General features: G+C 39.5%; 2 protein-coding genes across 7 annotated transcripts; one reads left to right on the forward strand and one right to left on the reverse strand.

Annotated features, from left to right (window-relative positions):
* Nucleotides 1-2,155: 2,155 nt before the first annotated feature.
* Nucleotides 2,156-136,559, reverse strand: gpc5c (glypican 5c). 3 transcript variants are annotated; one of them, XM_078934951.1, is made up of 9 exons: nt 108,389-108,835; nt 81,422-81,583; nt 65,510-66,213; nt 51,533-51,690; nt 50,563-50,619; nt 49,895-50,017; nt 31,132-31,252; nt 21,467-21,605; nt 2,156-4,577 (listed from the first exon to the last, which is right to left on the reverse strand). In XM_078934951.1, exons 1-9 carry the CDS (start codon nt 108,564-108,566, stop codon nt 4,390-4,392), a joined length of 1,830 nt encoding a protein of 609 aa, XP_078791077.1. In that variant the 5' UTR covers nt 108,567-108,835; the 3' UTR covers nt 2,156-4,389. The 3 variants fall into 3 exon arrangements, with proteins under 3 accessions (XP_078791077.1, XP_078791078.1, XP_078791080.1); XM_078934954.1 differs by lacking the exon at nt 108,389-108,835 and adding an exon at nt 136,455-136,559 and having other exon boundaries at nt 2,829-4,577; XM_078934952.1 differs by lacking the exon at nt 50,563-50,619 and having other exon boundaries at nt 108,389-108,846.
* nyap2b (neuronal tyrosine-phosphorylated phosphoinositide-3-kinase adaptor 2b) lies at nt 114,304-132,255 on the forward strand. 4 transcript variants are annotated; one of them, XM_078934948.1, is made up of 8 exons: nt 114,327-115,243; nt 117,560-117,762; nt 121,173-121,489; nt 123,856-124,752; nt 124,876-124,932; nt 126,784-127,995; nt 128,102-128,196; nt 130,033-132,255. In XM_078934948.1, exons 1-8 carry the CDS (start codon nt 115,109-115,111, stop codon nt 130,318-130,320), a joined length of 3,204 nt encoding a protein of 1,067 aa, XP_078791074.1. In that variant the 5' UTR covers nt 114,327-115,108; the 3' UTR covers nt 130,321-132,255. The 4 variants fall into 4 exon arrangements, with proteins under 4 accessions (XP_078791073.1, XP_078791074.1, XP_078791076.1 ...); XM_078934947.1 differs by having other exon boundaries at nt 114,304-115,243; nt 123,856-124,932; XM_078934950.1 differs by lacking the exon at nt 117,560-117,762 and having other exon boundaries at nt 114,568-115,243.
* Nucleotides 136,560-204,503: the final 67,944 nt, after the last annotated feature.

Here is a 204,503-nt window from a genome sequence, read left to right on the forward strand (position 1 = left end):
TTCCTCCAGAGCCACAATGTGTGATGTAAAATCTTCCTCAGCTGCTTGTTTATTACTATCTTTGGAACATTTTGGTGGAGCCGTTAAAGATTCAGCATGACACACCTTTACTATGAAGTGACTAAATATTTTATATTTTTTAGCTGATGTGGTAAATTAAAACATGCAAACATGTAAGTGTTAAGTCATTGTGAATATGACAAAAAAAACAACAACACTGAAAACAATATCTGGAGGATTTAGAAAAACAAAGAAGTTAATTACATTTCAAATGATGAAAATAAGCAGGATGTAAAATTCTTCATAAACCAGCATAAAATGGTTAGCCTAACATTGTTTCCTACAGGGTAACCTTCTTAATTACACAGCCTTCTTAATTATAGAAACAGTTCATTTGCAATGTCTTGTTAAAACATGCAAAACTGACCTTTGAATTTCTCTTCTTGCTTTGAATGCATCTTTTTACAAAAAAAAATAAAAACAGAAAAATGGTGGTGCTTTTTTTTAAACTCTTTTAAACTGAAATCACATTAGCTAGCAGTGTTGAAACAAACTAAACTGTACCCAGGCTTTTGAAAACAGGCTCTGTGAAAGCAGCTGTGGCTAAGAAGTCAGTGTGGCTTGTAGATAACTATCTTTATGTCTGCACAGTAATTTTTAAATACCATTAAAAACTGTTGCTTTATGTCAGAGAACTGTGTATATTCTTATAACTGTCCTGAGTATTTTACACTACCCTAAAGGATTCACAAAAAAAGTTGCAAATCTGTGGAATCAGAATTGGTCCTAAGCGATTCATCAAGCGATTCAAAATAAATATTTTGCTACACTGCTTGACCTTGTATTTAGATTGAAAAACATTTTTTAATAAAGCCATCATTGTAAGAAATGACATTGTGGAGGAAAATGTTGTACCCCAAATTTAACCTCTAAGACTTATGATATGACTGTCATCATATTTCAGCTTGAATAAACATTAAACAACAGCAGAATTATTTAAATCACCTCCTCCACACTCCACACTTCAGAACAGTGTCACATTTCTACAAAGCACAGGCCAATTCAATTATTGATAAACATCTGCATAATTTAACAAGGGGGGCAAAATTAGCACCACCATTGGCTGTAATGAAGTATTCTTCCCCCATTTGGCCAAAAATGTATCTGTTGTCTCTCCTTCCAAACTTGATAGCAAAAATTTAAATCATTAAGGACTCAAGGCGGGGAAAAGACAGTCCTGGAGAAAGTGAATGCACTTCGATATTTACAGAAGCCGTCAATTTTAAACAAATACATTTTGCACACAAATTTTTGGGTAAATGATTTACTTAGAAAATGAGGAACTTTTCACACTTGATGCAAATGAAAGATTTGCCTTTAGCACTTAGGTCGACAGGTCGTATTTTTCAATCATAACTGCTTCTTGTCATGTGTGTCAATAGTGAGTTATGTTTTTATGCCAGCCCTATTGAAGTTTTGCACACACCTATGGTTTTTCTTTGCCGTTGCCAAAGCAATGACAGATGGATACATTTAGCAAAATGCTCCCGAGAGCAGGTCAGCCGGAGACAGTTTGTCTCATTTGTGACTGCGTAAAGTAAGATCAGTATTACATGAAAAAGTTTTAGCCTAAATATTACAATCTTATCAATTTGAAACGTTTTACTATTATTTAGAGACTCACTTATACGAAAATGATGTTTTGGGTGTTCTACATGTGTTCTAGTGGCAAATGTCCAATGATGGAGGACAAGTATTAAGAAAATTAAGCTCAAAATTGTATTTCTAAGTATTTATTTATTTATTTAATCACGCTCTCAAAAGCTGGTTGTTGTGATGTTGAAGCTACAACAGCAAGCCACAAGCTCCCTGCTTTGCTCCATTCTGATGCATCCACTTGCAGACAAATGTACATCTCTGCTTTCCCTATCTGAGCTGCACTCTGGCTTAAAACTGTACTGGTGGATAGCTCAAATATTGCTCGCCATTTTTTGTTACACTGCTAATGGTAGGTTGGGGGTGTGAGGGGCTGTAAGCTAGCAGGAGAATGTGTAAACAGATGGATGCTGGGAAGTGAAAATCACAGTCCTGGTCACAACTCAGAGGCAAATCTCCAATCTGTCACAATGTCACTCTTGTTTTTTAGAAAAGACAGTTTTTGTTTTGTTTTTTTAATGTTGGCTAAAATTGCACAATCATAATTAAAAGACCACTGGAAACACTTTTAAAATAGCGTACATCAAAAGACGACCATAATGGGATTTTTAAAAAGCAGATTTTGAAATATGAGAGGTTGGACACAGAAAAGTGAATAATGACAGCTTGGACAAAATGAAAACTTTGACATGCTGTTTGTGTTTTCAGTTTTTAGCAGATGATTTGGGAAATGACTGCAGCTAAAAAAAAAAAAGAAGACATAAAGTGACAAAACTGACAAACACGCCCTAACAAACATGTCAACCACAATGCAATCTTGTACAGCAGTCCCTTAAATGTACAAATCACCTACATGTGACACATGAGAGTGAACCTGCTATTTACCCTCATTGGATTTACAGAGATGCTGTTGAGACACAAAATTAAAGTGCAGAGCACTTTTACTGGCGTTTAACTATAATGAAACAAAATGCTCAAAATCAGAACCAAAATTCACTGACAAATAACCTAAATTAAGTGCATTTTTACAAATGATAGTGATGAGGGCTCAATAATTCAATCATTTTGGGAGAAATTGTTTGCAGAGCATAACCGTATAGTGATGTATTTCAAACACAGAACTAGCCTAGCAGATCATTTTAATTTTAAGTTCTATATTTCAGGCAGTTACATTTTTGAGTGTTTGTTGTTTTCTACTGTCCATCATGCATTTATTGTTCCGTTCAGGTCAGAAGATTATCTAATGCACAGGATTAAAAAAAAGAAAAAAAGGAAACATCGCGGAAACAAATTGTTTCTTTAAATAGAAGACTCATTTTCATGTAAAATTGTTTGACAGATGGAAACAAATTGAATTTCCCAGAAAAAGTTATACAATAAATGATGAAATAAAGGACTAAGACTGAAAAACTGGCAGCAACTACAACAGTTCAGCAAAACTTTTTAAACGACAGTTTATTAGCATTTGCTACTCTTTCTCGTCTTGTGAAATTCCAAACCATTGACAAGGTAAATAGAATATCATGCCAGAAAGTTAGGAACTATGGGAAAAGTATTTCTTTCCTTTTTTTTTTGCAGTAAATGTATTCCTTTGAGGACCCGAATTTTTAATTTGGCACCTTTTATGTTATAAGTGAAGCCATGTGCAATTCAACAAACAAACACTTAACAGGGAGCACGACAAACATATAACACAACAATGTGCAAACTCTTCTCCAAATTTTTTCCCAAAAATTTAACAACCATACATCTCATGACGTTGGGTGGAAAACTTTGCATATCCTTGCTTTATTTCTGACAACCATTCAATTTGAACAGATTGATGAACAGTTTGAAACCAGCAAGTTGAGCCTGCTTATAGCTATGTAAAACAAAAATCAAATGACACATTTAGCTTAACCACTTAAGAGCTGTTTTTTTCCTGATCAGAACCTCATACATTCCATTAAATCTTTCCACATATAAACATGACTTTCACACAGTAACACACAACCAATTTATCTGCACAGTATTTTTAGACCCACAGTCAAGCCTGTGCCGAATCTGTGAACTCATTACATTCTAATCCTTGTGACGGCACACAGCCATTAGAGCATTTCAAATCTGCTGTTCTGGGACAGGCACCTGGGATTGATCGACCAGTCTATCATGGATTCCTTAATCCCTAAAAAAGGAATGAGTTTAGCGTTAAAATGATCTGAATTCTAATACCTGGCTGGCAAATGGTGTAATGCTGTGATGAGGTTTGTAGCTTAAAACGTACATAAAATCAGCAGTAAAAAAAAAAGAAGACAATTGTTCTGTTATTTGTGGCATGTTTGTGTGTAAATTTTGCAAAAGTTCTTAATAATTTTGCATCCTTAATCACAAAGAGTATGTGGGTGACTTGAACAAAGAGCTCAGGAGCTTCTTTGCATACAAGTCTAGCTCCAAACAGCGTTTTGGAAGCAGTAAGTATAATTCTTTGTAGATGAGCAAGCATGCAATCAGCTTGTGCAAACAGCCACGTTGATGATGCTGTCGATGTAGGCCACCTATCTGCAGGTTCCTAATGCTGTCCACATGGTGCCTCATATGACATTTCTCTCTCTTGCCTTCTTTAGCATTTATCTACATTGGCTGATGACAGAAGTGAGAAATAAAATAGTGACATGTTTATGACTTGAGTTCCGTGCACGTGTTGGTTCCGCAGGGAGCGTGGATGAAAAGGTGGAGACACAGACAGGGCTGTCTTCACAAGAGCATCCACTGCAAGCCAAGTCCAGCAAAAAGCAGTGCAAGGCTGCAAGGCTGAAGCCAGGAGGCAGATGGCGAGCCCCCTATCACCCTCACTGGCGGGGGCTTTGAGGGGTTTTCTTTTGAGCTGTCGCCTTCTGGCTGTCTCCCCGTTGACTTTGAGTCAATAGAGACGCCTCCGTGTGCTGGAAAAGACGAAAACAAAAATCAAAAGACAGAAACAAAGATAAATACTCTATAAAATGTAACTGAGTTAATACTTGTCTTAGTCATTTGGCCTCATAAAAATGCAAATCAGGGAATCATCACCATGTAATCACCATTGATGTTTGCAAGGGTTTTCACACATCAAAATGCTGATGTATGGTTATGTCTGTTCCAGTCAGAATGAGTTCATATGCACATCAGTTGAAGCATAAGAATAGCTCTTTGAGTTGAAAGTGTTCATATTTTGCTTTCAAGTGAGATTTCTAATATATTTAAATGTAGCTATGTGAGCTACTATTCAACATACAAATAGATCCACATAGACAAGTACCTCTTCTATTGTGTTCTTCTATACCTCCAGTATACCTGAGGATCCAGCAGCCTCAGCTGGGGCATGTAAGAGAAAGAGATGCCGGTCTGGCTTGCCAAAGAAGGACTGCAAAACACATACTGTGTGCTGCAGGTGTAAGAAATATATCTACAAAGGCAGATTTACATGCTACCCTACAAGTGCTAATTAGTTGACTGAATTTTGGTGTTTGGTTCACATGTTCACATTTTGGATTGTATTCTTTCTTACTTTGTTCACTGACCAAAAACCACCACCAATGCAGTAAACAATAATACAATTGACAGTATCACAGCAACGAGTGGTGCCTTGAATAAATAATAATCATAATAATAAAGGTTTGGATTTATCTGCGCTTTTCCAGACGCTCAAAGCACTTAAAATGTTTCCATTATTCATTCATATTTGGTGATGGTGAGATAGTGACGTAGCCACAGCTGCCCTGGAGCAAACTGACAGAGGCGTGGCTGCCAGTATGCGCCTATAGCCCCTCTGACCATCACTGAGACATCCATACGCATTCACATAGGCAGGGGATGGTGAAGTGTCTTGCCCAAGGACACAACAACGGTTGACAGGGGTGGCAGGGATCAAGCCACCGACCCTTTGATCATTGGCCGACCTGCTCAACCGCCTGAGCCACTGCCGCCCAAATGCAGTCTTTCTGCCAGGTGAAGAGGAAAAACTTATCACACAATTGATAGTAAATGACAAGTTGATTCTTCAAGCAAAATCAGATTTGGTTTTTGAAAATTTAAATGAGCCGCTTACATCAGGGGTTTATTGAAGACGGGTCATTTTGATCAGGACGACACGGTGTGTAAACAGAATATGAGGACAACAGGAGGGTTAAAGACGGAAATTATCATCTTAAATGTTCAATGTTTTCAAGGCAAATTTCAGTTGTCTCACAGTATTTTACTCTAAATTGTATGGTGTCAATTCGGCGCCTAATGTATTGCGCATCAAAACTGTAAAACCGCGAATCAAAACCCCTAAACCGCCAATTAAAAATGCATAAATTGAGAACCAAAACCCACAATTTGCAACCAAAAGATATGACCCAAAGCACAATTGTATTCCTCAGCTGCTAATTTGTTTTCTCACGATTCTCAAATTGCCGTTTTGAGTTGCGCTTTTATTCTGAAATTGTCTTTTTGAGTCACTTTTATTTTTTGAGTTGCCATTTTATTCTGAAATTGTCTTTTGAGTTCCGCTTTTATTTTTTGCAGTTTTGATTCTAAAACCTGTCGACACGTAAGATCAGCGACACGTCAGTCAAGGGGAGGGGAGGCGGGACATCTCCGACATCCAGTAGCTCATTGGCTACCGAATAACTATGTCTTATGTCAACATATCAGTTTAGAAGGTGAGTTTTTCATGTTTTTCAAATCTTTTACTATATTAAACGATCCAACATGTCAGTTTTGGTTCTCAATTTATACATTTTGATTCACAGATTTGGAGTTTTGATTCGCGGTTTTACGGACACAATAAAATTAAGCCGCCCCCACATAATGACCTGGCTGTAAATTATTATAGCAGTTGTGATCAGTTTTATGACTCAATTTACATCGACTGCAAAGTTTTGCTGCACTGAAGGGACATATTAAATAAAACTATCTTCAATAATTACTTCAAATAAGAAATATTTTTGTAGATTTTCTAACAAAAATGTTTAGCGTGCTTCTCATACCAACAAGAATTTAAAAATGTCTTTAATAAAATTCAGAACAAATGTTAACCCACCCCTCATTGCACTGTTGGGTTTATAAGCATTATGGTGCTTTGTTTTGTGCCAGCGTTTTTTGTTGTTGTAGGAGACAATGGACAAAGACCTTACTCATCCCAATTTAGACTGCTGTTTTTGTTTAAATGGAAATGGCCTGCATCTCATCATGAAGATGTCAGAAAAAAAGGATATGAATTTGCCAATTCAACACTAATGGAGTTTTTCCACAGAAAAACCTACAGGCTCAACCAACCAATTAAAACAAATGAAATTACTGCCATTTTTTGTCATTTTTATTAAAAACATCCATTAAGAAATATACAGATACTTTGAAAAACAAGTTATAACAATTATTGGCTGTGCCTTGTCTTTTGTCAAATAGGTATGGTTGTATTTTTTTATTCAGATTTCATTTTTATTTGTAAGAATGTTTAATTCACTGAAACAGCTGTTTTACAGCTAAAAGAAAAAGTGGTTATTTGACTCAGATTGTATGTCTTCCAATAGAAAAGACATCAGATTTCAGAAAATTTGGAAGAAACATTTGCCATAAAACTACAGTTAGATGCCCAGGTCTGAGGCCCAAGGTCAAACAAGGAAGCCCCTCCTAGGTGGTGGAAAATAACCCCTCCAAGATCCTGCGGGACTTTAGGATTCAGAATGTTGATGAATCAGCAGGCCATTTGGACAGGAAGGTTTTAGTGCTAAAAGAAAGTAAGTATATGAGTGGCTGAAAGAAACATCATGATTTGAAGGAAGAAGATGAAAAAAATGCAGAAGGTAAAGGCAAAAGTGGTCCCAGCAGGAACCAGAGTAACTTAGGGATGTAGAACTGTGAACCCCAACCTGCAAAAGTGGTTCCACTTCCAAAAACAACATTTGTGAACTTTGTCTTGAAGACAGCAAATATAAGAAATATTTGATATACGGTTCAGGAGCTCAAAGCTCAGTAGAGATAAGTAGCTCCCATTAGGTAAATACTTACTTGTTGTTGCATCTTTTTAAAACATCAGAACAGCAATGACATTTTAGTATTATAATGATTTTCGAGATTACTTTTTTAAATTTTAAAACAGTTTAAAATATGTCTGTAATAACTGATGCCAACATTTGATACAAGTGTGATTTGACAGACTATTTTAAAAAAATTGAACCAGAGGTTAATTAAAGGAGTTTTGTTTTCTTCAATAAGATGTGAGGAAATAAGCTGTGCTTTATTATGTGTAAGTCCATAAAACTAAGCGGGAAGAAGTAGGGAAAATCAACTAAGGCAGAAAAACAGGATTAGAGGTTGTAAGACATGGCTGGAAGAAGAAAACAGTTTGGCTTAAAGCACGAGGAGGAAGAGTATCCTTCATCGTTCATATCAGGACAGATGGAATCAATCACTTGAGACAACTTCAAGGCCAGCAGTGGCACATTGAGATTCCTCTCCCATTGCGACAATGTTTAGTGACACATGTTCTCCATCAGGAAAGTTCAACTCTGATCCCATTTGTAAAGTGTTTTTAAAATAGGAAACAAACAGTGACACCAAAAAAAGAGAAACAGAAGCTCCAAACTGGATGTTAGTGAGATATGTCAGCATGTATAAAAGTGCGTTTGCCGTCTGGGCTGGTATAAAAGCGGTTACGCTAGATTCTATTTCCTATTCAAACGTGCTGTAAACTGGGTCACTGAGGAAAAGGAAATGGCTCTTGTGAATCTTTGTACATCTGATTATACAAGATGGAATATGAAATGAACAGTTTGAAAACCTTGTTGACATCTGTGTTGGCTAAGTGTGTGAGAATTGGTGCACAAGTGATCTTTGCCACTAATGCCTCTCCAGATGGGTAGTTTGAGTGTGTGGAGAAACTTTCACTTTCCGCTGGCCAAGAAGCAACAACAGCTGCCTCTAACAAGCCTGGCCAGAATGAAGAAGAGGTGGATCCAAGTTTTTAGCCAAGATGATGAATGATAGAAAACAACGAGAATACACATAGAGAATGATGGAAAGTGTAAATTACAATAATAATTACTGCATTAAAGACAATTAACACAAATAATTAAATAAAACAAGTGAGAGAAATGACTTTCCGTTTTCATCTCATCAGATTTTCTTTTGGTTTGCTTGCTTAGCTCACTGCCAGGGTTGGCTCACAGATGAAATCCTCATGCCTATGCAAAGGAAAGACACACACTGCTTTCCCAAAGTCTTCTATGTTTTCAACTGATGAGATTTTCTCCTTTCAGTGGCACATCACACGGCAGAATGACTAAGCAGACACTTCTTATCACAGAGCCATGCACAGAAATGTATTGTCAGTTAAAAAAAAGGGAAAAAGACAAAAAGCTTACAGAAGAAAAAATAAAATGCAATAATTGCAGAACATATATATTAAATCATTTTTAATCATATTTAGCTAATCTTGTATGCCCCCTATTAATCTTCCTTTCCTGCTTTGTCCTGTGCAGGGTCATGTGGGTTGCTGGAGCCTATCACAGCTACCTTAGTACAAAGGCAGGACACATTCTGGACAGTTTACCAGTTCCTCACAGAGCACATACACACAGAGAGCTCACCAATCAACCAATGAAGCATGTTTTTGGACAGAAAAGCCCAGGGAAAACATAAGTAACAGAGTTTGGTCCATATTGACATGAAAGCATCACGCAGTTGCTGCAGATTTGTCGGCTGCACATCATGATGGCAATCTCCTGTTCCACCAAAAGTGCTCTATTGGTTGACATCTGGTGACTTTGGAGGCCATTTCAGTCAAGTGAACTTAATGTCATGTTCAAGAAACCAGTACGAGATGATTCAAAGTTTTATGACATGGCACGCTATCCTGCTGTAAGTAACCATCATAAGATGGTACACTGTGATCATAAAGGGATGGACATGGTCATCAACAATACTCAGGTAGGCTGTGGCATTGTAAAAATGCTTATTTAGTACTAAGGGACCCAAGGTGTGCCAAGAAAATATCCCACACACTACTACACCACCAGCAGCAGCTTGAACTATTGATACAAGGCAGGATGGATCCATGCTTATAAGTTGTAGACGCCAAATTTTGACCCTACCATCCTAATGTCGCAGCAGAAATGAATACTCATCAGACAATGTTTTTCCAATCTTCTATTTTCCAATTTTGGTGAGTCTGTGTGAATTGTAGCCTTAGATTATTGTTCTTAGCTGACAGGAGTGGCGCCTGGTGTGGTCTTCTGCTGCTGTAGCACATCTGCCTTAAGGTTGGATGTGTTGTGCCTTCAGAGATGCTCTTCTGCAGACTTCAGTTGTAACCAGTGATAATTTGAGTTACTGTTGCATTTCTATCAGCTGGAACCAGTCTGGTTGGTGTCCTCTGACCTCCTGCATCAACAAGGCATTCCTGTCAACAGAACTGCTGCTCACTGGATATTTTCTCTTTTTTTTTTGGGACCATTCTGTGTAAACCCTAGAGATGGTTGTGGGTGAAAATCACAGCAGATCAGCAGTTTCTGAAATACTTAGTCCAGCCCATCTGGTAACAAAAGCCATGCCACGTTCAAAGTCACTAAAGACACCTTTCTTCCCCATTCTGATACTCAGTATAAACTGCAGCAGATTGTCTTGACCATGTCTACATGCCTAAATGCATTGAGTTGCTGCCATGTGATTGACTGATTAGAAATTCAGGACAGCTGTACCTAACAAAGTAGGTTGTGAGTTTTAGTTTGATTGTGTATGTCATTTTGTATTTTTACATGTCTTCTGGATGCTTCTATAATTCCTTTTTGCTGTCAATACAACAGTGAAAAAAGTTTCTCTGTGAACTTGGCTGCAGCAAGTCATCACACTACTATGAGTAACAAAAAATAATATACGATCATTTTTGATGGCTTCATGAATTTTCAAGGCAACTATTAGGCTCTTTACAGAAACGTGTACAAATGTGCTACCGTTAGCTTTAAACCCCCTATTTCAGTGTGGCTCTGCACTGCCTGTTGTTCACAGAACAACACATGATAAAGGCTTAATTTTGGAAATACAAAGCTCTGCTGTAGATGGTTGTTGAAGGTCAGTCTCTTGATTCTTTTCTCACTCATTCTATCTGTTTCCTTCTCTTTGAACTCACACGGCTACCTTGACCTTGTGGCAACACTCCCCGCTAAGCGGTTGATGGCAGGCGGATGGAGGGGGTGGGGGTAGTAAAGGAGCTCATGGGTCTGGATTTTCACGAGGCCGCTGGCTCTGCCTCGTGGCGATCTTCCATTAACAGAAGTGACCTCTGACACAGTTTTCACCATCCACACAGGCAGACACATAAATGTGAGCATGCACACAACAAAAGATTCATGCAGCTCATGATGCACACATGAACATTGAAACATGCCTTCCTAATTAGTGATGAAAATGTGAAACGTTGACCTCTTTCCATATCTTTTGTTCATTTTCTGCAAAAGCAATACATTTGTGATTATTCAAAGATGGCAGAGGTGGCATTTATTCACACAGCTGTCTGTTTTTTTTTTTCCTCAAACAGAGCTGTCAATCAGCATAATTATTAAACAGGTGACAGTTTTTATGAGGGTGACATTATAGTCCCTCACTTAAAAAATAAAGGACAAAAAATATAAAAAAGGAAAAATAAAACAACAACATTATTATGTCAATACCAGCTCTGCTCTCTTGAGTCCGATTGATACAACACAACCCAATAGGCAGGCTCACAGCAAGTCCATTGTATTGCAACAAAGGTTGTTGGTATCAACACTGAGCTGTTTGAACCGTTTGAACATTCTGAAGGACTTTCACATCAAGTTCCACTTTGAAGTCATAATTAATTAGGCAGCTTCAAACATGGGGTGATGAGAAAATGGTGTCAGACATTAGAGTAACTGAACAAAATTAGTCCTGAAGATAAACTCTAGAGAGTTAGTTTTTCTTAAAGGTCAGTAATGAAACTGAAAAATGTCAGTCAACATCTAAACATAAACAGAAGCAGCTCAGCCTTCCAACATCATTAAACATCCATGTTTTTTTTTTTGTGCTAATAGAAACGCTGTTGTACTGGTTGCTGTTTTTTTCAAGTTTATATTTTTTTATTTTAGTAAAATAACCTTGATTAAATTTATGTAATGTAGTGTTAAATTATTATGGCTACTGCTTTGTTTGCATTCTCTTGATCTATGAATAATATAAAAAAATGATAACGAGCATTTCACACTACCCTTGTTTTGTAGTCATAAATTCAATTACTGAGTCAATTTAAGCTACTATAGTGCGCTAGATGTTTGTTATTTCACCTTGTAACAAGAAGATTTCTTTAATTTAATCTCCTTTAATCTTGGCAAAGATTTTCCTTGAATACATTTGTTATACTCTTCCTGAGTTTTTGTGTTTTTTGTTGTTGTCCTTTTTATATTGAACTTGTACCTAACAATGCTCAAAATCACAGAGCTGTGATTGTGTCAAGACTTCGTGTGACAAATGATGACAGTATGTTGCTCAAGTTTTTAGCCGTTTTAGACTGCTTCCATTAATTTGTAAATTAATCTTGCATTGCTCTGCATCATTTCAAATCTAGATTGGCCAGGCCAAAGGGGGAAGAAAAACAGCCCTAAATCTAACTTTTTGGCTTGAAAAGTGTAGTTGCTCAACTAGTTTTTAACCAACTTAAAAGAAACAAATGTCTTTCCACTTATTCAGATCTCTCAGAGCCATAACACTTGCCAACTCAGCACTATCTTACAACCAATACACCTTTATACAGGTGTTCTGCCAAACACTGGTAACTGGTGACTTCTTCACCAAGCAGCAAAAGGTCAAAAGTTAAACTCCTCCACTCTGTGATAAAATGAGCTATTCACCTCAAATTGCACAACTGCCTCACTCCCGATAATCAAAAATAAAAAAAAATTCAGATACTTTCTGTAGCTAAGAAAAGTAGAGAAAGGAAACTAATCTTTGACATTTCCTACAGCTTTCAGCCTTTTTTACATGTGATAAATTTACCTCACTATGGTCAGAAGTCAAATAAATAACTCTTTAAGCCATTTGTTTTTAAAAATTCCTGGGTAAACTCAGTTTTATTTAGTGCCACCAATCCTCTTTCAGACTTTTGGACAGAAATAAGATTGATGGTCTCATTGGTGTCTATGGAGCATTGGCATCCTGACACTGCTTTAAGAAGGACAGGAGAAGAATGCTAAAATTTATGGGTCACTGTTGTTTCCTAAGGCCCTCATGTCACTGTTTTATTCAAACATTTGCTCTACCAAGTAGTCAAACAATGTTCCTTTATGCTTTACGGCATAAGGGATGCTTTACAGTCTACCTTTTATTGATGGCCAGCGATATTAGTTTAGAAGGAGTGGAGAAAAATGTATAGATCCTTGCAGAATCTGGGTTAAACTTGTGCTGTTTTTATTATGTCGGCAATACTAATCTACTAATAAAATAACTTTACAGAGCTATTGGGAGGGTTTTTCTTTATATACAAAATGTCTTTGTCAGCCCATATGCCAAGGAATCTCCTAAATTAATAGCAGTGCCATAATTTTGAGTGTAACCTTTACTTAAAACCAAAATCCTGACTCTACCCAATACATTGATGCTAAAGGTTAAGCAAATCTAATTAAAGAACTCCAACTGCCCCAAAAATATAGGACAACTATTAAGGCTTCATCCTCAAAGCCTTAAAAAAAAGTACACTCACAAACATCCGATAGATGTGGGTGCTAGTGGGTCTACATGTTGCCTATGGGAACTATCCTTCTTCTTCTTAGGAAACTTTTGTAGTGAAAGTGGGCCTGTTGCAGGGTTCCAAATACAGGGAGACCAGGGATACACATCTGAGCTTACAGCTAACCTAGCAACTAGCATTGCAGCATGGCAACCCTTGAGCAAAGATCAATGCAGTGGAATCCCCCTAGACTTTTAAGCGCATTGGCCATCTTAAGATTTACACCCTTTACATACACACATAAAAAACAAACTGGTAAATGGACCCTGGGAGGACAGTGACCTCCACCAGCCGATGGGACAACTTCTAAAGATGTGGTGTGAACACTAGAAGAAAGCTGCCTTTATCTGCAAGGGATGGCTCACATGAGTCCTGCAGGCAAACACATCACAACCCACATCAGAAGACACGGAACTCACACTACACCTGTGGGCAGTCAAGCACCATATGCCTCATTTCACTGGCAGGTGTCAGGATGTCCTTGTGGACAGACAAGCATGAAGGATAAAAACATAATGCAACATGCACTTTTTTTTGCACTCCCTCTCACCAACACAATACACTTTAATTATGATTCACGCAGTCACAGAGGAGAAAAATAACATGTCATGTCATCTCATGTTACTCCATGTGGCATCCATCCTTTGAATAAAACTGATTTAAATGATGCTTTTTTTCTTAGCTTCAAAGTGTTCTCTGACTGACACCCACGTGGGAAAGACAAAAAAGGCTTTGACGTCATAAATCTTTGATTTGGAGGAGAAGAAGATGAATACTTTGATATAGAAGTCAGTTGCATTTCTTTCTACAGTTCATGAATTAAAACTACTTATAAATATGCAACAAGGGAAAATGTCAGTGGTCCTTTCTATCTAACAGGCTGTGAGGTGAATCAAACAGATGCCAGCCCCCTCCACTGGCTACTCCTGGGTTTAGCTCCCATTGCAACACACTTGTGGATAAAAAACAAGGGCTTTGTCACTCCCATCAAGGGTCAAAGAGATGTTCTTAAGTGTACATAAGTGCACTGCCTAACATGCTTATTTTAGATGTGTAAAGCCTGCACAGAAACTCACCCTGCAGGCAGTCAATTAAGAAATCTGCTGATTCTTGTAAGCCCTCATTACCTGATTACTCATAGTGTGGTAATGCACCGCTGCTATGTACAACAGATAATCTCATTATGGTCTCATTATAAAGCAAAGGTTTGCATCTGTCTCGTCTAAGCTATAATTACATTCCCACCTCCTCAATGAGAAAGTCTAATCCAAGTTTTACTTTGCTTCCTTTCACTTTATATGTCTCCCTGCGAACTGGCTCGACTTGAGACAAATAGGATCATACTTGTTCTTGCTTATCCTAAAACTTTATTTTTCAATATTATTGGAATGTCTGCCTTTATTTTGTCAGATCAGGGCTGCAGAAAGAGTTTCAGCTTTTACTAGTGGTTAAAATATGATCTTAAGATGTGAGCCAAGATGGTGAAGGAGGTATTTATTTCACACACCCTACCATCAAGTCCACATTGCAAGTCTTTGTATAGAAACTAAAATTATAATGGAAATAAAAGATGAATTAAACAGGTCAATCACAAAGTTTTCCCAGCTAAATGTCTAAATGTACTTTTCTTGTATGAATAAAAGAGATTTTAAAAGTAGGACATATATTCACTTATCATTTCTGCAATATTTGCATCAAGGATGGATTTCGTTTGTCTAATCCAGTGTTTTTCAACCTTTTCTGAGCCACGGCACACTTTAACCTTAAAAAAAATCCCGCGGCACACCAGCATCCAAAAATTAAAAAAAAGGAGAAACTCAGTCTGTATTGATCTACAGCCCCTCCCTCCACAATCTCACATGCATTTTTGAGATAATTGTTACAGAAAAAGCTGGAAGCTGCAGCTATTTTTTTCTAAAAGATGCAATAAAAGTTAAGTTAGAAGATTTAAAAACAGTTTGTGTGTTCGTTGGTTTCAAGACGTTTAACAACAGATCTCCTTGTGCGCTGTCACTCTCACAACCCAATGCATCATGGGAGATGTAGTGCATAAAACGGCCGAAGATCGCTTTTCGGAGCTTCATTGTTTTGTTCACTTGTTCCACGGTCTGATACTGGATTCTGTGGAAAGCTACACCGCTAAAGACGAGCTTTAGCTGGTATTTTTGTTAGAACTGAACGACTTTACGAGCTAAATCGGGACAAGGAAGTGAAGACTTTAACCACTTCTGATTGGTCAGACTGATGACATGTGATTAAGCTCCCCAAGAATGATTGGTGGAGACAGTTAAAGCAACGGGACTTTTCCAAAATACAGCCCGAGCTGCAGCTGAATAGTGGTACAGTCATTCTTATCAAATGTCTTTAATAAAATAAAATAAACGCAAAGAAAAAGTATTTTATGATCTTTTATATTCCTAACTCCTCAGTGTTTTATCATGGCCTGTTTGGATGAACAAAGAGCTGAAATCCTGGAGATGGGAAATGTTGTTAAATCAGTTAATGAGGGCAATTTCCCACGGCAGACTTGACCATCTCCCACGGCACACTAGTGTGCCGCGGCACACTGGTTGAAAAACACTGGTCTAATCTATGTCAGACTCTAGAGTTAAAGAAAGAAAAAATAAGCATTCTGGAGAGTTATGCACACAGAAAACTTCAAATTTAATTCACAAAATTTACAGCTTTAAATAAAAAATATTTAATGAGTCTGGTCATCAGTTTTGGTCATCTTTAATCTGCCTTTTACTGCTACAGTTTCAATTCTAGTACTGCTGTGAAAGGTTTTCATGTGGCAGACATATCAGGCTACTGACTCTGGCACACTGTGTTCTTCTGCCGGTTAACTTCACAGCTATCACACAAAATGCTGAAATGTGTCTTATTTGTTTATTTCCACTAGTAACAACTCAAACCACATCCTTTGATTTTTATAACCTGTTGCTAAACCAGCGGTTCTTGGTGTCTCCTAACCAACCTCCCAGAAGTGTGCTGGAGAAGCTCAGCCATAAAGAGCTTACAGATACTGCTTAGAAAGGAAATGATGATGCTGGCTAATGGGAACCATTCTCCTCTGATGACCATGCACCTCAGGAGCTTTCTGGCTTAATATGCTCTAAAAAGTGCTGTAAAAATCACAGGGCACGATATAGGTAGCCAGGGAAAAAGTGAGTAGAGTAGAAGAGAGAAAAAAAGGAACAGTCATTAAAAAATGTTATAAAACACCAAATGACATGTAAAGTGCATTATGTGAAAACAACTTAAAAGTGTAGTCTTTCTTCATCAGTGAAACAGGATAAACATGGTAGTCTTCTTATGTGCCTGAAGAAGTAATTCACTTCTCCCCCATCTTCCCCTAGATCATCATGATGTCTGGCCAAAGTCAGCCTTGATCCTCTTGTTCCTCCTGCAACCCCTTTTTGCCCTAGGGAATCTTATTTTAGTCCCTTGAGTTGAAGATGAAAAGCCAAGGGAAATGGCAGTCATACTGGTAATATCCGTACTTGGGACACAGCATCTGCTGGCCAGCCAGTTTCTACTCACGCCAGTCTCAAAGGGCCCTATTTAGTCCAGAAAACCTTCAATAGTAAGATTTAGCCTGGCAGAGCAAACAAACCTCAAATCCCACCTACATCCTCCTAAACCTCTTCTCTCACGGTAGATTGAATTATTGGTTTGTGTGCATCTTGTTTATATCTTTTTGGAACCTAAGCAATTTTATTCCCCATTTGCTCTAAATCTATAATACATTTCCTCTCTATGGCTTTTACTTTTATACTTTTTTTTTATTTTAATTTCACTCAACTTTAATGACTTAGAATCCTATTGCTGGGCAAGTGACCACATAAAATCCACACAATATCCTCCTTAAAGATCGTATGAAATGAAAACAGGTTAGTGTTGAGTATAAAAATTGCATGTCACATCAGGACTACAGTCATTTCAGTTTAATCCCAGTAACACTGGTAAAAGTAAACCTAAGACATCCTTCATGGCAGAAATGTGGCTCCGTACCAGAGCAAACTAATGCCTCACACCTTTAGGCTTTAGGGCTTTGGAGGTTATTTTACTGAATGCAGACAATTAAAAACACAACTGAAAACAATGGCAGTTTGCCCACAGTTAATTATATGTCTACCATCATAATTACTTTACTATTTTCAGTATTTGGCAACGTTTAAAAAGAATGAATTTGTGCATATTCATGAGGCAATGAGCACGGACTGATGAGGAACAGCGACTCCCCTGTGGTGCCCTTCAGACTTTACACCTACAGTAAATGTGTGTTTCTCTTAAAAAAGAAAGAAAAAAATTACCGTACACAATATTTAGAGTACAGTCTCTTGAGCTGAAGTTTTGATTTCCACACAGCTTTCTCTGCTTCTAATAGAGTTTGGAAGGATAAGACACTTAAAGTGAAGTTTGAACTATTTGTACTTAGATTTAGAAAATTAAATGGGGAAAAAATCCCACAATAATTGTCAGACAGCCTAATAGTATGCAGGTTTAACAAGTGATCTGAGGAGTGTTTGAACAAAATGGCAAGCTAGGGCAGGAGGCTCGGGAAGGGAGTGAAGCTTTGGGAGTGTCTTCATTTTTTTGATGAGTTTAAAAGTAATCCTGACAGATGGTGTTTTTTCACCAGGGTGAAATTGTACTTTCATGGTGTACAGTTCACTTTTCTGTGCTCTACGCCCTCCAGCTTAATCCCAAGAAATGTTTAACCATGCATTTACCTGTCCTATCCAAAAAGGATCACTTCAACATGATGAGTTCCTTACTGTTTATATCTTGCCACATGGAAACGCCAAAAAAGAAGCTTTAATCAATATTTGAAGCAACTAGTTTCCTTTTTGTTTGACAGTTTAAGATGTTCTTATATACCTTGACATGTTTCGTTAGCTGGCCTGCAGTTTTCTTTAGAAGGATTTTGCCCCCGCTGTGAAACAAACAGCTGAAGGCGATGCGCCACAGCAGGCACCAGTAGATTACAATTTTTAAAACAGGTAAGAACATCTTAAGCCTATATAAAAAAACAGATTAATTTAAAATGGAATACAGAAAAGACAGCCCCTTTACTGGTTTAGGTATATAAACCCTAAACGAGGACAAGGAAAAGAAGAGATCATCCTGATTTATAAAATTGAAGAAAAATATTTATTTAATCTTGTTTCTGTCCTTTTATACATCATTTTTAAACTTTATTAAAGAACTAAAATTTATTTTGCATTTAGAAATCACATTGAAATTTTAAATTAGAGTTTGAATCACTTAACTGCAAAAACAGGCCCCTAAGAAATAAGTCAAAAATTCTTAAAATTTGAAAAGAAATATCTTAAAATTAGCACAAAAAAATCTTTCAGTGGGGTAAGGAAAATGGTCTTACCAAAAATTCATATTTTATGAAATTCTAGTTACTAAGACTTATTTTAATAAACTAAGATTATTTTACAGATTAAAAGATAATTCTACTTGTAAGACAGAACAGAAAATCTTTTTTTTAAACAAGCGTCTACTTTTTTGCAGGGTAGGTCTTTATTTACAAAATTTGTATGTCTTTTTTTTCTTTTTATTAACATTTATTTATAAGTATGGTGTTGTAATCCATCTAAAACAATGATTCCAGATTAGTGGTTGGGAGTGTTCACAATCGCCGGCTTTTAGTCAACACTGTTATTTTTGACAGCACTTTTTTCGTCATGGAAAATCTCTTCTGCACTTTTACTTGGCCCTGCTTCATAACAGCATTAGCTATTCTGAGTTGTTTTTGTATAGACAGTTTCATTTTACCTGCCTAATGTGTTAGCAGCCAAATTCCCAGTACTGCATGAAACTAATTGTTTTTTGTGCATGGATTTGAAAGATTCAGTTTTCCAGCTATTTTTCTGCCAAAAACAAACAAAAAACCTTTTAGCCCCAGAGAAAACCTTTTTATTTATTGAAGAGGCATGGGAGAATAGTTTCTATTTTTCTAATATGTGGACATTTGAAAGCTCTCTTTTTTAAATGGTAGAAGAAAATAGGTCTGATGTGGTGGGAGTATTTTTAAAGACTGGTGCGTTAATGATTCATCCAGAAAAAACTGTCTTCTTTGATTGGAACAGTATTAACATTGTCAGACCAATGCAGTTATTAAGCCGTGGTCATGTTTTTAAAAAAACGTACCAGAGAGGAGTCTCCCATAGCCTCAAGGGAGAGCAATACTTTGCTTTGATAAAAAATTCACAGATTACTTCTCCAGTTTGTGGGGGTACAGAACATCACCAAGCCCTGTTTGGTTGGCATACAAAAACACTTGCATGTCTCCAGGCTCAAGGAGCCAGATCAGAACCAAGATCAAACAGGCTTTGCATCATCCAAACAGAGGGGATTTTCTTTCACTTGTGGAGTACACAGAGTTTTTCTGTTCTCTGAAATAATTTAATAAAATCCTATTTACGGTCTTGTTATGCAGGTGGGCAGCAGAAGTTTTAAGCTCTTGGTAACTGTCAAAAACCTTCGCTACTTATCAAGGTGGATTACCATCTTGTAGCTTTGCCAATACACGTCTATAGTCAAAACTGAGCGCACATGTTCACATTCAAAGAAGTAATCAAAAGTACCAAAAAAATTATATATATATATTTTTTAAATTATTAGACTTGCAGCATGCTCAAGCATTTATATACTTAGCGAATACTTTAGTTTTCAATCAGGAGTTCTGTCTTCTCTGTTAGATTTGCGGCACTACCATCATATAGTGACAAATGTGGTGATAGTGAGTCTGTTTTCTGCCAATTACTGCTATTGATTGGCTTGGTAATGAGGTTTACTTTAGCATACAAAACACAACCATGCACGTTTTCTTGTGGATCTTGGGAGCTTGCCATAGTTCACAAGGAGCAAACAGGTACACTCACTGATGGGAGATAAAATTGCCTACTGCATGCCCCTGCAGTATGAAACCAGTTTTATTAACCAAGAGCCAAATGATGCGATGCTAATTTTTACATTTCTTTATGATTTATGTTAGACAGTCTTTAGACTTAGGAATGGACGATTCATAGGTCTCAAATCAGAACTATTTTGAGTTTCTAAACTTCATTATCGTGGAGGCATAAGCTCTTTCATGCTTTGTTTTATAAACCTGATTGTTATAAGTTAATGAGTTCAGAATGTAGGGCTTAATTTTGATAATTTTACTTTGAAAGGCAGTGTTGAAAAAAACAGCAAAAGGAGAGAACGAACACAAAGAACCAATTTAAAGCATGCAACAGCATTGTCTTCTGTTTTCTGCCAATTGCTTCATTCTTGTTACCTTTGCAAACTCTGCTTTTCTTTATTTAGTGTTCAGACAGTAAACATGTTACATTTGAGTAAATTGCTGAATCATCAGCTGGCATTTCAGCAATCTTGCTCCAAGAAAAACTAATGCAGCTCAGCTCACTCAGCTGGGATCTTATCACTTGGGGGGATTCATGTCCTGTCTGCTTCATGTCTCTGTAAATAGTTGCTCCAGTAGATTTACTTGCAAATAATAAATGAATGTATAGTTACAACTGCAGTTTTGTTTATTAATAGAGACTTTACTCCTCCTTCAGATTTCTCTTCACTCTTTCTGTCTGTGGAACACAAGTCTTTTTTTACACCTGACAATGGTGCATTTCAGCAACCAGGTAATAGATGGTTTTCCCGACTATCAATGTTTTTCAATGTGATACAAACCGGAAAAACGACTTGTATAAGCTGTATGAGGGGTTACCAAAAACATGTTTCCAAAAAGCAGATTTGTCCTCCAAAATGATTCCTGTTCAAAGGCACTTCTGCATGAATAGGGGTTGCTCACGTTTAGTACTTATCTCTTCAAAAATAGAGCAGCAGCTGGAGGAAATACATCTGAGATCATGGGTAAGCGGAAACTCTGGCACTTTTTTCTGCATGCAAACCTGTAGGCTGAATTGTTGACCAGGTTTCCCTCAGAAGCAGTGAATATAAGCTTGTGCAATCGCACCCATTGGGTTTGGGTTGATATGGCTGCAAGTGGACAGCTATTTTATGTGTCTGAAATAAAATTGGTGGTAATATTGTACTTACACTTTCTTTCTTGACCATCTCCAGAGCTTTGGCAACCATCTTCATCATCACAGTCCATGGTGCTGCCTTCCTCTTTCCCACTGCCAAATCCTTCCCAATCTTCTATTTCCTCCAGTTGTGGAAACCTTTCCAGAGTCTCCTGTGTAAACATGTAAGAACATTATCTATAATGTAGGTTTAAACACACATAAATGGAAAAACTGGCTCAGAGGGAGTAAAATAAAATACTTGAAACCACATAAATTCTAGTAAAGTCCTGATAGTGTCCAGAAGCAAAGTAGAACAAACACAAGTGCCTCATTATTGTCTTCACAGTACTTGAGAAAATACGTGGCAGCTACTGTGGATGGTGCTAGCAAAAAGAGGGTCAATGCATCATCTGCAGGCATCAGTTAGCATGCCAGATGTTGAATGATCGAGGCAGCGTTAACATGTGTTTCCAAAATACATTAGAATCAACAAATGATGTTTTTTGGACTGACAAATCTGGAGAGCAGATGTTTGACAATAATGCTTTGTGTCATTGTTTTGCCGGGGCTATTTTTCAGTTTTCATAGTTGCAGGATGATAACAAGGCCATTATTTGATTATTTATATTATGGTATAACCCAGTTGTATACTGTTAAAGCACATCTTCCCTCTAAGGCTTATATATTACAAGAACAAGCCAACTTGAGTTATATGGTGTTACAGCACATCTATAAATGCATGACAAAAAGGCATGCTTCGTAAAATTCAAATGGGCTCTTTAAAGGATAGCAGGTAAAAAACACTGCTTATGGCTTGTGAAAAAAGACATAAAAATGAGTCTATAGTTTTAGTTTCGAAAGAATTACAGAAAAAAAAGTTACAATAACTCACAGGAGGTAGTTTCAATCAAATAATTAAATATTTCATTGTAAGCACCTCTCAGGGCTTTCAAGGACACTAAAAAGAATAAAATGTTTATCCCTGTAAATTAATACTGTATAATCAATGAAACAATGAAATTACACCAACAGCACTGGATTTGATTTGGGGAAGTGTCATCATTTGTGATTTTTTGAAAAGGAATTTGGGAGTGTTGCATTTCTCATGGTGGAAAGGTGTGTAGACAGCACAATTAGCTGATAGAAGAATGAGGATCTGGGAGAGCAGGAGGAGGTGGTGATATGGGAGATATTTCCTGTAGGGAGGGGCTGGCCGGCCTTGAAGGTGTGTAGGAAGAATTTGAATTTTCTCAGGAGCCGTTGAGCCACTGCGGGATGGGGGTGGTGAGGTGGAGCGAGAGGTTTTGTGGATAGAAGCAACTCTGGCCTGGATCGGCTCAAGTTTAGGGGGGAGGGGGATTTGTGGGCAAAACCAAAGTGAGTTACAGTTGTTGATGCGGGAAGATGATATGTTTTGTACATGAATTGTGAAAATCACTTGATTTGACTTATGTGGAAATAAAAGTCCCTTTTTCTCTTCATTCACAAATGAAATACTGCAATTAAATATTTTTCATAGACTAACAAAGTACACAATGTGTGAGCAAACAAATCTTCAGATAGCATAGAAATTTAGGAACCAGTAAAAGAAACCAAAATAACCTTTGCCTAACAATTTAATCAGAAAGTGCACAAAACTATTTCTAGTTAAGTAAAAGTGATAAATTCAACAATGTATTCATCATTTAAAGTAGATTACAGGCATACGTTTTCATTGAGCAGCAGAATCATCATGATAATAGCTGTGGCTGCACAGATATTCACAATGCTTTTTTAGCACTTTTAGCACTATGCTAAATGCAACAGTAATGCACGATGCTTCACATAGTTATATCTAATCTTACATAGAATCAAAATAGTTCTCCTCTGTGTGGATATTGGATTAGATTTTGCACCATGATCTCACCCTAAAAAAAACAAAAATAAGTCGTAAAAGAACTCCTCTGTTTTTTTTGGGTTAGATATTTAAAAAGGATTGTCGCTGATATAGGTTGAGAGAAGAAAATTTAGTTGATGAACACTAATCTCCATTTCTAGCATTGTGCAACATTAAAAAAAAAACTGAAATAATTATTCTGTTCAATTGTCATGTTTATGATTTTAAAGTTACATCAGAAAATACTAAATAGTACAAAAAGTAATGTAGGTGGAAAGCGTAAAAACAGGGTAGAATATGTCTCTGTAGTTATGTGAGCTGATGTGGTGGCAAGAAGGAAAGAAAAATCCAGATACAAACTATTCCCTGTAAATTTAGCCTTGAAATTACACTGGCATCCAAAGACAAATCAGGTATTCCCAAAAAGCTTTGAGTAAAATCCTTAATCGCTAAATATTTTCTCGCTCTCTTCACACCGTGCCAACTAATTCCCAATCTCTTTCTTCTCAAAAGCATTCTTTAGTCTGAGTATGATGGAGCAGGTTGGAGAGTATAAAAGACCAAATTCCTGCATGTATTTGACTTCACCCCAGTCACGCTAAAACCTCTGCTGCTAGTCTCCTTCTGAGGGAATCCGTGAAAAAGACCAGTTCTTTAGGGATTTGCATGCTTGTGGAGTTCAATATTGACTGAAAAAGGCCATTTACATTTTCCAGTTTAAAATGAAGACAAAAACAAGTTTTATGCGTTGTGGATAAGCACCCAATACTGTAGGTATAGCAACTTTTTAAAAGTCCCACTCCGATCATCCTTTGATGTAAAAGCATTCCCAGTGGTCTTTTAGTTATGATAATGCCAGTTTTAGCCAAAATCAGAAAACCTGTATCATTTTTTAGGACATAGTTTCTGCAGAGCGGCAGTAATTCAATAGTAATTATTCTGTCAGTTGTGGGCAGCATGTTATCCATTGTCCCACCCACAAACATTCATCCTCCATTTGGTTACACTCTCCCATTGGCTTACAGTCCCTCACAACTACCACCTAACATTACCATCAAAAATGGTGATCAATGTTTGTCTGCAAGTGGATGCTTCAGAATGGAGCTGAGCAGGGAGTTCGTGGCCTGCCGATTGTGCCTACAAGCTTTTTTCAACAGCACGTTTTTGCCTGCTCCTGGTTCACCACAATTTGAATAAAATATAATTAGAAACACAGTTTTTATCCTTATTTTCTTTATAAATGCCCTCCATCATGAGAAAAATGCAACAAGAACACGTAAAAACAAAACTATTTCATTGGAGAGGGTCTTTAAGGGTGGTTCAGGTAAAATGGAAAGTAAAAAGAGCAAGAAAAAAGAACTAAAGGAAAATAACAGCAGAGGCAAGTAAAAGTAAAACTTTTTAATCACTTCCACACAGTTGAAGGAGAACTTTTTAAAAAGTAAAAAAAAAAGTGGAATTGAAAAGAAAACAGAGTGGGATAAATGAAAAAGTACAATGAAAGCTAAAACAAACTAAATGATTCCAATCCATTTTGAACCAAATGCATTTATTCTCTCTCGATATTTTTTCCCCATTTATTTTAAAATTCCGATTAGAAATTAATATAATTCAATTTCTGCAGCAGCCCTAAAGATTTTTGTTTCTTTCTTTCTCAATGTGAATGTGCACTAAATCTGTGAATCTCCGGAGTTTGGTATTTTTCTCTTAGCTGTTGTTTTTGAGTGGGTGGGATGTCCCTAAATGAAACAAAGCCCAGTGCTATCCAGGGTTCTTTCTCTCCAAATTACACGATTATTCCTTTTTTCTTGTTTTGTTTATTTCCCTCCAGAATATTGCATACTTGGAAAAATCTTTGACACCCACTGTCTGACAGAAAAGGAAAAAAGCAACAGATGCTCATCTAGTGATCTTTGAACTTTAAACAATTCTTGGAAAAGTAGACTGCATTAAAATTCTGGGAAAAAGATCGGGTTGGATAAAACTGTTGTCAAGAGCAGCAAGGGACCTTGAGCATGATCTAAAACAGACTGATCAAAATATAATCACAAATCAGCTGTATCTTTTGAGAAATATTCAAGATGACATTGTTAAACCCTGGAATGATGTATTCTCTTCATTGTCAAATATCCAGAAAACAACAGAGCCATGAATGAAAAAAAAATGTTTTTTAAGATCAAAGACTTCTTATTAAAAAAAAAAACTGTAAGAAACTTAAAAATAAGCACTTTTAATTAAAATAGTATAAAAGTTTATTCTTATACATTTTGATGCAGCGCATGCATATTCTTTTTGTCATACTGTTGCAAAACGATGCAAAATGACATAAACTGCTTCACTGCTGAGCAGCAAACAAAAAGGTGACAATACATGCAGGCAGTTTTTTCAAAATAAAACCCACCAACTTCTGCAAACAAATACCAGCACTGCCTTTTATACAACATGCAAAATAAAACCACAAAAGTACAACTGATACTTCTCTGAGCACTGCTGAGATCTTTTTTAAATCAAAAACTAGTCCTCCGAGCTGACATCTACATTTGTTGGCCTTTTAGTTTCTTTGTTGAGAATGTCTTTTTTGCATTTGAATCTAACCACGGAGCATTTCACTAAAAAGAAATGCATGAGAACTTTCAGGGGAAGACATGAGTAATGGAATAGTTGAGCCGTAAATGAATTTTCTGTCAAAAAGTCTGACACAACAGCTGTTGAATACTGGCATTGGCCTGCCAATTTCATTAATATAATAATCAAAGTAACATTTGTATCTGTGTTATCTGTGTGTTTCTAAAATCATTAGAACACCACATAGGAGCAGGTTTCTGACAATTCTTGTTTTTGCTTGTTTACCGAAAGTAACTTTGATTCCTTTGAGATAAAAGTGACGTCTATTTTTAAAGACAAATTTTCCACTAGATACTTTGTGCGACACTTTCTGACTTCTAAATTTCAGCGACACAAGAGCAAGATGCTGCAGCTTACATGAGGTATTTGAACCTTCCTCAACAAAATGTTTTGAAGCATTATGAAGACTTCTTTGTGAATTCTGTTTGCAGTTTCTCACTAACTGTTGTAGGTAAATAAAATAAAAAAAATTAAACTTAAAATTAAAATAAAAAAACTACAACAAGTAAAACCCAAACAATGAGAGCAAAAGTTTGTCTCTTTTGTGAGCAGTTATTGTCTAAGATGACCATCCCCTGATACTATTTTGGGAAAATGTGGAAAGTTTGTCAAAAAGCCTTTTGCTTTGGCCTGACTCATCAACACACAAAGCATATTAAGACATATTTTAAAACATATACTTTAAAAGGGTAGAGTGTAGCGTAATGTCACAAAACATTTAAATTCAGGGAATTTTTTTTCAGGAATATATGATAAACTTTGACAAAGTCTGATATAATTATTTTTTTCTTTCAACTACATTTTACCATAGATTTTTCACTTTGTACAACACAGTTAATGCCTACAATGCCTATATATATACTTGATCTAGTAATGTATAGTTACCTGTAAAAAAAAAATATCTATATAGCTATAAATACTTTTAGTAATTTTACAACAAATTTAAACAATTTAAGAAATATTAACAATTTATGTTAATAGAAAACATTTTTTTAGCCAACTGACTCACTAAAACCCTACGAGCAGGTTTAGCTCGTGCTGGTTTGCGGCGCCTTTCATCCGTGAAACCAGTGTTCGAATCCGGGCTGCTCCCTATTCCCTTCTCTACTTTTGTGCTGGTCCCAAGCCCGATCCCTTTGAGAGGGTTGTGTTAGGAAGGGCATCCAGTGTAAAACATTGCCAGGTTTACCATGTGACTTGTTTGCTGTGGCGACCCCTGATGGGACAAGCCAAAAGAGAAAGAAGAACTAACTAAAACCCTACACCTAATAAGACACTTTAAACTTAAGACTTGAACACATTAGACAAGATCATATTTCTGATTCATCCTTAACAGTTTAAGGTCATATTAAGGTCATAAGTTGCTCACTGTTCTATTAGTTTTTTTCTGGCAGGTAAAAGCTGCTGGTGCACAAAACCGGCCTATAATTGAATGATTTCTCTGCTAAACTTGTTTTTTCATTGCCAATTATTCACATTTATTAGTGGTAACATTTTAGGTCTCTTTCCCCCATTTTCAATACAACTTCTCAACATCTAAAGATTAGACAGTTTTTCTAATCTAGTTTATTTAAGCTATGCTCCACATAGCATGGACTGATGGTCCGAGCAGAGTCACAGAACAGAGCAAAACGCCTTTTCACTACAGGCTACAACAAGCTGGTTGCGAACTATTGTTGACGCCTTCTCCGCCATGACCTCATGTTCCACTTATGACTCAATCAAAGTAATGCGCTGCTGTGTTGATGGTTACACCCTGCTCTTTTCAGGTTCTGTTTGGAGCACATTGTGCGTGTTTGCATGAATAAAGTCTGACTTCCTTCTGGTGAGTGATGGAGATCTTATTGAAAAATGTAAGACAGTTTGAGTAAGATCAGCATTTTTTCTGAGCGTGTTCCAACAACTCCTTGAGACACTGGAGGCTGTGTCTTGTTGCTTGGAAGCAGACACATTTTGCACATCAAATTGGGGTTCTTATATAACATCAGCACAAAAGGTTTGAAAATTAGAGGGATTACTCGAGGTCACTCTTTGAAAAAAAGAATTCATTATTATGGTAATAATCAGCCCTCATTAATCAATGCACCTTTTACAGCACATGTTGCCCTAATATTTCAAATGTCACAGAATAAAAAAAAAAAAAAGTGTGCTACATTATGAATTGGCAAAACCCCATGCACTGTATTTGCCTTTTTTATTATTCGGAGAGGAATATCATTTTTGGCTAATGAAAGATAATAAAAAACCTGTTAAAAAGTATTATAGCCTTTTGATTTGAAATAGACGATAACATGATTTTTGGAACTATGTGTCATACAAACATTTTATATGAAACTGAGAGGGAACAATAGTACAAATATGATAATTTTGCAGAAAATCAGCCTTGGCAATCTGAACACAGCAAGCTGGACATTTAAGCACCTAATTATGATGGCTAAAAAATAAAATAAAAAAGTCCTGAACTCAAATTACTGTCTGGGTTCCTGAGGTTGGGTTGCCAAGTGAACAGAAAGCCCTGGGCAGTGAGACTTGTTGCTGTATTGTTGCCACAGCAGCAGCAAAGAGAGGCAGGGCTCCTGTGAAGACTAGCTCCATCATCCTCTTCAAGTGGAAAGAATCTGTCCCCTTCCTGTGACAGGCTGCCAACTCAGCCCAGGCTCTTTCTTCATCCCTGGACTCTACTAACTCTTAAAGCTCAAATCCCTTCACACTGCTGAAGCTACGGCCAAACCATAAGTCTCAGCCTATGTTCTTAATAAGCCTATTGTTTTTTTTGTTTTTGTTTTTTTGCTAAAATACCGTAATGGTAACAAAACTCCTCAGTATTTCTGAGCCTGTGCAGAGGCCGATAGGGTGGAGGATTGACTGGATCCGCAGCAGGGATCTGCTGAGTGTTTATTAAACCCAAAAAAGGCATCTTGGACATGGACTCTGGCCAGGCTGTTGGTCAAAGGAGACAGTTAAGCAGTGGTCAGCCTCATCAATCAAAAATGTAACCGGCCTCCCTGCACCAGATTTCTAAAGCTGTAAACCCACCCATACAACACCATTTCTAAAACTCTGTTAATGCGCACAAGTGTCGCATAGACAATCATAAAGACAAAAATACACCCACAGAATAAGTATACTGGGGTTTATTCACAGCGCTACATGTTCCAGCTGACTTTACATTTTAGGAGCACACTGAAAAATGAGCTGGACTAGATAATCACACGAAAACAAATAGAGGATTGTAAAAAGGAGCCACACCCAAAAACAGCTGGACACATGGCTTGAACTCAAAAATCCACTTTGAAACATTTATGGCTCACATTTGCACTATTTACAGCCGGAGAGAAGCAGAGAAGTAAAAAGGATAGTTAAAGGAGTTACACGGGGGTGTATCGTAACTTGGCCGAGTCACTTAACAAGACCATTTTATCAGAGGCCAAGACATTTAGGCTTGTCTTGCGCATACGTGTCTCCTTCATTGATACACCTTATAAATTTTTTTCAAGGACTTTATAGCTTTGTAAGTCTATCTTCACTATGGAAAAATATCTGTGATGGAGGAAATCAAACTTTCCCTGCATAAATCAAACAGGGTTGTTAGAACTAGTGGTTTAAAGAGAAAAAAAGGGAATCATGGACTCCCAGCTTAAAGAGTTTTACACTCTTGGGAGCTCCTAGTTTCTAACTGTGGAGCAAAATGTAAACTGAACTGAACAATCTTTCTTATCTTTGAAGCGGACTACTTTCATTTGACAGAAAATAAATATGCAGACTACAAGGGAACAAAGGATTTCAGGAAAATATCCAAAAAAGACCAAAATGTGCTCAAATAAATTTACTTCATGAACAGACTGTACCAACCTGAACAAATATATTTTTTTTCCTTCTTTTCTAAACATTTATTTCTAATGCAATACTGACCACAAATCTAGATAAAATAAGTTTGCTTTGAACCAGATGTTAGGGTATTTTTCACTCAGGCTTGGTAACAATATTATCTTGCCTCAGATAACTAGTTAATACCTCAAAAGGCTCATCTTTAGAAAAGAACCGTCAGCACACCTCCTCCCTTAAAAGTGAAAATTTAAGAAGACATGAAAAGAATAGCAAGGTAGAGAAATGTAGGTGTGCTACATTGAAAATAGGAAGAGTGCCTTAAAGCCTGTCAAATGCCTTTTGAGCATGAAATGGTATTAACCTATTTAAAGAGCTGAAAGAGGATCTACTTCTGAACAACACCCCTTTGATCTTTATGAATTCATATGAAAAGGGATCGGGGTTTGCAACAGTCGGGTTAGAAGAGTTCTCCTTCAACTGTGTGGAAGTGATTATTGACATCCCTGTTCTTGTGAAAAACCAGCATTGCGGCACTCTCATTCTTTGCTGTTTTCCTGCACTTGGTCCTATTTCAATATAGACCTTTAAGAACCTGTAAATCTCAACAGGGTATCAGCTCAACTTTGCATAGTTTCCATGGCAACGGGGGACTTGACAGTTACCATGCACAATGGGATGTCAAGCTCTGAGTAAAATTATCTTTACCTGTCTGGGTGGATGAGTTGCTGGACTGGCTGAGTAACACATAAAGGGTAAACTTTGTTTGATGAGTTTGTTAACTGAACAGGTAGAGACGTGGAAAACCAACCAGATATAGAGCTAAAAGTAAAAGCTGGCTGATGTACTTTCTATAGGCATAATTCTCAGGGCAATAAAAGGGCAGCCAGGCAAAGGGAACCAAATCCTGCTTCGTTTGTCTCTTCAAATGGCCTCTAGGGACAGTCTGAAAGGGCCCTTTTCTCCTCGGTTCCTTTCAGGTTTAAACCCCTATCTACATGACAAATAGTGTCACTTTGAAGCTGCTTGTGTCATCTATGCCTATGTGTCAGTCATTCTTGACCTTTTGCTCCTGCTTCTCATCTTTCTTTTTCCTTTTTTTTTTTTTGGGGGGGGGGGGGGGGTCCCACATCAATTCACTTTTTTTTTCTTAGTGTCACTCACCATCTTTTTTATTTATCTTTGATATCTGCCTTTACACTCAACACAAAAAAGAGAAAAGCAAGGATGCCAATGTGGGAGATATTTGCAGAGATTTTTAAACCAACTAAAAACAGAACTGCAAAAATCCCCAAAAACTTGGTTGAGGTACTTTTGGATAAAGTGTAAAAAGGCTGTGTAAAATGTCAATAATGTTGAGGACCCCTTACCTGGTTGAAAAGATCCAACCTTTTCTTGACCTCTTCCAATCTGGGGGCCATACTACGAACTTTAAACTCTGGGTTTTGCCTTTGGGCATTAAGGCCAGTTCCGACGACTCTGCTCTCATAACTAGGAGGAAGAAGAAAAAAAACAACATGACAGTATTTAAATTTTTTAACATATTTTCCCATCTCCATATTACAAGATTATTTCACAGCAAAAATCATTATTGATTGTCACTGCTGTTTTCCAAATTGTTAAATAATACCCAGTTTCTTCAATGTAAATATAAATGAAATATTACAGACTTAGGATAGAAAAAGTAAAGTAAGTGTTTTTATTTAGTTTTTATTCCAATAACACAGATATGGTATATTATTATACTTGTATAAATTCATTCTGATTCTTGATCAGTTTTGTTCTTGTCCTTGAAAGACAAATGCATAGATTTGGTTTTTGGTCTGGTAAGTACACCTTGCCTCATCTTAAGTAAAAAAATTAAAATAAAAACTTACACTGTAGACTTTCTTTTGCAATTTAATTTAAAAATGTGAGCTGAGAATGAAAAATAAACTAGAAGTTATGAGATGTCCAACAAAGGTTGACTGTAAAAATGTTTCTATCTTAGGTGTAACAAGGAATTTAATAGCTAAAGCAGCCTAGCATGTTGCCAAAGTGTCTGGGGTTATTCTGGATTCTTCTCCAGGAAGAAGGAGGTGAACATCACTTATTAAACATGCATAGTTTCAAACTTCAAAGTCAAGTAAATACCACCTACATCTTGAATCGCATTAACAGCAGTGCAAAAAATGTCAAACTCCCAGGAAGTTTGAAATAGAAAAAAAAAATTAAAAACCAAAACAATACCCAAAGAAATCTTGATATAAATAAATAAATAAATAAATAAAAGCATACAAAGAAAATAATGAAACCAGTTTCATTTCAACACCAACAAGTACTGACAGTGTCTTATTTTTCATTAAATGTTAGTTCTAATCTAAATGAAGGATTGTTTTAAACTAAAAAATCTCCTAGGTTTTTAGTTCTCACAATAGAGAATAGTGTAAATCTGCAAGTTAATGATAGTCATCAAAGTTTGGGAAATCAAAAATAAATCATTGCTAAAATTAAATAAATAAAAACAACAACAACAGAAACAAATAACATTAATTTAGAAGTATCCATGAATCATCCTAACATTCAGACTCTAGGCTAAATCTTGGTACCTTTTCCCCATAATCTTTTAAGAATAGGATATTGATTGCTGGTCAGTTTCATTACCTTTTGACAATACAGAGGGAAGCTATGTACTCACACAGTCTTTTGTCATACCTTGCATATTATTTATTTATCTTTCCCACTGTCAGTATTTTATCAATATCATTTTGAAGTGTATGTACCGATGCTGATGTTTTATTCATGGAGGGTTGGACTTATACCATAAGAACGACATGCACTAATCGAAAATCAATGGCTGCTCCTGGTGGTAATGTAAGACTGACAAAATGATGACGGATTGTATAAGTGAGCATGTCCCATATGCGTGTCCCCACGGTCATGTTTGTGCACTTGTGGTCGTACATACATGTTTATGTATTTATGCAAATCTGACAGGGGCCATTAAAAAAGTGCTGAAGCTGAGAATCTGTGATGTGGTTGTGAGTTCGGTGAACTGTCATCATGCTGAAACAGCACTGATCAGACCTTTGGGAGGAATTCTTGTTCATGATGCACATGGACTTCACATGATTATCTTCTTCTTGATGTTTATTTACCTGGTTTTGTTCTCATTTGCTAGTTTACTTTCAGAGTCCACTCCCACACCCTTCCTCTGGGGCACAAATAATTTGACACAAAAAAAACAGCTTTGAAAACTTCTAAACCTCTTATTTGCTTCCAACTCCGACTGGAAGCAATCAATAGACTTTAAACTTGTCCCCCTGACATAAATTATTTAGTGTCAAATCAAAGGCCTGTGTATTTGGAGGGGGGCAGATGCTTGTCTGTCTCCGGGGTTGGCTTGTGGCTTATGGCTTTGGCGTGGAAGTGAGCTCATCAAGCTGGACGCTAATGAAAGAAAAGTGTCATGATGAGTCATGGACCATTTCACTGAAGGGAATTTTTGATACTGCAAAGTGGATATGACAACTGACATAGCAGGGCAGCCAGTGGCAGGTTACCTGAGGAACAATTCAGGTCCAGGTTCACTGCAACATTTAACTTGTAAACAGAAAACAAGGCATAGAGAAAAATCACGGTGGCAGCCACACAACAGCTCTTTTCCCTAGATGAGTAACAATACAAACAACAGTCTTCTCTCTCATCTGCTGGTATCAAAAGTTCACTCAGAATTTCACATGACTACCTACGCATGTTTAGCTGCTGACTCACACTCCATGAGTCTTTTCTGTCAAAAAAGAAGAAAACTTCTAGGAATTCATGATTAAAACACTTTCCTATAGCAGCTTTGTCAATTGTTTCCTCTGCCTGGAGCACAAACTGTGAGTGACCTCCTCTCCCCATTGCTGACCCTGAACTCGACCATCACAGTTTGAAGGTTTAATTTATTTATTTTCTGATTTTTCTGATTGTAAAAGAAAAAAATTAAATCTCCAAGGTACACAATGAGACAAGGATGCACTTTTGACCTTGGTTGTTTTTGAACACTTCATAAGTAGATTTGAGTGTTTAAGGTAAATAGCATAATGGATCTGTTATAGCAGTGACTGAGTATTAAATTGCCTGGCTCCAAGTTCATATTCAATTTTTGTCGTTTTACCTGAACTCAGTTCACACAATTTCAACATGCACTATGGCTGACGGCTTAAATAAGCAGACAAGACTCCCAAAGGACCCATTGAGTTTGATGTTTATATGGTGGGTAAAGCCCTTTAACCATTGGGAAAAGTCACTGCTGCATTTCTGCATTGAGCGTGTCTCACCCACAGCTGGTTCAAGTTCCCAATAAATTATGATCAAAGAGTGAAAAAAAAAAATCATAATACCATAACCTAAAATAAGTAACAAAAACACAAGGATTATGAGTGGTTTAATATGAGATTATTATCAATATTTCTACCTCAGGGAAGTTAAACATTTGTTTTTTCAGGGGGAAAAAACTTTTTCTAATTTTCGTAGACCTGCTAATATTTTTGTCCTTATCAAATATTCACTGCAAAGTGCAAACCAAGGCTCCCTGATGTACTCAGAGCTTGACATTTTGCCAACTGAATTTTGATTTATGTATCTGGATGTTTGCCCCTGTAATTAGACTCTGTAATCATCCTGAACACAGGGATCCTCACATCAATGACCTGATGCAGTGTGTTACAGATTCCTAGATGGTAAACATAGGTGTTCATTGTTAAATTTTATATAAACTGGCAAAAAAGTCTAATTATTTGGACTCAAATATTGTTTTCTATCAGAATGTAAAAAACAATCAAGGGTGGACCATAGGCAGAAAACTAAAGAAACCTTGATGTATGTTCTTCCACAGGGAACAGTGTTGTGTTCTGTTTGTCAGCCTTGATGAAATAGCTGGAGATTCAGTACAAATAATTGAAGCCAAATTTTGTTGGAAAGCCAAGTATAACTAATAAATAATACGGATATTTTTGCAACAGCAGACAAGAACATTTTCAAGAGTTTCTGAGTTTAAATTAAAAAATATTTTTTAAAATATCTTTGGTGAGTTTTTCAAACAGAAAATAAAAGAGGAAAAAAATGAAACATTTGGTGAACAAAATGTGAGTCAGAAAAAGGCTTTTTAAACAAGACTGAGAGCTTTTTATTTTTGAACCTTTCAGAAAAATGCTTTTTTTTTATCAAAGATGAGAGTACAAAAATATTACATTTTTTATTTAGTTTAAATGAATTTACCTTAAAATGAAAACAAACAGGTTTTACCACATAGAAATTCCTACTTTGCAGGTTTCTTGTGTGAAATATATAGCTATTTTCTGCTAACCATAAATAAAATGCACTCAACTATTTGGGGCATTGATATATGTAAATGTTCATAGTGTAACACTTTACAAAACATGAGAAAAAACACTTACGAGTTTAAAAGTGAACCATACATTGAATTCTAGAGTTGGTTCCTTCTTTTTTAGGCACTTAACTGAATTTATGGTTCTGCACTGAGCTACTGTGGAGCCCTTGAGGATGTCCTCCAGCAATGGTTTTTAAACCTCTGCATAATCCCTGCATGGCTCTGTAATAACCCCACCAAACACTAGATGGCAATAAGGTTTTCTCTTGCCGTGGCTGATAGAATTTATTTATCTACAGTGGTTTTTTGATCAAATTTATCAGTGGAATTGTTTTGCTATTTAACACACCAAACTCAATTATCCCTAGAAAAATTCCGGCTTGCCTTTTTCTCTTCCGGCCCCATGAAAAGAAAGCGCCTGCAGTCACATGTGAGGCCAGCAGTGAAAGTAGGGGAGGGGTCAAGTGGATCTCTGGAGCCAGCTAACTTTACAAGCATTTCTTGAAAATGTTGAAATCCTCTAAACGATCGCTTTTTGTTCAAAAAGGCCAGACCGTTCTCACACGCTGCAAGCTCTGCAGACATTTGCTGTACTACAAATATTAGTGACATGAAGAGGCAACTGGTCAAAAGCTACTTTGCAAACATTTAATCAGCTTGACCTATGAGCACATGCTTCTTTGTAGACAGGCGATATAAATACATGTAAACATGAACAAAAGCACTGCCGCTTTATATCATGTGGAACTGTGTACACAGAACTGCAATTAAGCAGAACCTTTTAAACTCTCCATTTGTTTGGAAAGTCATTGGGTAAAAAATAAATATCTAACATTGAGAAATTCAAAATGTTTTAATATGTCTGCAAAACTGGCCACGAAAAAACTTTCTGCACTTCAAAGATAATTTCGTTTGAGAAGAAATCCTTGGATCATAAAACGTACAAGACGCAGCAAAGTAATTAAGGAGGGTCATTTGTAGGGCAGACAAGCTCAAACAGGGTCCTTTTCATTCTTTCTCCCATCCACTTCACAACTCTGCTTTTGATTTTGTCTTTTTCAATGATCTAACTGAGTCCACCGAGAGCACACAGTTCAAGTCATCTTTCTTTTTTTCTCCTGCTTTCCTTGCTCACCATGCAGCACAAACTCCGTCTTTGTTCTCAGTGCTGTCTTTTGTAACCCAGCTGGTGACCACTTGAACATACTAAATGCTACCAGTAGCTGAAGTCACATGGAGGACTTTGCAGTACCTGGGCATGCAGTTCTTGTTTTAATTCAATCCCCGTTCTAATCCATTCTGCTCCAGCTTTTATTCTTCCTGTCTTTGCCTGACTTTTGACCTCAATTCTTCCTTTTCCGAGCTGCAAGATTAGGAATTTGGAGGTAAAACTGTCCTGGTTAATCTGCTTCTAGCGTGATAAAGACTCATTAAATCTTTTTTTTTTTTAAATACTGCCTTATTGTCTGCAGTTATCTAACAATCTTATATAAAAAATCTTAAGCCAAAAAAAAAAAGGAGTTTTTTTTTCGTTGCAGATTTGCTTATCTAATAAAGAAAGGGGTATGGGTCCTGCGTGCTCTTGTAGACATAGCAAAACAACCGTACAGCATTCCGGTTTGCTTTTTTGAAGAATGGAAATTGTGCCGACAACGTTCAGGCTCACATCTCTAGACTAAGTCAGGCATGGTCCGAAATATAAAGAGCAGCACGGTAAAAGCAAATCGAGTCCTTTCAGCAAGTGCACATAATTGTTTTGGTCAGTCCCAAAGCCCAACGATATCATCTGTCTTGTTTTGTAGTTAGCTGGAAATAGTTTGGATGCTTTTATTGTGAAATACTTTTCTCTCTAATTGGAAGTGTCTTGATCATTTTTTTATGGAAGCTTGTAGAAAACTCCCAACTCTTTAAACTTGTTTTGGCCTAGTAATCCTTCACACTAAACTTTGTTGTTAAGTGGAAAAAAACAGTTTAAAAAGCTGTCTTACTTTAATAGAATGTGCCATAAAGAGACAGGTCCACATATAAACCAGCTAATGAACCTGAAAGAGTAAACAACAGAATTTTGACTCTAGTTTTTAAATAGATCTGTTTTTAGCTCGACACTTGACGCTATGCTTCTACTAAAAAATAAAAAATGCTGTTGCTTAGCTCCATTACAGCTAAGATGACACTTTTTGTGGTAGGTTTGCAGCTCTGAAGTTATATTTCTTTACCTTAGGCAGCACAGCTGTGAAGCGCAGGACACATGTTCACATGTGTGGTACTTTGTCTTTGTAATATAAGGTTGCTTGAGGTTATTAGACACCTTTGTGTTGGTCTAAAATATTGTCACTTCTTAAGAGGTTTTAAGATAATTAACCAAATGATAACACCTTTTTTAAACTAGTAGCATAGTATCTGCACTAAAGATTTGAAATATTCAAAGTTATTATACAATACTTGGCCTTACAGTGCTAAAAACACTTTTTTTAAGGGTAAAAAGTTGGCTTTATTGGGTAAAAAGAAGTTGATTGATACATTTTAAGGTATTGTTCTCTTGTTTTCTCCATTCTAAACTGTATTTTCAAATTCTAAGGGTGGTGTAACTTGTTTTCTTCACATTCCCTTTCATCTGTATTACATGTACAATATTTTTGTTTCCACTGTGATTGGAGCTCCATATGGTGAAACAAGGCAGCCTTCATGTTTGCTTGCCTTTTGTATTTGCTTGTTTAATCAGCCTTGCACTTTGGTAGCTGTTGACTGTGCGTGTTTACTCAGATTGTTGGGTTGATGAAGATGAAAGCCGACCCCAGTCCCTTCTAATCCGGTCGACCATGGTCGTGGAGATGTGGCCCACTGGTAATGGCAGGAAGGGAATGATCTTTGCAATTGGGTTTCCCAGCATGTTTAGTGCCAAATCCAAATATTTGGATCATAAAAAATAAAATAAAAAACTACAACCTACCACTGCTATATTTTTGGAAACAGGTTTGATTGAACATTGGTGGCCAACCTTTTGAGCAAATTAGGCCCCAGAAATTTCCATGGTCATTTTTTTTTTTTTGTGAGAGCACAAAAGCCCAGCTGTAGTTTGCCTCCAGAAAGATTTTATTTTGGAAGGAGTGTCCTTTCCTGGTATGCTTTGCAGGCCACTGTGACCTGGGCAAAACGCAGGACAGTTAGAGCCTGAAACATGAAAGGGAGGACAGAAACAAAAAGAACAAAGAGAAAATAAAGTACAACAAGGTCTTTTCATTCACATACAAGAGCATTATTTTCTGATAATTTCACATCCCGATCACTTGTGCTCAGGAGGGCTTTGATTTTATTGAAGCCATTGAACTTCTTCCCCCCCTATCAATAGGACAATATCTCGTCAAGCTCATTATTAGCCTATCACTACTCTGCATGGAGCAAAGCTTTTTTTTCATGTCAGCACTGCTTCAGGCTAATGAACAAGTATTGATCTGTGTAACAATCCTAAGAACTGCAAAGTGCTCACTTCATTTGGAGTAAGTGAGTTCCTCTTGGCAACAGACTGCCGACACCTCCTGCTCCCCGACAAACTATCTGTCTTGCTCACTTCTATGCTATGTTTAAGCTAATTTTGAGGAAAAAAGGGGAGGAAGCATAGCCTCAAAATTTGCCCCCAAAATGCAAATGTTATCAGTGCACCCACTCAGCTACCTCACTCAAAAAACATGTTTATAACTTTATTCCCAGATCCAAAAAGATAATTAGAGAAATACCTTTTTTTCATCAAATAATCATAGCCTATATCATTTTACTAAATATTACTAACTAAAAAGCCTTGAACTGATTAGTTCTTATGGAACACTGATAGAATAATATATATATATATATATATATATTTTGATAAACTAGATTTCCCTTGTAGTCTAAATTCCATTTGTATTTAGCCCCATTACTCTTTAACCTCCAATGTTTCAGCAATGGTTACTCATAAAACACTAAACTTCATATTCTAATAAAACTAAACTTAAAATGGTCACAAGTTCATAACTCTTAACTAAGGAGACTGGTCTGACTGTGTGTTCCCACACTGCACCCATGTGGTCAACATGGTGTACTGATACACACAGTAACTCAGTAACTAAGTTTAAAGAAAATGTTCCATTATTTTAACTGGATTCTTCTATATGAAAAACAAAAACACATATTTCAATAGTCTTTTGGAGATTTGATATTGTAGATTAATTTTTAAACAGTTGATACTTATGTGTTTTGTACAGAGCACTAAGTGGTCGCTTTAATGTGCGTTTCTGAGTCTGGTGTGTACGTAGCAGAAGTGTGTACGTGGTTGTATGTCTCTGTGTGGCCCTGCAGTGGACTGGCAATATGTCCTGGGTGTACCCAGCCTCTTCCCAGCAGTCACTGGATAGGCTCCAGCAACCCTTTGACCCTGGCAAATACTAAAATAAATGTATGGATAATCAAACTCAAACTAGCTATATTTGTCTTTTTAAATCACAAATCTATTTTTTTTTCTTTTTCTCTTTTTTTTCTTCTTTTTATTTTTTCTTCTTCCTCTTCTCTTTTTTTTCTCTGTTTTCTTCTTTCTATTCTCTTCTTCTCCATCTCCTTCTCTTTTTTTCTTCCTTTTCTCTTTTCTAGTAAGCATTTCAACTGCCCTTGACTTTAGTTTTTTCTAATACTTTATCATCAGTAGTTTTCTTCACAAATAAACTTTGTTTAATTCTTTTTTTATTTTTAAATTTCAAATTCATGGGTTCTTTCCCTTAACCCTTTGACACCAGATATGTCACTGGTGACAACTAAATAACACACACTCTTTGACATACCGTAACTCTTTGACCGTTTACCCGATCAACGTGAATCGACTGATTCTGACGTGGAGAAAAGCTCTAGGGGTAATTTGCTGCCAAGGCAGCACGAAACCATCATTTGTTTTAAGGATTTACTTTACTTGATTCATTATTATGAAAATTTATTTAATGTTTTAGATTAATCCCCTTGATTTGTGTCTTTTAGTTTTTCTGACTTGACTTATTAATAGTTTACATTATTCAGCTCTTCCATGACTACAAGCACTGGGCTGCACTAACTCATCTTAAAGCTATCTCACATTTGCAGTGATCAAATCAACAGTATTGGAAGGTGTGTGCCATATCTGTGTAAGTGAATTATGTATTGTTTTTTTTTTTAGTTTCTTTTGGTTTCTCTTTGTCTTATCTAAGACCAGTTTATCCTCACATCTTACTTAATCTGTCCGTTTGTTTCTTCTTTTTTTATTTTATTTTATTTTTTTTACTTGTCCTGTCCAACAGCTAGGCAGGCAGATGAGAGCTGAGGGCCTTTTGTGTTGGACATATTTTACTTTAACAAGAGGGGTTATTAATCTTTAGACAAACCAAAGGTGTGACTGAACAAACCCCTTTTGTAATTGAGGCAAACTTTATTCATTTCAACCATGTTTGAAAATCTTTGGTGTTGGACCGGACGGAAAAGGAAAGAATGGAAGAAGAAGGAGGGATGTCAGGGGGGGGGGGGGGGGGGGTGATAGTGAGAGGGGGGGTAAGACCATGAAGCAGCATAGAGCAGACAGGTTTACTGGTTGTTTATCATTACGGTACAGTTCAAATGTAGTACAAGAAGGGCGGGGCCTGTTCACACACACTCAAATATTATCAACACACCTGCTAGCTGCAAAAAAATGTTCACATGTCAACATGTACATAAAACAGATAGTGTTCACGAACGCATACCTATGCCTTTAAACCAACTAGTGTGAAATCTTTCATTCATTCAATCATGCAAACTATAAGTGCAAAGGTGAGCTAACACCTGTGCTCAGGTGAGTGTTTATGTTCTTCTAAAATAGATGGTGGAATGTGAAAAGAAGGAGGAGGAGCGCCCAGCCACCCCCACACCCAGACCCCCGCCGCAGCAGCAGCGGCAGCCGGAATTCCCCCAACGCCACACGGGAACAGGCAGGGAACAACCGCCCCCCGGGCGACCAAGACCGCCACCCAGGCCAGGGCCAGCAGGACCGCCGTGAGGCCCCCAGAGCCAGAGAGCAGGGAGGCGCGGAGGGAAAGAGAGCGCCGCCCCAGCCCAGCCAGGAAAGCAGCCCCCCCGCCGCGCCGGAAGAGCCCAACGCAGGGCCCCACCGGAGAAGGACGCCCACAGCCCCAGACGAGCACCCCACCACCACCCAGGAGTTCCGGGCATCCCCCCGCCCCAACCCCAGGTACGAGCCAGGACCCCCCAAGGGAGACCCGCTCCGCACTCCAGGCAGCCACCCACCCGGCCCACGGTTGGTCCAGGGAGGAGCAAGGCAGGGGCCCGCCGCCCCCGCTCAGGAGGGGGGAACCCGGGGAAAAAAGGGTGGCCCACAAGGGGTGTTATAAATATGGCCCGACCAGGCTCGGTCATGTTGGAAGTTTGGCGGGGCCCAGCGCTCAGGGGCAAGGACCAGGACCCACCCCCCAGGGACACGAACACCCCCGGCTCAGGTGTAATATGAACCCCCCCACCGCGCGGAGAGAGCACCGCCGGGCCCAGGGAGCCGGCACCCAAGGGACACGGCCGCCATCGCCAAGGGGCCCGCACCCCCCACCAGGGAAGGGGTAGGGGACAGATGGACCCAGGTCCCACCTTCCTTGCAAAATGTGTGTGCGTGTATGTGTGTTTGAGAGGGTGTGTGTGCATGTGTGTGTGTTTATGTTGGAATGTATATATTGAAGGGGGAGGGGTGTGTGTACTAAGGGGGGTGCAGTTAAAATTGGCGAGTAGGGCACTAAGGGTTAGTTGGCCCCACAGTTTGCTTTAAGGACTTTCCCCAAGCTTCACTTTTATGACAGTGTTTGTCCCTGGGTGTAACTGCTCTCCACCTTAAACTGACACTTGTCTCAGTGTATCAGCAGACATGCCCACACAGAAACATTACATGCGGTCAGACACCATTTGCCCACAAAGACTTCAATTTCTTTAGCATGAGCTTTGAAAGCACAAATTGCAAATTACATAAATAAATTGCTCACAAGCAGGCATCACCAGTCCCATCTGTGTCTGAACTCATAACTACACTGAGATTTACAAAATTTTAAAAAATCACAAAGTAAAATCAAAATGTTTTAGCCAATAATGTTGTGTTCATTCTAAATAAGCTAAATATTCATGAAGTTAGATTTCATGGCAGTACTATTAGTTCAATTATTTTATTAGTTCGCTAAACTTCCATGCAGTCATTTTTTGAATGCACACTGAATGTGTGTGTACACCACCTGACAATAAATTACGCAATAGCATATTTTGACCAGTAGGTGGCAGCAAAATGCCACTTTACCTGGTTTTACTCTGACTGTAGATTTTGAGTTTATTTGAGTAAAATATTGTTTTCATAAGTTGAAGAAATACAGTATGTTACATGGTGTTGTTGTATGATGTTCCTGAATGTGGACAGTAAGAATGTTAACATTACAGACAAATGGAAGATTTGAAGAAAGCAAAGAAGGAAAAAGAAAAAGAAAAGCTGAACGCATGCCGAGGAGGGCATGGATAACTGAGGTTAGAGGTCTGGGGGGAGCTGGAGGGACAGTTGGTGTTTGGCCGGCAGATGAGGGCAGGCAGGGGCAGAATTCATAGGGTAAACAATGCCTCAGAGCACAGATGGGTGGAGCTGACCATCAGCCTTTGGTGTGGTACGAACACCTGTTCGTCTGTCTGTACTGCTGGCCTGCATGGTTTCACAATGTTTTAGTTTGTTAGCCTCAGTACAGACTAAAAAACAGTCAAGAGTTCACGTACAATAAGCTGACTGTACAGTTTTTCAAGATTCATGTGTTTGCTGAGCATATGTGTGTCTGAAAGGTATTCCTGCAATGGCAGAATGGTTCCATGTGTTCAGACACATTCAAAGAACAGGGATTTGTCAATGTGTTGACTTAGGGGGGTCAGAGTTCAGGCTGCTGCTGCAGGGGGCACGTGGGAGCACTTCCCACTCCCATCCTTCCCTGTGAACTTATACACACACACCCACAGGCACACACACACACACACACACACACACACACATGACTGCAAAGTACATTCCCTATGCCTGTCTAGTCAGTTTAGAGACAGGGCCCACACACACTTGAGCAGGAATGGCCCACAGATAGTCAACACGATAGAAATTAGAGATGACAATGTGGACAAAGAGATGAGGAGTCTGCTCCGAAGACAGCTACGCTACGTCACAGTCACACATTGGAAATATCGAATGTTCAGTTAAGGTGAAGAGTAAAAGAACGTGACTGTAAAGAGAGAAAGGGCAAAGGTTAGGGATCTGTTTTCCAAGTGAAGTCAGACAGATGATAGCATTGACAAACACATGGACAAAATGGCTTTCTTGGCGGAAATCCCAGCCATAACTATCATGTTTGCCATGAGCAGGTTTATCTGTCAATCAGCCACAGAGTGGAAGCTGGACATCCTGACACAGTTAGTAAGATTTATTTGAGTCCAGGTTTTGCACGAGAGGTTTGGATTATCGTAATAGAAAATTACAATCAGAGCACAAGTTATCAACATGGTAGGAATTTAAAAAAACTGGAAGATGTAGATTTGTAAAATCATAACCAATTCCAGCTTTCAATGTAAGGTTTTGTAGTTTAATGCAATATTAACAAAACTTTGAAACTTCCGAAAGCATTTCAATACATTTTTTTTAAATATAGTAACTGAGTTTAACTTTTCCAGAAATATATAGCAAAAGAACTGAAAACAAGAAAAAGACAGATATGTAATAATAAATTTCTTGGTAAAAAAGCAACTTTAATCTCAAAATGTGTTCTGCACTCAGATATTTCACATTTTGATGATCATCAATTGAAAAACGATTTAAGTTGCACTTAAAAAAGTTACAAATTCCTATTGCTTGTACTAATTTCCTTCCTTTTGAACTAGAAAGCCTTGATAGCTTCTTTATATTTGTGTTTTGTCAAATGATAAACAATATTTTAAATATATGCATATATATTGTTGGGTTCGTTTTCCAGGGGGGCGCAATGAGCTTTATCCACTGTGGGTCCTTGGGCAAGACCCCTTTGTGCTACTGTCTAACTATGTAGCCACAAGGGGGCACACATCTGGGTTCTCCCTGTGCCGGTCCCCAGCCCGGAAAAAACGCATGGTTGCGTCAGGAAGGGCATACGGCTTAAAAATCTCTGCCAAACCACCTGTGGGAATCAGAGGAAGCTGATTCGCTGTGGTGACCCCTAAAAGGGATATGCTGAAGGCTGAACAACAAGATCAGATATTTCTATTTAATGTTTGAAATTTTGTATTTAGATACTTTTTAAACATAGATTATATTTGCCTTATCAAGGCTCTTGTTAAAAAGTCCTTTTTTTTTCCTTAAAAGAAAAGCTTTTGTTCATTTGTGAATGGTTTCTGTAATAAATTAACAAAATAACATTAATGTCTCTATTAGAAACCAGAAATGCCAACATTTGAGCTTAAGCAGTACATTGTTCTCAGAAAATTTCGGTACAATTATCCTCTGGTAGTTGCCTTTCCATTAAAAAAGGATTTAAATTAAGTTATCCTGTTGCGTGAATTGATCAGTTGCCCTGGTTCAGATGTAAAGCAGGCCTGGAGTTATTGGAAGAAGTTTTTTTTACACACAAGTCTTAACGCTTTCCAAAGCAGTGGAAAAAAAAACGGGGCTGTGTTTCTTCAAGAATGGACTACGTCTGCCCCTTAAAAGCTTGGTAAAATCTGACAGCCAAATGAACCAGATCCAGTTTGTGTGTGATAGTTTCCCTACGAGTTTTATAATTTACCCACAATCAAACCCAGCTGGCTTGACTTTTGACAAAAGTAATTGCAATATAAGAAGCTGCCACTCAAAAACGTGTAAGTGAAAAGAGATTGAGAGTTTTTTTTATTTCTTTTTTTGTCTTACTGTAACAGTGTTTAGAAAAAGACAGCAGTCATTCCTGAACGCATCTATGGAAGGGCCCATATTCCCTCTGTATGTTTTCATTGGTTTGAATGTGTTTGTGTGTTTGTGTGTGTGTGGGTGTGTGTGGGTGTGTGGGTGTGTGTGTGTGTGTGTGTGTGTGTGGAGGTAGGATAAAGTGTATATGGATGTATGAAAATAGGGTGGGACTTTCCATTCATGCTGCACCTCTCCCCTGCAGAGGCTGCATTCCCAGCACCACTCAGGGGGCTCCAGTAAGTGATCCACGATACCAAACCGACCCGGAATTTGAGGAACGTTTTCCCTGTGGTTTCAGGTTACCACATACACACGCTAAACACAGATCACAGGCTCACACACAACGCCTCCACAGTAATGTACTGCACTTTTGTTATTGGTACAGAGCTATTTTTGTTCACTTTCCTTCTCTTCAAGTGTTTGTCATTCATTTTCATTTTAAACCTCTCCGGGAGCTGGGAGAAAAACTTGGACCAGGACTTAAACTTGCATTTGGAATCTAACCAGACATTCCTTTGAGATTCTCAGTGTAATGATGAATACCACACTCCAAAAATGTAAATACATGTATGGAGAATGTGACTTAAACCATACAAGGAATTTTCTGTAAGCTCAGCACAGGCCTCAGATTCAGAGCTGTGTGTGGACATTGCATCATGCATAATTCAGCAAATTTCAAAATTCTTAACTGACTCAAAACTTCTTTTTTTTTTTAAAGGATCATGGTGTTCCTAAAAAGATCACAACAGAGGGGCCTTTACAAAAAAGGGGGGCTTTGCACAGTCTGTGGATTGTGTGAGCATATGTCTATATCAAGTGTGCCAGTCTGCAAAATACTGATATGGTGCCATGGTCTTTATGGCTTTAATCCCCCGCCAGCACACCTATGAGCCGCATGTGAGGATCAAAGCAGGGGTCAGACCAGGGATTTGCTCCACCTTTGAGCAATTTAAAAATATAAGATAAAGTTAAAAAAAAAAGGTAAACTTGTTAAACTGAAAACCTAAAAGACTTTTTTTCTTTTTTCACCTTGGACTGATTTCTTTAAAACCTACAAATATGCATTTTTGGCACTCAGCTTAAAATTGCATGCTATCTTTAACATAAGGAGGGAGTTTTTTTTCTTTTTCTTTTTTTACTCAGATAAAACAGAAATGCTTCAGATGCTAAAACCTTTCTAAAATACACACAGAAGACAATGATATATTGACAACTCTTGGCTGCCACTCAACATTGCTAGTAGTGAAAACTTCAAACAGGCTCATTAAGGCAATTAGGTTAGAAAGACAAAGACAGCACTTCTTTCTGCCACTGACCTACTTCCCTCATCTATTCCCCAGTTCAGCTGTCCATCTAAAATATCTCCATTCATCCTTCCTTTCCTCCTGTACATATATATATATATATATTTTCCCTCCCATCCTCCTCTCCAGCTACAAGTTGAAATTCTTGCTCTGTGGGCGAGCACAGAGGTTAGTGAGTACACTGCCTGACTTGTCCAAGATTATTGCTCCAGTAAAACATCCCAATCTATTGTGACATTTTGTTATACTAGCTCACAAAACTCTACAGCTAAGATGCACAGTAAAAGAAACACAGTTAAAAAAGACTCCTCAGAATACAGGAAGTGTTGCTAGGACTGAAAATTAAGCAAAAACCGTGAGTTCATGAGAGTGAAACGAACCACCAATATAGAGCATCCTCAACGTAATGTAATATTTGAAAATTTCATATATCCATTTCGCAAAAGATTTCTACAATTTAAATTTGAAAAAGGGTGTGATATGGTTATGCATATTTCTTTATTCACTTATTTACAGAAACAACAAAAGTCAAAGGTCAAAAAGTTTCCACCTGCACATCAGCAAAACTCCAAGCTTCACTTGAGAATTCCAGTTATAAACCTCAGCCCAAATTTTTAGGCACACTATGCAAAGAACACACAGCTCGTTCAACCACCAAGAAGACTGGGGAGGGAAAAAAAGCATGACCTGATGGCACTAGAATACGAGGGGTGAATTCTTTGCCCAGTGTTGCACACTCCCGCTCGGTTTCTTCTTGCAGTAACAGAATGGATTCCAGATGTCCAGATGTCAAAATGATAAACAAACAGATTGTCATAACCTTATAAAAATGCACGGCATCCAGAAGCACTCACACTGCTCTAATGTCTGTGGACCATCTTCTGAGGCAAACCCCCAATTTTGGGATCATCCACAAATTAGGATAAAGACTTGTCAGTTCTCTGTTCTTACTGAGGAACACACACACAGTTGGGGCACGTGCAGTTAGTTCAATCCCAACACAAATGACCACCGTCATTTACTACAGGGTTAAAATTTCAAACAGCAAGGAAAGAAACACAATTAAAAATCTGTCTCTCTGTAGAAAAATAAATAATTATTTAAAAATGCAGTCTGGTTTAAGAATCACTGTCTTCATGTTTGTGTAAGAGAGCAGAAAATTAGCTTCAGACCTCAGGATGCTTATTTTTATATTTTTCACTTATTTTCTTACTTTCTAAACACAGAGTTTATACTAAAACATTTTCTTTAAAAGCCACAGATCCACTGTCATTTTTGAGGCACACGATACATAAAATTACCATCTTTTTTTTCTTGGACCTTTTTTAGTAGGTTTCATGTTTATCTAAAATGTTTTTCAATCATTTTTTTTTCTACCAAATTTTCTAGACAACATATAAAGCAGTTCCTGGAGGGTCTCGTCAAAACAAGACCTCAAATTATTGTTGCTACAGGTGGTTCTAATATGCTATAAAATCATGCCCGTAGTTTTTCCTTTACTGCTTCTGAGTTTTGGCTGTTTTTTTAAATGAACAATGACACAGTGTAGTACAGTATGAGTTGCATTCTTGTTCATTTGAGGAGAAAAAAAAATCTATAAATTATCTTAGAACGTACAATCTTTATAGCCCTGATATGTAGACAATTCGTTTTGGAATTGTGTGCGCACTTTTGGTGTCACATGACTGCAGGCTGGCATTGTCATGCAGCGTTCCCCAGCACGGTCCAGGCCAGAAGCAAAAGTTATGTCAGTGATGTCCGAGTCTTTCCCATACAGCCTCATAGGAGGGTCTTTGTTTCTCCCTCCAAGCTTTGGGGGTCCCCACAGCAGGGCTGTGCCCCACTCCACTGACTCCACAATGGGTCTTTATGCTGCCAAGGCCCCCCTCCCTATACCATCACTCAGCCAGGCTTCCCTCATCAGGGGCACAACAACACACATGGGGCACCAAAATGAGTACCCTTTTCATGCCCTGTCTTGGCCTTCCTTCTCAGTAACACAGAACGACAGAGTCCATACAGTGGAAGAGTGTAGCTGAGTCGCCATAGGCCAAGCTTGTTGGTGTTGCCAAATGTCCTAGCACAGTGCTGTTTTCTCATTCGAACATTTTAGACCAGAATAAAAAGAATCTTTGATAACACACTGTTACATCCCATTACTGCTGGTGTTAGACATACATGTTTTATTGAAGTGCTTTTCATAATATTCCTTTGTAGATACACATATTGGGCCTAATATTTATTTTTAATCATCTCCTGCCGCGCTCTTGAGGCAAACATTCACCTCCTCACTTTTAATATTGCAAGCTACTTTAATAAAATGGTGATATCAGGGTGCATCTGAAGTCTTTTAAGGGTGCATTAAATGTAAAGGAGTGTAAATGTCACAGCGGTAGACTTAGGACTTGAGAACATTCATCAAAAATGTGTCCCGTGGTGAGGGTTATCCTTTACAGATGTGAACCAGTTCACTTATCTGCATTATTTCTCACTTCTTTTAACCTAGTCTTAACAGCATCACAGCCACATGCTAAAAAAAACAGATGCATCTAAGACAGGTGTGGGCAAACTATGGCCCGGGGGGTGAAACTATTTATTCTGGCTCGCCAAACTAGAATAAATTATATTGCTAATCCTTATCAATGTTTTATTTTCCCTGTAATTTGGTTGTGTCCCCATAAATGGTGCACAAATAACAAATTGACCTATTTTTAAGTGAAGAAAGTTATTCTACATCCATGTGTTGTTGAAAGATTTGTTGTGTTCTGTGGTTCATGTGTGTTTTTCCGAGTCGGAAAGTCATTTTTCCGATCATTCCTACACCACATGAATGCACCATTTCTCTAAATTTGTGTTTTCCTTGAGGGACATCAACATATTTGGTGCAATTGGCACTAAAATGAAAACAAAAACCACTAATTTATTTTTCTTATAAGGGGGAATACCCAAACACTCTATGCATATGATCTGGGTCCAACCCTTCTGTCAAATTTCAGAACCCTTTGTGGTCCATGAGTAAAAACGTTTGCCTATCCTTGATCTAAGAGAGGCATCACAAATTATTAAACAAGTTCTAAGCTAAACATATAAATCCTCTGAACTGAGAAATTGCGTAAATTTAAAGAGAATTAGAGATGAAGTCGCAAATAAACCATTTTTCTAATACAAACGAGAGCAGACACTTTCAGGAATGTGTCATCCAGCCTTCAGTCATTGTGAAAATGGATTTAATATCTCTAAATTAAACTTGGTGCACTAACTCACGGCTGGAAGTTTTTATTTTCTAAAGCATATAAAGAAGTTCAACAGCTTTCGCTGCATTAAACTACAATCCCTACATGCATAATGATTTTATTTACTGTGAAAAGGGGAAGTGAAGTGGGTGCATCAGTATCTGTAACTGATCTTTTGAAGCCCCATGCGGTGCAAAATGGTATTAACATTTGGGAAGAGATAAATCAGCTTCTGTGTCGCTGCGTACATATCAGAGGATGATGTGGCTGTATCTGAGCTGACCTTACCTTTCCTTGACATTCTGTCCGGTCCAGCAGGTGGAGTCTTCCACTGCTGTGTCCCCTTTACACAACAAGTCTGGCAGTATCATGAAGAAAGACTTCAAGGGCTGCAAATGCAGTAAAAACTCCCTGATGAAGAAACAAGTAAAAAAGAAAAGAACTTTTTAAGAGTTAAAATATAAATCAACATGACTGCATCAAAAGTCCTGTTAGCAAAACACACAACAAAGGACTGCTGGGTGTTGTCACGTGTGACCAAGTCTTGAGGGTGGGTGGCAAACACTCATAACTGTGATAGTTTGAAACAATATCACCAACAACAAACAGCATTTCAAAGACATTTAACAAATCATGCGATAAATAAACACGATGAAAGATGATGATGGTAGAAATGACTTTGAATGTGACCACTTCCCTGCATCAGCGCATTTTTCTCACTTCTGCAGTGTGGTAAAGCTCTTGCTTCACTAGATCTGCTGACACATGTTAACGATATAAATAGTCTCATCTTCAGCAAAACAAAAGCAGAATTTTTGAACTCACGCACATTGTTGCCACCCATGATTCAGAGCTATGGCGAGGGCCATAAGGTTATGTGGGAATGATAACGGAATTAACAATACATCAACAGTTATGTGTCAATCAGCGTCACAATTACTTGGTTTAATGCTTACCTAGAGAACGTTTTCAGATTATGTTTATTGTTCTTGGAGGGTTTCAGGGGTAATGGGCTGGGAATGATGGGAGATGAAGTCCGGGGAGATTGTTGCGAGAAGGAGGATGAAAGGCAGTGCATGTGAGATTTAGAAAAAGTGAAAGAAATGAAATCACACCATGACAGGACAAAGGAGAGGGAAGGAAAAAGGACAATTAATTGACCATTAACGACAGTGGTTTTTCATGCACATGCAGTGGCTTGTCACACAGCAATTTATTCCAAAATCACTTCTCCTTACACCACTTTCAAAATGAATCCAGATAATAGAATGTGATTCATATCTTAAGTAAGTAAACACACACAAGCAAATATCTGAACACGTGCAAGCAGTTATAGCTCCACAGTGAAGCCAAAGAACATGGAGCTGAATTTTCTGATTCACTTTTTCCCCCATTAGAACTAAATGTTTCTCTACTCTATCATGTTTCGAGCTTTTCACTGGGTGCTGCTGCGGCTTTGAAGTGGTCAGCAGCTCACATGTGCTCTGGTCAGCCCTGGCAGCAGCCGGCAAGTTGGATTGTTTTGCCATGAATGGTGGTGGCACTGCCAAGCCAGACCTGTCAGGCTCGACGGCATCAGAGCAGCGATTCATGGTTTGAGAAGGAGGTCAGGGAGGCAGCGCAGCAGTCTCTCTGTGTGTGCTTTTGTGTGACACACTATTAAAACTAAGGCTGGCTGATAAACAGGAAATTCAAGTCAATTCAAGACCATTCTGGCAAGCGCTCTTTCTTTCAAACATCAGCACATTTACTGTGTGTTTGTGTGTCATGTACTGTATAAACTAAAACCTGCTTAAATTGCTATAGATGTTGGCCTTCATCCAAATCTAGGCAATGTTAAATATTGCAGCTATTCATCACCTGAACAAATATATTAAAAATGACAGAACTGATAGGGGTTTATAGTGGTTCAAAGCTTTATATTACCTTCTTAAATGAGAAAACTGTTTCAGCTCCTGTTCTGATGTAAACTGGGTGGGGGCGGCAGATGAAGCTGAGGTCACGCTTGGGGTTGTGACCTCTGGGCTGGTAGAAGGCAGCATTCCTGTGGGTTCCTCTGTGGACAGGCCACACACCTTGTCCACCTGTGGGGAGAGCAAAGCCAACACACACCTGCTAAGCAAAGAAAAACACGTGAAAGTGCGGCTGAAGCTGCCATGTGTCTTCCAAACCGAGCTGACACCTGCACTTTTAAAAGGATTTACACACAAATAATTTTTTTATTTTTTTTAGAAAAAGGCCCTTTTGAGACAGATGCAATTGGATGCCAGCGCCTACAGATGTTGGACCAAATAAATGCGGGGTGCGAAAAAAACTTGTAAGAAGGGATGTGATGAAAGAAAATCATTGACAGAAAACAGTATTTTACTATCTCATGGAGGTAAAAGAGTGCAAGTACAGCTGGCAGCAATCACAAGTACCTGAAGTGGACTAATAAAGCTTCAGACGAGACAGCCGGGTCACGAGAGTTAAGAAAAGTGCATTTCAAACCATGAAGCAAAATCAATGACATCTCATTGGTTTAAAAGCCTTTGGGCAGCATGGGTAAAAGATCCCCAATAAGTCAGAGACGACTCTTGAATGTTTGACTGTTATGGCGATCGGCACATACAGTCTGCTTTGTCTGGTGAGATGAGTCATTCTACCCATATAAAAGCATGGGGCAATATGTGTGATATTAACTTTGTGATGTATGGCTCTGAATAAGACACATTCAGCAAGAAATGGCACTTATTCAAGTTGACTTTGAAAACCACTTTGTTGGTCGTAGTCATGGGAACCCATTCCTACTCTAAGATGTGCAGAAAGTTTCACTAAAGCAAATACATGACCACACCGCATGCTTAATCAAAATTATATACCTAACTGCTATAATAATATAATTTAATGATTTTGTAGCAAAATGCAGCTCAATCAGTTTGAAAAATTTAAGCTAGTTTTTGTCTGATAAATGTCCACTTTGTGTGCTGTGCAGCCCAAAAACTTCCAAGCTAGCTTGTTTTTAAAACCAACAAAGACTGATTTTCCTAATACTGTTCGGCACAAGGCCATTGTGCTGTTAATTTCACAAAAATAATGTTAAAATAGTGGGCATTTATACCCATTGCCAGCTCGTAAACTCTACAATGTCTCTTTTGTTTAGGCAGCCGGTTTTTAAAAACATAGGAAGTGATAATAACTTTCAAGCATCATCTGGTGTGTATCTTATCTATTCATTTAGCATTTATTACTATATGAAAATGCCTTTCAAACAGAGAAACATTGTTTAGTGGCACTTTTTAATTAGGAAACAAAAACAAAATGTATTAGACATAACAGTCATTTGGGGTATTTCAGACCTTTTTGTCCTCTGCGGTTGAAAAAAGTGTCATATTAATTTATTCAGGTATTGTTTGAAGTGCTGTGAAAAGAAAAGTTTTATATTTAGTGAACACAACACACATCCCTCAATGTGGTTCACCTTTGGCTAATTGACTCGACTTGGTAGAAGGAAGCTTGTGATTGGACGTCTTTTTGTTTGCATAATAAAAAGGCAAAGACAGTAGAGCGCACAACAGAAAGCCAACTAACAACATTTGCAAGAAATCAATTATGGACTTGCCAATTGAATTTATAATTTTTTTACCAACATAATCTTGTTTGTATCTGTTACGTCCCTCTTCAGGGGGGAGGGAGAAATGTGCAACATAAAGGAAATTATGATAAACGAGCGGGGTTAAGGTTGGTCACACATTATTACATTATTTGGTGACAAACATAAAAATCAAAGGGAACTAAAGAAAAATAACCAATAAGACACCAAAGGGGGAATAAATAATGGTATTACTTAAATTCTCAGGCTTTATAGCAAGACACCAAATTACTCAAAATGCAAACAAAAGACCACAAGAGTAAATGTAACAAAAGGATAAAACCAGAATCAAACTAAGGGGGAAAGCAGAGGCTTTCTCGAGCTAAGGCCAGGCAGACAGCAGGGACAGGCTGAAGAAACAAATTCCCACTCAGGAATGCAGCCGCCCCTGGAGCAGAGGATCCTGGGAGCTTTTAAAGCTTCCCTCCAAGCCCGGCGATTGGAAGCAGCCTCAATCAGTTCTGCAAAGGGGGCGGAGTCAGCAGCTGTGCAGGAGCTGGACTTCTGCAGGAGCTAGAACACATACACACACACCCAAAACAAGCGACACTACCAGGGGCCGTAACAGTATCCCAGTACTATTCTGATTTTTCAATATGCATCTGTTATTCATTACATCCCTACCGAATATAATTGAAGAGATGGAATAGAGATGAGCAGCTAAATTAAACTCTCTTTGAAACTCAAAGAATAAAACGATCCATCATCTGTAGACATTTGACCAGTGATCCCATGGACACTTAAAAATGTTAAAATAGAGGATGTCGAAGTGTGTAACGGGAGGAAAAATCAAAAAATTTACACAAAAACGAGCAGACATCTTTCACAGAGGAGAAGAAAGCATGTGCTTTTAAATTGTTGTTTGAATGGGTGTGTCTGCAGTTTAGGAAGAGTTTGGATTAGTCTGGAAGCAAATGGAATAAGTGTTAACATGCACAAAAAGTGTCTGGCCATCCCGCTAAAAATACACTTTCCCTCAACGGTTGAAGCCCAACCTTCATCTCATGGCCATGTGAATGTCAGCTGCAGGTTTACAGAGCTGACATGGATCGGGAATCACAGATGACGCCACAGCTACCTGAATCGTTGTACTTCACTGTGGCCTCACTCACTAAATCCTTTCCTAACTACATTCAGCTCTTAAATCTAGTCTTCCAGCAGACGTTGAGCACGAGGAAGGTTGTTTTACTGCATTAACCTTAACTCCCTCTGGACCTATAAAACATGCTCAAATGTGGTAGAGAGACCCGCAGCCACACATGCAAACATGACACACACACACTTGCACACACACACTCATAAACATTTCATTATGGCTGTGTGAAAAGATAGAGCATAGCAACTGTTTTGCCCAAGTGGTCTGCCAACATACAAAGCCAAATGCTCCCTACACCATCGTTAGTGTTTCCCTAAAAAGCCACCACTGTTGTTGTCTGCCTGTCAAATTGTGTTAGGACCTGCATAACAACAAACAATTTTAAAGCAGCAACTGAGCTAAACGTTGGAAGGGAATATTTCTCTTTCTATTACTCTGCTGCCAAATTCAATTTATTCATTCAATCATGCAAGTATTTTTAAATCTATTTATATAGCAAATACATAAATCTTTTGTTAGTTTTCTAAATGCCCTTAAAAGTGATGCCTAATAATTATTTATAAAAAAAAAACAACTGCAATCTATAAATCACATTCCTGGGATTCATTGCATATCTTTTAGACAACGTAAAGTCTAAGGATGACATGTCCAGACTTTGGGAGGTCTATAGTGCTGTGCATGTGGAGCGACGAGTGTTTACATGAAGTTTGTGGCTCTGGCAGGTTGTTTAAGCGGCACATGTGCTTCAAAGACCGAGCAAAACTGCTAGTAAAACAGTTGTGGATTCTTTTTATTTTTTAAAGAAATAGTGTGTTTGAAGGCAGTTTTATAAATGTTTTATCATTGCCTTTGCCATTCCAATTCTATCTTAATGAGTACTGGAGTAGTTCAGTTAAAGATTCAGAGCTTTTTTTTATTTTTTATTTTTCCTTATTTTTTTTTTACGCAGGCGTTTGCATGACACCTTTTTGTTCCAGTAAAGGACAAAAATGTAAGCATCTGTTTAAAATATGAAGACCCAGAGGAGGTCATCTTCAGTTCTGTTTGCATTTCCTCACTATTTTTGGGAGCAAACCACAGAGAAAGAACTTCTAATTGCAGGATCCTACAGGGGCCAGAAATGATTAGAAAAAGGCTGACAGTTCAAAACAATAACTCCGACACAAGTCATTCCTTTGCCTAACAAAACATGCAACAGGGTAAACAAGAAGGAAAACCATTGGTGGAAAAATAAATATTGTTCTTTTAAGGATTCTCTTGGGAAATGGAGACGTTCTCTTATAGGATGCTTTAGTCAACCACATAATCCTTACAGTCAATAAGCTGACAGGTTGAATAACGACATAAGATAAAATTGTCATGAATCAATTATCCTTTGTCTTAATAATGACAAGAGCATTAAAGCACTTTTTTAGAATTTATATTGGTGTTTACGTTTGTTTGACCTGCTTACATTTGTCATACATTTGCCATTTTTGGTATTTAACTGCATCCTTTAAATGCTTAGAGGAGAAGTGAGCATAAAGGAGGACACAGATTCATGGGTTGATTGTTATTCACATCAGAAGACTTTGGGGAAATCTAAGGCATTTCCGCACCATTTAAAACCCATAACAGGCTGGGACAGATGAAGAAGAAACAAATAAGCCGTGCGATTAGGTGTGGCTTGAATTGTATTATATTTTTCTTAAAAGCCTGCATGTGGCTTATATGCCCATCTTTCCAAGACAACACTGTGTAAAGAAAGTACAGCAAAACAATCAGATTCATGCCAAATCCGCGGCCATCCCTGCTCTGTGGGAGTATTGGCTTACAGATAGATGTGGTGGCCTTTTCTTTCCAGTTTATTTATTAAAGGATTACAAAGTAAAACCAGGGGACCTTTCTCAGCCCCGCTCTCACCCCGATGTGGGAGAGGTGGGAGATGCAAGGCCTGCTCAGTCATTGAGGATTCTTTCTTAAATTTAACTGAAAGTGTGCACAACGCCGACATAAACTTCTTGCCCTGTTGCGTAATGATGCTAATTGTTTAATCATTTTTTCCAAAAAAAAAAAAAATCTATATTAGTAGATGGAAGCAAAGTGAATGTGATTCAGTGGTCTATTTTAGTTCAAAGATCCCAAACAGCTGCAACAAGGACATACATACTTCCTTTGCGTCAGAAGTGGTTGCACTCATTGAGCTTTTTTTTTTCTTTTTTCTTTTTTAAATATACACCATGTATGTTAAAAAAAAAAAAAAAAAAAAAAAAAAAAACGAAAGCTTAAATTTCACACACTTTGTGCAGCTGTGAATTGTCCCTTGCTTTGTATGTAAGAGTGTGACGCTGCAACAGATTGGCTGACAGTCCAGGGTAAACCTCGCTTTCACCTAACAGTGGCTAGTTTAGTCTCCAGCAGCCCTGATACCCCGAAAGGGATTTAGAGGGTCTCCAGAGGGTCTCCAGACCACTGGAGAGTTGGATGACTATGTATGTGTCAAAACTAAAAATGCATGCTTTGCATTTAAGCGTGGAGATGAATTATTTGCATTAATGGGGAATTTACATGAGCTTATTGCTTACTCTCATCATAAATGATGGTCACTAAGTTATAAACTATTTTTTCCCTTAAATGTGAAAGTTGGCAGGAAAAGAAAAGAAAGTTAAAGCTAGTAGGCGTTGTCCACATTGAACTCCAAAGTAAGTTTGTGTTTATTTTTCAACACCTCACAGTTTGACACACAACTAAAGAGATATTTTAAAAAATACAAAACAGAGGCCTCACTAAATTAAATGCTATGAGAGCAGAAGTGTCTTAAAATAAAGATGTTGGCAGGTGTGATGAATAAGCCAGCAGAAAATAAAATATTTGTTAAAGCAAAAAACAAATACTTTGATGATTAATGTATGCAGCAAAAAGTAAAAAAGATGTTAAATGTATGACATAAGCACATAAATCCAAATCCAGAACGCTATTTTGTTTTGTGGTTTCATACACTTCATAATTAGTTCAAATTACCACAAAAAAAACTATCTGTTTACATTTGTTTTTATTTATGTATTGTTACATAACAAGAAGGAGGGTCTAAGGGATGCCCAGTTTAGCTTAGTGTGTTTGGAATCAGCTATTGCATTTGATTGATTTAATGTTTTTGTATAATTACTGATGTGAAGTCCATTGAGAAAAATTAGTTTTGATATAGGGTTATATAAACTGAGGAAATGAATTAAGTAGTGTTATTTTTGTATTTGTTATAAATACCGGTAAGTGTTTTACATCCCTGATCCTCAAGAAAACCTGTCCTGCATGTTTAACCTGTTTTGGCTTGTGTAACATGCCTAATCCAACATATTCAGTACAGTTTAAATTTCATCTAAATGTCATCCATCTATCCATCCATCTATCTATCCGTCTTCTGAACCCGCTAAATCCCTATGGAGTCACGGGGTTGTTGGAGCCAACCCAGTTACTGTAGGGCGGAGGCGGGGTACACCCTGAATAGGTCACAAGTGTGTGGCCACACTCACACTCACATGCACTCCTAGGGACAATTTTAGAGATACCAATTAACCTATGAAGACTGTTTTTGGATAGTAGGAGGAAGCTGGAATGCCTGGAGAAAACCCACAAATGCATAAGGAAAACATGCAAACTCAGAGAGAACCCAGCGAGATTAGGAAAAAGATAAATATGATTTATTTAATCAGCATTTATTTTCTAAATATGAACACTTTTATTATCTTGCTTTACAGAGTTAAAATATTTTTTTGTGTTGTTTTTGTTGAACTATTGATACTTACAGGCTGTCTCGCTTTTTTATTTCCATCAATGATATTTTTTATTTACAGTCATTCTATTTTTTCTCAAATAAGTCTTTGTGAATCATTCTCAGTGAATCTGTCTGTCTCTGTCAACCAGTTCCCTCCTTCCCAATTTCAAACTATTCAAATAAAGTCAGTGGTCATTAAAAAGAGACAAAGTTGCTCGTAAATCACAGAAGAAGCCCTTCAGATTCCAATCAGCAAAGAGCACACTAAGCTGCTCTCTCCATTCTAAGGCCTGTTCTTGTTTACGCTGATTAAATTACTCACAGATGATGTGAAAATAAGAAGCTCCAGTTGCCTTGCCAATATGGGTTTTACCGTAAAGTTTGAAGAATGCATTTGTTCGTCTTTGTAAATAAGAATCATCAACTAAAGTTTGCCAAGATGTCTCAGTAATCTTTAAGTCATTATGCATAGAGACAGAGTGTCAGAGGAAAAGAGAAGAAGCTGGATGGTTTTTATCTGTCTGTGACACATTGATGTGTGCAAATTGATTGTAGCAGCTCCTTATGCCTTAATCACAGCCGCCCTATGGGCTGTTTGTAGGCAAAGAACGGACAAAGCTGTACGGGGCAAATTTTAAGGTTGTTTAGCCCATTGCTGTGGGCAAACAGGTCGTGACATATCCAAGGGTAATTAAGGGTGAAGCAGGTTAGATCCAGGTACGTTGAAAGGATTTTTTCTTTTTTCAACCTCCCCAAATCTTGCGTATTGCACAAGGGGCCTGTTTGTGCTGTTCAAGTAAAAGGTGCGCACTCTTTGGGAAGAGTCTGGAAGATAAAAATGTCACCATCCTACGGGCACTTACATATCACGTGCATATGCCATGCATGCGGCATTTGCACTATCCATACAGCTAAACCCCCCCATGGGTGCAATTGACATTTGTATTTCATCAAGAGCAGCAAAGTAGTGGCAGTTGCACTTTTTCAACGTTATGTATAATACCTTGATTAGATTTTAAACTACATTTTGTTGATTATAATTATATATGTTGATATAATCTGTTGATTATAGCTGAAGGAACCAACAGGCCTAAGATGTTTTCTTTTACACAAAAGTAATCAAAAATTATGTTACAGGAAAACATGACCATGCGCAAAATGACATTCTGAGGGTTTTTGATTTAAGAGACAGAAAGTCAATACAAGCAAGATTTTGATTTATTTTTGCTGAAAAGAAAATCTTATTACCCCAGATAAAAATTTAGACTGGAGCACTTACAGGCTCTGACTAGAGCAGAATTGGCTTATTGTCCTTTCTAGTTCATGTATTACACTTTTAAAAGTCAAGGTCATCATAAATGTCACTTGATTATTTTCTTGTTTTTTTTTGTCAGAAATTATGTGAAAAATAATCCAGACCAGCAGTTTTTCCAATATACATATAATGAAGTACAGTTACAGGCTGGCAGGTAAAAAGCGCCAGCACAACTGCAAAGAGGCCTCGGTCGCCATCATTAAACTAATGGATTGCTGAGTAAGTTGGTCAGCTTGAGAGTTCGAGGCAGAGCCAAAAGTTCACACTACTCTAAAAGATGGGTTAAACATAGTGGATTTTGCCATAGGAGCACTTTCTGTCAACATCCACTCTTTTCAGAATCTAAAATAACACACGCAGGCACTTCTCTGTTTCTGAAAAATTATCCAGCGAATCCTTTAATGTATAACAAAATTCCTGTTTCACTTTTCTTGTAACGTTTAGGACAGTTTTCCTAAGTGGAAAGGAAAAAGTCCACTATTGCTGAATGAGAGATGGTGAGTGATTTGAAGGAGGGACCAATAATGAAGCCTCTGTGTATGCTCACCAGAGAAACAGAGATGGCTGAGGACTGCAGACTGCTGCATAACCACAGCATCACAGCCAGTGATAGAAAACAGATTGAATTGATTGATAAATGATTCCAGCTCTGTGAATGGCTGCAAACAGGAAATATTTGAATCTGTGATGAAGAGGACTCCGACCAAATGCTTAAGAACCGAAGTAGATTGAGCAATCTTTTTAACCACACTGGTCTGCTTAAATAGGCTGTAATTAGGAAGTGAATAACTTTGAAACTGCAAAATATCATGCAGTGTTGATTTCCCCAAAAAAGAGCTTTTGCTCTAACTCTCTTATTTTGGTTGGCAAAAATACATTCCTCTGCAGCTCCTGGTTTTAGCAGCATTTAGTTTGGCTTCTCTTCCATTTTCTGTGCTCGCTTTATCCTTCGTAGGGTTGCAACAGGGATAAATACTATATTGGGGGGTACACTCGGGACAGGTCACATGGTCCAAAAGCGAGAAAAACAGTTTAAAGAAGTTCCGTAAAAAGAAATGTTTTCTTGTGAGGCAACCACCATAACGGAGAAGGTCCAAACTTTTCTTTGTTAGCACTTTGAATAACTAATTTTAAAAATCTATTACATTGAACATTAAATTGTTTTTTTTTCTTGCCAGCTTTAGATTAAATAAATGGCAAAAAAAAAATGGCAGACCTGCATACTTGATTAAGGTCTACTTTATTTTGACATCATTAAACGATATCTAAAAACTGTGACTGACAGAAGAGAGAACAGAGGTTTATAGTCATACGCCAGATGATTATGCTATTCTCTTGTGGGTGTGGATGAAAGTGAAATCGTGTGCAAAGAAAGCTGTGTCAGTCTATTGAGGTGTTGCCATGGTATATGAAAACCTTTTTTTTCCGCAATCTGAAAGGCCAGGCTGCTATTATCATTCATTCATAAGACTCTAATGAGAAAGTGAAGTAAAACCAACAAATGGATAAGGTAGACCTGCGTAAACTGCTCTAATCTGGACCAGTTCTAGCACGTCATAGGTAAGTTATAATAGTTCAATGTTTGACTGTATGACTGCATGGAGAAATGAGAGAAAATAAGCTTTTGTGTGTTAAGGTTTATGCATGTCTTACCATCTTTACCAGGTGGACTATATAAAAACTCCCTGTAGGTCAAATGTCATATCAAATATTTTACAGCCATGTCAATAAACAACAGCCTACCAGGGCCTCCTGAGCACATGTAACTCAGGAGGGAAACGATTTAGGATAAATCCAACAAGTCGGTATTCAGACGAAGAAAACCAACCTAAACACTGGAACAACCGTTTGCACCAGGGTCCAATAAGACTGGCCACTTTTATTGGAGATTTTCCAATTTTCTCTTTATTGTGTCTGCTTAACTCGTGACCCAGACTCTCCCAATAATATCCAGTACGACTTCCCTTTGACACACTTCGAAAGAGCAGGAGTGTGTTAAAAAAAGAACCATATTTGTCTTGTAGTAAAAAAAGAAAAAACTCGACAGGCTCACGGTGAAGTGTATGTGTGGTGTGTGCATTTGTTTATTTAGCATATTAACAAAACGTCCAACTTTGTTTCCAACAAATGAAAAACAGAGTAGTACCACTAAAAAATTTTTAATGTGACTGCGCTAACTTCCAACCTTGTTAAAAATATGTAAAAAAAAGACAGTCAGGCTATGTCTGAATTCTCACCTTAATCCCTAACTACTAAAAAACCTATATAGTGTGGGACTATCTAGTGCCCTGGATTTTAAAAGCAATTCAGATACCATGCTCACTACTTTTTTTAATCAGCAAATATGACAATATTATATTTTATCAATTTCACGAAGTTAACAATCTAATTGATATGAGCGTTTGGCGATGACCAGTTATGAATCCACTGTGTTCTGAAGATAAAAACATTGATATTTTATTTAAAATCCCTTTAGTGGAATCTCAGTTCTATCTGTGCTGAACATCCCACTCTAGGCTTGCTTGCCAGCCCCATGAATACAAAGCAAGGAACTCACTGTTCAGTGTACATAAGAAGATGCAAGCTTGTTCTCTTTCAGCATGGTTGTCTTCAGGCCGGGCAGCTTGCTCTCTTCTTTCTTTCTGTGCATATTGAAATGTCAGTTGGATGTTAGTAAACGTGGAGTTGTTTTGTCTCGTTACCTGGCAACTTTAAAGGAAGATACTAATACTAATGACCTGAAATTAGGTCTACAAACGGCAATTATTTTCTTAAAAAAGATACTGGCAAGAATTACAAATTTCTATTCAGGTATGTTTTGCAAAAAAGTATGACATTTTTTTACACTCCTTACAGGTTAGATTGAGGTTGTTTCCAAAAATAAAAACAATTTAGAAAGTGCTAAGTCTCTTAATTGTTGCATCGTTGAGAAAGGTTTGAAAAATTGTAACATAACATTTAATAGTTTTTTTTTTTTTTTAGAAGAAGAATCGGATCTGCTATCTTGGGAGAATTGTGCAATATTATGTGGTATTTCAAAGGAACCTGAGCAACAAAAATTACAATATAATATTACAGAGCTACATTATGCAAAACAAGACAGTGAAGATTACACTTAACCTACAAATAACTTAGGTACATTGGTCTTGATTCTGTCCTTGTCTTTTAGTAAAAGCACAGCCGTTGCAAAAGGTTAGTTGATAGCTACCATCAATCATGTGAGAAAATAGCTGGACTCTGCATCCACTCTGCATAAACGCCGTGGAAATGTGCTGTCCAAGGCTTCAATTAGTCCAATACATTCATAACACTGAGAGCAAAACTGTGCTCATGAAAATGTATGAAATTTTGTTGAGAGGGGGGTTCATGCTAGAGCGACTTGATTTGTAAGCCTCTTGAGAAAAGACATCATTCTCTAAAAATAACATTCTCCTCCTTGATATATGACTCATGTTACCTTACACCCTTACGCATGCCCCCACTGTTTTTGTTTTAGCAGCTGAAAAGACAAGGTACTGTATATTTAATAAGTGATAAAGATGACAGTGTGTTGCATTTCATTACACACATTATGAGCAAACCAATGACACGCTGACAATCTTTTACTTTTCTTTCCAAATGTAGATTTTCTGATAGTTTAATATAAATCTGACAAAATTAATTTTCCAACAGATTCTGTCTGAAGTCGTTGGATCTCAAAAAACAAGGCAGATTATTTCTTTATTCAATACTACGGTGCCACTCAACAAACCACTCAAGACAAAAACATATTAAAGATCACAATAAGAATTTTTTAAAAAGCAAAACAAAAACAAAAAACATTACATTTTAAAAGTCAGTACGAAATTCCAGAAACCTAAACATAATTACAAATTAATGAAACAAAATGAAAATGAAATGTTTTAAAAAAACAAGAGTAACTTCTAGAAATAAAAAAGAAATGTTGAAAAAGTTAACACAGTAAGACATCGGAAAAGGTAGATACCATGGGACATTGCTGATTTGATGACATTTGGACATTTGATTTTTGCTGTTTGAGTCTTTTTAAATGCATCAATACTGACTGGTTAATTTTAAAAGTTTATAATCAGTACAGAGCATATCCAGTATCGGTTCATGCCCAATAACATTTAATAATAATGGATTGGATTTATCTGCGCTTTTCAAGACACCCAAAGCGCTTACATTGTGTCCATTATTCATTCACTCCTCATTCATACTTGGTGATGGTAAGCTACGATTGTAGCCACAGCTGCCCTGGGGCAGACTGACAGAGGCGTGGCTGCCATTTTGCGCCTACGGCCCCTCTGACCATCACCGGGATCATTCATGCGCATTCACACACCAGTGGAGCCACACTGGAGGCAAGGAGGGTGAAGTGTCTTGCCCAAGGACACAACAACATTTTGGCTGGTGGGAGCGGGGATCGAACCGCCAACCCTTTGACCATTGGACGACCCGCTCAACCACCTGAGCCACTGTCGCCCATTTGGTTGAACTGATGGAGAAATGTTATCATCCAATTAGTAATGTCCCATTGAAATCTTTTCTGGTTTCCTATTGTGTTTCCTTTTTTTACATTTTGATTTGATTTCTGAAAATTACTCGTGCTTTATATTTTTACATGTTTATGCTTTAGTTTACTTTGTTTCATTTTTTGGAATTATGTTTATGTTTCTGGAATTTTGTTTATATATATATACTTGTTTTCTTTTTTAGTGATCTCTAAAATGTTTTTTCACTGATTGATTTGTTGGTTGTAACTTGCACTTCAGGGCCACTGTACGACATTGCCTAAACTACACAGACTTCTACATGAGAAAGAACAATTTTGACATTAAATTTACCCAAATTCTAATATAAAATATGAAAGTTGATTTGTTTCCATATTTAGGTACAAAAGTAAAACTCATTCCTACAGACTGATACCCGAGTTTAATACTTTTAATTGTGAATTGAACGTGTGTAAAACTATACATGTATTAGAATATAGTGAAAAAAGCCCATGATTGGAAACTGATTGTGTAACACACTTTAAATGGTTTTTATAAGGTAAAAATGTTGAATTGCACCAGAAAACAGCAATGACAGCAGCCTTTGTTTGTTTAAGAGTGGTATCTTTTTAATTGGCCAGCTACCTCATTGGATCCACATGCTGTAAAGAATCTATGAGGCATTATAAAGAGGAAGATGCAAGACACTAAATTCAACATACCAAATGAGCCGCAAGTCACTACCACAGCAGCCTGGGCTTCCATAGCCACCTATAGAACCTTCTATAGCAGTTCTGCAGACTTGTGGTGCGAAATTTTCAGACCCACACACATGTGTCATTGTCTCTAATTTAAAAATGTTTGTGTTATAAAAAAAGATTTCATTTAATTTAAGTAAATTCCAAACTCTTAGATTTACTAAATGTTTAATTCATATTGGTTTTGGATTATGTGCTTACTAAAATGGCAGGTGGGACCTTTCTGTGTGGAGTTTGCATGTTCTCCTCATACATGTGTGGGTTTTCCCTCCAGATTCCCTCCACAGTCCAAAAACATGCTTCATAAATTGAGTGGTGACTTTAAATTCTCCCTTGGTGTGAATGAGTGTGTGTGGTTATGTGATCCCGTGACAGACTGGTAAACTGTCCCGGGTGTACCACACCTTCACTCAACAGTAGTAGGCAGTGGCTCCATGAACCCTGTGACCCTGAATTGGATTAAGCGGGTTTGGAAGATAGATGGATGGTTTTGTGGTGTGCTAGCCACAAAACTTTTTAGAACAGAATGACCTAAAAGGTTCAGAGTTTAGCATGTTATAGAATGCATAACCAACATTTGGAAATTTGACAAGGCCTGCGATGCTATGTGGAGACCTTCAATTTTTAAACAAACAAGATGATAGAAATAATCAACAATGTATTCAGTCTACAGAATGTGTTGATTGCTTTGGTACAATGATGGAAAAAATTCCTTAACCTGCATGCAACCATCAGAATCTTTTTATATTGAATATGACCAGAATGCATGAATGAGGAAAAGATGGAAATTGAAAAGATCTGTAGGGTTTTGACTCAGCCATGAAAGTATGTGATTGCTGTCTCACTATTGTGTACTCACCATGGTAGTTATGATGGGACTGTGGAGCCGTGCATAGAGCAGTGCCTCATTAATATGGCCTCTGACCCCCAGCAGGGCCAGTTCCAGGCTGTGGTGTCCAGCTACAGCAAGTGTTAGTTGCTCCAATAAGCTGATGTATCGTCTCCAAGGCTGATCCAGCTCTGATAAACTGGCCAAACACCCTCGCATTACATTCAGACAGTAGCCCATGCAGGGCTTGAACAGGGTCAAGCCCCTGCAGTGGGAGCAGTACATCATCTTCACAAGGTTCTTTTCACAGTCTTTGGTAAGGCCGGCATCCTCTGTAGCATTTATAGCCTTCAAACCTTCTTTTAAGGCTAGACTCAGTTGTCGGCCAGCCCCCAATGCCCCAGCAAGCTCTTGAGCCATAAGAGCTGGATGATACCCAAAAGGATTGACTTCCTTTCTGGTCGTGCGGAGACAGTCACTTATTACACTGCCTTCCATTAGGCTTCCCTCCATGTCTGGATTGATAAGTTTTTCATAAACAAGTGGGAAAATGCTATTAAAAAAATTGTGAACTGTGGTCTCTACAGATATATTGGCACCACTGAGATACTGGGAAAGAGAGGAGAAGAGCTGGTGCACGTGGGGCTGAGCATGGTGGAACAGGGACGAGTATGTGTCTTCCAGGAGAGAACTCAGATGGCCTTGAGAGAAGGACAGCAGGGACCGGAACATGTCTGCAATGAGTGCAAAGGAAAAACAGCAATGAGAAAGGGAAATGCACACAAATACAAAATAAGACATGATCCAATAAACAGTATCAACAAATCAACTTGGAAACAAGAAAAAGGGGAAAAAAATAACTTGTAATGTTTTCCTAACGGTCTGTGATGACTCATTCTTTCAGTATGGTTTCATAGAAGAAATTATTTTTTTTTAAAAATGACTTTTTACCTTTTTTTTTTTTTGTTGAAGATGTTTCGAAACATCTTAACATACAAAACTATGTCCAGATGAACCTTTTGAAACTTTTCTGTTGTGTGTAACAATGAACATTTTAAAATACAACAATACCTCCTAATTTTGATCCCTGCCATATAATATCAGTTTATTTGACAATAATTTAAAATTTAAAAAGTTGTGTTAGATATACAGTATATTTATTTATACAGCAGGGGTGCTCATTATATCGAAGCACATGCGGGTGGCCTGCGGGGCCATCCCAGATATATATATATATACATATATATATACATATATACATAAATATATACATATATACATATATAACGCTTTATCTGTTCTAATTATGTATTATTAGAAAACAAGTACTGCATAAGTTGTCAACTTCTGAATTATTAGTTTTTTACTTTTTAATGTACACACACGATTTGTGTTATTGCATATTGGATGCAACACTCGCCTTTGAAAGAATTACAATTTAAAAGAAAAAGTAGCAGAAGTACAAAAACTGACATCACAGAACCAGAGAGTAGGACTGAATAAAATACTTCCAATATAGTTGCACACAAACAAACATTTAAAATAATTTTATAAAGACAATGACTTTTAACATAAGATTTTATCCAAACTTTGATCTGAATAATCACCAAGACTGCTAAGTTTAGAAAAAAAATGTTTGTACAAGGCAGCAAACACAGGTGCATGCTTACACACACACACACACACAGATAAGTAGCGTAAATTAGTTCAACATGCGAGAATGAAAGCAATTTAAATGAAGTGATTGTGCTTTGTTCTTTATTCCTAACATCAAGACAACAGAAAAATGTTTCATCGAATGATAGTTTGTGTGTGTTTGTAATTATGAATCCAGCCCCTCCCAGCTCCCAGACAGAAGGATAACAACAGACTTGTCCTCTTGAACAGCTGCACTAATATGAGCACTGTCTGTGACACATGGGGACTCCCCGTTTGCTTCTAAAAGAGCATCTAACACTAAACTCCCCAGAAAATCAAGAATCTTTTTCTCACAAACAATAAAATCTGAAGCCTCCAAGTCTTAAAAAACATAGGAGGTGTGTAGACCCCAGAACAAATGGACCGGCAGGGGTTATGTTCAACAGGTTATGGTTTATTATTACCAGAGATCAATAAAAATTAAATACAAAGACCAACAAAACTAAAAATTATGTATTTAAAACATGGTTCTTTATTTTACACAATCCTCAAATCCTAAAAAAAGGAATATGTTGTTATATTTGCCAGGTGATCCATAAGAAATCAAATGAAAAAAAATGTTATAGTGTGAGAAAGGCTGCTATTAAAATGTAAACAAAAAAAAAAAAAGAAAGAAAGAAAGAAAAAGTGAATGAAACAGAAAAACAACTACTGTACAAGTTTTCTCCAGCTTTGTGACCATGCAAACATCTGGAGTCACTTGGCCCCTGGGGCCAGATCACTTCCATGTCTCTCCTTGAGTGTTACTCCAAACATGTTCTTGTGCGTTTTAGAACACGTAGACCATCCTGTGGCGGGCTCTGAGGGCCTCTGTGTTGGCCTAATGAAGTATATGAGAAGTTTATATTAATTTCATAAATATGAAACAAAATCAATTTCTATATTTTTGCCAAAGTGTTGATTGTCTATTCTCTTAATGCCATATTATGTCCACTTGGTTTAGCTGCTTAAAGGGTTACACATCATTTTAAAAGTTATTTTATTTATTTATTTATTTATTTTATAAAATCTTATTTAGAAATCTTGTTTAGTGAAATCTGGCCTTTAAAAACCACAAAACAGGTTAATCTCGAGTTGATGACACCGCAGCCAGTGAGAAAATGTTATACTTTGGGATATGTAGGCATTCTGTGAATGGAAAAGGACTCCTGATATCAGATTAATACCCCTCATGTAAGATATTCACATGGGGAGTATGGTACAGTTTTATGCTCCTGCCTGGTGGTCTGTCACTATCCCTATGCCCAGAGTCCTATTCAAGACTTTTTATTGGATTAAAATGAATGCAAAGAAATAAACAAATAGGTCTTTAATAGTATTCGCTTTCATTTACAACAGATGATGGAAGTAAAACTCACAGATAAACTGTACAGCAGAGCCATTTAACTGTTTCTGAGGAAATAAACAAGAATGGGTTGTAATGTAAATCCATGTTGGCAAATGCAAACATACAAATCAGCTTCCAATTGGAAACATTTTTAGACATGTTTTAGTTTTTACAAGTGGTTTATGAACCCAAGAAGTGCTTTTACTTCCTTGAATATACTAGGTTTTATTTTGAAAAAAATAACCTTACAAAGAAACTGCCTATCCAAGCTGTTTTGCTGGTGTTCTTGTGTCCTATACTTCCTCCTGTTCATTAATTCATTAAATCATTACTCAACATACAAATAGTAAAATATTAAAATGAATAGTTTTAAAGTTAATTAGAGTAAACTGGAAATAAATTTCAATAGGGATAAAATAAATAAATAAATAAAATACATGCAGTAAAAAAAACAGTATCACAGCTTAAACTAAGACATTTTAATAAAATCAGTTTTACTTATTTTCTCTGTTATACCATTCTATCCTTAATCTGATTTTAATTACAAACAAACCAGATATGCACTTATGGGTGGCTTTACCATTATAGTCTCATTACTTCCAATCTGCATAAGCAGAATGTGGCTATTGTGCAAGATATAATGGTCTTAAGAAATAAATGTAAACGTGCAATCATGGTAGCAATTCTGAATTACACAAAAATGCAGACTTTGCAGCCTGCATCGGGTGACAAATGAAGGACTCAGATGCCAAAAGTAGGCTAACTTTGTATTAGACCATGGTCCAGGTGAATTCACGATTCAGATTGGCTGCTGGTCATGCATTACAGAGTGATATACAGTGATAACCGCTTGCCTAAAAAAGAAGTTCCGCTCACATAGCTTAAATGTTCTATATTACCGGCTTGGCTTCTTTAAAACAAACTAGCTTCATCATCTGGACAAAAAGAAGTGGTAAGGGGTGAACTTTATATGTTTTATATAGATATTTTATAAATCTGTATAAAATATATATATATATATATATATATATCACTTTCTTTGCCCTTAACCCTTGTGCTATCTTAGATGACCCTACCCTTACTTTGACGTGTTCTCCCTACCGTGACAAAGGTGGATAAAGGTGGAAAGATTTCATGTAATCCATGGACACCAGTGAAGATCACAAATCATTGAAGAAAAAAGGTTTAACACACTGTCTAGTGGGTCTAGATGACCCAACTCCCCATGTTAAAGTGCCTAGGATAGCACAAGGGTTACATTGACAACGCCCCACACCACCTAACAAATAGTCCGCTTTTTGTGAAACAAGCGAAAAAACAAGAAACAAAACGAAAAATTAACAAGAATAAAGGACAAAAAACTGATTGAATATTTAATTCTTTTGTGAGTGACCATGGTATAAGTCGGTTTAATGGCCTTCCAAGAGTCCATTATCAGATTTAATGCACTTCCCGGAAGTAACCGTCCTCCGCTTTAACTCAGATAGTTCAGGTTTCCACAGCATGCGTTAATTTCTGTTATACCATGGTCCGGGTGAATACTCGATTCTGTTGGGTGCTGGGTGTGCGTTAAAACCTGATAACCGCACAGTAAAAAAAGAAGTTCCTGTCACCTAGCTTAAATGTTTTGTATCACTGCGCCGGCTTCTTTACAACAACCTTTTGCTTCATCATTTGGACAAAAACGCCGCATCATGTAAGAAATGGTCCGCTTTTTGTGAGAAAAGCGATCCAAATCGCATAAAAACAAGAATTAAGGACTAAAAACTGCTTAATAGATATTGCTTTTGTAAGTGACCATGGTATAAGCGGGTTAATGGCCTTCGAAGTGTGCGTTATTGCTTTTTAACGCATTTCGCATCAGACGGTTCAGACTTCCACGGCGTGCGTTAAAAAGTAATAACGCACACTTCGTCCGGCCATTAACCCTTAGATACTGGAAATGTCACAGACACTTAAATGACACAAGATCTTTTACCTATCGTAACTCTTCGACCATTTTCGTGATCAGCATGAATAAGCTGATTCGGGCGTGTAGAATAGCAGCTTTTCTTTTTGGCCTGTCACTGATACAGTGTTGCTAACCTGTTGCATCACGGCACAAAGCAGCTTTACTCCCCGACAGAATTAGCTGATTTATGTTGACTGTGTAAGCACTTCACAACTCACTACTCTAAAGTGTTCCAGATAAGAACAAGGCTCTGCTTCCAAATCTGCTGGAATAATGTTTGTTGCTTCAGGAGCAAAAGCTTTGATGTTAAAGGGTTAAAGATGAGATTGAATAGGAACCTTTAACATGAAATTGTAGAAAATCAATATGGAAGTTTGGCAGCACAGCAGACAAAACAATGTAATTAGTGTAACATAAAAGACATACAAACAGAATCAAGGAGTCAGCTAAAATAGAATATCCATAATTAGGATTTTAGTGGGATTCATTTATACAGTTGCATTATTAGTGAGTATAAAAAATCTTAATGACATTGTATTAGGCTAAATAAACAAATGTAAAATACTACACTATATTCTAAGTTTTCAGACTCTGGGTGTTAGGAGGATTACATACAAAAATTTTGAAATGGATAGAGCTAGAAACTTTGCTGAAAGAAGATAATTAATTATATTTCTTCTCCAATGTTTATCAGGATTCAGTGTTGGGTGGATACAATGAAAGAAACCCTCACCTTAGTACCAGTTCTTATTTATTTCAATTAAAAATCATGACTGAGTTCTTTTATTGTGGACGTGATTGCTTGCGTGTGTTTGGAGATGGAGTAATATTGTGATAATGAGGTAGGAGACACTGTTCTCATACCAAAGAGCTGTGGGCCATTCCTATCTTGGCAATCAGTGCAGAGCAAAACTGACCAGCCATCATCTCAGGCAAAGCATTTTAATCCCACTGCAGGCTTTGGTTTCAGACAGGTCACCACACAGATATGTGACATAGTCACACGTGTGTAGATTACATATCCTCATTTTAATTAGCAGAAAGACTGTAATTATAGCTCCATCGTCTCTCACACAGCTCTGGGCATCTTGAGTTACGGGGGAGAGCTGTAATGTTATACAATATCAGTTTAATGGTAAGAAACTATTATTAAGTCCCTGAATCAATCTGTTGATTCATCATACTTGCGTGACTTTGTGCACAGCATGGGCATGTCTAAAGGGGGGAGTATGACTCATCTGTTAGACAACACCAACAGACATGCTGTTCACACAAATTTGACCTATACTGCAAATGAGGAACTGTCATCCTGCAAAAAAATGGGGTCAAAAAGGAAAATGATCTCAAATCATTATATTAAGATATATTAGAGATATACACTATTTAAGTTAGAGATAAGCTTTAGCCTTAATTTTGGGGATTGCAGGTCACATAATTAATCAAATATTAAATAATAAACACTGTGAAACTCAAATTGAAAACTACAGAGGAAAACAAGTTACAGTATTGCTTTCCACTTCCACCAGTAGAAAAACATTCCTGAGAGCAGAGAAATTAGCAATTGACAGAGTAAAAGGAACTGGAGAGGTTAAGCTCTTAGTCAATGGTTGAAGAGCTCAGAGAGGTGCAGGGGGAGGAGGGGGTTGTAATAGCCACAGTACCATAAAGGGCAAGTGCAGAGGGGCAGCCTGGGTGCAAACTGTTGACAGGTTGATGGACGGCAAAGCTGGTCCTCAAGATTAAGAGGGCCACAGTTCACTGGTGAGCCTCTATTTCTCTTTGACAAAATAAAAAAAAAATGAATAAAAGTACTGCAAATTACTCCTTGGATTTTTTTGTTATGTATTTTTATCAAGTTTTTGAAATTAAAATATCTACAATACAGTGAAAATCAAGGCCTAAGTTTTGAGCAATAGGCTATTATTTAGTAAAAATTACTTGGAAAACCCGATTAAAAAAATAAAATAAAACTTTCAACAGAAATGTACATGTACAGTACATTAAAATAGCACTTCTTCTAGAGTTTAGGATTAAAAAACAAAGTACATTTTAAATATTATAGTTAACTGAACCTCAAGCCTTTGCCTGATTTTAAAGACTTAACCCTTTTGCTATCTTAGATGACCCCACCCTTACATTGACGTGTTCTCCCTACCATGACAAAGGTGGAAAGATTTCATGTAATCCATGGGCACCAGTGAAGATCACAAATCATTGAAGAAAAAAGGTTCAGCGCACTGTCTAGTGGGTCTAGATGACCCAACTCCCAATGTTAAAGTGCCTAGGATAGCACAAGGGTTACTTCTGCACTTGATTTAAGAACAAGTTATGCAGTTTCCTGTTAGGTTACAATAATATGCTTTGTTAAAAAAATTATCTATCATCACTCTTGCAATCAACTACTTCAATTGCAAGAGTGTTTAACATGACTAAAAAATGTAAAGAAAAACGTTAAAATCTAACATTTAAAACAAAAATATCTTTAAAAATGTGATGCACGTAATGGATGTAGCTTATAACTAATTGGCCATTTGCAGTTTATTGTAATCAAAGAAAAAATGTATGTTTCAAAAGACTCCTGGACTCCAGATTCAATCAATGAGTAAAAGAAATGTAAGCTTTGAATACAATTAACATGAACCAGATTTTTAAATGGACTAAGCTGTGGAATAAATGGGAGATGAAAGAACGGTAATGAAGATTTTGCCAGGTTTTTAGCAGGTGTAGCTCCTGTTTTCATTTATCAGCTTTCTAATGAATCGAGGGAGCATGCAGCAGGTGGGGGTCACTTATGCATTCCTTAACTAACATAGGCCAACATTGCTCTTTTATTAGGGCTAAAGACCACATACTTATATCATTAAGAGGAATTCCTTTTTTCTTTTTTTAAAAAAAAGTATATATTGACTTTCATTAAAAGCTAAATTGATGTAATAATTTATCTTTTTAGTGTATATTTATTTCTTGTAATTCTGTTTAAAAAACAAAAAACAGTTTGTATAAATGTTTGAATTGAAGTTTGAATTGAATTGAAAAAAGGGGCTTGGACTTGATAAGTTGTTAAACTTCATCCGAAACCAATTTGATGATTGTCATTTATTGCTATACTTTTGTTTATTATGTTTATTTTTTTAATTTTCAAAATAAGTAATTTGATTTAAATAAATTAATAAATCAAATTAATAGTTTAAAGAAAGCTCTTAAACGTGTTAAGAGTGGACTGGACTGTGATTGACAGAGGAGTAGAAGTAAATGTTTTCAGATTTTCACACTACAGTAAATGCAGCAGGTGAAATCTATGGAAGCGATTTTGTAACATAATTCAAAATAAAAGTCAAAACCATAAAATGATTTTTCATTTTCAAAATGAAACTGCATTTTTTGACTCAAAATTAAAATGAAAAAGCAATCCGCCAAAATGCTTTTTCATTTTCTTCTTCAACACCGCTCATTCTGTCACTTAATTAATATAATATTATTATTTTCATTAAAATAATAATGAAAATGGTACTTGACATTTCATTTTCAAAAAGTTATCTGGTAAATGTGTAGCAAAATTCATTTAGAAATGTCTAATTTGACTGTTAAATGGATTAACAGAAATGCTTTTTCATTTTCAAAATATTACTGTATCAAATGACTCAAAATTAAAATGAAAAATCAATACTTCAAAATGCTTTTTCATTTTCTACTTAAAAACCGCTTATTCTGTGTCAAAATGTAAAAGGGAAATGCAAAGAGGGGATTGCATTTTCATTTTCACATCTACCCTGCAAACAGATGTGTTTACCGAGGCTTTTGTAGAGCTTTTCAGAATAAATAAATCTGATCTTTTAACATCATTCTATGTTGTAGTTTCCCTTTCGGCTTTTCCCATCAGGGGTCGCCACAGCGAACGAGTCGCATGGTAAACTTGGCAATGTTTTACGCCGGATGCCCTTCCTGACGCAACCCTCTCAAAGCAACTGGGCTTGGGACCGGCACAGAAGTAGAGAAGGGAAAAGGGAGCAGCCCGGAGTTGAACCCTGGTTTCACGGATGGAAGGTGCCGCAAACCAGCACGAGCTAAACCGGCTCCCTTTTTTAACATCATTCTATGTGTTGCAAATAAAATATACAGTCAATGCTTCCATGTGGTGATGAGGCTAAAAAATTGACAGCAAATTCTCCCACACGTGACAGGAGCGTCCACTTAATGAACAAATGTTTGGACAAGCATCAAGTACTGGATTTGACGCATGTCCAAAAAGAGGCAGTAAAGTCAAGTTTGACGCATGTACTAAAAGAGGCTTTTGGTGTGAACACAGCAAAATGCCAGGATAGATGGATTTGTTCAAAAGCAGTGCACTTTTCTCCCAAAAGTGCGACTTTTCTTCCTCATTATGTTTTTTTCACTCCTGTAACTTATACTCAGGTGGGACTTATTCTCCAGAAAATACGGTAATCTTTTATTGTTTTTTTATTTTTAAAAGCATAAGAGAATCACTGGAAAATCAGTGCCTTATTTCCACCACAGGGGCTCCATCATGCCACAATAGAAGCTTCAGAGGCAAGTCAGGAGAAGTCAAGAGAGCAGCCATCAGAAGGTGTAAGGGAAATGAAGTTGATGTGGGAATGGGAGTAATAAAGTGAGCGATGGGAGGAACAAAGCCAATTCCAACTCACTTTGGACTGGAATATCATGTGAGTCATAACACAGGGACTTGTGCATTACAGTGGTGATTCACATATGTGTTAAAAAATGGAGAAAACCCAGATCTTGATTTTATCCAGATTTTTTTAAGCATAGCATCTTATTGAAAGTAGGAGTGGATGGAACACAAAAAAAGAGGAATTAGCTTTACTGGAATGTATGTGAGACCGTTTCTTTTCTCCAAAACTTTGTTTATAAGCAGATGTGAATATATATTTGACAAGACTGCATGTCTGTAATTAGTCATCAGAGTAGGGTCCAGTAGAATCAGGCAGATTTAATCACCCAGCCACAATATTTGTTGCAAAGACATTTGATCTGGTAAAAAGGCCCTGGAGGACATGACTTTCTCTGATAATCAGGAAAGATCTGGATGTAAAATCCTGTGCTCAAATTAGGGTGATCTTTGTTTAATTTGCCAACAATTTTTGAATTAATGCTACATAAAATGAATACATCCAAATCAAGATAGAAATAATAGTCTTGGAATTGAAATCATCAAGGAGAAAATGCATGTTTTGTCAAATTATGACAGTCTTGGTAGCATTATAATCTCCACAGGTCCCTTAATCATTGAGGGATTGGATGTAGTGTTAGAAATTATAAATTGTGGCTAACAGTAGACCTGATGATGATTAAGGGAAAGAGATCTTTGAGGTAAAGAAGATATACGACTCTCTTTAGGGTCTCATTCCCTGGAGTGGAGTGTTGGCAGCTGGATTAACTTTGAGACACAAATGTTCCCTATGGTGTGAGTGGTAATCAGCAAGTAAGTAGTTGGCATGATGCCTGCACAGGCTCACTGTGCTCTGGTACAGCAGTCGATGCTGACAAAGCATGCTCCAAAGATGGAGACAAAAGAAGGATGGGGGGCAAAGAGCAGCTGCGTGTGGCAAATGTGGCCAAACACCTGTAGATTCAACCACCTTTAAAGGAAAACCGATATGCGCACTTCACTGAAGCATATGCAAACACACTGAAGGTTTGCTTTGATTCTAATAACCCTTTTTACAGATTTTTATTTTGTAATTTTCCAGATCAAAAGCTGAACCACTCTGGGTTCCCACATATTAGTGCAAAACGAAAAAGGCAAATATAGAAGGGATTATATCATTTCAATATGCTTTGCTTCTCCTCGACTCCCACATTCTTCATTTTTATTATTTTCTTCCGACATAACATGTTTCTAAGCTCAAGCTAATGCATCCTACTCTCATATGTCATCTCAGGGGAGTAAGAAGTGGTAGTTACAAAGCAACAACTATGCTTCAGATGCATTCAGAGACAAATGTGCAGTGCGTTTGCTTCACTATTAGGTCCATAAACACATTTCACCTCCACCCAGTGTGATTAAATAAGACGTGTGGGGACAGATTCCGGATATCCTCCCTAATTTAAGAATGAGCTCATGTTGCCTTGCAATGTCATCTTGTGTCCAAGAATCAGTCTCCAGAGCAATTGCGCTGTCGGTCAAAACATCTGCAGTAAAGAAATCCACTCAGACATGAGGTGAGGGAACAAAATGATCTAAGAGGATGGGAAAAAAGTCTCAGGCAAATCAAATAGCTACTTTGAGTCTAGAATATTAAAAATAATGACAGTCCAACAACAAAATAGGCTTTTGTCCTGTCATAAGTATTCAAACGTGCATCAGTAGATGAGCCAACACCAACCAAGCACGTTAGCGATTTTCTGATTAATATTCAAAGTGAATTTCGAGCAAGTGGCTGCAAGCTTAATAATCCATAACACTTCAAACATACCGCAAGTTTGAACAACCTGGGGGCACATCAGCGTAAAGCAGGCAAAGTTCTGATTTAACGAATCCAACATAAATCCTTCACTACTTTGCCGTTAGATGAGCAAATACAGAAGCTTTTAAAACTGTGTACCAAACAAACACACTAAGAGAAGGAACATCGCTCAAACATCAAGCTGAACTTTCTGTGTGGTGTATTAATATAATTACTGGACATGCTGGAACCTCTCCTGTCAGACTAGCATATGCAAAAGCAAAGATGGAGCTAAAAAGATTAAGCCGAAGACTTTCTTGAGTTACTAAAAGTGATTGTTGTTGCAAAAAAAAGGGGGGAAAAAATCACTCTGTGACTAAGAGTTCTTTATCACCAAGAATCTGTGATAAAGCCCCTGCCTCTTTGCTCCTTTTCCTCTTGACGGATTTAATAGACTTGAAGATTCATCATGACGTGGAGGGAGAACATTGTCTGGGTCAGGGAAGAACAGATGATGTAAGGAAGCTGGTATGTCTGAAATTGGCTGTCTGGAGGAACTTTAATGTAAAAAATAGCTTGTGTCTCCATGACAGAATTGTCCCTTTAAAAGATTGATGGAGCTAAAAGAGCTTCATTCTGTTTTTTTAAGGAGCTTTAGAGGATACAAAGTAAAAAGAAGTACTCATAGTACAATTTATCTAAAAGAAAAGATAGAAAGGGTACAAATTCATCTATAGGGTAACAACGAATATTATTTTTGGCTAAACTGTGACACCTAGAGTGATTTTTTTTTTTGACCTTGCTTCTTCTTGTCATTTTTTTATTATAACATAAGATACTCACAAAGAGCAGAAGAAAAAACATGTTTAACAATACATGTTTCAAGTTTTGTCTACAGTCTATTAAACCAGGCTGTTTGCATCCCTGAGTATAAACTAGCAGCAGCAGGTCTTCGGCTTTTCTGACAGGTGTGCATTTTGTGTGATCCTAAAGGAGCTGGGTGAGAGCTTGTCTCCTGCCACCACAGCAGCTGCCGAGTGAAGATATGAGAGTGCTGCTGCCTCATCTGAAGCGCGTTGTGGTGAACAATGGCCTTCTCAGCTATCGAGTGACACTATTGTATCCCCACACGACACACTTGTAAGAGTGAACAATCTGTTCCATACGCACATTAGCAAACAAAGTATATTTTAAAGTACGACGTCTCATGATCCAATCAGTAAATTGTAAATTCAGGATGTAATTGCTGCAGTTCTAATGAACTCCTGAGGAGCCCAGTCAAAAGAAAACCACAGAGACAGAAGATGCCAGACTCAAACCCTAATGTAGAGCATATATGACAACAAAAGCAAAAAAAAGATTACCGGTATATATATTCTGTTAAACAATTATTATGATTAATGACTCACTAATCCTTTTTTGAGTTATTTTAAAAATCGTTCCAGTGTTCTTTAAACCATCCTGTTTTAAACTGAAATCAAAAAAACCTGTTTCATTTTTTAGGACATAGTATCTTCAAAGCGACAGTTGCTCCCCCACCCCGCCCCCAAGCTTGTGGCCAACCCCCCCAGCGTATTGCCCATTTACCCCAAATTATCTTTTTTAAGCTTTATTTTCTTGTCTGCTCCTCATTTACAGTGGTTTGAATAAAAAAAATTCAGAAATGCAATTTGAAGCTTACCTTTCTTTATATATTTCCTCCATCATTGGAAAAATGACAAAGGAACATGTTAAAAACACCAAAAACACTATTTTCATTGAAGTAGGTCTTTAAGTCTTTTACATTTTTTTCTCTATGACTATTTTATCTTCTTTAAACATGACCATGTGTTTCAATGTTGTGTTAGAACAGTTAGGCATCAGTGTGTTATTTGTTTGTGTCCCACAGTAAAGGTACAAGAATATTCCCTCCCACACATCAGAAAAGTACTTCTTTCCTTTTTTCTATACCTGACTCTTGCTTTTTCTAATTGGGGTAACAGGGGTTGGGAAGTCGAGCTTTATATCAGAAATGAAAGTATGTACAATCTTTTATAAACAACTTATCTGTTTCTATGATAACTGGAGGGGGGGTCTTAATTGGAAGATACACTCTTAAAACATTTGGGTTAATTAACCCAATTCTTGGGTTAGACATGCTGTGACAAATTTGGTTACTTTTTGGAACAAAACTAATTTTTTGAGTTATAATGGTTTTATTTTAACAAAAAGTATCTTAAAGACAACCCAGCTTGGGTTATTGTTTTAACTTAGGAGTTTTCAGTGTGTAGTTGGACTCAGCAAAACTCTCATTTTACTTTGTTTGGTCCAACTGTCAATTTTCAGAATGTTGAGTTGAGTGGAATAAACTTCAGTCAATATCCCTGAAGTACTGCTTTGCTCTTGCTAGACAGAATCCTATGGTTGATGTCACTAAACTCAATTTCAGTTTAGAATTTTGAGAGTAATAAAAATATGGAAAGTCAGTAATTATGGACCCCATCCATAATAGTAATGTGAGGTAATTGAGAGTTTCCTTGAACTTACAAAAGTTGACCAATCGTATTTTATGAATGAGGTAAGCAGCTAAATACCTAGCCAAAGAAAAAAAAATAGGCAAAGACTTAACCTGCTTTTGGCATGCATGACAGCAGCAGGGCAAGAATCAATTCTGCATTCTTTTGGTATTGATGCTATGTTGACACGTTAGTATAAACGCTCTAATCTATTAATTTAGTATCAAGTTCTTTCATCAAGGAAGCGTAGTATCGATGTTGTCAGTATGGGATCACACCAACGGCGTGGCAACTCCCACACATGACAAAGCACAGTAGGACCTACATAAAGCTGTCAAAATAAGGACAGTCCAACAAAAACAGTCATGCATGCAGACAGCCCCCCCCAAAACAAGCACACAAAGGAACAACTACGCACACACAAATAACCCTCATTCTTTTGGGCATGTCTCTTTGGCTAACTACCCTCACTAATTAGCCAGAGTGAACAAAGTTCAAACCAGTACAAATGACACACCCTGTTACTGGACATTTTGTTTTATAGCTGCATACATGACATAAACATGAATCAGTTAAAGAACACTGTATCAGTGGATTAAATAGAAATTAAATGTATTATATGGCAAAAGGATACCAAAGTTCCTGACAGCTGGTTGTGTGGGAAACAGCTGATGCAATAGATAGAGACAGATCAACACAGGCAAGGAATGAGATCCAGTCTTTTTTTTTCCAAGTTGTTTTGTTTGTCCTTTCATGTGTAAATAACATTACTAATGCCAAAATTCTATTCTCATTACTCCACATAATGTATGAACTACTTGTTACTTTAAATTCCTCTCTAGGTAGTCAGACACACTGAGACTGTCCTCAGAAAGCCTTAAAGCGAAGGCTGGTGACATCATCATTTTCAGCGCCATTGTGCTACAGTTTCTACTGTTGCTCCATAGCAATTTTCCATTTTGGCCTTTTCTGGACATGTGTTGTACCTGACGGTCATTGTTCCGACAGCCTCAGACATGAGGTAAGATGGGAAAGATCCTAATGATGATGAAAAGGACAAACACCAGAAACCCTGTTCAGTGTAACTTCATGCTGCTTGTTTGTAAAATAGCTGTCAGACGGACTGAACCCTTGTGTTTTTCAAACAGTTTTACTCACTTTTAACTCTTTTTTTTCTGCTTGACATTAACATACCCTTTTAATTTTATAAACAATACAGACACAACTGAAATAGTTTCCATCACAGTAATGACTCAAAAATGAGCTTTTCAGTACTTTAATTTGCTTTTTTTTCACATTTTCCATTTATTTCTCTGTTGTACAAGAAAATGCAGAATTTGTACATTACCTATTAGAAAAACCTAAACGTAAACTGTGTTTTACATTCTATCTTGTTCTAAAACTTGCAGAAGTGCTTATAAAAGCCAGAGCAGCTCCCTTTAAAAGGTGTGATTTTTTTTGTCAATAAAGTTTACATCAAAGTGTATCCAAAAGTTAAACTTAAGGCATTTTGATAAATAGGATTTCTCGATTCAGTTATAAATGATACGAGGCCTTAGAACAACAAATAAACACAAAACATTATAAATATTGACCAAACCATATAACGAACCCTCTGAACATACACAACCATAACTTTTTGCTATCTTGAATGCTAAAGAGACTTGTGTGTCCTCTTTTACCCTTCTGTCCTCTGTGACCCTTCTTCAAATGCTACTGCCAAACCCACAGAGGAAAGAAGGGCATGCTCAATTTTGAGCTGTTTTTACCTCAATGCCAGCTACCATGGTTCCATGGAACCATTTTTTAAACCAAATAATTAAAAACAATTGCAAGAATGGAAATATAGACAAAAATATAGATCTTTTTTTCATTGGTCTAGAATAAAAGCTGAGGCTGTGGGGTATTCTCTTGCTTCAGTCAGTGACAGCACCACATGTCAAAAATTACTTCATGGCAACCCATTGAACCACAGCTTGTCTCTCAACAACTCTGAGTCTCAAGGCCGTCCAAGCCTTGCTTGACCCTCACGGTCGAAAAACTTACCCTGGAAGGCATGTGCGTGTGTGGAGAAGAGGTGCTTAAGCTCAGAGCTGTAAGACTGAACGTTCTGAAGAGTTTCTCTTTTAACAGCAACTTGGTAACTCTCCTCCGTCTTTCGGGTGCAGCAGGATGGACCTTTGTGCTTACAAATCAGCAGATCCACATCTAGAAAAATAAAGCAGAAATGCAAATATTGATTACTTTTTCATATGTTTCCTATTCTGTATTTAAAATTATAATTCAAACATCAAAAAGACTAAAAACATTGGTTAGCCTCAGTTTAAAACTATCTTTCTGTCATTGATTTAGTTCAGATATTCAATGGAGTGTCTCCCCTGTGACTGGAAGGTTGTGGGTTCCAATCCAGGCTGAGTCATATCAAAGACTTTAAAAATTGGACCCAATGCCTCCCTGCTTGACACTCAGCATTAAGGGGTTGGATGGGGGGTTAAACCACCAAATGGTTACCAAACACGGGTCTGTCTGCGGGTCACCGCTCCCCCAGGGGGGTTGGGTTAAATGCGGAGAACAAATGTCATACAAATGGGACTTTAACTTTATACCGGGACTAAAATTATACTTTTATGACACAAAACTTAACTCCATCTACGCCATCCCCTACATCAGTGGTCCCCAACCTTTTTAGGCCACAGCTTTCATGTCAGACAATATTTTCACAGACCTGCCTGGAACTTATTTTTTTAGCTTCCAGCTTTCCTTAATTTTTTAGGGTAAAGTTTATTTCCAGGCTCTGTAAAATATCTGCAGATGATTTAACTTTATTTGTTTTCATGTAAAAACCATTAAAATGCAATTTAGATGTTCACTTGAGCCAAAAAATTTAGATTCCAACTTCAGCCTCGTAATAATAATAATAATATTAATAATAAAGAAACTCTCACTAAAACTAGTGTTTTCTAAATATAATGATAAATGTGAATCCCCTGTTTGAGCAACTTTATTAGCAGCATCCTCATAACACTAGGCAACCAGTTGCTGAGTATTATGCAACATTATTATTATGGTCTGCAGGAATAGCTAAAGTCATGTTTAAAGTAAAGTCTCCTGATTTTGTGTGCTTATTGCAGGTTTATTTTATTTCTTCATTCGAAAGCTCTTCTTCTGTTTCCTCACTAGATCTTTTCTGCCGAAAGAAACTTTCCAAATATGTTTGTTTTTTATGAACTTTGCCAGCTTGGGGATTTAAGTAAGTAGCGGATGTAGTTTCGACACATGACCGAGCGACTTGACATCCGTCTAGAATGAGTCAAATGTGGTAGAGAGAATCCAGTAGTTTTCCTGTGAATATATATATATATATTCCCAGGGTCATTTCTCAACCCCAACAGCCCAATGAGATAACTCATTTTACTAGAGGACGAGCTGGACGGGGGTGGCTGTGGGCAGGTGCTGTAACCAGAGCTTAATGCAGGGCTTCAGGGCAGACCACAACACCAGCGCCCCACCATCCAAATCCTTCCATGTAACACAATAGGGTTGCATTCTGGATGCATCTTTTCACTTTCTGCTCTCTCTGTGCTATTTGCCTGGCATATCCTTGTGAGGCCTGGTGTCTTTTAATTACTCAGTGAGGCTCTTTTTGTTTCCACTCCAGAGCCAGATCAATGAAGTCATAACTGGCTGTCCTGCAACTTCCACTCCACCGTCTTATCTTTTTTTTTCCTCCACTCCCTGCTTTCCTGCTGGGTCTTATGCCTATCAGCATGCCTCTGAACTTTTAAAATCATCCATGTCTTTTTTGAATTTGAACATGAAGAAATCTTATAAAATGTTTGTACATATTGTCTTTCACCAATTCAACCACTGTCTCTGTTTGCTAAGTAAACTTGAAGGACTTGTGTTTCTGTCAGTCAGTAACTGAGACCTTTCAACAACAGCCGATCATAAAACATTATGCGTAACAAGGTCTGCGTTAAAGCCTCAAGTTAACTTATGAAAGATTTTCTTCTTGTGATTAGATCTAAATATAAGATTATAATTAAAATATTTGGAAAATGTCATTTTTACCCACAGCTACTTTGGGGCAGATCATACTGTACGTCAGTCGAATTCTTGTTCTAAAACATGCTTGTACAGGGTGTCTGTCTTCTTTCTCATTAGGCCCCTGACCCCATTCTCCCAACGAGCAGACGCTTTCTCTCCTTTTTGTTTGTTGGTTATGTACAACACGAAAGCAATACCCAGGGACTCGCGGAATCTGGCCTGGCCCCTCCATCCCTTGCGAGTAGCTGCATGGAGTAAGTGATACCCAGAAAGATTTTGGTTACTAAAGCCACCACCGCAGTCAGACTGCCCATGTCCCAAATATACCAGTGCAGTCATTGGAAGCCATACCACTGCTAAAGAGTCAGCTGAGTTTGCTGACGTTCATCATTCTCTCGTCACTTGAAGGAAATAAAGGCAATGTTTATTAACCGTCTGGAATTTTCAGATCATACAAAACGAGAAATGTCTTTTGCTTATCCTGCTGATACATAAAATAAATAACAAAAAATCTCGACATACTCTTAACCTTTTTTAGTTAAAAGTGCAGTAGACACATTTGGCAGTGGTATGTGCATTGAAAAATTGCCTGCATTTGATTTGCAAAGTTAGTCAAGCTCTGTCAAACTGCTTGGGGATTAAGACTCCACACAGTTTTCAAGATATGCCTCAAGAGTTTGACTGAATGAGTTTGGAAGAGTTTCTGACTTGAATAGAACATTCCTTCACATTTTTTGGCTTCGATTTTGTTATTTTGGAAAGCGAGCTACATATCATCGGAGATCCCATGGTACACTTAACTATATGAATGTCACTTTAGACTTATTGAAAACCTGTGGCAGCAGAGGTATGCTCAAATGGACTTGTCTTCAGGCTTAACTCCTCCACTCTGAACTGGTGAAACCAGTACAGTAAATAATTAGAATATATTTTATCCTATGTTATTTCTGTTTTGCTTCCTACTTCCTTCAAATTACACTAAGGTGTATATTTTTAATACTCAAGTACTTTTAAGGAGTGTAAAACTGCCCTATACCTAGGGATAAAATTAATCTCTATTGAATATCTTCACTGGGAATAGAAAACTTATAAAATAATTTCCACCAGGAAAAGATACATTTAATTTGTACGGAAGCTCTGAGCTGCCACTGCGAAAAATATCTATTTTTCGCAGTGGCAGCTCAGAGCTTCCGTAAATTTGCATATATTGATAAAATGGGTAAAATTTTCCCAAAAAATGAAAAATGTTCAAAAAATTTACTCATTTTGTTTATAATGTATCTTCCAAATCAGTGTGAACACGTTTTTTTTAAATAATTTTTTCAACAAACTCATTTCAGCTATAAATAATTTCATAAAAACTGGTCAAAAGGCTGCTGATTATGTTTTCCAAAGAAAATATGATTAATAATAATGAGTACTCATAAATAATGAGTACTATGAGCACATCTATCAGAAGTTAACAAAGCGTATTTATTGATAAAATTTGATTCTTTATTTTTCTTTTATAGAACCATGTTCTAACAATTTTTTCTTTACAATGAGGTAAAATCTTGAAAGTCCAAAGATGTTCTTTGATACAATGTCATCATTAGGTCAAAGAAATGACAATTTGGTAAAAGTATCACTGAGAAAATTAACATTTCTAAGCATCAAAATTACAATCTGCAATTCTTAATGGTGGCTAAAATTAACTAAAAAACAAATACTTGAATGTAATAAAGTCACCCTGAATCACCTACTGCAAAAACAGGCTCCTAAGGAAGAAATAAGTCAAAATAATATTTCCCCATTGACAAGATTTTCTTAAAATAAGCAAAAGAGAAGCTGCTAATAAGGCAAGAAAAATGGTCTTACCAAGAAGGCTTATTTTAAGAAAAAAAAAGTCTAGCCACTAAGACATGCTTTCTCAAACTAACTTTATGTTTTTATTGAAAAACTTTCCTGATAAGATCATTTTTATTGTAAGACAGAAAATAATACAAGTATTTCTTGAAAGGAGGTTTACTTTCTTGAGAGTCAGTTTTTGCAGTGCAGTACAGAAAGTTAAGAACCGTTGCAAATCCATCAAATGGACAGCAAACAAAAATACATTAAAGTCTTAGGAAGTATCTTTTTACAATCAACTAAAAATTCATCACTTTGACTCAAAAGTTGCACATTTTCAGTTAAATTTGTTACCTTCCATTCCCAAAGAACAGCAGTTCTTGATCTCAGATCAGCAGCAGTTTGTGTCAGTTCATGATAAAGAAAATCTGAATTGTTGCCCGGAGAGCTTGCATGCATTAAATCTGTAATGTGCTTGCACCTCAATCTTTGCTTTTTTTATTTTGTTGTGTACAATGAAGTATTGAAAAGAATTGTAAAAACAGTGCACAAGTTGCTTAAAAACATAATTTATTCTTATGTTTTTTTGACAGACTGCAAAATAATAATAAACATCTCCACATGATAAACTCACTAACGAAAGGAATTCAGAATCTGATGCTGTCGATGCCACTAATTCTGCCCAGAAAACTTTAACGCACTCCAGATTGTAAATTAGCCTTGTGTTCTAATTCCCCAAATTGTCCTCAGGTGACAAATACCTCTCTGGCTGTTCTGAAGTTAATTTTAAGGGGCCTTAGCTTCATGGGCACATTTCCTTTGGCAACACCTCACTGCCAACCATTAAACAAGTTAAGAACATTAAAGTGGAAAACTCAGAGCCACACATACCATGAGGTACAACCTACACAGAAAACCCTGTAGTTACAAATCCAATCACAACTAGCTATCCTAAACCTTTAAAACAGATTATGGTGGTTGTGCTTTTACAGGTGAGCAATAAAGGTTTACTAATGTCGCTGTCTTAATATTTTCCAGAGAACTAGAATAACTTTGTCAGACACAAGTCATTGAATTCACCCACCCGTCAGCAGGCCGTGGAAATCAGTTTTCTTTGAAGTTCTGGGATCCTTTAAACTTACAGGATATTTACTCTCTATATATATTTGCTGTGCTTTGGACAGACCATCGTGAATAAAAACACTTCTCAAAAGGCTCTTTGCCATGTACCTGCATTTTTTGGACTACCTTGAAGCTCAAATGGAATGTTTGGCTTCCTCCCATCCCTTGCTGGAACGGTCTGCAGCCATTGGCACAGGGTCCAAAGCCACACCAGAGGGCAGGGGTTGCACGGTCAGAGTATAAAGAGAGATTTAAGGCTGGTGTGCAGATAGATGCAGCTGCTGAAGCAGCATTTTATCAGATTGGTCTAGTCAAAGACTTCAACAGTGTTTTAGTTATTATTTAATACCATCTGTTGAACATGTGCCTTAGATGTAGCTCCCACGATTCTATTCCAACAGCAACAATAATCAAGTCTCCAAAATATATTGTTTTAGAAATACAGATAATATTCGTCAGTGTCATTAAAAACTGTTGACACAAACAGAAGCAAGGAGAGCTACACAGAGCCAAGCCGACCTCAAAGTTACACTTATTTATGACAGATGCTGTGTAAAAACAACCTGCCTGCTTCCCTTTTCTCTAAACAAATACATTTCTTTAAAAGTCAATTATATAAATCACCAAATTATGTGCTTGACAAACGACCAAGAGTGTGTTTTTTAAGAGCATGTGGAGAAGGTCAGCTTTATGTATGAGGTGCCTCAGTGAGACCAGCCAAGTTAAAAAGGGAATCAAAATAATTGTAGCCAATCAAAGACGATGGTGAGCTTTAAAAGCTTGCCAAGGCCGTTGACACTAACTGGTTACGGATGTGGCAACATGTGATCACCCACTGAGCTGCCATTCCACTGCTATTAACACATGACCCTGCATGTGCTGAATAAAGATATAAAACACTTTATTTTGCTCTTAAATTGGTAATGACTCATAAAATAGCGGACTTTAAAAAAAAAAGGAAAAATCCAGCAAAGTTTTTGTAATTTATTAAACATGAGTTAGAGTTTAAATGTGAGCTAACAGACGGACTGATCCCATCTCAAACCATCATCTCCAATCACCCTTCTTTTCTTCAGTGTAATGTGTCTGTTGACATTGGTGTCTTGCTGTTCTTTCCACAAAATCTCCAGAGGGAAGATAATAGCAATCTGCTGGTTATCACAAGATGTACATTTGGCTCTGCTGCACCAGAGAGGCCATAAATCACACTAGAGTCAACTTTCTGTCATTTATTATTGAACTTATGCTGGTGATGAAACTGCAGTGGAGATAATGACAAAGTTTTTAAATAGTAGACTAAATATTTTACCTATGAATAGCACAAAGTCAAACAAGATAGTTTAGTAATGGTACAAAACATCCATATTCAGTTAAGTTGAAACTCCTCCCAGACATGGCGGGCATTCAATTCAAATTAGATTATTTATGAGGCACCAAAATGCCAAGAGGTAATCTCAAAACACTACAGATCAGAGAAGTTATTAGGTAAAAACCTTATTTGTACCACAAATAACAGCTGCTGAACTTTTAGTGTAAATGTTACCAAAAGGAGATTTTAAGAGTTGCAACAAAAACTAATATAATTAAAGCTACAAGTAGCATTTAGCGGGCCCGAGCACGTGCGACCGCATGGCACGAGCGACCGCCCCGTGAGCAACGCCCTGCTCGAGCCATTCTCGTCGTTTTTTCTTGTCCATTCTGGAGCTCCAAGCTATTGTTAATACGACAGCAGCCTGGGGGGGGGGGGGGGGGGGCTGTAATCTGTTGCCTTAAGGGACAAAGACTTTTGCATATAGCATGAAAAAAATTCAAGCATTGATGATAATTGCTATCACTGTCCCTAAGGATGAGAACAATAGAACTCATTCAATTTCCACTACAATGTCTAGATGAGTGTCAGCTATGTCTGATAACTTGGCCAATTAGGTGGACCGGGATCTTGCAAAGTGCAGGTGGTTAACGTCCAGTGTGATGAGTCTGTGGACGGCAACAGTACAGCATAGCTTTTGGTTTCCACAAGAGAAGAACTCCTGACACATCTGCCCTAACAGACAACTACAAGAGGAGTTGAAATGTATAACACGGTGAAGGAGTTTTTGTGCAGAAAAAGGTACAATTAGAAAAGCTGGTAGCCATACCTGCAGACGGGGCTCCTGCTATGATCAATAGACAAACAGGTTTCATCACTCACTGTAAAGCTGACCCAGACTTTCCAAAATGTCTGCATTACTGCTGTGTCATTCACCAGCAGGCCTTATGTGCAGAAGTGATTGGCTCTGGACATATAATGACTCTTATTCTGAAAATCGTAAACAACCTCAGCTGCAAAGCAAAACAGCACAGGATTTTTAAGGTGCTATTGGAGGAGATGTCTGTTGAATATGGTGAATATGAACATTGTGAATCTGAACTTGCATTCTTGACTGACATTACTGGAAAACTAAACCACTTGATCTGCGAGCTGCAAGACAATGGCAAAACTATTTTTTTTTGACCAGCCTGCCTGAGCCAGTGTTTTTCTTGTGGGGATCTTTTCTGCCAGGGCTTGTCAGCTTGGTCAGTGGATGTTGCTGCAGTTGTCTCCCTTGCTGGGACAGCTGGAGTTAAACACAGCAGCTCACGGCTCTGAAGTGGACCCCGTTGCTGTCCCAGTCTGGATGGGCACTGTGGCGATGTTCCAATGGCCAGGCTGGCTCCTGGTATAAAGAGATTCCCAAATACCATTTCCTAACCGCAGAGCCAAGGATGTGTTTACATGTTTAGGTCAAAAATGTGATGGACAGCTTCATGTTGTCTAAACATGCCACCCTGTTATTAATCCAGTTGATATGGTTCTCCATCTGTGTCTAGGTGATAGAAAAGCATTTTTTTTTATATTTAGAGCTCTAAGCAAACAAACAGTTGTCTATATAAAAGAGCTTTTACAATTGTGCACTTTTAGCAGGTCTCTGAGTTCATGTGACCAATGTATGGTGGATTTTCACAGACCTTGTTTAAAACTGAAGGTGAGAGAGACTTAGAGAAATGGCTTCATTGTTCTGGAGTACTTTGTTTCATCCACAGAAGAGTAGAATTGGTGATTGATTTTGAAAAGCTGCTGAAAAAAGTATCTTTTTCAAATTGCAATTTCTAACTTGGGTTTTACATTTTGTGTTCCATTTTTTGTGCTTTATTTGGGAAGCATTTGTTATTTGTTTGGTGTTTTTAAGGTTCTGCAAATATACACATCATTTTTTAGAGACATTTGTTATCAGTTGTGTTTGTTGATTTGTAGTTTAATTTCATTGGATGTATAGATGTCGTGTGGGGGGGAGGCTCGAGAGCAGGTAGGACCCAGGCGCAGAGACGGGAGGCAAACGGGTTCAGGGCAAGTGGGTTTATTTAACTAACAAAAAGCGCTGCAGAGCAGGATGACAAAACTAAAAACAAAAACTTACTGTGGCATGGCAAGGGACATGGACGCCAGACAAGAAGACGTGATCAACATGAGCAGAAGTTAATGGACCAGCACAGGAGGAAGGGAGAGACAAGACTTATATACAGACAGGGCAGACAAGACACAGGTGAACACGATTAGGGCAGATGGGGACCAAAGGAAGTAAAACTCAAAAACATGACAAGACAGGAAACCTTTCAAAATAAAACAGGAAACAGAACCAAACAAGACAGAACAAGAACTAAAGCGAAAAAAAAGACAACAAACTGAAACCATGACAATAGAAAGGAAAAGAAGTTCAAACATTGATTATAAAAAAGGATATAAGAGATAAAAAAAAAGAAAAAGGAAAAGAAAAAAGATAAAATATTGATTTAATTGCATTTTGAATGAATAAAAAACAATGATTAATAGAATCAGAAATCAGAAAAAGTTTTATTGCCAGGTTCAGTAGAGCGCACTTTACAAAACGAGGAATTTGACTTGGTGTATAGTGCAATTAAGAATAAGTTAAAAATTAAGTTAACAACAACAACACACTATATACAGTAGAGTAAGGTGAATTAAAGTGGGAGCACAGATGGGCTGGGATGGTGGGGCCTGTAAGTGGCACCGACAGTCCTTTGGTGGGCGGGGGGGGGGGAGGGGGGGTCACCTGGGGGAGTTGGGGTACTGTTCAGCAGGCTGACTGCAGTGGGGAAGAAGCTGTTCTTGTGGCGCGAGGTCCTGGTCCTGATGGACCGGAGCCTCTTGCCAGAAGGGAGGGGCCGAAAGAGATTATGTCCTGGATGAGAGGGGTTGGCTACAATCCTGGCTGCCCGCCTCCAGGTCCTGGAGATGTGCAGCTCCTGGAGAGACGGGAGGTGGCAGCCGATCACCTTCTCTGCTGAGTGGATGACGCGTTGCAGCTTGGCCTTGTCTCTGGCCGTGGCCGCAGCGAACCAGACTGTGATGGAGGACGTGAGGGTGGATTCGATGATGGCGGTGTAAAAGTCTACCAGCATCTTTTCAGGGAGGTGAAACTTCTTCAGCTGCCTCAGGAAGTACATCCTCTGCTGGACCTTCTTAGTGATGGAACTGATGTTCTGCTCCCACTTGAGGTCCTGGCTGATGATGGTTCCCAGGAAGCAGAAGGACTCCACAGAGGTCACCGGGGAGTCACAGAGGATGACAGGGGGGAGGGGGGCTGGGGCCTTCCTGAAGTCCACTGTCATCTCCACTGTCTTCAGAGCATTAAGCTCCAGGTTGTTAGCGCTGCACTATGACACCAGCCTGGCTATTTCACTCCTGTAGGCCGACTCATCTCCGTCAGAGATGAGGCCGATGAGTGTGGTGTCGTCAGCAAACTTCAGGAGTTTGACAGACAGGTGACCAGCTGTGCAGCTGTTTGTGTACAGGGAGAGTAACAGGGGTGAAAGGACACAGCCCTGGGGGGATCCGGTGCTTGTGGTCCGAGTATCTGAGACGAGCTTCCCCAGCCTCACATACTGCTGTCTGTCCGTCAGGAAGTCTGTGATCCACCTGCAGGTGGAGTCAGGCACATTCATCTTGGAGAGTTTTTAATACTAAGTCTAGACAGATTTAACACAGGTTTTTGGATGAAAAAGGATTTTTTATAAATCATCTGTTACACTTTTAAGTCTGAAAAAAATATGGAAGGCAGCAAACACAGATCCCTACCGTTTTTAATTTTTTTGTGCTGATATTTGAAAGATAAGTTATGCAAAAAAATAGGTGTTTGCAGTTTTGCCTAAAAAGACGTTTTCGGACCTTTTTGGATCAAATGTTGTCTAAAAGTTCACCTGTAACTTCAATCATTCTGAATTTTTTTAGGAAAACTAAACCACTTCAACTGTGATCTGCAAGGCAATGGTAAAACTATATTTTTTATGGAACAGCCTGCAGTGTTTCTTGTGGGGATCTTTTCTGCCAGGGCTTGCCGGCTTGGTCGGTGGTTGTTGCTGTTACCAATCCAGTTGATATGGTTCTCCATCTGTGTCTAAGTGATATAATCAGAATCAGAATCGTTTATTGTCATTGTACATGGGGATACAATGAAATTGCAGCAGCCTTGGAGTGAAGGAGTTACATAAAATAAAAATAAAAATAGAATAGAAAAAGAAATACTGTATTTACAACTCTTAACAAAAAATGAACAATATGGACAGAAACTGTTAAATATTAAATATTTGTGAATAAAATAGAATGGAATTACATGAGTTGCTGTGAGCACAGCTTAATAAATATCAAGTTATTGCACAGTGACCCGGTTAGACAGTCAGGATATTGCACGCATTGTAGTAAAATTAGAGTGAGGTGTGGTTGGTGGACGTATGTGCATTCCGTATGATAATTGCCTGTGGAAAAAAGCTGTTTCTTAGTCTGTTTGTCCTGGTTCTGATGGACCTGTACCTCCTTCCAGAGGGCAGCAGTTCAAACAGAGGGAAAGCAGAATGGGTGGAGTTAGTGGTGATGCTAGTCACTCTGCTGAGGCAGCGAGACTGGTAAATGTCCTTCAGTGAGGGGAGGGGGCAGCCGATGATCCTCTGCGCTGTCTTTACCACTCTCTGGAGACTCTGCCGTTCTGCTTCAGTGCAGTGGGAAAACCACACTTTGATGCCATAGGACAGAATGCTCTCAATGGTTGAGCGGTAGAACGTTACCAGCAGCTCCTGGCTGACGTCGTTCCTCCTAAGTTTTCTCAGGAAGTGCAGGCGTTGCTGGGCCTTCCTGATGACAGTCATGGTGTTGTTAGACCATGTGAGGTCAGCAGAGATGGTGGTGCCCAGGAGGGTGAAGCTGTGGACCCTCTCCACACAGTTTCCATCGATGTAGAGTGGGGGTGGATCTGTTCTGTTTTTTCTGAAGTCCAGGATGATCTCCTTGGTCCTGGTGGTGTTCAGGATGAGGTTATTAGCCTGACACCACCTTGAGAGTTTCAGGACTTCGTCTCTGTAGGCCGTCTCGTCGTCCCCAGAGATCAGCCCCACCACAGTAGTGTCGTCTGCAAACTTCACCACGGTGTTGCTGGTGTGGGCTGGTCTGCAGTCTGCTGTGTACAGTGTATACAGCAGAGGACTCAGCACACATCCCTGTGTGGAGCCTGTGCTCAGCGTCCGGGTGGAGGAGAGGTGGGGGTCAAGTTTGACTGTCTGTGGTCTGTTTGTCAGGAAGTCCTTGATCCACGAGCAGGTGAGTGGGTGGAGTCCTAGTTCAGACAGTTTGTTGACCAGAATGTCAGGAATGATTGTGTTAAAGGCTGAGCTATAGTCCACAAAGAGCCTCCTGGCGTAGGTGTCTCTGTGTTCCAGGTGGCTCAGCGCAGTGTGGAGGGTGATGGAAATGGCATCATCCGTTGATCTGTTTGCTTTGTAAGCAAACTGGTGGGGGACGAAGATTGGAGGGAGGGAGTCTTTGATGTGTCCCAGGAGCAGCCGCTCCAGACACTTTGTGATGACAGCAGTGAGTGCAACTGGGCGGAAGTCCGTGAGGAAGGCTGTGGATGAGGACTTTCAGGGTATCGGGATGATAGTGGATGACTTCAGGCAAGCAGGGATGAAAGCCTGAGCTAGCGACAGGTTGAAGATTTTTGTGAAGACCTGGGAGAGTTGATCGGCGCAGGCCCGCAGAACCTTTCCGGGAACTCCATCAGGTCCCGCCGCTTTCCTGGGGTTTACCCTGCTGAACATCCGTGCCATCCGTGCCACGTCCATAAAGGCATTGTTTTTATATTTAGAGCTCTAAGCAACCAAACAGTTGTCTATATAAAAGAGCTTTTACAATTGTGCACTTTTAGCAGGCTGAAAAAATTATCTTTATAAAATTGCCATTTCAAATTTGGGTTTTACATGTTGTGTTCCATTTTTCTGTGCTTGTATTGGAAGGATTTGTTATTATTTTGTTTAAAAGTGCTACATATTGTATATACACATAATTTATTTAGAGAAATTTGCTATACGTTGTGTTTTTTGGTTTTGTAGTTTAATTTCATTGGATTTATATTAAGGAAAAGAAGTTGCAGCATTGATTAAAAAAGGATAAAAGATACATTTACTGTCTAAGTCTTATGTTACATCTGTAGAACTGTACTGAGAGTTGGGTTTTGTTTTGGAGCACATTCATATGTTTTGTTTGTAAAAAAAAAAGATAAAATATTAGGTTAATTGCATTTTACATGACTAGAAAAGCAATGATTATTCATAAAAATCTATGAAAGACATACAAAACAAATGAAAAAGCAGTCTGCCCTCCCTCTTGTGTCTAAACTCTTGTCACCTCACTTCTGGGTTAGTTAGCATATGAACTGGCAGCTGGTGTGTGTGTGTGTGTGTGGGGGGGGGGTGAAATTTGACTCCAGCAACAGGGATGATTGAGGAGCAGGCTGCAGCATGAGGAAAAGACTTAAGCATGTAAGAGGAAATGACATCCTACAGTTGACCAGTTCATTTTATATCTGTAAAGAATATTCAAGAAGCATTTAGACATGTTCAGCTATATGCGTGTGAAACTTGGTGTGGATATTTGAAGCATAAGTAATTTTAAAACACACTTGTTTGGAGTCCAGACGGAAAAAGCACAGGTTTTGGGATGAATCAGGATTTTTTTAAAATCATCTGTTTCACCTGGACTTCTGAAAAAAATATGGAAGGCAGCAAACACAGATCCCTACATTTAAAAAAATAAATGGTGTTGATATATGATGATTAAGTTATGAAAAAAAATAGGTGTTTGTAGTTTTGCCTAAAAAGACGTTTTCGGACCTTTTTGGATGTAATGCTCTCTAAGATGTCACCTGTAACTTCAATCATTCTGAATTTTTTTAGGAAGCAGTAGCACATAAATGCCTATGAAAGTTGAATTCTTGGTGCTGATAACCTAAACAGAATTTATGCTAAAAATCTTTGTTCAGTCCAAAATTTCATTAAAAAAATCAAGTGATGAAGTTTCTCGTAGACCCTATAGTGTTACATATCAAAGCTGGAGGTTATTAAAGGCATCTAATTCTGAAATCTCAGCTTCCTGAGACAAACGGCTGATTTATAATAAATTTCTATTATTTGGGTGCACATAATCGACCACTTCCTGTTACGCAGGCACCGTCAGGTGTACACCCATGAAACTTTACATGATGAGAGAGGACCCTTCTGAGTATCTCCAGTTTTAATTTCATGCACATCGGACAAAGCAAAGAGAAAATACAGGGCAGAATGTGCCCAATGCAATAACTAGGTGGCGCTATAGAGCTCGTCCAAGATTGTCATATCCATGGGTTCAGAATAGAAGCTTCATCATATCCATTGAATTTCAGTGAGATTGGACAAGGAATGTGCACGTGAGAGCAACTTTTGTGTGCATAGCGAGATGCCCAACTTTGCCGCTCTGTCACGACCACACCCCCGCATTGAAAGTTATGGTTTTTTGTCAGAGTAAACTTCAATGGCTTTTCAACAGGTGGACGTCATTTTCAGGTGTGTCGGCTCATCCTACTCGGAGTAGTGATGCTCCAAGTAAAACATGTCATTTCCTCTTGCCAGCAGGTGGCGCTACACTTTTTCCAGATTTTTTCACTGCAGATGTGTTCAGAGTCAGACTACAATCATGCACATCAATTTTGGATCAGATTGGATTATGCATGGCTGAGTAATGGCCATTTTTCTTTTCATGGCGTGTTTTCGAAACGACCTCCAATTTTGACGCGCCGCCATGGTCACAAACATCCATAAAAACTTAAAAGCTTTGCAATTTAACATCGGACATGTGTCTAGTTTACAAAACCAAAGTTTGGAGTCATTACTCTCAAATCTCTAGGAGGAGTTCGTTCTAGAGCGAGGCCTGCAAATGACCAAAATACAGCAAAAATGACATATTGTCATCAAAATATCAGACTTCCTGTGCGACTGACAGCTTGGTCCCAAGAGACTTTTTTGTAGGTTTCTATCCGATGAACATGCCCTGTTAAAATCAGGTTTGTACTATAAAGCATATGGAGGTGCTCGCGAAAACAAATTTTGCAGGTGGCGCTATCGAGCCATTTTTGTTTACCTATGCCGTTCTCCTATAAAATATGAAATTTTTCGCGACTCCTGATGTGTATACAAAATTTGGTGAGTTTTGGGGTATGTTAAAGGCCTCAAAAAGGCGACGGAAAAGTCGGAAGAATAATAATAATAATAATAATAATAATAATTAAAGCTACAAGTAGCATTTAGCGGGCCCGAGCACGTGCGACCGCATGGCACGAGCGACCGCCCCGTGAGCAACGCCCTGCTCGAGCCATTCTCGTCATTTTTTCTTGTCCATTCTGGAGCTCCAAGCTATTGTTAATACGACAGCAGCCTGGGGGGGGGGGTGGGGGGGGGCCTGTAATCTGTTGCCTTAAGGGACAAAGACTTTTGCATATAGCATGAAAAAAATTCAAGCAATGATGATAATTGCTATCACTGTCCCTAAGAATGAGAACAATAGAACTCATTCAATTTCCACTACAATGTCTAGATGAGTGTCAGCTATGTCTGATAACTTGGCCAATTAGCTGGACCGGGATCTTGCAAAGTGCAGGTGGTTAACGTCCAGTGTAATGAGTCTGTGGACGGCAACAGTACAGCATAGCTTTTGGTTTCCACAAGAGAAGAACTCCTGACACATCTGCCCTAACAGACAACTACAAGAGGAGTTGAAATGTATAACACGGTGAAGGAGTTTTTGTGCAGAAAAAGGTACAATTAGAAAAGCTGGTAGCAGTGACTGCAGATGGGACTCCTGCTATGATCAATAGACAAACAGGTTTCATCACTCACTGTAAAGCTGACCCAGACTTTCCAAAATGTCTGCATTACTGCTGCGTCATTCACCAGCAGGCCTTATGTGCAGAAGTGATTGGCTCTTGACATATAATGACTCTTATTCTGAAAATCGTAAACAACCTCAGCTGCAAAGCAAAACAGCACAGGATTTTTAAGGTGCTATTGGAGGAGATGTCTGTTGAATATGGTGAATATGAACATTGTGAATCTGAACTTGCATTCTTGACTGACATTACTGGAAAACTAAACCACTTGATCTGCGAGCTGCAAGACAATGGCAAAACTATTTTTTTTTGACCAGCCTGCCTGAGCCAGTGTTTTTCTTGTGGGGATCTTTTCTGCCAGGGCTTGTCAGCTTGGTCAGTGGATGTTGCTGCAGTTGTCTCCCTTGCTGGGACAGCTGGAGTTAAACACAGCAGCTCACGGCTCTGAAGTGGACCCCGTTGCTGTCCCAGTCTGGATGGGCACTGTGGCGATGTTCCAATGGCCAGGCTGGCTCCTGGTATAAAGAGATTCCCAAATACCATTTCCTAACCGCAGAGCCAAGGATGTGTTTACATGTTTAGGTCAAAAATGTGATGGACAGCTTCATGTTGTCTAAACATGCCACCCTGTTATTAATCCAGTTGATATGGTTCTCCATCTGTGTCTAGGTGATAGAAAAGCATTTTTTTTTATATTTAGAGCTCTAAGCAAACAAACAGTTGTCTATATAAAAGAGCTTTTACAATTGTGCACTTTTAGCAGGTCTCTGAGTTCATGTGACCAATGTATGGTGGATTTTCACAGACCTTGTTTAAAACTGAAGGTGAGAGAGACTTAGAGAAATGGCTTCATTGTTCTGGAGTTCTTTGTTTCATCCACAGAAGAGTAGAATTGGTGATTGATTTTGAAAAGCTGCTGAAAAAAGTATCTTTTTCAAATTGCAATTTCTAACTTGGGTTTTACATTTTGTGTTCCATTTTTTGTGCTTTAATTGGGAAGCATTTGTTATTTGTTTGGTGTTTTTAAGGTTCTGCAAATATACACATCATTTTTTAGAGACATTTGTTATCAGTTGTGTTTGTTGATTTGTAGTTTAATTTCATTGGATGTATAGATGTCGTGTGGGGGGGAGGCTCGAGAGCAGGTAGGACCCAGGCGCAGAGACGGGAGGCAAACGGGTTCAGGGCAAGTGGGTTTATTTAACTAACAAAAAGCGCTGCAGAGCAGGATGACAAAACTAAAAACAAAAACTTACTGTGGCATGGCAAGGGACATGGACGCCAGACAAGAAGACGTGATCAACATGAGCAGAAGTTAATGGACCAGCACAGGAGGAAGGCAGAGACAAGACTTATATACAGACAGGGCAGACAAGACACAGGTGAACACGATTAGGGCAGATGGGGACCAAAGGAAGTAAAACTCAAGAAACATGACAAGACAGGAAACCTTTCAAAATAAAACAGAACCAAACAAGACAGAACAAGAACTAAAGCGAAAAAAAAGACAACAAACTGAAACCATGACAATAGAAAGGAAAAGAAGTTCAAACATTGATTATAAAAAAGGATATAAGAGATAAAAAAAAAAGAAAAAGGAAAAGAAAAAAGATAAAATATTGATTTAATTGCATTTTGAATGAATAAAAACAATGATTAATAGAATCAGAATAAGAATCAGAAATCAGAAAAAGTTTTATTGCCAGGTTCAGTAGAGCGCACTTTACAAAACGAGGAATTTGACTTGGTGTATAGTGCAATTAAGAATAAGTTAAAAATTAAGTTAACAACAACAACACACTATATACAGTAGAGTAAGGTGAATTAAAGTGGGAGCACAGATGGGCTGGGATGGTGGGGCCTGTAAGTGGCACCGACAGTCCTTTGGTGGGCGGGGGGGGGGGGGTCACCTGGGGGAGTTGGGGTACTGTTCAGCAGGCTGACTGCAGTGGGGAAGAAGCTGTTCTTGTGGCGCGAGGTCCTGATGGACCGGAGCCTCTTGCCAGAAGGGAGGGGCCGAAAGAGATTATGTCCTGGATGAGAGGGGTTGGCTACAATCCTGGCTGCCCGCCTCCAGGTCCTGGAGATGTGCAGCTCCTGGAGAGACGGGAGGTGGCAGCCGATCACCTTCTCTGCTGAGTGGATGACGCGTTGCAGCTTGGCCTTGTCTCTGGCCGTGGCCGCAGCGAACCAGACTGTGATGGAGGACGTGAGGGTGGATTCGATGATGGCGGTGTAAAAGTCTACCAGCATCTTTTCAGGGAGGTGAAACTTCTTCAGCTGCCTCAGGAAGTACATCCTCTGCTGGACCTTCTTAGTGATGGAGCTGATGTTCTGCTCCCACTTGAGGTCCTGGCTGATGATGGTTCCCAGGAAGCAGAAGGACTCCACAGAGGTCACCGGGGAGTCACAGAGGATGACAGGGGGGAGGGGGGCTGGGGCCTTCCTGAAGTCCACTGTCATCTCCACTGTCTTCAGAGCATTAAGCTCCAGGTTGTTAGCGCTGCACTATGACACCAGCCTAGCTATTTAACTCCTGTAGGCCGACTCATCTCCGTCAGAGATGAGGCCGATGAGTGTGGTGTCGTCAGCAAACTTCAGGAGTTTGACAGACAGGTGACCAGCTGTGCAGCTGTTTGTGTACAGGGAGAGTAACAGGGGTGAAAGGACACAGCCCTGGGGGGATCCGGTGCTTGTGGTCCGAGTATCTGAGACGAGCTTCCCCAGCCTCACATACTGCTGTCTGTCCATCAGGAAGTCTGTGATCCACCTGCAGGTGGAGTAAAATTAGAGTGAGGTGTGGTTGGTGGACGTATGTGCATTCCGTATGATAATTGCCTGTGGAAAAAAGCTGTTTCTTAGTCTGTTTGTCCTGGTTCTGATGGACCTGTACCTCCTTCCAGAGGGCAGCAGTTCAAACAGAGGGAAAGCAGAATGGGTGGAGTTAGTGGTGATGCTAGTCACTCTGCTGAGGCAGCGAGACTGGTAAATGTCCTTCAGTGAGGGGAGGGGGCAGCCGATGATCCTCTGCGCTGTCTTTACCACTCTCTGGAGACTCTGCCGTTCTGCTTCAGTGCAGTGGGAAAACCACACTGTGATGCCATAGGACAGAATGCTCTCAATGGTTGAGCGGTAGAACGTTACCAGCAGCTCCTGGCTGACGTCGTTCCTCCTAAGTTTTCTCAGGAAGTGCAGGCGTTGCTGGGCCTTCCTGATGACAGTCATGGTGTTGTTAGACCATGTGAGGTCAGCAGAGATGGTGGTGCCCAGGAGGGTGAAGCTGTGGACCCTCTCCACACAGTTTCCATCGATGTAGAGTGGGGGTGGATCTGTTCTGTTTTTTCTGAAGTCCAGGATGATCTCCTTGGTCTTGGTGGTGTTCAGGATGAGGTTATTAGCCTGACACCACCTTGAGAGTTTCAGGACTTCGTCTCTGTAGGCCGTCTCGTCGTCCCCAGAGATCAGCCCCACCACAGTAGTGTCGTCTGCAAACTTCACCACGGTGTTGCTGGTGTGGGCTGGTCTGCAGTCTGCTGTGTACAGTGTATACAGCAGAGGACTCAGCACACATCCCTGTGTGGAGCCTATGCTCAGCGTCCGGGTGGAGGAGAGGTGGGGGTCAAGTTTGACTGTCTGTGGTCTGTTTGTCAGGAAGTCCTTGATCCACGAGCAGGTGAGTGGGTGGAGTCCTAGTTCAGACAGTTTGTTGACCAGAATGTCAGGAATGATTGTGTTAAAGGCTGAGCTATAGTCCACAAAGAGCATCCTGGCGTAGGTGTCTCTGTGTTCCAGGTGGCTCAGCGCAGTGTGGAGGGTGATGGAAATGGCATCATCCGTTGATCTGTTTGCTTTGTAAGCAAACTGGTGGGGGACGAAGATTGGAGGGAGGGAGTCTTTGATGTGTCCCAGGAGCAGCCGCTCCAGACACTTTGTGATGACAGCAGTGAGTGCAACTGGGCGGAAGTCCGTGAGGAAGGCTGTGGATGAGGACTTTTTGGGTATCGGGATGATAGTGGATGACTTCAGGCAAGCAGGGATGAAAGCCTGAGCTAGCGACAGGTTGAAGATTTTTGTGAAGACCTGGGAGAGTTGATCGGGACCTTTCCGGGAACTCCATCAGGTCCCGCCGCTTTCCTGGGGTTTACCCTGCTGAACATCCGTGCCATCCGTGCCACGTCCATAAAGGCATTGTTTTTATATTTAGAGCTCTAAGCAACCAAACAGTTGTCTATATAAAAGAGCTTTTACAATTGTGCACTTTTAGCAGGCTGAAAAAATTATCTTTTTAAAATTGCCATTTCAAATTTGGGTTTTAAATTTTGTGTTCCATTTTTCTGTGCTTGTATTGGAAGGATTTGTTATTATTTTGTTTAAAAGTGCTACATATTGTATATACACATAATTTATTTAGAGAAATTTGCTATACGTTGTGTTTTTTGGTTTTGTAGTTTAATTTCATTGGATTTATATTAAGGAAAAGAAGTTGCAGCATTGATTAAAAAAGGATAAAAGAGACATTTACTGTCTAAGTCTTATGTTACATCTGTAGAACTGTACTGAGAGTTGGGTTTTGTTTTGGAGCACATTCATATGTTTTGTTTGTAAAAAAAAAAAGATAAAATATTAAGTTAATTGCATTTTACATGACTAGAAAAGCAATGATTATTCATAAAAATCTATGAAAGACATACAAAACAAATGAAAAAGCAGTCTGCCCTCCCTCTTGTGTCTAAACTATTGTCACCTCACTTCTGGGTTAGTTAGCATATAAACAGGCAGCTGGTGTGTGTGTGTGTGTGTGGGGGGGGGGGGGGGGGTGAAATTTGACTCCAGCAACAGGGCGGATTGAGGAGCAGGCTCCAGCATGAGGAAAAGACTGAACCATGTAAGAGGAAATGACATCCTACAGTTGACCAGTTCATTTTATATCTGTAAAGAATATTCAAGAAGCATTTAAACATGTTCAGCTATATGCGTGTGAAACTTGGTGTGGATATTTGAAGCATAAGTAATTTTAAAACACACTTGTTTGGAGTCCAGACGGAAAAAGCACAGGTTTTGGGATGAATCAGGATTTTTTAAAAATCATCTGTTTCACCTGGACTTCTGAAAAAAATATGGAAGGCAGCAAACACAGATCCCTACATTTAAAAAAATAAATGGTGTTGATATATGATGATTAAGTTATGAAAAAAAATAGGTGTTTGTAGTTTTGCCTAAAAAGACGTTTTCGGACCTTTTTGGATGTAATGCTCTCTAAGATGTCACCTGTAACTTCAATCATTCTGAATTTTTTTAGGAAGCAGTAGCACATAAATGCCTATGAAAGTTGAATTCTTGGTGCTGATAACCTAAACAGAATTTATGCTAAAAATCTTTGTTCAGTCCAAAATTTCATTAAAAAAATCAAGTGATGAAGTTTCTCGTAGACCCTATAGTGTTACATATCAAAGCTGGAGGTTATTAAAGGCATCTAATTCTGAAATCTCAGCTTCCTGAGACAAACGGCTGATTTATAATAAATTTCTATTATTTGGGTGCACATAATCGACCACTTCCTGTTACGCAGGCACCGTCAGGTGTACACCCATGAAACTTTACATGATGAGAGAGGACCCTTCTGAGTATCTCCAGTTTTAATTTCATGCACATCGGACAAAGCAAAGAGAAAATACAGGGCAGAATGTGCCCAATGCAATAACTAGGTGGCGCTATAGAGCTCGTCCAAGATTGTCATATCCATGGGTTCAGAATAGAAGCTTCATCATATCCATTGAATTTCAGTGAGATTGGACAAGGAATGTGCACGTGAGAGCAACTTTTGTGTGCATAGCGAGATGCCCAACTTTGCCGCTCTGTTACGACCACACCCCCGCATTGAAAGTTATGGTTTTTTGTCAGAGTAAACTTCAATGGCTTTTCAACAGGTGGATGTCATTTTCAGGTGTGTCGGCTCATCCTACTCAGAGCAGTGATGCTCCAAGTAAAACATGTCATTTCATCTTGCCAGCAGGTGGCGCTACACTTTTTCCGGATTCTTTCACTGCAGATGTGTTCAGAGTCAGACTACAATCATGCATATCAATTTTGGATCAGATTGGAATATGCATGGCTGAGTTATGGCCATTTTTCTTTTCATGGCGTGTTTTCAAAACAACGTCAAATTTCTATGCGCCGCCACGGCCACAAACTTCTGTAAAAACTTAAAAGCTTTGCAATTTAACATCGGACATGTGTCTAGTTTACAAAACCAAAGTTTGGAGTCATTACTCTCAAATCTCTAGGAGGAGTTCGTTCTAGAAGGAGGCCTGCAAATGTCCAAAATAGAGCAAAAATGACATATTGACCTCAATATATCAGACTTCCTGTGCGAGTGACAGGTGGGTCCTTTCAGACTTTTTTGTAGGTCTCCATCTGAAGAACATGCCCTGTAAAAATCAAGCTTGTACGTTAAAGCGTATGCGGGGCGTCGGGACAAAAGTCACTGTAGGTGGCGCTGTCGAGCCATTTTTGCGCACCCATGCCAATTTCCCATAAAATACGAAATTTTTCGCGACTCCTGATGTGTGTGCCAAATTTGGTGAGTTTTGGGGTATGTTAAAGGCCTCAAAAATGCGATTCTTCCGGCAGAAGAAAAATAATAATAATAATAATAAACCTAACAGATACAATAGGGTCCTTGCACTCCGTGCTCGGGCCCTAATAAACCTAACAGATACAATAGGGTCCTTGCACTCCGTGCTCGGGCCCTAAATATAACAGCAGGGATTAAAAAAAGTGATTCTTTCTACAATTTCTGCTTTCACAATATTAGGAGTTTAATTTTATTGTTGATTGTTCATTTTCTTTGGGAAATGTTTTTCACACATAGTTTTCTGCATTAAAAAGATAAATTAGATAAGCTACTTTTCTTTTAAAGTGGGATCATCCAGAGCCTGACTGCCACGTTCCTGTTACTCAGGGAGAATTCTGTTGGTCACACATGAAACGCAGCACTGTATCCTAATACAAACATTAGACTGTGAAAAGAGTTGAAGACTTGCCACTTCAAATTTCAAGAGTTGCTTTTGTTGGCATCTGATCTGAGAACTCAAGCAGTGTACCATAATTGTGTACACACGCATGCTCATAAACGCCAAATTTTCAACTCCAACGAGAACCTCCTCTGGTCAGCAACTATGAAGATGGCTCTGCTTTTGATCTAAAACTGGGGAAGCACAAATGAAAACCAAGACAGGTTTGACGTTTTGTGTCCTAAACAACCAAAAACAATATGTTTATGAAAGGAAACAAAAACAGAAACACACATTTTCCTGTTTGAATATGTCTCAAACCTCAACAGAACATAATTAATTCCTTTTTGGCAAAAACAAAATGTCCCAAAAACATTTTTTCCATGTATGCAGGGTTGTTCTTAAGATAAATGTTGATACTGCTACAGAATTAGATTTCAGACAGCTTTTCTTGCTGTTGGGCAAATGTGCAAAACATCTTTATCAAAATCATTAATTGTTTTAAAATGCCTAATATATCCTGCAGTGTACTGATGGTTTCTGTTGCTACTGGTTACATCGTTCTAAACAAACATATTGAGTGGATTGGATGAACGTCTAGGCATGTTTCTCACTCATATCAGTGACTCTTCTTCCAATTACAGTGGACTGACTCCAACTGGTCGACACTTAAACTGTCACCAATGTGCACGTAACTACTGTAACTAGAGTCCCACATTGAGTCATACCCAGAGGGCTCAATGCCACAGGTTGAACAGCCTATAAACTGCATAGTTTCTTTATATTTCAGAGGAAAACAGACAAAAATTAATACTGGAGTATTTCTCTATTTTAATTTGATGAAATAAATACTTATAATGATCACTGCAGTCTCCAAATTATTATTTATGTGCCTGAGCACACAATTGCAAACCATGCACAGCATATTACCGGTATGTGTGATTGAAATTATAAGTATTTATGGATAGCTCATATGCAATGCATCATGGTAAAAAATATCACAATGCAACTTTTCTTAATATTTTACAAACTACTAAATCATCCTTGCAAGATATTGATGGTATAGATGTCAAAGTAGGTCCAAACTTTAGATCTACACCTGCCAGGACTATCTTGCAATTTAAGAAGCAACTTTATTATATCTTAAGGAAGTCTGACATCTTGCAGTTAGTCATTTTTCACTTCTATGACGACTCAGTTTTATTTCTACTGGCTTCACTAATATGTTCAGCATCATTGTGACAACCAGCAATGGCAAAAATAAATGGATAAGAAAGGTATAGATAACACCGTGTCATAAAGCTGTGGCTGAAGAATGCTTTTGAGGCTGCATTGCTTCATTTAACAATGGAACTAATACAATGTTGTAAAAAAATGTTTTTTTTAATATCAGTAAGTTTAAAAAAAGTGATACTTGACAATTCAACAGGTGATGTTTTATCCCAGGTAGAACTTCAAATCTGTTAGTATTGTTTCATTTAACCCTTGTGCTATCTTAGATGACCCCACCCTTACATTGACGTGTTCTCCCTACCATGACAAAGGTGGATAAAGGTGGAAAGATTTCATGTACCGGTAATCCATGGACACCAGTGAAGATCACAAATCATTGACGAAAAAAGGTTCAGTGCACTGTCTAGTGGGTCTAGATGACCCAACTCCCAATGTTAAAGTGCCTAGGATAGCACAAGGGTTAAGGTACTAGTTTATCATGACCACATTATCATGGTCTGGTTGGATTTGAAGGGGTCACTTGCAGCACTCAAGTCCAGACTGCAGCCACGGAGGACTGGGCTAAAACTCCAGAGTAGGGTTTCCAGTAGACTTTATATTTTTTTGTTCCAAGTCAAACTTGACATAAAGATGCTTCACCACACACTAGAAAAGCCTGTTGTGATGAAAATAAGCAGTTCCTGCATTCAGAAAACTTGCATTCTTTTTTATTACTTTGGATCCACTAATTCAAGATTTCAGATTGGTGGAGTTTTTTACTATTGAAAATTGAGGGAATGTTTATAATACAAAAGAATACAATAGAATAAAACAGATTTCTTTTTAAATGTGAGTGTGTATCTGAAGTGGTGCAGCAAAATGCCTCAGCACATAAAGAATCACCTAAACATTACATGAAAAATCTGTACCAAAAGCAAGTGCAGCGAACAGGATTGTGAACGACTGCTCTTTAACGTGTCAACCACCCCTAGTTTGACTAAACCTAATTAGACAAATTGATGTAATCATAAAATGAATGTTAATTCTTAATACGATGTTAAAGATCAACAACTGGAGTCAGCCTAGAAACCACAGACATTACAGAAAAATGTGTTTCCTCATTCATGAAGGTTTTCCTGGCCTTTCCTGCATCTGTCTTCCAGCTGTTTGTTTGTGGATTTTCCATCTTGTAGGCTTCAGCAAAAGAAATTCCCCTCATTTAGATCATTTCCAGGACCCAGTTAATTAAGAGCACTCGACTTAAATACCAATATAAGCTCATGGTTTTTTTTTCTTTCTATAAGCAGGTTTTTATCAGCTGAGTTTAGAGGAGTATAGATTGTAGTTGATGGTCTATTCTTTACAATCCGACAACATCACCTCACTGACCCAAAGTCAGTGGAAGTCAGGCACATGTCATCACACTGCTTTAATGTGTTTTACAGGTGAGATTCACATCATAATCCTTCCAAAATCTTCACATCATCTGTTAAGTTTTTACTTTCTTTCACTTAAAAATATGATCACATATTTTCTTTATTATAACTTCTTGAATAGATATACTGTAGTTCAGGATCACATTAACCCTTATGCTATCCTATGACCCCACCCTTCCATTGACGTGTTCTCCCTACCATGACAAAGGTGGATAAAGGTGGAAAGATTTCATGTAATCCATGGACACCAGTGAGGTTCACAAATCAGTGAAGAAAAAAGGTTTAACGCACTGTCTAGTGGGTCTAGATGACCCAACTCCCAATGTTAAAGTGCCTAGGATAGCACAAGGGTTACAGGCCCACTCTAGTTGTGTCTTTGGTATTTTAATATGATCTTGTTGCATTGTTTCTGTTGATGAATGACATATATAAAGTAAAATTAAGCATAAGTTGTGTTTCTGGGTATTTCGTTATTCAAATCATTGTGAATCTGGAGCAGACAAAAAAATGTGGTTGGAATAAGCTTGTAGCTTTGAGGTAGATGCTACGATCAGCGGGCCAAAAGCTCCCTGCTCTGCTCCTTTATGATGCATCCACCTGCAGCTGAGACGTCTTCGTTGTCCTTGTCTGAACTGACATCTGTACGGCTGTATAGCTCCAATTTTGCATTTTTGTTGCACCTGTAATGTTAGGTTGGGGTTGTGATGGGCTGTAAGCTAGTGGGAGAGAGTGGAAACAGATGAGTTTAGGGAAATGGGGGCAAGCTTACTCATTGCCAATATTCCCGCCCACAACTCAGAGGCAAATTGCCAATGAACTCTTGCCACTCTGCAGAAACTATATTTCCAAGAAAACGATCCAGATTTTTTGTTTTTGCCAAAAAAAAAAAACCTTCATGAACATAAACATAATAAGCGCTTCGAGCTGTGCAATGTATGAGAAGCGCTATTTTATAAATAAAGTTTGATTTGATTTGATAATTAAAAGAAAACAGTGAACGCTTTTTAAAAATCTCAAACGAAGATTGGAGTGGGACTTTAAAGGTTTGGTTGGACCATTTTTGGTAAGTTCACCAGTGTCCTTTTTTTTTTAGTAAAGTAATTAGATAAATGCATTTGTGTTTTCACAGACTCAGAAAACTTGCGACTGAATGGCGTTGGTCAAAAATAAAAGCTATATGTGGCACTTGCACTTGCAGGAGAGGTTTCAGCAAGTTAAGTGCCTTTTGTTGCTCTGGTGTGGATCCAAAAACTCAAAGAACTTGCAGACTGCAGTAAAACTGAAAACACTTAACAAATGTAATGTAACTGCAGTGACTAAGTACTGAGCTATGTTTACAGAGTTACCTTTCAAGCTAATTCAGCATGGCTGAATGAGAGCCAAAATCTGCTCAAGATGAGTTTAGCCTCAAACAGTTTTACAGCCAATGTTTATCCTCATAACATAATTTGTTTTTGGTGTTCAGGATGAAAGTGAAAGCCTCAGACCTTCAAAGCATTTGAAGATGCTGCAAAGAGCCAGTTACAAAACGATGCATTAAGGATGGATCTGAGACTCATGTGAGTAGATAAATAGAGGCTGTTTACACTAAACGTATATCAATGCTTAAGCAGACATGTGAGTTTTAAAATAGTGCTCCTGTATACGTTGCTGTAAATAGATGGTCACAAGGTGTTTATTGCCCACATTAAATAACAATACCTTTTGAACAACAAAAGGACTTCTGTTTCTTAAATCTCCGTGTCAGCATCTTTTGAAAAAACGACCTGCTTGATCTTAAACTGAGCTGGAGGAGACTGCAATGTAGAATGTGTGTGCAGAAAGCTGTTCTCTAAATGAATAAACAACTAAAAAAAATCCATGTGATATAATCGACGCGATAGTATTTGTGTCCTATTTGTCAACATAGGAGGACAATTTTTAATATATTAGGATTCTATATGAAAAGATGATAGCTGCAGGAATGAGAAGACAACTGTGATGAACAGCAGCTCACTCAGACCAAACCACAAACTTTGAATGATAAAGTGCTTTACAGGGTACAAGTGGGCAAAATACAACAAATACATTAATAGTAAAAAAAATTCTGTGATGTCTGTGGTGCGCCTTAAGTGGCCAAACCCACTAACTCACCTGTGCCTGGTGTCTCCGGGACGCGGCTGAGTGGTCCGACCTGCAGCACCTGGAACGCGGTTCTCACCTCATGGCAGTTGTACGCGTCCGCGTCGATCACATTCATCAGAATAGCGACAAATGTCACGATCCAGACGGCGCTGCGAGAGTTCAAGCGAGAGCTGCCTCCGCGGGACATTGCCGCATCGCACTCAGGGTATCCTTGGAGGAGGTGACCAACTGGAACCTGACTGTCAGCTGCGGGAGGATTTGGAAACCAGGAGGCGCGAGAGGATCAACGGCGGGCGCTCTGAACATCTGACGAGACTTTTCCGACTGATTTCACATTATTGGTGAGGATGGGTGCGAGAGGCTCACTGACAGAGGAGGTTTGGGGTTTGTGTGCTCGAGCCAGTCTGTCCCGCGCGCTCTGCCGGCATGCCTATTTCAAAGTGCTGCTGCGCCCCCCCCCTCCCCCCTCTGTTTACCGCAGCTCAACGCCTTCACTGAAAGTCACTATAATCCCTTTAATGGAGCTCCTTGTGTCTGAGTCATTCCCCAGCTAAAACTCTTTGTCCCTTAAAGAAATTAAACTAGTTTTTGTCGTTTTTTTTCTTCTCACACACAGCAAAGACAAATGTACATATTAAACAAATAAACACTTTATAAAAACATTAATAAAGTCATAATTAAATAGTTTTAACATAAATTTAAAGTCAGTTCTATATGTATTACAAATTTAAAAGTAATGTTTTTGTTTTAACAGTGATTTACAAAGTTTATTTTGACGCCACCTAGTGGAAAAACAAAGAAAATACTAAACAAACTAAATGCACTGCCTGTTGTGACCACAAAGTTACACTAAAGAGGCTGCTTTATTATCTGTCATTACTGGTTCCCAGTCTGACCAGAGCTAAATTTGACTCGTTTTACTGTCTGCTGAACTAAGATGAACTGTCTCACCACACTTTCACACATTGCTTTGCTTCTGCTGTTTGTTTTTGGAACTTTCCATCTGCAGGCAGCCTCAACTTTCCTTACTCTCTTTTCCAGCTGATTCGCACCAAGACCTGTTTAGTTTTGTCACTAAAGAGAGCTGCATATAACACCACCATCACCTCAATTCACTCAGGAATAAATTAGGATGGTCGTACTAGTGTTTGTCAGATTCTTCCTCATTATCAAATAAAGATTTTCAAGGCTCAGATCACACAAAATTATTAAAATAATTACATTATTTGAACCAAACTATTTACTTTGTTCAGCACTTTTGGACTGTATTTCTTTTTACAAACATTTATTTGTCTCTATTGTGATAAATCTTTTACAAAAACACACATTGATGTATGCTTAAAACATACTTGGTTATTAAATTCTATGTTCTATTTATCCACATTTAAGTTACTATCAAAACAATATGATTTCAACAAACATTTATTTGTCTCTATTGTGATAAATCTTTTACAAAAATACGAAATCATATTCTTATGATGGTAAACAAAATGTGGAGATATAGAACATATAATTTAATAACCAAGTAAGTTTTAACCCTTGTGCTATCTTAGATGACCCCACCCTTACATTGACGTGTTCTTCCTACCGTGACAAAGGTGGATAAAGGTGGAAAGATTTCATGTAATCCATGGACACCAGTAAAGATCACAAATCCTTGAAGAAAAAAGGTTTGGCGCACTGTCTAGTGGGTCTTGATGACCCAACTCCCAATGTTAAAGTGCCAAGGATAGCCCAAGGGTTACACATAGTTTAAAACCCTCTCTTCTAAAATCAAAAGAGAACATTTGAGTCCTAAATTATAGCCTTTAGCATTGTGTGGAATCTGCTTTTTCCACTTGGTTCAACTGGTACAACTGACCTCATCTTCTGTTGCAAACACCATGGATTTGACCGAAAATCACAAAGTGTTGCCATCCATACGTCACTACTAAATCCGAATCCCTTATTTTTTAGACTTTTCCAGAAAATCTGCTGGACTATATAAGCAGCGCAAATGGGATTTTCTGTCTTCTTGAAATGTCATGAACATAAGATCATTGCAGATGTGCTTAACATGGCATTGAATGTCTGGTCCAGCAGACAATTTGCACAGTGTACTTAAAAGGAAATCCCCGCTAGGCTAAAAGATGAGATCCACAGGATAGACAGGTTTCCCTTTAGAGGCCAAGTCCTGCTGCTATGATGTTTGTAAAGCCCAATAGGAGAAGAGCACGTGGTTCTGCATCACCTATGTGGAGCTGCTTTGAGCCTGTTCTTCGTGTTTTATTCATCATGCTGTCATTCTTCTGGTTTGCTCAGGCAGATTTTGGAGAACTTAAAAGACTGCTGTGACCTGGCAAGCAATCAATAATAAAAAGCTGTACATGAAGGAAACCTGCTGTGGCTGAGATTTGTCCTGGTTGATAAAAACAGGACTTAAACGTTTCCTAAATATTGAAAAAAAAAGAAGCATATGTCAGCTCAACTCTAAAATGGTCAACAAAGTTATCTGTTTGCAGGTTCACAGGTTCAAAGATTAAAGCCTCTGACGTTTACCACCTTTTCTATGTTGTTTTTATAGAGGAATCTATTTATGGCATTGCACTGTATCTGAATACAGGTAGAATTAATAAAATTTTGCATGACTTTGTTTTATCAAAAAGCTTTTCTCAAGTGCAGCATTGTATGTATGTGATCAATGTGAACACCAGATGGCGCCAATTATCCAACTTTGCCCTTACCCTTCTCCATTAGCCTTAATGCTCATTTTAAGGTGTCCACCAGCTGAAATACTCAACATAATAGTGTCAAAAAGTTTTTAAAATTATACCATTAATAATTATGTCAAAAGGTACTGAAGCAAAGACCTTATTTCCAGTCTGCCAACTATGGTCAGTAGTGAGTCAAAGGACACCTCAGGCATTTTTACACATCACCATCAGCTGTTCAGGACAAAAGCACAATATGTTTGAGTGGTTACACCACCATCATAAATCTACGCTGGACCTTTCAGCTTATGAAGGTGGACCAGTGACATTACTGATGCTAATAAAAACCATTTCAGTGTAATCAATGGAGCTGTGGATGGGTAAACAGCTGCAGTGCAAGCAGCTGCAGTAATTAAGGCAGTTTCCCTTACTTGTCTTTTTTTTCTAATTTGAGGGACCAGTAGTTTGTTCAAAATCTGTGAGGGCTTTAGCCAATCAGTTCTGGTCCTCTAAACTGGGGATTTAAGGGTTTACATGAGTTTAAGTCCCTCAATTGCCAGTTCAAAAGACTGCCATCTCCAGTCTCCCATTTTCACCTCTCTGTCCAAGCTGAATCACAGGAAGTGTGAAGAGAATATAAGAGACATGCCTCAACTTGAGATCCCTTGAGAGAAGAAGTGCTAATACATAATTATTTTTGATTAACCGCAGCATTCTGCTGTGCAGCTGCTTTCCAAGAAAACATTTCTATTTAAAATGTATTGAAGTGTATTAAAGTATTTTATTAGTCACTAATTCAGCATTTTGCAGAACGACTGAACAAGGGACGCACACATGTGAAAACAGGCATGCATGCATGAAACATGGAGTGGTCATTGCTGGCCAGAGCAGGAACCTCATGCTCCATTTCTCCCTAGAAGAAGTAAGGAATGGAAGTGAGCCATGCATCTTTAATGAGAGCCTGACATCTACCTCACTATCTGTTCCAACGTTGCCTCCCTCATCCTCACCTGCGTGGTATTCCCAGAGAGGAAATATCCTCCTGAGCAGCATAGGTACTTTGAAAAAATCTGCATGCCATTGCACAGGGCTCTTCAGAGCACATATTAAAATTAACAATGCCAATAAACTAATAAAAAAAAAAACTTTCTGCATAACCCTTGCCATGTGTTTTACATTTTTTTCCAATAGCATTTAATTGATCGCTTTAATGTTTTTATAGACTCTTAATTAGCTTTTTAAAGAACAGGATCAATGCTGCATCACCACATGCAAAATTGAACCGTTTATCAAGCATCTGCTCAAGGGTACATCACTTTGTTTTGCACCCAGTTATTGATGTCAATGTTCCAATTTATTTAAACTACTAATCCTATTCAATGTGGCCAGTGACTCAAAATAGTAAATTGTCCCTACAATTTTTATTATCAGTTGTGTACATATACAAAGCAGTAACTACCTTTTGCATTGTTGATGTTTTTTTTCTTATTTTAAGTTTTTGTTCAAAATGTTACTTTAAGCTCCAAAAGACATATATTTGACAGAGCATACTTTATGACTCATTAACCGAACATTAGGTACTACCAACAAAGATTTTCAGATGAGTACTTTTTAAGCTATTTTATTTATTTTTTCTCAGCTATAAATATTTTAACAAACTATTTTTTGTTAAAAATCGCCTTTCATTGGGTGCATGTGCCGAAAACAGAAAACAAATAAAGGAAAAAAACATTTTGATTCACATTTTACTCCATTATACTTGACGTATCTCCCACTGGTTACAATAACTACTATTGTGCAAAAAAATAAAATGGGATGGATTTACTCCTTTATTTACGTTAAACCCTAATGAGAATTTAGCACTCAATTTTTTATTTCCTACATTAGTCGTATACAGTATGGTAGGATTGGCTTGTGTGTGTGTGTGTGTGTGCAAGCAATGTGTGTATCTGCATGTGTAAAGCTACTTGGCTTGAGAGACCTGCTTTGTGCTCAGTCAGTCAACCACATCCTGGCAATTGGCGTTAAGAGGGGTCAACTGCCTTTTGATAGGGCATTTGAAGTCAATAGGATATTTGCAAAAGCCTTTTAATGATGTGAAATATATAAAAGGGTGTTTGTTTGAGCGTCTTTGTGTGCCATTTAAAGCGCTATACAAATAAAATGTATTATTATTATTATTATTGTTTTTACTTTATATTGAGGTGGTTGTTTTATTATTATTGTTATTTCATTCTGTGGCCTCTACATTGCTTGTTTGGAATCAGATTTCTGTTTTGCAAATCAAATTCAGTTTAGCTCAGTGGTTGATGCTGAACTCACCACAGTGTTGGTTTATTGACTTTTTTTTCAGTCCCTTACCCTCTCCCCTCTTCACCATCCAGTGTTTTTGGCAACTTTAGTTGTTTTTGTTAGTTTTTTTTTTTATTATTCTGCGAAATGTTTGTCAAAAGAGGACTTAAGTCTCCCTAAAGACCTCATTTAATGTATTAAAATATAACATCGACAATGTGAGCAGCCAAAGGACAAGAGTCAAGCGAAATGGCGGGAAGGCTTGACGAAAACAACAGATCTCTGACTCCCTAATCTTTTTGTGTCCACCACGTTAATCCATCCAAGCAAGCCTAGTCACTCCACCCTCTCGCCATGACCACCCTTCCTGCGGTCGTGCTGCGGTGTGCCGAATAGATATGCACTCACACCTCAGCCGTTTGAACAGCTGCACAGCCTTCAACCAATTGCAATGACATGTACTGTATGTGACTTGGTTTGGACTCCTTCCTGCTGTTGCAGCTTTTATAACTCAGTGTTCACAGGGTTTGGTTGCTTTTTATGCTTATGCAAATATATTTTCATCGTTTTTTTGCTTTTTTTTTGCTTGTAAATAAGCTGTTGTTATCCTCATGTTGTGCATCCTCTTTGTTTTGGCAAAAGCACATGTAAGGAAGGCACCTGAAAGCAACACGGTGTGTTCCCTGCAAGTGTTTTTGTGTCATGCTCTTGTTTATGAGCTGTGAGGGTGAGAAGCAGGAGGAGGGGGCATCAGGGAGGGGAATGGCAGCGGTTGCCAGGGGAAGAGGAGGTTGTATCTAATGAGGTCACACCCTGGCAACCCAGTGACTCCTCCTACTAGACTCCCCTACTTCTTTCTACTTGGCCCCCTCTGACAATGCCCACCCACTTCCCCCCACCCCTGACAGGGAGAACTCTCCATGGTGCTGAAAGCAGAAAAACACGTTCGGGCTTAATTTACAATCACAGCGCATGTAAAGGCAGAGAGGGGGACTCACACGGCAAAACAATATAACGATTCAGTGCAGAAGAAGAATCAGATATGCGTGCTTATGGAAATTAGTTCAAAAGTGCACAGCTAGAGGAATAGAAGTGCAGAAAAAGGAAGGAGGAAGGAGATTGGCTGATGCTTTTGTTGAAGGTGTGCTACAGTAGACAGAGGGCGTGTTCTTGTTGTTGTGATCTACAGTTGGGAAGCCCAGTGTCATCTGCTTAAGCACAGACCGACTGTGCAGATCCGTGTGCCTGATCAGCGCGGAGGGAATCGGCAGGGAATGCAAATCCTGGAAACCCACGGCACTTTGCTCTACCTCAGCATCAACCTTGAGGACTCCTTCAATGTGTGTCTCACTTTGAAACATTGAAGAAAAAGAAGAAGAAGAAACAGAAGAAGAAGAAAAGACATTCTAGGAAAGAAGCATTTAATTTGAGATTTGAGTGCCTGATCTAGAGCTGCACTGGGACTTCAATGCGAGAATATGTGAGTGCAGGTAATGCACGTATTTGAGGGTAGGATCTTTTTATACACTGCGTTCTGCTGCTATCTTTAGCATGGACAGATGTGTGGAGAAGTGAAGCTGACAACTGGCGTGGAGTTTTGGCATCATCTGGACTGGAGGAGTCCTAATTTTGGCCCAGCAAGGAAGAGTTAAGCTGTGCACCAAATGGCCTATCTCTTTTTTTACCATCCTTATCCTGGGTCATAGGGGCTCCTTCTAGCAGACCTAAAAACTGGACCATACAATGGATGGGAGTTTATGTGGATTTAAGAGGAAAAGTGCACAGGTGCTCAAGAACAGCTCAGAGTTCATTGTGCAAAAGTGGACTCCAGGGAAGACAGAAGACATTCTGGTCCAAAAGCCAGCAAGCACACAGCTCTATTGTAAGTATGCAAACTTTTTAGATATTTTTATGCATTTTCTCAGAATGGATGTAACACGGTGAAATGCATGTTTTTGTGTGACAGAAGGCACATTTGTGAAAGAGCATCTGTACATGTGATCTTGAGACTGCTGGCCCTGTAATCCTTTTGACACTGTGCCTTTAGAATATCTATGCCGGTCCTCTCCTGTCACATGGTTGCCTGGAAACAGAAATGGTGTGCCACCATCGTTTAGCTTTAAAGCAAAGTGCACCTCTGTTTTCAACTGTTGCAACCCATGTCACAAAAGCAGAAAAAAGAGGGGGATAATGTGTGTGTATGTGTGTGTGTGTGGGGGGTAGATATAAAGACAAAAACCACACCAGCTGGAGAGAGATAGGGATGGGGGGGGGGGGGGGGGGTAAAAGGAGGTTTATTGAAATTATTGGTTGCTAAATTTACAGGTTTTACAGAGATGAGCAAATAATGACAGCATTTTACGTCAATGAGTTATGGGAGGACAATCCAATGTGAAAGGCTTGGTTGGTTAAAACACTGTAATAAACAAGCTGATTGCAGTGCAGAGTGCTGCTGCAGGCTTATAGGGATTAGGCGGACAAGCTTAATTCAGCTCAAACACTTTTTGAACTGTGCTTTCTCATTTCTGTACCTTTAACTGGTGCACCTTGTTCTACTAAGACGCTAATTTACACAGCATCTTCCCCTTTCATGGCTTAAGATTTTAGATGGTGCATGCATGCAGCTGGTAAGATCTAAAGGAAAATCTTGAAACCACGTTACCCCAGGCTTTTGTGCTCTAGTTTGAACTCTGCTCTGAAACAGTGACTCTGTACTTGACTCCTTTCAGATCTCCCACTGAAAAACCCTCCATATGAGTGTTAATCGTGAATCAGGGGAAGTGGAAGTCGAAGATAAACCCAATGCCCTGTACCGCATGATTGACTTATTCATAGACAGACACAGGGTAGAAGGATGCGGGGCATTGCCAGACAACGGACGGCCTCTCAGCTGGCCTTGCAACCTCCATCTGGCTGCCCTCCAAGACCCCCCCACAAACACACACACTCTGCTGCCGCTGCCTCCTTACACACACAAGCCTGAGCCCCCTCCCCCTCCCTACGCACACTCAGTCAGTGCTCTCTGCGCGTAAACAAGCATGAGTCTTAGGCTGATCTGAAAACACTGACCTACATAAACCATGTGCCGTTTCCTCATTGAGTTCTATCACCAAATTCAAATCCAGTTGTTTTACAGACAATGCTTCATGAAGGCACCAAGGTTTCCTTTTTATTTAATTATTATTTTTTGTCGAAGGCAGATGGAATGTGAATATATATATATATATATATATATATATATATATATATATATATATATATATATATATATATATATATATATATATATATATATATATATATATATATGGTGATTCCTTTTTTTTATTTGCACCAGACATCTTAATGGATAACGAAATGCAGTAAATAATCTCAAAAATAGCAATCAGCTACCAAAAAGGTTTTTTGCAAAATTAAAATGACGAAGAAAAGCACATTTGCTGATATGAAGCACAATATTTATCATGTTTGTATAACTGTGATGCAAAGCCATGCATCATAGTTGAGGAAAATGGCTTAATTTGATTTGTGTTGATCTGATTTGTCCCAGGAGAGCTATATTTCAGCATCTGAGCCTACACCATATTAAAACTGCAGAAGATAAAAGACTCTTTTCAGTTTCGCTCACACATTCACTTACTCACTTGGTGAAAGCCGGTAGTTTCAGCCAGAAAATGTGCAAACACAACTGAGAAAATGAGCACCTGCTACTGAGCCACACTCAATAGGGAGGTTATGAGCAATTGCAGATACATAGAGAGTCGCCTAGCCTGCTAAATACCAGTCACATGCATACACACACATGAATATGCATTTGTTTGTGTGTGCATGCATATATGCATGAACAGTAAAAGAATAAAGAAATATGTTGCAAACCTTGAGAGAATATGTTTTAAGGCTAAGATGATGCAACTTTGACGACTATCATAGACGTTCAAGTGGTTTTGAATTCCAGTCAGAAACTTCACAAACTGCCACAAATGAAAACTAACTTAATGTCCATAACAGGAATATGCTGGTTTGTGTGTGTGTGGCAAACGGCTGAAAGAACTGCAGAAACAAGACGATCGTTTCTTTGCATTAGGACTCTTTTTTTTTTTTTTTTTTTACTCAATGATGTTACTATTTGTCCTCATATTTTCAAAATATTTTTCGGTGAGTAATTACCACTCCCGCTTTTTCTATATCTCCTTACCAGAATGCAGCAGAAATAACTTGGGAAATGATGAGCTCCAAGGAGGAGGAAACTCTGAGTTTTTTCCAGTATGTCGAGGAGAATGGGCTGACAGCCTACAACGGCCTGGTAGCTCAGAACTTGGATCACACCAGGAATGAGAGAAATAGGACATTACTGCAGGAAAAAAACGACAAAAAAAGAAAACAAGAGGAAGCCATAAGGAGGTAGGAAGACAAAAAGCAATCTAACCAAGCAGCCCATTAGTGCAGACCACATGTCCCAGAGAATATTAAAGCTATTTTTATTCTCAGTTGTCCTAAAATGTAGAATAGGATAGGGATTCTGCTTTGTTACTGTACAGGGATCATCAGGTTCACTTCGGCAAAAAGAATTCAGTGGCTATTGGTTCTCTGGCAAACGCAGGGGCTATTTTTTGGAGTTTACAAGTCTAAACTGCTGCACTTTGATATGTGGAGAAGAAAATGCATTCCTCATTAAAAGTTATCTGGGACTCGCCCTTGCGAGGAGGTCATTATTGCTCCATTTTGAGATTCAGAGCTTTAAAAATTAGGAAGGGTACAGGAGGGGGCGGAAACATAAAAATTTCTCTCATGGCAAAAACAATTTTTATGCTTTTAGTTTCAGACTACATGAAAGTATTCATATGTATTTTAAACACTTTTGTCTAACTTCAAATAAACTAATCTAATGAGATTGTCCAAGATCAGAGATATAAAAGGATATTTCCACACTGTTAATGTGAGGCAGTGGTGCAGTGGTTAGCACTCTCACCTCACAGTTAGAAGGCTGTGGTTTAAATCCATTAGGAGCCTTTTTATTATTTTTTTAGAATTTGAATGTTTTTCTCATGCTTGCTTTGATTTTCTTTAAGCACTCGGGCCTCCTTCCACAGTCCAAAGACATGTCTAAAAGGTTAATTGTGGATTCTAAAGTTTCTCACCTTCATTCTTTAGTAGCAGTGTAGGATTCAAAAACCCCATCACTCCATGTGGAAATAAGTATAAATAGATAATGAATGCAAACAATGGAACTCCAGTGACAAGAAATGCTTTTAATTGCTGACTTTTGCAGGAACTGTCATAATTAAGTCTGCTTGAGTCTTTCTGTAATTCTTTGAACTATGTTCAAATATTAACCTAATAATTACCGAGTTTACAGCTCTCTCCGTATTTTGCCACAGATCACACAGTTGAAAAGATATTTGATGTCATTCTTAAAAGTTAATACTTTTGACCAGACAATGGAATGAATTCTGTTCACACAGATCCCAAATTTGAATTTGGTGTCATTTGTCAATTTTTCAAACCTTTAAGTTTTTTGTTTTTGTTTTTTTTTAGTCAACAGTTTTAGTCTTTTTATTAAGTTCATGATACTTGGTTATATTGCTCTTCTTATACTTTTATGTCATTGGTTTTATTTTCCTATGTCATTGATTTTTATACTTTTATGACATTGCGGCAAATGGACCTTAAGTCTGTAATAAAGCTTATTAATATTGTCAGATTTGTTTTATATCTCACGCAGATGGGTGATTGTTTAGGTTTGGGTTTCTTAGGATTCTCTTCTTTTGGGCAGGGTACTGCAATCCTGTGCAGAAAGTTGATGAATGACGCAGGGTGTTGCCAAGGAAGCAACCTCTCCTTCCTCTCAAACTGTCAAAGGTCTTGAAGCACTTGTTCAAACATTTATATGTTATCGTTTAAGGAAGAGCCTAAAAAAGCTGGATTTTTTTATGAGGGCTATATGTAGGTCAATAAGATGACCCATTTCTACAGGAGCTGAATGAGAATGGGAGAATCCAGGGTGTGGACTTGTTTTTACTGACCACATAGAGATGCCTGCCTGCTTTTGACTGAATGATGAACCTGGAGGAACATGACAGAAAGAAAAAAAGAAAGAAAGAAGACAGTAGTTTTCCAAGAAGAGTTGAACAAATTACAAGTGTGATTGTGTTAGGGGGGAAATATCTTGTTACAGCAAAAGTGTTTTTAGAGTGTCTGGAATAAGGATGAAAACCTGTTAGAGTGATAATAGAGTGGGCTCAGTTTCAGAAGATGCATTCTGCCTGGTGACAGCTGGAACAACCATGGGCCAATCAAATCAGTTTGATGGGTTTGAGAGAGACTGGCCTTTCTGTTTTCTATTGCTGCACTTTTCTTTTAACGCTATTACATCTGGAAATGAAAGTTATTCAGTCAGTCACAAAAGTAGATGCAACATCTCAACCACTCCCTTAGGCCCACCCTGACACGGCCATATTTCCATTTATTTACATATATTTACATGTCAATTCAAATTCCAGACCACTGCTTTTCTCTACCTGAGATGCATTTTTATTACCTTTTATTTCTTAGTCAATTTTTTTCATTGTTGGACTTTTTGAAAAACTGTGTTTTGGTATATTAATAGGAGCAAACCTGCCTTAAATAAAGAAAACTACTCAAAGAGCACCTGTGGTCTGTCCTCTAGCTAATCACTGGGCAAATGTCCTATAAATAACCCAGTCAACAGTGGTCCAGTCACACCCAGTCACCCACACAAATGCAGCCCATGTAAACAAGAGTGCAACAAATGCACAACTAAAACATTGTTGTTGGTTTTTTTTAATTATTTTACGCATGTGGCTGTCTTTTTTCTATTTCTGTTCAAGTTTTCTCAAGATTTTTTTTTTAAGTAAACATCTCCACTTTTACTTTTACAATGCTTGTCTTTGATGATTATCTTGAAGTATGACATCATTGCTTTGGCTCTCCTAGTCAATTACTCAAACTGTCTTTAGACTAAATCCCATGTGATAACCATGCACAACTGCCATCACTTTTTGTGTGCACATGTACTTTGTTATTGTCGAACTGATTAGTTTTGATTCTAGTTTCTATGGGTACTCTGTTGCTAGGGAAAGTGAAGCCTCCAACCAATGAACCTAAGTTACCAAGCACCTTTTTGCTCAACAGCTGGCCAGGAGGGAGCTCCAGTATGCAAAGTCACAGACAAGGAATTGCATACATGCACATTAACAGACACGCAAGTCTCTTTGTGCTAAAGCATTCTGTTTCAAGTGGATAAAACATGAAGTTAAATTGGGTCTAAAATGATGACATATTAATAAAAGAGCAGCATATCAAACAAGATCAGACACACATCTACAGCAAAATGACGGCATCTCTTGTTCTGAACATTTCCCAAAACACATTTCAAGCATCAGATTATTTACTCCACCCCAACCGCCATCCCCCCTCCCCATCCTTTCACCACACAACACCCAGATGTGTTTAACACTCCATTTCATCCAATAATCCATTTATTCGTATTGACTGAAAAACTAAATGGGACTCCATGCTTTTTCACGAGCATTAATCATGTCCGGGGTTGAACTTTGCAGGGAAAGTGTCTCTCTTCTGAGTGTTTTTGTGAACTAAGGTCCCTCATCGTGTAAGGCACTTCTGCGTGGATGGTCTCCAAAGTTTTTGGTCCATCACTTGTTCTTTCTTTCTGCTTATCAATAAAAGTTGTATTTCAGAACCTTTGCATCACTTTATTCATATTGTAGGTTTTCCAAAGGGTTTTATTTTGTCGTAAACATTTGTCTTCATTCCTTTCTCTTATGTTTCAGAACTGGTGAGAACGTAGCAGCAGAGGGCAAGCACCTACGAATGGCCTCTATAACGATGCCGGATCCCCCGGAGCGTTTGCCCATGTCGCACCTGCATGCCATTGCCTGCGGGCAGGGCTTCTCCGTGCGCTCCCAGTCCCTCCACTCTGTGGGAGGTGGGAACAATGGGGGAGGTGGAGAGGAGGAAGTCGGGAGTCCAACCTCAAGAAAGCAGCCTCCACCTAAGCCCCGGAGAGACCCAGCAACCAAGCTGAGCATGTCGTCCGACGCGGTGGACCACAGTCCCATTTACACCTGCTACGGGGAGAAATGTGATGGTAAGTGGTGGTGGCACTTCACACCAAACTGCTGCAGCTATATTTAGATGCACTCAGCAGTGCCCTTCTCATTGTTTCTCCCAGAATGACATTGACATCTCAATAACCCCACACTAACTCACACTTTGAGCAAGCAACAAAATAAATCTAAACAATGGTGGAAATTACTGCAATGACAACAAAACACTTAAAATGTGATATCAAATCATTAGAAAATGAAAGGTTTTATAAACACATTGTTTAAATTATCTACGTTATAATGACCCCCTCCCCCCTCCAGGTTTAGGATTGTTGTGTCACTGTTGTCAATTGAAAACAAAGTGCATAATTTCCTGGGTTTGTCAAGGTATCTGAGGAATTTTTGTATAAACATTTTATAAGAGAAAATATTAAAGTTTATTTTTTCATGTTTCCCTTGTGCAAGAGATGCAAATTATTGTAAAGAAACATATGAATGATTTGTGTTTTCTTCAAAAGTATTAAGTCTTCCTTGAAGCAGCTGCCATGATAATTTATTTTAAACTTGAAAGTATTTCGTTGATAGGTATGCAACAGTCACTGTTATTTGAGACTATGAAGCCATGTTTGTGGAAACAAAAGCAATTGCTCGCAAATCCATCAAAATTAGATTTATTTTGTCTTTTGCAAGCCATTACCTGACAATAAAACATTTACACAATTGTATTCTGCAAAAGAGCTGCAACCTGTTATTTGCAATGTGGAGGATGAAGTCTGTCATAGCAGGTGGCTGCAATCGCAGTAGGAAAAATTGAGCACACAAGGAGCTTTGACTTTGTTTACGTTCCTGGCTGCCACCATTCTGTTTAAAGTCATCCAGCCTGGCTCAGATTGGTTGGGATGTGTCTGTGTGCACAGATCTTCCTGGGCACCACGGCAACCATCCCACAGAAACAAGAACTCCTGCAACACAGCCAATCACAGCAGTGCTTAGTAGCCCGAGCCAATGATACAGCAGACATGTCAAAATATACGCTTTGGTAGCCAATCAGAGACCGAGTGTGGGGGTGTCCCTGGCTAAGGGGAGGGTTGCGTGCGCTGTAGCTGGCGCTTTTGCAGGAAGGGGAGGACCTTGTCAGAGTAGAATTCATTCAAGAGGAGCAATTGACCTAGATTCGTTTTCTCCAGGAGAAGAAGGAGGGGGAGAGGGTTGCTGCTATACACATCCGCTACAGGGACAGGGTGGGGGGAGAGGAGAGAGAACAGGGGGTAATTCATGTTTGAAAAGGATGGAATCATCATCAGTGCTGATACAGATCTCACCATCCACTACAAAAATCTCTTGGTGTAGTAATGCTTCTTTGCTGCAAGCTCAGATTATCACAAACACATGAGCACACAAAGAAAGAGCGAGAGACAATGAAATCTGAGCAGTAAATGTATTACATTTAGCTAAAAATCTTCTATTTAGACTTTTCTATGCAGGAATCAACATCAAACTGAAACATATGTTCAAGAAACGTGTTAGAATTCTTTTTATCCACAACAATAAATCCTTTTGCTCAGAATCTGCATGGCTAGGATTAGTGAAAAAGAACAAAAAACGCACACTATTTAGACTTCTTATTCTGGCGCCAAATAACTTCAAAGGTTGAGGGATTACATGTCACTGAACGTGTGCACATCCGTCCTAATTTCTCTCTGTGAATGTGAAGGCATGTTCAGTGCATGTATGCATACTTGCCTGCATGTACTGTAGATGATGGTGAGTCATAAACTTACAGGAAGGGGGTGTGATTTCGCCATCTGGCTTTTAAATTATTTAAAGTGTAAAATCTGCAGATTGGAATTTTCAGAGATTACCCCCTTGTTCACCACACTAACTGCCAACCAAACAGAAGGTCATTCCTTAAAAAAGCCCAATCTTGGTTTGCTCTGTAAATGCATAAGAAATCATTTACTATTACTACTGCTATAGTCAGTGAATTGTACGCTCTAAACCGTACAGTAGTATCCAGGGAGTGCAAAAATGGTACAAAACCCTCACTGCACCACTTCTAAAGAGATTCACACTGCAATGCTACGTCACCGCTATCAAAGAGAGGCTTCACAGTATGTGTGACCCAGATAATACACTCACATGCTGTTTCTCTGCCATATAAATGACCTAGAAACAAGCACATGCCTTAACTTTCCCATTTATCAGCACAAGGTATTGCTCTCAGCAACATGTGCTGACCTACAATTGACCCACAACACTGAATAGGATGTTGGATTACGGTGACACTGTTTTTGATTAATTATTTTAAAATAATGAACAAACTATATTTGTATCTGATAGTACTTGGACATTTTCAGTTTATTAAATTGGTGTGTTTGACGCTTTCTTTCTTCTTGTCAATTTCTAGCTGCTCAAGGATGCAGTGAGGACTGCAGAAGGGTACCACCCCCCAAACCCAAGAGGAACCCCAACACACAACTGAGTGTTTCCTTTGATGAGTCCTACATAAAGAGCCACGGAAACAGCGGGGTCTGCATGTCCAAACCCCTGAACTACACCACATCTCCCTGTGAACGCAACCATTTGCATTCACAAAGTGACGAGAGCCCATCAAACGACTGTGACGATGAACCCGTCTACATTGAGATGGGTGGGATTGATGTAGGATCTCGAGAAGCGTTAAAAAGTGAGGACGAGGAGCCCGGAGAATCTGTGTATGAGGAGATGAAATATCCAGTTTTAGATGATATGGAATACCGTACTGACCCTGTAGGATGTCGCTCTGCCTGCCCCACCCCGGCACCCTACGACCCTGAGCCTCTCAGTCGCTGCTCCACACCTCGAAACATTCCTCTCTGTGACATTCCAGCACCGTTTCCCAATTTACTTACTCATCGGCCCCCACTGTTGGTGTTCCCACCAGCTCCTGCCCAGTGCTCACCCAATTCAGATGAGTCCCCCCTTACTCCTTTAGATGTAAACAAGCTGCCCATGTTGGATAATCAGTCCCTTAGCAAGTCTCCTACTTCCTCCAATGAGCCAACTTCCTCTGCCCACATCCGTCGAGAGCTCACCTCCACCCCAACACTTACAGTCTCTGGTCGCTCTTCAGCGCCTCCGCTGCCTTGCACTCTTTACAAATCATCTTCATCCTCTTCCTATCAGCGAAGTCATTCTGCTTGCCCTTCGCCTGTAAGCATGGGCCGTTGTCTCACCCCCCTGAGCCTCATGCGCACGCCTCCCTTTGATGCTCCAATGCACTTTCCTGGGGGGCTGCCGCGGAGTGCCTCTGCCACCCCTCACGGTAAGGGCTCACCACCTCAAGATGGTCCAGGACGACACCATGGTTCTATGCAGAATGTGTCAACAGGTCGTTCACGAACACCTACCAGCCCATTGGATGAATTAACAAACCTTTTTACTACAGGCAGGAATATGCTGAAGAAGAATTCCAGCAGCAAAAGGCTCAAAGAACCTGGAGAGAGTGAGTCAATAAACTATTTATCTTTTGATTTTTAGCTTTAATATTTGATATTATACATTCCTATTATATGTTCATGTCTTTTTTACCCTTGTGGGCACATTTGCACCATTACCGTTGCCTTTAACACCATTCTAATTCTGTAGTTGTACGGTATTTGTAAAGCTGAAATACAAAGAGTATGGATATAAAAAGATCAAAATCAAAGCAAATATCCCAGCAGTTCTGATAAGAAAGAATAACTCCTTGACAACAATGAAAACCAGAACAAAAGAGCAGTCATCATTGCCTTATTTTAATTTCATCTCTATTTTAGGTTAAAAATTTACAAACTTAGAAGGCTGTTGAAAATTATTTTCTGTTGCAGTTTCTATGTAAGTCCACTTGTTTAACCAACACCAATGAAGCCAACTCTGATACAGATCGCATGGTTTAATCTGAGGAGATTAGAGACCAAAGCAGACAGCAGGTCTCCCAAACCTACTCATGGCATTAAGCCATCAGGCAGGATTATTCTTAAACATGTAAACATCATATTTAAATACAGATATTCATGCCACATCCAAGATGCTGCCAAAATTTGTGCAGTTGTGAAGGTAAACAACATCTCTTCATATTTCTTTTAAAGCTTAATGTTATCCACAGATTTGTAACAATACCCAAAACATGAACAAAACTTGATTTTACAAATAAATGTAACTGTCGAATTTGTCGTAAGATATTTTTTTCAATTTCTATCAAGAATTTTTTTTACACTTTAAAGTCCACTTTTTAAATCAGTAGAATTGAAATCACTGCAGTTTCCAAAAAACCTAGCAAATAGTTTTAAATCATAAACTTTAGAGTTGTGAAATTTTTAATGCAGCCTTCGTTTGAAAAGGATCACTAAAAACGGGATTTCGTCAACAAACTTTACTCATTTATCAATGAGTTGGTTGTTGTGTATCTGCTTAATTTTATTTCTGATAAGGTATGTGCTTAATGCAAACTAAAATATTTCAACTCAGTGTTCCAAAATTGACATTCATATATGGATGTATGTGAATGTATAGAAGGAATGAGACACTAAAGAGAAGTCCTGTAGCACTACAGAGACTTTGAACATCTGTCCGCACCCACTGCTCTTAGCAACTACAACATAGCAACAGTGGAAAGAGGAAAAATCCCTCTTTCTTATTTGCAGATTTCCTCCCTGTGGGTAATGCAGCCAATCACAGCTCAGGGCATGCCACTCTACAACAGAGCAATGTGTTCTGACAGGGAGAGTCTTGCCTCTGAACTGAAATTTCTCTCATTATCCAACCAGCACTTTCTTTTCTTTTGCCAATCTGGCATCTGTTCATCTTGGCAGTTAAGGAGAGTGAAATATGACTGTTTGAGCTTCAATGCAGAGACAGTTAGGTGTCACCAAGAAGTCTTTTCATTCTATGTTTTATGTCCTTGTGCTACATCTGAAGGTGTCAGATGGTAACATCAAGACTGGCTTGCAGGGACATTTACAAATTTATAGTTTATCTTGTTCTTTAGTAAAACATATTGGTATTAGTAGAACCTCATGAATCATTGACAGGTTTAAACCAGTTTTTATCAATTATTATTACTTTTAAAATGGTTTGTATGATGCATGAAGACATGATATACTTCTGAATGTATAAACACAAGAGAATTCTTTATATTTTTGTAAATACCATATTTCAACAAAGGTCCACCACATTGTTTGGGCTTACCACAGGTCATTATACGTGTGAATACTGACATCTAGAGGATACATGATAGAATTGCATCTTTAAGCTGTTTGTAATTTGTGCACATGTTCGATGTTGACTATAGGACTAATTTTCTAATCTTTCACAGCTGAGTCCAAAGGCAAATCCCATAGTGATTCCAGGCGAGAGGGTAAGGAACGCCACAGTCATGGCAAGGATTCGAAAAGAGACTCCAAGGATCGTCACAGCAAAGAGTCATCTCACAGAAAAGATAAAGACAGAGACAAAGACAAGGGGAGCAGCAATGTGGAGGCACTGCCTCATCGACGCAACAGTAAGGACCGTACCTGTAGCAGTGTCGATGCACCACCTGCCCGTCAGGCAAGCAAGGACCAGGCTGGTGCAGAACCAATTCCTGTACGACAGGACTCCAAAGACCGAATCTGTAGTTCTTCTGAGCCTATAACTTTTACAAGAAGAAACTCCAAAGACAGAGGGATTAACAATGGAGACCAGATGCTAAGGAGAGACAGCAAAGACTGGAATGGAGGACTCTCAGTGGACAGACAGCTAGACCAACCACCTGAGGTTTTACCAAGACAAGACAGCAAGGACAGGACAAGAAATGGATTAGACTACAGACATGACAGCAGAGAAAGACTTCTGGATCAGTCATCCGAGCTCCTATCTCGACAAGATATCAAAGAGCGAACCAGGAATGGTATAGACTCCAAGAATGAACACAGGGACAAGCCACCAGAGCTTTTGTCCCGACAAGAGAGCAAAGACAGATCTAGAAATGGACCTGAATATAGGCATGACAGCAAAGACCATCGTGACTTGTTACCCTATCAGGAAAGCAAAGAGAAAGAAAAGAGTGATAGTGAGCATAGACACGAAGGAAGAATTGACCAGCCACCTGAGATCTTGCACAGACTTGAAACATCTAGAAATACCAAGGACAGAGTTGAGTATGAGGGGAGAGATCGAGGTACCCATAATGGAGATCTTCTTCGATCTCCTTTGTCCAGGCAAGACAGTAAAGATCTGAGCAGAACTGGTCTTGAAGCACGAAGGGACAGCAAAGACAGAAGCCTTAATGGCTCAGAACAGCATCTTTATGATGTCAAATGCACAAAGAGTCAGTTTGCAGTGGACCACAGGTCTGAAAACAAGGAACGAGGATACAGGAGTGATGGCACACCACGCCGGGAGAACAGAGGGAATTATGGCATGGACCCAGTAAAAGCACATGAGAAGAATGGGAGCACATATTCAGGGCAGCATTCATCAACAACCACACCTACTCACCATGGGAGATCATCAGGAAGCCCACCAATGACTAAGGCAACAGGAAATGGTAAAGATTTCAATTTTATTTTTTACTATTATCCACTGTGCAGAGTGTCAACGTTCTTTCCACTAGGAACAAATGCAACTTATTCGTGTTTTCTGTTTCTTTGCAGATTCAAAACTATCATCAAAATATAGCCGCTCATCTTCTATGCCAACTAATCCTTCGCCATTAGGGACTCCACAGAGGAGAGCAACAGAATCTCAGGTACGTTTATCATTTTTTATGCTCTTATGCTATTTATATTATCCTCCCAGATAGCTTAATGAGTCCCTTTTGATTTTTTAGTTGCTATTTCATTTATGTGAGCATGATTTTGTTTTATTTTTATGGTTACATCAATGTTTGTCATTGTGGTAGTTTGCTAGTCTTGGTTTTAGATTTTAGATTTGGTTTTACAATCTGAATGTCAGTATAAACATAGAGCATATCATCATTTTGTTTTATTGAACCACCAAAGCCAGGAGGGCACACTGCTTTCATATACACACCAGCAGAAAAAAAACAAAAAACAACTTGGACCAATAGATAAACATTGGGGCAGACGTGGAGCGGTGGACCTCTGATCAGAATGTCATAATTTTGGTTCCAGCTTTGCGCACCCATGTGTTGAAGTGTCCTTGGGCAAGACACTGAACCCTAAATTGATCCTGGTGGTTATAGGTTTATGCCAGTGCAAAGCAGTAGAGTCACGATCAGTGTGTAAATGTGTGTGAAAGGGTAAATGAGACTGTGACTGTAAAGTGCTTTGGGCCTTCAAGGTATAAAGTTATATTTGCGCCCCCACAATGAGATCAAAAGTCACAGTTTCAAAATCAAAATTTCTTAAATTGATAAATTGTTCAGTTTAAAAAAAAAACAGTCTAAGTTTCAAATGAAAATGTTATATGCTTGTTTCAATTTTTTTTCCTCTGCTTTCAAAACACATTTTTGTGATTGCGACACAACTTTCAGATGTGTTGTCTCGAATCTCACTTTCTCCCTGTCTTTATCTTTTCGTTCTCAACTCTGAGCTTACCGTGATATTTGTGCCACCAAACCAGGAAGACACCAGGTCGGATAGAATCTAGATGGCCTACATGTTTGTGATTGGCTGGTTTGGTGGCACAAATATCACGGTCAGTTCAGAGTTGAAAACACAAAAAGAAAGAGAGAAAAAGCTTGATTATAGACTATGCATCTAAAAACAGTTGCGGCGCAAACCCAAAATGTATTTTGAGAACAATTTTGAATGCAAACATTTAACACTTTCATTTGCAACTTGGAAAATTTTGTTTATTAATGAGAATTATTTTTTAATGTAAGAAATGTAACATTTCAAAGCTGTGACTTGTGTTCTCATTGTAATGGCACAAATATAACTTCATATCAAGGAAGGTAAGAAAGCACTATAGAAGTAAACACCATTAACATTATAATAATATTTGAGTTATGAAAGCAGCCTTTTTTGGCAATCAAACATTACTGAATACATAAAAAAATACATAAATTAATTAGTAAAATCTAGTTCTGAGTTTAATCTGAAACAAAATAAATAAAATCAATTGTTTTCTCCAAAAGAAATAATCTGCAACTTGTCTGCAGACTAAGACTACTGGATTGATTCAACTAAAGATAGCAATAAATATTACTGTTTATAAAATGCATAATTACTAATGACAAACACAAATTATTCTTTTGACAGACCACCATTGTAACATTTAAAGCATGAAGATAGTTGGAGCATCTGATATGAACATTTAACAAATAGTTTGACCAACTTTGCACTTTCTTTGTAAATCTTTACTTATTGTCATTTAAAAGTTTGCTTTTAAAATAAATGCTTTTCATCATACTTTTGCATGGCATGTTTATATATGACCTAATTTAAATAAAATATAGGTCTGGGTGCCGGGGTGTCTTATTACGTAACATCTTTTGTCTGATTCATCTGTCAAGATTGTACAGATTGAATATTATTAGTCATAAAATAATAGTAGATTTAAATGTTAAAAGCTTTAAGGTCTAATCCAGTTTTGTTTTATTTGATCAATTATCTCTTAGATGCCCCAGATGCCATGGATATGTGGAGATACCACCATGCTAGAGCAGATTGAAAGGAAGCGCACGCTGTGCATGGAGATCCGCTCTCGGCAGCATCCACACCTGCAGAAATTCTTAGAGAGGGCTTCACCTGCCAAGCGGAACGAGGACAGGAACCAAGAGCAGAGTCAATGCAAGCAGGAAAGCGCGTCCATTCTGCCGGGCTGGGGGAAGAACAGCGGTGCAAAGAAAATCCGTCCTCCCCCCTACCCCACACAAAAAACTGTATTCTGGGACACAGCCATCTGACATGACAAAATGATTTAACCCCTTTGCCATTCAAGTCCACATCCCCTGCTCCCTCGCTTCTCATCATGGTGTACTGATTCTCTGCAAAAAGAAGAGCTTCAGGGCAAAGAGAACCAGAAGGATGATCCTCACTGATGTCAAAGGACTAAGGTGGACACCACAGCAATATTTCTGCTCATTCAGGTTGTCACATTTTCTTACCATCACTGGTGATATTTGATATTTTTCTATTTCCTGTAACTGGGCTCTTGTATCATAAATAGTAGAGTAGATATCTGACGATGAATAGATATTTTCTAAATGAAACAATGGGAATCAAAAAGCAGTTTAAATTAAGTATAGTAGCTGTAGATCAGTGTAATATTTGTTTTTATGTTCTCTTTCATTTGAATACATAATCTATCAATACTTGTAGTCGCATAATTTACTTATGCCCAACTCTTTTTGTGCTCAAGAGCTCTCACATGAATGGTGTGCTCAGTTCTATCTATACTTAACATTTTCACTGTTGTATTGTAAGTTTCGGAGTGACTGTAAACGTGCTTTATAGTCCAGAGCACTCCATACGAGGACCAGTATGTTTCAGAATGTACAACAGTTGGTCCAACAACAGAAAAAGAAGAAACTCTTGTACCTTGGTTAGTGTATTACGGTAAGAAAACTGTGTAGTCACTACGTCAAAGCCTTTTGAAGCATTTGAATTGTTTCATAGGAGTTTCTGTCTGTTTTTGTTGGACAGAGAAAGTGTAAAATGTTTCTTCTGTATTCTAAGATGGAAAGTAGTAAATGAAAACTTAAATTATCAACAGTTTAATTCTAAAGACCAGCCAAAGCCTGTAAAAGCAAGATACTGGTGTGGTTGCACTTTCGGACGGTTGGTTATTTTAAAAGAGTGGGGTTAGTGGCAATAGCTGGCGGATGCCAGCACCTTTATGTTGCCATGCACACTGTAAGCACCATGGCAGTGTAAATACTTGATGCCAACAACCAGCCAGTACAATCAACACCTGTGCTTTTAGAATATTTCTTGATTTTACTGTAGATTTCAATAGCCATATGCACTTGTTTAAGAAATAACTTTCCAGATTATGTTTATATATATATTTTTTGGAGTCATGAGTTGTGCCATGTACTGTATGTTTCTTCTTTTGGCTGCAAGGCAGGCCTCAGGAGACTGCGTGTATGCTACATGCAGGCATCTTTAACAGCATTACCTTTTCAGTTGGGCTTGCTACCAATTTGGAATCGTTTACGGACCTATAACATGGCAACAGTTATACCTTTTCTGGACAGGAGGTTGCTCAACGAGTTCAAAGCTTTTGGGCTGTCTTTTGTAAGGAAAAAAAAAGTGTACCTCACATCTTTCATCACAACAAATCAGGCAATCAATTACACATCCTTCTTTCCCTTTTTCTCTCCCTCTACCTCAGCCCCCTTTCTTAAAGAAATCTGATTGGTCATAAAATGCACAGTCAATTTTGCCAAAATAGGTTCGCTTTGACAAAAGAGCTTGCCCGGCAGTACCTTCTTTGATGAAGATGAAGGACGCAGAGATCCCTCTATGTTCTGTGTGTGTGTGAAGGAGAGAGCCGTGTGGGTTCATGAGTGTGTGCCAAGCTACACTGTATGCAAGTTGCAAGTTAAAAATGATTGTTTTAAGGCATTCACTTTGCCCCATCATGATGTTGGTGGGGGGAGGCAGGAAATGTAACAATGATGTAGTACAATCTTTTGTGTGTATAAACGTGCACTGTGAAAAGGTAGAGAGAGCACCGCATTGTAAGTCCTCTGTCTTATTGCACTGAGTGTTCTCTTGTTTTTTTTACGTAACAATAAAAGAAAAAGGAAAAAAAACATGTCTAATGAAAAAAAAGTACTGTATTCTGATTGTCACTTGGGTTCTGTTGAGAGAAATAAATAAATATGAACTTGAAACCTCCTGTGGTAAAGCGGAGAAATGTTTCTTATCAACAAAATTGCAAAAAGGAACTAATATCTACCATATTTGATTTTTTTTGTGACAATATACCAAACCTGTTTTACAGCTTTTTAGATTTTCTTCACCTACACTGACCAAAAATATAAACGCAACACTTTTGTTATTGCTCCGTTTTTTAATGGGAGGAACTCAAAGATGTGAAACATTTTCCACATACACAAAACAACCAGTTCTCTGAACTATTGTTCACAAATCTTTCAAATCTGTGATAGTGAGCACTTCTTCTTTGCCAAAACAATCCATCCCACCTCACAGGTGTGCCATATCAAGATGCTGATTAGACAGCATGATTATTGCACAGGTGTGCCTTAGACTGGCCACAAGAAAAGGCCACTCTGAAATCTTCAGTTTTGTTTTACTGAGGGGGTCAGGGGACTCAGACAACCAGTCAGTATCTGGTGTGATCACCAATCGCCTCATGAAGTGCGACACATCTCCTTCGCATAGAGTTGATCAGGTTGTCTATTGTGGCCTGTGGAATGTTGGTCCACTCTTCTTCAATGGCTGTGCGAAGTTGCTGGATATTGGCAGGAACTGGAACACGCTGTCGTATACGCCGACCCAGAGCATCCCAAACATGCTCAATGGGTGACATGTCCGGTGAGTATGCTGGCCATGCAAGAACTGGGATGTTTTCAGCTTCCAAGAATTGTGTACAGATCCTTGCAACATGGGGCCGTGCATTATCATGCTGCAACATGAGGTGATGTTGTTGGATGTACGGCACAACAATGGGCCAGAGGATCTCATCATGGTATCTCTGTGCATTCAAAATGCCATCAATGAAATGCACCTGTGTTCGTCGCCCATGTATGCCTGCCCATACCATAACCCCACCACCACCATGGGCCACTCGATCCACAACATTGACATCCGAAAACCGCTCACCCACACGACGCCACACACGCTGTCTGCCTTGAAGAGTGTAAACCGGGATTCATCTATGAAGAGAACACCTCTCCAACGTGCCAGACGCCATCGCATGTGAGCATTTGCCCACTCAAGTCGGTTACGACGACGAACTGGAGTGAAACCTCGATGAGGACGACGAGCATGCAGCTGAGCTTCCCTGAGACGGTTTCTGACAGTTTGTGCAGAAATTCTGTGGTTATGCAAACCAATTGTTTCAGCAGCTGTCCGAGTGGCTGGTCTCAGACGATCTTGGAGGTGGACATGCTGGATGTGGGGGTCTTGAGCTGGTGTGGTTACACGTGGTCTGCGGTTGTGAGGCCGGTTGGATGTACTGCCAAATTCTCGGAAACGCCTTTGGAGATGGCTTATGGTGGAAAAATGGACATTCAATTCCTTAGCAACAGCTCTGGTGGACATTGCTGCTATCAGCATGCCGATTGCACGCTACCTCAAAACTTGCGGCATCTGTGGCATTGTGCTGTGTGATACAACTGAAGATTTCATGGTGGCCTTTTCTTGTGGCCAGTCTAAGGCACACCTGTGCAATAATCATGCTGTCTAATCAGCATCTTGATATGGCACACCTGTGAGGTGGGATGGATTGTCTTGTCAAAGGAGAAGTGCTAACCATCACAGATTTAGACAGATTTGTGAACAATATTTCAGAGAACTGGTTATTTTGTGTATGTGGAAAACGTTTCACATCTTTGAGTTCTTACCATAAAAAATGGAAGCAATAACAAAAGTGTTGCGTTTATATTTTTGGTCAGTGTAATTCTGGAGCTTTAAAAAGAGCCTGGCGCTTTGTCTAGCACACTGCTTTTATAAAGTTAAACTAGCCGCTTTGAGTCATTGTATTTCATTGTCACAGATCCTAAGTCACATGTATTCTGGTAGACTCAAATAAGATTTTTTTTTTGTCAAAATCACTAATGCATGCACGTTTAAAGTCACATAAGAGTATTCTTCTTTCACATGAAAAAAAGGAAACAGCTTGAGAACTTTAAAAATCTAAAAGAACCACAACAATCATCTTTTAAAAGGTTTTCCAGTGGTCTTTTAATTATGATTATGCTGTTTTAGCCAAAATGACAAAACCTGTGTCATTTTCTAGGACATAATTTCTGGAGAGCGGCAGGAGTTCATTGGAAATTCGCCAGTGAGTTGTAGGTGAGTCCATCGGTCTGGAGCAATCACACCCCCCTTTCCATATCTGAGAGCTCTCTGTTGACAATCTCTCCTGCTAGCTTACTGCCCCTCACACCCACAACCTCGCAGAACGGTGCAACAAAAATGGAGAGCAATATTGAACCTGTCCAGCCGTACAGTGTTGAGCCAGATGCCAGTTAACCCTTGTGCTATCCTAGGCACTTTAACGCTTGTGCTATAGGCACTATAACATTGGGAGTTGGGTCATCTAGACCCACATTGCACTGAACCTTTTTTCTTCAATGATTTGTGATCTTCACTGGTGTCCATGGATTACATGAAATCTTTCCACCTTTATCACCTTTGTCTTGGTAGGAATAACACGACAAAGTAAGGGTGGGGTCATCTAAGATAGCACAAGGGTCTCCCTTTGTCCTGTGCCAGTTTGTTTGGTTTTATTCATGAGCCATAGCAAAAGCTTTTTTCAGAGATTAAAACTTCCTAGAACTCTGCATCTGAGTTCAGCCCTCTGTTCTGTCTTGACAAACTCAAATAATCAATTTTAAGCTACAATGTGAAATCCCCCCCCTCTCATTTTCAAAGGTCTGGTCGACTTCAGTGAGTAATTGGGTTTTTTGGGCCATGAATATAGCCATTGTTTCTATTTGTGACCCATTCAGTTTCCCAGTTATACTTTTTAAAAACTTTTCCCTAGCTCCTCGTTTTCCACTGAAATACTCTGAGATGTATAGTTTTGGTAAAGTACATTTATAGTAAATTGAAAGTGACATGTGGGACCATACTCTCTGTGCCTTGCAGTGAAACACGTTTTATTACAAGCCCAGCCATTGTGCAATATGTCTTAATAATCCTTTTGTGGTTACTATAGCTATATATAAGCTTTTACACATGCTCTAGTCCAGTGTTTTTCAACCAGTGTGCCGCGGCACACTAGTGTGCCGTGGGAGATGGTCAAGTGTGCCGTGGGAAATTGCCCTCATTAACTGATCTAAAAACATTTTCCATCTCCAGGATATCAGCTCTGTGTTCATCCAAACAGGCCCTGATAAAACACTGAGGAGTTAGGAATATAAAAGATCGTAAAATACTTTTTCTTTGCGTTTATTTTATTTTATTAAAGACATTTTGATAAGAATGACGGCAGCGCGATTCAGCTGCAGCTCCGGCTGTATTTAGGAAAAGTCCCGCCCCTTTACCTGTCTCCACCAATCATTCTTGAAGGCTTAATCACATGTCATCAGTCTGCCCAATCAGAAGTGGTTAAAGTCTTCACTTCCTTGTCTCGATTTAGCTCGTAAAGTCGCTCAGTTCTAACAAAAATACCAGCTAAAGCTCGTCTTTAGCGGTGTAGCTTTCCACAGAATCCGGTATCAGACCGTGGAACAAGTGAACAAAACCATGAAGCTCCGAAAAGCAATCTCCGCCTGCCGTTTTTATGCACTACATCTCCCATGATGCATTGGGTTGTGAGAGTGACAGCGTAAAAGGAGTTCTGTTGTTAAACGTCTTGAAAACAACGAACACACTTCAAACTTTTTTTAAATCTTCTAACTTAACTTTTATTACATCTTTTAGAAAAACAGCTGCAGCTTCCAGCTTTTTCTGCAATAATTATCACAAAAATGCATGTGAGATTGTGGAGGGGCTGTAGATCAATACAGACTATGAGTTTCTCCTTTTTTTTTTTCATTTTTGGATGCTGGTGTGCCGCGGGATTTTTTTTAAGCTTAAAGTGTGCCGCGGCTCAGACAAGGTTGAAAAACACTGCTCTAGTCCATTCTGAAGGCAATGGTATACACCAGTATTTCCTTCCAGCATGTTTACTATTTGTCCACTAGAGGGCATAGTAGGCCCATGCATGAACATGTAATTTTGCCAGACCACTTCTGTGCTTCAGTTTGCTGAGAAGACTTGCACGTCTTCCATAAAGGTTTTAACGGCCAGTAAAACAAGTGGAAAAATGTTGATGTTTAACCATTTTGTGAATCAATCACAATTGTTTGTGTAGTGTTAGTAGGAGGCTACACATTAGTGCAATAGTTAGCTCTCTCACCTAACGGCATGATAAGTCCTGGTTCAAATCCTGGCTGAGCCCTTCTGCGCAGAATTTGCATGTTCTTCACCATGTGTTGGTTTTCTCCTGGAAAAATGGAAACATTACATTCTACTTTCCCGATTGTAAATGTGAAATTGAACAATTAAATAAAGTTCACTCAGTTTCTTAATTAAGCTACTGAAATGATAAATTTATGTTCAACAACCAAAACATAAATGTGGTCTCTTTTTACATGTTGGATTGGAATGGAACTTCAGCTAAAATTATGAATGAATGGGCTAAAATAATCTTTGAAATGTCACTTTAATCCATGAAATCTTTATTAGAGTTGAAAGAGACTATTCCAGTGGTACCCTAACTAAAAGCTTCACAACTGACAAGTTAACAACACAACAGATTTGACTTTCAAAAATTTGAATGATAATGATCAAATCAACAAAAATACACATTTTCAGCCTTGTTTTACAATTCAAATCATAAAATATACTACACCTGCTACAGTGGTGGACAAAATTGTTGGTACCCTTCAGTTAAAGAAAGATAGTCCATAATGCTCACTGAAATGACTTGAAACATTCAAAAGTAACAATAAATTGAAATTTGTTGAAAATTAAATCATCAAAATCAGCCATTACTTTTGAGTTGTTGATTAAAAGAATTGTGTAAAAAAACAAACTAATGAAATAGGGCTGGACAAAAATGATGGTACCAGTAACTTAATATTTTTTTCTTGCACAACCTTTTGAGGCAATCACTGCAATGAAACAGTTTCTGTATTTGTCAATGAGCCTTCTGCACCTGTCCACAGGTATTTTGGCCCACTCCTCATGAGCAAACTGCTCCAGTTGTCTCAGGTTTTCAGGTGTCTTCTCCAAATAGCATGTTTCAGCTCCTTCCACAGATGTTCAATGGGATTCAGATCTGGGCTCATAGAAGGCCACTTCAGAATAGTCCAACGCTTTTCTCTTTGCCATTCTTGGGGGTTTTTGGCTGTGTGTTTTGGATCGTTGTCCTGTTGGAAGACCCATGACCTGCGACTGAGACCAGGCTTTCTGACACTAGGCAGCACATTTCTATCCAGAATGCCTTGATAATCTGGAGATTTCATTTGACCTTGCACAACTTCAAGACACCCTGTGGCAGATGCAGCAAAGCAGCTCCAAAACAGAACTGAGCCTCCTCCGTGTTTCACAGTATGGACAGTGTTCTTTTGGTTGTATGCTTCATATTTGAGTCTACCAACATAGAGCTGATGAGCCTTACCAAAAAGCTCCAGTTTTGTCTCATCTGTCCAAAGGACATTTTCCCAGAAGCTTTGTGGCTTGTCAACATGCATTTTTTGCAAATTCCAGTCTGGCTTTTTTATGATTTCCTTTCAACAGTAGTGTGCTCCTTCGTCGTCTCCAATGAAGTCCACTCTGGCTCAAACAACGACGATCTGACACTGATGTACCTTGATCTAGGAGTTCACCTTTAATGTCTTGGGAGGTTGTTCTGGGCTCTTTGGATACAGTTCCAACTATCCGTCTCCTCAATTTGGCATCAATTTTCCTCTTCCTCTGTCTATAATTTTGTTTCTAATGTCCTGAGACAATTCTCTCCTACGCTTCTGTTGTCCATGTTCAGTGTGGAACACACCTTTTCAAACAGCAATGTGACAATTTGTCTCCCTTTAAATAGGCAGACTGACTGATTCTGGGTTTGAAAACAGCTGTGATGTCAATTAAAGGACATACCTGACTTCATCATGACCCCCTGGGCAATTAGTTCTCAGTCTTTTATGGAGGTACCATCATTTTTGTCCAGCCCTATTTCATTAGTTTGTTTTTTTAAATAATTCTGTTAATCAACAACTCAAAATTAATGGCTGATTTTGGATTTTTTAATCTTCAATAAATTTTAATTTATTGTTACTTTTTAACGTTTCAAGTCATTTCAGTGAGCATTGTGGACTTTCTTTCTTTAACTGAGGGGTACCAACAATTTTGTCCACCACTGTATATGTTTTCTCACCTTCTTGTTGGTAGATGATGGGCCTCTCCCTGGTGCTAAACCCCAAAGTGTTATTCTAGCCTACTGCATTTTTAATCAACTCTCAACACTGCCAATTAACTGTTAATGTTTTTAATTTTAAACTTTATCTCTGTTTTAGAGTTTCAGTGAACCTGCAGTAATAAAATATACAGCGTGCCACCCTAAAGCCCATTGGTAAATACTTTTTCTGCTTAAGAAAGATGAAACAGCAGAACTGCTCTGGAACTATTGTGTTTTAGGAGGTATTCAGCCCCAGGAAAATAGTGCAATGCTGCACAAACTGTTATCCTCTCTGTTACCGGAAATTCCCTGAGCTGTACTTTCATTCTACTTGGGAGGGAACAATCCCTTTTCTGAAACCATTAAACTGACCCCACCCTTACCTTGACGTGTTATTCCTACCGTGACAAAGGTGGAGAGATTTCATGTAATCCATGGAAACCAGTGAAGATCACAAATCATCGAAGACAAAATGTTCAGCGCACTGTCTTGTGGGGTCTAGATGACCCAACTCCCAACATTAAAGTGCGTAGGAAAGCACAAGGGAAACCACATTTTAAGCTGAAATTTACCAAAAATTCCCATCAGAGGAGGAACAGGGTTCAAAATAGCATTTAGTTAAGCGATATTTTTGGTTAGATGTTACAATTTTAAACACTAAAACTTTATACAAACTTCAAAGTCCAATGCTTTTTAGTTAAGTATTGGTTTTATTTGCTTATCTGTTGAAAATGTATTCATTTGAGCATCATACTCTTTTCAATGTCCTAATATTTGGCTTTCTATTCATATACTTTAGTTATTCTGATGTATAGAACAAAAGATCTCACCGGTCGTCATACCTCTCAATGCAGGAACATAGTCGTTGTTTTAAAAGTATCACAACGGTTGTTAAAAAACAATCGAATTTGAAATATGGATTTAAAAAGGAATGCATAGAAAAAGCTGCTTTAAGATAAATTAAGGAATTTAATTTTTTAACTGTTGATTTATGACTTTCACATGGGGTCAACTTTCTTAACTACTCTGCAGAAAAAAATTATTATTAGCATAGAAATATTTACTGTATGGTAAATCAGATTTTTTTTTCTTTTTTTTTTGTAATTGCTCAAAGTTGCAAGTATTATTTCATTATCAGTAAAACATTTTGCTGAAATTATTTGCCTTCATTGTTTCAATAACAAATGGAGTAAAAGTTTTAAAATATATTTTTTTAATTCCCTAATTATTGTTCCCTGATCATAATTAAATTCTAAAAATAATTATTAATTTCTAATAATAATAATTTAAATAATGTATGTGAATAAAACTGTCACGATGTCTATGTTCATTACAGGACAGAACAAATCCAAAAATGGATGAATTCTCTTTGATGAATGAATTGAAGAATTAAACTTTTATTTTAAATGTCAAAAGTTTAGTAGTTAGTTATTCCTAAAACAAAACAAACACACAAAAAAAAAAACTCCACTGTCCCTGCAAGACATCAAGCACAGTGTTGGTAATCTGCTTGATTTGGCATTCATTTATTTGTGTGATCATGTGTGTTTTTTTACATTACGTGGTCACCTCTACCTTACAGGTCACAGGTGTTACACCAGTTGGCTTTTCTGAGTCTCATCCATATTTCCCTTTCACAGATACCTATTTATTTATTTTCAAAGAGGAAAGGAGACAGGAAAGTAGGAGTAAAAAAGTGTTGTCCTACATCTTCCATTACACAATAATATTATTGCAAACATTACACCAAAATGCATGAAGATGTTAATTGTGACATTATGTGTGCTTTAAAAATATTTTGCTTTTTCCACTTCTGTCTCTCCCATACAAAATATAAACCTCAAAGTTTTATTTCAGATTCACTAACTGTAAATGGGAGATCCTGCTAAACGAAAATAATGTCCAGTAGGGGGCAGTGACACACCTTCTGCTTCAAAGCAAAAGGTCAGAAAGAACTTTACAACTAAAGTAATAACATTTCTTATAGTGTTAATAATTGTTGTCATCCATAAGTACAAAATGTTTTTTTGGCTATTTTCAAAAATTAGGACAAAATGCATAACATTTTTTGATAAATATCCGACACAAGAAATGGGAAGTCCCAGCAGGCAGGATCTCATAACGCCGTGGGGGTGATTGAGCACTTACCCTTTTTGCCTCATAATAAAATAAGTGCTCTAGTGCCCTCTTTTTTTGTACTAACATAAATAAATTTCCGTTAGAGATTATTATTTATTTATTATTATTAGTATTTATTATTTTTTTACTGCCAGTTTCAAAAAGATACTAACAGATTTGTTTTAAAGATATGCCCTGTAAGGAAATGCCATATTATAGGGATGTAATAAATGTAATAAATGTTTGTCTAATCCAGATGTGTATGTTTGTCCATATATATATATTTTTTTTAAATTGGAATAAGACCATCTAGTTCACGAGAAAAAGCTAAAATTTCCCTTTTTAATGAATTGTTCTTGTGCTGTGAAATATGGTTGTTAAAGTATATATATTTAATTTATATGGATTTATTTTACAAACAGTTTATTAAATTGTGCTTGTAGTTTAGCATTAAACTATAGTTGCAAAAACCGCTAGGTCTTAAGTGTTTACAATGTTTCAAAGAAGTTTAGAATAGCTTGTGAAGAATAGTTGCAAACATTTTGGAACATAGACTCAGGTTACAATATGTAGCTTTTACTAAAATTTAGGGATCAAAAATAGGCCGTATGTATATCAAATAAGATTAGCTCAAAAAGAAGAACCAGTGTCCAGGGATAAAGTTGGCATGACGTCAACAGACATCTGGACACATCAGAGATTCTGGTGCTCCAGGCTCTTCTGGAGCCCTTGGGCTTGACAAAAACCACAGTGCTCTGGCATTACGAAATTTTGCGATGACAGACATGCAGATCAATAAAACGACATGCTGCATCATCAGTCAGTGTCTGCTTTGGCAGGTATGATAAATTTAGCTGCATTCTTGGTGCCTGTTTTTCTACAAACATGCAGAAATAAATCTGTTTGTGGGATTTCCTGAACCTAAAGAATCCCCAAATATAAACATTGAAGCCTTTTTTTACTCTGTGTAAATATTGATTGTAACCCTTGTGCTTTCCTAGGCACATTAACATTGGGAGTTGGGTCATCTAGACCCACAAGACAGTGCACTGGAACTTTTTCTTTTCAATGATTTGTGAACCTCACGAATTACATGAAATCCTCTTCACCTTTATCCACCTTTGTCATGGTAGGGAGAACACGTCAATGCAAGGGTGGGGTCATAGGATAGCACAAGGGTTGACAAGCCACAATTTGTTTGGAATTCAAGAAATCTCTTTTTTCCTGGTGTTTTATTTTTACACTTAACCTCAAATAGGTGATACTGGTATCTCCAGCATTTATTCATGGGGTTCCTTGGGAGACCCTGGAAAGTCAGGAAGGATTGTAATAAGGCTACCAGATCTAGATAGAAATACTAAATACCAAGAGATCTAGAACTTCTAAATATATTAGTGATATAAATTGGCAGTTTTACTATAGAAAAAAAAGTGTTGGAGAGACTTTAAAACAATGTAGCTTAAGATGCCTAAACAGACGTAAAGTATTCATTCATTCGTTGATCCCCTTTCGGGGTCACGGGGTTGCTGGAGCCTATCCCAGCCACTTGTGGGTGAAGGCAGGGAACACCCTGGACAGTTCGCCAGTCTGTCGTGGGGCTACAATCACGCAAAATTTAGATTAACCACTTAACCTATGAAGCATGTTTTTGATGGTGGGAGGAAGCAGGAGTCCCCAGAGAAAACCCACATATGCATGGAGAGAACATGCAAACTCCACACAGAAAGGTCCCCCATTGATGTTCTGTTTCAGGTCCCCCAGCCAGGACTTGAACCAGGGCCCTTCTTGTTGTGAGGCAAGAGTGCTAACCACTGCACCACCACGCAACCCAAGAATACATCAAGTATTGTTCAAAAAACATTTATTTTTAATTTTCATCATTTCAACTATTGTTTACTTTTCTGCTGCTTCCATGATCATTTCATCTTTTTAAAAATCCATTGAAACTCTTGTGTGTGTGCGTGCGTGCGTGCGTGCGTGCGTGCGTGTGTGTGAGTTACTTTTTTTTTTTTTTACAGTTTTGCAGTATTGCTATGTCACTGTAGCATTAATGCCTAAAAATAATTTTGGGGTGACCTCTCCTGTGTTTAAATGTTAGGCCAGCTCAAGAAAATCTGCACTTATAACCACGTTTGTGACTATTTTCTTGTTTTAAACACAAGCATTTGATCTTATCAGTTATGACATTTCTCTATATTAAGTATTCATGCACGTTCAAACTTTATTTCATTTATTTTCACAAAAAGGCCACCAGACCTGCTTGAAATGTAGAAATTAGTCTAAAGGATCACCTGGACCAGTGGGACCATTAGGACCAGATGGTTATCAAGGGCTTTCAGGTCACTATATATTAAAGTCATGTGAAATACTTTAGTGTCAGCTTCACAAGGACAAACAACTCAGAAGGTGACAGGGTAACAAGGATACAGGAGTGTTGAATACACTCTCCTCAACTCAGTATTTTGCTCAGGTCTTTGCTTTGGTTCTAGGATGCCAGTGTCTTATCCATCACTGTCAAATGTATGAAATCGCTGGTTGGCTGCGGCCCAGAGAGAACAGCCAGACTGGGCCACTGTTCTATTCAAGTGTTTTCATTTAAATTGGTCCCAGTTACTGGAACTGGAAATCTTTTCCTTAACTCATCATAATCCAGACATAAAGAATGTCGTTTTTTTCCTGAAACAACCTGTAAAGAAATGGAAAGATTTGTGATTTAATATGGATTTGGGATTTATGTTTTAAGCCTTGCTGACAGAACTGCCAACATAAACAGTGAAATTTCAAATTAAAGTTGAAATGAACTCTTTTTACCTACAATAACATTACTTTTATACGCTGAAACATCATTTTAGCATAGTGAATGAAAAGGTAATATAGAAATAAAAGAGCAGAGACAACTTGGACAAGATGTCAGTTTTAGAGATCACATCACTAAAATGTGGCAAAAATGATGAGATAACCGACAAAAAACCTTTTCTATTTGGACCACATCCATCATTTCTGCATTCCAGTCTTTTCTCACTCGATTAAGAACAAATTAAAAAGCCTTTTGTTTTCATTGTATTACAGTGCTGTGCACAGATCCCAGTGCAGTTACCACCGGATAGATAATAGAAGTGGATTTATAATCCCTGAGTGACGTTCTATCTTGTGTTTAGAGAAGTACGGATCATATATCGGTGGTCTCTCATAATCATTTTTCTTTTCATAATTGACCAACACAAAAAAGGAACAGTGGATTAATTATTTTAAGTGGTAATAATTAAACATTGTAGATGTTCCTTTTTATGGTTTGGATGTTTTTAAATCCCTTCATTGTTTCCTTTAAAGTAAAAAGACAGTCACTTAAAAATAATAATAAAGAAATGACTGTACGCATACCTTTCATTAATGCTGCAGTTTGCAGGAGCAGCGTAAAACATTAATCCATTACCTGCTTTTTCCCAATTGGGGTCACGGTGTTGCTGGAGCCTATCCTAGCAACTGCTGTGCATCACAGGGCCACACAACCACACACATATATTTACACTAAGGACACATTTTATAGTCACTAACAAAGAAGAATGATTTTCAGAATATGTGAGGAAAAGAAAAACAGACACATGCAAAGGGAGAACATGCGATCCCACACAGAAAGGAATAAGGCGACCCGCTGTGAGGCGAGAGGGCTAACCACTACATTACCATTCAGCCAGAGTTTGAAAACAACAAGCAGAAATGTAATTAGACATATTTGGCTCAGATCCTCTGGGAAACGGCCATCCAGGTGATGTAGGACATCCAGATCCATTCTTGGACTGAAAGGAGATTCCCTGAAAATGTCAAAAAACAAAACTGATTCTGTTTCAGTTTAGCAAAAAACCAAGCCCAGCATTGTAAACAGCTCAGAGAAACCTTTGCATTCTTGGTCCAAATTTATATCCAAATTGCGAAGCAGAGCATTCTTTCTGTTTCACACTGTCACAAATGTTTATTTGATTCTTAGTGACTTATCCTGGATCATCTGGTCTTCCAGGTTTAGCTATACTGCATGAGCTTTTACTGACAAAAAGAGAAGACAGTGAATCTAGAAATGTCCATCTCAATTTGCATATTGTGCACAATCTAACATTTTGGGATTTTTTTTGGGCTATGTATCTCTGTCAATAAGCTACATCTGCAGTATGAGTGTGTTGAAAAACACTTTGTGTGTGTGTGAAACGCAACATTTTTGTAATCTCTGACCTTACATTGTTCAATTTGCCTCTCGAGAGTCCAACCGGCACATCCGGACCCCCAGGACCAACAGAGATTCTGGCTCTCATGGAAAACAAGGAAACCCTGGTAATCTATCATTTCAACTTTAGCCTTATTAAGATGAAATGGATTTCAACTCCAGAAAACATGTGATTTATTACCGTAGAAGAATAATGGTTCCCAGTTGAATTATGTTCCCACAACGAGATAAAACATTTTCTAACCAAGAACAAAGGAGGCACATTATATGAGGATTAATTCTCACCTTTCTGATCAAGTTGAATTGATGCAATGACACGAGAATAATATGTTTCTCTTCAGGTGTCTTCACGTTCTCTGTTTTAGGCAAATAGGAGTCTCATAATGTGTGTTGGAATGTTTAAAATATTAAAGCAATCAGCATGTTAGTGTGCCATAACTAGTTAACTTTAATTCATATTCCTTCTTGGTATGAGTATTTTTAATTGTAAAAAAAAAAAGCAACTTACATATACCTGAGAACAGAATGTTAGTGACCTAACAGGACAGGTTAAGTCCAGAAAATGAATGACGTCAAAAACGCTGAATCACCATGAATAAACAGATGTTGTAAAAGTGACGATCAGGCATTGAAATTTCTACGTTGTGTTTTTACACACAAACGTAGAGTAATGAGTTCCCTCACTCGAACAGCTCTTCTTTGAATTTAAGCCGGTTAAATGGAGTGTGAAAAAGATTTCACTTTATGACTCATGCTGCTTGCAACTTTTTCCATTGCCTAAAGCTCTGATGCGAAGGCTAGAGGCAACCAGTTTTTTTTTCATTTAGTTTGCAGTTTTAGAGGAAAAAAAGATAGAAACGAAATACTTCAAATACATAGTGGCCACTTCGAACCATTCTTTACAAGAACAAATAGAGTAAAACACCTTTTTAATGGTTGGAAAGTTGCAATTTTCAATTTATTTTCCATGATCTTGACAAAAAAAAGCATAGAAGAACCATAAACCTTTAAGGCATCCATTTTTCAGTTCTGTCCCTTTCTTCAGCAGGTAAAATCTTGGATCTAAAACACCACAACTGTATTTCTAAACACTACAAGGTTCAAAATAGAATTCTTCATTTAAGTATTGAGTGAGAAATAACTAACAGCTTCACATGTTTATGCATAAACTCGGCCAGAACAAGAGAAGGCTGCAGAACAGCTAAACCTCTCCACTAAATGAAAAACAGTGATGAATTGTCACATACATATTAGCTAATGAATCTCCACAAAGTGGAGCTAAATCCATCTTATTAAAACTCCAATTCCACGTGTGATTGTTTTCTCAAATCTCTCAAACGTTGTCACTAAAAGCCTTGCATGGTGTGGGGCAGACTGCTCTCAGTATTGCTGGATTGCATTCTCTGCCTTTATAACAGGATTATTAATCTCCCAGCAGTGCACTTTCTAATTGTTGAGCAGCTTGTTTCAGACGTCAACACATCCACAATTGAGTTACAATGGAATGTGTTCCAATGCTGAAGCGTGTCAAGGTTGATTCACCTTCCAAAAGAACCATCCTCAGCCATTCCCTCATATGAGAAATTTTTGTAATAATTATTTTAATGGTTACAATCCTCAAAATATAATGGATACTTATGGAATTACTTCTATGTCATTAAAAAAAGATTTTACAGAAGATCCTTTTGGATGAACTTCTTAACCTCTTAACAATCCACAAATTCACTTTTAATAAGCATGTTTTAGGGCATATACAAAACACTTTCACTCAATTTTAAAATAAAATTTTCTATTTTATTAATGAAAGTTCCATCTTTGCTAATTTTCTGCCTTGTTTTATGTGAAAAGTTTTCATCACGACCAGAAACAGCTAAATTCGATTGAAACTGTAAAAAAATAACCAAATATTTAAATAAATAGAATTGAATCGTGACCTTATGAAATGAAATAAAATCACTTCAGTATATTGGCAGTTAAACCCGGCAGGAAATAATTGTCCAATAAAATATTTAATCACAGAAATAGTTTTTGTCGAAGGAGCTTTGCCTTCAAGTTTACAGGGTCATTTATTCATTCAGTTTACTGTGATATAAAGTAAAATACATTGATAGATTAATTATCTCAATGCTTTCCCACATTATCAACTAAAATATCACTTGGCTTCCCTTTCAATGACTTGTATCCTAATTGGTTAGATTTTTTATCAGCCAAATGACTGAAGACGAAAAATAAAAGCTAAAAAAGTTAGGACAGACTGACCAAAACACCTTCATCCAATTGTTGTGTGAAGTCAACCAGAGCAGAAATCTCATTAAACAGAACTCTACATTAAGATCACAGGAGAATCACTAATGAAAATGTTAAACAGCAGATGGAGTCCTTTAAGTTTGACAAAAGTTTGTGTTTTCTAAGAAACATTTACATTTATACAAAATTCTGCCTCCCTTCCAATGTTTTAGCTGGACCAAAAGGCATCAAGATGACACAGGATGGCAAAATGTCTTTTGAGTCATTGTTAATGACCTGCTGTAAATTACAGAGGGCACGCTTCACTGCGCTGATGTGGACAAACAAAATACATAAGGGGGTCTTGACGCAGATTACCTGCACACTCCTGCCTTTTTTGGAGCTGGCTGCTTCTTATAAAAGCAGAGGTGCCCGTCTGACAGACACCATTCCTCTCTTTTGGGGTTTTACTGAGAGCAACACCTTTTTGCAAGAAAAAAGACGGCAATCATTTCCTTGACCAAAAATGGCCAATGTCTTGTGTGTTTTGGCTTTTCTGTGTTTTGCAGTCTGTGTTGTGCAAAACACAGAGATTATGGTGGAATCTGAAGATCTGCCAGCTGGACAAGGTTTACTGTCCTCATTTGACAGAATAAGTGACTTTCAGGTAAGATTTTATGTGTTAAGGATGATTTGTGACCTTCATGTTTCTGTCACTCTAGTTTTACTGTTAGAGAGTCTTTTACAACAGATAGAAAATTTCTCTAAAACTGTTCAAGCAAACTGATCTAGTTTTTTTTTTAGCCTGTTCCAGATCATTTACCACATGTATGAAGGAAAAAATGAGTAATTAATAACAAAAATGTGTCTTCTTTTTTGGTTTGTTTTCACAGCAATCCGTTGAGACAGGAATTCTTATGAATTTGCTCTATAAACTCTCCAGACCTGACAGTGCAATTACCCTGCAACAAGTCAGAGACTCTGAGAAGCAGGAGAAGAATCGGCGTGGAGTGGAAATCGCCACTCAGCGACCCTGCAGAGTCTTCTACTGGAAATCCTGGGCAAAGTGCTAAGTACGTCTTCACTCATCTGCCAGGCAAAATGGAAGTGATGCTATTCCAAGTGAAAATGCAACTGTGCTTTTGGTGTTGTGTTATTGTTTTTCCCTTTTTGATTAAAAACAGTTATAATTGAGATCATTTTTACCATTTAACGAGACTATTAGCAACTGTCACTCTTTGATATTGTTTTAATTAGGATTGTTGATCTACCCAGACAGAATAGACGTTCTGAGGCATTTTAATAGGAACCAATAATGAGATTTCACAATGGAGCTTTGATTTTTTTTTAGTGTATTCCTCAACTCAGTATTTTAATTTGTTTTTTACTCGTTTTTTTTTTTTTTAATTAGAAGTGCATTTTTGTGAGTTTGATGACAATCTTACTTTCAAATCTGATCACAAAGCCTAATTATAATTTTGGATTTTTCCTATGTTAAAAACAGTCCGATGTATTCACTGTATCTGTTAAATTGTGTTTGAGCTCTTGAAGTTCTGCCTGCACCTTTTGAGACTGTTTGAATCCTTTAAATACACTTCTGTCCATTAGCTTTGTCAGAGAGTTCAATAAAGTTTGTTTCAGTTTCAGACCGTGTCTGCCCTGCATGTTTCTGGGTCTCACTCTGAAGTCCTAAGTTTACCTTCAAACCTTAAAACTCTTATCGGCTTTCTTTCTTTCTTTACACTGATTTAAAATACACTTCAATGCATGTCTTTTTTGTTTTGTGGTTGCAGCATTTGGTTTTCCTGTGCAGTGTGCAGAGCTGTAGATACATACAACACTATATGAATGACCATCAAAATGCATCACTTTCCCCAAAAAGTCTTCTGGAGTACAATTTCAACATCACATACAACACTACCAAACAAAAATCATTGATACATAGCTAATGAAAAAAACATTTAAATTAAATGTAAAAATACTTTACTTATTACCAAAGGGATTGGGCAAATATGCACACATATATAGAAGGGCTATGGGAAGCTGCATGTCAGTCTTTCCCCTCCTTTTCAGTCACAGATTTTCTTACACGTCGCAAAGATATCTTCCTTTGCTTTAAAGTATTAAGAATCTTCTTGAATGTCTAATCCACCCTCTGCCCATGAAATCCTCTCATGCTGCATCCTCGGCAGCCTGCAGGGTCATCCAATTACATGGTTGGTGATTGTAAACCTTCTGCATCACCAGCATGACCAATGACAAACCTGTAGAATTCAATGGAACACACCTTTATAGACAAGACTTGTAGCTCCTTGTGACTCCTGTCACCATTACTTTCAAGCTTGCACATCATTGTCTGCTGCCTTTTCAACACAATGAATACATGCATACAGGCCTTTGTGCCTGTTTACATTCTGTGTTGCAATGTGTGTAAAAGAAAGTATGCCCTACAGTAAACTGCTAACTTGAATGTTCTGGTTTTTTCAAGTTTGAATTTCCAACTTTGATTTAGTCCAGCCAGTTCTATTTCACAGAATCTGCTGATTTACTGTTTCACATTCTTTCCACTATGAAGATATTTTTTATTAGTGACGACGGAGGCCAAAAATCGAAAACCTCAGATCTGGACACATGTCTTTGACACCTTCTCAAAATGTGGGAAAATCTGAACAGAAAAAAAATGTATAAAACATCCTCGAAAGAACGTTCACTCATTTTAGCTAAAATCAAGTCATTATTTCAAGTTAGGTTGAGGTCTAACCTGAAAGAAGCCTTAAGGCTTTTACAATTATAACAGAGAAACAGTCAAAGCCATTACGACAAATTCAACAGATTAAAAGACCCAACATTGTTTACAGGTATAATCCTATGCATGTATGTCCACCAGAAAACAATTGCTAAAACAAGGAGAAATTTGCTAGTATGACGTGGCAACAAGATGTGGTTGTTTATCGACTATTATACCATGGTCCGGGTGAACAATCGCATCTGATTGGCTCTGGGTGTGCATTATTAAAAAGTGATATACCACAGGATAACCGCACGGACAAAAACAAGTGGTAAGAGGTGAACTTTCTCTCTGAACTTTCCTCCAAGTCCCTCTTAGTCAACGAGTTAATTACTGATAACAATCTTAGTCTTTTAGCCTTAACAGAAACTTGGCTCCATCAGGATGACTATGTTAGATTGAATGAAGCAACCCCCCCCACTTATGCTAACTATCAGAAATCCAGGATTTCAGGGAAAGGAGGTGGTTTGGCAGTAATATCACAGTCTAGCTTACTTCTCAGCCCTAAAGTTAAAAATGCTTATAATTCTTTTGAAAGCATCATATTGTCTTTAAGTCACCCAAACAGGAAAACTCGAAAACCTGTTTTTACTCATAATTATTTATCGCCCCCCCGGCCCATATTTAGAATTTTTAACTGAGTTTTCCGACTTCCTATCGACTATTGTCTTAGATTCTGATCAAACTATAATATTAGGGGATTTTAATATTCACGTTGATGACCCCAGTGACTGCCTAGGAAAGGCTTTTGCAGCTTTATTAGATGATGTTGGTTTCACCCAAAGTGTGAATGAACCCACTCACTGTCATAAGCACACCCTGGACCTTGTTCTAACCCATGGGATAGAGATCAGCCAGCTGAGTGTCCTTCCTCTTAACCCCATCATTTCTGATCACTTTCTGATTACCTTCCAGTTTACACTGGAACATCCTTCTGTCCCAGTGAATAAGAAACAACTTAGAAGAACCTTAACTGACCGTTCTGTGTCTGAGTTTAAACACACAGTTCAGCCAGTACTTAGTGATATTCTGAGAAAATACTCTGAGACCAGCTCCCATAGTATCAGTCCTAGTATAAATGACCACTTTGTTAATGATGCCTTACAAGCCCTCAGGAGTACACTCGATGTTGTTGCCCCCTTGAAACCTAAGTTCGTCAGACAAAACCGAGTAGCACCGTGGTTTAACGCTGAAACTCGTTCTCTTAAACGAGAAACCCGTAAGTTGGAAAGAGAATGGCGCCGCTCCGGTTCAGAGCAGTCTCTGGATATCTGGAAACATAGCCTATTAAATTATAAAAAAGCTCTGCGTAGAGCTAGAAGCCAGTACTATTCAACCTTAATATCAGAGAATGGAAACAATCCAAGATTTCTTTTTAGCACTATAGCTAAATTAACTCGCAGTCAGAGCTCAGTAGAACCACATGTTCCTGTTTCTCTCAGCTCTGATGATTTTCTTACATTTTTCGATAGTAAAATCTCAAATATTAGACATAAGTTAAATCAAGTTATTCCTATTATCAGCCCAGAACAGGCTGAAGCGGTAGAAATGGAGGCATCCATAGAAACCTCTGTAACATTAGACTGCTTCACTGCTGTGGATCAAGCGGAAATAACATCAATTATTACGTCCTCCAAATCCTCAACGTGTCTGTTAGACCCAATTCCCACTAGACTTTTTAAAGAAACTTTTCCCCTAATTAATGATCCCATATTAACAATGATAAATGCCTCTCTGGAAACGGGTTACGTGCCACAGTCTTTTAAATATGCAGTTGTTAAACCTCTTCTGAAAAAGCCCAGTTTGGATCCTAGCATCTTGGCCAACTATAGACCGATATCAAACCTGCCCTTTATTTCTAAAATCCTAGAAAGAGTTGTAGTTAAGCAGCTTTACTGCCACCTACAGGACAACAGCCACTTTGAAGACTTTCAGTCGGGGTTTAGACCTCACCACAGTACGGAAACTGCACTAGTTAGAGTCTCTAATGACTTGTTATTGGCCTCAGAAAAGGAACTACTTTCTATTCTGGTCCTGTTGGACCTCAGTGCTGCCTTTGACACTATCGACCACGGTATTTTACTCCATAGATTAGAGCAGGACATAGGGATCAGAGGATCTGCTCTCCAGTGGTTTAAATCCTATCTGTCTGATAGGTATCAGTTCGTTAATGTAAATGGCCATTCCTCTCAGTGCACTCGAGTCAACTATGGAGTCCCACAGGGCTCAGTCTTGGGACCGATCCTGTTTACGCTTTATATGTTACCCCTAGGAAACATAATCAGGAAACACAGCATTAATTTTCATTGTTATGCCGACGATACGCAGTTGTATTTATCCATGAAGCCTGACCAGAATGACCAGATAGAGAAACTGAACGCCTGCATCAGTGACATCAAGACCTGGATGACAATTAATTACCTCCTCTTGAACCCAGAAAAAACTGAGGTCATTATACTTGGTCCTAAAAACCTCAGAGATGCTCTGTCTGCTCAGATAGTCTCCCTGGATGGCATAAGTATAGCCCCCAATTCCACAGTTAGAAACCTTGGGGTTTTACTTGACCAGGATTTATCATTTAAGGCTCACATATCTCAGGCATGTAGAACTGCCTTTTTTCACCTGCGAAATATTGCTAAGATCAGAAATATACTTTCTAAGAGTGATGCTGAAAAACTCATCCATGCATTTGTTACGTCGAGGCTGGATTACTGTAACTCCTTGTTAGCAGCGTGTCCTAAGAGTTCCTTAAGAAGTCTCCAGCTTGTTCAGAACGCAGCTGCTAGATTGTTAGCTGGAACCAGCAGAAGAGATCACATCACTCCTGTGTTAGTTTCGCTCCATTGGCTCCCAGTTGATTCTAGAATTAAGTTCAAGATCCTCCTGTTAACCTATAAGGCCTTACATGGAATGGCCCCGTCCTATATTAAGGACCTCATAGTCCCTTACCAACCAATCAGAACACTTCGCTCGCAAAATGCAGGACTGCTTGTGGTTCCTAGAATTAGTAAAAGTACGGTTGGAGGTAGAGCGTTTAGCCACCAAGCCCCTGTCTTATGGAATAAACTCCCAGCTCATGTAAGAGAGGCCGACTCAGTTTCTACATTCAAAGCTAGACTGAAAACATTCCTCTTTGGACAGGCTTATTGTCAGACTAGCTAGTATTCAGAGATTATTTAACTTAATGTTAGTTTGTTTAAATTAAACTTAATAATAACTATTTCTTTTAAAAGGCTGCTAGAAGTTGAAGCTGGGGTAACTATGGTGCACTGGGGTTCTGTCCTCTTTCCTTTTTTACTTCTACCCTTCCTCTCCTCTATTCTTGATCATAATTTATCATTTAGTTCTCCATGCCTCTGTTTGGTGCAGTGCGATTCATGTATTGTCCCTCTTTCCCTCTCCCCTCCTGGGGAGTGGGAGTGCTTCCAGACTCCAGTTGGCTCATCCGTGCTCCAGTTCCTGACCGTTTACCTCGCCTTTGCTCCTGCTCCTACACCTGGCTGTGGATCCTGCCTCTGGCTCATCTCTGGCTCGTCTCTGCTCTGTACCTGACCGAGTACCTCGTCTCTGCTCCTGCTCCTACACCTGGCTGTGGTTCCTGTCTCCGGCTCGACTCGCGCCTTTGACTGTCCCCACAACCACGGCTGGATGAAGCTCGTCTGCTGGACTTTTATATATGTAGTTGTAGATTTAGATAAGTTAATTCTTCTCTAAGATTTCTGGTAAATCGCCTGTCCGTCCTGGGGGAGGATCCCTCCTTCATGTGGGCACCCCTGAGGTTTCTTCGTTTTTTCCGGAATCCGGTTTTTTTGGGAGTTTTTCCTTACCGCGAAGGGGGGTCTAAGGGCAGGGATGCCAGTATAGCTTAGTCAGTTTGTTAGTTCATTTTAGTATTTTTCTATTGAACTCTTTGTATTCGTGATCCTTTTGATTTCATGTTTTACTTCGAAGCCCATCGAGACGACTGTTGTTGTGATTTTGGGCTATACAAATAAAATTGAATTGAATTGAATTGAATTGAATTGAACTGCAGCAGTGGTGTGCCGAACGTCGAAATTGGAAAAAAACAAGAATTAAGGACTAAAAGCTGGTTACTATTTATTTCTTTTGTGAGTGACCATGGTATAAGCGGGTTAATGGCCTTCGAAGTATGCATTATCACTTTTTACACACTTTGCGGAAGCAACCACTTCGGGTCGGACGATTCAGGCTTCCACGGCGTGCGTTAAAAAGTGACAATGCATACTTCGTTGGTCATTAACCCTTGCATATTCAAGAATACAGTTATCTTCTGAAAAATGCTCAAAGGCAACAAAGTCCAACTGTAACAGCAAAATGTTGCATCATTTATTTTACCTGAAGCTACTTCACTCTTAGAGCTAAAGTGTACACAGTTTAAAACTGCAAATATGAGCATCTTGGCTAAGGTTTAAAGGAAGAAATATCTACACCAGTGCAGCGCTCATGTCTATTTAAGAGCCCTTTAGTCACTTGTCTTTCTGACGGACTGTCAAGTACATCGTTGATACCTGTCCTTAATCCTTTGAGCCAAGTTTACAGTTGCATGCTGGAAGTTTTCTGATGATCAGTCTCTCCTGTTCATTAAAGCAACATTAAATGAACCCCAGCCGTCAGCTAAAAGCAGCATCGGACTGCTGTGCCGCACCAACCAGAAATGTGGTGCATTTACCTGATCATCTGGAAAATCAACCATAGCTGAAGTCATTTCATGTGGTGCTTATTTTTATTTTGAACTAATGATAATTACTCAGTCATTAGAGATTGCTTTTCATTCAAATAATGCAACTCTGCTGCATCATGCAGTCTTTTGACTTAATAAAGGTTTCTAACCCACTTTTGTTTTGTCTTTGTGGCAGCTCAGGTCTAATAATGCTCATTTATCTTTATATTTTTATTGCTAGCACAGTAATGCAGATTTCTTCTGTATTTTTTTTCCAATATTCCCCACTAATGGGAACCAGAAATGTTCTTGTACATTTATTACTGCTCTGGGAACAGTCATTTGTGCAGCTCAGCAGAAAAAGAAAGATCCCACTCCAGCTAGAGAAAAAATGTATTGATCTTCATTTTTCCAAACTGCGCTTTCATACCTAACTGAGAATTACAAAAACCCATCTGACAGAACCAGGTACAGCGAATAACTACAGCTAAAAGAGGAAAGACAAAAATGAAATTAAAGCTACAAGTAGCATTTAGCGGGCCCGAGCACGTGCCACCGCCTGGCACGAGCGACCGCCCCGTGAGCAACGCCCTGCTCGAGCCATTCTCGTCGTTTTTTCTTGTCCATTCTGGAGCTCCAAGCTAATGTTAATATGACAGCAGCCTGTGGGGGGGGGGGGGGGGGGGGGGACTATAATCTGTTGCCTTAAGGGACAAAGACTTATGCATATAGCATTAAAAAAAAAATTCTTAAATCTAAGCCTCGTTTAGACCTGCTCATTTTCTCATCAAGTAGAAGAAGGTTTTTATCAGATTAAGAAACAAGCAATGATGATAATTGCTATCACTGTCCCTAAGGATGAGAACAATAGAACTCATTCAATTTTCACTACAATGTCTAGATGAGTGTCAGCTATGTCTGATAACTTGGCGAATTAGCTGGACCGGGATCTTACAAAGTGCAGGTGGTTTAACGTCCAGTGTGATGAGTCTGTGGACGGCAACAGTACAGCATAGCTTTTGGTTTCCACAAGAGAAGAATTCCTGACACATCTGCCCTAACAGACAACAACAAGAGGAGTTGAAATGTATAACACGGTGAAGGAGTTTTTGTGCAGAAAAAGGTACCATTAGAAAAGCTGGTAGCCATACCTGCAGACGGGACTCCTGCTATGATTGACCGACAAACAGGTTTCATCACTCACTGTAAAGCTGACCAAGACTTTCCAAAATGTCTGCATTACTGCTGCTTCTTTCACCAGTAGGCCTTATGTGCAGAAGTGATTGGCTCTGGACATATAATGACTCCTATTGTGAAAATCATAAAAAACCTCAGCTGCAAAGCAAAACAGAACAGGATTTTTAAGGTGCTATTGGTGGAGATATCTGCTGAATATGGTGAATATGAATATGGTGAATCTGAACTTGTATTCTTGACTGACATTACTGGAAAACTAAACCACTTGATCTGCGAGCTGCAAGACATTGGCAAAACTATATTTTTTTATTGACCAGCCTGCCTGAGCCAGTGTTTTTCTTGTGGGGATCTTTTCTGCCAGGGCTTGCCAGCTTGGTCAGTGGATGTTGCTGCAGTTGTCTCCCTTGCTGGGACAGCTGGAGTTAAACACAGCAGCTCACGGCTGTGAAGTGGACCCCGTTGCTGTCCCAGTCTGGATGGGCACTGTGGTGATGTTCCAATGTTCAGGCTGGCTCCTGGTATGAAGAGATTCCCAAGTACCATTTCCTAACCGCAGAGCCAAGGATGTGTTTACATGTTTAGGTCAAAAATGTGATGAACAGCTTCATGTTGTCTATTGATGTAAGTTTAAACCTAAACATGTTTCCCTGTTACTAATCCAGTTGATGTGGTTCTCCATCTGTGTCTAGGTGATAGAAAAGCATTTTTTAATATTTAGAGCTCCAAGCAAACAAACAGTTGTCTATATAAGAGCTTTTACAATTGTGGACTTTTAGCCGGTCTCTGAATACATGTGACCAATGTATGGTGGATTTTCACAGACTTTGTTTAAAACTGAAGGTGACAGAGACTTTGGAGAAGTGGCTACATTGCTCTGGACTTCTTTGTTTCATCCACAGAAGAGTAAAATATGTGATTGATTTTGAAAAGCTGCTGAAAAATGTATCTTTTTAAAATTGCAATTTCTAATTTGGGTTTTACATTTTGTGTTCCATTTTTTGTGATTGTATTAGAAAGATTTGTTATTTATTTGGTGTTTAAAGGTGGTACATATTGTATATACACAATCTTCTTAGAGACATTTGCTATATGTTGTGTTTGTTGTCGTTGTAGTTTAATTTCTTTGGATGTATTGAAAGGAAATGAAAAGAAGTTGCAGCATTGATTAAAAAAGCATAAAAGAGACATTTACTGTCTGATGTTACATCTGTAGGAGTGTACTGAGGCTGGGTTTTGTTTTGGAGCACATTCATATATTTTGTTTGTAAAAAAAAAAAAGATAAAATATAAAGTTAATTGTATTTTGGATGAATAAAAAAGCAATGATTAGTGCTAAGGATGTATAAAAGACAAACAAAACAAAGGAAATTGCTGTAATTTAGTGTTGAACTAGGCTTTCTAACTGTTCTACTTTCTGTCTGCCACTCCTGGCTAATTTACATGTGAGCACACAGCCGGGGGTTGGGGGGGGGCTAACTCCACTCCTGCAGCAGGGGAGACTGATGAAAAGCTTGAGGATGTAAGATTGAATAAATAAAATCCTAGAGTTGACCAGTTCATTTTATAAATGTAAATATTTTTTATTTTGGTGCTGATAAACTAAACAGAAGTTATGATAAAAATATTTGCTTGAGTCAAAATGTCCAAAAATTTGCTTTCAGCACAATAGGGGGATTAAGGTGGTTAAATGTTTCTCGTACGTATAGTGCTGCTTTTCAAACGTGGAGCTTTGTAAGACGCATCTAATTCTGAAATCTCAGCTTCCTGAGACAAACGGCTGATTTCCTATGAAGCTTGATTATATGATCATGCTTCATGATCATTTATGAACATATATAGCTCGTCCAAAATTGTCATATCCATGGGTTCAGAATGGAAGTTTCATCAAATCTATTTAATTTCAGTGAGATCAGACAAGGAATGTGAACGTGAGAGCAACATTTGTGCATGGCGAGATACCCAACTTCGCCGCTCTGTCACGACCACACCCCCGCGTTGAAAGATTTGTTTTTCATCAGAGTAAACTTCAATGGTTTTTCAACAGGTGGACGTCATTTTGAGGTGTGTTTGCTCATCCTACTTGGAGCAGTGATGCTCCAAGTAAAACATGTCATTTCCTGTTGCCAACAGGTGGCGCTACACCTGTTTCGGATTTTTCCACTGGAGATGTGTTCAAAGTCAGACTACAATCATGCACAACAAATTTGGATCAGATTAGATTATTTATGGCTGAGTAATGGCCATTTTTCTTTTCATGGCGTGATTTCGAAACGACCTCAAATTTTGACGCGCCGCCACGGTCACAAACATCCGTAAAAACTTAAAAGCTTCGCAATTTAAGATCGGACATGTGTTTAGTTTACAAAACCAAAGTTTGGAGTCATTGTTCAAAAATCTCTAGGAGGAGTTCGTTCTAGAACGAGGCCTGCAAATGACCAAAATACAGCAAAAATGACATATTGACACCAATATAGCAGACTTCCTGTGCGACTGACAGCTTGGTCCCAAGAGACTTTTTTGTAGGTTTCTATCTGATGAACATGTCCTGTAAAAATCAAGCTTGTATGTTAAAGAACATGCCGGGGCTCTCAAAAACAAACATGGTAGGTGGCGCTATTGAGCCGTTTTTTGTTCACCCTTGCAAGTGCTGTGTATCTAAGTTGGAGATATGTAAGAGGCCTCTCATTCTGAAATCTCAGCCTCGTGATACAAACGGCTGATTTTTTATGAATTTTTAATTATCTGACTGCAACGCAATCAACCACTTCCTGTTTGGCACTGGCTTGCGCAGGCACCGTCAGGTGTACACCCATGAAACTTTAGACGATGAGAGAAGACCCTTATGAGTATCTCCTGTTGTAATTTTATGAATGTCGGACAAAGCACAGAGAAAAGATAGGTCAGAATGTGACATAAAATGTATTTGTTAATATCTAGGTGGCGCTATGGAGCTCGTCCAAAATTGTCATATCCATTGGTTCAGAATGGAAGCCTCATCACCTCTATTGAATTTCAGTGAGATTGGACAAGGAATGTGCACGTGAGAGCAACTTTTGTGTGCATGGCGAGACGCCCAACTTCGCCGCTCTGTCACGACCACACCCCCGCATTGAAAGTTATGGCTTTTTATCAGAGTAAACATCAATGGCTTTTCAACAGGTGGACATCATTTTGAGGTGTGTCGGCTCATCCTACTTGGAGCAGTGATGCTCCAAGTAAAACATGTCATTTCCTTTTACCAGCAGGTGGCGCTACACCTGTTCTGGATTTTTCCACTTCTGATGTGGTCAGGGTCAGACTACAATCATGCATATCAATTTTGGATCAGATTGGATTTTGCATGGCTGAGTAATGGCCATTTTTCTTTTCATGGCGTGTTTTCAAAATGACCTCCATTTTCGACGCGCCGCCACGGTCACAAACATCCGTAAAAACTTAAAAGCTTCGCAATTTAACATCGGACATGTGTTTAGTTTACAAAACCAAAGTTTGGAGTCATTATTCACAAATCTCTAGGAGGAGTTCGTTCTAGAGCGAGGCCTGCAAATGTCCAAAATGGAGCAAAAATGACATATTGACCTCAATATATCAGACTTCCTGTGCGACTGACAGGTGGGTCCTTTCAGACTTTTTTGTGGGTCTCCATCTGAAGAACATGCCCTGTAAAAATCAAGCTTGTACGTTAAAGCGTATGCGGGGCGTCGGGACAAAAGTCACTGTAGGTGGCGCTATCGAGCCATTTTTCTGCGCCCATGCCAATCTCCTATAAAATACAAAATTTTTCGCGACTCCTGATGTGTGTGCCAAATTTGGTGAGTTTTGGGGTATGTTAAAGGCCTCAAAAAGGCGACTCTTCCGGTAGAATAATAATAATAATAATAATTAAAGCTACAAGTAGCATTTAGCGGGCCCGAGCACGTGCCACCGCCTGGCACGAGCGACCGCCCCGTGAGCAACGCCCTGCTCGAGCCATTCTCGTCGTTTTTTCTTGTCCATTCTGGAGCTCCAAGCTAATGTTAATATGACAGCAGCCTGTGGGGGGGGGGGGGGGGACTATAATCTGTTGCCTTAAGGGACAAAGACTTATGCATATAGCATTAAAAAAAAAATTCTTAAATCTAAGCCTCGTTTAGACCTGCTCATTTTCTCATCAAGTAGAAGAAGGTTTTTATCAGATTAAGAAACAAGCAATGATGATAATTGCTATCACTGTCCCTAAGGATGAGAACAATAGAACTCATTCAATTTTCACTACAATGTCTAGATGAGTGTCAGCTATGTCTGATAACTTGGCGAATTAGCTGGACCGGGATCTTACAAAGTGCAGGTGGTTTAACGTCCAGTGTGATGAGTCTGTGGACGGCAACAGTACAGCATAGCTTTTGGTTTCCACAAGAGAAGAATTCCTGACACATCTGCCCTAACAGACAACAACAAGAGGAGTTGAAATGTATAACACGGTGAAGGAGTTTTTGTGCAGAAAAAGGTACCATTAGAAAAGCTGGTAGCCATACCTGCAGACGGGACTCCTGCTATGATTGACCGACAAACAGGTTTCATCACTCACTGTAAAGCTGACCAAGACTTTCCAAAATGTCTGCATTACTGCTGCTTCTTTCACCAGTAGGCCTTATGTGCAGAAGTGATTGGCTCTGGACATATAATGACTCCTATTGTGAAAATCATAAAAAACCTCAGCTGCAAAGCAAAACAGAACAGGATTTTTAAGGTGCTATTGGTGGAGATATCTGCTGAATATGGTGAATATGAATATGGTGAATCTGAACTTGTATTCTTGACTGACATTACTGGAAAACTAAACCACTTGATCTGCGAGCTGCAAGACATTGGCAAAACTATATTTTTTTATTGACCAGCCTGCCTGAGCCAGTGTTTTTCTTGTGGGGATCTTTTCTGCCAGGGCTTGCCAGCTTGGTCAGTGGATGTTGCTGCAGTTGTCTCCCTTGCTGGGACAGCTGGAGTTAAACACAGCAGCTCACGGCTGTGAAGTGGACCCCGTTGCTGTCCCAGTCTGGATGGGCACTGTGGTGATGTTCCAATGTTCAGGCTGGCTCCTGGTATGAAGAGATTCCCAAGTACCATTTCCTAACCGCAGAGCCAAGGATGTGTTTACATGTTTAGGTCAAAAATGTGATGAACAGCTTCATGTTGTCTATTGATGTAAGTTTAAACCTAAACATGTTTCCCTGTTACTAATCCAGTTGATGTGGTTCTCCATCTGTGTCTAGGTGATAGAAAAGCATTTTTTAATATTTAGAGCTCCAAGCAAACAAACAGTTGTCTATATAAGAGCTTTTACAATTGTGGACTTTTAGCCGGTCTCTGAATACATGTGACCAATGTATGGTGGATTTTCACAGACTTTGTTTAAAACTGAAGGTGACAGAGACTTTGGAGAAGTGGCTACATTGCTCTGGACTTCTTTGTTTCATCCACAGAAGAGTAAAATATGTGATTGATTTTGAAAAGCTGCTGAAAAATGTATCTTTTTAAAATTGCAATTTCTAATTTGGGTTTTACATTTTGTGTTCCATTTTTTGTGATTGTATTAGAAAGATTTGTTATTTATTTGGTGTTTAAAGGTGGTACATATTGTATATACACAATCTTCTTAGAGACATTTGCTATATGTTGTGTTTGTTGTCGTTGTAGTTTAATTTCTTTGGATGTATTGAAAGGAAATGAAAAGAAGTTGCAGCATTGATTAAAAAAGCATAAAAGAGACATTTACTGTCTGATGTTACATCTGTAGGAGTGTACTGAGGCTGGGTTTTGTTTTGGAGCACATTCATATATTTTGTTTGTAAAAAAAAAAAAGATAAAATATAAAGTTAATTGTATTTTGGATGAATAAAAAAGCAATGATTAGTGCTAAGGATGTATAAAAGACAAACAAAACAAAGGAAATTGCTGTAATTTAGTGTTGAACTAGGCTTTCTAACTGTTCTACTTTCTGTCTGCCACTCCTGGCTAATTTACATGTGAGCACACAGCCGGGGGTTGGGGGGGGGCTAACTCCACTCCTGCAGCAGGGGAGACTGATGAAAAGCTTGAGGATGTAAGATTGAATAAATAAAATCCTAGAGTTGACCAGTTCATTTTATAAATGTAAATATTTTTTATTTTGGTGCTGATAAACTAAACAGAAGTTATGATAAAAATATTTGCTTGAGTCAAAATGTCCAAAAATTTGCTTTCAGCACAATAGGGGGATTAAGGTGGTTAAATGTTTCTCGTACGTATAGTGCTGCTTTTCAAACGTGGAGCTTTGTAAGACGCATCTAATTCTGAAATCTCAGCTTCCTGAGACAAACGGCTGATTTCCTATGAAGCTTGATTATATGATCATGCTTCATGATCATTTATGAACATATATAGCTCGTCCAAAATTGTCATATCCATGGGTTCAGAATGGAAGTTTCATCAAATCTATTTAATTTCAGTGAGATCAGACAAGGAATGTGAACGTGAGAGCAACATTTGTGCATGGCGAGATACCCAACTTCGCCGCTCTGTCACGACCACACCCCCGCGTTGAAAGATTTGTTTTTCATCAGAGTAAACTTCAATGGTTTTTCAACAGGTGGACGTCATTTTGAGGTGTGTTTGCTCATCCTACTTGGAGCAGTGATGCTCCAAGTAAAACATGTCATTTCCTGTTGCCAACAGGTGGCGCTACACCTGTTTCGGATTTTTCCACTGGAGATGTGTTCAAAGTCAGACTACAATCATGCACAACAAATTTGGATCAGATTAGATTATTTATGGCTGAGTAATGGCCATTTTTCTTTTCATGGCGTGATTTCGAAACGACCTCAAATTTTGACGCGCCGCCACGGTCACAAACATCCGTAAAAACTTAAAAGCTTCGCAATTTAAGATCGGACATGTGTTTAGTTTACAAAACCAAAGTTTGGAGTCATTGTTCAAAAATCTCTAGGAGGAGTTCGTTCTAGAACGAGGCCTGCAAATGACCAAAATACAGCAAAAATGACATATTGACACCAATATAGCAGACTTCCTGTGCGACTGACAGCTTGGTCCCAAGAGACTTTTTTGTAGGTTTCTATCTGATGAACATGTCCTGTAAAAATCAAGCTTGTATGTTAAAGAACATGCCGGGGCTCTCAAAAACAAACATGGTAGGTGGCGCTATTGAGCCGTTTTTTGTTCACCCTTGCAAGTGCTGTGTATCTAAGTTGGAGATATGTAAGAGGCCTCTCATTCTGAAATCTCAGCCTCGTGATACAAACGGCTGATTTTTTATGAATTTTTAATTATCTGACTGCAACGCAATCAACCACTTCCTGTTTGGCACTGGCTTGCGCAGGCACCGTCAGGTGTACACCCATGAAACTTTAGACGATGAGAGAAGACCCTTATGAGTATCTCCTGTTGTAATTTTATGAATGTCGGACAAAGCACAGAGAAAAGATAGGTCAGAATGTGACATAAAATGTATTTGTTAATATCTAGGTGGCGCTATGGAGCTCGTCCAAAATTGTCATATCCATTGGTTCAGAATGGAAGCCTCATCACCTCTATTGAATTTCAGTGAGATTGGACAAGGAATGTGCACGTGAGAGCAACTTTTGTGTGCATGGCGAGACGCCCAACTTCGCCGCTCTGTCACGACCACACCCCCGCATTGAAAGTTATGGCTTTTTATCAGAGTAAACATCAATGGCTTTTCAACAGGTGGACATCATTTTGAGGTGTGTCGGCTCATCCTACTTGGAGCAGTGATGCTCCAAGTAAAACATGTCATTTCCTTTTACCAGCAGGTGGCGCTACACCTGTTCTGGATTTTTCCACTTCTGATGTGGTCAGGGTCAGACTACAATCATGCATATCAATTTTGGATCAGATTGGATTTTGCATGGCTGAGTAATGGCCATTTTTCTTTTCATGGCGTGTTTTCAAAATGACCTCCATTTTCGACGCGCCGCCACGGTCACAAACATCCGTAAAAACTTAAAAGCTTCGCAATTTAACATCGGACATGTGTTTAGTTTACAAAACCAAAGTTTGGAGTCATTATTCACAAATCTCTAGGAGGAGTTCGTTCTAGAGCGAGGCCTGCAAATGTCCAAAATGGAGCAAAAATGACATATTGACCTCAATATATCAGACTTCCTGTGCGACTGACAGGTGGGTCCTTTCAGACTTTTTTGTGGGTCTCCATCTGAAGAACATGCCCTGTAAAAATCAAGCTTGTACGTTAAAGCGTATGCGGGGCGTCGGGACAAAAGTCACTGTAGGTGGCGCTATCGAGCCATTTTTCTGCGCCCATGCCAATCTCCTATAAAATACGAAATTTTTCGCGACTCCTGATGTGTGTGCCAAATTTGGTGAGTTTTGGGGTATGTTAAAGGCCTCAAAAAGGCGACTCTTCCGGTAGAATAATAATAATAATAATAATAATAATTAAAGCTACAAGTAGCATTTAGCGGGCCCGAGCACGTGCGACCGCTTGGCACGAGCGACCGCCCCGTGAGCAACGCCCTGCTCGAGCCATTCTCGTCGTTTTTTCTTGTCCATTCTGGAGCTCCAAGCTATTGTTAATACGACAGCAGCCTGGGGGGGGGGGGGGGGGGGGCTGTAATCTGTTGCCTTAAGGGACAAAGACTTTTGCATATAGCATGAAAAAAATTCAAGCAATGATGATAATTGCTATCACTGTCCCTAAGGATGAGAACAATAGAACTCATTCAATTTCCACTACAATGTCTAGATGAGTGTCAGCTATGTCTGATAACTTGGCCAATTAGCTGGACCGGGATCTTGCAAAGTGCAGGTGGTTAACGTCCAGTGTAATGAGTCTGTGGACGGCAACAGTACAGCATAGCTTTTGGTTTCCACAAGAGAAGAACTCCTGACACATCTGCCCTAACAGACAACTACAAGAGGAGTTGAAATGTATAACACGGTGAAGGAGTTTTTGTGCAGAAAAAGGTACAATTAGAAAAGCTGGTAGCAGTGACTGCAGATGGGACTCCTGCTATGATCAATAGACAAACAGGTTTCATCACTCACTGTAAAGCTGACCCAGACTTTCCAAAATGTCTGCATTACTGCTGCGTCATTCACCAGCAGGCCTTATGTGCAGAAGTGATTGGCTCTGGACATATAATGACTCTTATTCTGAAAATCGTAAACAACCTCAGCTGCAAAGCAAAACAGCACAGGATTTTTAAGGTGCTATTGGAGGAGATGTCTGTTGAATATGGTGAATATGAACATTGTGAATCTGAACTTGCATTCTTGACTGACATTACTGGAAAACTAAACCACTTGATCTGCGAGCTGCAAGACAATGGCAAAACTATTTTTTTTTGACCAGCCTGCCTGAGCCAGTGTTTTTCTTGTGGGGATCTTTTCTGCCAGGGCTTGTCAGCTTGGTCAGTGGATGTTGCTGCAGTTGTCTCCCTTGCTGGGACAGCTGGAGTTAAACACAGCAGCTCACGGCTCTGAAGTGGACCCCGTTGCTGTCCCAGTCTGGATGGGCACTGTGGCGATGTTCCAATGGCCAGGCTGGCTCCTGGTATAAAGAGATTCCCAAATACCATTTCCTAACCGCAGAGCCAAGGATGTGTTTACATGTTTAGGTCAAAAATGTGATGAACAGCTTCATGTTGTCTAAACATGCCACCCTGTTATTAATCCAGTTGATATGGTTCTCCATCTGTGTCTAGGTGATAGAAAAGCATTTTTTTTTATATTTACAGCTCTAAGCAAACAAACAGTTGTCTATATAAAAGAGCTTTTACAATTGTGCACTTTTAGCAGGTCTCTGAGTTCATGTGACCAATGTATGGTGGATTTTCACAGACCTTGTTTAAAACTGAAGGTGAGAGAGACTTAGAGAAATGGCTTCATTGTTCTGGAGTTCTTTGTTTCATCCACAGAAGAGTAGAATTGGTGATTGATTTTGAAAAGCTGCTGAAAAAAGTATCTTTTCAAATTGCAATTTCTAACTTGGGTTTTACATTTTGTTTTCCATTTTTTGTGCTTTATTTGGGAAGCATTTGTTATTTGTTTGGTGTTTTTAAGGTTCTGCAAATATACACATCATTTTTTAGAGACATTTGTTATCAGTTGTGTTTGTTGATTTGTAGTTTAATTTCATTGGATGTATAGATGTCGTGTGGGGGGGAGGCTCGACAGCAGGTAGGACCCAGGCGCAGAGACGGGAGGCAAACGGGTTCAGGGCAAGTGGGTTTATTTAACTAACAAAAAGCGCTGCAGAGCAGGATGACAAAACTAAAAACAAAAACTTACTGTGGCATGGCAAGGGACATGGACGCCAGACAAGAAGACGTGATCAACATGAGCAGAAGTTAATGGACCAGCACAGGAGGAAGGCAGAGACAAGACTTATATACAGACAGGGCAGACAAGACACAGGTGAACACGATTAGGGCAGATGGGGACCAAAGGAAGTAAAACTCAAAAACATGACAAGACAGGAAACCTTTCAAAATAAAACAGGAAACAGAACCAAACAAGACAGAACAAGAACTAAAGCGGAAAAAAAGACAACAAACTGAAACCATGACAATAGAAAGGAAAAGAAGTTCAAACATTGATTATAAAAAAGGATATAAGAGATAAAAAAAAAGAAAAAGGAAAAGAAAAAAGATAAAATATTGATTTAATTGCATTTTGAATGAATAAAAAACAATGATTAATAGAATCAGAAATCAGAAAAAGTTTTATTGCCAGGTTCAGTAGAGCGCACTTTACAAAACGAGGAATTTGACTTGGTGTATAGTGCAATTAAGAATAAGTTAAAAATTAAGTTAACAACAACAACACACTATATACAGTAGAGTAAGGTGAATTAAAGTGGGAGCACAGATGGGCTGGGATGGTGGGGCCTGTAAGTGGCACCGACAGTCCTTTGGTGGGCGGGGGGGGGGGGGGGGAGGGGGGGTCACCTGGGGGAGTTGGGGTACTGTTCAGCAGGCTGACTGCAGTGGGGAAGAAGCTGTTCTTGTGGCGCGAGGTCCTGGTCCTGATGGACCGGAGCCTCTTGCCAGAAGGGAGGGGCCGAAAGAGATTATGTCCTGGATGAGAGGGGTTGGCTACAATCCTGGCTGCCCGCCTCCAGGTCCTGGAGATTTGCAGCTCCTGGAGAGACGGGAGGTGGCAGCCGATCACCTTCTCTGCTGAGTGGATGACGCGTTGCAGCTTGGCCTTGTCTCTGGCCGTGGCCGCAGCGAACCAGACTGTGATGGAGGACGTGAGGGTGGATTCGATGATGGCGGTGTAAAAGTCTACCAGCATCTTTTCAGGGAGGTGAAACTTCTTCAGCTGCCTCAGGAAGTACATCCTCTGCTGGACCTTCTTAGTGATGGAGCTGATGTTCTGCTCCCACTTGAGGTCCTGGCTGATGATGGTTCCCAGGAAGCAGAAGGACTCCACAGAGGTCACCGGGGAGTCACAGAGGATGACAGGGGGGAGGGGGGCTGGGGCCTTCCTGAAGTCCACTGTCATCTCCACTGTCTTCAGAGCATTAAGCTCCAGGTTGTTAGCGCTGCACTATGACACCAGCCTGGCTATTTCACTCCTGTAGGCCGACTCATCTCCGTCAGAGATGAGGCCGATGAGTGTGGTGTCGTCAGCAAACTTCAGGAGTTTGACAGACAGGTGACCAGCTGTGCAGCTGTTTGTGTACAGGGAGAGTAACAGGGGTGAAAGGACACAGCCCTGGGGGGATCCGGTGCTTGTGGTCCGAGTATCTGAGACGAGCTTCCCCAGCCTCACATACTGCTGTCTGTCCGTCAGGAAGTCTGTGATCCACCTGCAGGTGGAGTCAGGCACATTCATCTTGGAGAGTTTTTAATACTAAGTCTAGACAGATTTAACACAGGTTTTTGGATGAAAAAGGATTTTTTATAAATCATCTGTTACACTTTTAAGTCTGAAAAAAATATGGAAGGCAGCAAACACAGATCTCTACCGTTTTTAATTTTTTTGTGCTGATATTTGAAAGATAAGTTATGCAAAAAAATAGGTGTTTGCAGTTTTGCCTAAAAAGACGTTTTCGGACCTTTTTGGATCAAATGTTGTCTAAAAGTTCACCTGTAACTTCAATCATTCTGAATTTTTTTAGGAAAACTAAACCACTTCAACTGTGATCTGCAAGGCAATGGTAAAACTATATTTTTTATGGAACAGCCTGCAGTGTTTCTTGTGGGGATCTTTTCTGCCAGGGCTTGCCGGCTTGGTCGGTGGTTGTTGCTGTTACCAATCCAGTTGATATGGTTCTCCATCTGTGTCTAAGTGATATAATCAGAATCAGAATCGTTTATTGTCATTGTACATGGGGATACAATGAAATTGCAGCAGCCTTGGAGTGAAGGAGTTACATAAAATAAAAATAAAAATAGAATAGAAAAAGAAATACTGTATTTACAACTCTTAACAAAAAATGAACAATATGGACAGAAACTGTTAAATATTAAATATTTGTGAATAAAATAGAAAGGAATTACATGAGTTGCTGTGAGCACAGCTTAATAAATATCAAGTTATTGCACAGTGACCTGGTTAGACAGTCAGGATATTGCACGCATTGTAGTAAAATTAGAGTGAGGTGTGGTTGGTGGACGTATGTGCATTCCGTATGATAATTGCCTATGGAAAAAAGCTGTTTCTTAGTCTGTTTGTCCTGGTTCTGATGGACCTGTACCTCCTTCCAGAGGGCAGCAGTTCAAACAGAGGGAAAGCAGAATGGGTGGAGTTAGTGGTGATGCTAGTCACTCTGCTGATGCAGCGAGACTGGTAAATGTCCTTCAGTGAGGGGAGGGGGCAGCCGATGATCCTCTGCGCTGTCTTTACCACTCTCTGGAGACTCTGCCGTTCTGCTTCAGTGCAGTGGGAAAACCACACTGTGATGCCATAGGACAGAATGCTCTCAATGGTTGAGCGGTAGAACGTTACCAGCAGCTCCTGGCTGACGTCGTTCCTCCTAAGTTTTCTCAGGAAGTGCAGGCGTTGCTGGGCCTTCCTGATGACAGTCATGGTGTTGTTAGACCATGTGAGGTCAGCAGAGATGGTGGTGCCCAGGAGGGTGAAGCTGTGGACCCTCTCCACACAGTTTCCATCGATGTAGAGTGGGGGTGGATCTGTTCTGTTCTGCAAACTGGTGGGGGACGAAGATTGGAGGGAGGGAGTCTTTGATGTGTCCCAGGAGCAGCCGCTCCAGACACTTTGTGATTACAGCAGTGAGTGCAACTGGGCGGAAGTCCGTGAGGAAGGCTGTGGATGAGGACTTTTTGAGTATCGGGATGATAGTGGATGACTTCAGGCAAGCAGGGATGAAAGCCTGAGCTAGCGACAGGTTGAAGATTTTTGTGAAGACCTGGGAGAGTTGATCGGCGCAGGCCCGCAGAACCTTTCCGGGAACTCCATCAGGTCCCGCCGCTTTCCTGGGGTTTACCCTGCTGAACATCCGTGCCATCCGTGCCACGTCCATAAAGGCATTGTTTTTATATTTAGAGCTCTAAGCAACCAAACAGTTGTCTATATAAAAGAGCTTTTACAATTGTGCACTTTTAGCAGGCTGAAAAAATTATCTTTTTAAAATTGCCATTTCAAATTTGGGTTTTAAATTTTGTGTTCCATTTTTCTGTGCTTGTATTGGAAGGATTTGTTATTATTTTGTTTAAAAGTGCTACATATTGTATATACACATAATTTATTTAGAGAAATTTGCTATAGGTTGTGTTTTTTGGTTTTGTAGTTTAATTTCATTGGATTTATATTAAGGAAAAGAAGTTGCAGCATTGATTAAAAAAGGATAAAAGAGACATTTACTGTCTAAGTCTTATGTTACATCTGTAGAACTGTACTGAGAGTTGGGTTTTGTTTTGGAGCACATTCATATGTTTTGTTTGTAAAAAAAAAAAGATAAAATATTAAGTTAATTGCATTTTACATGACTAGAAAAGCAATGATTATTCATAAAAATCTATGAAAGACATACAAAACAAATGAAAAAGCAGTCTGCCCTCCCTCTTGTGTCTAAACTATTGTCACCTCACTTCTGGGTTAGTTAGCATATAAACAGGCAGCTGGTGTGTGTGTGGGGGGGGGGGGGGGGGGGGGGGGGGTTGAAATTTGACTCCAGCAACAGGAAAGATTGAGGAGCAGGCTGCAGCATGAGGAAAAGACTGAACCATGTAAGAGGAAATGACATCCTACAGTTGACCAGTTCATTTTATATCTGTAAAGAATATTCAAGAAGCATTTAGACATGTTCAGCTATATGCGTGTTAAACTTGGTGTGGATATTTGAAGCATAAGTAATTTTAAAACACACTTGTTTGGAGTCCAGACGGAAAAAGCACAGGTTTTGGGATGAAAAAGGATTTTTTTTAAATCATCTGTTTCACCTGGACTTCTGAAAAAAATATGGAAGGCAGCAAACACAGATCCCTACATTTAAAAAAATAAATGGTGTTGATATATGATGATTAAGTTATGAAAAAAAATAGGTGTTTGTAGTTTTGCCTAAAAAGACGTTTTCGGACCTTTTTGGATGAAATGTTCTCTAAAAGTTCACCTGTAACTTCAATCATTCTGAATTTTTTTAGGAAGCAGTAGCACATAAATGCCTATGAAAGTTGAATTCTTGGTGCTGATAACCTAAACAGAATTTATGCTAAAAATCTTTGTTCAGTCCAAAATTTCATTAAAAAAATCAAGTGATGAAGTTTCTCGTAGACCCTATAGTGTTACATATCAAAGCTGGAGGTTATTAAAGGCATCTAATTCTGAAATCTCAGCTTCCTGAGACAAACGGCTGATTTATAATAAATTTCTATTATTTGGGTGCACATAATCGACCACTTCCTGTTACGCAGGCACCGTCAGGTGTACACCCATGAAACTTTACATGATGAGAGAGGACCCTTCTGAGTATCTCCAGTTTTAATTTCATGCACATCGGACAAAGCAAAGAGAAAATACAGGGCAGAATGTGCCCAATGCAATAACTAGGTGGCGCTATAGAGCTCGTCCAAGATTGTCATATCCATGGGTTCAGAATAGAAGCTTCATCATATCCATTGAATTTCAGTGAGATTGGACAAGGAATGTGCACGTGAGAGCAACTTTTGTGTGCATAGCGAGATGCCCAACTTTGCCGCTCTGTCACGACCACACCCCCGCATTGAAAGTTATGGTTTTTTGTCAGAGTAAACTTCAATGGCTTTTCAACAGGTGGACGTCATTTTCAGGTGTGTCGGCTCATCCTACTCGGAGTAGTGATGCTCCAAGTAAAACATGTCATTTCCTCTTGCCAGCAGGTGGCGCTACACTTTTTCCAGATTCTTTCACTGCAGATGTGTTCAGAGTCAGACTACAATCATGCACATCAATTTTGGATCAGATTGGATTATGCATGGCTGAGTAATGGCCATTTTTCTTTTCATGGCGTGTTTTCGAAACGACCTCCAATTTTGACGCGCCGCCATGGTCACAAACATCCATAAAAACTTAAAAGCTTTGCAATTTAACATCGGACATGTGTATAGTTTACAAAACCAAAGTTTGGAGTCATTACTCTCAAATCTCTAGGAGGAGTTCGTTCTAGAGCGAGGCCTGCGAATGACCAAAATACAGCAAAAATGACATATTGTCATCAAAATATCAGACTTCCTGTGCGACTGACAGCTTGGTCCCAAGAGACTTTTTTGTAGGTTTCTATCCGATGAACATGCCCTGTTAAAATCAGGTTTGTACTATAAAGCATATGGAGGTGCTCGCGAAAACAAATTTTGCAGGTGGCGCTATCGAGCCATTTTTGTTTACCTATGCCGTTCTCCTATAAAATATGAAATTTTTCGCGACTCCTGATGTGTATACAAAATTTGGTGAGTTTTGGGGTATGTTAAAGGCCTCAAAAAGGCGACGGAAAAGTCGGAAGAATAATAATAATAATAATAATAATTAAAGCTACAAGTAGCATTTAGCGGGCCCGAGCACGTGCGACCGCATGGCACGAGCGACCGCCCCGTGAGCAACGCCCTGCTCGAGCCATTCTCGTCGTTTTTTCTTGTCCATTCTGGAGCTCCAAGCTATTGTTAATACGACAGCAGCCTGGGGGGGGGGGGGGGGGGGGGGGGCTGTAATCTGTTGCCTTAAGGGACAAAGACTTTTGCATATAGCATGAAAAAAATTCAAGCAATGATGATAATTGCTATCACTGTCCCTAAGGATGAGAACAATAGAACTCATTCAATTTCCACTACAATGTCTAGATGAGTGTCAGCTATGTCTGATAACTTGGCCAATTAGCTGGACCGGGATCTTGCAAAGTGCAGGTGGTTAACGTCCAGTGTGATGAGTCTGTGGACGGCAACAGTACAGCATAGCTTTTGGTTTCCACAAGAGAAGAACTCCTGACACATCTGCCCTAACAGACAACTACAAGAGGAGTTGAAATGTATAACACGGTGAAGGAGTTTTTGTGCAGAAAAAGGTACAATTAGAAAAGCTGGTAGCAGTGACTGCAGATGGGACTCCTGCTATGATCAATAGACAAACAGGTTTCATCACTCACTGTAAAGCTGACCCAGACTTTCCAAAATGTCTGCATTACTGCTGCGTCATTCACCAGCAGGCCTTATGTGCAGAAGTGATTGGCTCTGGACATATAATGACTCTTATTCTGAAAATCGTAAACAACCTCAGCTGCAAAGCAAAACAGCACAGGATTTTTAAGGTGCTATTGGAGGAGATGTCTGTTGAATATGGTGAATATGAATATGGTGAATCTGAACTTGCATTCTTGACTGACATTACTGGAAAACTAAACCACTTGATCTGCGAGCTGCAAGACAATGGCAAAACTATTTTTTTTTGACCAGCCTGCCTGAGCCAGTGTTTTTCTTGTGGGGATCTTTTCTGCCAGGGCTTGTCAGCTTGGTCAGTGGATGTTGCTGCAGTTGTCTCCCTTGCTGGGACAGCTGGAGTTAAACACAGCAGCTCACGGCTCTGAAGTGGACCCCGTTGCTGTCCCAGTCTGGATGGGCACTGTGGCGATGTTCCAATGGCCAGGCTGGCTCCTGGTATAAAGAGATTCCCAAATACCATTTCCTAACCGCAGAGCCAAGGATGTGTTTACATGTTTAGGTCAAAAATGTGATGGACAGCTTCATGTTGTCTAAACATGCCACCCTGTTATTAATCCAGTTGATATGGTTCTCCATCTGTGTCTAGGTGATAGAAAAGCATTTTTTTTATATTTAGAGCTCTAAGCAAACAAACAGTTGTCTATATAAAAGAGCTTTTACAATTGTGCACTTTTAGCAGGTCTCTGAGTTCATGTGACCAATGTATGGTGGATTTTCACAGACCTTGTTTAAAACTGAAGGTGAGAGAGACTTAGAGAAATGGCTTCATTGTTCTGGAGTTCTTTGTTTCATCCACAGAAGAGTAGAATTGGTGATTGATTTTGAAAAGCTGCTGAAAAAAGTATCTTTTTCAAATTGCAATTTCTAACTTAGGTTTTACATTTTGTGTTCCATTTTTTGTGCTTTAATTTGGAAGCATTTGTTATTTGTTTGGTGTTTTTAAGGTTCTGCAAATATACACATCATTTTTTAGAGACATTTGTTATCAGTTGTGTTTGTTGATTTGTAGTTTAATTTCATTGGATGTATAGATGTCGTGTGGGGGGGAGGCTCGAGAGCAGGTAGGACCCAGGCGCAGAGACGGGAGGCAAACGGGTTCAGGGCAAGTGGGTTTATTTAACTAACAAAAAGCGCTGCAGAGCAGGATGACAAAACTAAAAACAAAAACTTACTGTGGCATGGCAAGGGACATGGACGCCAGACAAGAAGACGTGAACAACATGAGCAGAAGTTAATGGACCAGCACAGGAGGAAGGCAGAGACAAGACTTATATACAGACAGGGCAGACAAGACACAGGTGAACACGATTAGGGCAGATGGGGACCAAAGGAAGTAAAACTCAAGAAACATGACAATACAGGAAACCTTTCAAAATAAAACAGGAAACAGAACCAAACAAGACAGAACAAGAACTAAAGCGAAAAAAAAGACAACAAACTGAAACCATGACAATAGAAAGGAAAAGAAGTTCAAACATTGATTATAAAAAAGGATATAAGAGATAAAAAAAAAAAGAAAAAGGAAAAGAAAAAAGATAAAATATTGATTTAATTGCATTTTGAATGAATAAAAAACAATGATTAATAGAATCAGAATCAGAATCAGAAATCAGAAAAAGTTTTATTGGCAGGTTCAGTAGAGCGCACTTTACAAAACGAGGAATTTGACTTGGTGTATAGTGCAATTAAGAATAAGTTAAAAATTAAGTTAACAACAACAACACACTATATACAGTAGAGTAAGGTGAATTAAAGTGGGAGCACAGATGGGCTGGGATGGTGGGGCCTGTAAGTGGCACCGACAGTCCTTTGGTGGGCGGGGGGGGGGGAGGGGGGGTCACCTGGGGGAGTTGGGGTACTGTTCAGCAGGCTGACTGCAGTGGGGAAGAAGCTGTTCTTGTGGCGCGAGGTCCTGGTCCTGATGGACCGGAGCCTCTTGCCAGAAGGGAGGGGCCGAAAGAGATTATGTCCTGGATGAGAGGGGTTGGCTACAATCCTGGCTGCCCGCCTCCAGGTCCTGGAGATGTGCAGCTCCTGGAGAGACGGGAGGTGGCAGCCGATCACCTTCTCTGCTGAGTGGATGACGCGTTGCAGCTTGGCCTTGTCTCTGGCCGTGGCCGCAGCGAACCAGACTGTGATGGAGGACGTGAGGGTGGATTCGATGATGGCGGTGTAAAAGTCTACCAGCATCTTTTCAGGGAGGTGAAACTCTTTCAGCTGCCTCAGGAAGTACATCCTCTGCTGGACCTTCTTAGTGATGGAGCTGATGTTCTGCTCCCACTTGAGGTCCTGGCTGATGATGGTTCCCAGGAAGCAGAAGGACTCCACAGAGGTCACCGGGGAGTCACAGAGGATGACAGGGGGGAGGGGGGCTGGGGCCTTCCTGAAGTCCACTGTCATCTCCACTGTCTTCAGAGCATTAAGCTCCAGGTTGTTAGCGCTGCACTATGACACCAGCCTGGCTATTTCACTCCTGTAGGCCGACTCATCTCCGTCAGAGATGAGGCCGATGAGTGTGGTGTCGTCAGCAAACTTCAGGAGTTTGACAGACAGGTGACCAGCTGTGCAGCTGTTTGTGTACAGGGAGAGTAACAGGGGTGAAAGGACACAGCCCTGGGGGGATCGGGTGCTTGTGGTCCGAGTATCTGAGACGAGCTTCCCCAGCCTCACTTACTGCTGTCTGTCCGTCAGGAAGTCTGTGATCCACCTGCAGGTGGAGTCAGGCACATTCATCTTGGAGAGTTTTTAATACTAAAGATGTATGAAAGACATACCGAAAAAATATGTCTTTCAGTGTTTAACTGGCTGTCTTTGGATTATGCATGCCTGAGTAATGGCCATTCTTACTCCTCATCTCTCTGTTCACTGCTTGCTAATTTACATAGCAGGGGTCCCAGCAGGAGGGGGCGGGGTTGTAACACGACTCCTTCAGCAGAGCCAGGCTGAGAGAGGCTTTGACATGTAAGATGTTAGATGTTAGAATGCCAGATGTTAGAATGACCAGTTCATTTTATATCTATGAAAATATTCAGGGAGCTATGGGACATGTTCAGCTATAGGTCTGTGAAAATTGGTGTCGATTGTTGAAACATAAGTTACCATAAAAAAATGTTTGTTTGGAGTCTAGACAGATTTAACACAGGTTTTTGGATGAAAAAGGATTTTTTATAAATCATCTGTTACACTTTTAAGTCTGAAAAAAATATGGAAGGCAGCAAACACAGATCCCTACCGTTTTTAATTTTTTTGTGCTGATATTTGAAAGATAAGTTATGCAAAAAAATAGGTGTTTGCAGTTTTGCCTAAAAAGACGTTTTCGGACCTTTTTGGATCAAATGTTGTCTAAAAGTTCACCTGTAACTTCAATCATTCTGAATTTTTTTAGGAAAACTAAACCACTTCAACTGTGATCTGCAAGGCAATGGTAAAACTATATTTTTTATGGAACAGCCTGCAGTGTTTCTTGTGGGGATCTTTTCTGCCAGGGCTTGCCGGCTTGGTCGGTGGTTGTTGCTGTTACCAATCCAGTTGATATGGTTCTCCATCTGTGTCTAAGTGATAAAATCAGAATCAGAATCGTTTATTGTCATTGTACATGGGGATACAATGAAATTGCAGCAGCCTTGGAGTGAAGGAGTTACATAAAATAAAAATAAAAATAGAATAGAAAAAGAAATACTGTATTTACAACTCTTAACAAAAATGAACAATATGGACAGAAACTGTTAAATATTAAATATTTGTGAATAAAATAGAAAGGAATTACATGAGTTGCTGTGAGCACAGCTTAATAAATATCAAGTTATTGCACAGTGACCCGGTTAGACAGTCAGGATATTGCACGCATTGTAGTAAAATTAGAGTGAGGTGTGGTTGGTGGACGTATGTGCATTCCGTATGATAATTGCCTGTGGAAAAAAGCTGTTTCTTAGTCTGTTTGTCCTGGTTCTGATGGACCTGTACCTCCTTCCAGAGGGCAGCAGTTCAAACAGAGGGAAAGCAGAATGGGTGGAGTTAGTGGTGATGCTAGTCACTCTGCTGAGGCAGCGAGACTGGTAAATGTCCTTCAGTGAGGGGAGGGGGCAGCCGATGATCCTCTGCGCTGTCTTTACCATTCTCTGGAGACTCTGCCGTTCTGCTTCAGTGCAGTGGGAAAACCACACTGTGATGCCATAGGACAGAATGCTCTCAATGGTTGAGCGGTAGAACGTTACCAGCAGCTCCTGGCTGACGTCGTTCCTCCTAAGTTTTCTCAGGAAGTGCAGGCGTTGCTGGGCCTTCCTGATGACAGTCATGGTGTTGTTAGACCATGTGAGGTCAGCAGAGATGGTGGTGCCCAGGAGGGTGAAGCTGTGGACCCTCTCCACACAGTTTCCATCGATGTAGAGTGGGGGTGGATCTGTTCTGTTTTTTCTGAAGTCCAGGATGATCTCCTTGGTCTTGGTGGTGTTCAGGATGAGGTTATTAGCCTGACACCACCTTGAGAGTTTCAGGACTTCGTCTCTGTAGGCCGTCTCGTCGTCCCCAGAGATCAGCCCCACCACAGTAGTGTCGTCTGCAAACTTCACCACGGTGTTGCTGGTGTGGGCTGGTCTGCAGTCTGCTGTGTACAGTGTGTACAGCAGAGGACTCAGCACACATCCCTGTGTGGAGCCTGTGCTCAGCGTCCGGGTGGAGGAGAGGTGGGGGTCAAGTTTGACTGTCTGTGGTCTGTTTGTCAGGAAGTCCTTGATCCACGAGCAGGTGAGTGGGTGGAGTCCTAGTTCAGACAGTTTGTTGACCAGAATGTCAGGAATGATTGTGTTAAAGGCTGAGCTATAGTCCACAAAGAGCATCCTGGCGTAGGTGTCTCTGTGTTCCAGGTGGCTCAGCGCAGTGTGGAGGGTGATGGAAATGGCATCATCCGTTGATCTGTTTGCTTTGTAAGCAAACTGGTGGGGGACGAAGATTGGAGGGAGGGAGTCTTTGATGTGTCCCAGGAGCAGCCGCTCCAGACACTTTGTGATGACAGCAGTGAGTGCAACTGGGCGGAAGTCCGTGAGGAAGGCTGTGGATGAGGACTTTTTGGGTATCGGGATGATAGTGGATGACTTCAGGCAAGCAGGGATGAAAGCCTGAGCTAGCGACAGGTTGAAGATTTTTGTGAAGACCTGGGAGAGTTGATCGGCGCAGGCCCGCAGAACCTTTCCGGGAACTCCATCAGGTCCCGCCGCTTTCCTGGGGTTTACCCTGCTGAACATCCGTGCCATCCGTGCCACGTCCATAAAGGCATTGTTTTTATATTTAGAGCTCTAAGCAACCAAACAGTTGTCTATATAAAAGAGCTTTTCCAATTGTGCACTTTTAGCAGGCTGAAAAAATTATCTTTTTAAAATTGCCATTTCAAATTTGGGTTTTAAATTTTGTGTTCCATTTTTCTGTGCTTGTATTGGAAGGATTTGTTATTATTTTGTTTAAAAGTGCTACATATTGTATATACACATAATTTATTTAGAGAAATTTGCTATACGTTGTGTTTTTTGGTTTTGTAGTTTAATTTCATTGGATTTATATTAAGGAAAAGAAGTTGCAGCATTGATTAAAAAAGGATAAAAGAGACATTTACTGTCTAAGTCTTATGTTACATCTGTAGAACTGTACTGAGAGTTGGGTTTTGTTTTGGAGCACATTCATATGTTTTGTTTGTAAAAAAAAAAAGATAAAATATTAAGTTAATTGCATTTTACATGACTAGAAAAGCAATGATTATTCATAAAAATCTATGAAAGACATACAAAACAAATGAAAAAGCAGTCTGCCCTCCCTCTTGTGTCTAAACTATTGTCACCTCACTTCTGGGTTAGTTAGCATATAAACAGGCAGCTGGTGTGTGTGTGTGTGGGGGGGGGGGGGGGGGGGGGGTTGAAATTTGACTCCAGCAACAGGAAAGATTGAGGAGCAGGCTGCAGCATGAGGAAAAGACTGAACCATGTAAGAGGAAATGACATCCTACAGTTGACCAGTTCATTTTATATCTGTAAAGAATATTCAAGAAGCATTTAGACATGTTCAGCTATATGCGTGTTAAACTTGGTGTGGATATTTGAAGCATAAGTAATTTTAAAACACACTTGTTTGGAGTCCAGACGGAAAAAGCACAGGTTTTGGGATGAAAAAGGATTTTTTTTAAATCATCTGTTTCACCTGGACTTCTGAAAAAAATATGGAAGGCAGCAAACACAGATCCCTACATTTAAAAAAATAAATGGTGTTGATATATGATGATTAAGTTATGAAAAAAAATAGGTGTTTGTAGTTTTGCCTAAAAAGACGTTTTCGGACCTTTTTGGATGAAATGTTCTCTAAAAGTTCACCTGTAACTTCAATCATTCTGAATTTTTTTAGGAAGCAGTAGCACATAAATGCCTATGAAAGTTGAATTCTTGGTGCTGATAACCTAAACAGAATTTATGCTAAAAATCTTTGTTCAGTCCAAAATTTCATTAAAAAAATCAAGTGATGAAGTTTCTCGTAGACCCTATAGTGTTACATATCAAAGCTGGAGGTTATTAAAGGCATCTAATTCTGAAATCTCAGCTTCCTGAGACAAACGGCTGATTTATAATAAATTTCTATTATTTGGGTGCACATAATCGACCACTTCCTGTTACGCAGGCACCGTCAGGTGTACACCCATGAAACTTTACATGATGAGAGAGGACCCTTCTGAGTATCTCCAGTTTTAATTTCATGCACATCGGACAAAGCAAAGAGAAAATACAGGGCAGAATGTGCCCAATGCAATAACTAGGTGGCGCTATAGAGCTCGTCCAAGATTGTCATATCCATGGGTTCAGAATAGAAGCTTCATCATATCCATTGAATTTCAGTGAGATTGGACAAGGAATGTGCACGTGAGAGCAACTTTTGTGTGCATAGCGAGATGCCCAACTTTGCCGCTCTGTCACGACCACACCCCCGCATTGAAAGTTATGGTTTTTTGTCAGAGTAAACTTCAATGGCTTTTCAACAGGTGGACGTCATTTTCAGGTGTGTCGGCTCATCCTACTCGGAGTAGTGATGCTCCAAGTAAAACATGTCATTTCCTCTTGCCAGCAGGTGGCGCTACACTTTTTCCAGATTCTTTCACTGCAGATGTGTTCAGAGTCAGACTACAATCATGCACATCAATTTTGGATCAGATTGGATTATGCATGGCTGAGTAATGGCCATTTTTCTTTTCATGGCGTGTTTTCGAAACGACCTCCAATTTTGACGCGCCGCCATGGTCACAAACATCCATAAAAACTTAAAAGCTTTGCAATTTAACATCGGACATGTGTATAGTTTACAAAACCAAAGTTTGGAGTCATTACTCTCAAATCTCTAGGAGGAGTTCGTTCTAGAGCGAGGCCTGCGAATGACCAAAATACAGCAAAAATGACATATTGTCATCAAAATATCAGACTTCCTGTGCGACTGACAGCTTGGTCCCAAGAGACTTTTTTGTAGGTTTCTATCCGATGAACATGCCCTGTTAAAATCAGGTTTGTACTATAAAGCATATGGAGGTGCTCGCGAAAACAAATTTTGCAGGTGGCGCTATCGAGCCATTTTTGTTTACCTATGCCGTTCTCCTATAAAATATGAAATTTTTCGCGACTCCTGATGTGTATACAAAATTTGGTGAGTTTTGGGGTATGTTAAAGGCCTCAAAAAGGCGACGGAAAAGTCGGAAGAATAATAATAATAATAATAATAATTAAAGCTACAAGTAGCATTTAGCGGGCCCGAGCACGTGCGACCGCATGGCACGAGCGACCGCCCCGTGAGCAACGCCCTGCTCGAGCCATTCTCGTCGTTTTTTCTTGTCCATTCTGGAGCTCCAAGCTATTGTTAATACGACAGCAGCCTGGGGGGGGGGGGGGGGGGGGGGGCTGTAATCTGTTGCCTTAAGGGACAAAGACTTTTGCATATAGCATGAAAAAAATTCAAGCAATGATGATAATTGCTATCACTGTCCCTAAGGATGAGAACAATAGAACTCATTCAATTTCCACTACAATGTCTAGATGAGTGTCAGCTATGTCTGATAACTTGGCCAATTAGCTGGACCGGGATCTTGCAAAGTGCAGGTGGTTAACGTCCAGTGTGATGAGTCTGTGGACGGCAACAGTACAGCATAGCTTTTGGTTTCCACAAGAGAAGAACTCCTGACACATCTGCCCTAACAGACAACTACAAGAGGAGTTGAAATGTATAACACGGTGAAGGAGTTTTTGTGCAGAAAAAGGTACAATTAGAAAAGCTGGTAGCAGTGACTGCAGATGGGACTCCTGCTATGATCAATAGACAAACAGGTTTCATCACTCACTGTAAAGCTGACCCAGACTTTCCAAAATGTCTGCATTACTGCTGCGTCATTCACCAGCAGGCCTTATGTGCAGAAGTGATTGGCTCTGGACATATAATGACTCTTATTCTGAAAATCGTAAACAACCTCAGCTGCAAAGCAAAACAGCACAGGATTTTTAAGGTGCTATTGGAGGAGATGTCTGTTGAATATGGTGAATATGAATATGGTGAATCTGAACTTGCATTCTTGACTGACATTACTGGAAAACTAAACCACTTGATCTGCGAGCTGCAAGACAATGGCAAAACTATTTTTTTTTGACCAGCCTGCCTGAGCCAGTGTTTTTCTTGTGGGGATCTTTTCTGCCAGGGCTTGTCAGCTTGGTCAGTGGATGTTGCTGCAGTTGTCTCCCTTGCTGGGACAGCTGGAGTTAAACACAGCAGCTCACGGCTCTGAAGTGGACCCCGTTGCTGTCCCAGTCTGGATGGGCACTGTGGCGATGTTCCAATGGCCAGGCTGGCTCCTGGTATAAAGAGATTCCCAAATACCATTTCCTAACCGCAGAGCCAAGGATGTGTTTACATGTTTAGGTCAAAAATGTGATGGACAGCTTCATGTTGTCTAAACATGCCACCCTGTTATTAATCCAGTTGATATGGTTCTCCATCTGTGTCTAGGTGATAGAAAAGCATTTTTTTTATATTTAGAGCTCTAAGCAAACAAACAGTTGTCTATATAAAAGAGCTTTTACAATTGTGCACTTTTAGCAGGTCTCTGAGTTCATGTGACCAATGTATGGTGGATTTTCACAGACCTTGTTTAAAACTGAAGGTGAGAGAGACTTAGAGAAATGGCTTCATTGTTCTGGAGTTCTTTGTTTCATCCACAGAAGAGTAGAATTGGTGATTGATTTTGAAAAGCTGCTGAAAAAAGTATCTTTTTCAAATTGCAATTTCTAACTTAGGTTTTACATTTTGTGTTCCATTTTTTGTGCTTTAATTGGGAAGCATTTGTTATTTGTTTGGTGTTTTTAAGGTTCTGCAAATATACACATCATTTTTTAGAGACATTTGTTATCAGTTGTGTTTGTTGATTTGTAGTTTAATTTCATTGGATGTATAGATGTCGTGTGGGGGGGAGGCTCGAGAGCAGGTAGGACCCAGGCGCAGAGACGGGAGGCAAACGGGTTCAGGGCAAGTGGGTTTATTTAACTAACAAAAAGCGCTGCAGAGCAGGATGACAAAACTAAAAACAAAAACTTACTGTGGCATGGCAAGGGACATGGACGCCAGACAAGAAGACGTGAACAACATGAGCAGAAGTTAATGGACCAGCACAGGAGGAAGGCAGAGACAAGACTTATATACAGACAGGGCAGACAAGACACAGGTGAACACGATTAGGGCAGATGGGGACCAAAGGAAGTAAAACTCAAGAAACATGACAATACAGGAAACCTTTCAAAATAAAACAGGAAACAGAACCAAACAAGACAGAACAAGAACTAAAGCGAAAAAAAAGACAACAAACTGAAACCATGACAATAGAAAGGAAAAGAAGTTCAAACATTGATTATAAAAAAGGATATAAGAGATAAAAAAAAAAAGAAAAAGGAAAAGAAAAAAGATAAAATATTGATTTAATTGCATTTTGAATGAATAAAAAACAATGATTAATAGAATCAGAATCAGAATCAGAAATCAGAAAAAGTTTTATTGGCAGGTTCAGTAGAGCGCACTTTACAAAACGAGGAATTTGACTTGGTGTATAGTGCAATTAAGAATAAGTTAAAAATTAAGTTAACAACAACAACACACTATATACAGTAGAGTAAGGTGAATTAAAGTGGGAGCACAGATGGGCTGGGATGGTGGGGCCTGTAAGTGGCACCGACAGTCCTTTGGTGGGCGGGGGGGGGGGAGGGGGGGTCACCTGGGGGAGTTGGGGTACTGTTCAGCAGGCTGACTGCAGTGGGGAAGAAGCTGTTCTTGTGGCGCGAGGTCCTGGTCCTGATGGACCGGAGCCTCTTGCCAGAAGGGAGGGGCCGAAAGAGATTATGTCCTGGATGAGAGGGGTTGGCTACAATCCTGGCTGCCCGCCTCCAGGTCCTGGAGATGTGCAGCTCCTGGAGAGACGGGAGGTGGCAGCCGATCACCTTCTCTGCTGAGTGGATGACGCGTTGCAGCTTGGCCTTGTCTCTGGCCGTGGCCGCAGCGAACCAGACTGTGATGGAGGACGTGAGGGTGGATTCGATGATGGCGGTGTAAAAGTCTACCAGCATCTTTTCAGGGAGGTGAAACTCTTTCAGCTGCCTCAGGAAGTACATCCTCTGCTGGACCTTCTTAGTGATGGAGCTGATGTTCTGCTCCCACTTGAGGTCCTGGCTGATGATGGTTCCCAGGAAGCAGAAGGACTCCACAGAGGTCACCGGGGAGTCACAGAGGATGACAGGGGGGAGGGGGGCTGGGGCCTTCCTGAAGTCCACTGTCATCTCCACTGTCTTCAGAGCATTAAGCTCCAGGTTGTTAGCGCTGCACTATGACACCAGCCTGGCTATTTCACTCCTGTAGGCCGACTCATCTCCGTCAGAGATGAGGCCGATGAGTGTGGTGTCGTCAGCAAACTTCAGGAGTTTGACAGACAGGTGACCAGCTGTGCAGCTGTTTGTGTACAGGGAGAGTAACAGGGGTGAAAGGACACAGCCCTGGGGGGATCGGGTGCTTGTGGTCCGAGTATCTGAGACGAGCTTCCCCAGCCTCACTTACTGCTGTCTGTCCGTCAGGAAGTCTGTGATCCACCTGCAGGTGGAGTCAGGCACATTCATCTTGGAGAGTTTTTAATACTAAAGATGTATGAAAGACATACCGAAAAAATATGTCTTTCAGTGTTTAACTGGCTGTCTTTGGATTATGCATGCCTGAGTAATGGCCATTCTTACTCCTCATCTCTCTGTTCACTGCTTGCTAATTTACATAGCAGGGGTCCCAGCAGGAGGGGGCGGGGTTGTAACACGACTCCTTCAGCAGAGCCAGGCTGAGAGAGGCTTTGACATGTAAGATGTTAGATGTTAGAATGCCAGATGTTAGAATGACCAGTTCATTTTATATCTATGAAAATATTCAGGGAGCTATGGGACATGTTCAGCTATAGGTCTGTGAAAATTGGTGTCGATTGTTGAAACATAAGTTACCATAAAAAAATGTTTGTTTGGAGTCTAGACAGATTTAACACAGGTTTTTGGATGAAAAAGGATTTTTTATAAATCATCTGTTACACTTTTAAGTCTGAAAAAAATATGGAAGGCAGCAAACACAGATCCCTACCGTTTTTAATTTTTTTGTGCTGATATTTGAAAGATAAGTTATGCAAAAAAATAGGTGTTTGCAGTTTTGCCTAAAAAGACGTTTTCGGACCTTTTTGGATCAAATGTTGTCTAAAAGTTCACCTGTAACTTCAATCATTCTGAATTTTTTTAGGAAAACTAAACCACTTCAACTGTGATCTGCAAGGCAATGGTAAAACTATATTTTTTATGGAACAGCCTGCAGTGTTTCTTGTGGGGATCTTTTCTGCCAGGGCTTGCCGGCTTGGTCGGTGGTTGTTGCTGTTACCAATCCAGTTGATATGGTTCTCCATCTGTGTCTAAGTGATAAAATCAGAATCAGAATCGTTTATTGTCATTGTACATGGGGATACAATGAAATTGCAGCAGCCTTGGAGTGAAGGAGTTACATAAAATAAAAATAAAAATAGAATAGAAAAAGAAATACTGTATTTACAACTCTTAACAAAAATGAACAATATGGACAGAAACTGTTAAATATTAAATATTTGTGAATAAAATAGAAAGGAATTACATGAGTTGCTGTGAGCACAGCTTAATAAATATCAAGTTATTGCACAGTGACCCGGTTAGACAGTCAGGATATTGCACGCATTGTAGTAAAATTAGAGTGAGGTGTGGTTGGTGGACGTATGTGCATTCCGTATGATAATTGCCTGTGGAAAAAAGCTGTTTCTTAGTCTGTTTGTCCTGGTTCTGATGGACCTGTACCTCCTTCCAGAGGGCAGCAGTTCAAACAGAGGGAAAGCAGAATGGGTGGAGTTAGTGGTGATGCTAGTCACTCTGCTGAGGCAGCGAGACTGGTAAATGTCCTTCAGTGAGGGGAGGGGGCAGCCGATGATCCTCTGCGCTGTCTTTACCATTCTCTGGAGACTCTGCCGTTCTGCTTCAGTGCAGTGGGAAAACCACACTGTGATGCCATAGGACAGAATGCTCTCAATGGTTGAGCGGTAGAACGTTACCAGCAGCTCCTGGCTGACGTCGTTCCTCCTAAGTTTTCTCAGGAAGTGCAGGCGTTGCTGGGCCTTCCTGATGACAGTCATGGTGTTGTTAGACCATGTGAGGTCAGCAGAGATGGTGGTGCCCAGGAGGGTGAAGCTGTGGACCCTCTCCACACAGTTTCCATCGATGTAGAGTGGGGGTGGATCTGTTCTGTTTTTTCTGAAGTCCAGGATGATCTCCTTGGTCTTGGTGGTGTTCAGGATGAGGTTATTAGCCTGACACCACCTTGAGAGTTTCAGGACTTCGTCTCTGTAGGCCGTCTCGTCGTCCCCAGAGATCAGCCCCACCACAGTAGTGTCGTCTGCAAACTTCACCACGGTGTTGCTGGTGTGGGCTGGTCTGCAGTCTGCTGTGTACAGTGTGTACAGCAGAGGACTCAGCACACATCCCTGTGTGGAGCCTGTGCTCAGCGTCCGGGTGGAGGAGAGGTGGGGGTCAAGTTTGACTGTCTGTGGTCTGTTTGTCAGGAAGTCCTTGATCCACGAGCAGGTGAGTGGGTGGAGTCCTAGTTCAGACAGTTTGTTGACCAGAATGTCAGGAATGATTGTGTTAAAGGCTGAGCTATAGTCCACAAAGAGCATCCTGGCGTAGGTGTCTCTGTGTTCCAGGTGGCTCAGCGCAGTGTGGAGGGTGATGGAAATGGCATCATCCGTTGATCTGTTTGCTTTGTAAGCAAACTGGTGGGGGACGAAGATTGGAGGGAGGGAGTCTTTGATGTGTCCCAGGAGCAGCCGCTCCAGACACTTTGTGATGACAGCAGTGAGTGCAACTGGGCGGAAGTCCGTGAGGAAGGCTGTGGATGAGGACTTTTTGGGTATCGGGATGATAGTGGATGACTTCAGGCAAGCAGGGATGAAAGCCTGAGCTAGCGACAGGTTGAAGATTTTTGTGAAGACCTGGGAGAGTTGATCGGCGCAGGCCCGCAGAACCTTTCCGGGAACTCCATCAGGTCCCGCCGCTTTCCTGGGGTTTACCCTGCTGAACATCCGTGCCATCCGTGCCACGTCCATAAAGGCATTGTTTTTATATTTAGAGCTCTAAGCAACCAAACAGTTGTCTATATAAAAGAGCTTTTCCAATTGTGCACTTTTAGCAGGCTGAAAAAATTATCTTTTTAAAATTGCCATTTCAAATTTGGGTTTTAAATTTTGTGTTCCATTTTTCTGTGCTTGTATTGGAAGGATTTGTTATTATTTTGTTTAAAAGTGCTACATATTGTATATACACATAATTTATTTAGAGAAATTTGCTATACGTTGTGTTTTTTGGTTTTGTAGTTCAATTTCATTGGATTTATATTAAGGAAAAGAAGTTGCAGCATTGATTAAAAAAGGATAAAAGAGACATTTACTGTCTAAGTCTTATGTTACATCTGTAGAACTGTACTGAGAGTTGGGTTTTGTTTTGGAGCACATTCATATGTTTTGTTTGTAAAAAAAAAAAGATAAAATATTAAGTTAATTGCATTTTACATGACTAGAAAAGCAATGATTATTCATAAAAATCTATGAAAGACATACAAAACAAATGAAAAAGCAGTCTGCCCTCCCTCTTGTGTCTAAACTCTTGTCACCTCACCTCTGGGTTAGTTAGCATATGAATAGGCAGCTGGTGTGTGTGTGTGTGTGGGGGGGGGGGGGGGGGGTGAAATTTGACTCCAGCAACAGGGCGGATTGAGGAGCAGGCTGCAGCATGAGGAAAAAACTGAAGCATGTAAGAGGAAATGACATCCTACAGTTGACCAGTTCATTTTATATCTGTAAAGAATATTCAAGAAGCATTTAGACATGTTCAGCTATATGCGTGTGAAACTTGGTGTGGATATTTGAAGCATAAGTAATTTTAAAACACACTTGTTTGGAGTCCAGACGGAAAAAGCACAGGTTTTGGGATGAATCAGGATTTTTTTTAAATCATCTGTTTCACCTGGACTTCTGAAAAAAATATGGAAGGCAGCAAACACAGATCCCTACATTTAAAAAAATAAATGGTGTTGATATATGATGATTAAGTTATGAAAAAAAATAGGTGTTTGTAGTTTTGCCTAAAAAGACGTTTTCGGACCTTTTTGGATGTAATGCTCTCTAAGATGTCACCTGTAACTTCAATCATTCTGAATTTTTTTAGGAAGCAGTAGCACATAAATGCCTATTAAAGTGTAGTCTTTGGTGCTGATAACCTAAACAGAATTTATGCTAAAAATCTTTGTTCAGTCCCAAATTGCATAGGAAAAAAAGAGGTATGAAGTTTCTCATAGACCCTTTTGTGTTACATATCAAAGCTGGAGGTTATTAAAGGCATCTAATTCTGAAATCTCAGCTTCCTGAGACAAACGGCTGATTTATAATAAATTTCTATTATTTGGGTGCACATAATCGACCACTTCCTGTTACGCAGGCACCGTCAGGTGTACACCCATGAAACTTCAGATTATGAGAGAGGACCCTTCAGAGTATCTCCAGTTTTAATTTCATGCACATCGGACAAAGCAAAGAGAAAATACAGGGCAGAATGTGCCCAATGCAATAACTAGGTGGCGCTATAGAGCTCGTCCAAGATTGTCATATCCATGGGTTCAGAATAGAAGCTTCATCATATCCATTGAATTTCAGTGAGATTGGACAAGGAATGTGCACGTGAGAGCAACTTTTGTGTGCATGGCGAGATGCCCAACTTTGCCGCTCTGTCACGACCACACCCCCGCATTGAAAGTTATGGTTTTTTGTCAGAGTAAACTTCAATGGCTTTTCAACAGGTGGACGTCATTTTCAGGTGTGTCGGCTCATCCTACTGGGAGCAGTGATGCTCCAAGTAAAACATGTCATTTCCTCTTGCCAGCAGGTGGCGCTACACTTTTTCCAGATTTTTTCACTGCTGATGTGTTCAGGGTCAGACTACAATCATGCACATCAATTTTGGATCAGATTGGATTATGCATGGCTGAGTAATGGCCATTTTTCTTTTCATGGCGTGTTTTCGAAACGACCTCCAATTTTGACGCGCCGCCATGGTCACAAACATCCATAAAAACTTAAAAGCTTTGCAATTTAACATCGGACATGTGTTTAGTTTACAAAACCAAAGTTTGGAGTCATTACTCTCAAATCTCTAGGAGGAGTTCGTTCTAGAGCGAGGCCTGCAAATGTCCAAAATGAAGCAAAAATGACATATTGTCATCAAAATATCAGACTTCCTGTGCGACTGACAGCTTGGTCCCAAGAGACTTTTTTGTAGGTTTCTATCCGATGAACATGCCCTGTTAAAATCAGGTTTGTACTATAAAGCATATGGAGGTGCTCGCGAAAACAAATTTTGCAGGTGGCGCTATCGAGCCATTTTTGTTTACCTATGCCGTTCTCCTATAAAATATGAAATTTTTCGCGACTCCTGATGTGTATACAAAATTTGGTGAGTTTTGGGGTATGTTAAAGGCCTCAAAAAGGCGACGGAAAAGTCGGAAGAATAATAATAATAATAATAATAATAATTAAAGCTACAAGTAGCATTTAGCGGGCCCGAGCACGTGCGACCGCATGGCACGAGCGACCGCCCCGTGAGCAACGCCCTGCTCGAGCCATTCTCGTCGTTTTTTCTTGTCCATTCTGGAGCTCCAAGCTATTGTTAATACGACAGCTGCCTGGGGGGGGGGGGGGGGCTGTAATCTGTTGCCTTAAGGGACAAAGACTTTTGCATATAGCATGAAAAAAATTCAAGCAATGATGATAATTGCTATCACTGTCCCTAAGGATGAGAACAATAGAACTCATTCAATTTCCACTACAATGTCTAGATGAGTGTCAGCTATGTCTGATAACTTGGCCAATTAGCTGGACCGGGATCTTGCAAAGTGCAGGTGGTTAACGTCCAGTGTAATGAGTCTGTGGACGGCAACAGTACAGCATAGCTTTTGGTTTCCACAAGAGAAGAACTCCTGACACATCTGCCCTAACAGACAACTACAAGAGGAGTTGAAATGTATAACACGGTGAAGGAGTTTTTGTGCAGAAAAAGGTACAATTAGAAAAGCTGGTAGCAGTGACTGCAGATGGGACTCCTGCTATGATCAATAGACAAACAGGTTTCATCACTCACTGTAAAGCTGACCCAGACTTTCCAAAATGTCTGCATTACTGCTGCGTCATTCACCAGCAGGCCTTATGTGCAGAAGTGATTGGCTCTGGACATATAATGACTCTTATTCTGAAAATCGTAAACAACCTCAGCTGCAAAGCAAAACAGCACAGGATTTTTAAGGTGCTATTGGAGGAGATGTCTGTTGAATATGGTGAATATGAACATTGTGAATCTGAACTTGCATTCTTGACTGACATTACTGGAAAACTAAACCACTTGATCTGCGAGCTGCAAGACAATGGCAAAACTATTTTTTTTGACCAGCCTGCCTGAGCCAGTGTTTTTCTTGTGGGGATCTTTTCTGCCAGGGCTTGTCAGCTTGGTCAGTGGATGTTGCTGCAGTTGTCTCCCTTGCTGGGACAGCTGGAGTTAAACACAGCAGCTCACGGCTCTGAAGTGGACCCCGTTGCTGTCCCAGTCTGGATGGGCACTGTGGCGATGTTCCAATGGCCAGGCTGGCTCCTGGTATAAAGAGATTCCCAAATACCATTTCCTAACCGCAGAGCCAAGGATGTGTTTACATGTTTAGGTCAAAAATGTGATGGACAGCTTCATTTTGTCTAAACATGCCACCCTGTTATTAATCCAGTTGATATGGTTCTCCATCTGTGTCTAGGTGATAGAAAAGCATTTTTTTTTATATTTACAGCTCTAAGCAAACAAACAGTTGTCTATATAAAAGAGCTTTTACAATTGTGCACTTTTAGCAGGTCTCTGAGTTCATGTGACCAATGTATGGTGGATTTTCACAGACCTTGTTTAAAACTGAAGGTGAGAGAGACTTAGAGAAATGGCTTCATTGTTCTGGAGTTCTTTGTTTCATCCACAGAAGAGTAGAATTGGTGATTGATTTTGAAAAGCTGATGAAAAAAGTATCTTTTCAAATTGCAATTTCTAACTTGGGTTTTACATTTTGTGTTCCATTTTTTGTGCTTTATTTGGGAAGCATTTGTTATTTGTTTGGTGTTTTTAAGGTTCTGCAAATATACACATCATTTTTTAGAGACATTTGTTATCAGTTGTGTTTGTTGATTTGTAGTTTAATTTCATTGGATGTATAGATGTCGTGTGGGGGGGGGGCTCGACAGCAGGTAGGACCCAGGCGCAGAGACGGGAGGCAAACGGGTTCAGGGCAAGTGGGTTTATTTAACTAACAAAAAGCGCTGCAGAGCAGGATGACAAAACTAAAAACAAAAACTTACTGTGGCATGGCAAGGGACATGGACGCCAGACAAGAAGACGTGATCAACATGAGCAGAAGTTAATGGACCAGCACAGGAGGAAGGCAGAGACAAGACTTATATACAGACAGGGCAGACAAGACACAGGTGAACACGATTAGGGCAGATGGGGACCAAAGGAAGTAAAACTCAAGAAACATGACAAGACAGGAAACCTTTCAAAATAAAACAGGAAACAGAACCAAACAAGACAGAACAAGAACTAAAGCGAAAAAAAAGACAACAAACTGAAACCATGACAATAGAAAGGAAAAGAAGTTCAAACATTGATTATAAAAAAGGATATAAGAGATAAAAAAAAAGAAAAAGGAAAAGAAAAAAGATAAAATATTGATTTAATTGCATTTTGAATGAATAAAAAACAATGATTAATAGAATCAGAAATCAGAAAAAGTTTTATTGCCAGGTTCAGTAGAGCGCACTTTACAAAACGAGGAATTTGACTTGGTGTATAGTGCAATTAAGAATAAGTTAAAAATTAAGTTAACAACAACAACACACTATATACAGTAGAGTAAGGTGAATTAAAGTGGGAGCACAGATGGGCTGGGATGGTGGGGCCTGTAAGTGGCACCGACAGTCCTTTGGTGGGCGGGGGGGGGAGGGGGGGTCACCTGGGGGAGTTGGGGTACTGTTCAGCAGGCTGACTGCAGTGGGGAAGAAGCTGTTCTTGTGGCGCGAGGTCCTGGTCCTGATGGACCGGAGCCTCTTGCCAGAAGGGAGGGGCCGAAAGAGATTATGTCCTGGATGAGAGGGGTTGGCTACAATCCTGGCTGCCCGCCTCCAGGTCCTGGAGATGTGCAGCTCCTGGAGAGACGGGAGGTGGCAGCCGATCACCTTCTCTGCTGAGTGGATGACGCGTTGCAGCTTGGCCTTGTCTCTGGCCGTGGCCGCAGCGAACCAGACTGTGATGGAGGACGTGAGGGTGGATTCAATGATGGCGGTGTAAAAGTCTACCAGCATCTTTTCAGGGAGGTGAAACTTCTTCAGCTGCCTCAGGAAGTACATCCTCTGCTGGACCTTCTTAGTGATGGAGCTGATGTTCTGCTCCCACTTGAGGTCCTGGCTGATGATGGTTCCCAGGAAGCAGAAGGACTCCACAGAGGTCACCGGGGAGTCACAGAGGATGACAGGGGGGAGGGGGGCTGGGGCCTTCCTGAAGTCCACTGTCATCTCCACTGTCTTCAGAGCATTAAGCTCCAGGTTGTTAGCGCTGCACTATGACACCAGCCTGGCTATTTCACTCCTGTAGGCCGACTCATCTCCGTCAGAGATGAGGCCGATGAGTGTGGTGTCGTCAGCAAACTTCAGGAGTTTGACAGACAGGTGACCAGCTGTGCAGCTGTTTGTGTACAGGGAGAGTAACAGGGGTGAAAGGACACAGCCCTGGGGGGATCCGGTGCTTGTGGTCCGAGTATCTGAGACGAGCTTCCCCAGCCTCACATACTGCTGTCTGTCCGTCAGGAAGTCTGTGATCCACCTGCAGGTGGAGTCAGGCACATTCATCTTGGAGAGTTTTTAATACTAAGTCTAGACAGATTTAACACAGGTTTTTGGATGAAAAAGGATTTTTTATAAATCATCTGTTACACTTTTAAGTCTGAAAAAAATATGGAAGGCAGCAAACACAGATCCCTACCGTTTTTAATTTTTTTGTGCTGATATTTGAAAGATAAGTTATGCAAAAAAATAGGTGTTTTCAGTTTTGCCTAAAAAGACGTTTTCGGACCTTTTTGGATCAAATGTTGTCTAAAAGTTCACCTGTAACTTCAATCATTCTGAATTTTTTTAGGAAAACTAAACCACTTCAACTGTGATCTGCAAGGCAATGGTAAAACTATATTTTTTATGGAACAGCCTGCAGTGTTTCTTGTGGGGATCTTTTCTGCCAGGGCTTGCCGGCTTGGTCGGTGGTTGTTGCTGTTACCAATCCAGTTGATATGGTTCTCCATCTGTGTCTAAGTGATATAATCAGAATCAGAATCGTTTATTGTCATTGTACATGGGGATACAATGAAATTGCAGCAGCCTTGGAGTGAAGGAGTTACATAAAATAAAAATAAAAATAGAATAGAAAAAGAAATACTGTATTTACAACTCTTAACAAAAAATGAACAATATGGACAGGAACTGTTAAATATTAAATATTTGTGAATAAAATAGAATGGAATTACATGAGTTGCTGTGAGCACAGCTTAATAAATATCAAGTTATTGCACAGTGACCCGGTTAGACAGTCAGGATATTGCACGCATTGTAGTAAAATTAGAGTGAGGTGTGGTTGGTGGACGTATGTGCATTCCGTATGATAATTGCCTGTGGAAAAAAGCTGTTTCTTAGTCTGTTTGTCCTGGTTCTGATGGACCTGTACCTCCTTCCAGAGGGCAGCAGTTCAAACAGAGGGAAAGCAGAATGGGTGGAGTTAGTGGTGATGCTAGTCACTCTGCTGAGGCAGCGAGACTGGTAAATGTCCTTCAGTGAGGGGAGGGGGCAGCCGATGATCCTCTGCGCTGTCTTTACCACTCTCTGGAGACTCTGCCGTTCTGCTTCAGTGCAGTGGGAAAACCACACTGTGATGCCATAGGACAGAATGCTCTCAATGGTTGAGCGGTAGAACGTTACCAGCAGCTCCTGGCTGACGTCGTTCCTCCTAAGTTTTCTCAGGAAGTGCAGGCGTTGCTGGGCCTTCCTGATGACAGTCATGGTGTTGTTAGACCATGTGAGGTCAGCAGAGATGGTGGTGCCCAGGAGGGTGAAGCTGTGGACCCTCTCCACACAGTTTCCATCGATGTAGAGTGGGGGTGGATCTGTTCTGTTTTTTCTGAAGTCCAGGATGATCTCCTTGGTCTTGGTGGTGTTCAGGATGAGGTTATTAGCCTGACACCACCTTGAGAGTTTCAGGACTTCGTCTCTGTAGGCCGTCTCGTCGTCCCCAGAGATCAGCCCCACCACAGTAGTGTCGTCTGCAAACTTCACCACGGTGTTGCTGGTGTGGGCTGGTCTGCAGTCTGCTGTGTACAGTGTATACAGCAGAGGACTCAGCACACATCCCTGTGTGGAGCCTGTGCTCAGCGTCCGGGTGGAGGAGAGGTGGGGGTCAAGTTTGACTGTCTGTGGTCTGTTTGTCAGGAAGTCCTTGATCCACGAGCAGGTGAGTGGGTGGAGTCCTAGTTCAGACAGTTTGTTGACCAGAATGTCAGGAATGATTGTGTTAAAGGCTGAGCTATAGTCCACAAAGAGCATCCTGGCGTAGGTGTCTCTGTGTTCCAGGTGGCTCAGCGCAGTGTGGAGGGTGATGGAAATGGCATCATCCGTTGATCTGTTTGCTTTGTAAGCAAACTGGTGGGGGACGAAGATTGGAGGGAGGGAGTCTTTGATGTGTCCCAGGAGCAGCCGCTCCAGACACTTTGTGATGACAGCAGTGAGTGCAACTGGGCGGAAGTCCGTGAGGAAGGCTGTGGATGAGGACTTTTTGGGTATCGGGATGATAGTGGATGACTTCAGGCAAGCAGGGATGAAAGCCTGAGCTAGCGACAGGTTGAAGATTTTTGTGAAGACCTGGGAGAGTTGATCGGCGCAGGCCCGCAGAACCTTTCCGGGAACTCCATCAGGTCCCGCCGCTTTCCTGGGGTTTACCCTGCTGAACATCCGTGCCATCCGTGCCACGTCCATAAAGGCATTGTTTTTATATTTAGAGCTCTAAGCAACCAAACAGTTGTCTATATAAAAGAGCTTTTACAATTGTGCACTTTTAGCAGGCTGAAAAAATTATCTTTTTAAAATTGCCATTTCAAATTTGGGTTTTAAATTTTGTGTTCCATTTTTCTGTGCTTGTATTGGAAGGATTTGTTATTATTTTGTTTAAAAGTGCTACATATTGTATATACACATAATTTATTTAGAGAAATTTGCTATACGTTGTGTTTTTTGGTTTTGTAGTTTAATTTCATTGGATTTATATTAAGGAAAAGAAGTTGCAGCATTGATTAAAAAAGGATAAAAGAGACATTTACTGTCTAAGTCTTATGTTACATCTGTAGAACTGTACTGAGAGTTGGGTTTTGTTTTGGAGCACATTCATATGTTTTGTTTGTAAAAAAAAAAGATAAAATATTAGGTTAATTGCATTTTACATGACTAGAAAAGCAATGATTATTCATAAAAATCTATGAAAGACATACAAAACAAATGAAAAAGCAGTCTGCCCTCCCTCTTGTGTCTAAACTCTTGTCACCTCACTTCTGGGTTAGTTAGCATATGAACTGGCAGCTGGTGTGTGTGTGGGGGGGGGGGGGGGGGGTGAAATTTGACTCCAGCAACAGGGATGATTGAGGAGCAGGCTGCAGCATGAGGAAAAGACTTAAGCATGTAAGAGGAAATGACATCCTACAGTTGACCAGTTCATTTTATATCTGTAAAGAATATTCAAGAAGCATTTAGACATGTTCAGCTATATGCGTGTGAAACTTGGTGTGGATATTTGAAGCATAAGTAATTTTAAAACACACTTGTTTGGAGTCCAGACGGAAAAAGCACAGGTTTTGGGATGAATCAGGATTTTTTTAAAATCATCTGTTTCACCTGGACTTCTGAAAAAAATATGGAAGGCAGCAAACACAGATCCCTACATTTAAAAAAATAAATGGTGTTGATATATGATGATTAAGTTATGAAAAAAAATAGGTGTTTGTAGTTTTGCCTAAAAAGACGTTTTCGGACCTTTTTGGATGTAATGCTCTCTAAGATGTCACCTGTAACTTCAATCATTCTGAATTTTTTTAGGAAGCAGTAGCACATAAATGCCTATGAAAGTTGAATTCTTGGTGCTGATAACCTAAACAGAATTTATGCTAAAAATCTTTGTTCAGTCCAAAATTTCATTAAAAAAATCAAGTGATGAAGTTTCTCGTAGACCCTATAGTGTTACATATCAAAGCTGGAGGTTATTAAAGGCATCTAATTCTGAAATCTCAGCTTCCTGAGACAAACGGCTGATTTATAATAAATTTCTATTATTTGGGTGCACATAATCGACCACTTCCTGTTACGCAGGCACCGTCAGGTGTACACCCATGAAACTTTACATGATGAGAGAGGACCCTTCTGAGTATCTCCAGTTTTAATTTCATGCACATCGGACAAAGCAAAGAGAAAATACAGGGCAGAATGTGCCCAATGCAATAACTAGGTGGCGCTATAGAGCTCGTCCAAGATTGTCATATCCATGGGTTCAGAATAGAAGCTTCATCATATCCATTGAATTTCAGTGAGATTGGACAAGGAATGTGCACGTGAGAGCAACTTTTGTGTGCATAGCGAGATGCCCAACTTTGCCGCTCTGTCACGACCACACCCCCGCATTGAAAGTTATGGTTTTTTGTCAGAGTAAACTTCAATGGCTTTTCAACAGGTGGACGTCATTTTCAGGTGTGTCGGCTCATCCTACTCGGAGTAGTGATGCTCCAAGTAAAACATGTCATTTCCTCTTGCCAGCAGGTGGCGCTACACTTTTTCCAGATTTTTTCACTGCAGATGTGTTCAGAGTCAGACTACAATCATGCACATCAATTTTGGATCAGATTGGATTATGCATGGCTGAGTAATGGCCATTTTTCTTTTCATGGCGTGTTTTCGAAACGACCTCCAATTTTGACGCGCCGCCATGGTCACAAACATCCATAAAAACTTAAAAGCTTTGCAATTTAACATCGGACATGTGTCTAGTTTACAAAACCAAAGTTTGGAGTCATTACTCTCAAATCTCTAGGAGGAGTTCGTTCTAGAGCGAGGCCTGCAAATGACCAAAATACAGCAAAAATGACATATTGTCATCAAAATATCAGACTTCCTGTGCGACTGACAGCTTGGTCCCAAGAGACTTTTTTGTAGGTTTCTATCCGATGAACATGCCCTGTTAAAATCAGGTTTGTACTATAAAGCATATGGAGGTGCTCGCGAAAACAAATTTTGCAGGTGGCGCTATCGAGCCATTTTTGTTTACCTATGCCGTTCTCCTATAAAATATGAAATTTTTCGCGACTCCTGATGTGTATACAAAATTTGGTGAGTTTTGGGGTATGTTAAAGGCCTCAAAAAGGCGACGGAAAAGTCGGAAGAATAATAATAATAATAATAATAATAATTAAAGCTACAAGTAGCATTTAGCGGGCCCGAGCACGTGCGACCGCATGGCACGAGCGACCGCCCCGTGAGCAACGCCCTGCTCGAGCCATTCTCGTCGTTTTTTCTTGTCCATTCTGGAGCTCCAAGCTATTGTTAATACGACAGCAGCCTGGGGGGGGGGGGGGGGGGGGGGGGGGGCTGTAATCTGTTGCCTTAAGGGACAAAGACTTTTGCATATAGCATGAAAAAAATTCAAGCAATGATGATAATTGCTATCACTGTCCCTAAGGATGAGAACAATAGAACTCATTCAATTTCCACTACAATGTCTAGATGAGTGTCAGCTATGTCTGATAACTTGGCCAATTAGCTGGACCGGGATCTTGCAAAGTGCAGGTGGTTAACGTCCAGTGTGATGAGTCTGTGGACGGCAACAGTACAGCATAGCTTTTGGTTTCCACAAGAGAAGAACTCCTGACACATCTGCCCTAACAGACAACTACAAGAGGAGTTGAAATGTATAACACGGTGAAGGAGTTTTTGTGCAGAAAAAGGTACAATTAGAAAAGCTGGTAGCAGTGACTGCAGATGGGACTCCTGCTATGATCAATAGACAAACAGGTTTCATCACTCACTGTAAAGCTGACCCAGACTTTCCAAAATGTCTGCATTACTGCTGCGTCATTCACCAGCAGGCCTTATGTGCAGAAGTGATTGGCTCTGGACATATAATGACTCTTATTCTGAAAATCGTAAACAACCTCAGCTGCAAAGCAAAACAGCACAGGATTTTTAAGGTGCTATTGGAGGAGATGTCTGTTGAATATGGTGAATATGAATATGGTGAATCTGAACTTGCATTCTTGACTGACATTACTGGAAAACTAAACCACTTGATCTGCGAGCTGCAAGACAATGGCAAAACTATTTTTTTTTGACCAGCCTGCCTTAGCCAGTGTTTTTCTTGTGGGGATCTTTTCTGCCAGGGCTTGTCAGCTTGGTCAGTGGATGTTGCTGCAGTTGTCTCCCTTGCTGGGACAGCTGGAGTTAAACACAGCAGCTCACGGCTCTGAAGTGGACCCCGTTGCTGTCCCAGTCTGGATGGGCACTGTGGCGATGTTCCAATGGCCAGGCTGGCTCCTGGTATAAAGAGATTCCCAAATACCATTTCCTAACCGCAGAGCCAAGGATGTGTTTACATGTTTAGGTCAAAAATGTGATGGACAGCTTCATGTTGTCTAAACATGCCACCCTGTTATTAATCCAGTTGATATGGTTCTCCATCTGTGTCTAGGTGATAGAAAAGCATTTTTTTTATATTTAGAGCTCTAAGCAAACAAACAGTTGTCTATATAAAAGAGCTTTTACAATTGTGCACTTTTAGCAGGTCTCTGAGTTCATGTGACCAATGTATGGTGGATTTTCACAGACCTTGTTTAAAACTGAAGGTGAGAGAGACTTAGAGAAATGGCTTCATTGTTCTGGAGTTCTTTGTTTCATCCACAGAAGAGTAGAATTGGTGATTGATTTTGAAAAGCTGCTGAAAAAAGTATCTTTTTCAAATTGCAATTTCTAACTTAGGTTTTACATTTTGTGTTCCATTTTTTGTGCTTTAATTGGGAAGCATTTGTTATTTGTTTGGTGTTTTTAAGGTTCTGCAAATATACACATCATTTTTTAGAGACATTTGTTATCAGTTGTGTTTGTTGATTTGTAGTTTAATTTCATTGGATGTATAGATGTCGTGTGGGGGGGAGGCTCGAGAGCAGGTAGGACCCAGGCGCAGAGACGGGAGGCAAACGGGTTCAGGGCAAGTGGGTTTATTTAACTAACAAAAAGCGCTGCAGAGCAGGATGACAAAACTAAAAACAAAAACTTACTGTGGCATGGCAAGGGACATGGACGCCAGACAAGAAGACGTGAACAACATGAGCAGAAGTTAATGGACCAGCACAGGAGGAAGGCAGAGACAAGACTTATATACAGACAGGGCAGACAAGACACAGGTGAACACGATTAGGGCAGATGGGGACCAAAGGAAGTAAAACTCAAGAAACATGACAATACAGGAAACCTTTCAAAATAAAACAGGAAACAGAACCAAACAAGACAGAACAAGAACTAAAGCGAAAAAAAAGACAACAAACTGAAACCATGACAATAGAAAGGAAAAGAAGTTCAAACATTGATTATAAAAAAGGATATAAGAGATAAAAAAAAAAGAAAAAGGAAAAGAAAAAAGATAAAATATTGATTTAATTGCATTTTGAATGAATAAAAAACAATGATTAATAGAATCAGAATCAGAATCAGAAATCAGAAAAAGTTTTATTGGCAGGTTCAGTAGAGCGCACTTTACAAAACGAGGAATTTGACTTGGTGTATAGTGCAATTAAGAATAAGTTAAAAATTAAGTTAACAACAACAACACACTATATACAGTAGAGTAAGGTGAATTAAAGTGGGAGCACAGATGGGCTGGGATGGTGGGGCCTGTAAGTGGCACCGACAGTCCTTTGGTGGGCGGGGGGGGGGGGGGAGGGGGGGTCACCTGGGGGAGTTGGGGTACTGTTCAGCAGGCTGACTGCAGTGGGGAAGAAGCTGTTCTTGTGGCGCGAGGTCCTGGTCCTGATGGACCGGAGCCTCTTGCCAGAAGGGAGGGGCCGAAAGAGATTATGTCCTGGATGAGAGGGGTTGGCTACAATCCTGGCTGCCCGCCTCCAGGTCCTGGAGATGTGCAGCTCCTGGAGAGACGGGAGGTGGCAGCCGATCACCTTCTCTGCTGAGTGGATGACGCGTTGCAGCTTGGCCTTGTCTCTGGCCGTGGCCGCAGCGAACCAGACTGTGATGGAGGACGTGAGGGTGGATTCGATGATGGCGGTGTAAAAGTCTACCAGCATCTTTTCAGGGAGGTGAAACTTCTTCAGCTGCCTCAGGAAGTACATCCTCTGCTGGACCTTCTTAGTGATGGAGCTGATGTTCTGCTCCCACTTGAGGTCCTGGCTGATGATGGTTCCCAGGAAGCAGAAGGACTCCACAGAGGTCACCGGGGAGTCACAGAGGATGACAGGGGGGAGGGGGGCTGGGGCCTTCCTGAAGTCCACTGTCATCTCCACTGTCTTCAGAGCATTAAGCTCCAGGTTGTTAGCGCTGCACTATGACACCAGCCTGGCTATTTCACTCCTGTAGGCCGACTCATCTCCGTCAGAGATGAGGCCGATGAGTGTGGTGTCGTCAGCAAACTTCAGGAGTTTGACAGACAGGTGACCAGCTGTGCAGCTGTTTGTGTACAGGGAGAGTAACAGGGGTGAAAGGACACAGCCCTGGGGGGATCGGGTGCTTGTGGTCCGAGTATCTGAGACGAGCTTCCCCAGCCTCACTTACTGCTGTCTGTCCGTCAGGAAGTCTGTGATCCACCTGCAGGTGGAGTCAGGCACATTCATCTTGGAGAGTTTTTAATACTAAAGATGTATGAAAGACATACCGAAAAAATATGTCTTTCAGTGTTTAACTGGCTGTCTTTGGATTATGCATGCCTGAGTAATGGCCATTCTTACTCCTCATCTCTCTGTTCACTGCTTGCTAATTTACATAGCAGGGGTCCCAGCAGGAGGGGGCGGGGTTGTAACACGACTCCTTCAGCAGAGCCAGGCTGAGAGAGGCTTTGACATGTAAGATGTTAGATGTTAGAATGCCAGATGTTAGAATGACCAGTTCATTTTATATCTATGAAAATATTCAGGGAGCTATGGGACATGTTCAGCTATAGGTCTGTGAAAATTGGTGTCGATTGTTGAAACATAAGTTACCATAAAAAAATGTTTGTTTGGAGTCTAGACAGATTTAACACAGGTTTTTGGATGAAAAAGGATTTTTTATAAATCATCTGTTACACTTTTAAGTCTGAAAAAAATATGGAAGGCAGCAAACACAGATCCCTACCGTTTTTAATTTTTTTGTGCTGATATTTGAAAGATAAGTTATGCAAAAAAATAGGTGTTTGCAGTTTTGCCTAAAAAGACGTTTTCGGACCTTTTTGGATCAAATGTTGTCTAAAAGTTCACCTGTAACTTCAATCATTCTGAATTTTTTTAGGAAAACTAAACCACTTCAACTGTGATCTGCAAGGCAATGGTAAAACTATATTTTTTATGGAACAGCCTGCAGTGTTTCTTGTGGGGATCTTTTCTGCCAGGGCTTGCCGGCTTGGTCGGTGGTTGTTGCTGTTACCAATCCAGTTGATATGGTTCTCCATCTGTGTCTAAGTGATAAAATCAGAATCAGAATCGTTTATTGTCATTGTACATGGGGATACAATGAAATTGCAGCAGCCTTGGAGTGAAGGAGTTACATAAAATAAAAATAAAAATAGAATAGAAAAAGAAATACTGTATTTACAACTCTTAACAAAAATGAACAATATGGACAGAAACTGTTAAATATTAAATATTTGTGAATAAAATAGAAAGGAATTACATGAGTTGCTGTGAGCACAGCTTAATAAATATCAAGTTATTGCACAGTGACCCGGTTAGACAGTCAGGATATTGCACGCATTGTAGTAAAATTAGAGTGAGGTGTGGTTGGTGGACGTATGTGCATTCCGTATGATAATTGCCTGTGGAAAAAAGCTGTTTCTTAGTCTGTTTGTCCTGGTTCTGATGGACCTGTACCTCCTTCCAGAGGGCAGCAGTTCAAACAGAGGGAAAGCAGAATGGGTGGAGTTAGTGGTGATGCTAGTCACTCTGCTGAGGCAGCGAGACTGGTAAATGTCCTTCAGTGAGGGGAGGGGGCAGCCGATGATCCTCTGCGCTGTCTTTACCATTCTCTGGAGACTCTGCCGTTCTGCTTCAGTGCAGTGGGAAAACCACACTGTGATGCCATAGGACAGAATGCTCTCAATGGTTGAGCGGTAGAACGTTACCAGCAGCTCCTGGCTGACGTCGTTCCTCCTAAGTTTTCTCAGGAAGTGCAGGCGTTGCTGGGCCTTCCTGATGACAGTCATGGTGTTGTTAGACCATGTGAGGTCAGCAGAGATGGTGGTGCCCAGGAGGGTGAAGCTGTGGACCCTCTCCACACAGTTTCCATCGATGTAGAGTGGGGGTGGATCTGTTCTGTTTTTTCTGAAGTCCAGGATGATCTCCTTGGTCTTGGTGGTGTTCAGGATGAGGTTATTAGCCTGACACCACCTTGAGAGTTTCAGGACTTCGTCTCTGTAGGCCGTCTCGTCGTCCCCAGAGATCAGCCCCACCACAGTAGTGTCGTCTGCAAACTTCACCACGGTGTTGCTGGTGTGGGCTGGTCTGCAGTCTGCTGTGTACAGTGTGTACAGCAGAGGACTCAGCACACATCCCTGTGTGGAGCCTGTGCTCAGCGTCCGGGTGGAGGAGAGGTGGGGGTCAAGTTTGACTGTCTGTGGTCTGTTTGTCAGGAAGTCCTTGATCCACGAGCAGGTGAGTGGGTGGAGTCCTAGTTCAGACAGTTTGTTGACCAGAATGTCAGGAATGATTGTGTTAAAGGCTGAGCTATAGTCCACAAAGAGCATCCTGGCGTAGGTGTCTCTGTGTTCCAGGTGGCTCAGCGCAGTGTGGAGGGTGATGGAAATGGCATCATCCGTTGATCTGTTTGCTTTGTAAGCAAACTGGTGGGGGACGAAGATTGGAGGGAGGGAGTCTTTGATGTGTCCCAGGAGCAGCCGCTCCAGACACTTTGTGATGACAGCAGTGAGTGCAACTGGGCGGAAGTCCGTGAGGAAGGCTGTGGATGAGGACTTTTTGGGTATCGGGATGATAGTGGATGACTTCAGGCAAGCAGGGATGAAAGCCTGAGCTAGCGACAGGTTGAAGATTTTTGTGAAGACCTGGGAGAGTTGATCGGCGCAGGCCCGCAGAACCTTTCCGGGAACTCCATCAGGTCCCGCCGCTTTCCTGGGGTTTACCCTGCTGAACATCCGTGCCATCCGTGCCACGTCCATAAAGGCATTGTTTTTATATTTAGAGCTCTAAGCAACCAAACAGTTGTCTATATAAAAGAGCTTTTCCAATTGTGCACTTTTAGCAGGCTGAAAAAATTATCTTTTTAAAATTGCCATTTCAAATTTGGGTTTTAAATTTTGTGTTCCATTTTTCTGTGCTTGTATTGGAAGGATTTGTTATTATTTTGTTTAAAAGTGCTACATATTGTATATACACATAATTTATTTAGAGAAATTTGCTATACGTTGTGTTTTTTGGTTTTGTAGTTCAATTTCATTGGATTTATATTAAGGAAAAGAAGTTGCAGCATTGATTAAAAAAGGATAAAAGAGACATTTACTGTCTAAGTCTTATGTTACATCTGTAGAACTGTACTGAGAGTTGGGTTTTGTTTTGGAGCACATTCATATGTTTTGTTTGTAAAAAAAAAAGATAAAATATTAAGTTAATTGCATTTTACATGACTAGAAAAGCAATGATTATTCATAAAAATCTATGAAAGACATACAAAACAAATGAAAAAGCAGTCTGCCCTCCCTCTTGTGTCTAAACTCTTGTCACCTCACCTCTGGGTTAGTTAGCATATGAATAGGCAGCTGGTGTGTGTGTGTGTGTGGGGGGGGGGGGGGGGGGGGGGGTGAAATTTGACTCCAGCAACAGGGCGGATTGAGGAGCAGGCTGCAGCATGAGGAAAAAACTGAAGCATGTAAGAGGAAATGACATCCTACAGTTGACCAGTTCATTTTATATCTGTAAAGAATATTCAAGAAGCATTTAGACATGTTCAGCTATATGCGTGTGAAACTTGGTGTGGATATTTGAAGCATAAGTAATTTTAAAACACACTTGTTTGGAGTCCAGACGGAAAAAGCACAGGTTTTGGGATGAATCAGGATTTTTTTTAAATCATCTGTTTCACCTGGACTTCTGAAAAAAATATGGAAGGCAGCAAACACAGATCCCTACATTTAAAAAAATAAATGGTGTTGATATATGATGATTAAGTTATGAAAAAAAATAGGTGTTTGTAGTTTTGCCTAAAAAGACGTTTTCGGACCTTTTTGGATGTAATGCTCTCTAAGATGTCACCTGTAACTTCAATCATTCTGAATTTTTTTAGGAAGCAGTAGCACATAAATGCCTATTAAAGTGTAGTCTTTGGTGCTGATAACCTAAACAGAATTTATGCTAAAAATCTTTGTTCAGTCCCAAATTGCATAGGAAAAAAAGAGGTATGAAGTTTCTCATAGACCCTTTTGTGTTACATATCAAAGCTGGAGGTTATTAAAGGCATCTAATTCTGAAATCTCAGCTTCCTGAGACAAACGGCTGATTTATAATAAATTTCTATTATTTGGGTGCACATAATCGACCACTTCCTGTTACGCAGGCACCGTCAGGTGTACACCCATGAAACTTCAGATTATGAGAGAGGACCCTTCAGAGTATCTCCAGTTTTAATTTCATGCACATCGGACAAAGCAAAGAGAAAATACAGGGCAGAATGTGCCCAATGCAATAACTAGGTGGCGCTATAGAGCTCGTCCAAGATTGTCATATCCATGGGTTCAGAATAGAAGCTTCATCATATCCATTGAATTTCAGTGAGATTGGACAAGGAATGTGCACGTGAGAGCAACTTTTGTGTGCATGGCGAGATGCCCAACTTTGCCGCTCTGTCACGACCACACCCCCGCATTGAAAGTTATGGTTTTTTGTCAGAGTAAACTTCAATGGCTTTTCAACAGGTGGACGTCATTTTCAGGTGTGTCGGCTCATCCTACTGGGAGCAGTGATGCTCCAAGTAAAACATGTCATTTCCTCTTGCCAGCAGGTGGCGCTACACTTTTTCCAGATTTTTTCACTGCTGATGTGTTCAGGGTCAGACTACAATCATGCACATCAATTTTGGATCAGATTGGATTATGCATGGCTGAGTAATGGCCATTTTTCTTTTCATGGCGTG

This window comes from Oryzias latipes, chromosome 17, assembly GCF_053564925.1.
Source record: "Oryzias latipes strain Hd-rR chromosome 17, Olatipes_Hd-rR_3.1".
NCBI classification, from domain to species: domain Eukaryota; kingdom Metazoa; phylum Chordata; class Actinopteri; order Beloniformes; family Adrianichthyidae; genus Oryzias; species Oryzias latipes.

Bases quoted from the DNA above. Each gene is read 5' to 3' on its own strand.
- gpc5c (XM_078934951.1), bottom strand. From the start codon at position 108,566: ATGTCCCGCGGAGGCAGCTCTCGCTTGAACTCTCGCAGCGCCGTCTGG. The intron at 81,584-108,388 runs GTGAGTTAGTGG...TTATTTTTCTAG, and splicing joins CCCGGAGACACCAGGCACAG to ATGTGGATCTGCTGATTTGT. The intron at 66,214-81,421 runs GTAAGTTTTTCG...CACTCATTGCAG, and splicing joins ACACGCACATGCCTTCCAGG to ACATGTTCCGGTCCCTGCTG.
- nyap2b (XM_078934947.1), top strand. From the start codon at position 115,109: ATGGGAGTTTATGTGGATTTAAGAGGAAAAGTGCACAGGTGCTCAAGA. The intron at 115,244-117,559 runs GTAAGTATGCAA...TCTCCTTACCAG, and splicing joins AGCAAGCACACAGCTCTATT to AATGCAGCAGAAATAACTTG. The intron at 121,490-123,855 runs GTAAGTGGTGGT...GTCAATTTCTAG, and splicing joins CTACGGGGAGAAATGTGATG to CTGCTCAAGGATGCAGTGAG.